Source organism: Aquarana catesbeiana, linkage group LG13 (genome assembly GCF_042186555.1).
Source record: "Aquarana catesbeiana isolate 2022-GZ linkage group LG13, ASM4218655v1, whole genome shotgun sequence".
NCBI lineage: Eukaryota > Metazoa > Chordata > Amphibia > Anura > Ranidae > Aquarana > Aquarana catesbeiana.
In genome coordinates this window covers 9,796,688-10,030,939 of record NC_133336.1, presented here as the reverse complement: position 1 = coordinate 10,030,939, position 234,252 = coordinate 9,796,688, and the positions used below count along the sequence as shown (strand labels likewise).

General features: G+C 43.4%; 1 protein-coding gene across 2 annotated transcripts; it reads right to left on the bottom strand.

The window, feature by feature from the left end:
• Positions 1–34,113: 34,113 nt before the first annotated feature.
• On the bottom strand, positions 34,114–192,072 carry LOC141117264 (NACHT, LRR and PYD domains-containing protein 3-like). Of its 2 annotated transcripts, none has more exons than XM_073610028.1 (12): positions 191,783–192,072; positions 163,471–163,593; positions 144,133–144,293; positions 120,412–120,589; positions 118,819–118,884; positions 116,229–117,933; positions 76,515–76,679; positions 63,159–63,323; positions 61,112–61,276; positions 59,687–59,851; positions 58,259–58,423; positions 34,114–36,125 (listed from the first exon to the last, which is right to left on the bottom strand). In XM_073610028.1, the coding sequence occupies exons 2-12, from the start codon at positions 163,505–163,507 to the stop codon at positions 36,035–36,037; spliced, it is 3,063 nt and encodes a 1,020-aa protein (XP_073466129.1). In that variant the 5' UTR covers positions 163,508–163,593; positions 191,783–192,072; the 3' UTR covers positions 34,114–36,034. The 2 variants fall into 2 exon arrangements, with proteins under 2 accessions (XP_073466129.1, XP_073466128.1); XM_073610027.1 differs by lacking the exon at positions 191,783–192,072 and adding an exon at positions 184,830–185,114.
• Positions 192,073–234,252: the final 42,180 nt, after the last annotated feature.

The following is a 234,252-nucleotide window of genomic DNA, read 5'->3' as shown; positions in this document are numbered from 1 at the left end:
CCTGGAAGGTTTTACCCCCTTCATGACCAGGCATTTTTTTGCGACAAGGCACTGCATTATTTTAACTGACAATTGCGCGGTCGTGCGACACTGTACACAAATAAAATTGATGTCCATTTTGTCCCACAAATAGAGATTTCTTTTGGTGGTATTTGATCACCACTGTGGTTTTTATTTTTTGCGCTATAAACAAAAAAAGAGCGACAATTTTGAAAAAACAACAATATTTTTAATTGTTTTGCTGTAAAACATATTCAATAAAAAAATGTAAAAAAAATAAAATCACTTCATCAATTTAGGCCAATATGTATTCTGCTACATATCTTTGGTAAAAAAAAAAAAAAATCCCAGTAAACGTATATTGAATGGTTTTCGCAAAAGTTATAGCATCTACAAACTATAGGATGTTTTTATGGCATTTTTATTTATTTATTTATTTTACTAGTAATGGCGATGATCAGTGATTTAAAGCGGGACTGCGACATTGCAGAGGACAAATCAGACACCAAACTGACACTTTTTTTAGGGACCAGTGATGTTAATGCAGTGATCAGTGTTAAAAATACAGTCAGGTCCATAAATATTGGGACAGCGACACAATTCTAATCTTTTTGGCTCTATACACCACCACAATGGATTTGAAATTAAATGAACAAGATGTGCTTTAACTGCAGACTTTCAGCTTTAATTTGAGGGTATTTACATCCAAATCAGGTGAACGGTGTATGAATTAAAAAAGTTTGTATATGTGCCTCCTACTTTTTAAAGGACCAAAAGTAATGGGACAGATGAACAATCATCCATCAAACTTTCACTTTTTAATACTTGGTTGCAAATCCTTTGCAGTCAATTACGGCCTGAAGTCTGGAACGCATAAACATCACCAGACGCTGGGTTTCATCCCTGGTGATGCTCTGCCAGGCCTCTACTGCAACTGTCTTCAGTTCCTGCTTGTTCTTGGGGCATTTTCCCTTCAGTTTTGTCTTCAGCAAGTGAAATGCATGCTCAATCGGATTCAGGTCAGGTGATTGACTTGGCCATTGCATAACATTCCACTTCTTTCCCTTAAAAAACTCTTTGGTTGCTTTTGCAGTATGCTTCGGGTCATTGTCCATCTGCACTGTGAAGCGCCGTCCAATGAGTTCTGAAGCATTTTGCTGAATATGAGCAGATAATATTGCCCGAAACACTTCAGAATTCATCCTGCTGCTTTTGTCAGCAGTCACATCATCAATAAATACAGGAGAACCAGCTCCATTGGCAGCCATACATGCCCACGCCATTGACACTACCAGCACCATGCTTCACTGATGAGGTGGTATGCTTTGGATCAGGGTGGCATAGTGGTGTAGTAGATAGCAAGTTCACCTAGCAGTAAGAAGGGTTGCTGGTTCAAATCCCAACCACGACACTACCTGCCTGGAGTTTGCATGTTCTCCCTGTGCCGGCGTGGGTTTCCTACGGGTACTCCGGTTTCCTCCCACACTTCAATAACATGCTGGTAGGTTAATTGGATCCTGTCTAAATTGTCCCTAGTATGTATAAATGTGAGTTAGGGACCTTAGATTGTAAGCTCCTTGAGGGTAGGGACTGATGTGATTGTACAATGTATATGTAAAGCGCTGCGTAAATTGATGGCGCTATATAAGTACCTGAAATAAATAAATAAATAAATCATGAGCAGTTCCTTTCCTTCTCCATACTCTTCTCTTCCCATCACTCTGGTACAAGTTGATCTTGGTCTCATCTGTCCATAGGATGTTGTTTCAGAACTGTGAAGGCTTTTTTAGATGTGGTTTGGCAAACTCTAATCTGGCCTTCCTGTTTTTGAGGCTCACCAATGGTTTACATCTTGTGGTGAACCCTCTGTATTCACTCTGGTGAAGTCTTCTCTTGATTGTTGACTTTGACACACATACACCTACCTCCTAGAGAGTGTTCTTGATCTGGGCAACTGTTGTGAAGGGTGTTTTCTTCACCAGGGAAAGAATTCTTTGGTCATCCACCACAGTTGTTTTCCGTGGTCTTCCGGGTCTTTTGGTGTTGCTGAGCTCACCAGTGCGTTCCTTCTTTTTCTTGTACAAAGAGTTTTATTGAAAACATATATCAACAGAATAGTACAAAACAGTGATGGATACATCTAGAATTAACGTGTATAAAATTGCCGGTATCCGGCAGGTAATACTGACATTCAAAGATTTAAGCCAGGTCTCAGGCCGCTCAAGGCCGAGGCCAGGCGACATATTAAGAAGAGTCTTCATCTCGGCTTACTAGCCTAGTGGTAAACTGCAAACACAGAATATTATGTTAGCAAACACTCTTGAACATTTAAAGGATGTCTAGTGAGATGTTATTGTAATATGTAACATTGCATAGGTAATAAAGGAAAAGAAAAAAAAAAAACAGAAACAAAATCAAGTTAAATTGATTAACCTCAAAAACGATAACATAGCTTTGTATGAAGTAATTTTTTTTTGTTTTGTTTTTTTCTCTGTCCCTTCTTCTTTTTTTCTTTTTTCCTCCTCTTCGCTACCTTAAGTATTCATTCTCTGAAGACTTAAGCCCAAGGGCCTGAATAAGAAAAAGGAAAGAGGAATTGAAAGTGGGAGAGAGGGGGGTGGGAAAAGAGGGGGGGGGGCCCTGGGGTGGGGGGGGTGGAGGCTCATTATAGGGAAAGAAGCGTTAGGTCAAATCTTGATGGGCGATTATGGGTCACCCAGGGTTGCCATATCCTGAGGAATTTACATGCGTGTCCAATAACATGGCTGTAAGTTTCTCGTTTACCATGATATAATTCACACAGTTTTTAACTGCCTCAAAACTGAGGTTCGGAGTTTTCCAGGCCCTTGCTATGGTCAATTTAGTTGCGGTAAAAATATGTGCTGCTAGTTGGCGTTCAGGACGAAGAAGTTCTGCAATTGGTTTCAATAAGAGGGCCTCAAAAGGGTCCCGCTTTATAGTGGTATTAAAAAGATTGCGTAGTAGTGCGTATACTCTCACCCATAATCTGCAAACCCTGGGGCAGGTCCACCAGATATGCTCCATTGTGCCCTCCTGTGAGCACCCACGAAAACAGAGGAGGGAATAAGATGGGATGAAGCTTGCTAATCTAGCCGGGGTATAGTACCATCTATATAGCATAATAGCATAATAGGATAGGATAGCATAATAGTCATACCTTGCCAATCCTCTGGGTCCAATTGTTTTCTGAGTTCGGCCTCCCACTGAAGATGATAAGGTCTCAATGGTGGCGTCTTGGAGTTAATTATAGCAATATATATGAGGGGGATCAGACCCGAGGATTGGGGGTGCGATCTACAAAGACTTTCAAATGGGGTCATGGTAAAGGGGGCAGATTGGGATTTTGTAAGCTGTTGGAGAAAATGCCTAATTTGAAGGTAACTATAATGTTCCTTAAGGGGGATATCATGTGAGGAGCGTAAAGCAGCGAAACGGATGATCTTGGTTGGGGTGAATAACGAATGGATATCTGTAAAGCCATTATCAGACCACCATTTAAACTGCAATGGATTATCACAACCTGGTTGAAATAAAGGGCAGTGGAGGAGGTGAAGTAATGGGAGATGAGGAGAAATTAGGCCTGCTGAGTACTTGACTACATCCCACAGTTTAAGAGAATGAGCCAGACAGGGACCTATGGTAGAGGGGCGATGTGCTTTAGGAAGCCACGGAAGAGAAGCTAGAGGTGTTGGGTATGCGTCGACTAAATCCATGGTGGCCCAGAGTGGCATTTGTTGTTTCTCATGGAGGTGAGATATTGGGGCAATACCCGCAGCCGTGTAATATGCTCGTAAATTAGGAACTGAAAGGCCACCATTGATTTTGCACGCGTAAAGTACCTGCCTCTTGATCCTGGGTTTCTTAGGGCCCCATATAAACTGCATAATTTTACGTTGATGTATTTGAATGATATGGGGGGGCACATGGACTGGCAGAACTCTAAAATAATAGAGTAATTTAGGGAGGTACATCATGCGTACTGTCGCTATTCTGCCGAACCAAGAAATCGGGAGTGTGAACCAAGAGGCAAGCATAGCCTCTAGATTTCGAAAAAGCGGGGGAAAATTGGCTTGGTACAATCCCGAGTATCTCGGAGTAAGTTTAATACCCAAATAGGGTAGTGAGGTTAACCAATGGAATGAGAATGCCAGTTGTAGGGATTCTAGTTCCAGGGCCCGAAGGTTGATAGACATCACTTTAGATTTTGCCGGATTAACTGAAAGGCCTGAGAATGAGGCAAAGGAGTCTAAGAGAGAGAATAAATTGGGGAGGGAGATTCTAAGTTTAGTAATGGTTAATAAAATGTTGTCTGAAAACAGTGACAATTTGTGCACGGTGCCTGCTACTTCTACTCCTGATATATCTGGGTGAGAGCGTATGGCCTCTGCCAGGTGTTCAAGTGCTAGTATAAATAAAAGTGGGGAGAGCGGGCATCCCTGATGTGTTCCCCTCTTAATAGGGAAAATAGGCGATTCATATCCATAGTAACGCACTTTAGCCTGGGGGGAGAGATATATGGCTGAGACCCAACTCAAAAAGGAGGTGCCAAAACCGTTGTGAGTGAGGATCTGTGTCAAATAGGGCCAGGATAAGGTATCGAAGGCTTTATTGACATCTAAAGAAAGAAACATTGTTTCTAGGAATCTTTCGTGAGCTATATGTTGGATTTGGAGGAGTCATCTAATGGCGTCTCCCGCCTGCCTACGGGGGACGAATCCCACCTGATCCTTTTTTATCAGGCGCGGTAGAAAGGAGTTCAGGCGATTGGCCAGAATTTTCATCAATATCTTCATATCAATATTTATTAAAGAGATTGGCCAAAAATTTGCCCAGAAAGAATGGTCCTTATCTGGCTTAGGGATCATTACTATGTTGGCAGTGAGCAAATCTGGTGTAATTGTGTGACCTCCTTTGACCGAGTTATACATAGCCGCTAAGTGTGGGGCCAGAACCTCAGCAAATTTTCGATAATACAAAGCAGTGAAACCATCTGGGCCTGGTCTTTTGCCCACTTTCAGTTCCTTAATGCATTGAAGAACCTCAGGGACCTGTATATCTCGGTCCATTAGGGAGATGTGGGATTTGGATAGGGAAGGTAGAGATAACTCTTTTAAGAAAGCATTCAGGCCCTGCATTGAAGAGTGATTTGGGGGGGAGTAAAGTTTGGTAAGGCGATGGCAGAATTCTTCCAAGACCTTCTGGGGGTTCCCCGTGAGGATGTTATGGCGGGTGCGCAAGGTTATGGGGGTAAATTTCGGGGTAAAAGTGCATAGCCTATTGGCCAACTGAGCATTGGGTTTGTTTACCTTAGCATACCATTTCTGGCGGGCCCAACGTAAGGAACGGTCCGCATCGTCTGTCAGACATAGATCCAAGTCTGTGCGGGCTTTGTCTAAAGATCTGCGATTAGCAGGGGTGGGGGTTAACTTAAAGGCCACCGAGCGGTCCTCCAAGTTCTGCTCTAACTTGCGTCTGGCCTGAATCCTTTCTCTTTGCGTTGGGACGCTATTCTAATAACGCGACCCCGGAGGACAGCTTTATAAGCCTCCCATAGTGTTATTGGGGACGAGACAGAACCTGCATTGAGTCTAAAATATTCTGCAGAAGCTTCTTGGATTTCGCTGAGGATCGGTTTGAAGGATAAAAGTGAGTCATTCATTACCCATGGAGCATGTTGTGGTTTGCTATGTAGGGAGCGATAGACGGTTAGAACAGGATCGTGATCTGACCAAGGGACTGCTAAAATCGAGACCGATTCTATTAAAGGGAGATGTTTCCGTAACACAAACGAATGATCGATTCTAGAATGGGAGTGATGAGGATGGGAATAGTGTGTGTAGTCCCTGCCCATGGGATGAAGCTCTCACCATATGTCCACTAAATCAAAAGTTTGCAGGGTTAGCAAGACTTTTTTTGAAGCAAGGGAGGGGGCTTTAAGATCCGCCGGGCATTTATCAAGGGCAGGATTGAGCATCACATTAGAATAACCCGCCAACAGGAGGGTGCCTCTCTGGTGGACCTGCAACAAGGAGCAGACATGAGACAGAAATGGGCCCGGATTGTCATTCGGGGCATAATAAGTCATAATAGTTACTTCATTGTCCTGAACAGAACCCTGCAGGAGAAGGTATCTACCATTAGGGTCAGCTATTTGCTTGTTACAGATAAATGGGGTTGATTTACGTATAGCTATAAGAACTCCTCTCTGTTTAGTGGGGCCATTAGCCGTATAGACTTGGGGATAGTTTGCCGCAAAATATTTGGGGCAGAAAGAGGAAGAAAAGTGTGTTTCCTGCAAACAGGCAATGTCAATTTTTTGTTGCTTAAGGTAGTTAAAGACCTTAACCCGTTTTTGGGGGGAATTCATGCCCTGAACGTTCAGGGACAACCAATGAAGGGTCATTGGGTCTGAGATGTGATGTTATGGATTACTCCATCCGCACACCCCAGGGTCCGAGGGAATGGGGAAAGGGAGAGAGAAGAATAGTAAAAATAAGAAAGAACATAAGATATAGGAATACCGAGAAGAACTCGGAGAATAGCATGTAGTGTGTACATTGACGTGTCACGTCCTGGGCAACAGAGCCCACAATGGGGTGGGACCATAGCCAAGACAAGTATCTTAGCCAGGTGCCAACGTTTGAGGGGAGCAGTGGTCCGTCGGAACCACCGACCTATAGTGAAGATAATAGAATCAACTGAAACAAAATGAACATAGAATTTAAACAATACTTAGAAATAGCATCAATATAAGTAGCTTAAAATGAATTACAGTATGAGAACCTCATGGCGTTATTAATATTTGAAGGTGTAGATGCGGGAGACCCCCCCGCCCCCAGGGGCGACAGCCACAAGACCATCCACCCCAGAGGGCGGGCCGGGACGCGTTCCTTCTTTTTAAGGATGTTCCAAACAGTTGATTTTTCCACACCTAATGTTTTTGCTATCTCTCTAATGGGTGTGTTTTGTTTTTTTCAGCCTAATGATGGCTTGTTTCATTAATAGTGACAGCTCTTTGGATCTCATATTGAGAGTTGACAGCAACAGATTCCAAATGCAAATAGCACACTTGAAATTATCTCTGGACCTTTTATCTGCTCCTTGTAAATGGGATAATGAGGGAATAACACACACCTGGCCATGGAACAGCTGAGCAGCCAATTGTCCCATTACTTTTGGTCCCTTAAAAAGTGGGAGGCACATATATAAACTGTTGTAATTCCTACACCGTTCACCTGATTTGGATGTAAATACCCAAAAATTAAAGCTGAAAGTCTGCAGTTAAAGCACATCTTGTTACTTTAATTTCAAATCCATTGTGGTGGTGTATAGGGCCAAAAAGATTAGAATTGTGTCAATGTCCCAATATTTATGGACCTGATTGTATGCACTGTCAGTGTACTAATGATACTGGCAGGGAAGGGGTTAACACCAGGGGCGATCAAAAGGTTAAGTGTGTCCCTAGGAGGTGCTTTCTAACTGTGTTGGACGGTCTGACTGGATGAAGACAGAGATTTGTGTTGCTGCTTAACTTTGTTTGAAAATAAATAACTCAAGAAACACCGCGCTTGCTCTAACAAAGCAGCTCACACACAAAAAAAGGAGATTTTGTAAACCGTATGTGTATAAACAGTGTAGCGCTAATGTTAAATCACAAAAAATTAAAAGTCACAAAAAAGCATAGACTCCACTGCCTGCCATTAAGTCTATTTTAAGCGCTTTTTTACCATGGAACATGTAAGTTTTTTACCACAATAAATTGTATTTCTTTTAAACGGTATTACACTATGTGGCCCCTTTTTTACTTTCCATGAGCCACTACTGAATTGGGCCATACAAGAAAGAAATCTGTTGGGAGCCTTGGATACAGTATCCGGATTCCATATTGGTCCAGCGTGATACTTCATTTTACTGCCCGGTGGCAACACAAGCATTTCTGACTCAAGGGATATATGTCTCTGTGAGTCCAACGGTTCTGGTAAGCCTCCATCATTATACACCACCTTTTTCTCAACCTATGTGACGTAGAGACATCATCATCTACTTTGGATTTATATTATCTCCAGTTTCTACATAAATAGACACTTACGGACATTCCAGTACTATCTAGAATATATGGTGTTGTGAACCAAATAGTTATATGTATATTTTCCTTGTCCCCCTTTTTTTTGCTTACTGCTTCTTTCAATTTAACTATGGGGTGCATAGACACTACCATTAGAGTCTGACCCTTTATTGGTCTCCAGATTTCTTTCAGGTGAATAGATATTTATCTAAATCCTTCTTGGCACCACTCCCTAAGTGTGCGGTGGTACGAATTGGTCACTATGCTTAGCTTTGTTTACATAGGCACAGCTCCGATCTTCCTCTCTGGGGAATGATTGCTGGTGGCCGGTGGACATCGGGGTCAAATCAGCCGCGTGACCGTGCCTCTGACGGAGTGCGCGCGCCCCACCCAGTGGCTATTGCACGACATGAAGTACATGTACGTGATTTCGCGCAATAGAGCTGACCTGTCACAGTAAATATGTGGTAGGCGGTCGGCGAGTGGTTAACACCACAACAGATGCGTAACGGACCAGCGCAAAGACAGATGTAGCACCCTGGATTTTAGGCAGGGTTGTTCCTCACAAATTCACTTGCCAGGAATAATTATTCTGGTTGATTGCTAGAGATCTTTATGATTTCTCCCTAAGTTTGGCCTTGTTGCACTTTTCTCTTCTACCACTAGGTGGCCGGGTACTTGGTGCGCTTGTTGCAACTTTTTATGTCACACGGTATTTGCGCAGCAATATTTCAAACATTTTTTTGGGGGGAAAAAAACAGTTTCATGAATAAAAACAAAAAAAAAAACAAAACACTAAAGTTAGCCTGATTTTTTTGTATATTATGAAAGATGATGTTACGCCGAGTAAATAGATACCTAACATATCAAGCTTTAAGATTGCGCACACTCATGGAATGGAGCCAAACTTCTGTACTTAAAAATTTCCATAGGTGACGCTTTAAATTTTTTTACAGGTTACCAGTTTAGAGGAGGTGCAAACAGCAATAAATAAATATAAATACAATTCATAAATTGAAATCACTAAAAAGTCCATATGTGTGAAATGGCATTGTGAATAAATAACCAAAAAAAATCCAAAAAACAGTCCAAACAGGTCAAATAAAATAACAAGTGTTTAGGTAGAAATAAATGTTGAAATTGAAGATATATTTGACCTCTGAAGGATAGGCCACCATTCAGTAAGGAAATCACCATAGATTGTGAATCCACCACCGATGAAAAAAATTTGATACTCTTACCGGACTCAGTGGACCCAATGCCAGCGGCACGGAGTCAAACAGGCATGGAACTGGAAACGTGGTCACTCTCAGGAAACAACATGTGAGGTCTACCATTGCCACCAGATGTGGATTGTCACTGCATTGGTGGCAGCACTGGTTCATTTGGCACAGAGGCAGGCCTCGGAGCACTGGTCGTTTCTGAGCTGGGGGGGCGGGCGGTGAGAGATGATGTCATCTCTGCTCCCCGCCGCAGCTCCGACATTGAAGAGGCCCGCTCTGTGAGGGCTGAAGAGCGGTGATGCGGGGCGGGCAGAGAGAGATGATGTCATTTCTGCTCGCCAGCCCGCTTCTCTCATCCGCCCGTCCACCTCTTTGATCCAACCGGTTCTCTCATCTGCCCGCCTTGCTCTCTCATGCCGCCCTCCGCACCCGTGGCCCGGCTGCAGAGAGGCCACGGCTCAGTAGTGGGCCGTGGCCCGGTGGCTGGAGACCCCTGATTTAGAGGATAAGTTTGTTTAAAAAAAATGCACATTTTTTGGCAGGTAAAAATTGTGCATTTTTTTTTTATAACCTTTTCCATCCTGAATATGGGTGTAACATGTAACATGCTATGAAACGCAAACTTATCCTTTAAAGTCCGGGATGTTTTATTACATCCTAAGGACATGAAGTGGTAAAGAAAGAAAACATTGTGCATGTATTGCAGAAATGTACTGAATATGATGGGGGTTTTTGTCCAAAATTACATTTTAAGAAAAATATTGAATTGACATACGGTTGTAGCACCCTGGTTGTAGGCAGGGTTGCTAAGAAATTTAGCTGGCTAGGTGTTAACTAGCCTGGCTAATTGTTAGGGGAATCCAATGACTTTTCTCTAACTCTGGATTTGATGCACCTCTCTTTTCTGTCATTAGGTGTCATTGTTGACTGTGGCAATAGAATAACTAGGACATAGTGAATTCAGACTAGGAGTGGATGGGTTGTCTCAGACCATTGGCAGGGGTTTCTTTGGCCCCTTGGCCTTTTGGGAGAGCCTATTTATTCAGGAGGAGTCAGGTGATCAGGGTTCTGTGCCACCTGGACGGCTGTCTGGGTGGACATGTGTTACAAGGCTCCTAGTTGCTAGGCCAGAATCCAGAGGTCTCTCCCGGGAGCACCTGGCTGCTAGGCTGTCTGAGTCCTATCCAGGTTTGAGAGAGGCAGCGCGGGGTTGGGATTTCAGGCCGGAAGCCCAACCAAGTTGCAGAGGTTCCTAAATTGTTGCCAGGGGCAAGTGAGGATCAAGGCCAGAGGTAAAGGGGAAGCAGTCCCCACCAAAGGACAACCACTCCTGTTATCAGAGGCCAGTCTATGGAAGTCTGAAGAAGTACCAGAGCAGCCTTTTCACCAGCCAGGGATGGTGAAGAAGTGGGAAAGCTTCAGCGGAGTGCCAAGTCAGGGACCCATCGAGTTAGCAAGAGTGAGCTTGATGAGTATACAGCGGGATAGCTGTGAAAGAGCTCAGGGGATCCAGTGATGACTGGGATCTTGAAGTCTAGTGAGAGACCGGGAGCTCGGTGAGTAAAGATCTACAGTGAGATACTGTGAGATGTGAGAGAAGATCTGTAACGGGTTACTGTGAGTTAAGTGTACAGATCTCTAGTGACTGTTGAAAGTTCAGTTGCCATAAGAGACTCTGACTCTGGCGGTCACCGTATTGGAGGCCATGTCAATGAAACGTCCTATCCCGATTAAATTTAACCATCCGTTGTTACATTTTATAAAATACGAAACCAAAATAATCTTGGACGGGTAAAGTTGAAAACCCAGAGAACTAATTCTCTGCACATAATTGCTATGTTTTGAATAAAGATTATTCTTCATTCTAACGCTTCTTGACTCCCTTATGTGCGATATTTTCTGGGTGCTCTTTAGGGCCACTTTTCACTTTCGAATTATAGCTGTGAAAACCGTAAAATTATAATTTATACATATAGGAGAAGAATATACACATAATGCAGGCCGTACACTAGTACTAGTAAACTCTTTGCCTCAAAAACGTTTTTCGATTTTCTAATCTTTAGTGGGGTCAAATGTTTGTTTTGGACTGAAGTGATGAGAAAATTCAAAGGAGCAGTATAGAAATATTTTCTCAAACAAACAGATTTCTAACAGTGAATGTGGATCTCATAGTTACATAGTTAAATAGTAGGTGAGGTTGAAAAAAGACACAAGTCCATCAAGTCCAACCTATGTGTGTGATTATATGTCAGTATTACATTGTATATCCCTGTATGTTGCAGTCGTTCAGGTGTTTAACTATCAGTTTTTGAAACTATCGATGCCCCCCGCTGAGACCACCGCCTGTGGAAGGGAATTCCACATCCTTGCCGCTCTTACAGTAAAGAACCCTCTTAGCAGTTTAAGGTTAAACCTCTTTTCTTCTAATTTTAGTGAAGTCCCTTTTGTGGAAAAGTTTTCTCCCTATTGTGGGGTCACCAGTACGGTATTTGTACATTGAAATCATATCCCCTCTCAAGCGTCTCTTCTCCAGAGAGAATAAGTTCAGAGCTCACAACCTTTCCTCATAACTAATATCCTCCAGACCCTTTATTAGCTTTGATGCCCTTCTTTGTACTCGCTCCATTTCCAGTACATCCTTCCTGAGGACTGGTGCCCAGAACTGTACAGCAGGTGCGGCCGGACCAGAGTCTTGTAGAGTGGGAGAATTATCGTTTTATCTCTGGATTTGATCCCCTTTTTGATGCCAATATTCTGTTTGCTTTGTTAGCAGCAGCTTGACATTGCATTTCATTGCTGAGCCTATCATCTACTAGGACCCCCAGGTCCTTTTCCATCCTAGATTCCCCCCAGAGGTTCTCCCCCTAGTTAGTAGAGTGCATTCATATTTTTGCCACCCAAATGCATTATTTAAAATTTTTCTACATTAAACCTCATTTGCCATGTAGTTGCCCACCCCATTAATTTGTTCAGATCTTCTGGCAAGGTTTCCACATCCTGTGGAGAAATGCATTTCTCTGCTTAGCTTAGTATTGTCCACAAATACTGAGATGGAGCTGTTTATCCCATCCTCCAGGTCATTTATGAATAAATTAAATAGTATTGGTCCCAGGACAGAACCCTGGGGGACCCCACTACCCACCTCTGACCATTCCGAGTACTCCCCATTTATCACCACCCTCTGAACTCGCCCTTGTAGCCAGTTTTCAATCCATGTACTCACCCTATGGTATGCATTGTGGGCTAGCTATGAAATTAAAGTGGTGTAGCAGATCATGTCGGGGGGTAAGATCCTTTCTTATGACACACTCAAAAATAATTTCTAGCTTCCCTCCAAGATGTTCTTCAGATACTTACAATTAAGACACGCAATACAGGCACAATTTCCAGAATGGGTCACAATGAAATCACATGGGATAGAAACTCCTGATCTCTAAAAACATTGACCGTATCCTCTCCTCCCTCTATCTTAGGCTATCATGTGAGGATACTGATGGAGGAGGTAGATTGTATGCCAAATGGAAGGAGGATTTGCCTGGCCTCGCTGACGACGACTGGGAGGAAGGGATCCAACAGTACATCTCACTGATGGTCTCAGCGAAGGACAGATACATCCAGCTTAAATTTCTACACAGGGCATACTACACGCTGCAGAGACTTTCTAGAATATACCCGACGAACTCAGATAGAACTCAATGTAACACTGAGCTGGGCACCTTCATACATGTTGTTTGGTCCTGCCCTGTTATACAACAATTCTGGTCACAAGTAGTAGATACTATTAACTCAGTGGGCCATTTGCAGATAGGGATGAACCCGATTATTCTTCTCTTGGGAGTCTGCGACAATATCACAGCCAGTACACATAAGAGTCTATTTGTGTTTTACGCCTCATTCTATGCTAGAAAATCTATCCTGCTTAAGTGAAAACAACCTGACCCTCCCACGGTCTCCCAGTGGAGGGCCCTAGTGAACTCCACACTCCCGCTATATAAGCTAACTTACATGACTCGCAATTGCCCCAAGAAGTTTGGGAGGATATGGGGAGAATGGACTAAGCAATAATGACCTAGGCAATTTGGTGGTGCTTCTGGTGGCTCCCCCCTGCCTCTTCTACTGTTTCTACCCTCTCTCTACCCCTTGGTCCCTTGCCCTGTTCTCCCCCCCTCCTCCCCCCTTGCCCCTCTTCTCCTCCCCCCCCTATAGTTAGACTGTGTGGCTGCTAGGAAAGATCCTAACACGAACTATACAGTGGAAGACAACTGAGTAAATAATAATTAATATAACACTGTACTTAATAATGCTTTTATTCAAGTGATGTAACCATACCTGTTAAACAATTCATGCACAACCTTATACGTGATATTTCCCTATTTCACTTATGACAATATTCAATGCACCTTAATGTATACCATGTACAACCGCAGAATGTTTTATTGTATGTATAAATTTCTCTGTTTAGAGACAAATAAAAACTTTTCTGTTAAAAGAAAAAAAGGTTTTATTATTATTATTATTATTATTAGATTGTTACGCTCCATTTGTTTAGATGCGGCATTCGTTATTTCAGATAATTTGTGACTTCAGATAAATTTATACTCGTTACGTACAGCCATATTTGAAAGGAAATTACAATACCTATAATTTAATATTTATTATTAGTTAGTTATTATTTCAGATTTTTGGGTTTTTGAATTTTCAGATTTTCATTCTTTAGAATTTTCATTCTTATTCTTGGATTTTCAAATTTCCAAATTTTAGAATTTTAAAATTTATGAAATTTCGAATATTCGAATTTCCGAAATGTTCCAATTTCCGAAATTCTCCAAATTTCGAATTTCCAAATTTCGAATTTCCAAATTTCGAATTTTCCGAAATAATGAATTTCCCGAAATAATGAATTTCGGAAATTCGCAATTTCGGAAAATTCAGAAATTCGGAAATTTCGGAGATTTAAAAATTTGGAAATTCAGAATTATCGGAAATTGAAACATTCGGAAATTCGGAAATTTCGGAATTAAGGAATTTGTCAGAATTCGTTAAGAAAATGAATTCGGAACTAAATGAATTGCACATGTCTAGAAAGTTCAGAGGGAGGAGTTTCTAGTGCTCTACTGATGTATGTATATCTGTCTGCATAGTTCTGATTGGTGCTGTGCTGGCCACATGACAAAAAAAAAAAACTTTTAGAACAGTTAAAAAATTAAAGAAATATATAGCAACAAAGTGTTTTAAAGCTTTACACAAATCTATATATATCAAAGCAAATGCTTTTTTTTTGGGGGGGGGAATAACATGGTGTAGGTGGAGTTTAAAGGATAAGTTCACCTTTGGGAATATGTTACATGTTTCATGTTCCACCTGATTTTAGGGTGGAACATGTAACATACAGTGGGGACGGAAAGTATTCAGACCAACTTAAATTTTTCACTCTTTGTTATATTGCAGCCATTTGCTAAAATCATTTAAGTTAATTTTTTTCCTCATTAACCAGTTGATATCAGCGCTATAGCCGAATGATGACTACATCAGCCAATGACAGCTGATCACATGATCAAAGTGTTTTTTTTCTCCTCGTGCTGACAGTGCGAGGAGAAAAAAAAAGCCAAACACCGGCTAATCAGCAAGGGACATCGGTCCCGAAGAGGAGGAGGCAATAATGCCTCATACATGCCACCAGTACCCCCTGCCAGTGCCACCTGCCATTGCCACCTGACAGTGCCTACAGTGCCCACCAGTGCCACCTATCAATGCCCATGAGTGCCACCTATCAATGCCTACAAGTGCCACCTCTCAATGCCCACAAGTGCCACCTATCAATGCCCACCAGTGATGCCAATCAGTGCCACCTAGCAGTGTTGCCTCTCAGTGTACCAGATCAGTGCCCATTATTGCCACCCATCAGTGCCCATCACTGCCACCTATCAGTGCCCATCAGTGTCCCGCCTAATCAGCGTACATCAATGAAGGAGAAAAATTACCTTTTTTAAAATTGTATAACAAAATATAAAATTTTTTTTTTTTTTTTTTTTTTTTAGATTCGGTCTTTTTACATTTTTTTTAACAAAAAATAAAAACCGCAGAGGTGATCGAATACCACCAAAAGAAAGCTCTATTTGTGGGAAAAAAATTATAAAAATTTCATTTGGGTACAGCGTTGTATGACCACACAATCGTCATTCAAAGTGCGTCAGCGCTGAAAGCTGAAAATTGGTCTGGATATAGGAGAGGGGTTTAAGTGGCCAGTAAGCAAGTGGTTAATGTACACACAGCACCCCATATTGTACACACAGCACCCCATATTGACAGATAAATATGGAATTGTTGACATTTTTTTGCAGATTTATTAAAAAAGAAAAACTGAAATATCACATGGTCCTAAGTATTCAGACCCTTTGCTCAGTATTTAGTAGAAGCCCCCTTTTGATCTAATACAGCCATGAGTCTTTTTGGGAAAGATGCAACAAGTTTTTCACACCTGGATTTGGGGATCCTCTGCCATTCCTCCTTGCAGATCCTCTCCAGTTCAATCAGGTTGGATGGTAAACGTTGGTGGACAGCCATTTTTAGGTCTCTCCAGAGATGCTCAATTGGGTTTAAGTCAGGGCTCTGGCTGGGCCATTCAAGAACAGTCACAGAGTTGTTGTGAAGCCACTCCTTCGTTATTTTAGCTGTGTGCTTAGGGTCATTGTCTTGTTGAAAGGTAAACCTTCGGCCCAGTCTGAGGTCCTGAGCACTCTGGAGAAGGTTTTCGTCCAGGATATCCCTGTACTTGGCCACATTCATCTTTCCCTCAATTGCAACGAGTCATCCTGTCCCTGCAGCTGAAAAACACCCCCACAGCATGATGCTGCCACCACCATGCTTCACTGTTGGGACTGTATTGGACAGGTGATGAGCAGTGCCTGGTTTTCTCCATACATACCGCTTAGAATTAAGACCAAAAAGTTCTATCTTGGTCTCATCATACAAAAGAATCTTATTTCTCACCATCTTGGAGACCTTCAGGTGTTTTTTAGCAAACTCCATGCGGGCTTTCATGTGTCTTGCACTGAGGAGAGGCTTCCGTTTGGCCACTCTGCCATAAAGCCCCGACTGGTGGAGGGCTGCAGTGATGGTTGACTTTCTACAACTTTCTCCCATCTCCCGACTGCATCTCTGGAGCTCAGCCACAGTGATCTTTGGGTTCTTCTTTACCTTTCTCACCAAGGCTCTTCTCCCCCGATAGCTCAGTTTGGCCGGACGGCCAGCTCTAGGAAGGGTTCTGGTCGTCCCAAACGTCTTACATTTAAGGATTATGGAGGCCACTGTGCTCTTAGGAACCTTAAGTGCAGCAGAATTTTTTTGTAACTTTAGCCAGATCTGTGCCTTGCCACAATTCTGTCTCTGAGCTCTTCAGGCAGTTCCTTTGACCCCATGATTCTCATTTGCTCTGACATGCACTGTGAGCTGTAAGGACTTATATAGACAGGTGTGTGGCTTTCCTAATCAAGTCCAATCAGTATAATCAAACACAGCTGAACTCAAATGAAGGTGTAGAACCATCTCAAGGATGATCAGAAGAAATGGACAGCACCTGAGTTATATATATGAGTGTCACAGCAAAGGGTCTGAATACTTAGGACCATGTGATATTTCAGTTTTTGTTTTTTTTTAATAAATCTGCAAAAATGTCAACAATTCTGTGTTTTTCTGTCAATATGGGGTGCTGTGTGTACAATATGGGGTGCTGTGTGTACATTAATGAGGAAAAAAAATGAACTTAAATGATTTTAGCAAATGGCTGCAATATAACAAAGAGTGAAAAATGTAAGGGGGTCTGAATACTTTCTGTCCCCACTGTATTCCCAGTGCTGTAGCCACCGCCGCCTATTGCCCCCTCCCTGTGGCAGAAATAGGGAGAGAAGTTCCCTGTACTAGCTGCCTCTGTTTAAAAACAGCGCAGCCAAGCAGGACTCCGCCTACACGGCCGCATCATTCAGACACACAGCTCCATGTAAATGAATGAACTACAAACCCCAACATTGTCAGGAGAATTAATAGACCAGACTGTGTGGACTGCACAGAGATAACCAAAAACGCATGTAAAGTGACTAATAATGCTATTTATTAAGATATGATAAATAAGAAAATACAAACAGTGCACAACCAACCCAACAAACCCACCAACAACAACAGTATATACAGCAAGGGGCAGTTTTTGGGGACTTTTTGTCACTTTTTTGGGGACCAGTGACACTAATACCGTGCTAAGAAATATGCACTGTCACTGTACAAAAGACACTGGCTGGGAAGGGGTGATCAAAATGTTAACTGTATGCCTAGGTTGTGCTTACTCAATGTGTGGAAGTTGTTTTGACTGGGGAAGGCAAAGATCTGTGTTCCTGCTTAGCAGAAACACAGGATCCAGGCCTTCCCTTCAGATAGAACAACAACCTCCCTTGTTTACATAGGCAGAATGTCGTTCTGCCTGTGCCATGTGTAGTCGGTGGGTGCCGGCAGACAGAGTCTGCGGTCCTTGCTTCTGGGCTTCTGCTGTGCAGAATCACAGCGGGAGGAGGTTGCCGGTGGCGCACGCCCCCCCAGACCCGAAAGTGTCAGATCATGTACTAGGTATACGTGATTTGGCACAGAGCAGCCGCCCTGCCGCAGTAAATGTACAGTGGGCGGTCCTCAAGTGGTTAAAGTGAACTTATCCTATAAGTTGACTGACAATAGCTTTCACCTTGTTTACACTGTAAAGAGATGTGGAAGATGTTCTGCCAATCACAGACTGTGTCACACCCATCCAGCCTGTGTCTATGGTGTGTATGTGCTGGGAGTAAAAGGGAGGCGAAGCCTCCATCAATCAACATCTTATAATCTCCAGCCAGCAAAGGATTGAGAGCATGTTCTCAATTTTTCGGTCGGAAAAAGTTCCTATCCGAAAAAGGCGATCGTCTGTGGCAATTCCGACGCGCAACATTCCTATGCATGCTCTGAAACAATTCAACGCATCGTCGGAAGCATTGAACTTCATTTTCTCGGCTCGTCGTAGTGTTGTACGTCACTGCGTTCTTGACGGTCGTAAGTTCAGCAAACTTTTGTGTGACCGTGTGTATGCAAGGCAAGCTTCAGCGGAATCCCATCGCAAAAGCCATCATATCTTTTTTCGACGAGAAGTCCGATCGTGTGTACGTGGCATAAGAACAAAAATCAGAAAATTCTAAAATCTGAAATAATAACTAACTAATAGTAACTTTACTAACTATTAAATCATAGGTATTGGAATTTCCTTTCAAATTTGGCTGTTAGTGAACGTAACAAATACAAATGTATCCGAAGTTACGAATTATCCGAAAATAACGAATGTCGCATCTAAACAAATGGAACGTAACAAATTAATAATAATAAATATCAATAACAATAATACATTTTTTTAATTCTTATTATTTATAATTAATTTGTTCTGTTCCATTTGTTTAGATGCATTATTTTGGATAACTCGTAACTTCGGATAAATTCATATTCGTAATGCCACGTACACACGGGCGGACTTTGATGGACTTTCCGACGGACTTTCGAATTAACAGACTTGCCTACACACAATCAACCAAAGTCCGACAGATTCGTATGTACGACCGGACTAAAATAAGGAAGTTGATAGCCAGTAGCCAATAGCTGCCCTAGCGTCGGTTTTTGTCCGTCGGACTAGCATACAGATGAGCGGATTTTTCGACCAGACTTGAGTCCGTCAGAAAGATTTGAAACATGTTTTATTTCTAGGTCCGTCAGACTTTTGGGAAAAAAGTCCTCTGGAGCCCACACACGATCGAATTGTCAGATGGGGTCCGGTCCGCCGGACCAAGTCTGCCGGAAAGTCCGCTCATGTGTACGCGGCATTACGTTCACTAACAGCCAAATTTAAAAGGAAAATAAGATACCCACAATTTAATAGTTAGTTATTGTTAGTAAGTTATTCTTTTGAATTTTCAGATTTTCTTTCTTATTTTTGGATTTTCGAATTTTCAAAATTTATGAATTTACAAATTTTCAAAATTATGAATTGAAATCATAACAAATGACACGAAAAATGAAAAAAAAACAAAAAACAAATGAATCGGAAACAAAAATGAACACATTTTTCGGCAATGCACTTGTCTACTGAATACGTTTTTTTTTTAAGACAAAGTTTGGCTTGACTTATAAAGCAGATGTTAATGTGGTTTTGTTCCTCCTCTGCAGGTTCATCACAGAGCTAAGAGAAGTGTGGATGAGAAGAGGACGGAGGCTGCTAAGGACGCTGTAATGGAGGCCGTTTCAATGAATCTTCCTAACCGGATTAGTTTTAATCGTCCGTTCATATGTGGTATTTATGATGGGAAAAGAATTCTCTTCATGGGTAAACTTGTAAACCCCAAGAAATAATAATAATTCTCAGCACATATCATTGCTGTGTCTTCAATAAAGATTATTCTGCATTCTAATGCTTCCTGACTCCTTTATGTGTGATATTTTCTGGGCGCTCTTTAGGGCCACTTTTTGCACATTTGAATTATCGCCTTGAAAAGTGTAAGCAAATAGACGTGCGCACTGCTGAAAGATGTGTTCGTTTTCTTTCATTTGTTTTTTTGTTTTTATTCTTTGTTTTTCTGGTCATTCTTTATAATCGCAATTCGTAAATTCAAATAATTGTAAATTCAAGAATTTGTAAATTCGAAATTTGAAAATCCAGAAATTCAGTAATTCGAAAACTCAGAAATTCAAAATTTGAATATTCGGAAAATTGTAAATTCGTGATCGTAAAATCCGAAAATAAGAACTGATATTCAAAAGAACGAAAATCCAAAAACCTGAAAATTCAAGAATTTGAAATAATAACAAACTAATAAATACCTTTACTAACTATTAAATTGTTAGGTAGTGGAACTTCCTTTCAAATTTGGCTGTTAGTGAATGTAATGAATACTGAATTTATCCAAAGCTACAAATTATCCGACATAACGAATGCCGCATCTAAACAAATGGAACGGAGCAAATTACTAATAAATTTTAATAAAAAAGTTTTCATTATTATTATTGTTGTTTATTAATATTAATTTGTTATGTTCCGTTCGTTTAGATGCGGCATTCGGATACATTCGTATTCATTACGTTCACTAACAACCAAATTTGAAAGGAAAATCCAATACCTATAATTTAATAGTTAGTTATTATTTCAGATTTTTTAATTTTTGGGTTTTCAAATTTCCAGATTTTCATTCTTTAGAATTTTCGTTCTTTTGAATATTTATTCTTATTTTCGGATTTACGTTAATTTGGATATTTCCAAACGAATTCGTAACTAAACGACTTGTACGTGTCTATAAGCAAACCCGGAGTAGAATGCACACATAATGCCGGCCGCACACGTAGAATTTCCTTCAAAACTTTTTGCCTCAACAACGTTCTTCAATTTTCTAATCTTTGGTGGGGTCAAATGAAATATTCGATTTCAACTGAAGTGATGAGGAAATACAAAGGAGCGCGATGGAAACCTTTTCTCAAAAATGCTAATTTCTAACAGTGAATGTGATTATTATTCAGGAAAGTCCTTTTCTCTCAAAATCTCACGAAAAAAATATCGCCTGAAAATGGTGTTTTCAGCGTTTCGACATAGAAAAAGGCACCAAAATCGCATGCAATTTTACCGCGATTTTGCTGCGATTCTCCCGCGCTTTTACTGTGCTTATGGTGTGTTTTTCATAGGTCAAGTGACTCAAAAACTGCTTAAAAAACGTAACACGGGTGCGTTATTCATGCGTTCTTGCTGCGTTTTCAACTATTTCAACAGGGAGGTGTGTTTTTGCTGCATTGTTTTTAACGGAGCTAAAATGCAGCAAGCAGGATTTTGAACACTTCAGCCCTGGAAGGTTTTACCCCCTTTATGACCAGGCATTTTTTTTTGCGACAAGGCACTGCATTATTTTAACTGACAATTGCGCGGTCGTGCGACACTGTACACAAATAAAATTGATGTCCATTTTGTCCCACAAATAGAGATTTCTTTTGATGGTATTTAATCACCTCTGCGGTTTCTATTTTTTGCGCTATAAACAAAAAAAGAGCGACAATTTTGAAAAAACAAGAATATTTTAAATTTTTTTGCTATAAAACATATTCAATAAAAAATTTAAAAAAAATAAAATCACTTCATCAATTTAGGCCAATATGTATTCTGCTACATATCTTTGGTAAAAAAAAAATCCCAATAAGCGTATATTGAATGGTTTTCGCAAAAGTTATAGCATCTACAAACTATGGGATGTTTTTATGGCATTTTTATTTATTTATTTATTTTACTAGTAATGACGATGATCAGTGATTTAAAGCGGGACTGCGACATTGCAGAGGACAAATCGAACACCTAACTGACACTTTTTTTTTTAGGGACCAGTGATGTTAATGCAGTGATCAGTGCTAAAAATACAGTCAGGTCCATAAATATTGGGACAGCGACACAATTCTAATCTTTTTGGCTCTATACACCACCACAATGGATTTGAAATGAAACGAACAAGATGTGCTTTAACTGCAGACTTTCAGCTTTAATTTGAGGGTATTTACATCCAAATCAGGTGAATGGTGTAGGAATTACAACAGTTTGTATATGTGCCTCTCACTTTTTAAGGGACCAAAAGTAATGGGACAGATTAACAATCATCCATCAAACTTTCACTTTTTAATACTTGGTTTCAAATCCTTTGCAGTCAATTACAGTCTGAAGTCTAGAAGGCATAGACATCACCATATGCTGGGTTTCATCCCTGGTGATGCTCTGCCAGGCCTCTACTGCAACTGTCTTCAGTTCCTGCTTGTTCTTGGGGCATTTTCCCTTCAGTTTTGTCTTCAGCAAGTGAAATGCATGCTCAATCAGATTCAGGTCAGGTGATTGACTTGGCCATTGCAGAACATTCCACTTCTTTCCCTTAAAAAACTCTTTGGTTGCTTTCACAGTATGCTTTGGGTCATTGTCCATCTGCACTGTGAAGCGCCGTCCAATGAGTTCTGAAGCATTTTGCTGAATAGGAGCAGATAATATTGGCCCGAAACACTTCAGAATTCATCCTGCTGCTTTTGTCAGCAGTCACATCATCAATAAATACAAGAGAACCAGTTTCATTGGCAGCCATACATGCCCACGCCATGACACTACCACCACCATGCTTCACCGATGAGGTGGTATGCTTTGGATCAGGGTGGCATAGTGGTGTAGTAGATAGCAAGTTCACCTAGCAGTAAGAAGGGTCGCTGGTTCGAATCCCAACCATGACACTACCTGCCTGGAGTTTGCATGTTCTCCCTGTGCCGACATGGGTTTCCTACGGGTACTCCGGTTTCCTCCCACACTTCAAAGACATGCTGGTAGGTTAATTGGATCCTGTCTAAATTGTCCCTAGTATGTATAAATGTGAGTTAGGGACCTTAGATTGTAAGCTCCTTGAGGGTAGGGACTGATGTGATTGTACAATGTATATGTAAAGCACTGCGTAAATTGATGGCGCTATATAAGTACCTGAAATAAATAAATTAATAAATCATGAGAAGTTCCTTTTCTTCTTCATACTCTTCTCTTCCCATCACTCTGGTACAAGTTGATCTTGGTCTCATCTGTCCATAGGATGTTGTTCCAGAACTGTGAAGGCTTTTTTAGATGTTGTTTGGCAAACTTTAATCTGGCCTTCCTGTTTTTTAGGCTCACCAATGGTTTACATCTTGTGGTGAACCCTCTGTATTCACTCTGGTGAAGTCTTCTCTTGATTGTTGACTTTAACACACATACACTTACCTCCTGGAGAGTGTTCTTGATCTGGCCAACTGTTGTGAAGGGTGTTTTCTTCACCAGGGAAAGAATTCTTCGGTCATCCACCACAGTTGTTTTCCGTGGTCTTCCGGGTCTTTTGGTGTTGCTGAGCTCACCGGTGCGTTCTTTCTTTTTAAGGATGTTCCAAACAGTTGATTTGGCCACACCTAATGTTTTTGCTATCTCTTTGATGGGTTTGTTTTGGTTTTTTTTCAGCCCAATGATGGCTTGCTTCACTGATAGTGACAGCTCTTTGGATCTCATATTGAGAGTTGACAGCAACAGATTCCAAATGCAAATAGCACACTTGAAATTATCTCTGGACATTTTATCTGCTCCTTGTAAATGGGATAATGAGGGAATAACACACACCTGGCCATGGAACAGCTGAGCAGCCAATTGCCCCATTACTTTTGGTCCCTTAAAAAGTGTGAGGCACATATACAAACTGTTGTAATTCCTACACCGTTCACCTGATTTGGATGTAAATACCCAAAAATTAAAGCTGAAAGTCTGCAGTTAAAGCACATTTTGTTACTTTCATTTCAAATCCATTGTGGTGGTGTATAGGGCCAAAAAGATTAGAATTGTGTTGATGTCCCAATATTTATGGACCTGACTGTATGCACTGTCAGTGTACTAATGATACTGGCAGGGAAGGGGTTAACACCAGGGGCGATCAAATGATTAAGTGTGTCCCTAGGAGGTGCTTTCTAACTGTGTTGGATGGTCTGACTGGATGAAGACAGAGATCCCTGTTGCTGCTTAGCAATCTGCTTTGTTTACATAGGCACATCTCCGATCTGCCTCTCTGCGGTCTGCTGGTGGCGGACATCGGGGTCAAATCAGCACGCGACCGTGCCTCTGATGGAGTGCGCGTGCCCCACCCAGTGGTTATTGCACGAAATGAAGTACAGGTACGTGATTTCGCACAATAGAGCTGACCTGTCACAGTAAATATGTGGTAGGCGGTCGGCGAGAGGTTAACACCACAACAGATGCGTAACGGACCAGCGCGAAGACAGATGTAGCACCCTGGAGTTTAGGCAGGGTTGTTCCTCACAAATTTACTTGCCAGGAATAATTATCCTGGTTGATTGCTAGAGATCTTTATGATTTCTCCCTAAGTTTGGCCTTGTTGCACTTTTCTCTTCTACCACTAGGTGGCCGGGTACTTGGTGCGCTTGTTGCAACTTTTTATGTCACACGGTACTTGAGCAGCAATATTTCAAACAGTTTCATGAATAAAAACAAAAAAAACAAAACACTAAAGTTAGCCTGATTTTTTGTATACTATGAAAGATGATGTTACGCCGAGTAAATAGATACCTAACATATCAAGCTTTAAGATTGCGCACACTCATGGAATGGCGCCAAACTTCTGTACTTAAAAATTTCCATAGGTGACGCTTTCAATTTTTTTACAGGTTACCAGTTTAGAGGAGGTGCAAACAGCAATAAATAAATATAAATACAATTCATAAATTGAAATCACTAAAAAGTCCATATGTGTGAAATGGCATTGTGAATAAATAACCCAAAAAAAACAAAAAACAGTCCAAACAGGTCAAATAAAATAACAAGTGTTTAGGTAGAAATAAATGTTGAAATTGAAGATATATTTGACCTCTGAAGGATAGGCCACCATTCAGTAAGGAAATCACCATAGATTGTGAATCCACCACCGATGAAAAAAAATTGATACTCTTACCGGACTCAGTGGACCCAATGCCAGTGGCACGGAGTCAAACAGGCATGGAACTGGGAACGTGGTCACTCTCAGGAAACAACATGTGAGGTCTGCCATTGCCACCAGATGTGGATTGTCACTGCATTGGTGGCAGCACTGGTTCATTTAGCACAGAGGCAGGCCTCGGAGAACTGGTCATTTCTGAGCGGGGGGGCGGGCGGTGAGAGATGATGTCATCTCTGCTCCCCGCCGCAGCTCTGACATTGAAGAGACCCGCGCTGTGAGGGCGGAAGAGCGGTGATGCGGGGCAGGCAGAGAGAGATGATGTAATTTCTGCTCGCCAGCCCACTTCTCTCATCCGCCCGCCCGCCTCTTCGATCCAACCGGTTCTCTCATCCGCCCGCCTTGCTCTCTCATGCCGCCCGCCGCACCCATGGCCCATCTGCAGAGAGGCCACGGCTCAGTAGTGGGCCGTGGTTCGGTGGTTGGAGACCCCTGATTTAGAGGATAAATTTGTTTAAAAAAAAAATGCACTTTTTTTGCAGGTAAAAATTGTGCATTTATTTTTTTTATAACCTTTTCGATCCTGAATATGGGTGTAACATGTAACATGTTATGAAACGCGAACTTATCCTTTAAAGTCCGGGACGTTTTATTACATCCTAAGGACATGAAGTGGTAAAGAAAGAAAACATTGTGCATGTATTGCAGAAATGTACTGAATATGATGGGGGTTTTTGTCCAAAATTAACTTTTAAGAAAATATATTGAATTGCCATACGGTTGTAGCACCCTGGTTGTAGGCAGGGTTGCTAAGAAATTTAGCTGGCTAGGTGTTAACTAGCCTCGCTAATTGTTAGGGGAATCCACTGACTTTTCTCTAACTCTGGATTTGATGCACCCCTCTCTTCTGTCATTAGGTGTCATTGTTGACTGTGGCAATAGAATAACTAGGACATAGTGAATTCAGACTAGGAGTGGATGGGTTGTCTCAGACCATTGGCAGGGGTTTCTTTGGCCCCTTGGCCTGTTGGGAGAGCCTATTTATTAAGGAGGAGTCAGGTGATCAGGGTTCTGTGCCACCTGGACGGCTGTCTGGGTGGACATGTGTTACAAGGCTCCTAGTTGCTAGGCCAGAATCCAGAGGCCTCTCCCAGGAGCACCTGGCTGCTAGGCTGTCTTAGGCCTATCCAGGTTTGAGAGAGGCAGTGCGGGGTTGGGATTTCAGGCCAGAAGCCCAACCAAGTTGCAGAGGTTCCCAAATTGTTGCCAGGGGCAAGTGAGGATCAAGGCCAGAGGTAAAGGGGAAGCAGTCCCCACCAAAGGACAACCACTCCTGTTATCAGAGGCCAGTCTATGGAAGTCTGAAGAAGTACCAGAGCAGCCTTTTCACCAGCCAGGGACGGTGAAGAAGTGGGAAAGCTTCAGTGGAGTGCCAAGTCAGGGACCCATTGGGTTAGCAAGGGTGAAGCTTGAGGAGTATACAGCGGGACAGCTGTGAAAGAGCTCAGAGGATCCAGTGACGACTTGGATCTTGAAGTCTAGTGAGAGACCGGGAGCTCAGTGAGTGAAGATCTGCAGTGGGATACTGTGAGACGTGAGAGAAGATCTGTAACGGGTTACTGTGAGTTAAGTGTACAGATCTCTAGTGATTGTTGAAAGTTCAGTTGCCATAAGAGACTCTGACTCTGGCGGTCACCGTATTTGAGGCCATGTCAATGAAACGTCCTATCCCGATTAAATTTAACCATCCGTTGTTACATTTTATAAAATACGAAACCAAAATAATCTTGGACGGGTAAAGTTGAAAACCCAGAGAACTAATTCTCTCCACATAATTGCTATGTTTTAAATAAAGATTATTCCTCATTCTAACGCTTCTTAAATTCCTTATGTGCAGTATTTTCTGGGTGCTCTTTAGGGCCACTTTTCACTTTCGAGTTATAGCTGTAAAAACCGTAAAATTATAATTTATACATATAGGAGAAGAATATACACATAATGCCGGCCGTACACTAGTACTAGTAAACTATTTGCCTCAAAAACTTTCTTCGATTTTCTAATCTTTAGTGGGGTCAAATGTTTGTTTTGGACTGAAGTGATGAGAAAATTCAAAGGAGCAGTATAGAAATATTTTCTCAAACAAACAGATTTCTAACAGTGAATGTGGATCTCATAGTTACATAGTTAAATAGTAGGTGAGGTTGAAAAAAGACACAAGTCCATCAAGTCCAACCTATGTGTGTGATTATATGTCAGTATTACATTGTATATCCCTGTATGTTGCGGTCATTCAGGTGCTTAACTATTAGTTTTTTGAAACTATCGATGCCCCCCCGCTGAGACCACCGCCTGTGGAAGGGAATTCCACATCCTTGCCGTTCTTACAGTAAAGAACCCTCTACGCAGTTTAAGGTTAAACCTCTTTTCTTCTAATTTTAGTGAATTTCCTTTTGTGGAAAAGTTTTCTCCCTATTGTGGGGTCACCAGTACGGTATTTGTACATTGAAATCATATCCCCTCTCAAGCGTCTCTTCTCCAGAGAGAATAAGTTCAGTGCTCGCAACCTTTCCTCATAACTAAGATCCTCCAGACCCTATTAGCTTTGATGCCCTTCTTTGTACTCGCTCCATTTCCAGTACATCCTTCCTGAGGACTGGTGCCCAGAATTGGACAGCATACTCCAGGTGCGGCCGGACCAGAGTCTTGTAGAGCGGGAGAATTATTGTTTTATCTCTGGAGTTGATCCCCTTTTTAATGCCAATATTCTGTTTGCTTTGTTAGCAGCAGCTTGGCATTGCATGCCATTGCTGAGCCTATCATCTACTAGGACCCCCAGGTCCTTTTCCATCCTTGATTCCCCCCAGAGGTTTTCCCCCTAGTTAGTAGATTGCATTCTTGCAAGGTTTCCACATCCTGTGGAGAAATGCATTGCTCTGCTTAGCTTAGTATTGTCCGCAAATACTGAGATGGAGCTGTTTATCCCATCCTCCAGGTCATTTATGAATAAATTAAATAGTACTGGTCCCAGGACAGAACCCTGGGGGACCCCACTACCCACCTCTGACCATTCCGAGTACTCCCCATTTATCACCACCCTCTGAACTCGCCCTTGTAGCCAGTTTTCAATCCATGTACTCACCCTATGGTCCATGCCGACAGACCTTAGTTTGTACAGGAAACGTTTATGGGGAACTGTATCAAATTCCTTTGCAAAATCCAGATACACCACGTCTACGGGCCTTCCTTTATCTAGAAGGCAGCTCACCTCCTCATAGAAGGTTAATAGATTGGTTTGGCAAGAACAATTCTTCATGAATCCATGCTGAATACTGCTAATGGTACCGTTTCATTACTAAAATCTTGTATATAGTCCCTTATCATCCCCTCTAAGAGCTTGCATACTATTGATGTACGGCTAACTGGTCTGTAATTCCCAGGGATGTATCTTGGCATATAAATATTAGAGCTACGTTGGGTTTTCTCCAATCTGCTGGTACAATTCCAGTCAGTAGACTGTTTGTAAAAATTAGGAACAATGGTCTGGCAATTACTTGACTGAGTTCCTTAAGGACCCCTGGGTGTAAGCCATCTGGTCCCGGTGACTTATTAATTTTAAGTTTTTCAAGTGTATTTGTAATTCTATCCTCTGTTAGCCATGAGGGTGCTTCCTGTGATGTGTAATGAGGATAAAAATTGCAGTTTTGGTTACGGAAGCCCCCCGTTTTCCTCGTAGAGACTGAGGAGTAAAATAAATTCAATACCTTTGCCATCTTTCCATCCTTAGTAACCAGATTTCTTGGGATTTTTTTTACTCTCCTCCGCTATGTGCCTTTCATGTTCTATCTTAGCTGCCCTGATTGCACCCTTACATTTCTTGTTGCATTCTTTGTAAAGTTGGAATGCTGATGATGATCCCTCAGCGTTGTATTTTTTTGTTACAAAATGCATAAAATATAACTAGAAGCAAACTTTGTTAATCTTTTCGGTGTTTTTTGCTGTCTGTGCCCCCTTTAGGGAGATTCACCCTCTTTATTTGCGTTTTGTTCTCCTTGGAAGGTAGAAAGGTAACAGCGCTCTCTGTAGGGCCAACCCAATCCATACACCAGATTCACTCACAGGTGCCTGAGCTTGGTATATCCCATCACACTCCAAGGTCATAAACAGTAGAAAAATTCGGCAACACTGAAATCCTTGAAATGTAGATTATTGGTACATCAGAGTGACAATGAAGCGATAGCATTGACACGTTTCGACAGAACCCTTAAAGGCTTAAGTCTATTGTTTTATCCAGGGGTGGACAGACCATTTGGGCACTGCCCAAGGGCCCGGGGACAAAGGGTGCCCCATGAGAGGCTCAGTCTGCCCCTGGAGGTGCCCACAGCTTATCATCAGTATAGAGGCAGTTCATGCTCCGTGGAGGCAGTGAGATATATCATCCCTGTCGGCAGTTAATGCGGCTATATGAGAGGACTTGGGTGCTGGCTGGGATTAGAGAGCGATCATGATGCCATGGGGATGATGGCAGTAACAGGCACTCCGGCCACCTCTCCCCCCTGGGGAATTCAGTGGAGCGGGAGGCCACAGTATACACAGAATCACACCTTGTAATGCATTTGAAATATCAAATAAATAAAATATGATGCGCTAGAGTGTGCTAACCGTGCCCTAATCACGGCACATAGAGATACAGCCCATATACAACAGAGTGTAAAGATATCTAACCCCAATATGTGCTATATCTCACAAGGTAAACAAACATAATGTGCATAAATAAACTGTGCAACGGGCATATGAAATAATAATGGTAATATCAATAAATAAATATGCTCCAAAATAAATGAGTGCAAAACAGGTGCTAAAAGGTGCAATACACATATAAAGTAATAGTGATAAAGGTAATTATTGTTACTTCATAAATAATTCATATATGCAAACAAATGCTGAAAAGTGTCATGTGTCAGCCAAAAAGTGCAAAGTGTCACACAATACATATACTTAATCATCCATCATGAACTAGACATATATTGAACACAAAAGTCCTTAATGAAAGTGATGACAACTGTGCTTCAGTGATGATGTATTCAAACGTGCTGCAATTCCATGTGCCACAGATCATGCAATGGTGAAACAAAAGGTGACCCCCAAGGTAAAGCGCTCACCTTAGGGGATGTGACTAAGTGGCTAGACAGAGTCAGGAAACGCTTTTGAGCCACCCAGGGCTCAGTGTGGATCACAGGAAAACAGGCTCCAGCATACGCTCCAAATTTTGAGGGTGCGTCAGTGCACCACTCTGAAGAGGCATATAACCTGGATATAACAATGAGGCAATGGATGTAACAGTGAGGTTATGGAGACCGTCCTAGCATAGATAGCTGCTGCTGCCTAACACTCCATCCTGGCCCCTCCCCTATGCGTCTTCGACACAGGGCATTTTCTGGCACTTTTTGTTTCCATGTGAAAATGAGTTAGAACCCCAAACATTATATATATTTTTTTTAAAGTAGAGGCTCTTGAGAATACATTGGTGGGTTTTGCAATTTTTTTTAGGTCACACGGTATTTTCGCAGTGGTTTTTCAAATGGAGTTTAAGGCAAAAAACACACTTTTAAAAGTGTTACTGCAAAAAAACACAATACATATTCCAATTTTTGTGTACACTATAAAAGATGATGTCATGCTGAGGAAATAGATACCAAACATGTCACGCTTTAAAAACTGCGCATGGCAGCAAAACGGCGTCATAAAACTTAAATTTTACTATCCATAGGCAACCCTTTAAAAAGCCTTTACAGGTTACCTCTTTAGATTTACAGAGGAGGTCTGGTGCTAGAATTACTGCCTATGATTTGACGTTCGCAGTGATATCTCACATGTGTGGGACAACCGCAGTTTGCGTGCATGCAGGACTAACACACGTGTTCACCTTTGCGCGCTGTTTAGTTATTTTATTTTTTTATTGCTGTCACAAGGAATGTAAACATCCCTTCTGACAGTAATAGTCAGTGACAGGTACTCTTTGTGGAGAGATCTGGAGTTTATAAGATTCCAAATCTCTCCTTTGCACTTAAAAGCATTCAAAACACAGAGATCTGCGTTTTTGAATACTTTCAATTGTAAAAAAATGTGGCCGTTAAGATGCCGGTAAACCAGTAGTGATGTCATGTCATCGCTTCCGGCTTACCATAACGGTGACCCGATCAAAGATGTTACCGACTTTCTTTGGGTCTGTGACTAGCCAGCAGATGTGCTGGCTAGTAGTACAGGTCTCCTGGTGGGACGGAAGAGGAGGACGGAAGAGCCCCGAGAGAGCAGCTGAAGGCAGCTGGAGGGGGGGCATCCCCTCTCACTGCTCGTTATTACAGGAGAGCCGACGGTTGGCTTTCTTGGGATAACAACCGATGCGGCTAAAAAGCTGCTTGGCTGTTATCCCAAGGAGCTGGAGGGGACCCCCCCCTGCTCCCACTGCCTTCCACGGCTCTCCCAAGCTCTTCCATCCCACCGGGAGGCCCGAGCGACCAGTCGATACGTCCGCTGGCTGGCTGGAGACCCGAATGAAGCTGGAATCAGCTTTGATTGGGTCTCAGATCTAGAACCCCGGAAGCAATGTCATGGCATTAGACATGTGCAATTAGTTTAGTTCCAAATTCATTAATTTAACGAATTTCGACAACCTTGTTAATTTGGAAATATCCGAATTAACGAAAACCCATTTAACTAATTTTTCCGAATATTTAAAAATTCGAAAATTCAGAAATTCGTAAATTTAAAAATGTGGAAGTTTGGAAATTAGAAATTCGAAAATCCAAAAACCCAAAAATTTGAAAATCTGAAATAATGACTAACTAATAATAACTTAACTAGTACTAACTATTACATTATAGGTGTTGGAATTTCCTTTCAAATTTGTCTGTTAGTGAACGGAACAAATACGAATTGATCCAAAGTTACGAATTATCCGAAATAAAGAATGCTGAATCTAAACAATGGAACGTAACTAATTAATAATAATAAATAATAATAGTAAAGACATTTTTTTAATTATTATTATTATTATTTTTACTAATAATTAGTTCTGTTCATTCGTTTAGATGCAGCATTCGTTATTTCGGATAATTTGTAACTTCAGATAAATTTGTTACTTTCACTAACAGCCAAATTAGAAAGGAAACTCCAATATCTATAATTTAATAGTTAGTTATTATTAGTTAGCTATTCTTTTGAATTTTCTTATTTTCAAATTTATGAATTTTCAAAATTACGAATTGCGATCATATCGAATGACCAGAAAAACAAAAAACAAAACAAAAAACAAATTAAATGAAAATGAAAACGAACACATTTTTTCGGCAGTGAACATGTCTACATGACATCACTTCCAGTTTACAGAAGAAAAATAACAGCATTCAGAACAGCCAAACTTGGCATTTTGTATACTTTTTACTGCAAAGGACCCCCCCGATCCCTCCATAAAGCGTACCTGTCACTGCCTATTACTGTCACAAGGGATGTTTACATTCCTTCTGACAGCAATAAAAGTGATCAGAATTATTTTTTTACGAAGGGACAGTGTAAAAAATAATTAAATAAATAAATAAAAAAAACAAAAAAAATTAAGGCGCCCCATCCCTCTGTGCCCATACGTAAGTCGCGACCGCAAATGTAAACATAGTTTAAACCACTCATGTGAGGTATCATCACGATCATTAGAGCAAGAGCAATAATTCTAGCAGTAAACCTCCTCTGTAACCTTAAGCTGGTAACAAGTAGATATTTTTAAAGTGTCGCCTAAGGAGGTTTTTAAGTATTGTAGTTTGTCATCATTCCATGAGTGTGTGCAATTTTAAAGGATGACACGTTAGGTATCTATTTACTCGGCATAACATCATCTTTCATATTATGCAAAACCATTGGGCTAACTTTAGGCCTCATGCCCATAGACATTTTTACAGCCGCTTTTTTAACCGTTTTTTGCAGCTTAAAAACGTCTCTGTTAGCCTATGGCCTCATGCCCACCATGGCGTTTTTGAGCTGTAAATGGCATAGCCGTTTTTAAACTGCAAAAAAATCCAGGACCAGTGCATTCTGAGGCTCCAGTGCTAGAGCTGTAAAAACCATTTCCATTTTTATTTAGACGCCAGCAAAAGGTGTTAAACGTGATGTAACGAGGCTTAACGCTGTGTTAAGCCTCGTCTGGCGTTTCTGTCTCTATTCAAAATCAATGGTTCCCTATGGGAGCTTATTGATTTGAATAGAGGTCACACCAGAAGTCAGATCAAGAGGATCCGACTTGCGGTGTAACTTGTGTGCTGAGAATCTTGAGGGGAAACCCCGTGAAATTTTTTTTAAAAATTTGCGTGAGTTTCCCCTCTAAGACGATACTAGACCTTTCTGTCTCGTATGGATCTTAAGGGGAACCCCACACCAAAAAAAAATGACTTGGGGGTCCCCCCAAGATCCATACCAGACCTTTATCCGAGCACGCAGCTCGGCGGGTCAGGAAAGGGGGGCGAGCGAGTGCCCCCTCTCCTGGACCATACCAAGCCACATGATCTTAACATGGGGTTGGTTCTTTGGGGCCCCCACCCCAAAGCACCTTGTCCCCATGTTGATGAGGACAAGGGCCTCTTCCCGACAACCCTGGCTGTTGGATGTCGGAGTCTGCGGGCGGGGGGGCTTATCGGAATCTGGAAGCCCCTTTAATAAGGGGGCCCCCAGATCCCGGCCACCCACCTTATGTGTCAAAAAAAAGGGGGAAAAAAAGTGTCAATACAAAAAACACACTACACAAGTTTTTAAAGTAATTTTTAGGCAGCTCTTCTGACTTCAGGGGTCTCTTCTGACTTCTCCGCTCTCTCCGGTCTCTTCTCCCGCTGTCCGGTGTCTTCTGCCAGGCTCCTCTGCTATCTTCTGCTCTTTTGCTAGCGGTTGCCCAGTCTCTTCTGTTGTCTTCTTCCCTCTTCTCTTCTTCTTACGATGTTGACTCAACAATCTCTCCCGCTGTAATGCCGTGTGTGCGGTGCGCAACGACTTATGTAGGCATAGGGCGGGGTCACCGGGTGATGTAATCCAGTGACCCCACCCCTTATGACGTCACTGTCCCATCATACCCCATCACACCTGCTAGTGTGTTCCTTGGCCTTCATGATGCTGTTTGTTCACTAAGGTTCTCTAAAAAAAACTCTGAGGGCTTCACAGCTGAATTTATACTGAGATTAAATTACACACAAGTGGACTCTATTTACTAAATAGGTGACTTCTGAAGGCAATTGGTTCCACTAGATTTTAGTTAGGGGTATCAGAGTAAAGGGGTCTGAATACAAATGCACGCCACACTTTTCACATATTTATTTGTAAAAAAAAATTGAAAACCATTTATCATTTCCCTTCCACTTCACAATTATTTGCCACTTTGTGTTGGCCTATTGCATAAAATCCCAATAAAATACATTTATGTTTTTGGTTGTAACATGACAAAATGTGCAAAATTTCAAGGGGTGTGAATACTTTTTCAAGTCACTGTATGTAATTCACTGACCCTTTCTTTTCTGAATGGACACAGTAGGTGATCTGTGTAGATCGCTCCTGTGTCCATTAATAACTACAGTATAGTAAACTGTGTTTACTATGCTTTCATTTATGAATGGGGAGGAGCTTCTTTCTCCTGTTCATTCATCTTTAATACAGCTAAGGTTGCAGAGAAAGAAATTGAAGAAATCGTCCTTAATTTCTTTCTCTGTCTCAAGGGTGAGAGGTGAGATGTCAGGGGTCTGTTTAGACCCCTTATATGTCACCCATGCACCCCCCCCCAACAATAAAAATTAAAAAAATGTTTTAAAAATGTAAAAAATCATACAAGTTGTAAAAAATAATAAAAAAATAGTTTAAAAAATTGTAAACAATCATTAAAAAAAAATGTATAAATAAATGTAAAAAAAAGGGCACATTCACACGGGTTCTTTTGTATGAGCGGTTTGTTTGTGCAGCTGGAGCCACCTGTTACTCTATGAGGATGCAACAGCCATATGAACACAGCCGCACCTGTTAATTTGATAGGTGTGCAGGTGAGTGGCCCTGAATGCACACTGTCTGTTCGGGGCTGTACACCTACATCCACACGCCTGTCATATTAGGACCTGCGGCTGTTAGTACAGCTGCTGCATCCTCATAGAGTAACATAGGTTGCCTGTACTTGTGCACTGCCGAAAAATTCATTTGTTTTCATTTTGGTTTCATTCATTTTTTTTTCGTTTTTCAGATCGAAATTCGTAAATTTAAAAATTCATAAATTTGAAAATTCGTAAATTCGAAAATTCGTAAATTCGAAAATTCGTAAATTCGAAAATCCAAAATCCGGAAATTCTAAAATTCAGAAATTGGAAAATCCGAATTAATAACTAACTACGAATAACTAACTATTAAAGTATAGTTATTGCTATTATAGCAGTGGCCCTGAATGGCCAAACTAAAACCACACTGTCAATAATACGTGATGACACTCGGTCTCACCATACACACAGATTGTGGTCCCAAGAGCTGGAAAATCGAAGTGCCGGCAGACAGAGTGCTTGTCACTGGGTTTAGTTAACTTTGTAATTTGTTACACCCCAAATCAGCTGCCACAAGATAGTTTAATAGACTATTAGCCAATCACAATAACAATTATGACTTAATAAATGTCTGTAATACAAATTGCCACGAAAGACAGGAATATAAAGAGAGGAGTCAGTGTGGGAGGCTGGTTGGCCCACAGTGTGCTTAGCATCATGCAGGCACTATGAGAAGGGGACTGAATCTTGTTCTGGCATTTCCATGGAAACCTCGGATTTCTCTTCCCTTGAAAAAAAACGGGATTGCTGGCAAAACATTGGCACAAGAATCCATCCAGAAAAAAAAGAATTTCAGCAGATATAGAGGTTTAGTAAGAAATGTGTAAGATGAAGACCGGGGTAACAATCGGAACCGATCATCAGTCTGGTTGTGTTCCTAGAGTTATTTTGTATGTGAAATGTTTATTTTTAACAGAGAATGCCTTTAACCCCTTTATTACAAAATCCCTCTCCATCCTGTCCTTGTATATTGTGTATTAGTTCATCTGTGGAGGATCATTCTCCTCTTGGATTGGATTTGTAGTTTCTAAATCTCCTTCTCCTCATCATCCAGAGCAAAGTCCTGACTCCATTCACCGATGTGACAAAGCCTCTTCTCTGGGGTTATTCTAAGTAAATCTCCAGTCCCAGCCGGAGCTTTCTCAGCTTTTCTAGTTCTCTTTTTGCTTCCAATGAAAAATTGTTGTACTTGATCCTAGAAGAGAGAATACAACTAGTCATCAGATCTCAGCAGAACACTCTCACCTCATAGCGATTAGGGATGGGCTGTCTGTTTGAGTTCAACATGAGTTCGACTCGAACATCAGCTGTTCGATTGTTCGATGGGCCGTTTGCGCCAAATTCGAGCAGCGCGTCATGGCCCATAATGCACTGCGTCATCGCAGTGCATTGCTGGCTGATGATTGGCCAAGCATGGCCAAGCATGCACTATGACCCGCATGCTTTGGCCAATCACAGCGCCGTCAGCGAAGAGAGCCATAATTGGCCAAAAGCAGGGTGCCTTTGGCCAATTATGGCTCAGGGGGTTAAGTCCATGCCCCACACTATATACGGCCTCCTGCAGAGAGAGTGTGTCATTTCATTTACTTTGAGTAGGCAGTTTAGTCAGTTAGCTAGACCTCACTGCAGACCGTTCCTGCTGTACTGTTTCTAATATACTTCAGGCAGGCAGTTGATTCAGTTAGCTAATATAGGGGGATAACTTATGCGCAAAACCACAATGTGAAATGCGAATGGAAAGAAGCTGCCAGCATAAAAAAGTGATCTCACACAACTCCAATGTAATATAAATAAATAGATATATGCGGCGCTAACTAACCTGTGTACTATTATATAGCGAAAGTGCATAAATATAGCAGATAAATAAGTGCAGGTAAAAGTGCATAAATATAGCAGATAAATAAGTGCAGGTAAAAGTGCATAAATATAGCAGCAAAAAACAAGTGCAAATCAATGACAATTGGTATCTTCAAAATTGCAATAATAATCATGCAATATAAATTAAAGTGCAAATCAATGGCAATATCTTCAAATATACAATAATAACTAATCCTACTGCACAGAAAAATAAAAAAGGTGCAATATAAAGTGCATATGTGATACAATATGACAGTAAATGTCAAAGGGGAAAGGGAAGAAACTGTGCATAGGTGAAATGTGTAAACAATAAATTATAAAAGTTGCAAATTCCTATATGCAACACAGACACAATAAAATCAAATTAGAAAAATGGAATCACGCTAAGAAGGGGACTGGTGACCATAGTTGACCATCAATCCTCCTTGTAAGTGAATAAGTGAAAAATTATATGTATAGAACATGTAAATTGTAATGAACTACCAATATGAATGGATAAATAATAAATAGATAATCCATCAGAAATTCATTATTCATGTACAACAGTGGAAAAAATATAATATAAGTCCGTATATAGACAATAAGATGAATATGGTAAGCGGCCAGTCTCTCTATATGTGGTGGTGGACCAAGCACTTTGTCCTTATTCAGCAGGACCCTAATTGATTTCTAATAATCACCTGGGTGATTCATCTTATTGTCTATATACGGACTTATATTATATTTTTTCCACTGTTGTACATGAATAATGCATTTCTGATGGATTATCTATTTATTATTTATCCATTCACATTGGTAGTTCATTATAATTTACATGTTCTACACATATCATTTTTCACTTATTCACTTACAAGGAGGATTGATGGTCATCTATGGCCACCAGTCCCCTTCTTAGCTCGATTCCATTTTTCTAAAGTAAATGTCAAAGGAATATAAATAACATGATGAAAAGCAGAGATCCACTAAATATTAAAGTTGAAATCCCAGCAACAAAAAACAAACCTAATTGCAGCAGTCCGTAAGTGAATTAAAGTGCCAGTGCAGCAAACGATCGATGTGAAAAAGTCTATTCCATTCAATCACCATCCGGAGTGTGCCACCTGTTTCCCCCAGCCTCTCACCTCTGGCAGCAGCCCCTATGGGCCAAGTGGAGCTCGGATCAGCAATCAGTGCGAATTCCTCAAAACGATCAACCTTCACTGGTCACCTCCAGGAGATACCCGGTATCCAGCACCCAACTTCGATCTCTGATCTCCAGACTCAGTAATAATGGTGAGGGTATTTATTAAAAGAAAAAGGGTGGCTCCATTGTGTAGTATTTAAAACATTTATTTTATCCAGCACACATAGCAACTTACTTAAAATCGCAGAACTCTGTAATCAGAACGAATACCTCTGGTCTCGGCCGTGACCAGGAAGTAACGACACCTGACTCCTCCCTGACACGTTGCGTCACCACTCACATGACTTTCTCAAAGGGTCAATAAGCCAGTTTAAATAGTCTCTTCCACTGTCATGACCGCAGCAAATTCAAGAAATGAAGCAATTCAGTAAAAATATCATATAGAACAGGATAAAATAATTACTGGGCATTATAAATGAGTATACATATTTAAAAATCAAATGCATAGTAATTCATATAACATACACCAAACGCCATCCAGTGGTTGAAAGAAAAAGCGCGTATATCGAAAATCCTCCAAAAACTCACTGGGGACATCTAGTGGAAATGTGAAAACTCACATTTCTAACGAAAATTCTAAAAATACACAGGACACAATTCAAGTCTCAATAATGACATCTAGTGGGGAAGTAGTAACTAACATTTCATAAATAAATCCCTGCAAGCCACAGAACGTCAAACAATGACCAGTAAGGCAATAAATGTTCTAATTGGTGACAGCTGGTAAAGTCCAGCAATTCAATACCCCACAGCCAAAAAACTCTCCAGTGCCATCTAATGGTAAAATAACAGATTTCACCCACAAGCCAATCTAAACAGTAATAAAGAAAGTAGAAAATACTCATAAATATTAATATTAGATAAAAAACAATTTAGATCAAATTCGACATTATGTCCTAATGGCGCCAAAGTACGTAATTTGTATATCCATGGGGACTAAGCTTGACTAATTTTAATTACTTTATTATTACCTCTCCAATGGGGTTTATATTTTTCTATTCCACGGACTTGTAAAGATGAGGGGTCTCTATTATGATATTTAGCATAATGTCTTGACAGACTATGCTTCTCAAAACCTTTTTTGATGTGTTGGACATGTTCCCTCAACCTCTTCCATAATTCCCTCTTCGTTCTGCCAATATATTGGATATGGCAGGGACATTCCAAAAGGTACACAACGCCTTCACTACGGCATGATATAAAATCTTCTATTGCATAATTCTTTAACGTCACCGCTGACGTGAAGCTAGATTTCTTTTTCTTGCTTTCTTTTGTGTGTTGACACGTGTAACAATTACACTACAAGTGTAGTATCCTTTACCTTGAAAAAAGTTTTCTTAGCCTGGGGATCAAGGACATTTTTGCCAAGCAATCCCTCAGGGTAGGGGCCCTCCTATAGGTAAATTTTGGTCTTTCCAGAAGAATCGTACCTAAGTGTAGATCCACTCTAATAATATCCCAGTGGTTTTTAAAAACTCTCTCAATTTGTTTATATTGGATATTAAAATCAAAAACAATAAATACCTTCTCTTGATTGGCTGTTTTTTTAATATTGTCTTGTATCAATTTTTCTCTATCTAATGAGACCTCCTATATTTTTCCTTCAATTAATTCAGGATGATATCCGTTTTGAATGAACCTCTCTCCAATCATTTCTGCTTGTTCCAAAAACACTTCCTTGGTGGTACAGTTCTGTCTTAATCTTATTAATTGTCCCTTTGGTATATTATCCAACCATAGGGTATGATGACAGCTATCAAGGGGCAAGTAACTGTTTCTATCAACTGTTTTGAAATAGGTTTCTGTAATCAATTTACTACCTTCTCTTTCTACTAATAAGTCTAAAAAGCTAATTATTTCATCACTTATCTCCCACGTGAGCTTTATATTTTTGTTGTTGGTATTTAAATTAAAGCAAAAATCCATGAGACTCTCTCTATTACCACTCCAAACTACAATAATGTCATCTACATATCTTTTGAATACTGTGAGTTGATGTGGTACATTATTATATAGTGACTCCTCTTCCCATTCCGACATGGTTAAGTTGGCAACACTGGGCGCATACTTTGCGCCCATCGCAATTCCACATATTTGTTTGAAGTAGCTGCCATTAAACCAAAAGTAGTTGGAATCTAACCTGTATCTCAAACAATCCAGAAGGAACCTTCTCTGTTTACATTTTAGATCACTCAAATTTCTCAGGGCCCATTTAGTTGCTTGGATGGCCTCCTTGTGATTGATAATTGTATAGAGGGATGCAACGTCAGCCGTTGCTAAATATACAGGTCCATCCATCAGAGTAATATCATTTAACAGCTGAATGAGATGTTTCGTATCTCTCAGATACGACCTAGTTTTCTTCACCACAGGTTGTAGAAACCAATCGATATATTCCCCAATTCGTGGACCTACAGAGTTAATCCCATTAACGATAGACCTACCTGGGGGTTTAACATTATCCTTATGGATCTTGGGTAATGTGTAGATGACAGGTACCCTGCATACATTCGGCTGTAGATATTTAGGTTCTCTTTTGTTTAACAACCCCTTTTCTGATCCCTTCTGGATCACCTTGGCTAGCTCCTTTTAATATCTCACCAGCACCACCACCACAACCACCAAAGTCCCAATTTTTCTGCCCCTGTTCAACAGGTGCATGTAATTACAATTTTTGATGCAATACTTTGCAGCAGGGCCCGTTCAAGCGCTCACCAAGAGTAACTGTGAGGACTTACAGTGTTGAGGCACCAGTACCACCACCATCACCAAAGGCCCAATTTTTCTGCCCCTGTTCAACAGGGGCATGTAATTACAATTCTTGATCTAATATTTCACAGCAGGGCCCTGTGAGGGCTTACAGTGTTGTGACCACAACAACACCTAAGGCCCCAATTTCTGCAGAGTATATAGGGCAGGCCCCTACTTTCAAACATCCAACTTACAAACAACTCCTACTTGCAAACGGAAGGAAACAACAGGAAGTGAGATGAAATCTACCCCTAGGAAGGGAAATTCTCTCCTGTAAGAGTTTATGTGGGAAAAAGGTGTCTCCTCCACTGATTTATCACCAATCCTTGTTTCCCTTAAAAACCCCAAATTTTCAAAATCCAATTGTCATTGGGACAGAAAGTGAGGTGAAATCTTCTGAAGAGGTGCACAGACAGCAAAACACTTGTTACAGGGGTGATAACCCTTCCCTAAGTTTTCCAAAAAGCTTAAAAATAGATTTCTTGGCTGGAGCTACCACTTCAAAATTACAAACAGATTCTACTTAACAACAAACCTACAGTCCCTGTCTTGTTTGCACCGCCTGTATACTGCTGTTCAGAGTATATAGGGCCTGGGGGCCCCACGCCTTTCCTTTTTTTAATTTGGGTGCGGGGTTCCCCTTAATATCCATACAAGACCCAAAGGGCCTGGTAATGGGCTGGGGGGGTACCCATGCCGTTTGTCTCACTGATTTTCATTCATATTGCTGGGACCCGACATTACATTAAAGCCTCAGTGTTAAATTACTTTTATTCCTTTAGAAATGTCATTTTGTGCAAGGACTGTTATAAGCATGGGAAACACGCACCACTTTATAGGAATACTATAGACACCCCCCAGGTATGATATTTAAAGGAATATTTCACTTTTATTTTTTCACTTTAACCACTTCAGCCCCGGACCATTATGCTGCCTAAGGACCAGAGGACTTTTTCCAATTTGGCACTGCGTCGCTTTAACTGCTAATTGCGCGGTCATGAAATGCTGTACCCAAACGAAATTTGCGTCCTTTTCTTCCCACAAATAGAGCTTTCTTTTGATGGTATTTGATCATCTCTGCCATTTTTATTTTTTGCGCTATAAACGGAAAAAGACAGAACATTTTGAAAAAAAATGATATTTTCTACTGTTTGTTATAAAAAAAATCCAATAAACTCAATTTTAGTCATACATTTAGGCCAAAATGTATTCGGCCACATGTCTTTGGTAAAAAAAAAGTCAATAAGCGTATATTTATTGGTTTGCGCAAAAGTTATAGCGTCTACAAACTAGGGTACATTTTCTGGAATTTACACAGCTTTTAGTTTATGATGCCTATGTCATTTCTTGATGTGCTAAAATTGCAGGGCAGTACAACCCCCCCCCAAATGACCCCATTTTGGAAAGTAGACACCCCAAGGAAATTGCTGAGAGGCATGTTGAACCCATTGAATATTTATTTTTTTTGTCCCAAGTGATTGAATAATGACAAAAAAAAAAATATTTACAAAAAGTTGTCACTAAATGATATATTGCTCACACAGGCCATGGGCCTATGTGGAATTGCACCCCAAAATACATTCAGCTGCTTCTCCTGAGTACGGGGATACCACATGTGTGGGACTTTTTGGGAGCCTAGCCACGTATGGGGCCCCGAAAACCAATCACCGCCTTCAGGATTTCTAAGGGTGTAAATTTTTGATTTTACTCCTCACTACCTATCACAGTTTTGAAGGCCATAAAATGCGCAGATGGCACAAAACCCCCCCAAATGACCCCATTTTGTAAAGTAGACACCCCAAGCTATTTGCTGAGAGGCATGGTGAGTATTTTGCAGCTCTCATTTGTTTTTGAAAATGAAGAAAGACAAGAAAAAACATTTTTTTTTCTTTTTTCAATTTTCAAAACTTTTTGACAAAAAGTGAGGTCTGCAAAATACTCACTATACCTCTCAGCAAATAGCTTGGGGTGTCTATATTACAAAATGGGGTCATTTGGGGGGGTTTGTGCCACCTGGGCATTCCATGGCCTCCGAAACTGTGATAGGCAGTGAAGAGTGAAATCAAAAATTTACGCCCTTAGAAAGCCTGAAGGCGGTGCTTGGTTTTCGGGGTCCCGTACGCGGCTAGGCTCCCAAAAAGTCTCACACATGTGGTATCCCCATACTCAGGAGAAGCAACAGAATGTATTTTGGGGTGTAATTTCACATATTCCCATGGCATGTTTGAGCAATATATCATTTAGTAACAACTTTGTGCAAAAAAAAAAAAAAAAATTTGTCTCTTTCCCGCAACTTGTGTCACAAAAAAAAATTTTCCATGGACTCGACATGCCTCTCAGCAAATAGCTTGGGGTGTCTACTTTTCAAAATGGGGTCATTTGGGGGGGTTTTGAACTGTCCTGGCATTTTATGCACAACATTTAGAAGCTTATGTCACACATCACCCACTCTTCTAACCACTTGAAGACAAAGCCCTTTCTGACACTTTTTGTTTACATGAAAAAATTATTTTTTTTGCAAGAAAATTACTTTGAGCCCCCAAACATTATATATTTTTTTAAAGCAAATGCCCTACAGATTAAAATGGTGGGTGTTTCATTTTTTTTTCACACAGTATTTGCGCAGCGATTTTTCAAACGCATTTTTTGGGAAAAAACACACTTTTTTAAATTTTAATGCACTAAAACACACTATATTGCCCAAATGTTTGATGAAATAAAAAAGATGATCTTAGGCCGAGTACATGGATACCAAACATGACATGCTTTAAAATTGTGCACAAACGTGCAGTGGCGACAAACTAAATACATTTTTAAAAGCCTTTAAAAGCCTTTACAGATTACCACTTTAGATTTACAGAGGAGGTTTACTGCTAAAATTACTGCCCTCGATCTGACCTTCGCGGTGACACCTCACATGCATGGTGCAATTGCTGTTTACATTTGACGCCAGACCGACGCTTGCGTTCGCCTTTGCGCGAGAGCAGGGGGGGACAGGGGTGCTTTTTTTTTTGTTTTTCTTTATTATTTTTTTGCTTTTTGATCTTATTTTTAAACTGTTCCTTTCATATTTTTTTTTAATCATTTTTATTGTTATCTCAGGGAATTTAAATATCCCCTATGATAGCAATAGGTAGTGACAGGTACTCTTTTTTGAAAAAATTGGGGTCTATTAGACCCTAGATCTCTCCTCTGCCCTCAAAGCATCTGACCACACCAAGATCGGTGTGATAAAATGCTTTCCCAATTTCCCAATGGCGATGTTTACATCCGGCGAAATCTAAGTCATGAAATGCTCGTAGCTTCCGGTTTCTTAGGCCATAGAGATGTTTGGAGCCACTCTGGTCTCTGATCAGCTCTATGGTCAGCTGGCTGAATCACCGGCTGCATTCTCAGGTTCCCTGTTGAGACAGGAGAGCCAGAGAAAAACACGGAAGACGGTGGGGGGGGCATTCCCTTCCTCTGCTTATAAAAGCAGTCTAGAAGCTAATTAGCCGCTAGGATTGCTTTTACATGAAAGCCGACCACTGGCTGAAATGAATGATACCAAGATTATACCTAAACCTGCAGGCATCATTCTGGTATAACCACTCAAAGTCGTGAATGGCGTACCTGAAGACAAAAAAATGGTTAATAATAAAACACAGTAAACGGTAAAGTATAAAAAATTGCATACAGTAGGTGACCGCAATATTGTGTCAATCTCGCCGCACTTCTCGGCGAGATTTGACACCTACGAGCCCCGTCGCAGGAGCCAGCGCCGAGATGTCTCAGTCATCGGGAAAGGAAAACTTTGTTTTCCTTCCGCGATGAGTGACAGGCAGCGCTGACAGCTGTCTAGTATGAATCCTGAGGCGGGAACACCGCGCCAAATTTTCAATGAAAAAACCGGCGTGGGTTCCCCCCTCGGAGGCATACCAGGCCCTTAGGTCTGGCATGGATTGTAAGGGGAACCCCCTATGCCGAAAAATCGGCGTGGGGGTCCCCCCCAAATCCATACCAGACCCTTATCCGAGCACGCAGCCCGGCCGGCCAGGAAAGGGGGTGGGGACGAGAGAGCGCCCCCCCCCTCCTGAGCCGTACCAGGCCGCATGCCCTCAACATGGGGGGTGGGTGCCTTGGGGGAGGGGGGCGCCCTGCGGCCCCCCCACCCCAAAGCACCTTGTCCCCATGTTGATGAGGACAAGGGCCTCTTCCCGACAACCCTGGCCGTTGGTTGTCGGGGTCTGCGGGTGGGGGGCTTATCGGAATCCGGGAGCCCCCCCTTAATAAGGGGGCCCCCAGATCCCAGCCCCCCACCCTGTGTGAATGAGTTTGGGGTACATGGTACCCCTACCCATTCACCTAGGGAAAAGTGTCAATATAAAAAAAACACACTACACAGATTTTAAGAGTAATTTATTAGTCAGCTCCGGGGTCTTCTTCCGACTTCGGGGGGTCTCCTTCCGACTTCTCCCGGTGTTCGGCCTCTTCTCCCGGGCCCCGCCGCTATCTTCTTCCAGCTCTATTGCCAGCGAGGGGCCCGGTCTGCTGCCGCTGTCTCGCCGCCGCTGTCTCGCCGCCGCTGTCTTGTCGCCGCTGTCTCTCCGCTTCTTCTCTTCTTTTCTTCTTCCCCGATGTTGACACGACGCTCTCTCCGGCTCGAATGCTGTGTGCGAGCTGCGGAGCCATTTATATAGGCGGTAACCCCGCCCCCTTACGACGTCATGATCCCAGCATGCGCAGGGACTCTGGCGTCATAAGGGGGCGTGGCCCCAGAGTCCCTGCGCATGCTGGGATCATGACGTCGTAAGGGGGCGGGGTTACCGCCTATATAAATGGCTCCGCAGCTCGCACACAGCATTCGAGCCGGAGAGAGCATCGTGTCAACATCGGGGAAGAAGAAAAGAAGAGAAGAAGCGGAGAGACAGCGGCGACAAGACAGCGGCGGCGAGACAGCGGCGGCGAGACAGCGGCAGCAGACCGGGCCCCTCGCTGGCAATAGAGCTGGAAGAAGATAGCGGCGGGGCCCGGGAGAAGAGGCCGAACACCGGGAGAAGTCGGAAGGAGACCCCCCGAAGTCGGAAGAAGACCCCGGAGCTGACTAATAAATTACTCTTAAAATCTGTGTAGTGTGTTTTTTTTATATTGACACTTTTCCCTAGGTGAATGGGTAGGGGTACCATGTACCCCAAACTCATTCACACAGGGTGGGGGGCCGGGATCTGGGGGCCCCCTTATTAAGGGGGGGCTCCCGGATTCCGATAAGCCCCCCGCCCGCAGACCCCGACAACCAACGGCCAGGGTTGTCGGGAAGAGGCCCTTGTCCTCATCAACATGGGGACAAGGTGCTTTGGGGTGGGGGGGCCGCAGGGCGCCCCCCTCCCCCAAGGCACCCACCCCCCCATGTTGAGGGCATGCGGCCTGGTACAGCTCAGGAGGGGGGGGCGCTCGCTCGTCCCCACCCCCTTTCCTGGCCGGCCGGGCTGCGTGCTCGGATAAGGGTCTGGTATGGATTTGGGGGGGACCCCCACGCCGATTTTTCGGCATAGGGGGTTCCCCTTACAATCCATGCCAGACCTAAGGGCCTGGTATGCCTCCGAGGGGGGAACCCACGCCGTTTTTTTCATTGAAAATTTGGCGCGGTGTTCCCGCCTCAGGATTCATACTAGACAGCTGTCAGCGCTGCCTGTCACTCATCGCGGAAGGAAAACAAAGTTTTCCTTTCCCGATGAGCGAGCCAGCGCAACATTCACAGTACCCTGTCGCCGAGAACCAGCGCGATGCTATCGCGCTGGAAACACAATCTCGCGGTCAGGTACTGTACCTGAAAAGCAAACATGATAAAACATAATAACAATAAAACATTGCAGAATAGAATACAGTAAAAAAGAGCAGAACAATAGAGAGAGAATAGAGAGAGAGAGAACAATAAAACGACAACTTTTTTAAAATTTTATATATATATATATTTTTTTACACTTTTTTTTTGTAACTAACTTTTATAACTGTAACCGGTTCCAGGTTTGGGTCTCTCAAAATGCGATGGCATCTTGAGAGACCCTGTGAAAGTGTGCCTAGTCTGTGCAATGCTGTACCCTACGCTAATGCTCAACTAGTGAATGGTAGCGTTCAAAACATTCACCAATGCAAAGACCAGGATTGTCAGGACAGGAGGGACAATAATAGCGGGTGTCATGCCTATATCCGTGCTTGCTGCAGACACAACATCTTTTTGGGGGGGTTTGTTGGGTAGGGGTACTCGGGAGGACATAAAGAAAATGCCTCTCATGCAGCCGACTGCATTTGGTTGGGGATGTGAATGGGGGAATTACGGGTGCTGCAGAAGTGGTGGGTTCCCAATTAGGATTGGCGAATGCAGCAGGAAGGGCATTATGGGCACAACGGGCCTGTTTGTCTTCTTCTGGTTGGCAGCAGGACACTACTTGTGCTTGCCACCTCACCAGCTTGAACTGCACTTATGGGACTCGCCACGTCACCAAGTGTTACTGCAGTGCTGGTTTGACTACGACCGGGGTGTACTAGGCCGCTGGCGCTTGCCAGTTCACCAAAACGCTACCAAACAAAATGTTAGCGATCGCAGGGATCAGGCCTGACTCTGCGAACGCTGCAGTTATGTGTTTAGTGTTTTGTAAGTGACAGTGATGGATCGATACTGCACTTGGGAGGGCTGGGCTGGGCCGGGCGGAGGGGCAAAACGCAGGTGCTAGCAGGTATCTGGGCTGATCCCACTAACACTGCGTTTTTGGGAACCCTAAACTGCTGGGGACGCTAGTATAGATCTGATCGGATCAGATACTATACCACTACAGGAGGTGTACGGTGCGTGCGTGGGTGTTAGCGCTACTGGCGCTAACCTGACACTGCTTGGGGCTGGTGCTTGCCAGTTCACCAAAATGCTACCAAAAAAACTGTTAGCGATCGCAGGGATCAGGCCTGACTCTGCGAACGCTGCAGTTATGCATTTAGTGTTTTGAAGTGACATTGATCGATCAATACTGCACTTGGGTGGGCTGGGCTGGGCCGGGCGGAGGGGCAAAATGCAGGTGCTAGCAGGTATTTGGGCTGATCCCGCTAATGCTGCATTTTTGGGAACCCTAAACTGCTGGGGACGCTAGTATAGATCTGATTGGATCGGATATTGATCCGTTCGGATACTATACCACTAAGGGAGGCATATGCTGCGTGCGTGGGTGTTAGCGGTACTGGTGCTAATCTGACGCTGCCTGGGGCGGCGCATATCACCGCCGGGCAATCAGGGGGCTAAACCTTTGTTCGGTAATAAATGGCGGGTGCCCTGACCCTATAAAAAATAAACGAACTAACCAGCGTCACCCGTAACGGTTATACGGTGATCAGTGGTGAAAGGGTTAACTAGGGGGCAATCAAGGGGTTAAAACATTTATTAGATAGTATATGGGGGTCCCTGTCGCTATAAAACGCTGACGGCGAACCTAAATATTTACGTCCCTAACTAGCGTCACCAGAAAAATGATCGCTTAGTGACACTGGCGACAGGGGGTGATCAAGGGGTTAAAACTTTATTAGGGGGGGTTAGGGGGGTACCCTAGACCTAAAGGGAGCTAACCCTAACTGACCTAACACAGTAACTGTCACAAACTGACACCATGCAGTAATCAAAAAAAAAATACTGCTTGGTGTCAGTGTGACAGGGGGGGGTGATTGGGGGGGGATCGGGGGTGTAAAGTGTGCATGTTCTATTGTGTGTGTATGTGTTGTGCACTCACAGTGAAGTCTTCTCTCCTCGGCGCCGGAACGGAAACTGCCGAGCCGAGGAGAGATGACATCACATCCCCTGCCTGTGTGTACTACACACAGGCAGGGGAGGATTCTCATTGGCTGGGAACGATCGCGAGGGGGGCCACAATCGGATGGCCTCCCCCTCATCACTGAACGCTCCCAGACCAAAGACGACCCCCCCACCTGTGGGAAGGCAAGGACGTATATGTATGTCCTTTTGCCTGCCCGTGCCGCTCTGTGGACGTATATCATCGTGCGGCGGTCGTCAAGTGGTTAAGCATCATTAAAATCACTGCTCCCGAATAAACGTCCATTTTTAAAACTTTTTTTTCCATTGATACATGTCCCCTGGGGCAGCACCCGGGTCCCCAAACCCTTTTTAGGACAATAAATTGCATATTAGCCTTTAAAATTCGCACTTTTGATTTCTCACGTACGAGTTCCATAGACTTTTATGGTGTTCGAATGTTTGCGCGAACTATCGGTCCGTTCGCATGTTCTGGATGCGAACCGAACCGGGGGGTGTTCGGCCCATCCCTAATAGAGATCTTCTCCCATCAGGAAATAAATATAAATATCTTTATTGATGTACAAAATAATATTTATATATAAATTAATCCAGTTTAGGCATGCCCCTCTCTCCTCATTAGGAACAGACAATGTTGTCCATGAACTACAAACTATATCCCCCTATCATTCAGACACATTGTCAATCATATAGTCAGAATCAAAGTAAATATAACTAGAAAAGGTACAATTTCTGGGGAAATTGTGAAAGTGTTCTTGCCTCTACAACTGGAGTGGGCGGAGTAACTGGGTGGGGTGGAGTGGCTTGAGTAACTGTGAAAAGTGTTAAAAAGCTTAATATTTTAAAAAGTATAAATAGTAGTAAAAAAGTTCCATCATTCGCTGAAAGAGCTGAACATTTTTTTCAAAAGTAATTTTTTTTTTCAAAAATGAATTTTTTTTAATCAAAAATGATTTTTTTTTTCTTCAAAAATGATTTTTTTTTTCAAAAGTAATTTTTTTTTTCAAAGGTAATTTTTTTTTTCAAAAATGAATTTTTTTATTTCAAAAATAATTTTTTTTTCGAAATTATTATTTTTTTTAAAGTAATTTTTTTTCAAAAATAATTTTTTTTTTCAAAAATATTTTTTTTTCAAATATATTTTTTTTTCAAAAATAATTTTTTTTTAAAGAAATTTTTTTTTCAAAAATAATTTTTTTTTTTTCAAAAATATTTTTTTTTTCAAAAATATTTTTTTTTTTTTCAAAAATGATTTTTTTTTTCCAAAGATTATTTTTTTACTTTTTTCAAAAATTTTTTTTTTTTTTTCAAAAATATTTTTTTTTTTACATGGGGCGGTCATAATGTTTTGGCTGATCATGGGGTTGTCAGCTTTTGTCACTTCCCACTCTAGTTTTGAACATGTCGCCATTCATTCCTATGGGACCAATTTCGCCGCAAAAACGTCATTTCGTGGACCATTCGGCAAAACATTCCACAAAGTAATAACACACCAATCGGGAACAATCCGCTCGTTTCGGTATATTATTTGTCTCTGTAGTGTGAAAACTGTGGGAGGAGTCTACAAGCATTATCAAGTCTAGCAGATGAAGTCACATGCATTTGGGGTGTCTCAGCATCTTGTGTTTACAAACACTGTTTCCTAGCAACGCTCATGCCCTGTTTATGCTTCCCAAATACTGCTTCATCAAAACTGCCCCATCAGAATTACCCCATCAAAACTGCCCCATCATATTCCTCTATTATAAATCAGTACATGGTGTGTCTGTCCCCTCCCCCCGGGCTCTGTAATCAGCTGAGATGCTCCAGCCACCTCCCCCCTGTGTATAACAGAAGCTTTGGTAACCATGGCAACAAAACAAACACTAACAGTACACTCTGATTAATGGCTAAAATTTCCTGAAATGACCTCTAAACAAATGGCGGTATTTTAAAAACTATACATCCTACAGCGAAGATCTTTATATTGTGAGAATCACAAGACCCAGACCTAGATTTTGATGTATAGTATGTCTCTGAAATATTAAAAATGAAGGCATGGTCGCAGTTTAGAAATTGCCCTTCAAATTTGGAGGGGGCTAGAGTGTAGTTTCAATGAATGTCAATGGACGGCGTGAGTTGCAAACAAATGGTCATATTGTGAAAACTATCAGGGCTATGGCTTAGCCGTGGACATGTTTAGTGGCAGCAGGGATAGCTGAACGTTTTGATATAAGATTTGTGTAGGTGGGCTTGAAAATGAGGGAGTGGCGGCAGTTTAGAAATCATGTTCTGATTTTCCAGCTTTTGTCATCTCCCACTCTAGTTTCCCCATTCATTCCTATGGGACCAATTTCGCCGCAAAAACGACGATATTTCGTGAACCATTCGGCGAAACGTTCCACAAAGTAATAGCACACCATTCGGGAACAATCCACACGTTTCGGTATATTACTTGTCTATGTAGTGTAAAAACTGTGGGAGGAGTTAGGGTGGTAAATTTGGCTATAATAATAAGAATAATATATATGTGAGATAACAATAAGTGGTCTTGCTATGCAAGAACACTTAATAAACATGTTCAACCAACATAAAGCAATAATGTATATAACCATCCAAAGGTTTCCTCCAACTAATTGCATTGTGATCATGCCTTATGTGCATGCAATTATGAATGAATATCAGTGGAACTCCTAAATGATGCTTAACCATCCAGTTGAGTGGTATCTGCTTCAGAGAGTGGTGAATAAAGGAAACAAAGCCTCATGCATCCTGACAGTCAAAAGGAATAAAGTAACAGCACTTTATTATGTCATTAGGATTGCCACCTTTAATTCAAGCCACCCCAAACACTTTAGCAGCGCACAGGAATTATTTTTGGTGGTATACACTATAGGATTATAAAAGACCTTGGACACAATTGGGTGCCCCAAGGAGGGTAGGAATGTGGCACGCTACACTCACTGCAGTGAATAGTTGGTGTGGCTAAATTGCATTAACAATGGGAGGGGCTTACAGAAGCATGGTTAACTACTTAAGGACCAGCCATCGTTGTTATACCTCGCTATTTTGACATTAAATAGCGTTGTTATGGTAGCAGCTAGCTGAGATAACCAAGTATTTTTAAAAAGGGTGGACTGTTCTCTTTACGATAAAAGTGGTCTCTGCAGTGGATTACCCGCGAGATCACTTTAATCAGGGGTGGGAGAGGGGCCCCACCCCTCTAGCCACGCTTTGGTCATCTCCATAACTGGAGCCAACGGTGGAGGCAGAGCCGATCGTTTCTCTCCCCTCACTGCATGGATGCTGAGTGAGGGAAAGATGGCCCCCGCTCAGCTCCATAACATTGGAGGGCGGAACTTCGGAAGTGATGTCAAACATAACTTCCACCCAATGCTCTTAAAGGAGGATTTTTTTTTAAATGACATTAATTTTTTATTATTGTATTTTATTTAGTGTAAATGTGAGATCTGAGGTCTTTTTGACCCTAGATCTCACATTTAAGAGGCTCTGCCATGCTTTCTTTCTATTACAAGAGATGTTTACATTCCTTGTACTGTAAATAGGAATAAAAGTGACCAAAATTTTTTTTTTTTAAAAGGACAGTGTCAAAATAAAAAAGAAAAAAAATAAGAAAAAAAGACTGCTGTGCAAATACAGTGTGACATAAAGTATTGCAATGACTGCCATTTTTTTTCTAGTGTGTCTGAAAAATTATATAATGTTTGGGGGTTCTGAGTAATTTTCTAGCAAAAAAAATTATTTTAGCTTGTAAACACCGAGTCTGAAAAATAGGCCCAGTCCTAAAAGTGTAAGTTCACCTTTGCAGAAAAATCTGTAAGGTGAACTTACACAGGCTCCCCTCCTCCCCCCTCCCCCCTCCCCCCGGTCCCACTGACCTGGAACACAGCAATCTCCGGTTATAAGCCCCGGTATATCTGCACTAGGAGTCCAGGGCTTGGAAATCTTCTCTGCATCCAGGGGTCTTCTCCATAGCTGACAGGACGGGCTATGCGGCTACTGATTGGTCAACGCCGCCAATGTGATGGTGCTGACCAATTAAAATGCTCCAAAACGTCCCTGCTGATGAGGGGCTTAGAACCATAGGTTGCTGTGGTCCAGGTCAGCAGGACGGGGGGCGAGGAGGGAGACCTGTAATTTATCTGAAAAGGTGAACTTACCCTTTAGGTGGTTAAATGAAACAATGTGGCATGGGGGGGCGTGGTCTGGTAATGGCATGGAAAATGCACGCTAGCTGAGAGCTCCTAGCTTTGACCGGTGGATGTTTAGGGACCGAAACCCGATGCAGGAATCAATGCACAGGCTGTACTAACAGCTAAAGTTGTCTAAATGCACTTGGAGACTGTTGATGCCAGCCAATACCAGCCACTGAGCCACCGCTGTCACTCAGGGGTTGGAGTACTGTCTGAGTACCGTGAATACATTGGAGTGGGAGCAGGAAACAGGTAAACTCATGCCTGCTCTCCCCCTTCTTCACCCATCCCACTCCCCCACTCTTGTTCATCTCTGCCTGTTGGTTAGAAAAAGAAGGAGCAAAAAATAGCTGCTTTGTTCACCCTCGATCTCCTCCCATAGACGGACCCGCTAGACTCGCTGGATTAGGTGTTGACCTTAATCCCCTGGGTACATGGAGTGCTCCCCAAGCCGATATGCTTCTACTGTTGGTTCCTCCCAGTGGCTGTCATATTGTGCTTCCCCATTACCAGAGCTAGCAGCAGGGGTGCTTTGTGCAGCTCTACAACTGAGCTTTCTGACTTGTCTGTAAAGTGATCCTCTGGCTGAGCGTGTGTGTTGGGGAGATAGTGCTGAGTTTTCAATGGATGTTAACCTGTGCTATCCAATCTTGCTCTGATATTCTTAGCAGCCAGGACAGATGGGGAAATCGGACAAGCAGCGGTCAAAGTCTCAGGACCCAAGGAGAGAGGCCCCACAAGAGAATAAAGAAGCAGGGGAAATTGAATCTTATTTTAACCGGCAAAGGGCACTGTGCAGCACTGCTAACTCTCAGAGGAAGATGGTATCTGCACGTGTGGAGGCAGAAGAGAGTGGAGCACTAGCAGAAACAGCCAAATAGACACAATCAACTCTGCAGCTTGATTGTGGAGGTTCTCAGGTTCTCTATGGCAATCAGAGCTTGGATATATTGAGCATGGAAACATCTGTGAATACCCAGAACAGTGCAGCAATTACCCAGCCCCCATCCCTATAGTAAGTCTATGGAGAGTATGGGGGGAGGACAATGGTGAAGAAGAAGGTGCAGATCAGGAGGAGTGAAGAGGATAAGCGGGTCCTGCCTAAGGCACTATGCAAGTGCTTTGTCTTATTACCTATTAAGCTTGACATGGAAACTATGTTTAGCCAGCTGAAGATCGCACATAGGCAGGATATGGAGGAATATATGGAGGAATTCAGAGAGTTTCCACCAAAGACTAGATGCTGTGGACAATATGAGGTGTGTCCAGAAAGTAATGTGAATGATATTTTAAAAATTATTTTATTGAAAAAGTTTACAATTGAACATTGTCTCCTTCAAAGTATGCACCTTGTGAGTATACACAACGCTCCCAGCTATTTTTTCATTTTTCATAGCATCCCTGTAAGTCTTCAAGTGGGATGGCATCCAGAGCCTGTGTAGTGGCTCTTTGGACATATCCACATTACCAAAATGCTGTCTTTTCAAACCCTTCTTCATTTTCGGGAAAAAGTCACAAGGAGCCAAGTTGGGGCTGTAGGAAGCATGGGGAAACACTGTGATGTGTTTTTCAGCCAAAAACTCTGTGAAGGGTCCAAGTTGAGCTGATCTCAGGACACACATGAAAAACTCTTTGTCTCAAGCAACTTCCAGGTAAAATCTTTGATTCACAGTTTGACCAGTAAGTCAATTCCACATGAATAAAAATCATTGATTTGACTTTTGATTTGCTTATTTGAGCCTTCTTGGGGCGAGGTAACGTGGGCATGTGCCATTCTGAACCTTGTTTCTTCATCTTGGGATCATATGCAAACACCCAGGATTCATCTCCCATGATCACTCGACTCAAAAAAACTGTCTCTCTTTCCATATAGGCCAACATGGCTTGGCAAACGAGTTGACGGTGTTCCTTCTGATTAGGTGACAAGTTCTTTGGAACAAGTTTTGCACACACTTTTCTTGTTCTAAACTTTAGTCACAATTTCATGAACAATTGACTTTGAAATTCCTGTTTCCTCTGCAATCATTCTGATAGTAAGCCATTGATCATGGTTGAGAAAAGACCTCACTGCATTCACATTCTGTTCAGTTTTTGATGAAGAGGGGAGTCCTGATCATTTTTCATCTTAAAAGCCTTCTCATCCTTCCTTAAAGGCCTTGTGCCATCAGTACGCTTGTGGAGATGATAGCATAGCTTCTCAATAAGCTTTCCTTACATTTCCAAAGTTTCTTAAGCACTTTTGCCCAATTTCACACTTCAAACTTGCTTGCATTTTTCTTAATACGAAGCACTTGAACAGGGTGTCACAAAAAAAGAATGTCTCGACTGACAGGGCTGGAATGCAACTGGTCAGTTTTCTAATGCAGGGCTCAAAAGTTCAAGTCCTGAGCTACTAGCCAGGCCTCAAAAGTTACTCGCCACCAGTTGCCCCACCCGACCCTGCCCTGCCCCTAATTCTGCCCCTAATTCTGCCCCTAAACATGCCCTCATAAATTATCTCATGAAATTACACTTAAATGTTTCAACCAGAATTAAGTTATAAAAATAAATATTAACAACAACTTTATCTGTGCCCACCAATGCAGCCTGCCTTAGCCCACCAATGCAGCCTGCCTGTGCCCACTAATGCAGCCCGTGCCCACCAATGCAGCCTCTGCCCACCCATGCAGCCTATGTCCACCAATGCAGCCTGTGTCCACCGATGCAGCCTCTGCCCACCATGCAGCCTGTGTCCACCATGCAGCTTGTGTCCACCATGCAGCCTGTGCCCACCATGCAGCCTCTGCCCACAATGCAGCCTGTGCTCACAATGCAGCCTGTACCCACCATGCAGCCTGTGCCCACCATGCAGCCTCTGGCCACCATGCAGCCTGTGCCCACCCATGCAGCCTCTGGCCACCATGCAGCCTGTGCCCACCCATGCAGCCTCTGGCCACCATGCAGCCCGTGTCCACCATTCAGCATGTATCCATGTACTCATTTTTGTGAGATACTATATATATATATATATATATATATATATATATATATATATATATATATATATAATAAGATTGGGTTGATCAGACTCAAGTGGCAGTTGCATTTTCAATGAGTGCACCAGTTCAAAACTGTATTTTTAAGGGCATGAATGGAGAAGTTCACAAAAGTAATCAGTAGTACACGCAGGGGATTCCACCAGTGGCATTCTGAAAAATACTGAAACAAAAACATCAATTGCATCAGGTTTGATACATTTTCAATGATTTGAACCATAGCTTGTAGACTCTAACTTTCACACAGACCAAATAATATACACTTATTTGGGTTATTTTTACCAAAGATATGTAGCAATATAAATGTTGGCCCAAATTTATGAACAAAAATTATTTATTTGCAAAATTTTGCAAAAAGAAACTAAAAAAAGTGTTGTTTTTTTTTCAAAACTTTCGCTCTCTTTTCACTTATGTCACAAAAATAAAAAAAACAGCGGTGATTAAATACCACCAAAAGAAAGTTCTATTTGTGTGGAAAAAAATGATAAAAATGTTGTTTGGGTACAGTGACTGAGTAATTGGCATTGAAAGTAAGAGAGCGCTGAAAGCTGAAAAGTGGTCTGGGCAGGAAGGGTATATAAGTGTTCTGTATTGAAGTGGTTAAGCAGCCCCTTCGGGGGTATCGCTACATTATTATTATTTTTTTTAATCATTTTTCTGTTCTTGGGCCATAGGGGCGCAGCATTTTGTTTGCCGCTTATTCCTTCCGCAGGGGAATAACCGCTAAATTCCGTAAAACACAGACTATTGTCTGATAATTGGTTCAGTGGTTATTTTGTGTACGGGAAGAAATTATTTATTGAAATTAGTTCATTATATACATAGATATACATATATATATATATATATATATATATATATATATATATATATATATATATATATATATATATAAACTATTGTTAAAGACAATTTTGGAATTGTATTATATTGTCTGTCTCTGCCTATCAATCCCGCTATTTATAGTGTATATATGACTTATTGAATAAATATTATATTCACATCGACTGGCTGAGTTATTGCAAAGGATTCTGGACTGGCTCTCTGTATTTGAGGGCGATACGAAGCTAAGCAGGGCAATAACTTTTCCGCAGGAAATCTTGCAAAAAGATCTGAACAAATGAATGAGGTGGGCAACTACATGGCAAATAAGGTTCAATGTAGAAAAATGTAAAATAATGCATTTGGGTGGCAAAAATATGAATGCAATCTATACACTGGGGGGAGAACCTCTGGGGGAATCTAGGATGGAAAAGGACCTGGGGTCCTAGTGGATGATAGGCTCAGCAATATCATGCAATGCCAAGCTGCTGATAACAAAGCAAACAGAATATTGACATGCATTAAAAAAGGGATTCATTCCAGAGATAAAACGATAATTCTCCCGCTCTACAAGACTCTGGTCTGGCCGCACCTAGAGTATGCTGTCCAGTTCTGGGCACCAGTCCTCAGGAAGGATGTACTGGAAATGGAGCAAGTACAAAGAAGGGCAACAAAGCTAATAAAGGGTCTGGAGGATATTAGTTATGAGGAAAGGTTGCGAGCACTAAACTTATTCTCTCTGGAGAAGAGAAGCTTGAGAGGGGATATGATTTCAATATACAAATACCATACTGGTGACCCCACAATAGGGATAAACTTTTTCGCAGAAGGGAGTTTTACAAGACTCGTGGCCATTCATTAAAATGAGAAGAAAAGAGGTTTAACCTTAAACTACATAGAGGGTTCCTTACTGTAAGAGCGGAAAGGATGTGGAATTCCCTTCCACAGGCGGTGGTCTCAGCTGGGGGCATTGTATACAGGGATATACAATGTAATACTGACATAATCACACACATAGGTTGGACTTCATGGATTTGTGTCTTTTTTCAACCTCACCTACTATGTAACTATGTAACTATGGCTAAAATTAACTTAAATTAATTCATTGACTAGGCATTTCCCTGACACAACCCATAACACAGCTCTAAACCCAAAAGTGCTCGGAGCTGAGGACTTCCGGGTTCACTCTCAATATGTTCTACTCCGTTCTGAATGTCTGCAAAGATCCAGTTCTAAAAATGGAGCAGTGAGTCCAGGGGCCAGGATATGGGGAATATTTCACAGGGGAGTGAAGTCACTGATCACCTGCCCAGACACATGTACAATATAAATGATTAGGTGACTGTACAGCCACTTAGATCCAATCTAGAGGAATCTATACATGCTGCAGCATGAATGAAAACAAATCCACAGCCACAGATCTGTTTTTATCTATCCACTGCACCACCAAACAGTGTTGACAGTTAAGGGGTTCACTAAACACCACCACTACTGATCAATCTTCCAGCCCACCCAAAGAGATCAGATCAATCCCCAGAGGGCCCTGCAGCTGCAAAGTATAAATGTTTGTAAATGTTCTCCCAGCTCTGGGCACTAGGAAGGACATTTCCTGTATATAGAGTTAGTGGGTGTGAAGGGTTATTTCATAGCTGATACAGTGTGTAATATTATTGTCTCAGTCAGTCCTGTTATACTCACTGTAATCTCTCTATACGGCTTGTTGTCAGAGCTTCCATCAGATCCCTGAAATGAGGACCCTCCAGATTGTTCCAATCCAGGTCCAGTGTCCTCAGTGTCCAGTTATTTCTTATTCCAGATGCCAAATGGGGGCAGGAATGGTCTGTCAGTTGATTATGGGACAATCTGCAGAAGAAAAGAAGAATGTTACCAGAAGAAAATGAATTTCTCCCCCAGGAATGAATGTAATTATTCTCTACATGAATGGAACTCATTTCTCTTTATTGGAATAATTTATATCAGATCACTTTATAACACTCCAGGACATAGAATCTTATGAGAAAAATGTTATAATGAAGTTACCAACGCAGGGCACAGGGGCGCCGCCCTCCTAATCCATGCGCCCAGCCCCTAATCTACATGCAAGGCACCAGACGCATGGATTTCAAAGGGGTTTATTTTTATTTTTTCGAAGCACATGATCAGAGCCTGAGGCTCTAATTGGCTTCAAAAAGAGTGGGCTCGGGGCACAGAGCCCACCCAGTTGTGTGACAATAGCAAATAATTAATATTAATATTCGCTAATGTCTTCCTGCTTCTCCTCCCAGCCAATCAAGAAGCGGGTCCTGATTGGCCGGGAGTCCTAAGACCCCATTGGCCACAAGACCCAAGTCCTGATTGGCCAGGAGAAACAACTGCCAGGACTTGGGAGGAGATGTGCCACAACCTGAATGGGGTAACTGCAAGGCTGGTTGGGGGCCTGACTGGCGAGCAGAGTGGTGATCGATTGAGCAATGGGGGAGCATTGATTGATCAATCAATGGGAGGTGGGGGTGGTTGGCTGACTGGGGGAAGGGGGGTGGCTTCTTGGGTGGGGCCACGGGCCGCCCCCTCCCCCCAAGAAAATTATGCACCAGCTGCCACTGGAGTAGACCACCAATACCAATATTATCATCCATGTGTAGAGATGGTGATATCTCCATACACAGGATGAGCACAGAATACCACTGACATGACTCGTAGTGTGCTATAATCTCCTTGTGTATGGAGCATGAATGGTATCAGAAGACAGTGTGAGGCCGGGATCAACATTGCTAGTGATTGATCAGAATAGTCAGGTGACAGGAAGCTCATATGAGGCTCTGATTGTTGATTGCAGTGAGATCTGATTCCCCCATGTATGTCCTCCTATAATCTCATCTATTTTACTAGCTACAAGACCAAAGAGAATATCAGATTTTTAAGTAGGTTTTATGAAGTGTCTCTATCAAGGCTGATAACAGATTGTGATAAGATCGAAGAATTAGATAACAGTCCAGGAATGGCTATATACTGAGACAAAAGGGAAATCCATATAATTGCATTATTATTAATATTAATATTATTATTTGGTGTAGATATAAAACTGTCCCAGTATATTATTGTCTCAGTCAGTCCTGTTATACTCACTGTAATTCCTCTATCCGGCTTGTTGTCAGAGCTTCCATCAGATCCCTGAAATGAGGACCCTCCAGATTGTTCATAGACAGGTTCAGTCTCCTCAGTGTCTGGTTATTTCTTATTCCAGATGCCAGGTGGGAGCAGGAACTGTCTGTCAGGTGATTAGAGATCAAACTAGAAGAGAAGAATGTTACCAGAAGAAAATTAATTTCTCCCCAAGGAATGAATGTAACTATTCTCTACATGAATGGAACTCATTTCTCTTTATTGGAATCATTTATATCAGAACACTTTATAACACTCCAGGACATTATTTAATAAAAATGTTATAATGAAGTTACCATCGCAGGGCACAGGGGCACCCGCCACCTAATCCACGCGCCTGGCCCCTAATTTACATGCAAGGCAGATAACGCATGGATTTCAATGGAGTTTATTTTTATTTTTTTGAAGCACATATTCAGAGCCTGAGGCTCCAATTGGCTTCAAAGAGGATGGGCTTGGGGCGCAGAGCCCACCGAGTTGTGTGACAATAGCAAATTAATATTCGCTAATGTCTTCCTGCTTCTCCTCCTGGCCAATCAGGAAGTGAGTCCTGATTGGCTGAGAGTCCTAAGACCCCATTGGCCATGAGTCCTAAGTTCTGATTAACCAGGAGGAGAAACAACTGCCAGGACTTAGGAGGAGATGCGGGGGGAGAAGTCACCAAAGCCGCAACCTGGATGGGATAACTGCAAGGCTTTGGGGGACCTGACATGTGAGCGGAGCGGTAAACAATCGAGCAATGAGGGGAGCATTGATTGATCAATTGATGGGAGGTGGGGGGTGGTCGGCTGGCTGGGGGAAGGGGGTGGCTTGTTGGGTGGGGGCAGTGGGCCACCCCCCTCCCCCCAAGAAAATTTTGCACCAGCTGCCACTGGAGTGGACCCCCCAATATTATCATCCATGTGTAGAGATGGTGATATCTCCATACACAGGATGGGCACAAAATACCACTGACATGACTCGTAGTGTGCTATAGTCTCCTTGTGTATGGAGCATGAATGGTATCAGCAGACAGTGTGAGGCTGGGGTCAGCATTGCTAGTGATTGATCAGAATAGTCAGGTGACAAGAAGCTCATATGATGCTCTGATTGGTGATTGCAGTGAGATCTGATTCCCCCATGAATGTCCTTCTATAATCTCATCTATTTTACTAGCTACCAGACCAAAAAGAATATCAGATTTTTAAGTATGTTTTAGGATGTGCCTCTTTCATGGCTGATAACAGATTGTGATAAGATCCAAGAATTATATAACAGTCCAGGATTGGCTATATACTGAGACAAAAGAGAAATCCATATAATTGCATAATTATTAATATTATTATTATTTGGTTTAGATATAAAACTGTCCCAGAATATCATTGTCTCAGTCAGTCCTGTTATACTCACTGTAATTCCTCTATCCGGCTTGTTGTCAGAGCTTCCATCAGATCCCTGAAATGAGGACCCTCCAGATTGTTCTCAGACAGGTCCAGTCTCCTCAGTGTCTGGTTATTTGTTATTCCAGATGCCAGGTGGGGGGAAGAACTGTCTGTCAGGTGATTAGACATAAAACTAGAATAGAAGAATGTTACCAGAAGAAAATTAATTTCTCCCCCAGGATTGAATGTAACTCTTCTCTACATGAATGTAACTAATTTCTCTTTATTGGAATCCTTTATATCAGATCACTTTATAACATTCCAGGACATAGAATTTTATAAGAAAAATATTATAATTGAGTAGATACCCCAATATTATCCTCCATGTGTAGAGACGGTGATATCTCCATACACATGATGACCACAGAATACCACTGACACGACTCGTAGATATGTGCACTGCCAAAAAATTAGTTTGTTTTTGTTTCATTCTTTTTATTTTTTATTATTTTTTTGTTAGTTTTTCGGGTCATTCCTTATGATCAAAATTCGTTATTTGGAATAAATTCATAAATTTGAAAATTTGGAAATGTAAAAATTCAGAAATGTAAAAATTTGTAAATTCGAAATAGAAAATTAAAAAAAATTAGAAAATAAGAACGATAACATGAAAATTCAAAAATCGGAAATAACTAACTAATAATATCTATTAAATTATAAATATTGGAATTTCCTTTCAAATTTAGTGAACGCAACAAATACAAATTTATCTGAATTTATGAATTATCTGAAATAACGCATGCCGCATCTAAACAAATGGAACATAGCAAATAAATAATAAAAAATATTGATAAAAAAGTTTTTATTATTATTATTATTAATTCATTACATTCTATTAGTTTAAATGTGGCATCCGTTATTTTGGATAATTCGTAACTTCGGATAAATTTGTATTCGTTACGTTCACTAACAGCCAACATTGAAAGGAAATTCCAATATATATAATTTAATAGTTAATAATAGTTATTATTAGTTAGTTATTTCAGATTTTAGAAATTTTGGAGTTTCTAATTTTTGGATTTTCGTTCTCATTTTCAAATTTTCGGATTTCTGAATTTCCAAATCTTTAAACTTCTGAATTTTCGATTTTTGAATTTTCAAAAAAGTTCATTAAAATTTATTTTTGTTTGAATATTTCAGAATTAACAAATTTGTGGAATTTTGTTTGAAAAACTAATTTGAAATTAAAGGAATTGCACATGTCTAATGACTCGTATTGTGTTATAATCTCCTTGTGTATGAAGCATGAATGGTGTCTGCAGACAGTGTGAGGCCAGAATAAGCATTGCTAGAGTTTAGAAGGGATGGTTTAGTTATCTGATATTCTCTGCTGATAAGAAGGAAGTATGGAGGAGAGCCCTCAAGACTGAATAGCAGATGTGCATCACAATAGCAAAGTGGTTATCACTTCCACCTGGCAGCACTGGGGTCATCGGTTTGAATCCCAACCACGGCACTACCTGCCTGGAGGTTGTATGTTCTCCCTGTGCCTGTGTGGGTTTCCTCCCACACTCCAAAATACATGCTGGGAGGTAATTAGTCCTATTATGTGTATGAATATGAGTTAGGGACATTAGATTGTAAGCTCCTTGAAGGCAGGGACTGATATGAATATATATTACGTGTGTAAAGTGCTGTATACATTTTTGGCGATATATAAATGCTTGTAATAAATATTAAATAAAATGGTCATGACAGGAAGGTCATATGAGGCTCTGATTGATGATTGCAGTAAGTTCAGATTCCCCGTGTATGACCTCCTATAATCTCATCTAATTCAGTTACCAGATAAAACAGAATATCAGGTTTTATGAAACAATTATTTCATGGCTAATAGAGTGATAAGATTCAAGAATTACCCAACATTCCAGGATTAGCTATTTACTGAGACAAAAAGGAAAACCATATAATTATATTATATTATTATTAATTATCATATTTATATATTATTTATGTAGTTTAGATATAAAACTGTCCCAGAATATTATTGTCTCAGTCAGTCCTGTTATACTCACTCTAAATCCTCTATCCGGTTTGTTGTCAGAGCTTCCATCAGATCCCTGAAATGAGGACCCTCCAGATTGTTCCTAGACAGGTTCAGTGTCCACAGTGTCCGGTTATTTCTTATTCCAGATGCCAGGTGGGGGCAGGAACTGTCTGTCAGGTGATTATTATCCAATCTGTAGAAGAGAAGAAAGTTACCAGAAGAAAATTAATTTCTCCCCCAGGAATTAATGTAACTATTCTCTACATGAATGGAACTCATTTCTCTTTATTGGAATCATTTATATCAGATCATTTATATAAAACTCCAAAAAATGTTATAATGGAGTAGACACCCCAATATTATCATCCATGTGTAGAGACGGTGATATCTCCATACACAGGATGACAACAGAATACCACTGACATGACTCGTAGACATGTGCACTGCCAAAAAATTAGTTTGTTTTTGTTTCATTCTTTTTTTTAGTTTTTCGGGTCATTCCTTATGATCAAAATTAGTTATTTCGAATAAATTCATAATTTCGAAAACTTGGATGTAAAAATTCAGAAATTTAAAAATTTGTAAATTCTAAAATTCGTAAATTCAAAATCCGAAAATTAAAAATATTGGAAAATAAGAATGATAACCTGAAAATTGAAAAATCCAAAAATTCAAAAATCCGAAATAACTAACTAATAATAACTATTAAATTATAAATATTGGAATTTCCTTTCAAATTTGGCTGTTAGTGAACGTAGCGAATACGAATTTATCCGAAGTTATGAATTATCTGAAATAACGCATGCCGCATCTAAACAAATGGAATGTAACTAATAATAAAAAATATTGACAAAAAAGTTTTTATTATTATTAATTCATTACATTCTATTAGTTTAGATGTGTCATCCGTTATTTTGGATAATTCTTAACTTCTGATAAATTTGTGTTCATTACGTTCACTAACAGCCAAAATTGAAAGGAAATTCCAATATCTATAATTTAATAGTTAATAATAGTTATTATTAGTTAGTTATTATTTCAGATTGTAGAAATTTTAGGGTTTCTAATTTTTGGATATTCGTTCTTATTTTCAATTTTTCGGATTTCTGAATTTCGGAATCTTCAAATTTCCGAATTTTCGATTTTTGAATTTTCAAAAAAGTTCATTAAAATGTTTTTTGTTCATTTGAATATTTCAGAATTAACAAATTTGTGGAATTTTGTTTGAAAAACTAATTTGAAATGAAACAAATTGCACATGTCTAATGACTCGCATTGTGCTATAATCTCCTTGTGTATGAAGCATGAATGGTATCAGCAGACAGTGTGAGGCCAGAATAAGCATTGCTAGAGATTGGACAGGATGGTTTTTTTATCTGATATTCTCTGCTGATAAGGAAGAAGGTTGATGAGATCTCTGAAGACTGAATAGCAGATGTGCATCACAATAGCAAATGCTAATGCTTTCCACCTGGCAGCACTAGGGTCATCGGTTTGAATCCCAACCACAGCACTACCTTCCTGGAGGTTGTATGTTCTCCCTGTGCCTGTGTGGGTTTCCTCCCACACTCCAAAAGTCATGCTGGGAGGTAATTGGTCCTATTATGTGTATGAATGTGAGTTAGGGACATTAGATTGTAAGCTACTTGAAGGCAGGGACTGATATAAATGTATAAAATGGGGCTTGTCCGGCCGGTGGAGAAGATGGCCGCATAACTCAGAGCTCCGGCAGCCTCACGCTCTGAGCGACATTCAGCGACAACGGGGTGAGGTCTCCTCCGGCTCTACACACTCTCACTGAAGCGCCTGACACCCGCAGGAGCAATGACTAAGCGGCGGAAGACGAATAGGCAGCCACAGCGTCTCACAGACTTCTATCCTGCAAAATGGCGCCGGCCCTAGCTCCACAGGAACGGCCCGATCCCAACCTGGCCATCAAGCTGCAGGAAGGCGTATTACCACCCAGCCCGAGGAGCTGGAAGAACACTCTCCCCATCTACTAAGTTAGTGTAGTGCGAGCTCTGCACAGTGTTCAGCTAAAGCTACCTGTAAAAGGTTGGTGGTGTTTTCCTGATCCTATCACTACCGCAGACAGCTAAATAAGCTACAAGTTAGTTTTTCGCGAGCTCTGCACAGTGTTCAGCTAAAGCTACCCGTAGAAGGTTGGTGGTGTTCTCATACTACAGCCAGGCAGTTGATTTTGCTAGCTGCAGTATCAGTATATATATATATATATATATATATATATATATCCCAGAGCTTAGTGCAGCTACAGGCCATTAGTATGTCTGGAAGGCCAACAAGGAGAGGCAGACAGTCACAAGCCAATAGAAGAGGGCAAGCAGGCTCTGTGTCTAGAGGCAACAGTGCTGGTCATGGACACGCTTGGCCTTTTTTTCGGCAGCTGGCCGTGTTGAGCCGCAACATGTGGAAGACTTGGTTGAGTGGATGACCAAGCCGTTCTCATCCTCCTCATCCTCTCTCACCCATGCTCAGGGTACTTTGTCTGGCAAAGCAGCTGCCAGCGTGGCCTCTTCCCTCGGCTCAATGGCATCAGTGACTCCTTCCCTAGCCCCACCATGTCCTCCTGAGGAGTCCCTCGAACTGTTTGACCACAGTGTTGGGTACATGCTCCAGGAGGATGCCCAGCGTTTAGAAGGCTCTGATGATGATACTGAGCTAGATGAAGACAGTAACGTGAGCAAGGACAGAGGGGGTGCCCAAGAAGGACAGCAATCTGGCAGTCATGCTCCCCCTGCTGCAGCATACTGCCAGGTTTGCTCCAGTGATGAGGAGGGAGGGGATGATGAGGTCACTGACTCAACGTGGGTGCCTGATAGGAGAGAGGAGGAGGAGGCACATCCCCAACGAGGCAGGATGCCCTCCAGGGGCCAGCCTAAGGGCATCACACGGACTGCATCACACCCCAAAGCTCTGCATGTGCAGGGCGCTGCTGTCTCTGCGTGTTATTCCAAAAGTTCTTTGGTGTGGGCCTTTTCTGAGACGAGTGCATCAGATCGCACCGCTGCTATTTGCAACATATGTCTCAAGCGTATCTCGCGTGGCCAAAACATCTCCCACTTGGGCACCACATGCTTGACCAGACATATGTTGACCTGCCATGCAGTTTGATGGCAAGAGTATCTTAAAGACCCACACCAAAGAACAAAGAGGACCTCTCCTTGCTCCTCATCAGCTGAGATCTTCAACCCCACTATACCTTCAGTCCTCTCCGAGACCTGCACTGAGAGGAATGAAGGTGTAGAATTAGGTGTGTCACAGCCAAGTACTTGTGGGCAATCTGCTTTCGGTACACCGACGTCAGATTGTACCAGGCAAATTTCCCTGCCCCAGCTGCTGCACCGCCGAAAGAAGTTCGCTCCCAGCCATCCACATGCCCAGCGGTTGAATGCTAGCTTGGCAAAATTGCTAGCACTTCAACTGCTGCCTTTTCAGTTGGTAGACTCTGCCCCCTTCCGTGAGTTTGTGGAATGTGCGGTTCCTCAGTGGCAGGTACCCAAACGCCACTTTTTCTCACGGAAGGCGTTTCTGGCTCTCCACCGGCATGTGGAAGGCAATGTCCATGGCTCACTGGACAGGGCGGTCAGTGGTAAGGTGCATATTACCGCTGACTCATGGTCCAGCAGGCATGGACAGGGACGTTACCTAAGTTTCACTGCGCATTAGGTGATTCTGCTGGCAGCTGGGAAGGATGCAGGACAAGGTGCAGTAGTGTTGGAGGTTGTTCCGCCACCACGCCTCCAAAATGCCACTAATAATGATTGTGACACACCTCTCTCCTCCACCCCCTCCTCTTCTTCCTCCATGGCCTCTTCCTGTGCTTTGTCCTCGGAACCAGCGGTGCTCCGTAGGCGTTCAAGGGGCTACGCAAGTACGCAGGCCAAAAGATGCCATGCGGTGCTTGAGCTGGTGTGCTTGGGGGACAGGAGCCACACTGGGGCAGAGGTGTCAGGGTACTCACCAGGGCCGAAATGCTGAGAGCGGCTCCCCTTGCAGCTGAGTGCGCTATACCCCTGGAGATGGCACAGAGGGTATCGGGCACAGAGAGGCACGGGTCGCCAGGCACTAGTAGGAGCCTGCGTGTTGAACTTCTGTCTGGAAGTAGTCCGTGCAGGGTACACCCGGACGGTGATCAGCAGAGGAATCAGACTGGGGCTCCAACACCTTGGGCCTGAAGTAGATAACTGGAACAAGTATGTAGAGAAGCCAGGGGGTCAAACACAGCAAGCCGGTAGGAAGGAAGTCCGTTTAAACAAGCCAAGGTCATACACAGGAAACAATCAATAGGAGAGTCCAAGACAGGCCGGGGGTCAAACACTGGAGCAGGCAGTAGCGAAGTCTTTAAAGAGAAGCCGGGGGTCAAACACTGGAGCAGACTGAAGAGGAATCCGTTTAAGCAAGCCGAGGTCAAGGTGCAGGAGAAGTTCAAGGATGGTCAAGGAAATCCGGGTCACAACAGGCAGGAGTCAATAGCAGAACAAGGAACAGGAACACAGAAGCTGAAATGACAAACCAGCAATAAGCCAGAGAGCTGAGCTGCCTTTTATAGGGCTAATAGGGGAACCCACGTGTGCGGCTAAGATGCGTATGTGCGTACGTGCTTACGCCGTTTCGCCGTTTAGCCGTCCGCTAACTTGCACGTCTATGTGCGCCGTTACGCCGTGACGCGGTCTGCTGAATTGCGTACCCGCGTACGCCTATTAGCCATTCTGCCACGCAGGCGTACAGGGAAATGCCGGTACTGGCAAACAAAGTTTCTGTTATTCCTCTGACAAGAGGTTCTGTCAGCTCTGCAGGGGCAGGTTCAGAGGTGGTTGATGCCACGCCAACTTAAGGCAAAAATGGTGGTTTGCGACAATGGCACCATCCTCCTCTCTGCCCTCCGACAGGGACAAATGACCCATGTGCCCTGTTTGGCTCACGTCCTTAACTTGGTGGTGCAGCAGTTCTTGGGCAGGTAGCCGGGCTTACAGGATGTCCTGAGGCAGGCCAAGAAAGTCTGTGCGCATTTCCGCCGGTCATATAATGCCAGTGCTCGGCTGGTGGACCTCCAAAAGGAGTTTAACCTGCCCAAGAACCGCCTAATCTGTGACATGCCCACCAGGTGGGACTCAACGTTGGCCATACTGCAGCAGCTGCACACGCAACAGAGGGCCATCAATGAGTACCTGTGCGACTATGGCACCAGGACAGGGTCAGGGGAGCTTTGTTTTTTCCCCACGCCAGTGGGCCATGATCAGGGATGCATGCACTGTCCTGTCACCATTTGAGGAGGCCACGAGGATGGTGAGCAGTGACAGTGCTTGCATCAGTAACACTATCCCCCTTGTCCACCTGTTGGAGCACTTGCTGCATGGAATAATTGACAGGGCACTTGAGGCAGAACAGAGGCAGGAAGAGGAGGACTTCCTTAGCTCTCAAGGCCCCCTTTATCCAGACAGTGTTCCTGCATGCCCGCCGATCACACAGGAAGAGGACGAGGAGGAGGAGGAGGATTGTGTCAGTATGGAGGTGGAGCCTGGCACTCAGCATCAGCAGCAGTCTTTAAGGGATCAGTCCCAAGAAACACATGGACTTGTACGTGGCTGGGAGGAGGTGGCTGCGGACCATGTCGTCCTTAGTGACCCAGAGGACTCCGGACCGAATGCCTCAGCAAACCTACGCTGCATGGCCTCCCTGATCCTGCAAAGACTGCGTAAGGATCCTCGTATTCGTGGTATCAAGGAGAAGGATCAATACTGGCTGGCAACCCTCCTTGATCCACGTTACAAGGGTAAGGTTGCGGACCTTATCTTGCCGTCGCAGAGGATGAAACATCTTCGGGAAGCCTTGCAGAAAGGTCTGTGCAACGCGTTCCCAGAGACTGGGAGGTTACAAACTCCTGTTTCTGGACAACGTGTTGCAGAGGCTTCGGTCAGTCAAAGAAGGAGCGGTGGAGAAGGTGGCCATCTGACAGATGCATTCAGACAATTTTTTAGGCCCCAAGGTATGATCGGTTCCAGCAACCATCGCCGGCTTCTGTTTTACATGGTGCAGGAATACCTAGGGGCAAGATCTGACTTGGACACCTTTCCCACCAAAAATCCTCTTGGTTACTGGGTCTTGAGGATGGATCAATAGCCAGAGCCTGCACAGTATGCAATTGAGCTACTGGCCTGTCCTGCATCCAGCGTTCTTTCGGAATGCACATTCAGTGCTGCTGGAGGCTTTGTAACCGATCACAAGGTGCGTCTGTCCACCGACTCGGTCGATCATCTGACCTTCATAAAAATGAATCAGTCTTGGATCACCACCAGCTACCAAGCACCTGATGCTGATGTAACCAAATAATTTTTTTTGAAATCTCAGATCTCTTCAAAGACTGCCTATGTGGAGTGACTATCCTGAGGAATTATCCTCTTCCTCCTCAATGATCATGCTGATAGCTTGTAAGAACATTTTTGGTTCTGGGCGCCGCCACCAGTGCCTAAGGCCCAATTTTTAAGCCCTTGTTTAACAGGGGCGCGTAATTACAATTTTTGACGCAATACTTTGCAGAAGGGCTCGTTCCTGCGTTCCAACTAGAGTATCTGTGAGGGGTTGCAGTGTTGTGGCACCAGCACCAGTGTATAAGGCCTAATTTTTCAGCCCCTGTTTAACAGGGGCGTGTAATTACAATTTTTGATGCAATACTTTGCAGCAGGGCTCGTTCCTGCGTTCCATCTAGAGTATCTGTGAGGGGTTGCAGTGTTGTGGCACCAGTGCCTAAGGCCTAATTTTTCAGCCCCTGTTTAACAGGGGCATGTAATTACAATTTTTGATGCAATACTTTGCAGCAGGGTTCGTTTCTGCGTTCCAACTAGAGTATCTGTGAGGGGTTGCAGTGTTGTGGCACCAGCACCAGTGCCTAAGGCCCAATTTTTCAGCCCCTGTTCTACAGGGGCATATAATTACAATTCTTGATCTAATATTTCACAGCAGGGCCCATTTCTGCGTCCGCCAAGAGCGAGTGAGGACTTACAGTGTTGTGGCACCAGCACCACCACCACCACCAAAGGCCCAATTTTTCTGCCCCTGTTCAGCAGGGGCATGTAATTACAATTCTTGATCTAACATTTCAGAGCAGGGCCCTGTGAGGGCTTACAGTGTTGTGGCCACAACAACACCTAAGGCCCAAATTTCTGCTGAGTATATAGGGCAGGCCCCTACTTTCAAACATCCAACTTACAAACGACTCCTACTTGCAAACAGAAGGAGACAACAGGAAGTGAGATGAAATCTACCCCTAGAAAGGGAAATTCTCTCCTCTAAGAGTTAATATGGGAAAAACATTTCTCCTTTCCACTAATGCTTTATCACCAATCCTTGTTTCACAAAAAAACCCAAATTTTCAAAAAACATTTGTCATTGGGACAAAAAGTGAGGTGAAATCTTCTGAAGAGGAGCACAGACAGCAAAACAAATGTCACAGGGGTGATAACCCTTCCCTATGTTTTCCAAAAAGCTTAAAATAGATTTATTGGCTGGAGCTAAACACGTTAAAAATGTACCAGTTCAAAATTACAAACAGATTCTACTTAACAACAAACCTACAGTCCCTGTCTTGTTTGCACCGCCTGTATACTGCTGTTCAGAATACAGAGCCTGTATACTGCTGTTTCCTTTTTTAATTTGGGTGCGGGGTTCCCCTTAATATCCATACAAGACCCAAAGGGCCTGGTAATGGACTGGGGGGTACCCATGCCGTTTGTCTCACTGATTTTCATCCATATTGCCAGGACCCGACATTACATTAAAGCCGCAAACAGTTTTAAATGACTTTTTCCTTTAAAAATGACATTTTGTGCAGGGACTGTTCTACGCACGGGAAATACGCGCCACTTTACAGGCATACTATAGACACCCCCCAGGTACGATATTTAAAGGAATATTTCACTTTTTTTTACTTTAAGCATCATTAAAATCACTGCTCCCGAAAAAACGGCCGTTTTTAAAAGTTTTTGTTGCATTGATACATGTCCCCTGGGGCAGGACCAGGGTCCCCAAACCCGTTTTAGGACAATACCATGCAAATTAGCTTTTCAAATGAGCACTTTTGGTTTTGAACGTTCGAGTCCCATAGACGTCAATGTTGTTCTAACGTTCGTGTGAATTTTCGGTCCGTTCGCAGGTTCTGGTGCGAACCGAACCAGGGGGTGTTCGGCTCATCCCTGCTCTACACAAATTGCCAATCCTCGGTGACCGAAATCTCCACATACCAGGTAATCTTTCCCTGACTCTCCTCTCTACAATGTTTTTTTCTGCAACAATACCTTAGTAAGTACACATTCTTCACTATGCCTCTAAAATTCATGTCACTGAACTCTAAGGGCCTCAACAGCCCCTTTAAACGTGCAGCGCTAATGAAAGAAGCACACTCTCTCAAAGCTGACATAATCTTTGCTCAGGAAACCCATTTCGCTGCCCACAAGTGCCCTCGAGTGTCCTTTCGACATTTCCCTCATTTGTACATGGCCAACTGCCCAAAAAAGGCTTGTGAAGTCTTTATTGCTGTCAAGGACTCTGTGGCATTTCGTCATATACGCACTATCCAGGATCCCCAAGCCCGGTACATCATCCTCATTTGCGAGCTTTATCAAGTAGTGTTTACTCTAGTTAACCTATATGCTCCGAGCGTTCAACAGAGAAAATTCCTTACTCCTCTATTCACCAAGGCTATGGATGTGACGCAGGGTATCCTTATTATTGGTGGAGACTTTAATACTATCTTGAATCCCACCATGGACTCCACCACCCTCGCTAGAAGACCTGGCCACTCAATTGTCCCCTTACTTCATAAATACGAGCTGGATGATACCTGGCATTGCTTCCATGGATCCGAGAAGGATTTTACTTTTTTGTCTGCAGCTCACTCTTCCTACTCCCGCATTGACTTTTTCTTTACTGATAAAAGGTCTCTACAAAATGTTCTGCGTACAGACATTGGTACAATCTCTTGGTCAAATCACGCTCCGATCACACTAGAGTTTGATGACACATTTCACAACTCCCCTCCTCCACTATGGAGACTAAACACCTCCCTATTGGAGGACAAGGAATTGTACCAACAGATCATGCAAGAACACCATGACTTTTTTAGGTATAATGACACTCCTGATATCAATAGATTTACACTGTGGAATACTTATAAGGTCTATATAAGGGGGGTACTGATTAAAATGGCTTAATTTGTCAAAAAAAAGCAGAAGGAGGCAGATCGAAGACGTGCTGAATTCTATAACCTTAAAAGAACGTGAGAATAAGTTGAACCCAAATCCCCGTCTCACACAAGATATTTTGCAAGACAGGCAAAAATTAAGGTCCCTGCTCCTTTACAAAAATGAAACCCATCTCAAATACCTTAAATCCAATTACTACGGCCTCCATAACAAAGCAGGATCCTGGCTGGCCAAAAAAAGTAAAAGCAAAACAGACTAAACAAAAAATTAATTCTATTGTTCACCCTCAATCTAAGAATAGTTTATCTAACCCAAAGGATGTAGCCAACGCCTTTGCGGACTATTATCAGTCCCTATATGACCTCCGTAATGATGACTCTACTCCCCAACCCTCTCCTGTACTCATTAGTAACTTTTTAAACAAAATCAAACTATCTAACCTTGATGGCGATCAACTCCAGTCCATCTCCCAACCTTTAACTACCCAAGAGATTTGCTCACTTATCACAAAATTACCCAATCACAAATCCCCAGGTGACGATGGCTTTTCGAATGAATACTATAAATATCTTTCCTCTGAAACGGCTCCTTATCTACAATCCGTATTCGACCTTGCCTCCTCTTTTGGTACTTTCCCACCTGAAATGTTAAGAGCCGTGATCGTGAATATCCATAAACCCAACAAAGACTCCACCTCCCCTGCAAATTACAGGCCTATATCTCTTCTAAACGCTGATGTTAAAATATTTGCCAAACTTGTAGCAATCAGATTACAAAAAATCTTACCATTCCTTATCCATCCTGACCAGGTGGGCTTCGTCCCAGGTCGCCAGGCCCCTGATGGGACTAGACGTCTCATTAATTTAATCTCCCATGCTGGGCCCTCTCGGACGCCTTCTCTGCTCCTCTCCTTGGATGCGGAGAAGGTGTTAGACAGGGTCCACTGGGGATATCTCAAGACAGTGCTTGATAATTTCGGGATTACGGGATGGATACAGACAGCCATTCTATCCCTTTATCCACTCCATCGGCCACTGTACTCACCTCAGGACTTACCTCCACCCGATACAAATAACTAAAGGAACTAGACAAGGATGTCCCCTATCGCCCATTATTTTTACGCTCCTTATGGAACCATTGACGGAAAGCTTCCGATCTCATCCCAACATTACAGGCATCACTATTGGCGATACTGAACATAAAATTAGCCTATTTGCGGATGATGTCATGCTCATGCTCTCTAACCCCAAAACATCACTACATGAGACACAGAAATAGCTGGAAGTATTTAGTGCCGTATCCTACTATAAATTAAACACCACAAAGTCCCAAATTTTAGGTTTTAATGTTCCACCCTCCATGAAAATTTACCTAACTAATAGGTTCCCCTTTGAGTGGTCCCCCCACTTTTTGACATTCTTAGGAATTCAACTAACTGCACACACCTCACAGCTATATGAACATAACTTTAAGCCCTTCTTGGAATCACTGCCTCGACAACTATCCCTTCGAGAACTTTCAACGGCTGGAAGAATAGCGACCTTAAAAATGCTGCTCTTACCAAAACTCCTTTATCTCTTTCGCACCTTAGTAATCCCCTTACCGCAAACCTTCCTTTCTGCCACCCAAAAACTCTTCACACAATTTATTTGGAACCACAAACCCCCAAGATGCTCCCTCAATATTATGTTAAGGCATAGAAGGAATGGTGGAATGGGAGTACCCAATATTATGGCATATTATAAAGCATGCATATTAGATCAACTTAGATACTGGTGGAACTCCCCTAAACATAAAACGTGGGCATTTATGGAATCCAACGCGGTTCCACATAAAAATTACCAATCGACTCTTATCGCTAGTAGAATGGGAGCTCCACCACCCATCTCTACTATCCCAACTGTACAAATCTCTATCATATTGTGGTTGGAAATTCCCCTCTTATCTTCACCCAAGGGATCACTTTTTAAAATCCCTACCCCATTGTCAGTGCTCCAACACTTTATACCCTGCATTGACCTTAAATTATGGAAAAATAAAGGCCTTCTTCTCTTGAGAGACCTATACCAGGATACATCTCTCCACACATATGAAACCCTATCTACCCAATTTGACCTTCCACCGCCCGCACAATTTACCTATTTACAAGTACGCTCCTTCCTCCATAAACATCCTCTACCTCTACACTTATGCCGCGTACACACGGTCGGACTTTTCGTCTACAAAAGTCCGACAGCCTGTCCGACAGACTTCCTGCGGACTTTCGGCGGACTTGCAGCAGACTTTCTAACGAACGGACTTGCCTACACACGACCACACAAAAGTCCGACGGATTCGTACGTGATGACGTACACCGGACTAAAATAAGGAAGTTCATAGCCAGTAGCCAATAGCTGCCCTAGCATGGGTTTTTGTCCGTCGGACTAGCACACAGACGAGCGGATTTCGGGGTCCGTCGTAGTTACGACGTAAAGATTTGAAGCATGTTTCAAATCTAAAGTCCGTCGGATTTGAGGCTGAAAAAGTCTGCTGAAAGTCCGGAGAAGCCCACACACGATCGGATTACCAGCCAGCTTTAGTCCGTCGCGTCCGTTGGACTTTTGTAGACGAAAAGTCCGACCGTGTGTACGCGGCATTAGAAATTCCAGTCTCCATGTATACCTTCTTCCTCGAATCAACATCCCCTCTAAGGGGTATTTCTCTGTTTTATAATATCCACAACACCCAAGATCCCATCTCAAAGACCACTACCATGCTAAAATGGGAAGAGGCATTGGGAAAAACCCTCCCAGACACCTATTGGGTGAAAGCTTTCTCTACCACTTTTACCTCATCTAAGTGCATTAACCACTGGGAACATTACCAAAAGGTTATACATTCTTGGTACCTTACCCCGTACAAACTTTCCAAATTCTACCCATCCCAATCGGCCTTGTGCTGGAGAAAATGAGGAGAATCTGGAACCCTATACCATATATTATGGTCTTGTATATCACTACGGTCATTCTGGAACAAGATTTTTTCCATAATGTCTGATATTTGTAGCCGACACATTGCACCTCATCCGGAACTAGCCATCTTGCACCTGAACATTCACAAATTTCTTCCCAAGTTCCGAGTAGTGATCATACAATTTTTATTAGCAGCAAAAACCACTATTACAAGGAAGTGGAATACTATCGATCCACCTAATCTTAGTGATGCCATTCTCACCCTCAACCACCAATGCGAGATGGAGAAATTACTGGCAATCACAAACCTCAGTCTCATAGTATTTAGAGATAAATGGGAACCCTGGTTATCAAATCCTAGTTGCACAGTCAAAATTTGAAAGTCTTTCTGTTATGGTGACTGGCTTGCCCTATCCCTAACCCCTTTCCCCCCCTTTTCATTCCCCTTTCCTTTATCACCTTGGCAAGCTTATCTTGCCTACTCACATCAACTTATAAGTCATTCACCCTCTGTACAGGAAAAATTATGCCTTCCATTACAGATTACACCAGTATGTGGATTGTGTACCAACCAATGTATCTAACTACCCTGTTTCCAGTCTTGATCCTGTACCACCTCAAGTTACTTCAATATCGATATGACACTGATCATAGTTGACTGTGCTTCCACTCTAACCTGGACACAGTTTGTTCCCAGATGGGGTGCCCGGGATAGGTGGCAGTACTTCAACTGTAAGATAAGTATTGTTGTTACCTCCACAGTTCAAGTTTATGTTACTTTATTATATATATGTATATATATATAAATGTATAATATGTATGTAAAGTGCTATATACATTTTTGGCGATATATAAATAAATACTTGTAATAAATATTAAATAAAATGGTCATGACAGGAAGGTCATATGAGGCTCTAATTGGTGATTGCAGTAAGTACAGATTCCCCCGTGTAAGACCTCCTATAATCTCATCTATTTCAGTTACCAGACAAAACAGAATAACAGGTTTTATGAAACAATTATTTCATGGCTAATAGAGTGATAAGATTCAAGAATTACTCAACATTCCAGGATTAGCTATTTACTGAGACAAAAAGGAAAACTATATAATTACATTATATTATTATTTATTATCATATTTATATATTATTTATGTGGTTTACATATAAAACTGTCCCAGAATATTATTGTCTCAGTCAATCCTGTTATACTCACTCTAATTTCCCTATCTGGCTTGTTGTCAGAGCTTCCATCAGATCCCTGAAATGAGGACCCTCCAGATTGTTCCTAGACAGGTTCAGTGTCCTCAGTGTCTGGTTATTTCTTATTCCAGATGCCAGGTGGGGGCAGGAACTGTCTGTCAGGTGATTATTATCCAATCTGTAGAAGAGAAGAAAGTTACCAGACGAAAATGAATTTCTCCCCCAGGAATGAATGTAACTATTCTCTACATGAATGGAACTCATTTTTCTTTATTGGAATCATTTTATATCAGATCATTTATATAAAACTCCAGAAAATATAATTTAATCAGAAAAATGTTATAATCTATTGGCATTTTTATAAAATAATTTCTTCAGCTCTGTGTATACAAAGGAGCATGGGGGCTCATGTCCATAATGGGGGTGGTAGTGACACAGCCCCAAATGATCCATAATGTCTCATAAGTGATCTGGTCCAGAAATATTTAGATAGAATAAAGGTGTATAAAGCACCTGGACCAGATGGCATCCACCCATGTGTCCTAAAAGAATTGAGCTCTGTCATTTCACAGCCATTGTTTCTAATTTTTAGGGAGTATTTAATGACTGGAATTGCACCACTGGATTGGCGTAGGGCCAATGGGGTGCCTATATTTTAACCACTTCAGCCCCAGATGATTTTACCCCCTTCCAGACCAGAGCACTTTTTACAATTTGGCACTGTGCTGCTTTAACTGGTAATTGCGCGGTCATGCAATGCTGTACCCAAACAAATTTTGCCTCCTTTTGTCCCACAAATAGAGATTTCTTTTGGTGGTATTTGATCACCTCTGTGGTTTTTATTTTTTGCTATATAAACAAAAAAAGGCTGAAAATATTGAAAAATTCTATTTTCTAATTTTGTTATATAAAAAATACAATAAACTTAATTTTAGTCATACATTTAGGCCAAAATGTATTCAGCCACATGTCTCGAGTAAAAAAAAAAATCAATAAGCGCATATTTATTGGTTTGCGCAAAAGTTATAGCGTCTACAAACTAGAGTACATTTTCTGGAATTTGTGCAGCTTTTAGTTTATGACTGCCCATCTCATTTCTTGAGGTGCTATAATGGCAGGGCAGTACAACCCCCCAAATGACCCCATTTTGGAAAGTAGACACCCCAAGGAATTTGCTGAGAGGCTTTTTGAGCACATTGAATATTTTAGTTTTTGTCACAAGCTACACAAAGTTGTCACTGAAATTACATATTGCTGACACATTCCATGGATATATGTGAAATTACACCCCAAAATACATTCTGCTGCTTCTCCTGAGTACGGGGATACCACGTTTGGTAGCCTAGCTGCTTACAGGACCTTGAAAACCAATCACCGTCTTCAGGATTTCTAAGGGCATAAAAAGTTAATTTCACTCCTCACAGTTTCAGAGGCCATGATATGCAAAGATAGCACAACCCCCCCCAAATGACCCCATTTTGGAAAGTAGACACTCCAAAGTTGTCACACAATGATATATTGCTCACACGTGCCATGGATATATGTGAAATTACACCCCAAAACTCATTCTGCTGCTTCTTCTGAGTGCAGGGATACCACATGTGTGAGACTTTTTTTTCTAGCCGTGTACAGGACCCCAAAAACTAATCACCACCTTTAGGCTTTCTAAGGGCATCACTATTTGATTTCACTCCTCACTGCCTATGACAGTTTTGGAGGCCATGAAATGCTCAGATAGCAGAACCCCCCACCCCAAATGACCCCATTTTAGAAAGTAGACACCCCAAGGTATTTGTTGAGAGGCATGTTGAGTATTTTGCAGATCTCGCTTTTTGTCACAAAGTTTTTTAAAATTGAAAAAAGAAAAAAAAAATCCTTTTCTTTCTTCATTTTCCAAAACAAATGAGAGCTGCAAAATACCCACCGTGCCTCTTATAAAATACCTTGGGTTGTCTACTTTCCAAAATGGGGTCATTTGGGGGGGTTTGTGCTATCTTGACATTTCAGGGCCTCTGAAACTGTAATAGGTAGTGAGGAGTGAAATCACCATTTTACGCCCTTAGAAAGCCTGAAGGCGGAGCTTGGTTTTCGGGGTCCTGTACGCAGATAGACTCCCAAAAAGTCCCACGCATATGATAGCCCCGTACTCAGGAGAAGCAGCAGAATGTATTTTGGGGTGTAATATCACATATACCCATGGCACGTTCGAGAATTATATAATTTAGTTACAACTTTGTGTAAAAAAATAAATAAAAATTGTAATATTCCTGAAACTTGTGGCAAAATATACAATATTCCATGGACTCAACATGCCTATCAGCAAAAAGCTTGGGGTATCTACTTTCCAAAAAGGGGTCATTTGGGGGGGTTTGAACTGTCCTGGCATTTTATGCACAACATTAAAAGCTTATGCCACACATCTACCACTCTTCTAACCACTTTAACCGCTTGCCGCCCATCGCCTGTCATATGACGGCCAGGCGGCGTGGCTCTCGTTCTGGGAGGGGGCATCATATGATGCCCTGCCCTTTAAACAGGGAATGCATGTGATTGTGCGCACGCATCCCTGTACCCTCGGTGGCGGCGTGTCACGGAGACATCGCTCGCCACCGAGGAGGGTAAACAGCCATGGGGCATGGCTGTTTACCACATGATCGGCCGTGATGAAGTCACTACCACTACCACTCTTCTAACCACTTTAACCGCTTGCCGCCAGTCGTCTGTCATATGACGACCAGGCGGCGCGGCTCTCGTTCTGGGAGGGGGCGTCATATGATGCCCTGCCCTTTAAAAAGGGAATGCATGTGATTGTGCGCGCGCATCCCTGTACCCTCGGTGGCGGCGTGTCACGGAGACATCGCTCACCACCGAGGAGGGTAAACAGCCATGGGGCATGGCTATTTACCATGTGATCGGCCGTGATGAAGTCACGGCCGATGACAGCTGGTACCGCCCCATTGTGCACAGTGCATGCGTGCGATCGGGAGCGTGTCGCGCGTGCACGTCAGTGGCAGCGTGTTCCCGGGAACACTGCTCTTCACTGACGATGGTAAACAGCCATTGGCTGGCTGCTGTTTACCACGTGATCGGCTGTAATCCTTTCACAGCCGGTCACTAAATGTAAACACACTGCAGTAACTAGCTGTTACCAGCTCTTCTCTCCTCACACACCATTTTCAGTGTGAGGAGAGAAGAGCTAGGAGGAGTGAGTTACTGATCTGTGTCTGTATTGTACTGCACAAGCACAACACTTGTCCCATCGCCCCCCCAATTGTCATCTGTTACCCAATAGTCACCCCATAAAGTGCACCTGTCACATAAGACTGCCATCAGTGACCGTCAGCGGTGTACCTGTCAGCCATCACCCGTCACCCATCAGTAACCATCAGCCATCACATGTCAGCCATCACCCATCACCCATCAGTGACCATCAGCCGTCACCTGTCAGCCATCACCAGTCACCCATAAGTGACCGTCAGCCGTCACCTGTCAGCCATAACCCGTCACCCATCAGTGACCGTCAGCCGTCACCTGTCAGCCATAACCCCTCACCCATCAGTGACCGTCAGCAGTCACCTGTCAGCCATAACCCGTCACCCATCAGTGACCATCAGCCAACACCCGTCACCCATCAGTGACGTCAGCCATTACCCATCACCCATCACTGACTGTCAGCCATTACCCATCACCCATTAGTGACCGTCAGCTGTCACCCGTCAGCCATCAGTGACCGTCATCTGTCAGCCGTCACCCATCACCCATCAGTGACGTCAGCCATTACCATCACCCATCAGTGACCGTCAGCCATTACCCATCAGTGACGTCAGCCATCACCCGTCACACATCAGTGACATTAGTGATTACCCGTCACCCATCAGTGATGTCAGCCATTACCCATCACCCATCAGTGACCGTGGCCTGTCACCCGTCTGTGATCATCACCCGTCAGTGACCATCACCCGTCACCGTCCGTGGCCTGTCACCCATCAGTGACCATCGCCTGTCACACCGTCATCACCTATCATTGAACGTCACCTGCCACCCATCCCACAGCCCATCAGTGACCGTAACCTGCCACCTTTCACACAGTTATCAGCGTCATGTCCAAAAGATTATACACCAGTGAAGAGGCGTTCCAGATCCTCTCCATGACTGATGAGAGCAACGGGGAGTTCTCATCAGATTCCAATTCTGATTCCGAATCAAATTCGGCATTTGAACCCAATAGTGAATCGGCAAATGATTCAGAGGAAGAATGGGTCCCTCCTAAAAGGGCACGACACTCTGGAAACCAGGATTATATTCCAGGGCCCAGTACCAGCACTGCCGCCAGCAATAGGCCCCAAGAACAAATTCCCAGGCCCAGTACCAGCGCTGCCGCCAGTGATAGGCCCCAGGGACAAATGCCCAGTACCAGCGCTGTCGCCAGCGATAGGCCCCAGGAACAAATGCCCAGACCCAGTACCAGTGCTGCCACATCACGCCTGAGTACCAGCACAGGAAATTCAATTCCCCCAACTACTGGAGTGTCACGTCCCCCAAAAGCCAGGGCCTCTACATATATGCCAGATGGTCTTGCCAACCCAACGTGGTTGCCATCCGACTCGGGATCACCAATTATTCCCCCATTCACAGCACAGCCAGGTGTGCAGGCCAACACCCAAAATTTCACAGCGATTGATTTTTTTTATCTGTTTTTGCCCGACACTTTGCTGCAATTCATTGTGGACCAGACAAATTTATATGCCCAGCAATATATTGCCAACAACCCCCAATCATACTATGCCCATCCATTTGAGTGGAGAGATCTGAATTTGGAGGAGTTCAAATTGTTTATGGGCCTCACCCTAAACATGGGGCTTACAAAAAAAATGAAGGACATGCCTACTGGTCCACCAACCCCATCCACAACATGCCCATTTATTCTGCCGTAATGGCCAGGTCCTGATACGCAATAATAATGCGCTTTCTTCATTTTAGCGACAACACCCAGTGCCCTCCCCGCAATCATCCAAATTACGACAAATTATATAAACTTTGCCCACTGATAAATTTATTTTCCCAACAATTTGCAGAACTCTATGACCCCGATCAGAATATATGTGTTGATGAGTCCCTGGTACCCTTTTCAGGCCGGCTAGGAATAAAGCAATATATTCCTAGCAAAAGGGCCAGATATGGAGTAAAATTATACAAGCCCTGTGAGAGAGCCACGGGATATTTGTATGCGTTCCGCATCAATGAAGGAAAAGATTCCCAGCTCCAGCCCCCTGAGTGCCCGGCCTACATGGGCACAACTGGAAAGATTTTATGGGACTTGGCATACCCACTTCTGAACAAAGGATATCACATATACCTTGACAATTTCTACAATGGCCTGCCCCTTTTCAAACACCTATACATTGCAAAAACCCTGGCCTGCAGAACCTCCAGAAAAAATAGGAAGGGCTTCCCACAATCTCTAGCAAACAAAAAGCTGCGAAGGGGGGAAAGAGCAGCAGTGAGATGCAACGAAGTGCTGGCCTTGAGGTGGAAGGATAAAAGGGACGTGCACATGATGTCCACCAGCCATGATGACACTACAATTGAGGTTCAAAGAAGAAGAGGTCCTATTGAAAAGCCAGTATGTGTCCAAGATTATAATCACTACATGGGGGGTGGATTTCAATGATCAAATGATTCAGCCCTATTTGTCGATAAGGAGGTCCAGATTCTGGTACAAGAAGGCAGCAATTTATCTCATCCATTTGGCCGTTTATAATTCCTATGTAGTCTACACCAAATCCACAGAAAGCCCTCCCTTCCTACAATTCATAGAAGAAGTTGTTACGTCCCTCATATATCACCAAAAACCCCCAGAAGACCTTTGCTCTGAGGCTGTTTGCCAACTTCATGAGTGCCACTTCCCCTCTTCAACATTCCACCATCTGAAGCAGGCCGAAGATGACAAAAAAAGTTGTGTGTGCACCAAAAGAGGGTTTCGAAAAGATACCAGCTACCATTGTCCTCAGTGTCCCTCCCAACCTGGCTTTTGCATTGGTGAATGCTTCCAACTTTATCATACATCTCTAAAATATTAGCCCATATTTTTAACCATTTCCCCATTTTCATCATCTGTGCTGACCATTTTCCATGCTTCCCCAAATAACCATGCCACTGCCTTCCATGTGAACTGACCCTGGCCTGTTTTCTGACTATGCCTCTGCCTACCGTTTGGACTGCTTCCACGTGAACTGACCCTGGCCTGTTTTGTGACTATGCCTCTGCCTACCGTTTGGACTGCCTCCACGTGAACTGACCCTGGCCTGTTTTATCAACTACGCTACTGCCTACCACCTGGACTGCTTGCACATGAACTGACCCCGGCCTGTTTTATGGACTATGCTTTTGCCTACCGCTTGGACTGATCTGTTGCCCTGCTACTGTAGTACACAGGGGTCTCACATATGTGAGGGGCTCCAGAATTGTTTTTCCGGATGGAGACATTTTTTTTGTTTTCTCCAGGTTTCGGAAGTTCCAGATTAGGGTCTGGAGTCCGGAGGCTTCATAAAGATTTGGGTGGGTCGAAGCCTCTACCCCTGTGCCCCTGTGCACAGGTCTGACCTGATTGCAGCCCTCAGCCTGCTGCTGACTTACTGCCATCATGCCTCTGCCTTCCGCATGAATGGACTACACCGCTACCTGGACTATGCAAATAATTAGCTGTAGCAAGAGGCAGTATGTTTATGAAGGGCTGGAGAGCGGTACAATGAGTGTCTGCAGGTAACAGTGTACCAGGACCAATATTAGGGCTGTGATGGCTGTCTCTGCCTGGACAATTTCTATGGACTGTGCTGTGCTGACAATATCCTTGTGCTGACTATAGACACTATTCCTGCCTGCTGCCTGGATAATTACTATTGCTGTCGCTAAGCACATCCCTTCCTGCTGCCTGGACCAGTGTTCTCCTCTGTGGATACTACTAAAAGAACAGGTAATGTTTTTTTTTTACCCTTTCCGGAATAGAATTTATTTTGGATTGTAATTCTTGGTATGTACATGCTATGTGTTAGAAATATGAAGGGCCTTCAAAAATAATAGGTTGCCAGGAAATTATATATGTCATTTATGCTCCTGGAATGCCTGATGGTGCTACTTGGATGTTGGGCCTCTGTATGTGGCCAGGCTGATGTGGTATCGCCATACTCAGGAGGAGTAGCAGAATGTATTTTGTGGTGTCATCTTTGCTATGTACATGCTATGTGTTGGAAATATCTGATAAATTGTCAACTTTGTGTAACAAAAATGCGTTTCCATTTTTTTTTCACATTTTCCAAAAACTTCTGGAAAAAAAATGAACCGTTCAAAAGACTCATTATGCCTGATAGATTATACATTGGGGTGTTTGCTTTCCAAAATGGGGTCATTTTGGGGGCAATTCCATTGTCCTGGTGCTCCAGGGCCTTCAAAAGTGTAATAGGTGGTTGAGAAATGAGATGTGTCATTTATGCTTGTAGAACGCCTGAAGATGCTACTTCAATATGGGGCCTTTCTATTTGGCCAGGCTGTGTAAAAGTCTCACACATGTGGTATCGCCATACTCGGGAAGAGTAGTAGAAAGTATTTTGGGGAGTAATTTGTTGTATGTGAGAGAAATAACCTGTTAATATGACAATTTTGTAAAAAAAAATAAATCCTAATTTTGCAAAGAATTGTGGGAAAAAATGACAACTTAAAAAAACTCACCATGCTACTTACTTAATACCTTGGAATGTCTACCTTCTAAAAAGGGGTCATGTGGGGGGTATTTGTACTTTCCTGACTTGTTAGTATCTCAAAATGAGATAGGCCTTCAGTACATCAGATGTGATCAATTTTCAGTGATTGGCATCATAGTTTGTAGACTCTATAACTTTCACAAAGACCAAATAATTTACATTTATTTGGGTTATTTTTACCAAAGATATGTAGCAGTATAAATTTTGTCCAAAATTTATGAAGAAAAATGACTAATTTGCAAAATTTTATGACAGAAACAAAGAAAAAGGCCTTTTTTCACAACATTTACAGACTTTTTTATTTATAGCACAAAAAATAAAAACCCACTAGTGATTAAATACCACTAAAAGAAAGCCTATTTGTGTCAAAAAAAGGACACAAATTCCATATGGGTACAGTGCTGCATGACTGAGTAATTGTCATTCAAAGTGTGAGAGAGCTGAAAGCTGAAAATTGGTCTGGGCAGGAAGGGGGTGTAAGTGCACTGTATTGAGGTGGTTAAGACAAAGCCCTTTCTGACACTTATTGTTTACTTGAAAAAATATTTTTTTTTTTGCTAGAAAATTACTTTGAACCCCCAAACATTATATATTTTTTAAAGCAAAGGCCCTACAGATTAAAATGGTGGGTGTTGCAATTTATTTTTTCACAGTATTTGCACAGCGATTATTCAAATGCAATTTTTTGGGGAAAAAAACACTTTTTTGAATTTTTAATGAACTAAAACACATTGGTAACGTTCAAAAGATGATCACGACATGCTTTAAAATTGTGCACAACCGTGCAGCAGAGACAAACTACATACATTTTTGAAAGCCTTTAAAAGCCTTTACAGGTTACCACTTTTGATTTACAAAGGATGTCTACTGCTAAAATTACTGCCCTCGATCTGACATTCGTGGCGATACCTCACATGGATGGTGCAATTGCTGTTTACATATGACATGAGACAGAAGCTTGCATTCGCCTTTTTATTATTTCTTTTGCTTTTTTCTTTTATTTTTACACTGTTCTTCATTTTTTTGATCATTTTTATTGTTATCTCAGGGAATGTTAATAGGTAGTGACAGGTACTCTTTTAAAAAAACATTTGGGATCTATTAGACACTAGATATCTCCTCTGCCCTCAAACCATCTGACCACACCAAGATCGTGTGATAAGATGCTTTCCTAATTTCCCAATGGCGAAACCAATATCCGGCGAAACCAAAGTCATGAAATGCTCGTAGCTTCCGGTTTCTTAGACATAGAGATGATTGGAGCAGTCCTGGTCTTCGATTAGCTCTATGGTCAGGTGGCAGAACCACTGGCTGCATTCTCAGGTTCCCCGGTGGGACAGGAGAGCCTGAGAAAACCATGGAAGACGGAGGAAGGGGACGTTCTTTCCCACTGCTTGTAAAAGCAGTCTAGTGGCTAATTAGCTGCTGGGATTACTTTTACATAAAAGCCAACCGCTGGCTGAAAAGAACAAAACCTGCAGGCATCATTCTGGTATAACCACGCAAAATCCAGCAACATACCAGTACGTTGCTGGTCCTTGTTGGGCATATATTGTAATGTTCTTTTTTTCATGCAGCCTGTGGGCTGAACGAAAAAAGAGATTGATCGGTGGGTATACGTTATAATCAAAGGGTTGAACAGCGCTGATCAGCAGACATAAATAGGACCCTCAGAGGCAAAGTAAGAACTTTTTATTATTGTTAACCACTTAATGGCCGAGCCTCTTTTTGAGATGTGTTGTTTACAAGTTAAAAACAGGTTTTTTTGCTAGAAAATTACTTAGAACCCCCAAACATTATATATATACTTTTTTTTTCTAACACTCTAGAGAATAAAATGGCGGTTGTTGTAATACTTTCTGTCACACCGTATTGGCGCAGCGATCTTACAAGCACACTTTTAACAGTAAAACAGTAAAGTTAGCCCAATTTTTTTATATTATGAAAGATAAATTGATACTCAACATGTCACGCTGCAAAATTGTGCCTGCTCGTGGAATGGCAACAAACTTTTACCCTTAAAAATCTCCATAGGCTATGTTTAAAAAATTCTACAGGTTGCATGTTTTAAGTTACAGGGGAGGTCTAGGGCTAGAATTATTGCTCTTGCTCTACTGATCGTGGCGATACCTCACATGTGTGGTTTAAACACCATTTTCATATGCGGGCGCTACTCACATATGCGTTCGCTTCTGCACGTGAGCTCGGTGGGACGGGCGCGTTTAAAAAATGTTATTTTTCTTATTTATTTTACCTTTTATTTTTTATTTTTACACTGTTTTAAAAAAAAAAGTGTCACTTTTATTCCTATTACAAGGAATGTAAACATCCCTTGTAATAAAAAAAAAAAAGCATGATAGGACCTCTTAAATATGAGATCTGGGGTCAAAAAGACCTCAGATCTCATATTTACACTTAAATTCAAAAAAATTTTTTTAAACAATTGTCATTTAAAAAAATAATTTAAAAAAATGTCCCTTTAAGAGCTGTGGGCGGAAGTGACATTTTGACGTTGCTTCTGCCCTGCATTGTTATGGAGACGGGTGGGGGCCATCTTCCCTTCACTCGTCTTTATGCCCAGCCAGGGTGAAGATCCGATTGCCTCCGCTACTGCCGATGGATCCGGAAAGCGGCGGAGGGCACCGGAGCGCGGCGGGTGGCCCCTCTCCTGCTGCCAATAAAAGTGATCTCGCGGTGAATCTGCCGCAGAGACCACTCTTATCAGAAACCGGACCGCCGGCCGAACACAAGGATATTGGTGTTATGGCAGCTAGCTGCTGCCATAACAACGATATCCCCCATCAAAGTTAGGACGTGTATCGGCGTGCAGTGGTCCGGAAGTGGTTAAAAAAATAATAAAATGTTCACCATTCACTTTGCCTCTGAGGGTCCTATTTATGTTTACTGATCAGCAATGTTCACCCCTTTGATTATATCTTCTGCCCTCATTTGTCTATGAGTTTTGGACAGCAGCGGCCACAACTACATTTAATTTTTCTTTTTGACTTTTCACTTGGCCTCTGGTCAGTGCGCCTGGATATTTGTTTTTACCACCATAAGTATCACAGAGTCAGTGTCATCATTAGTGCCTAAAAGGACATTATCCTGAGCTCTCTGCCATAATAATTGGGCCCTAACAAGTGGGCCAGCAAAAGAGGTTATATTACTGACTGCTGAACTGTTATACCCCGTACACACGGTCGGACTTTGTTCGGACATTCCGACTACAAAATCCTAGGATTTTTTCCGACGGATGTTGGCTCAAACTTGTTTTGCCTACACACGGTCGCACAAAGTTGTCGGAATTTCCGATCGCCAACAACGCGGTGACGTACACCACGTACGACGAGACTAGAAAAGGCCGGTTCAGAACCAAGCGCGGCACCCTTTGGGCTCCTTTTGCTAATCTCATGTTAGTAAAAGTTTGGTGAGAGACGATTCGCGCTTTTTCAGACTCGTGGCTTTCAGATCGTTTTCTGCCGTTCAGTTTGTGCTTGTGGGTTTGTATCTGCTCTTCAGTGCATGCAAGCAAGTTCCGCATGACTTTAGTCATTGTATTCTTGTTCGTTCGTTACTGGTTTTCAGGTCGCTCTTCACAGGCCTTGCTGTTCTTCAGTGCATTCTGTTACTTCGTTCTGAGCAGCCGACCGTTTTCTAGCCATGTTTCGTATGCGTACTCCTCGTACAGTTCGTGCTGTGCAGGGGCTTGGTGTTGGGGTCCTGACCTTGACACAAGTCCAGTCCATGAACAGGGTGGGGAGGAGTTCATGGACCAAGAATTGGTTGCTTCAGCGTGACCAGTTCTGTCATATGCCTTTGCTCCGTGAGATCCGTGAGAATAATCCTGATGATTTCAGGAACTTTCTCAGGATGACGGACCCCGTATTTCACCGTTTGTTGGCTTCGCTGACCCCCTATATCAGCAGGCAGGATACCTGCATGAGGCAAGCCATCACTCCAGAGCAGAGGTTGGTCGCTACCTTGCGGTATTTGGCCACAGGGAGAAGCCTGCAGGACTTAAAGTTCTCGACAGGCATCTCCCCCCAGGCTCTGGGTATCATTATCCCAGAGATCTGTTCTGCCATCATCCAGGTCCTGCAGAAGGAGTATATGAAGGTAAGATTTTTATCCTTTTATCTCAGATTTTATTGTATTTAATGTTTGATAATATTTTGTATTTCTTCCCTCATTCCCTAATTACCATGATTGTAATATGCTGTGAATGTCCCCTTTGTCCTCATGCATGCTGGATTGTTATGTAATTATTATGTTAGGTCCTTCATACATATTTGCCCTTCAATAACCTCTCCAGCATGGTGTCTCCTGCCCTATATTAACCTCATGTAGTCACTTAACAATGTATTTTATCAGCTCTATAGTAGTGCTTTACCCCAAACACCCCCTAAAATGTTTGGAAATGTGATTTTTGATTTCAATTCAGGCAGAGTGCCAGAGGGTTTTTTTTGTGGTGTCCCCCAATTTTTTTTAACCCTCCCTCCCCCAACTGCTAAGTCAGCTGATCCCAATTCTCTATCTATCCTCAATCATCTGCTGACTTTGCCAAACCCATACACACTATACCCATCTCTTTACTGGTCAGATGTATGGATGAATTCCCCAAAGCATGTAGTGCAAGGGCCTGCCTGTATACTTTCCAATGGTACTGTTTAAAGTTTTGTTATTCTATTATTATCTTGATAGGTAATAGCAGAATGTCCAAATGTCCTCAAATGTGTACAGTGTGTATTTATATCTTTGTATTCTGACACTTCTTACCTGTCCAGTGGGCTGCCAATAGTGTAACTAAGGAGGGGCTGTTACAAGTAATACCCTGTATTTAGGCATTCATCTCTCAATGAAGTGAAGAGGGTTACCTGTCCAAGAGTCCCCCCCCCTATAATGTTAGAAATGGCCCATGAGAGGGGGGAGGGGGAATATGATAGGTGTACCTTATACTTTGGCCTTGTTAAATTCCCCTTAGTAAATGCTATCTGGAGGTTGCCCCATAATGTTTGTGTCTAATCTGCTTGCCATGTATCTTAGAAAAAATAGTAATGTTTATTGTTTTTTCCTCAACAGTTTCCTTCAAAGCCACAGGAATGGCAGACTGTGGCCTCCCACTTTGCCCAGCGGTGGGACTTTCCTAACTGTGGAGGGGCAATTGATGGGAAACACGTCCACATCGTCCCACCACCCAACTCGGGGTCGTACTATTATAATTACAAAGGGTTTAATAGTATAGTGATGTTGGCGGTGGTGTCGGCTAATTACGAGTTCTTGTATGTGGACGTGGGGAAGAATGGCCGGATGTCCGATGGTGGAGTGATCGCCCAGACGGAGTTCTACAGGCGTCTCCAGAATGGCAGCTTGGACTTGCCACCTCCAGAGGACAATGTTGAAGGTCTCCCATTTGTGTTCCTTGCTGATGAAGCATTTGCGCTGGGGGACCACCTGATGCGGCCATTCCCGATGAGGACCCTCACCCCGGAACAGAGGGTTTTTAATTACCGGCTGGCCACAGCCCGAAGAGTGGTGGAGAACACATTTGGAATCCTGGCCAGCCGGTTCCGATTATTTCTGACACCCATCCATATGGTGGAGTATAAACTGAACCATATAATACTTGCCTGCTGTGTTCTCCATAATTTTTTAAGAAAACATTCAGCCAACTATGCTGGCTCAGTTGGGCCTGAGGCCGGAATCCCAAATCCATCAACACTGACGGCGCTTGAAAGTGGCCGTCTTGGCTTGCCCTCCCTGAATGCCCGTGATGTCCGGTTACGCTACCTGGAGTTCTTTGCGGGTAGGGGGCTATCAATATGCCAGACAATCTGTGACACCTTTTTCAAATAAAAAACAACCAAAAGAAATTCTTTGTGGACATTTACTGCTTGTGTTTGTTTTAGCTGACCCTGACAGAAATGTGTTGAGTGCAGAAAATGTCGTGATTGGGTAACCTTATAAAAAACAGTGTTGGCTGGTACTTCCTAAATGCCAAAACACATTTCACTACAAGTGCACTTGCAACTGCACTGAACCTGCACTTGTACTGCAAAGTGTATTTGCCCTTAGGAAATAACCCCCATTTTTGCCTAAAACAGCAATTACATCACCCCAAAAGTGTTGTAGTGTTGAGGCAATAATCCACACATTCTTGAGTAAGGCACTTTTTTATACCTGCACAATCACATGTGCATTTCCCAAAGGTTTTTAAAACAAACCAACATGTTTGTTGTATAACAATGTTTGCAGTAGCATTCTCAAAAATCGAAATATCCATTTCAGATAAAACAGGCCTGTGTAAAACCAACAAGAAAGCCAAAAAACTTGAACTTACAAAGTTCACCTATGGTAAAACCTGAAGGCTATATCAGACATGAGTATTTAGGAACTGTGTTTGATATAGCGTTCAGATGGGGGGAAATCACCCCTGGAAAAGCCAAATTTGGAAGATGAACACCAATTTCCGAATGTCAACATGTGCTATCTGCCATCAGGGGGGATCAAGGGACGTGTTTTGGGGGAGCAAGCCCTTCCTCAATGCGACTTTATAATTGAGGAAGGGGTTGCACCCCCAAAACACGTCCATTGATCTCCCGTGATGGCAGATAGCACATGTTGGCACACTGTGTGCATCCTCCAAATTTGTCTTTTCTAAACATTGTAAAAATTTTCGTAAGATAAAACAGGTGATTTTGTGGGGTCTAAATTTGCCCCAAAACATCAATGATATTATTTTTTTTTTTAATAACATCAGTGATTTGTTGCTGGATGTTTTGCAATTGGAGATTACACCCCATGATCTCCCCGATGAGTATCTGGGCACTTTCAGATGTAAAGCGTTCTGGATCACGATCACCTAAAAAGAGATAAAGATCAAAAAAAAAGGTCTCAAAAATCTGCCAACAGCCATCTCTTTTACCTGAGCCTGTGGTCGCAGACACTCACCTGTTGTGGTGCCAATCTCCACCACATCTTCTTCTTCCTCCTGCTCAGCTTCTTGGGTTAGTATTTCCCCTTCTTCCAGAGGGGGGGGGCTCTGGTCTCCTGGGATGAGGGGTGTCCAAGTCTTTTCTCCCCTATGTAAAACAAAAATGGTATAATTAGCACACAGATATTTGATGGCAGAACTAGAAATAGGAAACATTGCTTGGAAGTGGGGTACAATTGTCTATTTTAGCCGAGTTCCAAGATGTATCTTTTTTAGTGTCCTTTGTCAAGCTGCAATACTTTACCTGTTTGGTACAAGCTTCACAGATGTAGCCCCCCCTATAGTATACACTGGAGCACCTGTGTGGCCCCCCTAATAAAAAGGGTGTTCTGGGGTCCCACACTAGTGCTCCAGTGTCCAGATGTGAAAACAGCTGCTCAGTGTCCTCTCCTTACACACAATCTAGTTTGCATTTCATTCTAGTAACAAATCCATCTACACAAACAAATATTTGGCATCCAAGTAGGCCCAAAAAAATGTGTGAAAATGCATATGGCCTAAACAATGGTGTTCTAGAGGCCGAAAGAAAAATGTTTGATACGAACGAATAATGGGCCCATGAACATTAAAGTTGACATTTTTAAACGTTACAATTAATAAAAGCATATGGAGCAGAACGAACTGAATAAAGACAGAAAGAATAGGAACACAGCACAACTACTTACTTTTTTGCAGCACTCTCCGGATCTTTCGGTACTGCTCTGGCTCTCTCAACTTCAGGTCCGACCACCGCTTCCTGAGCTGATCTTTCGATCTTCGGACCCCGAAATTCCGCTCAAGACTCCTGACCACTTTCGCCATGATCTTGGCCTTTCGGATGTTCGGGTTGGGGTAAGGCCCATATTTTCCGTCATAGTCGGACTTCTTCATGATGTCGACCATCTCCAACATCTCCCCAAACGACATATTTGTGGCCTTAAAACGTCTCCTTCTGGATCGGGACGTGCCTGGATCCGGGCTTTCCTCCTCCTCCTCCTCGTTGTTAGAATTATCACGCACCTGTTGTAACTCTGCCATCATGCTCTTCCCCCACTGCGCCGAACGAAAAGGGGCGGGGAATGGAATAGAAAGAACGTCAGGGGCGGGCGGAGTTACACGCATGCGCAGTGTGTATAAAGCGTAACACGCGTGCGTATTACGTACGATCTGTGAGCGGAGGAAGGAGCATTGGACACGCCGATCGTAAGAACGAAGGTAAGAGACAAACTTGTGCCTATACTGCTTCTAGATTGAGGCCTATATTGTAACAAGATTAAGAGAGTTTTGTGTGACATTAGGCTTTGTCTTGTGTTGTGTCTTGCAGTGAACATGGATATCTTAATGAAAGATAATGACTTCATGTCAGTATTCATAGATATGCTAAGTGAGCTGCCCTGTCTGTGGGAGATTACCCACCCCCATTTCAAGAACCAAGCAAAGAGGAAGGCAGCACTGGAGCAATTGTGTGAAATTGTGAAGCAGGTGATCCCCACGGCAGACATCACTTATTTAAAGATTTTCATTGGTGGCCTGAGGAGCACATATCTGAGGGAGCGCAAGAAAGTCCTGGATTCACAGAGATCCGGAGCAGCAGATGACATCTATGTCCCCAGGATGTTGTACTATGACAGGCTGCACTTTCTGGCAGGCCAGACTGAACCCAGGCCATCCCTCTCCAGTCTTCCTTCCACGCTTCCTTCCCCCCCAGCTGAGGCTTCTGACGCCCAACCTGGGCCTTCCAGGCCGCATGTGGAGGAGCCCAGATTGAGCCAGGTATAGCATTCCTCTAAATATTTCTGCTTGTCCAATCAATGATGTTAACTAGATGTTAGTTGGGAGTACTAATTTAGGATTGTGATTGATGATGCAAAAACTAAAACTATGTCCCTTTTTCATACACAGGGAAGTCTCAGCCAGGAGGTGGCCGGGCCGAGCTGGCTGGCTGATCTGCAGGTCCCTCCACCCCCCCTGAAAAGAGAAAGTGGCAGTAGGAGGAGTACCCTAGAGGAGGCGGCTATAGCATTCTTTTGGAGGGCTACAGAGGTCCTGGGAGCACCACACACCAGGCAGGAGAACATTGCTACCTTCATAGCATATAAAATGCAGAGGATGGAGGAGGGCCAAAAAGCCATGTGTGAGGCCCTCATATCGGAGGCTCTGGAGAAAGGTATGAGGGGCCAAATTACACCTCACACACATCTTTGGGATGGTCCTCCTCCTCCTCCTACAGGTCCTCCTCCTCCTCCTCCTTCTCCTCCAGGTCCTCCCAGTCCTCCTCCTCCTGCAGGTCCTCCTCCTCCTCCTCCTCCAGGTCCTACTCCTCCTCCTGCCACATCTCCAACTGCACAGCCACAGCCCGGAATGAAGCGTGAAAGGAAGACCAGAAAGTGAGGACCCTGGATCCAGTCTGGTCGGCCAAAAAATGCAGCCTCTTGTGGTACCACAGCCTGGGGACACAGATGTCATCTGCTGCTATCCGAGTCTCTGTGAATCCCGGACCAGACTGCACTCCCTTACATATGGACTCCTCAGGCCACCAATTTTGATGTTGAAGAATTGATGTCTGCCGTGGGGGTCCCAGGCTTCGCTAATTTCTCATGTTGATCCAGTGTTGCCTTCCTCTTTGTTTGGTTCTGATCCCTTAATAAAGGATTTTTGTTTTGAATTATACTCTCCTATGTGTTTTACTTCAAAAATGACAGTTGGTTTGTGAGGATTCAGGTACATTTCAAATATACAATGTGAAATGAACAAGGGACACCAACACCAAACAATCTCCTGGAGATTAAATAATAAAAGATATCAATAGTGTTGGGGTAACTTGACACACAAAACACACCCAAAAATATTCTGGAGTAAAAATAAAAATAACATTGAACAAAGATCAGCCTTGGAAAAAATCCAAACATTTAAAAAAAAGGCTTAAAATCCAAAATAAAAAAAAATTTAAAAATTTAAAACTGTCAGATGTGACAACTAATAACAATATATTCAGGGAATCCCACTAAAAAAACACAAATAAAACTTTGTGAGAAGTGTGTGTGAATATGAGCAGCAAAACAACTTAATTCTTATCACATTATAAAGAAGAAGAGAGTGCGCTGTATTAAACCATTTTTAACATTGCAGCGTGACGAAAATGCTGTATCCATTGCGAACGCTAAGTTTACCAGAACGAGCTGTCCTGTGTCGGAATTTCTTCTGAGCATGCGTGGCACTTTGTGCGTCGGAACAGGTCACACACGGTCGGAATTGACGCAATCGGATTTTGTTGTCGGAAAATTTTATCTCCTGCTCTCCAACTTTGTGTGTCGGAAAATCCGATGGAAAATGTCCGATGGAGCCCACACACGGTCGGAATTTCCGACAACACGCTCCGATCGGACAATGTCCATCGGAAAATCCGGCCGTGTGTACGGGGCATTAAAGTGGTGTGATTCCCCTTAGATAGGATAGCCCAAGTAAAGGGTTTATGAAGTTGCTCTCTTGTTTTTACAGTATACTTCTTTCTACACCTATTTGTAATATATTCCTTGCTATAGTTTAACTGTTTGATGTATCATTGCTGTTATTTCATATCCCACATATACATCTGCAATAAATATTCCCTACCCCAAAAAAAAAATCTAAAAAAATATATATTTTTTTTAGTACTTTCACTAGTCAGTGCCCTTGATCACTGCCACACCGGTTATATGATGACACTGTACTGCAATGGTGACAGTATGTTTAAAAAAAAGACTTTTCTTTCTAATTTCTTTATTTTCAAAAAACATTTTACTTCAAAAAACCCGCCATGCCATTTACTAAATATATTTGACTGTCTACTTTCTAAAAAAAGAGGTAATTTGGGGGGTATTTGTACTGTCCTGACATATTAGGGCCTCAAAAAATGAGATCGGCCATCAGTACATCAGGATAGATAGATAGATAGATAGATAGATAGATAGATAGATAGATAGATAGATAGATAGATAGATAGATAGATAGATAGATAGATAGATAGATAGATAGATAAACCATAATTTGTGAACTATATAACTTTCACACAGACTAAATAATATTCATAAATTTGGGTTATTTTCCCAAAAAAGTAGTAGAATACATTTTAGGCTAACGTTATCAAGAACAATTATTTATTTGCAAAATTTTATAAAAGAAACAAAGAAAAACATGTTTTTTTTCAAAAATTTTTTTTTTTTCTTTGCTTATTTAGCAAAAAACCCAGTGGGGATTAAATACCAACAAAAGAAATCTCTATTTGTGAACAAAATTATGAAATTGTCATATGGGTACAGTGTTGCATGGCAATTGCCATTCAAAGTGTGACAGCGATGAAAGCTGAACATTGGCCTGGGCAGGAATGGGGTAAAAGTGCCCGGTATTGAAGTGGTTAGGGGCTATATCCAAGAATTTGCTGATGAAAACAGTATCATAAGTAGTAATCAGCATGGGCCTACGAAAGGTCGTTCTTGCCAAATCAATCTGTTAACATTCTATGAAGAAGTGAGCTGCCATCTAGATAAAGGAAGGCCCGTAGACGTGGTGTATCTGGATTTTGCAAAAGCATTTGATACAGTTCCCCATAAACGTTTACAAACTGAGGTCTGTCGGCATGGACCATAGGATATGTACCTGGATAGAAAACTGGTTACAGGGGCGTGTCCAGACTGTGGTGATAAATAGCGAGCACTCAGACTGGTCATTTTGGCTACTTTCACACTGGGGCGGTAGGGCGTCATCGGTAAAGCGTCACTAGCTTTAGTGGTGCTTTACTGCTGTTTAGGGGTGCTTTGCCACCACTAGCGGGGTGCTTTTAACCCTTCCAGAAGAGGTTAAAAAGGGGTTCAAAGCACCCAAAAAGCACTGCTGCCAAATTTTTGGCAGCGCTGCCCATTGATTTCAATGGCAGGGGCAGTTTAGGAGCACTGTATACACCACTCCCGTGCCACCCCAAAGATGCTGCTTGCAGGACTTTTTTTTCCTGTCCTGCAAGCGCATCACGTGGGCTGCAGGGGAGGCAGTTTTCAGGCACTTTACAGGCGCTATTTTTAGCACTAAAGCGCCTGAAAACTGCCCCAGTGTGAAAGGGGTCTTTTATTGGTTCAACTGGATGGATTTGTGTCTTTTTTCAACCTGACTATGTAATTGGGGTACTCCAAGGATCTGTCCTAGGTTCAATTCTGTTGAATTTATTCATAAGTGATATATAGGATGGGAAAAAATAGCTCAATCTCAGTGTTTGCTGACAATACAAAGCTAATCAGGGCAATAACTTTACAGCAGGATATAGAGATTTTACAAGAAGACTTGACTAAAATAATGGGGGGGGGGGCAACTACACAGTAAATAAGGTTGATAAATGTAAAGTAATGCACTTTGGGGCTAAAAATACAAATGCAAGTTAATCAATAGGGGGGGGAACTTCTGGGAGAATCCAGGATAGAGAAAGATCTGGGGGTCCAAGTAGATGACAGAGTGAGCAATAGCATGCAATGCCAAACTGCAGCAAGCAAAGCCAGCAGAATATTAGCATGCATTAAAAAGGGGATTTACTCCAGAGATATAATCCTGACACTTTAGAAAAATCTGGTTCGGCCACATCTGGAGTATTCTGTCCAGTTCTGGTCACCAGTCCTCAGGAAGGATGTGCTGGAAATGGAGAGAGTCCAGAGAAGGGCAACAAAATTAAGAATATGGGATAGTTCCCCCAAGTAGTTTTTTTAGCAGTTAAGTAAATAGATCAAAAGCTGTAACTGTTTATAAAAGTCTTTATTTTTCAGAAATAGGATAACAACACAGTATCATGTAGGTTAAAATATGAGCTACAGACATGGTCTTCCTCCTTAGTATATGGTTACATAATTACTAGACATGTGCATTCGTTTTCGTCTGAATGCATTTTCGTCCGAATTTCAGGTATTTTCGTTATCATTTTAACAAACAATAACGAAAAAGCAGAATCCGAAAAACGAAAGATCCGACATAAACAAATGCTTTATTTTCGTTTTCGTTGCTACAACAGTTCAATATAGATAGGAGATTCAACATGATGATGACAATAACAATCTGTGTCCATCAAACCTGTGGTCGAATGTGCCTAACCTTAACTCTATTAGTCCAAGATTATTCTACACAGAGAGAAAAGATTCGACGTAGGGGAGAAAAGATAAATAAAAATAATGATGATGATGAATGTTAATGGCTGATTGTAACCAAATAGGAGGAGCAGTAAAATAGCTAGAACTAAGTGCACACGTACTTTGGCTTATGGTGTCTGTCGAAAGTTATAAGAAGATTCGACGGAGCAGATAAACTATATGGCGTCGTACAGTTTAGCTGATCCGTCAAATCTTTGAAAATTCGACAGACACCATAAGCCTTCAATGACAGATTCGACCTAAATTTGGATTTTCGGACGAATGCAATTTTTAACGAAAAACAAAATAAATAAAAACGAATTTCGGGAGTAACTAAATAAATGTATTTTTCGGACGAAAACGAAATTCCGAAATGAAATATTTCAGTGTGCACATGTCTAATAATTACATAGTAGGTGAGGTTGAAAAAAGACACAAGTCCATCAAATCCAACCTATGTGTGTGATTATATGTCAGTATTACATTGTATATACATTGTATAAGGTTAAACCTCTTTTCTTCTCATTTTAATGAGTGGCCACGTGTCTTGTTAAACTCCCTTCCGCAAAAAAGTTTTATCCCTATTGTGGGGTCACCAGTACAGTATTTATAAATGGAATCATATCCCCTCTCAAGCGTCTCGTCTCCAGACAGAATAAGTTCAGTGCTCGCAACCTTTCCTCATAACTAACATCCTCCAGACCCTTTATTAGCTTTATTATCCTTCTTTGTACTCACTCCATTTCCAGTACATCCTTCCTGAGGACTGGTGCCCAGAACTGGACAGCATACTCCAGGTGTGGCCGGACCAGAGTCTTGTAGAGCGGGAGAATTATCATTTTATCTCTGGATTTGATCCCCTTTTTAATGCATGCCAATATTCTAGATTCCTAGATTCCCCCAGAGGTTCTCCCCCCAGTGTATAGATTGCATTCATATTTTTGCCACCCAAATGCATTATTTTAAATTTTTCTACATTAAACCTCATTTGCATGTAGTTGCCCAACCCATTAATTTGCTCAGATCTTTTTGCAAGGTTTCCACATCCTGCGGAGAAATAATTGCCCTGCTTAGCTTACTATCGTCTGCAAATACAGAGATTGAACTGTTTAGCCCATCCTCCAGGTCATTTATGAAAAAATGAAATAGGATTGGTCCCAGCACAGAACCCTACGGGACCCAATTCCCACCCCTGACCATTCCGAGTACGCCCCATTTATCACCACCCTCTAAACTTGCCCTTTTAGCCAGTTTTCAATCCATGTACTCACCCTATGGTCCATGCCAACGGACCTTATTTTGTACAGTAAACGTTTATGGGGAACTGTGTCAAATGCTTTTGCAAAATCCAGATACACCACATCTACGGGCCTTCCTTATCTAGATGGCAACTCACCTTCTCATAGAAGGTTAATAGATTGGTTTGGCAAGATCGATTCTTCATGAATCCATGCTGATTACTGCTAATGATACCGTTCTATTTCTAAAATCTTGTTTATAGCCCCTTATCATCCCCTCCAAGAGCTTGCATACTATTGATGTTAGGCTAACTGGTCTGTAATTCCTAGGGATGTATTTTGGGCCCTTTTTAAATATTGGTGTTACATTGGCTTTTCTCCAATCAGCTGGTACCATTCCAGTCAGTAGACTGTCAGTAAAAATTAGGAACAATGGTCTGGCAATTACTTGACTGACTTCCCAAAGTACCCTCGGGTGCAAGCCATCTGGTTCTGGTGATTTTTTAATGTTAAGTTTCCCAAGCTAATTTTAATTCTGTCCTCTGTTAACCATGGAGGTGCTTCCTATGATGTGTCATGAGGATAAACACTGCAGTTTTGGTTACTGAAGCCCCCCGATTCCCTCGTGAAGACTGAGTAGAAGAATAAATTCAATACCTTCGCCATCTCCCCATCCTTTGTAACCAGATGTCCTTTCTCATTCTTTATGTGGCCAATATGGTCTGTCCTCCCTTTTTTACTGTTTACATACTTAAATAATTTCTTGGGACTTTTTTTGCTTTCCTCTGCTTTGTGTCTTCCGTGTTCTATCTTAGCCGCTCTAATTGCACCCTTACATTTCTTGTTGCATTCCTTATAAAGTCTGAATGCTGTTAATGATCCCTCAAACTTGTATTTTTTTATGTAGTGTATGATCGAACCCTGCAGGCCATCAGAATAACAGGATGCCAGAAAAGTAATAAAGAATTTTATTTATATGTGTAATAACTCAGTTTATTTTATTTTATGTGTATCTAAAATATCATTAAAGACTATATATATAAAAAGAAAGAAAAACGTAAATGTGTGATGTGAGTAACATGCCGTGAGGATGATGTGTGCAAGGATAAACAACATCGAGGATGTATTGAAATGTGGAAAATATTACATGATACATAAAAAATAATAAGAATTACATTGTTTATAGGCATTGAATATTTAGAAGTACAAAAGTGTATAATCATATTGTGGTATATGAAGTGTGAAATTACATTGCATAAAAACAATGGATAGACCAAAATACAAAAATGTATGAAGGGGTGTAATACATGTCATGGCTGGTGAAAATACAAATCACACTGCTAATAAGCAATGGGCAATAGGTACTGTATATAGTGAAATAAAGTGTTGACTGACTGATAATTAAGACACAAATAATAACCTGCTGAGAGGCAGGAATGTTGAAAAAAGTGCAAAATGTGAAAATCAAAAAAACACAAGAGCTTCATTACCTTAATGAATAAAATGACTGATATAGACCATCAGTTGAATATAAGCTGATACATAACTTCTGAATGTAGTTGGGGTAATGAGCTCTAAAAATAAACGACCAGAGCGAAAGAATCATATCACATACGCTCCCAATTCAATGTATTGTAGTAATTATAATTTTGTTTACCCATCAGGCAAACAAAGAGAGATAGAAAAGTTTGGTCTGGCATTGCTGAAATCTATACTCACATCACACCATCAATATATGTTGACCATCTGTATGTCAGGGCTGGGCTCAGCCCTTCCTTCTCTGAGCTGGCCGCTCAGATATCAGCTAATTGCCAGCTCCCATCTCTCTCCACAGTTACTCAGCTGTTGATAATCCTGCTCGTCAGTCCTGCCAGGGGCGTTGCTAGGGGTGACTTTTGGGGCTATAGCCCCCAATCTGGGGTCCATAGCCCCTAGTCTCTTTGAGACGGCCATGGTTGTGGCCTCTCTGCAGCCAGGCTCCGAGTTCAGTGGGCAGGACCAGAGCGTGGGCAGGCAGCACGGGAGAGCCGAGCGGGCAAGAGAGCAGAGAGATTACATCATCTCTCACCACCCACCCTGCATGACCGCTGTTCCGCTCTCACTGTGAAACCACGGGCAGCAGAGAGATGACATCATCTCTCACTGCCTGCCCTCTCTCTGGTGAGCCTGATGTAAGGAGTGGCTCTCTGGGGACTCTGAGGTAAGGAGGGGATCTCTGGGAACCCTGATGTAAGGAAGGGGCTCTCTAGGGACCCTGATATAAAAGGGAGGCTCTCTGGGGACCCTGATGTAAGGGGGTGGCTCTCTGAGGACCCTGATGAAATGATAATATATGTAATCTACAATATATATCAGTATATATATATATATATATATATATATACACATACATACATACATACACACACACACAAATATTATATACATGTGTATGCCCACCCAAGCATATGATTTTCTTTACTTAGCTGCTATGGGCTCTAGCCCCAGATCTTTTGTAGTCCTAGCAACACCCCTGAGTCCTGCCTACTTAAGCTGTCCAGTCCAGAGGAGCTCTGCCTTTGCCTTGGTCACATCACAAGAAACTATCTCCTGCGTTCCTGTTTAAAGACTGGCTTTGTTGACATCCCTTCTGGCTCCAGATCCTGCTTGCTGTTCCACTACTTTGATCCCTGATTTCTGGCTTGCTGACTATCCGTTCCGGTTACTGAACTTTGGCTATGTTTTGACTACCTTTGTTCTTTTACTTTTATTATTAAACTAGTGTGATTTAACTTTACTTCTGTCTTGGTCTGATTTCATGGTTTCTGACAGTAGGTGAAGGCTATGAATTCAGAAGATACAGTCAATCCACTTGTTGGTAATACTTTTTCCAGATTGGATTAGCAAGATCACCTCATGGATCAGTTTGCTATGGCATTACAAACGCTCCTGATTCGCACGGCTCACCTGGAATCTCCCACTGTGGCTGCTCTGGTACAACCTGAGTTGCAGGCCGTCCCTGCTGCTGCATCAGTCTCTGTGCAGGCACCCGCTTCGAGCATTACCTTTATAAGAGGTATGTCTGGTTCCGCTCTGCGTCCCCAATTTGGGGGTGATCCAGTTCAATGTAGAGGGTTTCTCAACCAGGTTGAGATATACTTTGAGATGCTGCCCCTGCCGTTTCTCACGGACAGAAGCAAAGTAGGTTTAGGGATATCTTTGCTTTCTGAGAGAGATTTGGCCTGGGCAAACCCTCTATGGGAGATGCAAAAACCTGTCTTGAGTTACCTTGAGTTTGTGGTCTCCGTTAAAGGGTATTTGACATTCATGCACGCTCCACTTCTGCTGCCAAGTGCCTCATGTCCATCAAACAGAGTACGGGAACTGTTGCCGACTACACCATTGAATTCCATACTCTGGCAGCAGAGGTTGCTTGGAACAATGAGGCTCTCGTGGCTGCTTTTGCTCATGGTCTCTCAGATTCCATCAAGGATGAGATAGCAGCCCGAGATATACCCACTGAGCTAGAGAAGTTGATCATGTTTGCCATTCTCATTGACTCCTGACTCAGAGAAAGACTCTCTTTTAAGGAGCACTTTTGGAAGCCTCCTGTACGTTTGCCTGTGAGCTTTGCTGTCCCACCCATGCCTCCCTCACCTCCCATGCCTCCTGGTACCGAGTCGGTCAGTGAAGATGAACCCATGCACTTGGGGTTCACGTGTCTCTCTGCGGATGAAAGAACCTTTAGGAGGAGGGAGAGATTGTGCCTTTATTGTGGCCAGGCAGGTCACTTTTTGAAGTCTTGTCCTACCCGTCCAGGGAACATCCGAACCTTGAGGTCCTGTCACGGACAGACCTTAGGTGCCATTGTTTCATCCTCAGAAGGATAAGCCCCTGGTTTCAGTCACCCTTTCTTGGGCTGAGTTGTCCATCGAGATACAGGCTCTAATCGACTCTGGGGCTGCAGGCCTGTTCATTGATGCTGTCTTTGTATCAAAGCACTTGATTCTGCTGCAGCTGCATGACACTCCACTTGCCATTGAGGCTCTTGATGGGAGATCTCTACAGCCTGCCCATGTGACTCATGAGACGGTTCCGTTGTCCGTGGACGTAGGGGCTCTTCACCATTAGATAATCCAATTCCAAGTTATTTCCTCACCTAAGTTTCCGCTGGTTATTGGTTATACTTGGTTACAGAGGTACAACCCCTCTTTTGATTGGCTCCGTGCTGAGGTTCTCTCCTGGTCACCACAATACAGTGAGACATGCTTCCAGAAGGTAGCCAAGGTCCTGTGCACCTCTTCACTCTCCTCCCTGCCGGAGGAGTACCGCGATTTTAGCAATGTCAAGCAAAGGTCAACCCGGTAGTTTACCTCCACACAGGCTGTATGATTGCGCAATTGACCTTCAACCTGGTGCAATACCCCATCATGGCCGGGTTTACCCTTTGTCGGTCTTGGAGGATAAGGCCATGGAGGAGTATGTTACAGATGTACTTTCTCGAGGTTTCATCTGCAAATCCTTGTCTCCTGCTGGTTCTGGTTTCTTATTTGTGAAGAAGAAGAGTGGGGAACTGAGACCTTGTATTGATTATGGGGGTCTCATTCGTTTCACGATTAAGAATGCCTATCTGATTCCATTGATTACAGAGTTATTTGATCGCCTCAAGGGAGCAACGGTTTTCATGAAGCTTGATTTGAGAGGGGCATACAATCACGTGAGGATTAAGGAGAGCGAGGAGTGGAAAACTGTGTTTAATACCAGAACAGGCCATTATGAGTACCTCGTAATGCCTTTTGGCCTTTGTAATGCCCCAGCAGTTTTCCAGGATTTTTTTAACGATGTCCTCTGAGATTTGTTGCAGTTATGTTATGTGCAAGTCCCTGGACTGGAAGGCCACCACACAGATGTCTGTTGTGTGCTTCAGAAACTGAGAACAATCTCTACTGTAAACTGGAGAAGTACAAGTTCCATCGTGGACAGGTTAAATTCCTGGCCATTATAGTGTCATTTCCACTGCTGCTTTTTCGATGGACCCAGAGAAACTTTCAGCAGTCCTTTCAGCAGTCCTACAGTGACCCCGATCCCGTGGGTTTACATCCTCTGCAGCCTTTCTTGGGCTTTGCCAACTATTATGGGAAGTTTATTCGTAACTTCTCATCTCTGGTCAAGCCCCTGACTGATATGACCAGAAAGGGCGGTAACCCACAGAGTTGGTCTCTGGAGTCCATTAAAGCCTTTGAGAGTCTCAAGGCTTCCTTTGTTTCTGCTCCTGTGTTGGCACATCCTGATCCTACATTACCTTTTATCCTTGAGGTTGATGCTTCTTAGACTGGTGTTGGTGCCCTTCTGTCTGAACGTCCTACCTCTGAGAGCGCTATGCTTCCTTGTGGCTACTCTTCCAAGAAAGTGTCACCTGTGGTGTGCAATTACGAGATTGGTGACAGAGAGCTGTTGGCGATTATTTTAGCCCTAAAGAATAGAGACATCTCCTCGAAGGTACCTCTGTGCCGGTTCTCATTCTTACTGACCATAAGAATCTCACATTCTTGTCTGAGGCTAAACGCCTCTCTCCAGGAAGGGAGCAATGGGCTCTTTTCTTATCAAGTTTCAATTACATTGTAAGGGCTGATGCCTTGTCACAACAATTTTCCTCCACTTCCAAGTTGGAGTTGGTTCGGGTTCCTGTGATTCCTCCTGATCGTATTCTGGCTACGGTTCGCACCAGTCTCACTTCTCCTTTGGGTGACAAAATTCTCCTCTGCATATCACCCGTAGTCTAATGGGGCCACAGAACGGGCCAAACAGTCCTTGGAGCAATTCCTACATTGCTATATATCTGACCATCATAACAACTGGTCAGATTTATTACCGTGGGCAGAGTTTGCTCACAACAGTGCCTTGAATCCTGCTTCCTGGTTGTCCCCGTTTATAGCGAATTATGGTTTTCAACCTTTCATGTTGCCTGACTCGTTTGTTCTGCAGAGTATTCCTGCATTAGAGGAGCATCTCTGTGATCTTCGTTCCACTTGGGCACAAGTCCAGGAGGCTTTGTGTCATGTTAATGATAGGTACAGACTCCATGCTGACCACAGACGCCTGCCTGCGCCTTCCTACCTTGTTGTGGACAGGGTATGGCTGTCATCTTGCAACCTCCGACTTCGTGTTCCCTCACTGAAGTTCGCACCTCGGTTTATTGGGACTTTCCGTATTCTCCACAGGATTAACCCAGTGGCTTACGCATTAGACCTTCATTCTAATATGCGTATTTCATGTCTCCTTATTAAAACCTTTGAACTGCAACCACTTTACCACCAAGGTACCACGTCCTCACCCTGTACAGGTTGAGAACCACGAGGAGTATGAAGTACAGTCCATTGTTGATACCCGTAGATTCCGTGTACATACAGTACCTGGTGCATTGGAAAGGGTACGGTCTTTTGTCTCATCCTCGGATGTACATGCCCCTGTCCTCCTCCATGATTTCCATAGATGTTTTACCCTCAATTCTGGTGGTCCCCTGAGGGGGAGGGGTCGTTGAGGAGGGGGTACTGTCAGGGCTGGGCTCAGCCCTTCCTTCTCTGAGCTGGCCGCTCAGCTGTCGGCTAATTGCCAGCTCCCATCTCTCTCCACAGTTACTCTGTTGATGATCCTGCTCATCAGTCCTGCCTACTTAAGCCATCCAGTCCAGAGGAGCTCTGCTTTCGTCTTGGTCACATCACAAGAAACTATCTCCTGCGTTCCTGTTTAAAGACTGGCTTTCTCGACCGCTGCCATCACCTCCACTGTAATCTCATAACGTCATGGCGTCACACACATGCAGGACACTAGGTCGCACATGCGCGTTCTGCCACTTGCCATGTCCGGAGGGTATTAAGGAATGCCGCTGGCATGGGAGTGCTCCCTCAAGCGGCCAGAAAGTATTTTGGACACCATAAGAGAGCATATCTATGGGGAAAAGCGTAAGGAATCCACATTCCCCTACCGTGCCGGGAAGCTTTGATGACCCAAAGACCATGAGGAGGAATGCAACGAGGGCCACAAATCATCCAAGACCTATAACATAAAGCATAAAAATTATTAAAGAATTACAACATAAATCCATTTTATTTACAATGCATTTGAAATTCATACATATAATCCTGTATATGGTACAATACAGTATTCACATATAAACCTGCATTAAGTGCCTTACAGACACTTGTTAGGATTTTTATTTTAATAAGTGCTATAAGCTTAATCAATATTCTGTTTTCTATTTTAATAATATGCAGTGACAGTTGGTGAAATTTTAGGATGGGGCGCCACACCCCGCCCTTTCTTTTTGACCACTCCCACTTATAAGCCCCACCCCTTAGAGAATCCACCCACTCCGTCCCCTGTATTCCACTTGCTTCCACCCATAGTGTCAGGAGTATAAAGCCCCAGCATCACAGGACAGAATATACAGCTCAGCCTCACAGATTAGGGTATACAGCTCAGGCTATACAGCTCAGCATCACAGCTCAGGGTATACAGCTCAGCCTCACAGCTCAGGGTATACAGCTCAGCCTCACAGACCAGGGTATACAGCTCAGCATTACAGATCAGGGTATACAGCTCAGCCTCACAGATCAGAGTATACAGCTCAGGGTATACAGCTCAGCATTACAGATCAGGGTATACAGCTCAGCCTTACAGCTCAAGGTATACAGATTGTGGTATACAGCTGACCCTCACAGCTCAGGATGTACAGCTCAGGGTTTACAGATCAGGGTATACAGATCAGCCTCACATATCAGGGTATACAGCTCAGGGTATACAGCTCAGCCTCAAAGATCAGGGTATACAGCTCAGGGTATACAGATAAGGGTACACAGCTCAGCCTCACAGATCAGGGTATACAAATCAGGGTATACAGCTCAGCCTCACAGATTAGGGTATATAGATCAGGGTATACAGCTCAGCCTCACAGATAAGGGTATACATCTCAGGGTATACAGATAAGGGTATACAGCTCAGCATCACAGACCAGGGTATACAGACCAGGGTATACAGATCAGGGTAAACAGCTTAGCATCACAGACCAGGGTATAGAGATCAGCCTCACAGATCAGGGTATACAGATCAGCATCACAGACCAGGGTATACAGCTCGGGGCATACAGCTTAGCCTCACAGATCAGGGTATACAGCTCAGCCTCACAGATCAGGGTATACAGATCAAGGTATACAGCTCAGCCTCACAGATAAGGGTATACATCTCAGGATATACAGATCAGGGTATACAGCTCAGCATCAAAGACCAGGGTATAGAGATAAGGGTATACAGATCAGGGTATACAGTTCAGCCTCACGGATAAGGGTATACATCTCAGGGTATACAGACACAGGTATACAGCTCAGCATCACAGACCAGGGTATACAGATCAGGGTACACAGCTCAGCATCACAGACCAGGGTATACAGATCAGCCTCACAGATCAGGGCATACAGATCAGCATCGCAGACCAGGGTATACAGATCAGGGTATACAGAATAGGGTACACAGCTCAGCCTCGCAGATAAGGGTGTACATCACAGGGTTTTACAGATAAAAGGTATACAGCTCAGCATCACAGACCAGGGTATACAGCTCAGCATCACAGACCAGGGTATAGAGATCAGCCTCACAGATCAGGGTATACAGCTCAGCATCACAGACCAGGCTATACAGATCAGGGTATACAGCTCAGCATCACAGACCAGGGTATACAGCTCAGCATCACAGACCAGGGTATGCAGACCAGGGTATAGGGATCAGCCTCACAGATCAGGGTATACAACTCAGCATACAAGAAAAGGACAATTCCATAGCTCAACTCACCAACCAGTCTGCTGACCAACCAAATTTACCTGTCTAACCGTATGTTAAAAGCAGGGGTTTAGTTAGCACACATTTGCAAACGCATGTGAAAGCTGCAAGGCCTCGTCAAGGCACCCTGTATTACTTGCAGTCCTAACACTAAATTTATAAGTGTCTCCACAGTGGAAGCACATGCATTGAATGGATAGGTGTGAGACAGGTGAGCCTGGAGGCCGCCCTAGCCCCCTTAAAGGGACAGGACACACACTGGACACCCAGCAAGAGCAGCAAAGGCGTCCAGTGTGTCCCCGACCCAAATATACAAACGTTAACAAGACACTGGTCACCGCCCACACCCATAACTGGCCTTCACAGTAAGGAGCACATGGAGGGCATATACATACAAGAAAAGGACAATTCCATAGCTCAACTCACCAACCAGTCTGCTGACCAACCAAATTTACCTGTCTAACCGTATGTTAAAAGCAGGGGTTTAGTTAGCACACATTTGCAAACGCATGTGAAAGCTGCAAGGCCTCGTCAAGGCACCCTGTATTACTTGCAGTCCTAACACTAAATTTATAAGTGTCTCCACAGTGGAAGCACATGCATTGAATGAATAGGTGTGAGACAGGTGAGCCTGGAGGCCGCCCTAGCCCCCTTAAAGGGACAGGACACACACTGGACACCCAGCAAGAGCAGCAAAGGCGTCCAGTGTGTCCCCGACCCAAATATACAAACGTTAACAAGACACTGGTCACCGCCCACACCCATAACTGGCCTTCACAGTAAGGAGCACATGGAGGGCATATACATACAAGAAAAGGACAATTCCATAGCTCAACTCACCAACCAGTCTGCTGACCAACCAAATTTACCTGTCTAACCGTATGTTAAAAGCAGGGGTTTAGTTAGCACACATTTGCAAACGCATGTGAAAGCTGCAAGGCCTCGTCAAGGCACCCTGTATTACTTGCAGTCCTAACACTAAATTTATAAGTGTCTCCACAGTGGAAGCACATGCATTGAATGGATAGGTGTGAGACAGGTGAGCCTGGAGGCCGCCCTAGCCCCCTTAAAGGGACAGGACACACACTGGACACCCAGCAAGAGCAGCAAAGGCGTCCAGTGTGTCCCCGACCCAAATATACAAACGTTAACAAGACACTGGTCACCGCCCACACCCATAACTGGCCTTCACAGTAAGGAGCACATGGAGGGCATATACATATAGTGCATTGGTCAGCAGATTGGTTGGTGAGTTGAGCTATGGAATTGTCCTTTTCTTGTATGTATATGCCCTCCATGTGCTCCTTACTGTGAAGGCCAGTTATGGGTGTGGGCGGTGACCAGTGTCTTGTTAACATTTGTATATTTGGGTCGGGGACACACTGGACGCCTTTGCTGCTCTTGCTGGGTGTCCAGTGTGTGTCCTGTCCCTTTAAGGGGGCTAGGGCGGCCTCCAGGCTCACCTGTCTCACACCTATCCATTCAATGCATGTGCTTCCACTGTGGAGACACTTATAAATTTAGTGTTAGGACTGCAAGTAATACAGGGTGCCTTGACGAGGCCTTGCAGCTTTCACATGCGTTTGCAAATGTGTGCTAACTAAACCCCTGCTTTTAACATACGGTTAGACAGGTAAATTTGGTTGGTCAGCAGACTGGTTGGTGAGTTGAGCTATGGAATTGTCCTTTTCTTGTATGTATATGCCCTCCATGTGCTCCTTACTGTGAAGGCCAGTTATGGGTGTGGGCGGTGACCAGTGTCTTGTTAACGTTTGTATATTTGGGTCGGGGACACACTGGACGCCTTTGCTGCTCTTGCTGGGTGTCCAGTGTGTGTCCTGTCCCTTTAAGGGGGCTAGGGCGGCCTCCAGGCTCACCTGTCTCACACCTATCCATTCAATGCATGTGCTTCCACTGTGGAGACACTTATAAATTTAGTGTTAGGACTGCAAGTAATACAGGGTGCCTTGACGAGGCCTTGCAGCTTTCACGTGCATTTGCAAATGTGTGCTAACTAAACCCCTGCTTTTAACATACGGTTAGACAGGTAAATTTGGTTGGTCAGCAGACTGGTTGGTGAGTTGAGCTATGGAATTGTCCTTTTCTTGTATGTATATGCCCTCCATGTGCTCCTTACTGTGAAGGCCAGTTATGAGTGTGGGCGGTGACCAGTGTCTTGTTAACGTTTGTATATTTGGGTCGGGGACACACTGGACGCCTTTGCTGCTCTTGCTGGGTGTCCAGTGTGTGTCCTGTCCCTTTAAGGGGGCTAGGGCGGCCTCCAGGCTCACCTGTCTCACACCTATCCATTCAATGCATGTGCTTCCACTGTGGAGACACTTATAAATTTAGTGTTAGGACTGCAAGTAATACAGGGTGCCTTGACGAGGCCTTGCAGCTTTCACGTGCATTTGCAAATGTGTGCTAACTAAACCCCTGCTTTTAACATACGGTTAGACAGGTAAATTTGGTTGGTCAGCAGACTGGTTGGTGAGTTGAGCTATGGAATTGTCCTTTTCTTGTATGTATATGCCCTCCATGTGCTCCTTACTGTGAAGGCCAGTTATGGGTGTGGGCGGTGACCAGTGTCTTGTTAACGTTTGTATATTTGGGTCGGGGACACACTGGACGCCTTTGCTGCTCTTGCTGGGTGTCCAGTTTGTGTCCTGTCCCTTTAAGGGGGCTAGGGCGGCCTCCAGGCTCACCTGTCTCACACCTATCCATTCAATGCATGTGCTTCCACTGTGGAGACACTTATAAATTTAGTGTTAGGACTGCAAGTAATACAGGGTGCCTTGACGAGGCCTTGCAGCTTTCACGTGCGTTTGCAAATGTGTGCTAACTAAACCCCTGCTTTTAACATACGGTTAGACAGGTAAATTTGGTTGGTCAGCAGACTGGTTGGTGAGTTGAGCTATGGAATTGTCCTTTTCTTGTATGTATATGCCCTCCATGTGCTCCTTACTGTGAAGGCCAGTTATGGGTGTGGGCGGTGACCAGTGTCTTGTTATACAACTCAGCATCACAGACCACTCTATACAGATCAGGGTATACAGCTCAGCATCACAGACCAGGGTATACAGATCAGGGTATACAGATCAGGGTATACAGATCAGGGTATACAGATCAGCATCACAGACTAGGGTATACAGACCAGGGTATAGAGATCAGCCTCACAGATCAGGGTATACAGACTAGTGTATACAGTTTAGCATCACAGATTAGGGTATACAGATCAGGGTATACAGCTCAGCCTCACAGATCAGGGTATATGGATCAGCATCACAGACCTGGGAAATAGTGGCCTGTAATCTGAAAATCCATCTCTGCTCATGTTGGAGTAATATTTTGTTCCAATTTCTGCCTTGATCCGAAATGTGCATCCGATCAAGTGCAGAGAAAGTAACTTTGGGCACTTTGTAGTCGTGATTTAGTACCACATGCCTACCAACTACCCTGTTTCCCTGAAAATAAGACCTAGCGTGATTGTCGGTGATGGCTGCAATATAAGCCCTACCCCCTAAATAAGCCCTAGTTAAAGTCATTGTAGGTCTTATTTTCAGGGTAGGGCTTATTTTCGGGGAAACAGGTTAGGGCTTATTTAGGGGGTAGGGCTTATATTGCAGCCATCACCGACAATCACGCTAGGTCTTATTTTCGGGGAAACAGGGTAGGCGATAACGATTTCCAATTTGCATGCTGTGCATATGTTTTGTGAAATCAAGAAGAAAAGAAATTGATTGCACACTCAAATCCAAAAGATGCTGTTGAAATTTCTTTATTGTCAAAAGCCAGACAAACTTGCAAGGATGAATAGTTGTCACGTTTCACATGAAAGAACCGTGCTTGTTCACAACAATTGAAATGTTCTCAGTACAGGCTATTTAAAGGCATGTATCAAATCAAAGGCCTAACCCAAAACACCTGTAAACTGAGAGCAATCAACACAAAGCCTCACCAACGTAAAATCATCTTATATAATCAAAGAATAGAACATATAAACATATAAACAAGAAATGTGTTTAAAACAAAAATTGAAAAATGAGCGAAAAACACATGATGTGAATCTTTAAATAGTTTAAATCATGTATATCAATATATACTTTATTTTAAAAGGCTCTTAAAATCTGTCCAGGGGGAGAAGAGAATGATAGAAATGCAAAACTGCATGTTTAATAGAAAAAAAATCTATACACATATATAGATATCCACAATATATAATATATTAATCAATAAAATTGTTTTTCCCTTCTGTGGAAACTATATATGTGTGTATGCGTATTGCAAATATTCCACACAATATGACCCAAGGAGCTACTTTATATTTATTTATATATATCCCAGGTAAGGCACATATGGATACTGGGACAGTACCTACGATCAGGAGACACAGAGGGCAGAGAAAAAATGAACCACCCAAAGTCAGTTGCTTTTTAGAATGCAAAAATAGAGAGTAAAAACAGAAAAATGCACAGCAAAAAAACGCGAAGCAAGGGGAAATAGCTAGTCATAGTAATGTGTGATATCCCACTTAAAGTTCATCCCAAACGGAATGTGGGTCTTAAAATAAAAAATCCAAAAAACGTCCCTTTTACAAAGAAGTCTATAGACACCACCACCTCGTTTGGGTGTATGAATCTTCTCTATAATTTGCACACCAACAGCCGAGGTATTACCTTAATGAAATTGATTGAAATGTTTGGCAACATTGGTGGAAAATTTCTTCTCTATGCTATGTAGGTGTTCCTGAAACCTATCCCTAAGGTGTCTTGTGGTGCGTGTGTACAAAAGTTTGCGCACAAAAGTTCACGCATGCTCAGAATCAAGTACGAGCCGGAAGCGCTCGGTCTTATAAAACTAGCATTCGTAATGGAGATATCACATGACTATTGAACATCTTTGATTATTCTGTAACCATATTAAGATGTTTTTTATATTTTTTTAAGATGTTTTTTTTTTTCAGCAATTAAGAAATGATTTTACGTTGGTGAGGCTTTGTGTTGATTGCTCTCAGTTTACAGGTGTTTTGGGTTAGGCCTTTGATTTGATACATGCCTTTAAATATCCTGTACTGAGAACATTTCAATTGTTGTGAACAAGCACGGTTCTTTCATGTGAAACGCGTCAACTATTCATCCTTGCAAGTTTGCCTGGCTTATGACAATAAAAAAATTTCAACAGCATCTTTTGGATTCGAGTGTGCAATCAATTTCTTTTCTTCTTGATATTACTGATGGTGATGAGCCGGGATTAGCAACTTGGACCGGGTGTGTTCATTTTTTGCCTGAAGCAGTGTGTGCGCCCTTGTTTTGCTTCCATATGTTTTGCGATGTGGCACCAAATCTGTTGCTCTTACCTATATAAAAGGCACCACATTTGCATTCTATTAAAAAAAAAAATAACAAACATATCATACTTACTTCCACTGTGCAGCTCATTTTGCTCAGAGTGGCCCCAAACACCGTCTTCTGGGGTCCCTTGGTGGGTCTCGCGGTTTCTCCCCACATCACTTAACCCCCTAGGAGAAACGCTTTCCCGGGGGGTTACCTTGCAGGCACGCTCCCGAGTCCATCATTTGGCGTCCATAGCCGCCAAATGTATGGCTCGGCCCCGCCCCCGGTGCCCGCGTCATTGGATTTGATTAACAGCGCTGCTATCAATCTATCCAATCAAGAGCCGAGAACCCCAGGCAGAGGGACAGCGTGTCCCCACTGGGTGAAGTTCCAGGGCTCAGGTAAGTAAAACGGAGGGCTGGGGGGCGGTCACTGCCTGGTGTTTTTTCACCTTAATGCATAGGATGTATTAGGGAAAAAAAACACAACCTCTTTAAATACACAGCATAAAAATAATAAATGTGCCTGCGCTGAAAAATGTACTAAAATAACGTGCATATATAGTAAATTAATCCACTATAAATGAGCTGTGAAATCATATATGTATACTATAAAAGTGCAAAATTAAGCCTCAAAGTGCATATAACATTGTGCAAAAAACAATATAACCCATTGAAAGTGCACCATGCATAAATAAAAACAACAACAAGTGCACAGGTAACCTGTGTATTGCAAGTGTCCAGCTCAATCCACGGGTTAAAATCCAAATAAATGTATGTAAACAGTGTCCATAAGAAAAAAGTTCCTCCGAGATCTTCTAAAAAGGTGCTCAAATCACAGCAAACAATACGTGCTCTCCCGTGACACCCCACATGTGCTTGCGCTCACCTCTACTCGTGTGACCCAGTATTTAAACTGTGTCAAACACGCAGTGGGGCCAATCCTGGGCTCCCTCAGGATGGAATAATAAGAATACAATCCTCACAGGTGCAGTCAGTATCCACATGTATAGGAGAGAAGTAAGAACTCCATAGTGTAATAAAGCAGGGATATTTTATTAAACCAAAAGAAAATCCTCCAGGAGGGTACTCACATTCAGTGGGTGCTTCAGTGCACCAAACTTAACAAGCGTATAAAACAAGCTGCGATCCAGATGGTGTGCGGTGTGGTGTGTAATGTCTCCTCCACTGCTGACAGCTCCGTCCTACCCCCCTATATATATATATATAGTGCACTGTAGTGCACCTCACCCTTCTGATTATTCATATATATATATATATATATATGAATAATCAGAAGGGTGAGGTGCACTACAATCTCAGATGGCCGTGCTTAGCAATCAAGCCCAATGTACCCGTTACCAATTCACATAGGAGGGAGGCCGGGATCTGGGGGTCCCCTTGTTAAAGAGGACTTCCAGATTCTGATAAGCCCCCCACCCGCAGACCCCCACAACCACCGGGCAAGGGTTGTGGGGATGAGGCCCTTGTGGGGACAAGATGCTTTGAGGGGGGGCTACTCCAAAGCACCCTCCCCATGTTGAGGGCATGTGGCCTGGTACAGTTCAGGAGGGGGGACGCTGTCTCGTCCCTCCCTCTTTCCCTGCAGCCTGCCAGGTTGCGTGCTCGGATAAGGGTCTGATATGGATTTTGAAGGGCCCCTTACGCCATTTTTAAAAAAAAAATTGGCACAGGGTTCCCCTTAATATCCATACCAGACCTGAAGGGCCTGGTATGGATTTTGGAGGGACCCTAACGCAATTTTTTTTCACATTTTTGGTTTGGGTTCCCCTTAATATTCATACCAGACCCAAAGGGCCTGGTAATGGACTGGGGGGGAACCAATGCCGTTTTTTTCAATGAGTTTTTTATCTATTTGCCGAGACCCGAGAATTCATGACTTTGTGTTTCCTTTAGAAGGGGCAGGACCCAGGTCCCCAAACACTTTTTATGGCAATAACTTGCATATAAGCCTTTAAAATGAGCACTTTTGATTATTCATGTTTGTGTCCCATAGACTTTAACGGTGTTCATCCAAATTTTTTGCCTGTTCGCAAGTTCTGGTGCAAACCAAACCGGGGGGGTGTTCGGCTCATCCTTATTTTTTACCTTAATGCAGGGAATTGCTTTTACTTTACAGTCACTTTAACCACTTCCGGACCGCCGCACGCCGATGTACGTCCAAACTTTGTCGGTGGATATCATTGTTATGGCAGCAGCTAGCTGCCATAACCCCGGTATCCCCGTTTTCGTGCAGAGGTCGGCTTTCTGATAAAAGTGGTCCCTGCAGCAGATTCACCGCAAGATCACTTTTATCGGTGGCCCCCCCCCCCTCCTGCCGCGATCCGGTGCCCTCCACCGCTTACCTGAGCAGTCGGTAGCGGCGGAGGCGACCGCGCCCTACTCCGTGCTGTGCCTGGAGACAAGTGAGGCTAAGATGGCACCCACTCGTCTCCATGACACTGCTGGGTGGAAGCAACGTCAAAACGTCACTTCCGCCCACGCCTCTTAAAAGGCATATTTTTTTCAATGTCATTTTTTTAAATGACTTTTTTTTTTTTTATTGCATTTTAGTGTAAATATGAGATCTGAGGTCTTTATGACCCCAGATCTCATATTTAAGAGGTCCTGTCATGCTTTTTTCTATTACAAGGGATGTTTACATTCCTTGTAATAGGAATAAAAGTGACACAATTTTTTTTTAAAACAGTGTAAAAATAAATAAAATAATGTAAAATAAATAATAAAAATATAAATTTTTTTAAACCCCCCCATAGCGACGAGCTCGCGCGCAGAAGAGAACGCATACGCGAGTAGCGCCTGCATATGAAAACGGTGGTCAAACCACACATGTGAGGTATCTCCGCAACCGGTAGAGCGAGAGCAATAATTCTAGCTCTAGATCTCATCTGTAACACAAAACATGCAACCTGTAGAATTTTTTAAACATCGCCTATGGAGATTTTTGAGGGTAAAAGTTTGACGCCATTCCACGAGTGGGCGCAATTTTGAAGCGTGACATGTTGGGTATCAATTTACTTTGCGTAACATTATATTTCACAATATAAAAAAAAATTGGGCTAACTTTACTGTTGTCTTGTTTCTTATTTAAAAAAATTAATTTTTTCCAAAAAAAGTGCGCTTATAAGACCGCTGCGCAAATACAGTGCAAAAAAAAGTATTGCACTAACCGCCATTTTATTCTCTAGGGTGTTAGAAAAAAAACATATATAATGTTTGGGGGTTCTAAGTAATTTTCTAGCAAAAAAAACTGTTTTAAACATGTAAACACCTAAAATCCAAAACGAGGCTGGTCCTTAAGTGGTTAAGTATTATCTGATGTATTCACATTAATAGATATGTACATATGTGCATATCATAGAAAACAAATCACACCAATAATTCATAATTTCTCTGGGAAAAACACCTGAAATTACCAATTTAATACAGCATGGTGGTTAATCATATTTATTATTTACCTCAGACTCTTCATGTTGTGTAGAGCTGGTATAAATTTCTTCAATCCTTCACCCTGAATGTTACATGAACGTAGATTTACATCTTGTGTCTCTTTGAGGGATTGAAGGATAAAAGACAGCACAGAGCAGTCCAGAGGGCTGAGGGGGACTTTAGAAAAGCCAACTTTATTTGACCCAATACATTGTGACACCAGAGCCTTATTCCTGCTCTCATGGAGATAATAGAATTCATTAAGAAGCTCTCTGTTGACTGCTTGGGATTTGTCAGGTACTTTTTCTGCAATTTTCTTCTGGATCCAGGTGATGACATGTTTGGTGGCCTGAGAAGACAATTCTCCCACATGAGACTTTAACATGGACCTAGTAGAAGAGTCTGAGAGACCGCAGAGGAAACGGAGGAATATTTCAGCACGGCCGTCTTTGTGAGATTCTGCCTCATCAAGTGTTTTCTGTAATCTGTCAGGACTATAGGCAATAAAATGGACTAAAGCAGCAAAAAACTCCTGAAGAGTGAGATGTAAGAAGGTGTAATCCACATCAGGAGGCTGACCAGATTCCATCATGAAACATGAAAAGAGATATTTGTCATTTCTCACACGGAATGACTCCAGATGACGATCATCAAATACAATCATGTGACTCATGACTCCATGTTCTGCCATCCACCCAATAGATGTCAGGAGTTCCCGGACAGTATGGTCACCATCTTTATTCTGGCAGTGATTGGTTAGAATGTTGGAGACAAATGTCACAAAGAGTTGTGTCACTGTTTTGGGTAATGATGTCATCAGCTGATCAGTGATTGTTGGTTGGGCTCTGAAGCACATTGATAAGACTGTACAGATGATCCAGCAGTATGATGGGATATAACAGAAAGTGTACAGCGTGTCATTCTCCTGCACATAATGAAAAGCCTTTTCTGACAATTCCCCATTTCCAAAGAAATTATTAAAGAAGGTCAGTCTGTCTCCATGGAGAAATCCCATGATCTCAGCTATTCTCTGGAAATCACTGGTATCAACTGATGCCAGTCTGGTTGGGCGGCTGGTTATCAGTACAGAGCAACCCTTAAGAAGACTCTGCCTCACCAAACTGATCACAATCTCCCCAGATATTGTCTTGTTAGCAAAGGGTCTACTTGATTTGAAATCCATTTGGTGAATACTTTCATCTAACCCATCAAATATGAACAGAAGTCTCCCTGGTTGTTGAAAAATATCTCCAATCCGACCCTCCAGATATGGATATTGATGAAGGATCATCTCCTCTATGTTGACCTTTTCCATTCTATTAAGGTCCCGGAATTTGAAGAAGAAGACAAAAGCAAATCTCTGGTAATGTTTTACATTTACCCAATCATAGACAAACTTCTGCATCAGTGTGGTCTTCCCTATACCTGGCACTCCACTCACCATTACTGCATGTGGTACACATTGTGACTGCTGGTTCCAGCAGAAAAGCTTTTTGGGGGAAATGTGTTCCAGTCCAGTCTGTGTTTTTTTCAAGAATTCCTCATGTTTTACCCCAGTCTGTATTAGCTCATTCTGGGGACGATGCTTAAACTGATCAGTGGAAACTACAATAAGGTTCACATAACGCTCATTGATGAGGAATCTTTGTGGTTCCTGGGTAGTTCCTGGGGGTCTATGCTCCAATAGTGTCTCTGTCTTCTGCATCAGATGGTGTTTGTGCTCTTCCTGAATACCTGGGAATAGAATGAGAATAGTTTATGGCTCAGGTTAGTCAGAATTTGACACTGCTATGTTTAGTCTAAGAAAAATGTAACTTCTTATGTTCTCAGAATATTGAGGGAAGATTAGATGTATAAACAAACTGATTGTAGTTTATTTTAATTACAGGCATTTATATTGATCACCAATATATCTCCAACAGCACTTTACATACTATTCATTCACATCAGTCCCTGTCCTCGAGGGGCTTGGAGTCTAAGACCCCTTTTTCACATGCATACATACATGCATACATACTGTACACATTTGTAGCAAGTAAATAAATAGATTTCCCATTAATGCTATTACTAGGCTGTAGCTAGAGGGAGCTCTAATGATTTGTAGTGTGACTTCAGGAGACTGAAACCAACAAGCTCACATTAAACTTGGGAAGCAAGTGAGCAATGGTGGTGTCTCCTCTATGAGGTTAGTCACACTTGGTTTATGCCATCTTTGTTCAGTTTTGTAATTATTCTGACATTCACTTTCTCAGATAGTATCTTATATGTAAGTACTGGTAACTCACTATGAACTGTTTTGGGTATGAAGTTTGCCATTTCACGGGTGAAAGCCATCAATGCAAGCTCATTTTTTATATTTCAGATAAATCTTATAATTGGGTAATATATTGCAGTCATGTGTACTAAAAGTAGCTTTAGTGTGTTTTTTTACTGAAAATATGTCAAAAACGTGCATTCTAGCAGATGAAAAAAAAAATGCAAAATCTCTGGCAGCAAAAGGGTTAACACATTTTGTTATGTAAATTTTATGACCTAAAAGGGAATGTCTGAATTCTGGGAATACATAGCAATACCAGATCTGCACTTTGGAGAAAATTGTTAAAATTTTTTATCTATTACCTTTCAACTCCAGAGTCAGGCAGTGTCCGAATTCATCCAACAGAATCTGATCCACCAAATCCTCACCTATAGAGAAATAAATCATTAAAATCTATGTCATTGGGGAGGTGCCCCAAATTATATGGATACTGGGAGGAAATTATTAGTACTGTAAATTCCATATTTGGGGAAGCGTTTGGATTAGACCTAATGCTATGTATATTAGGCCATATGGATGGGGACACATTACCATTCACTGTACAGACTGCAGGGACTAGATGCTTATTTAAGGCTCATAAGTTGATTGCACAGAGGTGATTGACTCCGAACACCATCAACATTCAGTATAGGGAAAGGGGAAAGGCAGTGAATGATACGATAAGAAAAGAAAAATATGTGTATATGAAAAGGGGAGATGTAAAAAAGTTTGTAGGAGAATATGGGGCCCAGGAATGGACACTACATGGCTTCCCCCCAAGGGTCGTTATGGTAAGCAGATCATAACTTAGAAAAAAATTCTTGCACTATATATCTTCCTTCCTATTTTCTTTTGATAATCTACAAATTATAGGTGGTACAGAAAATAAAATGATTAATATTAATGCTTAATAATATGATTAATAATAAAGATTATTTAGCTTAAAAAAAAAATCTATGCCATGATCACATCCATCTGAGGCAGACCCACAAAAATATGAATTTTAAAGGTGTCTAAACAGGCTCTTATTATAAGATATCCCAAAAGTCACCATACGTAGAGAAAATGGAAAACTGTAGCTAAATGTACCTTTTTTTATTTTTTAAAAGATTTTTTAAAATAAAGTAAAAAACTACTGACATTGTCCACTTCCCAACTGACACCAATCTCTGCCCTACATACACCATCCACTGCCCAACTCACACCATCCTCTGCCCAACTGACACCATCCACTGCCCAACTCACACCATCCACTATCCAACTGACACCATTCTCTGCCCTACTGACACCGTCCAAGTTTTAATACATTTAGAAATGTTTGTGTACATTTATAAGTGTGTGATTGTGTATATATACATACATGTGTGTTTGAGCTTTTGGGTGCACACCCTCATGCAATAGTCTGTGCCACTGTGGCATGGTGGTGTACTGAGTAGCACTCTCACCTAGCAGTAAAAAAGGGTCACTGGTTCAAATCCCAACCACGACACTACCTGCCTGGAGTTTGCATGTTCTCCCTGTGCCTGCGTGTTTTTCCTCCAGGTACTCCAGTTTCCTCCCACACTCCAAAGACATGCTGGTAGGTTAATTGGCTTCTGTCCAAAATTGGCCCTAATATATGAATGTGTGTTGGATTGTGGGCTCCTTGAGGGTAGGGACCGATGTGAGTGTGCGATGTATGTGTGGAGCGCTGCGTAAATTGACAGTGCTATATGGGTACCTTAAATAAATAAAAATTTAATATGAGAGCATCTTGTACAGACACAATGTACAGGGATAGGGACAATTGTAGACACGCACCCACACTCACTCAGGTAGAACTGGATGGACTGGTGTCTTTATTCAACCTTACTAACTATGTAACTATGTAACCTATGATTGACTAAAATGTTATTACAAACACAAAGTCCTGTTACCTTTCTGTCTTATCTCATCCAGAACTGCCAATAAATTAGGATGAGGATGATCTTTCTTCACTGCATAGAGACATTCCCAGAGTCCAAGCACAGCTCCTCTTCCCCGATCCTGAATATCTTGTAACAAGGTGTGAGAGAAGCAAGCGACCCCCGATCCTTCTTTTATTGTCCGGTATTTCTGAAACAGACATATTATTCTTACCAGGGAGGTCTGAAACACACATACAGGTAGGGCCAAAAGTATGTATACATCTCTGATCAGATCATAACTAGTGATGTAACATTTCCAGAGATTTTGAAGCCATGGGGAAAAAAATTGAAAATTTATTATCAAATACTTACCTTAATTCTCTTTCCTGATAGCCTCCATGGCCCCGCCTTCATAACTACCCCTCCCTATAAATTTCAGCTCTGAACTCCTAGCCGTGTTCCGTAACTAGCCTACTCCAAGCATTGGGAGGGACTCCTGCTGCCATGGAGCCTATCAGGAAAGGAAAATTATGGTAAGTATTTGATAATAAATTCTCAGTTTTCTTGACAGGCTCCATGGCAGCATACGTGTGGGAAATAACTCCCCAAACACACCCAGATGGGAACAATGCTGAGCAAAGAAAATAAATTTATTGAACACCGTCAACTGACAGTACTTGCAAACCAAAATGAATGGATGACAAGGCGGCTGGTTTAACACAATAGTGGGAAACAAAAGTATGAATAGATGACAAAGAGGCCAATCTACATATAACTTCAGGTGCAACATGACGAGAAGCTGCCCAAGGGGTTGAGATACTCCGAGTCACTGCCTCTGGAGGAGCCAAACCCTTTGCTTTATAAGCCCTTTAAATGGTCTGTACTATCCAAGCAGAAATTGATCTAATTGAGGCCCGTTTTCCTTTGTTTTTTCCATGTAGAAGAATGAAAAGAAAGTCAGTTTGTCTAAAATATTCCATAACTTCCAAATATTGACTCAAAGTATGTCCCACATCGAGGGGATGGACATCTTGACCCTCTGTTGTCCCAAAGGTAGGCAACACAATTTCTTGATTTTCGTGAAAAATAGATGATACTTTAGGATTTGAGCCCAGCATGGGAATTAACACTGCTCTATCTGGAAAAAAAGGTCAGGAAAGGCTCTTTTGAACCTAAGTTTCTGATTTCAGACACTCTTTTGGCTGATGTTACTGCCACCAGGAAGACGTTCTTGAGTGTAAGGTGTTTGACTAGGGATGAGCCGAACACCCCCTGGTTCGGTTCGCACCAGAACTTGCGAACAGACCAAAACTTCGCACGAACGTTAGAACCCCATTGAAGTCTATGGGACTCAAACGTTCAAAATCAAAAGTGCTCATTTTAAAGGCTAATTTGCATGGTATTGTCCTAAAAAGGGTTTGGGGACCCGGGTCCTACCCCAGGGGACATGGATCAATGCAAAAAAAAGTTTTAAAAACGGCTGTTTTTTCGGGAGCTGTGATTTTAATAATGCTTAAAGTGAAACAATAAAAGTGTAATATTCCTTTACATTTTGTACCTGGGCGGTGTCTATAGTATGCCTGTAAAGTGGCGCATGTTTCCCGTTTTTAGAACAGTCTGACAGCAAAATGACATTTCAAAGGAAAAAAGTCATTTAAAACTACTCGCGGCTATTAATGAATTGCCGGTCCGACAATACACATAAAAGTTCATCGATAAAAACTGCATGGGATTTCCCCACAGGGGAACCCCAAACCTAAATTTAAAAAAAAACTGGTGTGGGGTCCCCCTAAATTCCATGCCAGGCCCTTCAGGTCTGGTATGGATATTAAGGGGAACCCAGCGCCAAAATTAAAAAAATTATGACGTAGGGGTCCCCCTCAAAATTCATACCAGACTCTTCAGGTCTGGTATGGATTTTAAAGGGAACCCCACGCCAAAATTAAAAAAAATTTGGTGTGGGGGTCTCCCCAAAAATCCATACCACACCCTTATCCATATCTGTATCCCTTTCCGTCTTCTTTCTATTATCTTCTTTCTTCTATCTTCTTTCTTCTATCTTCCTTCGGGTTTCTTCCTCCATCCTCTTCTTCCTCCGATCCTCTGCTTCTTGCTCCGGCGTTCTCGTCCGGCATCTTCCTCTGCAGCGTCTTCTTACCTTCTTTGTTTGGGCCGCTCCGCATCCATGATGGGAGGCTCCCGCTGTGTGACGCTTCTTGTCTTCTGACACTTCTTAAATAACGGAGGGTGTCATTTAACTGACTGATGTCACGGGGAATGCCACAGGGAAGTCCCTGTCAAGACCCCGTGCATCAGAGAGGGCGGGGTCACCGGGTGGCCCCGCCCTCTGTTATTTAAGAAGTGTCAGAAGACGAGTAGTGTCACACAGCGGGAGCCTCCCATCATGGATGCGGAGCGGCCCGAACGAAGAAGGGAAGAAGACGCCATGGAGGAAGATGCCGGACGAGAACACTGGAGCAAAAAGCAGAGGATACGGAGGAAGAAGAAGATGGAGGAAGAAACCAAAGGAAGATAGAAGAAAGAAGATAGAAGAAAGAAGATGGAAAAGAGGAAAACTTTAAATAAAGGAATTGTCAAAAACTGCCTCTTGTCATTTTTAACCTGTGGGGATGAGGCCCTTGTCCCCATCAACATGGGGACAAGGTGCTTTAGGGTGCTACCCCAAAGCACCCTCCCAATCTTGAGGGCATGTGGCCTTGTACGGTTCAGGAGGGGGGCGCTCTCTCATCCATCCCTCTTTTCCTGCGGCCTGCCAGGTTGCGTGCTCGGATAAGGGTCTGGTATGGATTTTTGGGGGACCCCACGCCAATTTTTTAAAAATTTTGGTTCGGGGTTCCCCTGTGGGGAAATCCCATGCAGTTTTTATCAATTAACTTTTATGTGTATTGTCGGACCGGCAATTCATTAATAGCCGCGAGTAGTTTTAAATGACTTTTTTCCTTTGAAATGTCATTTTGCTGTCAGACTGTTCTAAATACGGGAAACATGCGCCCCTTTACAGGCATACTATAGACACCCCCCAGGTACGAAATGTAAAGGAATATTACACTTTTATTGTTTCACTTTAAGCATTATTAAAATCACTGCTCCCGAAAAAACGGCTGTTTTTAAAACTTTTTTTGCATTGATACATGTCCCCTGGGGCACGACCAAGGTCCCCAAACACTTTTTATGACAATAACTTGCATATAAGCCTTTAAAATTAGCACTTTTGATTTCTCCCATAGACTTTCGAATTTGCAGCGAACACCCCAAATTGTTCGCTGTTCGGCGAACTGGCGAACAGCCGATGTTCGAGTCGAACATGAGTTCGACTCGAACTCGAAGCTCATCCCTATCTTTGACTGATAGAGGTTTGTCAGGATCTCCTCCAAGCGTGGAAAGAAAATCTAGAATAAGAGGGAGATCCCACTTAGGAAACCTCGGTTTTCTTTGAGGTCTAAATCTAAAAGCACCATTGAAGAACTGATGAACCAGGGAGTGATTAGCCCATGAAATTCCTGTAAACGCCGAGATGGATGATATTTGTACACAAAGTGAACTTACTGCTAGAGACATATCCAAACCTGATTGCAGAAAGCTAAGGATATCCTGGACTTCTGGAGAACCACAAGGATTAGGTCTAGAGAACATATGCTCTGTGAATTTGGACCAGATACACTCATAAACTCTATTAGTGCTTTTTCTTCTGGCATTAAGAAGGGTCGGAATGGCTTCTTCTGGGCAAACTAAGGCTTCAAACTTTCCCCTCTCAAAAACCAGACCCTGAGGTGTAGGTGAGCAGGACATGGATACAGGGTTTAGCCTTGGGACAGAAGATCTGGCCTGAGAGGCAGAGGAATTGAGTCTCGATAACTGAGGAGTGTTAAGAGGGGAAACCATGGCCTGTTAGGCCAGAATGGAATTATTGCTATGACTTCCACCTCCTCTGTTCTGAGCCTGCGGAGGAACTGGATTATCGCAGGTACCAGAGGGAAGGCATATGCTTTGCTGAACCTCCACCGGTCCGTTAGGGCATCTATCCCATAAGCTTGGGGATCCCGGAACATCAAATAGTACTTGGTCAGTTGTAATTGCATGGGGACGCAGAGAGATCCACTTCTGGAGACACTCCCAGTGTTAGGAGCCATTTGGACACTTCTTTGTGTAGAGACCACTCGTTGTTGTTCATTTGAACACGAGATAGAAAGTCTGCCTGTACATTCTGAACCCCTGGAATGTAAACTGCCGAAATGTTGGACAAATTCTTCTGAGCCCAGTTCATGATTGGCTCCACCTCTCGTAGGAGAGACCAGCTGCGAGTTCCACCTTGCTTCCTTATGTAAGCCACCGCAGTTGTATTGTCCAACTGGAGCATCACTGAGGAGTTTTCCATCAGATGGTGGAAAGACCTGAGCACCTGAAAGGCTACCCGCAATTCCAGAATATTGGATACAATCCCTTGGGACGGTGAGTTCCATCTGCCCTGAACTATTTCGGATAGGCAATGAACGCCCCAGCCCCGATTGTTGGCATCTGAGATTATTGTAGCCCATGTGATGGGAAGGATCAAGTGGCAGTTGTGGAGATTTTTCCCTTGGAGCCATCAAAGGAGAGACACTCATGTGTTGAGTGATGAGGATGCACTGACTCTTGCTGGGGGAATCCCATTGTTGGAGGAATCCCTTCTGAAATGGGCGAGTGTGCCATTGCGCCCACTTCACCATGGGAATGGTGGCTGCCATGGTGCCAATCACCTTCAGACATTGAAAAGCAGACAGGTGAAATGAAGCGAGGGTTGAGCGGATCCTGTCCTGGTTCACCACAATCTTCTCCTCGGGTAGCGAGATGGTGCCTTCCAACGTGTTGAAATGAGCACTGAGAAATACAAGAGACTGAGATGGATTCAGGTGACTTTTCTCCAAATTCAGGAGCCACCCAAACTCTTGGAGAGTGGAAATTACTGGGCTCCTGTGCTTTAGAAGTTGACCTTAGACCTGGGCTAGAAGGAGGAGGTCGTCTAGACCTCCTTTGACTCGGAACAGAGCAACAACAGCTAACAGAACCTTGGAGAACACCTGAGGTGATGTCGTGAGACCAAACGGAAGGCAGGTAAACTGTAAGTGTTGATCGCCCACTGCAAAGCGAAGGAACTTTTGGAAGTCTGTTGCCACTGGAACGTCAAAGTAGGCATCTTTCAAGTCTATTAACACCAACCAGTCCCCTGGATGGACGGACTGCTGGATCGTTAATACTGATTCCATCTTGAATTTTTCCTTTCAAATAAACCTATTGAGATGAGTCAAGTCTATGACTGGCCTCCATGTGCCGTTCTTTTTCTGCACCAAGAATAGAGGGGGCCTCATTCACCATCTGTAACAGGAATGGCTGCGTCTTGATCCAATAAAGAGCTTACGTAAGCTAACAGAACTTGTTTCTTTTCCTCTGAACATGGAAGATTTGTAGGCATAAATCTTAGCCTGGGAGTGCTGTTGAAGACCCAGGTGTGGCCTGAGGAGATTGTGCGCTTCTGGTTTTGTAAACGCCTATCCTGAGGGAGGACCTCCGACTTCCCACCAGTAGCCCGGGTTATGGCGCTATCAAGCTTGTTGCCAAAAAGAGACATGCCTTCAAATGGAATATGGCACCAAGCTTGTTTAGAAGCTGAATCCACCAACCAGGGTCGGAGCCACAAGGCCTGATGGGCGGTGACCGCAGACATCACCTGGGCCACTAGGCGAATAACATCAATAGAGGCCTCCCCAGAAAGGCAGATGCCAGCCTGATTTCCTGAATAGGGGAGCCTTTGGCTACCTCTTCAGAGATAACTCTAAGAGACTCGTCCACATTGTCTGACCATGCCTCTAAGGCTTTAGGGACTGCTGCTAAGGCCAGGACAGGCTTGCAAACTGTGCCTGCTGACAAATAAATCTGTTTTAGGTCAGAATCAATCTGTCTCTCCAAAGGGTCTTCAAATGAGACTGTATCTTCCAGAGGGAGAGTCACATACCTCACAAGTCTCATTAATGCTGCAACCACCAAGGGAGCTGACTCAAGGTGTTTAACCTCTTCTTCCTTGAAAGGATATAGTTTTGAAATTTTAGATTGCATAGAAATTTTTCTATCCATATTGCCCCATTCTTCAGAAATTATGGCTCCTACTTCAGTGAGAAAAGGAAAATATTGATGCTCCTTACTGAGCTGTTTGAAAAATGTTCTCTGTTTAGGAGGAGAAATTACTGGGTCTTCCCAATTCAGAGCTTCTTTAACTGCTTTCACCAGAGAGGGAACCAAGGCGTATTCAAAGCCCATCCCAGGATCATCTGCTTCCGACCCGCTATCTGAAGAGGGAGCTGACTGGTGACTAGGTTGGGAAGACTCCCACGTCTCATGGACTTGTCCCTCTCCTGACAGGGAAATCAGTGGATCTGGAGGGGAATCACAAGGCTTTCCAGTGTCTTTCTCCTGTAGCGACTCTTTCACAACCCGCTTAATTAGTGTTTCCAGGTGTTGGTCTGCACCTTCCCTGTTGTTAGCTGCTTTAGAGAAACAGCGGACACAAAGAGACTTGCTGGCAGGAACTGGGGCATTGCATCCCCAACATGATCTCTCCGGCCCCTTACTGTGAGATGAGGGGGGGTGAGGAGAGCCTCTACTGTGGTCTTTGGACTTAGAGGAGGATCCATGGTGTCTAGAACCAGAGGAGGAGTGCTGGTGGTGTGATTTAGAAGACCCGCTCCTTCTGCGGGAACTACTTTTTCGTTGATTAGACCTAGATGGGCTGAGGAAAAAGGGAAAGACAGAAATAGAGAGAGAAAAGCACAAGGTCAGAAATAATGCCCTACACTCCACTCTCTTCTCCCACAGCAGGCAGAGTAAAGTAAAGACACAGTTTCCAAATCTTACCTGCTGCGAGAAGGCTGGCCACCAAGGGGCAGTGAAAAGTCCATAACTAATTCAGAAATCACTGCAGGTGGAATAGACAAGACATCAGATACTAGTAAGGCAAAATTCAGACCCTTCTGAATTAGCACTTACCTGGGGTAGGCTCTGCAGGTGCTCAGGGAAGTCGCCGCTATGCCCACGATCATTCCCAAGGTCTGCAGGCCTCCCCAGGCTTTAAAAAGTGGCACTGCGTGACGTCAAGGCCACGCCAGGCCCGCAATACTCGTGCGCATGCGTGAACCAGGCCTCGCTTTCATTCCGGGACCACGCATGCGCTAACGGAACCCGGAAGTAAGAGGGAGCGTCGGATGGAGTGCACAGGGAGCCAGCCGCTTGCTAGACACATATTGAAGAGAAAAAAAGGCAGATGAAGAAAAACAAACAACAAACATACACACTGCTGCCATGAAGGCGATACTTGCTTACCACCCACCTACGATTGATTCGGCTGAAACATCATATCAATACACACACCGGGCTTTCAGGGCAGATAATGGCCACCTGCAAACTGTTATGCCCCGTACACATGGTCGGATTTTCCGATGGAAAATGTCCGATCGGAGCGTGTTGTCGGAAATTCCGACCATGTGTGGGCTCCATCGGACATTTTCCATTGGATTTTCCGACACACAAAGTTGGAGAGCAGGAGATAAAATTTTCCGACAACAAAATCCGTTGTCGGAAATTCCGATCGTGTGTACACAAATCTGACGCACAAAGTGCCACGCATGCTCAGAATAAATAAAGAGATGAAAGCTATTGGCCACTGCCCCGTTTATAGTCCCGACGTACATGTTTTACGTCACCGTGTTTAAAACGATCGGATTTTCCGACAACTTTGTGTGACCGTGTGTATGCAAGACAAGTTTGAGCCAACATCCATCGGAAAAAATCCTAGGATTTTGTTGTCGGAATGTCCGAACAAAGTCCGACCGTGTGTACGCCCTATTAGGCAATCAGGCCTATGCGCACTTGTCTTTTCAATGGTAGACATGATTCCAGCTCTTCAGCGCTACTCTGCAATACACTCCATACCCTGCTTAACAGTTAAGGCCTATCGGAGAAACGTGACACTATAACGTACAGCCGAACTTGAGCGTAGGAAAATCGTCTTCAGGTAGGAGAACCAAAACATATGGTCCTACGGAGGAGGACAAAAAAGGAACACGTCTAGGAGCTCAGAGCTGAAATTTATAGGGAGGGGTCCTATTGGGTAGATATGGAGGCGGGGCCAACCCACATGTTTGCTGCCATAGAGCCTGTCAGGAAACAGTTTTTTCCCTTTTTTTTGGAAAAATTTACATTTTTGAAAAAAAGTGTAGAGTAGTTTTAGGCTTAATGTACACGGGACATTTTTACAACCTCTCCTGAACGATTTAACTTGACAGATAGTAAGCCACATTTAAAACATCCGTTTTGCCGCGTTTGCCTTTTGAAGCGTTTGCAAAAAAATAGCCTAAAATGAAAAACACCTGTAAACGAAACGCGGCTAAATGTGAGTTACCATGTTTAGCCGCGTTTAAAAGCATCCAACTGCCTCTGAACGTCCGTTTACCAACAGCAGTGTACATGAGGCCTTACAAGTTGAAAGTCATTTTGTTACACTGGGAAGGTGAAATGTATATAAAAGTATTATTCTTGAAATTGAAATAAAAGTACAACTTTATTAGTAAACAAACTAAACTTGCTTTTTAATTTTTTTTTAAGAACTGTATATGTTAAGAACAGGTTACCCCCCCCCCCCCCCCAAAGCTTCCTGCCATTATGCACTTCAAGTTATTGATAATTCTGATCCAGAAGCATATATTGCTCCATGAAGAGCTTGATCCATGTTCTCCTGATTTTCAGGTGTCATTGTCTCTATAAATGAAGGGATTGTGTCCAGCTGTTAGAAGATTTTAAGTTCATTATTATTTTAAGTGATAAAAGTTTCTGAAAAAATATATGAAACACATAAATGTTAGTGATGGTTTCTGAAGGTTAACAGGATGGAGGATAGAGGACAGAGGAGTGATTTAGCTGGGTAGATATTTCTATTTTGAGTTGCTATGTCAGGACAATGGGTGGAGTAATGTTGCTTATCTTTAGACTATAGCCATTTAAAGTATATATGCAAATATGGGTGTTACTAGTGACATGGACATTCATTGTACTGTTCATTTAAGCACAAGAGAATCCATTTTGTTCTCACTGTTGAAATGTGTTCTGTAACCTTCACCTAACACACAGACACTTCTCCTACTAAACGCTCTCTACTCCCCCCTCCCTTTTCAAGGTTTAACTTTTGCAATTGTTCTATTCGCTAGTTTTTAATAATATATTTCTATTTGTTAGCTTTTAATAACATATTGCTATTTGTTACTTTTTAATAACATCTCACACCACCCCTTTCTTATCTATGTATAAAATAACATGTAATAATAAATTTTTCACTGAACGGACATTTTAAACACAGTGATTGAGTCCTGTGAATCTGTTCCTGCAGCTGCAGTATTAACTTTGTTTTAGAGTCCCAATCAGAAATCAGTCATATCAGTCTTGGCGAGCCAGCCAGGAGTTTGGCAGAGTCTCCAGAAGGAACCGCGCTTCGATCGGGATCATCGGGAAACGCAGACCTCAAATGCCGGCTAGGTAAGCTGCCCTTAAGCTTGCTATATTTCTGCCTTTTCCTATGTATCCTATCTGTCGGTTCTCAAGGAAACCAGACCACTCTCGGACCTTTCTGGTTGGGTAACGTGTGTGTGTGTGAATGTGTTTGTGTCCCCCTTCACGGGTTGGACTGTGTGTGGATAGGGAAAATCCTCTGCAGTTCCCTGCGTTGACTCCTTGTGGGCGACCTGGGTCAGAGGCGCATGGTAGGGTCAGATAAAACTCACAGAGAAGAGAAGAGACGAGGAGGGTCTCTTAATGAGTGTTTTGTCTATTGTCATAAACCCCTTCTATCCACGTAGATAAGTGGAGACTATTCTTGTAAATCTGCAGATTTGCTGTACTATTTGTTTTAGAGGCAAGAGGGTATAGGCACAGGTAGAGAAGAGAGAAGACTGGCCAGTCATTATGGGCATTAAATTAATTAAGGGAATGAAGGGAGAGAGGCCTTCAGAAAATGCCCAGCGCAAGATGAGCGCTAGAGAATATATGAACCGAAGGTACGGTTCTGCCTATACTGAGCCCCTAGATAAATGGGTAGAATGGACAAAGGGAACAGCTAAACCTTTAAAATCTGAAGGGACTTTTGATTTAAAAGTATGGCAAACTTTTCTGCACGATTATGGCCCACTACTGTGCAGTGAAGGAACGTGGAGAATAGCTTGCACATGGGAGACAGAAGCTAAAGTAGCAAATCAAACTGGCTTGACGGAGATATTTAATAAAAGTACTGCCCAAATTTACTACGTTTGGCCAGAAGACTCTGTAGAGGAGGACCCCCCACCTTATGTGGCTGCCAGTTTGGCTTTAAGGGGTCCACGCACAAAAGTAAAAGAATTAGATTACATGGAACACACAAAAGATGAGCTATGCAATATAGTAGAGAGCAGAGGTTTAACAGCCCCATATCAACCTACAAAGAGGGATTTGGCTCGTATCCTAGAAACAGATGATTGGCATAAATCAAAAGGCACATATGCAAACCTGGATCTCTCTGAACTTAAGGCTTTGGCCAGAGAAAGAGAGATAGAGTCTGAACTTCCAGAGCAAACCATAATTTCCAAATTGTGGCAGCAAGATGAAGAGAGAAGGAAGGGAGATGCCAGCCCTTCTGCCCCTGGCATAGAGAAATCTGTTGCAGTTTATCCTGTCAGAACCCAATTAGTTTTTGAAGGTGATGCTGTTGACAGTAAGTCTCAAATTAAATGGCATGTACCTTTTAGTCCCCAAGATATGAGAGCCATATTAGAAGGATTGGGAGATCCTAGAAAGAATCCAATTGGGTTTGCAAACAAACTTAGTGCTGCACAGGAAGCATATGAGGCTTCTGCTACTGACATTCATCAGCTTCTTATTAAAGCAGTGGGAAGCAACATGTCTGGCTATATACTTAAAGAATGTGGTGTAGACGTCAAAAATCTAGGTAAGATGGTTAGTGGACGGGAGGTTTGTGAGAAATTGAAGGAAAAATTGCCCCAAATATATGGACAAACCAGACATGCTGAATTTATGAATGCTAAGCAAGGGAAAGAGGAAGCAGCAGGGGCTTATTGGAGGCGGTTAAGTGAGATGGCTGAGGAAGCAGGCATTAAAATAGAGGAAGAGAAGGCGGGAGAAACTGCAAGTCCATCTACACAACTGGTGAAACAAAGGTTTCTTGATGGTTTAATACCCCAGTTGAAAGAAAAGTTGTTCACAGCAAGGCCTGAGGCAGGCAATATGTCTATTCGAGACGTCCTGCCTATCCTGTTGTCCATAGAAAACAGGATTAACCAAAAAGACAGCAAACCCAAGGTAATGTACATGGGGAAGCAGAGAGGAAAAGGAAGAGGTAGAGGCAAAGGCAATTTCAGAAATCATGGCAATCGGGGACCAATTATATGCTACAATTGTGATGGGGAAGGACACATAGCCAAATTCTGCCATCTTCCTGACCGTAGACTAGAAAAGAGCTTAGAGGCCCCTCATGCTGATCCCAGTTCTCTGCCAAAAGCAGTGGATCAGGCATAGGAAAATGGCATGCCAGTATCAATCATGTTAAATAGGGGAGACAATGGTCCCGAGGCCAGAGTAAAAGTATTTTTACAAGAACTCCCCTATCCTGGAGGAGAAACAGAATTAACCTGTTTAATTGATACTGGTGCAAGCCGAAGTGTTTTTAATATAGAGGACTTACCTCCAGGATTATTATCTACAAATGTTATCTCTGGTGTTGGCCTAACCGGGACCTCTACTGATTTGGTTGAGTCCAAGCCACTTAAACTTAGGCTAGGACAGCAAACAGAAATTGTCACTAAAGTGTTAGTTTCAGACACAGTTCCTACCAATCTTTTGGGAGCTGACATTTTGAACCAAATTCTAGCAAACATAGACTACACTCCTACAGGAGTCCAAGTGGTCAGTAGTCTATCAGGAGAAGTTTTAAATTCTGCCTGTGGAGTATTTTTAATCCAAGACTCCACTCTGCCATTTCCACCAGAATTGAAAGTGATTCCCACTGAATTATGGGCCACCAGCAAATATGATGTAGGTCTGCTGGATTGCACCCCAGTCATGATAAAAATTAAACCAGGAGCCCATCTCCCACAGATTAAACAGTACCCACTGAGTATTGCTCAGACTGAGGGGATAAAGGATCAAATCACTCAACTGAAAGCAGCAGGGGTTGTTGTACCCATTAAGTCCCAGGTCAATACACCCCTGTTCCCAATTGCAAAGAAGCCAGACAAGAAGGGTGGGCAGGTGACATATCGCATGGTGCATGATTTGAGAGCCATTAACAATATAATAGAGGCAGATACCCCGATCGTGCCCAACCCCCGCACTTTACTAAGTGGAATACCTGCCTCCAGCACCTGCTTTACAGTGATTGATCTTGCAAATGCTTTCTTTTCGGTGCCCCTGCACCCAGATTGCTGGCACCTTTTTTCATTTACCCATGATGCCCAAAAGTTAGCATGGACAAGATTGCCCCAAGGCTGTGTGAGTAGCCCCTCTGAATATAATACTGCGTTAAAGCAAGTATTGGACCAATGGTCCCCCTTACACCCAAACACAGTTTTGCTTCAGTACATAGACGATTTGCTTATTTGTTCTGATACAAAGGACATTTGTAGCAGAGAAACAGTAAGCCTTCTCCTGTTTCTCTATAACAGTAACAACAAAGTTAGCAAAGATAAGCTACAATACTGCCAAGAGAAAGTGATCTTCCTGGGTCACTGCATTTCACATGGAATCCGTCACCTAACCCCAGATCGAGTTAAAACTCTACAAAACTTTGAAAAGCCAAAAAATGTACGGCAACTACGTGCCTTCCTGGGGTTAGTGGGATATTGTAGGGACTGGATTCCAAATGCATCAGAACTTATGGCTCCTCTATATGAGGCTACCACTAGAAACCCTTTCAAACTCACATGGGACAATGAATTGCAGATGAAGGAGCTTATTAAAATTTTGTCTGAAGCTCCCGCCATTGGACTTCCTGACTATACTAAGACTTTCTCGTTGTTCTGTCATGAAGTCAATGGATTTGCTGCAGGTGTACTCACCCAGCTACATGGAGACAAACAGAGGCCTGTGATGTATGTATCAGCCTCATTAGACCCTGTCATCAAAGGCTCCCCCAGTTGTATGAGAGCCATAGCAGCCTGCATTTTGCTGCTAGACAAAGTAACGGAGCTTGTACTAGATTCTGCTCTGATCCTGTATGTGCCACATGCAGTACAGGAAATCATGAATCAAGTAAATACCAGACATGTGTCTGCCAGTAGATTTGACAAGTACCAGTCTGCTCTTTTTGCTCCATCGAATTTAACAATCAAACGATGTGTTACTTTAAATCCGGCTACTCTTCTTCCTATAATTGATGAGGAAGATGCAACAAATGGTACTGATGTAGAACCTGAGAGTTTTTCTCATGATTGTATGGCTCTTATGGAGGTAGAAAGGGCCTCTGTCACACCAGCAAAAGATGAGCCCTTATCAGATTGTGACACACACTTATTCGTAGATGGTTCCAGATTTTACACTGACGATGGTCAGCCACACACAGGGTTTGCTGTAACCACTACAGACACCATTTTACATCAGGAAGCATTGAAACCCCAGATGTCAGCACAGGAAGCGGAGTTGTATGCTGTAGTCAAAGCATGTCATCTCCTAGAGAATCAAAGGGGAAATGTTTACACTGACAGCAGATATGCATTTGGAATAGCCCACGATTTTGGGCCTATCTGGAAAGCACGGCACTTTCTGACTAGTGCAGGGAAGCCAGTGAGACATGCAAAACTCATAGAGCGGCTATTTGAGGCCTTTCAGAAACCAGCAGAAGTTGCCATCTTGAAGGTAAAAGGGCATGCAAGGGGAAGTGACATGACAGCCAGAGGAAATGCTTTAGCGGACCAAGCGGCAAAGGATGCTGCCCTTATGGCATTTGGAGTCACATCCACTGTAGGGGTCGCCCAGGTAGCGGGGACAGATTCCCCTCATCAAGAGCAGTGGGATGTAGAAACTCTAATTCAGTTGCAGAACCAGGCCCCTGATGAAGAGAAGGATAAGTGGATCAAATGTAATGCTACCCAAAATCAGCAGGGCCTGTGGAGCGCTGACAACAGGTGGTGTCTACCCAGGAGTTTGTACCCAGTTTTAGCACAGCTGGCACATGGCGTCAGTCATCTTGCTAAGGGCGCAATGGTGGCACTTACTGACTGCTATTGGATAGCACCTGGATTTAGTGCATTTGCAGCCAGGTTTTGTGCTTCATGTCTCACTTGTGCTCTGTACAATGCAGGGAGGCCTGTTCATGTTCCCCAAAGGCATTCTCCAAAGCCAGATTTCCCTTTCCAAAGAATTCAAATAGACTACATTCAGATGCCCAGAATAGGCACCTATGAGTTTGCTTTAGTGTGTGTTGACATGTTTTCAGGTTGGCCCGAGAGCTGGCCAGTAGCCAAAGCAAATGCAAAAACAACAGCAAAGAAAATTTTGAATGAAATAGTTTGTAGATATGGAGTTCCTGAAACTATTGAGAGTGACAGAGGAACCCATTTTACTGGGGAAGTAATGAAAGAGGTAATGGAAGCACTTCACATACAGCAAGCTTTCCATACACCTTATCATCCACAAAGTAGTGGTAAAGTTGAGAGACTTAATGGAATTTTGAAAAACAGATGTGCAAAAATTAAAGCAGATACAGGAAAAGGATGGGTGGAAGCTTTGCCATTAGCCCTATATTCTGTAAGAACTACCCCTAAACAACCACATGGGCTGTCCCCCTATGAGATTTTATTTGGAGGGCCACCCAAAACAGGGCTATATTTTCCCCAACAGTTGCAGGCTTCTCACTCTAATCTGTTAGAATATGTTCAGATTTTGCAAAGAACATTGAATAAAATACATGAAGGTGTTTATAAATCTATCCCCGACCCAGATTCTGTTTCAGGTATTCACAGAATCCAACCAGGTGACTGGGTGGTGGTCAAGCGACACGTCAGAAAGCCACTAGAACCAAAATTTGACGGACCACATTTGGTGCTTTTGACAACCGGTTCTGCTGTCAAGTTGGAAGGAAAACCCACCTGGATTCACGCCAGTCACTGCAAGAAAATCCTGAAGTGATGATATCCTTTGAAAAAAAGATGATAATGTTTCTTTTCTTTTTGTTGTTTGTGAGAACTGAGACATGGAAAAATAACCCTTTCATCCAAATGTTAAAATTGTATGCAACCCATAGCAACGCTAGTAACTGCTGGGTGTGTTCTCATTTGCATCCCCAAACAGGAACAATACCCATGATAGCAATGCCTCTCATTTTCACTGATCTAAACAGGACCAGAATAAATGGCTCATACATAGTCTCCACAGCTAATGAGCACAGATCAGTAACATTGATGGTTTCGAAACAGATAAACACTCCACAGATTTGTTTAAACATTACATGCCCGTTTAACACTAAATGTAGACGGTTGGGCAATTCAGATTGCACTGGAGCAAAAATTACAGTTTATGGAGGAAACTATGGTCAATATTATTATATCCCAGATCCAGAACTAAATAGAACCCTTTATAGTACAAATTGCTCACAGTTTCCAATATGTGAAAATATCGGTTTCCTGAGATTCCATGTTATTGCTTCCAGTTTTTTAGGAGCAGGCATACCGTCCATACGTAGAGGGTTATATTATATATGTGGAAATAAAGCTTACGCCTGGCTTCCTACTAATGTTACAGGTACATGTTATATTGGGAAGTTAGTACCTGCTTTGGCTGTTCGCAAAGATACAGTGCGACCAGATCAAAGTCCAGAATACCCTTTAGTGTTCAAAAGAGAGCTGTTCACTGAAGGTGACATGACATGGTCATGGTTCCCTTCCTGGACAGGATGGGGAATTGAAGCAATGAAAAGACTAAATAATTACACTAGAATTGTAGATGAGATTATTAACCTTACTACCACTGATATAGGTTTATTAAATGAAGAAATGGCTCAGCTTAAAAAAGTAGTATTAGAGCACAGATTAACGCTAAATTATCTCACTGCAGCTCAAGGTGGGATGTGTAAGATATTTCACACTGACTGTTGTATATACATTTCTGATAATGAGGACATTATTAAAGGGCATCTTGCTAAGATAAGAGAACTACAGAATAAGGCCAGAGATATTGCTAAAGATGGATGGAACCCCTTTCAGGGTTTAGGAGGTTTTGGTGATTTTTTATATGGCATAGCAACATGGTTACAGAAACTAGGCGCTTACATTGTGATGTTTCTATTTCTCATGTTTGTTATTTACTTCCTCATCAGGCTATGCCTCTGTGTGACTACCCGCTGTACCAACAAATGTACCACCAGCCCTGATGAACCCATTATTGTGAGAAAGCTAGGAGAGAGCTGAACAGGACGCCGTCTCTCTGCGCCAATGTAACAGGAGTTACCAGCAATCGGCTGAACGTAACGCGGAGAAGAATGGTGTCAAATAAACAAAAGGGGGGAAATGACATGGACATTCATTGTACTGTTCATTTAAGCACAAGAGAATCCATTTTGTTCTCACTGTTGAAATGTGTTCTGTAACCTTCACCTAACACACAGACACTTCTCCTACTAAACGCTCTCTACTCCCCCCTCCCTTTTCAAGGTTTAACTTTTGCAATTGTTCTATTCGCTAGTTTTTAATAATATATTTCTATTTGTTAGCTTTTAATAACATATTGCTATTTGTTACTTTTTAATAACATCTCACACCACCCCTTTCTTATCTATGTATAAAATAACATGTAATAATAAATTTTTCACTGAACGGACATTTTAAACACAGTGATTGAGTCCTGTGAATCTGTTCCTGCAGCTGCAGTATTAACTTTGTTTTAGAGTCCCAATCAGAAATCAGTCATATCACTAGGATATGCTGACATAACATTTTGAAACAGTATAAGAATGGATCAGATTCATGGTAGAATAGGAATGGAGTAGGGTTGACAAGAGGGAAGTAACCCAACACTTTGGAGAATGTAACATCAAGATGTCTCCTCCTCCTCCTCCTTCTGAGACCATCACCATGCCACATGTTATCGATGTAAGTCTGGTCCTTGCTTATCTTTCTAAACAAATAAACAACCTTTCTGGAAGCATCGTATGAACGAAGGATTCTTCAATTTCTACTAAGAAACTAATTCCTAAAAGTAAGTTGGAAATGCGGCTTTGGACAAAGTACAGAAACATATCTCCTATACACCCTACCCTCTAGGAGAGAGGACACTGATATTTATATAACATATAACACAAAGACATTGCTATACATCCAGAAACGCCCCTGAGGATAAGAATTGATAATATCTAGAATTATAGATATTTATACATTCTTTCACCAGCTGTGGCCAAAAGTTTTGAGAATTACACAAATATTAATTTTCACAAAATCTGCTGCCTCAGTTTTAATGATGGCAATTTGCATATACTCCAGAATGTTATGAAGAGGGATCAGATGAATTGCAATTAATTAGAAAGTCCCTTTTTGCCATGAAAATGAACTTAATCCCCCAAAAAACATTTCCATTGCATTTGTGAAGAAGGCTTCAGGGCACTCAAGAAAGTCCAGCAAGTGCCAGGATCATCTCCTACAGTTGATTCCGCTGCAGGATCGGGGCACCACCAGTGCAGAGAGGGAGAGGAGGGGATGGGGGCACCACCAGTGCAGAGCTTGCTCAGGAATGGCAGGAGGCAGGTGTGAGTACATAGGCACACACAGTGAGGGGGAGACTTTGGAGGATGGCCTGGTGTCAAGAAGGGCAGCAAAGAAGCCACTTCTCTCCAGGAAACACATCAGGGACAGACTGATATTCTGCAAAAGGTACAAGGATTGGACAGCTGAGGACTCGGGGATGAATCCCCTTTCCAATTGTTTGGGGCATCCAAAAAAAAACCTTGTCCAGAGAAGAAAAGGTGAACCCTAACACCAGTCCTGTGTCATGCCAACAGTAAAGCACCCTGAGACCATTCATGTGTGGGGTTGCTTCTCAAACAAGGGCTCATTCACAATTTTTCCTAAGAACACAGCCATGAATAAAGAATGATACAAAAACATCCTCTGAGAGCAACTTCTCCCAACCATCCAAGAACAGTTTGTTGAGGAACAATGCCTTTTCCAGCGTGATTGAGCACCTTGCCAAAAGGGAAAAGTGATAACTAAAGCCGCATACACACAACCGGACTTTCCGGCAGAAAAGGTCCGACGGAATCATTCCGTTGGACAATCCGATCGTGCGTGGGCTTCATCTGACTTTTTCTTTCTAAACTTCTGATGGACCTAGAAATAGCACATGTTTCAAATCTTTCCGACGGAATCAGTTCCTATCGGGAAAACCGCTCGTCTGTATGGTGGTCCGACAGACCAAAAACGACGCAAAGGCAGCTATTGGCTACTGGCTATTGAACTTCCTTTTTCTAGTCCCGTCATATGTCATCGCATTCTAAACGATCAGACTTTAGTGTGATCGTGTGTAGGCAAGTCCGTTTCAGCGGAACTCCGTCGAAAAGACCGTCAGAGTTCATTCCGACGGAAAGTCCGGTCGTGTGTATGTGGCATAAGTGGCTTGGGGAACAAAACATTTTTGGATCTATGGCCAGGAAACCCCCAGACTTTAATCCCATTGAGAACATGTGGTCAATTCTTAAGAGGCGGGTGAACAAAAAAACCCCACAAATTCTAACAAACTCCAAGCATTGATTATGCAAGAATGGGCTGCCATCAGTGGCCCAGAAACTGATTGACAACATGCCAGATCGAATTGCAGAGGTCTTGATAAAGAAGGGTCAGCACTGCAAATATTGACTCTTTGAATAAACTTCATGTCATTGTCAATAAAAGCCGTTGACACTTATGAAATACTTGTAATTATACTTCAGTATCCCATAGTAACATCTGACAGAAAGATCTAAAAACACTGAAGCAGCAAACTTTGTCAAAATTTATATTTGTGTAATTCTCAAAACTTTTGGCCACGGCTGTAGTACTGGAAGACACTGCTGGTGAATAAACACTTTGCGATGATCCAGAAGCAGAGAGTGGAGAGTTTCTGGAATGAGAACTCTGAAGGGAAAAACTCTTCCCACTTTTATTCTGGTCCTCATCATTTCATTCCATAAAGTATTTTTAATGTCTTTAGGGCCCCTCTGGCATGCCAGGGTGTGTTTTGTCAGCTTTGTAAAATGTGCAAAAGAATATTTCTTTTCACAATATTTGCAAATTGCAGCTTTGCTCTGAGCAGAAATCACACTGTGGAAATGTTTCCAGACTCTAGATGTTGGTCTCTCCATTTTACTGAGAGGAGGAAAAGAAAAAAATAGTTACTGAGCAGACTATAAGGAAACATTACGGTGTGATGGTGGAGAACAATAATAGGAATTATTTAAAGGTTATAAAGATAAACAGAAACTATCATCATCTACTGTATCCCAAAAATCACCCAGCTGAAGGAGGTACAAGATGGAGCCCACAAGAAAGCTGTAGCCTTTCCACTGCAGTGCCCCCCAATGTTACTTGAATTGTATTCCAGGATTTGCTTGTTTTATATATATATATATATATATATATATATATATATATATATATATATATATATATATATATATATATATATATTTATATTACCAAAAGTATTGGGAAGCCTGCCTTTACACCCACATGTACAGTGGGGATGGAAAGTATGCAGACCCCCTTAAATTTTTCACTCTTTGTTATATTGCAGCCATTTGCTAAAATCAGTTAAAAAATCAGTAAAAAAGTTAAAATTTCCCTCATTAATGTACACATAGCACCCCATATTGACAGAAAAACACAGAATTGTTGAAATTTTCGCAGATCTATTAAAAAAGAAAAACTGAAATATCACATGGTCCTAAGTATTCAGACCCTTTGCTCAGTATTTAGTAGAAGCCCCCTTTTGAACTAATACAGCCATGAGTCTTTTTGAGAAAGATGCAAAAAGTTTTTCACACCTGGATTTGGGGATCCTCTGCTTCCTCCTTGCAGATCCTCTCCAGTTCTGTCAGGTTGGATGGTAAACGTTGGTGGACGGCCATTTTTAGGTCTCTCCAGAAATGCTCAATTGGGTTTAAGTCATGGCTCTGGCTGGGCCATTCAAGAACAGTCACGGAGTTGTTGTGAAGCCACTCCTTCGTTATTACATCCCAGTCTTAGTCCGTAGGGTTCAATATTGAGTTAGCACACCTTTTGCAGCTATAACAGCTTCAACTCTACTGGGAAGACTGTCCACAAGAAGTGCAATTCTTCCAGAAGTTCATTTGTGAGGTCAGGCACTGATGTTGGAGAAGAAGGCCTGGCTCGTAGTCCCTGCTCAAATTTATCCCAAAGGTGTTCTATAGGGTTGAGGTCAGGACTCTGTGCAGGCCAGTCAAGTTCTTCCACCCCAAACTCGCTCATCCCTGTCTTTATGGACCTTGCTTTATACACTGATCCAAATCATTTGGTGGAGGGGGATTATGGTGCAGGGCTGTTTTTTTAAGGGGTTGGGCTTGGCCCCTTAGTTCCAGTGAAGGGAACTCTTAAGGCGTCAGCATACCAAAACATTTTGGATATTTTCATGCTCCCAATAATGTGGAAACAGTTTGGGGATGGCCCCTTCCTGTTCCAACATGACTGCACACCAGTGCACAAAGCAAGGTCCATAAAGACATGGATGAGTGAGTTTTGGTTGGAGAAACTTGACTGGACTGCACAATCCTGAGTTCTGACCTCAACCTGATAGAACAGCTTTGGGATGAATTAGAGTGGAGACTTTGAGACAGGCCTTCTCATCCAACATCAGTGCCTGACCTCACAAACATGCTTCTGGAAGAAAGGTAAAACATCTCCATAGCACAGGGCTCAAAATTTCAAGTCCTGAGCTACTAGCCAGGCCTCAAGGGTTACTCGTCCCCAGTTGCCCCACCCAACCCCTACCCTGCCCAACCCCTAATCCCGCCCTCATAAATTATCTCATGAAATGACACTTAAATGTTTTATGCAGAGTTAAGTTATAAAAATATTAACAACTTTATCCATGCCCACCAATGCAGCCTGTGCCCACCAATGCAGCCTGTGTCCGCCAATGTAACCTGTGCCCACCAATGCAACCAGTGCCCACCAATGCAACCTGTGCCCACCATGCAGCCTGTGTCCAATGCAGCCTGTGCCCACCATGCAGCCTGTGTCCAATGCAGCCTGTGTCCAATGCAACCTGTGCCCACAATGCAGCCTATGTCCCATGCAGCCTGTGTCCAATGCAGCGTGTGCCCAACATGCACCCTGTGTCCCTTGCAGCCTGTGTCCCATGCAGCCTGTGTCCTATGCAGTCTGTGCCCCATGCAGCCTGTGTCCAATGCAGCCTGTGTGCAATGCAGCCTGTGACCACCATGCAGCCTGTGTCCCATGCAGACTGTGTGCAATGCAGCCTGTGCCCACCCTGCAGCCTGTGTCCAATGCAGCCTGTGTCCAATGCAGCCTGTGCCCACCATGCAGCTTGTGTGCAATGCAGCCTGTGCCCACCATGCAGCCTGTGTCCTACACAACCTGTGTCCCATGCAGCCTGTGTGCAATGCAGCATGTGCCCACCATGCAGCCTGTGTCCAATGCAGCCTGTGCCCACCATGCAGCCTGTGTCCAATGCAGCCTGTGCCCACCATGCAGCCTGTGTGCAATGCAGCCTGTGCCCACCATGCAGCCTACCTGTGGAGGGGAACAGAGGGGAGCCATCGGCCAGATGATCAGAGCAGGGAACATCACAGCTTTCATTTCAATAGCTATGTGTTCCCCCACCATGTTCCATCATATGAGCCCCTCCCCTTGTCCGGGAACTTTGATACACGTCACCCGTCCTAGGATTGGATGGGTGATCTGTCTATCAAAGTCCCGGAAAAAGAGGAGGGGCTTTATGTGACGGCGCACGACGGGGAACAAACAGCTATTGAAATGAAAGCTGTGATGTTCCCTGCTCTGATCATCCAGCCGGCGGCTCCCCTCTCTTCCCCTGTGGTGCTCGCCCCCCTGCTCTCAGGCAGCCCTTCTCACCAGCCCATAAAATCCACTCCCAAAATGCGAGGAGGTGAGTGGAATTTTTGAGGGCTGCCATAGCACACTCCCAAACCTTGTGGACAGCCTTCCCAGAAGAGTTGAAGCTGTTATAGCTGCAAAAGATATGTATATATACAGTATATACAGTATCTCACAAAAGTGATTACACCCCTCACATTTGTGTAAATCTTTTCTTCTATCTTTTCATGTGGCAACACTGAAGAAATGACACTTGTCTACAATGTAAAGTAGTGAATGTACAGCTTGTATAACAGTGTAAATTTGCTGTCCCCTCAAAATAACTCAACACACAGCCATTAATGTCTAAACCGCTGGCAACAAAAGTCAGTAAACCCCTAAGTGAAAATGTCCAAATTGGACCCAAAGTGTCAATATTTTGTGTGGAAACCATTATTTTCCAGCACTGCCTTAACCCTCTTGGGGATGGGATCGGGGGGAATGGATGGAGCTGGAATGGGATCAGGGAAATGGATGGAGCTGAAATGGGATCGGGGGAATGGATGGAGCTGGGATGGAATTGGGGGAATGGATGGAGCTGGGATGGAATCAGGGGAATAAATAGAGCCGGGATGGGCTGGGGGGGGGACAGATGGAGCCGGGGTGGGATTGGGGTGGTGGATGGAGCCAGGATAGGATCGGGGAGGAGGATTCAGATAGGATGGGTGGAGGATAGAGCTGCTATGGGATCTTTGATTTGGGGGAGGGGGGTTAAAGGATATGTGCTCTGGGGTGCTTTGGAAGGGAAGAGAACTTGTGCTGGGGGGGGGTCAAACTTCAAATCTGCCCCCCTCCTTCTAGCACAAATCCTCTCTAAACCAAAACAAAGCACCCCCTAGCACATATCCTCGGTTAGACCCCCCTCCCTAATATCACTTCTGGCAGCACAAATGTTACCTGCCCAGAACCCCCATAACCCCCCCCAATTACCATGTAAGACTCCTGTTGTTATTGCAGACCTTGTAGGGCAGATGTCCCCCCTCCGCCTCCTCCCCCCCATTCTTCCTCCTGTCCTGAGTACGAGAACATCAAAGCCGAGGAGGAGAAGGTGGCAGCTATAGTGCAGGCTGCAGCCGGAGAGAAATGCGATTGTGGGAGGAACGATCGGATCCAGGCACCCTGTCTGTCAGTGTCTCTGCCTCACTCCCTCCTCCCCCACCCTCCCCACACATCTGAGCTGAGGGAATAGCAGAGATTCCAGAAGGGAAAGAGGCCGGAACTCAGGAGAGGTGCTGCAGCCATGACAGTCAGTGGAGCCTGGGGGCAGCGGCTGAAGTTTGCAGCGCTCGAGGCTGTGCTGCGCCACCTTTCTGTGTCACATTTTGAAGAGCTGGGTAAAGATTAGAGGAGAGCCGGCACCAGCATTAGCACTTCTTGGGAACCTCTGACTTTGGCGTCCCCCTTCTTCTGGCTCCCTCAGGCGGCCGCCTTGGCTGCCTTATGCTGGCACCGGCCCTGCCTTGACTTTACAGAGAAAGTCAAGGTTTGCACATAACTTCAGCACATTCACATGTAATTATCTCTGACATAGACATTTATCACAATTCATTTGGAATTATTTTTTCCTCACATCTGTGTTTAAGACATTCCGAGATTTTAGCTCTCTCAGGAGGTCCCCAGTGTCCATGTTCTCCAAGATGTAGACCAAATCATCTTTGTAATACTCGTATATCCTCCTCAGTGATGAATCGGAATATGAAGACAGCTGACGGCAGAACACTTTGATGTTGTCTATAGAAATACAGAAAATAGATTTATAGGGTTGTGGATTCAACTCAGATCTCACATTTTCAGGAACTGGGGAAATCTAATTCTTTGTATCTTTTAATCTTTGTTTTGTACTACTTTGCAATACAGTAATACCTTGGATAATTTGTTCCAACATGCTTGTAATCCAAAGCACTTGTATATCAAAGCAATTATCCCTATAAGAAATAATGAAAAATAATGAAAACTCAGATGATTCGTTCCACAACCATTTATTCATAAATCCTTCAGTTTATAGTCCATATAAAAAGATTATAGTTATGTAACCATAAAATGTCCATCCACAAATGGAAGCTTCCACAAGGGGATTAGAAGCAAAATCCAGCAGGAGCTCCAGCGTATAAAAGAGAAGAGAGGAGCCTCTAAGTGCAGCAATATGGTTACATTTAATGAAGGCACATTTACATGGTTGATAATTAAAAGAGGCACATCTAAGTATGCCGGCATCTGGAGTAAAGCTGACCATCCCCCGCACCGCTGGCTCTCACCGCTGTCAGTCTGCAATTGTGACCAAGAAGATTATCCTGCAGTAGAGCGTTTTGAAAGCGAGGCTTGAATCGCTCGTGGAGCACAGCGTGGAAGAGATTACGTTGATGGCGGTGCAGGGGATGGTCTATGTCAGTAATGGCGAACCTTTTTGAGCCCGAGTGCCCAAACAGCGACACAAAACCAACTTATTTCTTTCAAAGTGCCAACACAGAATTTAGGCTCGGTTCACACTGGAACCAGGGTCTCCATTCTCTGGTTCAGGGACAAATCAGGGCCGAATCTTTGCCTGAATTCACCCCTGAAACGGAGCTAAAGATCGGCCGTCAGTACATCAGGATTGATTGATTTTCAGATATATATCCCATAGTGCGTGGACTATCTTTTTTCTTGAAGCCCAAAAATGCCAGGACAGTACAAATACCCCCCAAATCACCCCTTTTTGAAAAGTAGACAGTCCAAGGTATTTAGTAAGAGGCATGGTGAGTTTTTAAAAGTTGTAATTTTTTGTCATCATTTTTTGGAAAATGAAGAAATAAAAAAAAACATTTTTCGAGGTTTGGCTTGGACGGGACCCGAGATGGCTGCCTGAGACGAGAGCTCCCATACACTGAGGACATCAAATGCTTTTTTCAGGGACACACCGGCAACTCCAAACATGGGTAAGCATCCAGAACATGCGAACAGACCGAAAGTTTGTGCGAACATTCGAACACCGTTAAAGTCTATGGGACTTGAACGTGAGAAATCAAAAGTGTGAATTTTAAAGGCTAATATACGTTTTTGTCCTAAAAAGGGTTTGGGGACCCGGGTCCTGCCCCAGGGGACATGTATTAATGCAAAAAAAGTTTGAAAAACTGACATTTTTTCGGGAGCAGTGATTTTAAGTGATGTTTACAGTGAAAAAATAAAAGTGAAATATTCCTTTAAATATCGTACCTAGGGGGTGTCTATAGTATGCCTGTAAAGTGGCACGTGTTTCCCGTTTTTAGAACAGTCCCTGCACAAAATGACATTTCTAAAGGTATAAAAGTAATTTAAAACTGCTTGTGGCTGTAATGTAATGTCGGGTCCCGGCAAGATGGATGAAAATTATTAAGAAGGCCCTTTGGGTCTTGTATGGATATTAAGGGGAACCCCGCACCCAAATTAAAAAAAGAAAAGGAGTGGGGCCCCCAGGCCCTATATACTCTGAACAGCAGTATACAGGCGGTGCAAGACAAGACAGGGACTGTAGGTTTGTTCTTAAGTTGAATCTGTTTGTAATTTCGAACAGGTACATTTTTTAAGTGTAGCTCCAGCCAAAAAATCTATTTTTAAGCTTTTTAGATAACATAGGGAATGGGTTATCACCCCTGTAACATGTGTTTTGCTGTCTGCGCCCCTGTTCAGAAGATTTCACCTCACTTTCTGTTCCAATGACAATTGGATTTTGAAAATTTGGGTTTTTTAGGGAAACAAGATTTGATGATAACAAAGCATCAGTGGAGACACCTTTTCCCCATATTAACTCTTACAGGAGAGAATTTCCCTTCCTAGGGGTAGATTTCCTCTCACTTCCTGTTGTCTCCCTCCGTTTGTAAGTAGGAGTCCTTTGTAAGTCGGATGTTTGAAAATAGGGGACTGTCTGTATATACTATACGGCCTGCCCTATATACTCTGCAGAAATTTTGGCCTTATGTGTTGGTGGTACCAGAACACTGTAAGCCCTCACAGTTACTCTTGGTGGGCGCAGGAACGGGCCCTGCTGTGAAATATTATATCAAGAATTGTAATTACATGCCCCTGTTGAACAGGGTCAGAAAAATTGGGCCTTTGGTGGTGGTGTGGTGGTGTTGCCACAACACTGTAAGCCCTCAGTTACTCTTGGTGGGCACAGGAACTGGTCCTGCTGTGAAATATTAGATCAAAAATTGCAATTACATGCCCCTGTTGAAAAGGGTCAGAAAAATTGGGCCTTTGGTGGTGGTGTTGCCACAACACTGCAACCCCTCACATATACTCTAGTTGAGTGCAGGAACGAGCTCTGCTGCAAAATATTACAGCAAAAATTGTAATTACAAGCCCCTGTTAAACAGGGGCAGAAAAATTGGGCTTTAGGCACTGGTGCTATCAACATGAACATTGAGGAGGAATAGAATAGTCACTCAGCATAACAGGATAGTCACTCAGCATCAGCATAGCCAGTCTTCAAGGGATCACACATTCATAAAACAATTAATCGGTTACATCAGCATCAGGTGCTTGGTAGCTGGTGATCCAAGAATGATTCATTTTTATGAAGGTTAGCCGATCAACCGAGTCTGTAGCCAGGCACACTTTGTGATCGGTTACAAAGCCTCCAGCAGTACTGAATGTAGATAGAGTGATGGATGCGGGACAGGCCAGTAGCTTAATTGCATACTGTGCAAGCTCTGGCCAGTGATCCATCCTCAAGACCCAGTAACCCAGTGGATTTTCGGTTGGAAAGGTCTCCAAGTCTGATCTTGCCCCAAGATATTCCTGCACCATGTAAATCAGACGCTGGCGATGGTTCCTGGAACCGATCAGACCTTGAGGCTGCAGACTTAAAAATTGTCTGAACGCATCGGTCAGATAGCCACCTTCTCCTCTGCTCCTCCTTTGACTGACCGAAGCCTCAGCAACATGTTGTCCAGGAGGACCAGGAAATTGCAACCTCCCAGGCTCTGGAAACGCATTGCACAAACTTTTCTGCAAGGCCTCCCAAAGATCCTTTGCTCCCTCTGCGAAGGCTAGATAAGTTCTGCAACCTTACCCTTGTAAGGTGGATCAAGAAGGGTTGCCAGCCAGCACTGATCCCTCTCCTTGATACCATGAATCCGAGTGTCCTTTCGCAGGCTTTGCAGGATCAGGGAGGCCATGCAGCGTAGGTTTGCTGAGGCATTCGGTCCAGAGTCCTCTGGGTCACTAAGGATGACATGATATGCAGCCACCTCCTCCCGGCCACGTACACATCCATGGGTTTCTGGGGACTGAAAACGTTCCTTTGAAGACTGCTGCTGATGCTGAGTGCCAGGCTCCACCTCCATGCTGACACAATCCTCCTCCTCCTCTTCCTGTGTGATAGGCGGGCCTGCAGGAATACTGTCTGGATAAAGGGAGCCTTGAGAGGTAAGGAAGTCCTCCTCTTCCTCCCTCTGTTCTGCCTCAAGTGCCCTGCCCATTATTCCACTCAGCGTGTGCTCCAACAGGAAGAAAAGAGGGACAGTATCACTGATGCATGCACTGTCACTGCTCACCATCCTCGTGGCCTCCTCAAATGGTGACAGGACAGTGAATGCATCCTTGATCATTAGCCACTGGTGTGGTGAAAAAAAGCCAAGCTCCCCTGACCCTGTCCTGGTGCCATACTCACACAGGTACTCATTGATGGCCCTCTGCTGTGTGTGCAGCCACTGCAGCATGGCCAACATTGAGTTCCACCTGGTGGGCATGTCACAGATGAGGCGGTTCTTGGGCAGATTGCATTCCTTTTGAAGGTCAGCCAGCCAAGCATTGGCATTATATGACCGATGGAAATGCCCGCATACTTTCCTGGCCTGCCTCAGGAGTTCCTGTAAGCCCGGGTACCTGCACAAGTACAGCTGCACCACCAAATTAAGGACGTGAGCCAAACAGGGAACATGGGTCAAGTGTCCCTGTCGGAGGGCAGAGAGGAGGTTAGTGCCATTGTCACAAACCACCATTCCTGCCTGAAGCTGGCATGGTGTCAACCACCTCTAAACCTGCCCCTGCAGAGCTGCCAGAATCTCTGCTCCAGTGTGGCTCCTGTCCCCTAAGCAGACCAAATCAAGCACCGCATGGCATCTTTTTGCCTGAGTGCTTGCGTAGCCCCTAGAATGCCTACGGAGCACTGCTGGTTCCGAGGTCAAATCTGCACAGGAAGAGGCCATAGAGGAATAAGAAGAGGAGGGGGTGGAGGAGAGAGGTGTGGCAGAATCACCACTACCAGCATTTTGGAGGTGTGGTGGCGGAACAAGCTCCAACATTACTGCACTCTGTCCAGCATCCTTCCCAGCTGCCAGCAGGGTTACCCAGTGTGCTGTGAAAGAAAGGTAACGTCCCTGTCCATGCCTGCTGGACCATGAGTCAGTGGTAATATGCACCTTACCGCTGACCGCCCTGTCCAATGAGGTCAAGACATTGCCTTCCACATGCTGCTAGAAAGCCAGAATGGCCTTCTGAAAAAAAAATGGTATTTGGGAACCTGCCACTGAGGTACTGCACATTCCACAAATTCTCGAAAGGGGGCAGAGTCTACCAGCTGAAAAGGCATCAGTTGGAGTGCTAGCAATTTAGCCAAACTAGCATTCAGCCGCTGAGCATGTGGATGGCTGGGACCAAATTTCTTTTGCCGGTTTAGCCACTGGGTAGGGAAATTTGCCTGCTACAATCGGATTTAGGTGTACCACTAGCAGATTGCCCGCAAGTGCTTGGGACACCTAATTGTACACCTTCATTCCTCTCAGTGCAGGTCTCTGAGAGGACTAAAGGTATAGTGGGGTTGGAGATCCTAGCTGATGAGGAGCAAGGAGAGGTCCGCCTTGTTCTTTGGTGTGGATCTTTTAAGTACTGTTGCCAACGGACTGCATGGGAGCTCGACATATGTCTGGTCAAGCATGTGGTGCCCAAGCGGCTGCTGTTTTGGCCACACTTGATACGCTTCAGACATATGTTGCAAACAGCAACGGTGCGATCTGCTGCACACACCAAAGAACTCAGACAAAATGCAGAGTCAGCAGCTTCCTGCAAATGCGGAGCTCTGCGGTGTGATGCAGTCAGTGTGCTGCCCTTAGGCTGGCCCCTGGAGGGCATCCTGCCTCATTGGAGATGTGCCTCCTCCTCCCCTCTTCTATCAGGCACCCACGTAGAGTCAGTGACCTCATCATCCCCTCCCTCCTCGCCACTGGAGCAAACCTGGCAGTATGCTGCAGCTGGGGGAACATGACTGCCAGTTTCTTGTCATTCTTGGGCACCCCCTCTTTCTGGGCTCACATTACTGCCTTCATCCTCAACTTGGGTACCATCATCAAAGCCTTTAAAATGCTGCGAATCCTCCTGCAGGGTGTACCCGACACTGTGGTTGAACAGTACGGGGGACTCCTCAGGACATAATGGTGGGGCTAGGAAAGGAGTGACTGATGCCATTGAGCCAATGGAATAGGCCTGCTTTGGCAGCTGCATTGGCAGCCAAACTTCTCTTAGCCTGGGTGACAGAGGATGAGGAGGATGAGGACGGCTTTGTGATCCACTCTACCAACTCTTCTGCATGTTGTGGATCAACACAGCCAGCTGTCGAAAAAAAGGACAAGCATGCCCCACGGCCACATGCTGAGGATGCACCGTGTCCATGAACAGCACTGTTGGCTGTAGACACAAAGCCTGCTTGCTCTCTTTTAGTGGCCTGTGAGCATCTGGCTTTCCTTGGTGGCCTTCCAGACATGCTGTAAAATTGGATTAGCAAAACACCGCCTGAAGTTTACTAGAAAAATTTCACCAGGAATGGCCTGCAGTCAGGTATAGGGAGACTGTATATATATTTAATGCACTGCGGATCACTGAATAACTTGCCTGCCTGCTGGAAAGTGTATTTGAAAACGTACACCAGCAATTGCCTGCAGTCAGATATAGGATTGGCTAGACTAGAATGCAGTGATTATATATGTAGGAGACAGTATATATATTTTATGCACTGAATCACTTGCCTGCCTGCCTGCCTGAAAGTGTATTTGAAAACGTACACCAGCAATGGCCTGCAGTCAGATATAGGCTTGGCTAGACTGGAATGCAGTGGATATATATATGTTGGAGACTGTATATATATATTTAATGCACTGCAGATCACTGAATCACTTGCCTGCCTGCCTGAAAGTGTATTTGAAAACGTACACCAGCAATGGCCTGCAGTCAGATATAGGCTTGGCTAGACTAGAATGCAGTGGATATATATGTAGGAGACAGCATATATATTTTATGTACTGCGGATCACTGAATCACTTGCCTGCCTGCCTGAAAGTGTATTTGACAACGTACACCAGCAATGGCCTGCAGTCAGATATAGGCTTGGCTAGACTAGAATGCAGTGGATAAATATATGTGTTGGAGACTGTATATATATTTAATGCACTGTGGATCACTGAATCACTTGCCTGCCTGCCTGAAAGTGTATTTGAATACGTACACCAAGAACAGTCTGCAGTGAGATCTAGCTAAACTGGATACAGTGTATGTGTGTGTATATATATATATATATATATATATATATATATATATATATATATATAGTAATGGTGAGAGTCCCTGTCACTATGAAAATGGGGTTAAAGTGGACACAGAATATGCACATTTGCTTGGTGCAAGGCTACAGAGCATAAATGTGGACTGGAGAAAACTGCTTTCGCATCTTTCTCCAGGTTTTGGTATTCAGTCATGGGGCTCTGTAGTTTGGAGATTCCATAGTGTCTTAGGTGGGATGAAATCCCCAGTCCTGGGTCCAGATTTTGAGATTCACCAGCATATTGACTGGTCAGGTGTGTGTTGGGCTATTTGTAGACACCTGACCATAGTTCTGGGCTCCACCCTCCCGAGGAGTCCAGGCAAGCAAGGGAGAAGTGCAGACGATACTAAGCTAAGCAGGGCAATAACTTCTCCGCAGGATGTGGAAATCCTGCAAAAAGACCTGAACAAATTAATGGGGTGGGCGACTACATGGCAAATGAGGTTCAATGTAGAAAAATGTAAAATAATGCATTTGGGTGGCAAAAATATGAATGCAATCTATACACTGGGGGGAGAACCTCTGGGGGAATCTAGGATGGAAAAGGACCTGGGGGTCCTAGTGGATGATAGGCTCAGCAATGGCATGCAATGCCAAGCTGCTGCTAATAAAGCAAACAGAATATTGGCATGCATTAAAAGGGGGATCAACTGCAGAGATAAAACGATAATTCTCCCGCTCTACAAGACTCTGGTCCGCCCGCACCTGGAGTATGCTGTCCAGTTCTGGGCACCAGTCCTCAGGAGGGACGTACTGGAAATGGAGCGAGTACAAAGAAGGGCAACAAAGCTAATAAAGGGTCTGGAGGATCTTAGTTATGAGGAAAGGTTGCGAGCACTGAACTTATTCTCTCTGGAGAAGAGACGCTTGAGAGGGGATATGATTTCAATTTACAAATACTGTACTGGTGACCCCACAATAGGGATAAAACTTTTTCGCAGAAGAGAGTTTAATAAGACTCGTGGCCACTCATTACAATTAGAAGAAAAGAGGTTTAACCTTAAACTACGTAGAGGGTTCTTTACTGTAAGAGCGGCAAGGATGTGGAATTCCCTTCCACAGGCGGTGGTCTCAGCGGGGAGCATTGATAGCTTCAAGAAACTATTAGATAATCACCTGAATGACCGCAATATACAGGGATATGTAATGTAATACTGACACATAATCACACACATAGGTTGGACTTGATGGACTTGTGTCTTTTTTCAACCTCACCTACTATGTAACTATGTAACTAAGTGTGCATGTCTGCACAGGTCTGTCTGTCAGAGCAGACAGAGGGTCTAAGCCTGTGGGCTGGAAAAGAGTGCTGAGGTACTGGGTTTACAGGAACTCTGTTATAGAGCCGAGAGGGCTGAAGCATAAGTCTGAGCAGCAGTGCTGCTAAAGAGAGCCAGGTGGCTTGGTATTTCTGATTGAACTTACATTGTTGCTGTGGAAAGCTGAAACCCCTGTGTGGGCAACACTTCTGTTATCGGACATTTTCTTTCTTTAATAAAAGTGGGCCTACAAGCCCTTAAAACTGCGTATCTGGCGTGGACTTGGCTCACTGGTAAGCACTACCTTTAAGCTAAACCAACCCCCGATGTTACAATATATATATATATATATATATATATATATATATATATATATATATATATATATAAATACATACAAAGTCGGGATTTATATATATACTAAATACACTGCAGCTAACTGAATCAACTGCCTGCCTGAAGTATATTAGAAACAGTACAGCAGGAACGGTCTGCAGTAAGATCTAGCTAACTGAATAAACTGCCTGCTCAAAGTGAATGAAATTACACTCTCTCTCTCTCTCTTTATCTCTCTCTCTGCCAGCAACACACTACACAAGGCCGACGTGCAGGCGGCCTTATTTAATGTAGGGCGTGGACTTAACCCCCTGAGCCATAATTGGCCAAAGGCACCCTGCCTTTGGCCAATTATGGCTCTCTTTGCTGACGGCGCTGTTATTGGCATAAGCATGTGGGTCATAGTGCATGCCTGGCCAATCATCAGCCAGCAATGCACTGCGATCACGCCGTGCATTATAGGGCATGACGCGCCACTTGAATTTGGCGCGAACGTCCCATAATGTTCAATCTTCTGTGAACGATTGAACAGCCGATGTTCGAGTCTAACTCATGTCCGACCCGAACTCGAAGCTCATCCCTACCTAACAGCATCTCTGATTCACTGATGGACGGCGATCGATCCCCAGATCAAGCCCCAAGCCTCCTAGATCTGCAGAAAGATCTACAAAGGGTTGCGCTGGATATCATACATGCTCACATCGGCCATATCCGACCTGAAATCGGACATTCAAAACATGACCCAGCGACTCACAGACGTAGAGCAGACCTCCCAGATACAAGCGGAGGCCATCAGACAAGTACAAAAAATGTATGACTCGCAATTACCCCTCATCTTTGACCTCCACCACCAGGTAGAAGACCTAGACAACAGGGGATGCAGACACAATATCAGGATGAGGGGAGTCCCCAAGGGAATAGAGACACCAGCATTGTCATAGGCAATCTGCTCCATATTTAACAACCTGCTGGATCACCCGGATGATTCCCCCATTGGGATGGAACGGTTACACCGTGCCCTGAGACCCCCTCTCCGTGATTTTGAACAACCCAGGGATGTTGTTTGCTGCATTGTAAACTTCCCCCTTAAGGAAGAAATATTACGTAAAGCTAGAGAAAGAGGACGCATATTGTTTAATGGCACAGACATTAAGTTATTCCAGGATCTTTCTCAAATAACTTTACAGAATAGGCCCACACTACGCCCCCTGCTGGAGGCTTTACGCGCTCGCAACATCCAATATAGATGAAAGTTCCTGTTTTGCCTCTCTGCCTCCACTAGAGGCCGCACCTCACTTCTCTGGACTCCGGAAGATCTATCTGTTTTTTACGAGCAGATGAAACTCCCTGAATGGTATGCCTTTTACTTTCCCACAGAGCCAAGGAAGCCGGTCTCCCACAATCCTTCTCCTAAAGCCCAAAGGCAAAGATCCAGATGCCACAGATTGGACCCCACGTCTCCTGGAGACCGACTCTCACGTAGAAATCTACCCCTGCGCAGTCTGGTACCAGTCGCCACTCCCCGATGGGAGCGCCATGATGCCTAACCCCATTTGATTCAACTTATAATTCCAATTAAGTGCCTGAAATCCACGTACCCCGGATGATCCGAGAAAAGTTCAACTACGCAAGACAATGAATGGGACTGCAGAACTGTACCTCAGACTCCTTCCCCACAGGAAGTGTTGTTCCTTACTTACTCACGAAGCTCGAGATGAACATTTCCCTGAACTGCATCATTAGCTGTCCTTGCCTCCTACGCACCCTCTGACAGCAAATCCACCAAACCTTCCCAGGCATCCCCCATTTGCATCAGCCTGCTGAAAACAAGGGATAGACAATATGGATTTTTGCCTTTGTGCTTTAGGAGAAGGTTTGTGGGTGACCGGCTTCCTCGGCTCTGTGGGGAAGTAAAAGGCATACCATTCAGGGATATCGATCTGGGGTATGTCCAGCTGCCCTCCTAAACAGACTAAGATCCAACCCAGACATCAAGGGCATCTCCATAGTGAACAAAGACTTTAAAGTAGCCGCCTTCGCTGACGATATCTTACTTACTCTACAATCACCTCGTCTATCTTTGCCCAACCTACTGAAAGACGTAAGACATTTCAGAGTCCTGTTAAATCCTAAAATTAACTACTCCAAATCTTATGCCTTGAACATCTCACTCCCCCAACAGGAGGTTTTCCACTGTCAGGAATCATTCCCATTCCTATGGAAAAGGGAGGCCATCACCTACCTTGGCATCCAAATCACCAGTAAAACGTCTGCTCTTTATAGCCATAACTTCCTAGCAGCCCTCTCCCGGATCCAAGTAGATCTGAAGGATTGGACCAACCTTAATGTATCCTGATTTGGATGCTCAGCTCTAATAAAGATGATCATTCTCCCCCGCCTACTTTATCTAATGCAGACGGTCCCAATCCACTTTCCCCCCTCTTTTTTTGCATCATACAAAAAAGCGTTTTCAGCCTTCATCTGGAAGAACGATGCCCCTTGCATCAAATACACGTGCCTTACAAGCACCAAAACTAAAGGTAGGATCGGTCTTCCAGACCTCCACAAATATTATCTAGCCTGCCACCTGACTAGGATTGTGGACTGGAATCACCACAGGGCTGGGAAAACATGGGTCACTCTGGAAGATTCCTCCACCCACCCCAACACACATAACCCCATGGCTGGCACCTTCCCTCTGGCCACAGACCCTAAGGACACACCCTTTCATACATCCCACACTGTCAGCCTTTAGAAAGACAATGGGCTCCTTTAAACTCTCCACAGACCCAGGCCCACTGACATCCCTGAGGGGAAACCCTGAGTTTCCCCCTGGGATATCAACCGCATTTCTACAACAAGAATGGCCCCACAGGGATATATGGGCACACCAATTTTACCATAAAGGACACATACGTACCTATGAGGACCTGGTGTCTAAGTCATGCACTTCGTTCCCCTTTTGATCATATAGACAGTTGAGAAATTTCCTTACATCACGAGACCCAGCGACCACATGGACTAGGCAACTCACATCATTTGAATCCCTGTGCTCACGGAACTCGCCACAAAGACATCTCATATCATAAATATACTCCATACTCCAAGAAGACTCCACGCCCCCCAAACAAAAAGATGCCTCACGTATATCTTGGGAAAGGGACCTACAATTGACACTTACTGATGAAAACTGGGACGATATTTACAAACACACACACAAAGGCTCGCTGAATGTAGCAATTCAGGAAAATGGCTACAAAATCGCAACTCAATGGTATAGAACCCCAGCCCGATTATACAAATTCTCCCCTACATTTCCAAATATCTGCTGGAGATGCAAAAAAGCAGAAGGCTCCATGCTCCACATCTGGTGGGACTGTGCATTGCTCCAACCATTTTGGAGGGAGGTACACGCCCTAATAACACGAGTCACCAAGTACACGCTGGGCTACAAACCCTCACAATATCTCTTATACCACACGTCTCTTCCTCAGCAAGACTATCAAAATCGCTGGCTATGCACATGTTGCCAGATTCTGCATTCCAGTTCACTGGCAATCAGCGGACATACCATCAATCAGGGAATGGCTGGTAAAAATATCTAAGATAGAAGAGTTGGAGGAACTGATCCACACTTCCCAAGAGCGCATACAAAAATTCATGAACACCTGGGCTTGCTGGATTCATTTTAAGTCAACCGAGAGCTATGGCTCCTACTTTCCTTCTCTGAACACAACCACCCAGAATACCTGATAGAAAGTTCTACGCCTTTACCTCAGGTTGGGACATCAAATCAGAAAGCAGCCCCCACCCCCCCACCACCCGCCCTCCCCTCTCCCTTTGCTTATCTTATTCTGGCCCAGCTTCCCCTCTATCCCCCCCCCCACTGTTTTCCCCTTCTATCTACATACCCGAAAAATTTGACGCCCCACTACATTCAGTCAGGAACGCTCTTGAACAAACAAAGGTCGAGTTTAATGACTCTACTACCGCCATGGTTAGACCTGATGATATTGGTCTCGATGTTACTATCATCGCTACTACTAATACTTGACCTGAACCAGATTCTGTTACCCAAAGTTGTAATATTGTCAAGTGTTCCTGTAGCGTTTATTTTCTTTTATAAACTTTTATGTTAAGGAGTCTCCCTCCACCCTTGATGTCATGACCCATATCCTACAAATAACCTATGTCAGTCAATTGTATAACGAGGTCATGGCATCAATTTCGACTGATCTGCTAAATTATTGTAAATACAACTTTATTATGGTAAATAAAACTTTTCTTGTGGAAAAAAAACCTATATTTTTCACATTTTTTTTTTTACATACCGTACTGCCACCAGTGCAGTACAGTGTCATCATATAACTGGTGTTGCAGTGATCAGGGACACTGACTGGTGACAGTATGAGAAAAAAACCATTAGATATTTTTATTTTTTAAATGTTTTATTACATTTTGAATGATTTTTTTAACACATGACCAGAGCAATATAATGATACCGTAGTAACATTTTACTACTCTAGGGAAGTGATGCATTGCATTGCTATAAGCCAGGGGTGTCCAAACATTTTTCAAAGAGGGCCAGATTTGATGAAGTGAACATGCGTGAGGGCCGACCATTTTGCCTGACATTCTTTGAACCATTAAAATTCAGTCTAAGTGTGTTCATCCGAGCACTAATACACGGCCCAACAAGAATTCTCTTGCATTTGTGGCTGTGTGTGGTGAAGAGATGAGCTTGGGTGTGCTATTTGTATATACCGTTTTTATCAGCGTATAACACGCACCTTCAAGAGAAAAGTTTCAGGAAAAAACTTAAATTTTAAATAAAGAACTGTGAAGCAAAATAAGGGTCAGTGCCCATCTGCGGCCTCACAATTGCCATGAATGCAGGCCCCCCCTTGCCATTAATGCAGTCTCACCATTGCCATGAATGCAGCCCCCCATTGCCATGATTGCAGCCCCACCATTGCCATGAATGCAGCCCTCCATTGCCATGAATGCAGCCTCACCATTGCCATAAATGCAGCCTCACCATTGCCATAAATGCAGCCTCACCATTGCTATGAATGCAGCCTCACCATTGCCATGAATGCAGCCTCACCATTGCCATGAATGCAGCCCCTCCCCATTTCCATGAATGCAGCCTCACCATTGCCATGAATTCAGACTCACCATTGCCATGAATGCAGCCTCACCATTAAGATGAATGCAGCCCCCGCATTGCCATGAATGCAGCCTCACCATTGCCATGCATGCAGCCTCACCATCGCCATGAATGCAGCCTCAACATTGCCATGAATGCAGCCTCAACATTGCCATGAATGCAGCCTCATCATTGCCATGAATGCAGTCTCACCATTGCCATGAATGAAACCCCCCATTGCCATGAATGCAGCCTCACCATTGCCATGCATGCAGACTCATGCAGACTCACCTTTGCCATGAAAGCCTCACCATTGCTATGAATGCAGCCTCACCATTGTGATGAATGCAGCTGCCCCATTGCCATGAATGCAGACTCACATTTGCCCTGAATGCAGTCTCACCATTGCCATCAGTACAGCCTGATCAATGCCCATCTGCAGCCTCAGAGGGGACATGGAGGGGGCGGGACGAGTGCCGACAGATTACATACAGGAGAATCTCCAGTTTTCTCACCAGTGGGGCTGTTTGAAACCAGGCCAGACTTTGGACATGCCTGCTATAAGCAATCATTTTACTGAATGAAACTGAATCATTTACTTTGTTTTTTGTGATTACCTGTGATTGGCCACAGCTAATCACATGGTACAGATCTGCTGCGATTGGCCCTGTCTGTACTATGTGATCAAATTGACCAATCACAGAATTGTACACAATGGATGGCATGGAAGAAAGCCATCCATTGTGTACAACTGTCAAGTGACCTGCTGTGATTGGTCATGTCGGTCACATGATACCGGCAGTGAGCCAATACTCTGGCGAGTCATCAGCTGTGTCCCGTGGATATGGCCGGTGACAGATCGTGCCGTTGTGCAGCCCCGCAATAGGCGCTTCCTGACAGGATGTCATGTGATATCCAGTCAAGATAGGAAAAGCCCCCTGTGAAAAACTCACACGGGACAGAGACTTTTGGAGGGGGCTGAATGCTAGCCTCTTGCCTACTGATACGGCGGCTGGTATCTGTACCTCTCCTCTCCTCTCCTGCTATCCGGATCTTGGATCCAGGTGGAGGTTTGGATGTCCCAGACTGCAGAAAGCATTCTACTGCTTGCCTGTAATGTAATGAAACGTCCCACACTCCGCTTGAGTGCTTTCATCATATACCGCTTCCTCCCAGTCTGAATATAGATATCAGATGCTGATAACCACAATCAAGACAATACTCATTTGGTTGCTGAACATGGACTGATTTATTTGAGAGGACATACAAATATATACAGCAGGATGACAATACAAACTGTAACCAGAAACCTAATTAACATAAGCTAGTTTACAGATTATTTACCCAGACTTGGTGACTCAGAGATATGACCTTTCAGGGCAGCCTTGCTATCTCCTAACTCACAACTTACAATACACATAGGCATACCTCCCAACTTTTGAACTTCAGAATGAGGGACACTTAAGGAAGGAAGTAACCTTGCATAGCGCGCTGCGGCAAATGTGGGCATGGTCAAACTTCTGACAGTGGGAGGAGCTTAAGGGCGTCATTAAACAAAACTCGGGCTTCCTTGTACCTATAAAATATGCTTTTATTATTGTTCCACAAGCAAGAGTCTCATGGATACATACAAACCCCAGCACATTCATTTTAAAAAATTCTAAAAGCATGCAGTGTTTGGAGTGCATTACGTACATAGTGCAGGGTTCTGGGATGAGCTATGTACAGAGTGCAGGGTTTTGGGATGAGCTATGTACAGAGTGCAGGGTTGTAGAATGAGCTATATACAGAGTCCAGGGTTGTAGGATGATCTATATACAGAGTGCAGGGTTGTAGGATGAGCTATATACAGAGTGCAGGGTTGTAGGATGAGCTGTGTACAGACTGCAGGGTTCTGGGATTAACTATGTACAGAGTGCATGGTTCTGGGTTGAGCTATGTACAGAGTGTAGGGTTCTGAGATGAGCTATGTACAGAGCGCAGGGTTCTGATATGAGCTATGTACAGAGTGCAGGGTTCTGAGGTGAGCTATGTACAGAGTGCAAGGTTCTGGGATGAGCTATGTACAGAGTGCAGGGTTCTGGGATGAGCTGTGTACAGAGTGCAGGGTTCTGGGATGAGCTGCATGCAGAGTGCAGGGTTCTGGGAGTAGCTATGTACAGAGTGCAGGGTTCTGGGATGAGCTATCTGCAGGGTTCTGAGATGAGCTATGTACAGAGTGCAGGGTTCTGGGATGAGCTATGTACAGAGTGAAGGGTTCTGGGATGAGCTATGTACAGAGTGCATGGTTCTGAGATGAGCTATATACAGGGTGCAGGGTTCTGGGATGAGCTATATACAGGGTGGGGGGTTCTGAGATGAGCTATATACAGGGTGCAGGGTCCTGAGATGAGCTATATACAGGGTGCAGGGTTCTGGGATGAGCTATATACAGGGTGCAGGGTACTGGAATGAGCTATGGTCCCACAGCTGATCCCTTTCACATGTTGTGCAGTCCTGCAGTCTTGGGCCCCGCCATGGTGGCAGAAGGCCAGGGCCCAGTCACAAGTGCAACCTTTGCTGGTAGTTCTGCCAGTGGTGTCAGTGTGGACTGTGAATGGTGTCAGTCAGTAGGGCAGTGGACATGGTCAGTAGAGCATAAAGTGGTCAGTAGGGCAGTGGACGTGGTCAGTATGGCAGTGGACATGGTCAGTAGAGCATAAAGTGATCAGTAGGGCAGTGGACGGGATCAGCAGTTTTTAATTTTTGTTATTTTTTTTAAATTATTTTTTAGTATTTGTTACCATTATATTTGATTTTACATGGTCAGTAGGGCAGTGGATATTGTCAGTAGGGCAGTGGACATGGTCAATAGGGCAGTGGACATGGTCTGTAGGGCAGTGGACGTGGTCAGTAGGGCAGTGGACGTGGTCAGTAGAGCAGTGGAGGTGGACAGTAGGGCAGTGGACGTGGTCAGTAGGGCAGTGGACGTGGTCAGTAGAGTACTAGAAATGACCAGTAGAGCAGTGTACATAATCAGTAGGGCAGTGGACAGGATCAATAGTTTTTAATTTTTGTTATTTTTTTATTATTTTTTAGTATTTGTTACCATTATATTTGATTTTACAATTTTATTTTTTAGAGTTTTCTTTACAGTTTTTGATGGGAGTTGGTGGCAGTGGAGGGCAGTATGATGGGAGGGGTGGCAGTGGAGGGCAGTATGATGGGGTGGAGTGTAGTATGATGGGAAGGGCTGTCAGTGGAGGGCAGTAAGATGGGAGGGGTGTGTCAGGGAGCCGTTGGCGCAAGATCTGGGCGTTGGCGTACGCCTATGCGCCGGCGCGCTCCCGTGCAAGCTCCTCAGCAGAATCCTGATGTTCCCAGGCGTTAGCACGGCGCTCGGGCGTGCGCGGGTACGCGGCGCTTGTGCGCACGCGCGTTCACGTTAGCGCCGTTTGGCGCCAAAGGACGCAAAAAGGTTCCCCTGTGCCTCTGGCACATTGCTGCTTCGTCTCAGCTCTGTGATCTTGAACCTGCATCTGATTGACTGATTGTTTCCTGATTGACCCGGCTTGTCTGACCATCCGTCCTGCTCCTATCCGACCCGGCCTGCCTGATGATCCTACTGCTCCTGCCTGATACCATTGCCGACCTCTGCCTGCCTACTGACTCTGCCTCTGCCTGCCGATATTGCCTGTGTTATCTGCCTGCTGACCCGGATTGTTTTGACCCTGCTTGTGCCTGCTGTTATTCCTTTGCACCTGTAGCTCAGTTCCAGTGCTTCCTGCATCTCCAGCACCCAGTCTACTGTCTTCAAGTCTTAACGAGATCGCAATCCAGCCATCCCAGTGGAATCTCTCCCTCATCTCAGCATCAGAGACTTACCTCAAACAGGCACTCCTACCCCACTGTGTTCCAGAGACCACTGTTCCCATTCCAGTGGCTCCTGAACCAGCGCTGTATGAGAGGTCTTCTCCTACACGTCAGGCTCTACTCCAGGTACCTAACAGGGTGTCAGTGGGGGGAAGTATGATGGGGTGGAGGGCAGTATGATGGGAATGGAGGTAGTGGAGGGTAGTGTGATGGGAGGGGTGGCAGTGGGGGGCAGTATGATGGGGTGGAGGGCAGTATGATGGGAGTGGAGGTAGTGGAGGGTAGTGTGATGGGAGGGGTGGCAGTGGGGGGCAGTATGATGGGGTGGAGGGCAGTATGATAGGAGTGGAGGTAGTGAAGGGTAGTGTGATGGGAGGGGTGGCAGTGGAGGGCAATATGATGGGAGGAGGTGGTAGTGGAGGGCAGTATAATGGGAGGGGGGTTAGTGGAGGGTAGTATGATGGGAGGGGTGGTAGTGGAGGGCAGTATGATGGGAGGGGGTGGTAGTGGAGGGCAGTATAATGGGATGGGGGTTAGTGGAGGACAGTATGATGGGAGGGGTGGTAGTGGAGGGCAGTATAATGGGAGGGGTGTTAGTGGAGGGCAGTATAATGGGAGGGGTGGCAGTGGAGGGCATTATAATGGGAGGGGGCAGTGGAGGGCAGTATAATGGGAGGGGGGAAGTATAATGGGGGGTAGTGGAGGGCAGTATGGGGGGACTGTACAGCATGACTGGAGGGGGTGTATGGTAGAGAGCATAGTGACCATGAGCGTCCTCAGGGCAGTGCAGGGAGCATTTCTTCTACCTTTCTTCCAGTGACAGGAACAGCCTTCAGGGAAGACCCGGAGTCGGCGGGCTGAGTTTTGGCAGTGAGCCAGGCAGCGGGCACAGCGGCAATGCGGCGTCATTTTTTAGGGGGCATCAGATTGGCCAAGGGGGCTAATCTGGGACAATGTATTGTCCCGGAATGAAGGTGCCCGGGATGCAGGACAGACCTCCCACAGCCGGACTTTCACAGGCAATCTGGGACGGTTGGGGGGTATGCATAAGTAGAAACACATCCCCCAATAGACCCAGGCTTTCCAGATCTCATTAGTCAGCATTCCTTTCACATACATCTGTCCACTGAGTCCCAAGCTGGCAGAGACCATCATGACCTTCGTAATAATGTCCTTTTGCATTACATATTTGTAACAGAATATGTTCCTAAATGCTTGTAGCTCCCTCAAATGCCAGGGCCCATAGTTGGTAGGCAAGAGGCTAGCATTCAGTCCCCTCCAAAAGCCTCTTTCCCGGGTGAGTCCATCACTCCATCCCTTCCCCCGTGAGCACTTACGCCAATAGGCGTAAGTGAAGAATCACATATATATATATATATATATATATATATATATATATATATATATATATATATATATATATATATATATAGAAAGAGAGAGAGAGAGAGAGAGAGAGAGAGATATCTATATATATAGATATATATATAGATATATATATATCTATATATATATCTATATATATATCTATATATATAGATATATATATATATACACATGATCCTGTATAGGAGGGCCGGTAGCAGTATATCTTCTATGGGGTGGTCTGGAAGCGGTTAAACTGAATGGGTTGTTTTACAAGGTGAGGGTTTACAATCACTTTAAGCCTAACTAGAGCATAAAATACAATTGAATATATATGTAAATTAGGTTATATAGCTTTAAAGATGATAGAAATACAAGGTAACAATTGCTGCTTACCAGGCTCAGTCTTGAAGACGGAACTTATCCATTCCATATTTTATTTGTGATCATTCATCTGGAGCAGAAATCAGTTCATTGCATCCACCGAGACGTATGACAGAATTTTCCCTTTTAATTAGTCTGCAATAATAATATATTTCAATAAATGTGTATAGAATTATGAGAAACAATCTGTCACCAAGAAAAGAGCAATGCCGTCATTCTCTAAGACCACCTTTACACTTTGGAAAAAAAAGGGTATAAATACCACAGCGCTGACAGGCCTAGATCAATACAATAAAGTACAAATGCTGCGCATAGAAAATTAAATGCATAAGCCTAATCACTAATTAGCACCTTTAGCACGGGGGTTTTGATTTTTTATACCTTTACACTTTGTACAACATGTGATGTGGGCACTATTGGGGGCATTGTCATCTATTTTTAATGGCGCCCCAAAACACATACAGAGGGGAAAAAAAGCACCCGACCCTCAACACTGCAATGCATGCTGTAAGGAACAGAACACAAGTCAGGTGTGGTTTTGTTGTCCATAGACACGTGTAGCACACCCTCGTAGGAGCTGCTGAGATAAGGTCCCCCACTACTTTACAGCCAGGCACACAGCATTTCCTTCATGCACTCAAACACAGACAACAGTCCTTGGCTTGTTTTTTTGTCGTTGTTTTATTTAGGGGATGATAACTGGATGGGGGAGGGAATTATGGGTTGCCCAATTTGAAAATGTCCAGAACAAGGACAAAAGGGAACAACTTTCTCCCTATTTACAAAGGTCTTCTTCTTCCTTCCACCTGCACACACTTGGTTCCTGTATACAGCTCCTGCTGATTCACTCCAGGGGAATTAACAGTCTATTTAGTTATTTCAGCAACAGCCCATTCCATACATAAATGGTGCAGCGCTATTCTCATCCAATCCACTCCACTCTGCATACAATGTATTACAATAAATGAATCTGTGACAAAGAATTGAAAAGTACAATAAAATAAACATATAATCAAAGTATTTATAATGTGTATTAATCCACCGCTGTGCTCCTCAACAATCTACTCATATAATTAGGTGACCAGATTTTTAAAATGAAATCCGGGCACATATTTTTTTTTTTCTTGGCAAATGGCACAGAACATGACATTGTATAACAGATGCCACATACTTACCATCTATCTGCCAGACCAATACCCAGCTGTACTTTAACCGTACCCTTACCCATAAATGCAGACCACACCAAGCTGGAGTAAATATTGGCCATAGCAGCCATTTTTATTAACAACTCAAGTAAATTTACATAACTGTATAAAGAAACATCCGTTAAACCACCACCCATCATTCACATATTTGCATTGGTCTTTGCAAGGAACCCCAAGCTTGCCACATGATCCAATCCAGCACTGCGATACCAAAGACAACCAGAGACAACCAAACACTGACCGCAGTGCACCCGTTAACCAAAGTCCAGCTAAACCATCGTATGGAATACCACCAACGGGACCCATACCACCGATGGGTCCCGAACTCTTCCGTATCCTAGGTTTCTTCCTTCACCCGCAAAGGCTAAAAACCCACCACAGCACACCAGGGGAAAACCTTACCCTTGTGTTTACCGCCACACCCTCAATGCTCTCTGGATCCCATCCTGTAAACCTAAAGCCCACATATCAATCCCCACAGCATTGAGGTGTACCCCATCACTCCGAAGGTACCACCAGGTCTCTACTTCCAGCTCCAAGTGTCTGATCGCCAACCCCCCATTCCGGACAACAAATCTACTAACATCCCTACAAACAACCCATTCACTATCTTCCTGGCCTTATTGATCCACTCCACTGACCGGGCCAATCTCCAAGTAGTCGGCGCTACAATGTCGGACCACACTATTAGCATCTCTGGAAATGCCATGCGGAGCCGCAAGAAATCAAACTTGATATCCCGCACAATATCCAACATAGACCTGAGCCCTAAATCATTGCCCCCCACATGTAACACTATAATGTCAGGCGGCATATAGATCTGTGCACTTCTGGAACTGTCCTGCTCCATAGCATCCCTGGTACCCCCAGCCACCTAATATATGCTTCCTGTCTTGAAATGCCCAATTGTCTCCCCTCGGGCCACACATCTGCCCTCCTTGCCCCCCAAAAAACATAGGAATGGCCCAATATCCAGACCAGGCCTTGGGTTCCTCCTGAAAGAAAAGAAAACAACCCACATAACAATAAATGCACGCCCGAGGATGCTCACACATCTTATGCACTCCCTACCCCACTATACTGACAGTATGTGGGGGCGCACATAAGATTTGAACCGCTGTGATTCCCATCTCCCAATGCGTTTGACTGCTTCCTCGTACAAACCCCAGCTGACCGCCTCCATAGTAGCTCCAATGCAAAACGAATGAGAGGAAAATTTTTGATCCCCCAAACCCAGAGCCAACAAACATTTTTAAAAAACTGCAATGAATTGAAATCTCAACAAAGAGATGCCATCCCGGTGAACTAAGAAGGACCCCGCCACGTCTGGTCGTACCGCAAGGAATCCCTTAACTAACCCCACTAGGCACAAGGGAGAACCTGGTAGTGAAAATACCCCCACCGTCTTGCCCTTGCCGCACTGGTCCGTTTTTGATCTGCACACCCGTATGGACAACCTATCATCACCACAGATGACCTCAGTCACCCTTAAGCTCCCTGTAACTTTTTGGAAGGGTTAACTAATTCACTAATCCGAAAAGCCCCAAAGAACGCCAGGGAGAATGCCGCTTTGAACAACACCACCTCATATTGAGACGAACACATCTGAACCAGCTGCGCCAATAACCTCCCCAAAAGCTCAAAAGAAACAGGGCACCTGTGAAGTCTGGGCAACCCTGAAATTTAAACCAAAAAGCCAACCCCGCTAACTTCCTCTCTAACCCAACACCGACACCCCAGCTTCAAAATTTCACAAAACGAAGTACAGCACCATTAACCTCCAGTCCTGACCTTCCCCACCACTCGTGATTTGCTGCAACAGGGACAAGCATTCCCGCTATACCCTAGTATAAGCCGCCCATGTTGCTGCGCTCACGACTGTCTGATCCATCTGGATAATCGTCCAATGCAACTCTCCACAGCCATTTGGGACAAGGAACCCTGCATTGCTCCGCCTCCGGTGCCAACTCCCGGAACTTGTCCCACTGAAAGTGAGACAAAGCGTCAATAATGACGTTTTCCACTCCCGGGAGGTGGACAGCTTAAATAAAAAAATTCAGCTGTAGACGATGCAAAACTAGGTGTCTGAGTAGCCGGACGCAGCCAATACTTTGTTGATAACCTGCACCACCCCCAGATTATCCCTGTGAAATCGCACTTTCTTATCGTACATCACGGGACACAGAGCCATAGTAGTTATTATGTCGGTTATAGGCCACCTTCAGGTAATGGACACTGCCACGCCCTAAGACAAAAAGGGCACTCCCTATATAACCCCTCCCACTACTGAGAGTACCTCAGTTTTTTCGCCTGTGTCTAAGGTGTTGGTCACGAGTAAAGATTTGCTGTGCTGAGCTCCTCTGAAGCAATCCTTGCTGGGGCTAGCCATGCAGCCAGATCCATTCAAAGTGTCTTTTTGGCCGAATTGAATGGTACCTGGGTCTTGTATCCGAAGAAATTAGGTCTTGCCTGTAACGCTTCTCTTTTTAGAGAGGTGGACCGTGAGATCCAGTACTTTTTGGTTCTAAGGCCATAAAGTTTTTACTGGCGGTGGTGCTATTACAGGTCCAGGATTGTGGGTTTCCTCGAGGATCCCCAGCTCCTGAAGGTTTAACAGAACTCACCGTGAAGGGTGAAGATTAGGTCTGTTGGTTTACCACAGAAAACCCTGCGGCGGGAAAGGTAAGTGGAGTTTTCTAAGATTTTTTTGAAATTTTTCTTATGAAATGTCTCCTTTAAATTTAGTAAGTGTTGTCATGCCCATGTGTCACCACTGGGGGCTGTATTGAGTACTTACAGTCTCATGCTTCTCAGAAAGCCCACAGTGTGTCTAGGAAGCTGCAGTTCTTCTTCCTCCAGCCAAGCAGCAGACCTCTGGTAAGTCTGGGGGGGTTCCCTCTCCCCACCAGACGCCCCCCTATGCCGTTTTTTCTTCCCCTCTTCTCAGGGAAAGAGCGCCACAAGAGGGTTTTTTTTTAAACGGGCTGTTTCCAGACCCCCCCTGCCATTTCTCCTTCCTCCCTGTGTATTCAGGAGCCCGCGCTCATGCGGGAAATCGCTCTTTTAAAAAAAAAAAAGAGGGGAAGGGCCGTAGGCGATGGGGGGCGGGTCTTAGCGCGGCATTGGCATCCTCCAATATCCAGCGCGGGAAGGTATGTTTTAAAAGCCACCATTTGTGCTGTTATATGCTGCAGGAGGGACACAAGAGCAAAAGTGGCATATAAGAGGTTTGGTGACACAGGCATTCCTTTTGACACATTTACTACTGCATCAGGCTGAGCATTAATAGCAGCGACAGGGCTGGATTAGTGCTCAAGCAGTGGATGCATTCCTTCTGGTAGTACCTCTGCTTTGTACATCGGCTATGGTCGGAAGTGGGGTAAAAAACAACTCAAAAAAGGGCTCTAAAAGGACTGCTACAGTCACAAGGAAGCCTAGAACCATCACAAAAAAGATGGCATCCCCCCTGAGAGTAATATGGCTGGTCAGAGTGAGCCATCAGGAGGGGCAAGTGTTGCAGCTGCTCTTAACACTGCAGCCCCTGTGTATATCACTAAGGAGGTTTTTTCTTCAACCATTTTAAGCTTGGAGCAAAAAATTGATGCTTTAATTGCATCCCAGAGTGGGACTAAGCACAGCAGGTCCCTGTCCATTGCCCAGGACCCTCTTGCTGAGGAACAAGGAGCAAGAGATGATGAAATTCTTTCAAAGGACCAGGAAGAGGCTGAAGTCTCCTCTTCCGAAGAACCTGATACAGAAGTGTCAGGTTCACAGGAAAGATTGTTGGTAAAGTCTCTCACTGAATTGGCCCGCTCCACATTTTTACTACCAATAACGCAGTCAGTCGATGAGCCCACTTCTGGTTTGGGTTCACTAAACCTTTCCCAATCTGTTCATTCTTTTCCTATCCATTCATGGCTAAGGAAGCTAATGTATTCTGAGTGTGAGCACCTAGACAAACAGTTTTTTCCTCAGGAAAAGTTTTCATTACTTTATCCTATGGAGGAAGATTTTATTAAGAAATGGGTAATTCCAGCAATTGACGCTGCTATATCATCTGAAAATAAAAATCTGACTTGTCCAGTAGGCAATGCTCATATGCTAAAGGATCCAACGCATAAGAAGTTGGAGTTCCTTTTTAAAAACTATATTGCGCTGGCAGGTTCAGTCATTCAACCTGCACTGGCAGCGATTGGAGTATCTCAGTCCTTAAAGGACCAGTTTATAGAGGTACTCAAAGTTATTCCAGATCAGCAGGCCCAGGAGTTGGGCGGGATATCAGAAGAGTTATGTTTTACAGTAGATGCTATGAAAGATTCTATTCTCCAGGCCTCATGCTAGGGCTGGTACATGTGTGTAGAATCTTATGGTTGAAAAATTGGTCAGCCGAAGTGCCATGCAAAAAGCTCTTGGCCAGTTCCCCTTTTCATGGTGAACGGTTATTTGGAGACGATCTAGATAAGTATAATCGAAGAATTTCTAATAGGAAAAGTTCCCTTTTACCAGTTAAAAAGAAGTTTAAGCATTTTTCCTTTAAACATGCTTCTTCTCCAGTGCCATGGGCATAAGCCTCCAAGCAGTCTCGACGGCCTCCACTGTCAGATTCAAGAGGTAAACCTCAGAGTCAGTCTCAGGGCCAAAAAAAGACCTGGAGGAAGAAACCCACAAAACAGAATACTAAAGCCTCCTTATGAAGGTGCGCCCCCACTCGCTCGAGTGGAGGGAAGGCTTCTACAGTTTTCAAAGATCTGGCAGGAACAATGTCAAGGCAGATGGGTGGCTTCCTCAATTTCTCTAGGATACAAACTAGAGTTCCGAGAGTTACCACCTCCTCGTTTTCTCAGATCAAACATTCCCAGAGATCCAGTGATAAAGAAGTCTCTCTTTCTAGCCTTGGATCATCTCTTGTCTCAAAGAGTAAGATAGGTGATCCCACTGGAAGAGCAAGGTTTGGGGTTTTAATTAAACCTGTTCACGGTTCCAAAACCAAGCGGGGATGTCAGACCCATTTTAGATCTCAAAGATCTAAACCGGTTTTTGAATATCCGTTCTTTTCGCATGGAGTCAATCCAAACAGTAGTCTCCATCCTACAAGGGGGAGAACTGAACTTCTGGCGTCAATCGACATCAAGGATGCTTATCTCCATGTACCGATTTTTCCAGCTCACCAGAAATTTCTATGCTTCGAGGTAGAAAATCTTCATTTCCAGTTTGTAGCTCTGCCTTTCGGTCTAGCTACTGCACCTCAAGTATTTAGAAAGGTCCTGGCTCCTCCTTTAGCCAGGCTAAGGGCTCAAGGTATAACTATACTAGCCTACTTAGACAATCTACTCTTAATAGATCAATTGGTAGCCCGCTTAAACTAAACTTTGGTCACAGCAGTCAGCTACCTGGAATACCTAGGTTGGATTCTCAACCTAGAGAAATCCTCCTTAAAACCATCAAGGAGATTGCAGTACTTGGGGTTGATCATAGATACAGCTCAAAAGAGGGTGTTTTTGCCCCAGGAAAAGATCAGTTCCATAAATGAACTGGTTCAGTTGGTCAAGACAAAGAAGAATCCTTCGATTCGACTTTGCATTAAATTGTTGGGAAAGATGGTAGCTTCTTTCAAGGCCATTCCTTATGCACAGTTTCATTCAAGACTGCGGCAAAACAATATCCTGTCAACTTGGAATAAGAAGGTCCAAGCTCTGGACTTCCCAATGTGTTCATCCCCCAATGTGCATAGCTGCTGGCTTTTAATATTTTTTTTAAAAGGTGGAATCCTTGGGACTTAAATTTAGTCCTGTCAGCTTTACAAAAACAGACTTTTGCGCCAATTCAAGATATTCCCTTGGTCCTCTTGACGAGGAAAATAATTTTCTTGATTGCCACATCTTATGCAAGAAGAGTATCAGAGTTGGCTGCTCTTTCTTGTAAAAGAGCCATATTTGATTATTCATAAGGATAAGGTTGTATTGCAGTCTCATGCTAATTTCCTACCGAAGGTAGTATCAGGTTTTCATTTAAACCAGGATATTGTTCTGCCTTCATTTTTTCCAGAACCTTGTTCTGTGGAAGAAAAGTCACTACATTCTCTTGATGTGGTGAGAGCGGTCAAGGTGTATTTGAAAATGACCACTCAGATTCGTAAAACAGATGTTTTGTTTGTATTGACAGACGGTCCTAAAAGAGGACAGGCAGCATTGAAATCTACTATATCTAAATGGATTCATCAAGTGATTGTTCAAGCTTATGGGTTAAAAAGCAAAAAATTCCTCCTTTTCATATTAAAGTGTACTCCACCAGGGCTGTTAGTACTTCTTGGGCAGTGCATCACCAAGCCTCCATGGCTCAGACCTGCAAGGCTGCAACTTGATCTTCAGTCCATACATTTACCAGATTCTATCAAGTAGATGTAAAAGGTCATGAGGATATCGCCTTTGGGCGCAGTGTACTGCAGGCTGCAGTATAAGTCCTCTAGTCTCTTAGTGCCCTACTTTTGTTGTGTCTCCCTCCCTTCAGTTGGCATTGCTATGGGACATCCCACATAGTAACTACTATGGCTCTGTGTCCCGTGATGTACGATAAGAAAATAGGATTTTTATAACAGCTTACCTGTAAAATCCTTTTCTTTGAAGTACATCACAGGACACAGAGGTCCCTCCCTGTTGGTATACACATGTATTGCTTTGCTACAAAACTGAGGTACTCCCAGTAGTGGGAGGGGTTATATAGGGAGTGCAATTTTTGTCTTAGGGCATGCCAGTGTCCATCACCTGAAGTTGGCCTATAACCCACATAGTAACTACTATGGCTCTGTGTCCCGTGATGTACTTCAAAGAAAATGATTTTACAGGTAAGCTGTTATAAAAATCCTATTTTCAAGTTCCTGAAGGACTCCTCCCATAACTCCATCGTCAAAACTACTGGAAACAGTTCCAGCAACAACATATTCCTCAAAAAACCTCCTTCCACGAATCCAGCCAGGGCCTCGCACTCCACTTACCTTGAAAAAAGGCCCCAAAACCAGCCAATCCAGCCGCATCCGTGTAAAGCTCCCGATCGAAATGACTAACAGGCCCTGACATCCTCAGTGCCCTCCTGTTGAAACGGTCCAAAAACATGTGCCAAATCCTTGTATCTGCCGTGTGATCCCGTACCAGTCGTACATAATAATTGGGAGACGTAATTCTCGCCGTACTTGCCGACAGCCATCTGCAAATTACTCTCCCCATCGGTAGGAGGATGCGACATGCAAAGTTCAACTTACCTAACAAATACCTGCAGAGTCCGAAGTTGCACCTTGCCTAATCCTAGTATCCCCTGAATCTCAGCCTGCAGTGCCACAGCTTATCCTCCGGTGGTCTACACTCCATGGCATCCGAATCCAAGACAATGCCCAAGAAACTCAGCACCGTAGTTGGTCCCTCTGTGTTCTCCGGGTCCAAGGGGATGCCGAAGCAAGCGGCAATGTGTTCCAGTGTAGCCAACAGGACTGCACAAATCTCCGATGAGGCTGGGCCCACACACAGAAATTCGTTCCAGGTATTGGATGATAGAATTCACTCCCGCGACGTCTCATACTACCCACTCTGCGAATGGACTGTACTGTTCAAACAGAGCACAAGAAAAAGAACAACCCATGGGCAAGCAGGGTTCCACATAGAACTCCTCCTTCCAATGACAACCTAGCAACCGGAAACTATCCAGATGCACAGGAAGCAGTCTAAAAGCCGATTCTATGTCGGCTTTGGCCATGCGAGCCCCCTATCCATACATACGAACCCAAAATACAGCCGCATCAAAGGACGTATATGATACCGCACACATTTCCGGGTTGATCGTGTCATTGACCGATCCCTCCTTTGGGAATGAAAGATGGTGGATCAGCCTAAATTTATTCAGCTCCTTTTTTGGTACTACCCCCAAAGGCGAGACTACCAAATCAGGTAATGCAAAAAGGGAAAGGAGCCCAACGCCCAACGCCACCTCCTTCCGCAGTTTCTCCGAAACCACGTTCGCATATAGCAAGGTTACAAGACAAAGGGGGGCATCGACTAGTGTCGATGGAATCTGAAAGGTCTCTAAAAAACCCAGGCTCAACAACCACACTGCCCCCCTATCCAGATACCTATCGAGAAATGGCTGCACCCTTTCCACTTTCACCGGCGTCGTCCCTTTTACTAACAGACTCCACGGCACGATCCCTTCCTTGTTTAAAGCAACGGGACACTGGATGCGCACCTCCCCAACCAGAGCATTCGTGTTTGTACTTGCAGGACCCCCCAAATTTGCACGAACCCTTGTTGGATGAGCCACTGGCCCCCCCCTGGAAAAAACGGACTTGTTGTCCTTGCCAACGTCATAAGTCGCATCCACAGGCTAATATCCTTGTGATCCCACCGTAAGGCCTGGCGTATCGCCCTCCGTTGCCGGAACTGTTCATCATATTGCAACCACGCCATTCCACCGTAGACTCTATGAGCCTCACGCACGGCGTCCAAATAGCAGAACAGCGCCGGACAATGTCCTGGGTTCTTCTCTTCAATCACACTAGCCAATATGGCGAAAGCCTGAAGCCAGTAGGGCATAAGTCTGTATCTCCTCTTCTCCTCATCCTCCTTCTTATGATCATCCTCTGGCTTCACTCTGTCTAAATTGAATTTCTCCAGCGGCAGCAGTGCGAATATCTCCACGTACTCACCTTTCCAGATCTTCTCCCGCACCTCCGGTTTATGGTGCAGCATCTGCCAGCCTGACAAGATCTTTTTTCTTAGCTGCCTCCCCTGCCGTGTCCCCCGCCGATGTCTTGGGAGCCTCCTCCTGCCCAGCCACCGCCGTTACCCCCAAATCGGGCACTGCCACTACTGTGTGAGGCGTGGGAGTGACCCCCATTCTGGGAGTCCCCGATCCTGCTGCCCCCCAGGGTGCCACCCATGCAGCTGCCGGCGACGTGAGCCCGCTCTGCCCCGGTTCAAACCTATGCACCAACTCCTTTAAACCCACCAAAAACCCCTGTAAACCCAGATCCGCCATGGCGTGGTCTCGGACCGACGTGGCTGGAAGGGTGGAAACAGGCGGGATTGCCCGCTGTGTAGTAAGCTGACTAACAGGCCTAGTCCCACCACCCACCCCTGCCCCTTCTACACCCACAATATGAAAGGGAGAAAAACAGACTTTCCAGGCTGCCTAGGAAAGGTCCCACCAGCCGAAGGTCCCGCCTCTATTGCCGATGGGCTTCCTCACGGGCTCTCTTCTTTCGACAATGACAGATCACCCTCAGACCGATCGACCACCATGTCTTCAGCTCCCACTCCCAGCCCTCCAGGGGATTCGTCCCTGGATGCCGAGGATGCATGCTGTTCCATGCCTCACCTTTGCATGCCGGATCCGTCCATCAACTTCTTGGTTGCTTTGCCTGGGCCTCTGCCGCCTCCACCACTCTGACGGCCAGTGTCATGGCCTCCACTGGCTTCTTCCTCTGTCCCTCCACTGCCCGGGAGCCGCCGGCTGTGGATGGCAGAGGCCCGGAGGCTGCTGCGGATCGAGTCCCCAGTCGAAGCCTCACCCCCGCTGCATGGTCGCCAGGGGTGGAGCCCGCACCTTCCGTCTCCCTCCACGATTCAGGCCTAGTGGGGGCCCCGGAGCTGCTGGGGGTCCCACTCGCCAAGCTCTGGCCATGATGGGGACTCCCCCTAGGACCCCCCACCACGTGCACTGCCGATCAATTGGCAGGGGGCCCTAAAGGGGCCCTCAGGGGACTCCCGAGTTGATTGCCGCTGAGCTCTGGGGGAGTCCGGTAAGAAGCGCTCTGGCGGCCGTGACCACCAAGCTTGTGCGGACTTCCTCCCCTGCCCTCCGGGACCATTCATCTAAAGCTGATGTCAGCCATGCTTGGAGCCAACCTTCCCCCCTAGTCACCGCTTATTCCTGCAATCGTTCCCCCAAGTCCTCCACCGCAGACATGTTACCAAGCTCTCTCCCTACTGCTGCCACTGAGCTGGGGAGGGACACGCGCACTGCTTCATGCAGCCAGCTCCTCCCCACTGCATCAACACCCAATCTCTTCAGCTCTCTTCAAAAAATTCTCTTCACTATGTTCTCCTGTTAACCATGTCATGCCCGCCCTTCGTTCATGTCATTTTATTTGATTTCCTCCGGGCTTTTCTGTACACAGAGTGCTGGGCACAGGACTACATAATACACAAAGCGCTGGGCACAGGAAATTACACAGAGTGCTGGGCACAGGACTACATAATACACAGAGCACTGGGCACAGGACATTACACAGAGCGCTGGCACCGGACTACATAATACACAGAGTGCTGGGCAAAGGACATTACAGAGAGTGCTGGGCACAGGACTTCATAATACACAGAGCGCTGGGCACAGGACATTACACACAGCGCTGGGCACAGGACTACATAATACACAGAGTGCTGGGTACAGGACTACATAATACACAGAGCGCTGGGCACAGGACCGGGGCTGCTGATAGAAATCATGGGGCCTGTACAGCGTACAGGATACCTGACCTACCCCTGGTCCCGCCCCTGGTCCCTCCATCAGCCCCACCCGTGGTCCAGCCGCTATACAGAGAGGCTAAGGGTATATAGACAGGCTAGAGTATACAAAGAAGCTAGAGTATACAGAGAAACTAGGGTATACAGACAGGTTAGGGTATACAGACAGCACCCCCCACCAATTTAACACAACTAGAGGATGATTGAATGAAATGGAATCAGTATACACAGGTTTACTTCTTCTGAGAGATATTAAAGGAACACTCTAACCACCATGACCACTTCAGTAATTTGAAGTGATCAAGGTGGTAGGAATCAGTATGTGGGATGGCATGAATATACTAAGGTGGTCTAATGATTGACTTCTAACAGGGAGGGCTACACAGAGATCAAAATTTGGCCGATCCCTGCTAAACTGAATTTTGATGTGTGTGTACCCAGCTTTACCTAATTCCTTGCTTTAGCTGACTTCTTCCAGCACTGACTGGTTCCCCACAGTGCCTGTGTATGTTTTACTGACTATCCTCAGTTGCTCAAACCTCAGCCCCCTTATCATACCATACAGGGTTAATGTTCATGTATGGTATATTATGCGGCTAAGGTTTTGGTGGAGGAAGAGGGTTCTGCAGCTGTCTGGAGCATCGAAACAGGTACAGTCAGGTGCATAAATATTGGGACATCGACACAATTCTAATCTTTTTGGCTCTATACACAACCACAATGGATTTGAAATGAATCAAACAAGATGTGTTTTAACTGCAGACTTTCAGCTTTAATTTGAGGGTATTTACATCCAAATCAGGTGAACGGTGTAGGAATTACAACAGTTTGTATATGTGCCTCCCACTTTTTAAGGGACCAAAAGTAATGGGACAATTGGCTGCTCAGCTGTTCCATGGCCAGGTGTGTGTTATTCCCTCATTATCCCATTTACAAGGAGCAGATAAAAGGTCCAGAGTTCATTTCAAGTGTGCTATTTGCATTTGGAATCTGTTGCTGTCAAATCTCAATATGAGATCCAAAGAGCTGTCACTATCAGTGAAGCAAGCCATCATTAGACTGAAAAAACAAAACAAACCCATCAGAGAGAGTGAGCTCAGCAACACCAAAAGACCCGAAAGACCACGGAAAACAACTGTGGTGGATGACCGAAGAATTCTTTCCCTGGTGAAGAAAACACCCTTCACAACAGTTGGCCAGATCAAGAACACTCTCCAGGAGGTAGGTGTATGTGTGTCAAAGTCAACAATCAAGAGAAGACTTCAGCATGTTGACTCATCAACACCGGTGCTGCCGGTTGTCTTTTTGGCGTGAAAAATGACTAAGTATGAAATTTGGCGAAAAAAAGACTAAGTCCCCACTTTTTTGGAGTGAAAAAATCACTAAGTCCTCACCCTTTGTTCGTGAAAGACCTTCTAAGTACGAAAATCTTCAAAAAAAAGACTAAGTCCCCACTTTTCCCCCCAAGCTGGCCAACGACTATTAAGCTGGGGGGACTTGCTGCGGGGGGGTGTCTCAGGGTCGGGGGAGACTGTGAAAAAAATTTGGGGAGCGGGGAAGGGGGGGTAGGGGGGCGGGGGGGCCCCGTCAAGGGCAGGTTTCTGGTCAGCTTGGCGCGCGGCTATTAACCAAGGGGCCTACTTTGAGCACCTGTATCCGGGGACCCTCATGGTGAAAACCCCCCAAGCTTGGCACAGTTGTACGGAAGACCCATGGCTACACATGGAAGAAATGTAGGGTCCAGGGAACCTAAGGCCGGCCGGTACCGATTACCCAAAGTGGACCACTCGCGTCGTTTTGGCGCCTGGGGGAAAATGGCGAAGATATTGGGGCAACTTTGGGCTCCGGTTTCCGGGGATCCACCAAGTCAAATCCCCCCAAGCTTGGCACACTTGTAGGGGAGCTCCACGGCTACACGTGGAAGAAATTTAGGGTCCGGGGACCTGAAGGACGGCCAGTACCGACTCCCCAAAATAGCCCACTCCCTTAACATGGGAGTCTATGGGGAAAATTGGCGATTTTGGGGCTCTTTTCACTTATCGCTTAACCATTCGAAGACCGAATGTGCTAGAGACACCAAACTTGCACCCCTTCTTCCCAAATAGTACAGCTACACCTCCAAAAAATTTGGAGGTTCGGTGCTGTTTTACCGGGGACCTACCGGGGCCAAAATGTTGACCGTCTTCCTGGTACCGGTGCTCCCGGACCATGGGTCACAAAATTACCAAACTTGGGGGTGTTGTAGATTCACTCTATGGGTACCCCCACACCGATTCGGGGCCCGGTACCCCAACCGGAACCCTCCGGTAACCGGAAAATGCCACTTTGAAACGGTATAGCTCGGCCCCGTTTCACCGGGGAAAGCCCCAGTAGAATGAGACCCCCCTCGACTTTTGGGGGTCAATAGCGCTTCACAGAGCACCGGCAAAGACGTGCGTGGCGCTCTCCGGTGCTATGGGTCTTAAAAATACACCGACACTGGGAGGCTGTGGGGAGACACTTCAGGTACTCACTGGCCAAGTTTGGGGTCCAGGGAACCGATAGCGGGCCGGTGGCACCCCGAAAAGTGGAACCAAGAGAAACCGCGATTTAACATTGGAGTCTATGGGAAAGTCGGTCAACTTTGGGGCGTCGTATCTCATCGGCTGTTGGGGTTAGGAACACCCGACTTGGCACACTTGTAGAGGAAGCGATGCCCTACACGTGGTCAAAATATGGGGTTCCTAAGCCTTAAGGTTGCCCTGTAACTGTCTTCCAAAGACGGCACCCCTAGGACCAGATAACCGGCTTAAACCGAAAAATTTCATACCGACCATGGGGCTCCAGGGGACCGTTTCCTATTTAGCGGTCACTCGCTACCCCCTTGGCCGTGGTGGCCACCATGAGTCGGTCAACTTTGGAGGACCATATCTCCCCCATACTTTGAGCTAGAGACCCCAAATTTGGCAGGTCGCTACCGGTGGATTTTAGACACAAGGTCCGGGTGGACCGACCCTCCTGCGAGCCACCGTGTGGAAGTTTCTCTCCGATTGAACCCGGAATACCACCCCAGGAAAGAGGGGACTCAACTAGGGTCACTGGACCCATAACCTGTCGGTGGTAGTTCGGACCCAAATTCGACTAAGTCCCGCTGGGGCACTTTTCTTCCATAAAAACGACTAAGTCCACACTTTTTGGATGACCGAGTCCCCATAATTTGGACCCCCTAAAACGACTAAATCCCCCCTGATTTTCTTGCCAAGCTGGACCAATGTTGTAGGGAAGACCCATGGCTACACATGGAAGAAATTTCGGGTCCAGAGAACCTAAGGCCGGCCGGTACCGATTACCCAAAATGGACCACTCGCGTTGTTTTGGCGCCTGGGGGAAAATGGCAAAGATATTGGGGCAAATTTGGGCTCCAGTTTCCGGGGATCCACTGAGTTAAATCCCCCCAAACTTGGCACACTTGTAGAGGAGCTCCACGGCTACACGTGGAAGAAATTTAGGGTCCGGGGACCCGAAGGACGGCCGGTACTGACTCCCCAAAGTAGCCCACTCGCTTAACATGGGAGTCTATGGGGAAAATTGGCGATTTTGGGGCTCTTTTCACTTATCGCTTAACCATTCGAAGACCGAATGTGCTAGAGACACCAAACTTGCACCCCTTCTTCCCAGATAGTACAGCTACACCTCCAAAAAATTTGGAGGTTCGCGGCTGTTTTACCGGGGACCTACCGGGGCCAAAATGTTGACCGTCTTCCCGGTACCGGTGCTCCCGGACCATGGGTCACAAAATTACCAAACTTGGGGGTGTTGTAGATTCACTCTATGGGTACCCCCACACCGATTCAGGGCCCGGTACCCCAACCGGAACCCTCCGGTAACCGGAAAATGCCACTTTGAAACTGTATAGCTCGGCCCCCGGTTCACCAGGGACAGCCCCGGTAGGGTTCAAAAGAATATTTAATCGCTTCTTCGGCCTGTGTTCCAGAACTTAGGAAGCGGTGTACTGACAGAAGCACTTGAGCGGAGTGTGGGACGTTCCGTCATATAAATCTCTAAATGTTAACATAAAAAAAAATCAAAAACATGAAAGCAATATATTGCAAACAAATTATATCTTTTCATATTCTTGTGTGTGATGTGAAATCATAAATATGCATTGGTGCCAAAACAATGGTGACCTAAACCTTCCCCAGTGGGCACACATTCACCTTCTTAGATAATGAAACTCCAACAAAATAAAATCCTTCTGCTCACATCTCTAACCATATACTGTATATCCCTTAGAAAGTAATACCCTATAGTGGAGTCATCAGTAAAGAGCTTCGAGTTCGAGTCGAACTCATGTTCGACTCGAACATTGGCTGTTCGCAAGTTCGCCGAACAGTGAACAATTTGGGGTGTTCGCGGCAAATTCCAATGCCGCGGAACACCCTTTAAAAGTCTATGGGAGAAATCAAAAGTGCTAATTTTAAAGGCTAATATGCAAGTTATTGTCATAAAATGTGTTTGGGGACCCGGGTCCTGCCCCAGGGGACATGGATCAATGCAAAAAAAAGTTTTAAAAATGGCCGTTTTTTCAGGAGCAGTGATTTTAATAATGCTTAAAGTCAAACAATAAAAGTGTAATATCCCTTTAAATTTCGTACCTGGGGGGTGTCTATAGTATGCCTGTAAATGGGCGCATGTTTCCTGTGTTTAGAACAGTCTGACAGCAAAATGACATTTTGAAGGAAAAAACACATTTAAAACTACCCGCGGCTATTGCATTGCCGACAATACACTTAGAAGTTCATTGATAAAAACGGCATGTCATTTTTTTTTTAAATTTTGGCCGGGGTTCCCCCTAATATCCATACCAGACCTGAAGGGCCTGGTATGGAATTTAGGGGGACTCCCACGTCATTTTTTTTTTTTTAATTTTGGTTCGGGGTTCCCCTGTGGGGAATTCCCATGCCGTTTTTATCAATGAACTTCTATGTGTATTGTCGGCAATGCAATAGCCGCGGGTAGTTTTAAATGTGTTTTTTCCTTCAAAATGTCATTTTGCTGTCAGACTGTTCTAAACACAGGAAACATGCGCCCCTTTACAGGCATACTATAGACACCCCCCAGGTACGAAATTTAAAGGGATATTACACTTTTATTGTTTGACTTTAAGCATTATTAAAATCACTGCTCCTGAAAAAATGGCCGTTTTTAAAACTTTTTTTTACATTGATCCATGTCCCCTGGGGCAGGACCCAGGTCCCCAAACACTTTTTATGACAATAACTTGCATATTAGCCTTTAAAATTAGCACTTTTGTTTATTCATGTTCGTGTCCCATAGACTTTAACGGTGTTCGCGTGTTCGAACGAACTTTTTTCCTGTTCACATCTTCTGGTGCGAACCGAACAGGGGGGGTGTTCGGCTCATCCCTAGTCATCAGTATATTAGAAATTGCAAACCTTTTCAAAAAGGCTAAAACCCCTGGATATGACTACCAAACATCTCTAGGTACAAAAATGAGTATAAAGCCAAGCACACCAAGATACCTGAACACATAAAAAAATGATGATATTTTAGGAACACTTCGGAATGTTTTTGTTTTTTTTCTGTCTGTTTTCTCTTCTGTTTTTTATGGTTCTTTCCTATGCAGAATACGATAGAATCTACAAAATGGTACATATGCATTGTAACCTTACCTATGTTACATTGGTTGAGGCTCCTTGTACTCTTCCTTTTTTGGGAATGTGGAGGAGACATAGTACGAGTAATGTTTGGTAAGTTGATAATGAACTGTAACCATGCTATGTTCTGTCTATTATATGTGATAGAATACAGGGGGTCCCCTAGCTACGAACCTCCGACTTGCGATTGACTCCTACTTACGAACCGGAGGTGGCGTCGGTGGGCACATCGTAAAACATTGGATAACATTGGAAAACTACATCTCTGCCGTTCTGCGCATGCGCTTCCGACTTGCGAACAAATCCGACAGAACAAACAGGCAGTCCCTAACCTGTTCGTAACTCGGGGACTGCCTGTAAGTCAACTGTATATTATTTACTGTACAATACCTGCATATGGCAAGAAAAAACAATAAAAATAAAGATGATATTTATTAATTCACATTTCCTCTGCAATCATTCTGATAGTGAGCCGTTGGTCACAGTTGAGAACAGACCTCACTGCATCCACATTCTGTTTCGTTTTTTACTGACGGCTCGCTATCAGAATGTGCACATCACCACATCAGTCACTGATAGACCCGACCTCCATGTAAAGCACATATCCAATAAAGCACAGGTGTGTATAGACTTCTGAAGAAGAGCACAGAGCAAGGAGAAAGCATGCAGCCAGGGAGATGAGCTCTCTAAACACGAGAGATAAGAGAATAAGCTGAAAGGTTAAATTGCCATGTATGATTACAGCATCAGCCATGCAAGAATTGCCTTAATATAATGATATCATCATGGGTACTATACCGTGCTGTCAGCTGGGTAATGGGTTTCAATTGAAGGAACTCACAATTGCAGTTATTTGTGACTACAATTGAAGATATATCTATCCAATGCTTCTCATCTTAGGGCCCATCCACATTTCATTAGTATCCATAGTTACATAGTTATATAGTTACATAATTACATAGTAGGTGAGGTTGAAAAAAGACACAAGCCCATCAAGTCCAACCCATGTGTGTGATTATGTGTCAGTATTACATTGTATATCCAGATAAAACATATATCAAGGGCGTTCAGAATGTCAGGACCAGGCAGGTAGTGTCTATATTGGACGGATGATGTGGTCTTCAAACACTTAGGGCTGCACTCAAAGAGGGGAGCAATCTCTAATAGAAAACAGATAAAAGAAAAAAAAGGCACCTCTAAGTGCAGAATTAAAACTTTTAATATCCCCAAAAAGGATTAAAAACACTTACAAAATCAAGGATAGGAAGAAGCATATCATGGATGTATGAAGCAGGTGATCCGGCATCAGGAGGTCTCAGTGTATCACAGCTTTACAGGGATATCGATATGCAGCAGCAGAAGGTCCCAGGATAACCAGCAGGTGAATATCAGGTGAATACCCCAGGCTCTGTGAACACTGGTGAAGCAATTGCGCCGTCTGAATCAGCGTGGAGCATGAATCCCGGAAATGACGTCAGCGGGAGGGGACGACAACCAGCATGGACCGCAAACAGGAAATATGTCATCAAAATGGGACGCGTTTCGGAACTACTGATTGGTTCCTTCTTCAAGCCAATGACCTTGGCTTGAATAAGGAATCCCTTTGTAAGTGTTTTTAATCCTTTTTGGGGATATTAAAAGTTTTAATTCTGCACTTAGAGGCGCCTTTTTTTTTTCTTTTATCCATTACATTGTATATCCCTGTATGTTGCGGTCATTCAGGTGCTTATCTAATAGTTTCTTGAAGCTATCAATGCCTCCCGCTGAGACCACCGCCTGTGGAAGGGAATTCCACATCCTTGCCGCTCTTATAGTAAAGAACCCTCTACGTAGTTTAAGGTTAAACCTCTTTTCTTCTAATTTTAATGAGTGGCCACGAGTCTTGTTAAACTCTCTTCTGCGAAAAAGTTTTATCCCTATTGTGGGGTCACCAGTCCGGTATTTGTATATTGAAATCATATCCCCTCTCAAGCGTCTCTTCTCCAGAGAGAATAAGTTCAGTGCTCGCAACCTTTCCTCATAACTAAGATCCTCCAGACCAGGGGTCTCAAACTCAAATTGGCAGAGGGCCACATGACAAGTTTTCATATCCCATGGGGGCCGCATGCAAACTTTCAAAACTATACCAGCAATAATATACTATACCCAGCACTGATGTCAGCAAACGCATTATTAACCCCCAACACTGATGTCAGCAAACGCATTATTAACCCCCAACACTGATGTCAGCAAACGCATTATTAACCCCCAACACTGATGTCAGCAAACGCATTATTAACCCCCAACACTGATGTCAGCAAACGCATTATTAACCCCCAACACTGATGTCAGCAAACGCATTATTAACCCCCAACACTGATGTCAGCAAATGCATTATTAACCCCCAACACTGATGTCAGCAAACGCATTATTAACCCCCAACACTGATGTCAGCAAACGCATTATTAACCCCCAACACTGATGTCAGCAAATGCATTATTAACCCCCAACACTGATGTCAGCAAACGCATTATTAACCCCCAACACTGATGTCAGCAAACGCATTATTAACCCCCAACACTGATGTCAGCAAATGCATTATTAACCCAGCACTGATGTCAGCAAACGCATTATTAACCCCCAACACTGATGTCAGCAAACGCATTATTAACCCCCAACACTGATGTCAGCAAACGCATTATTAACCCCCAGCACTGATGTCAGCAAACGCATTATTAACCCCCAACACTGATGTCAGCAAATGCATTATTAACCCCCAACACTGATGTCAGCAAACGCATTATTAACCCCCAACACTGATGTCAGCAAACGCATTATTAACCCCCAGCACTGATGTCAGCAAACGCATTATTAACCCCCAACACTGATGTCAGCAAACGCATTATTAACCTCAGCATTAACCCCCACACTGCACAAATCCCCCCACACACTGCACACATTTCTACCCCAGTCACCCCACTAAGGACTTTGCCTCAGTGTGATGCTCACTCACCACTGATTTCAGCAAATGCATTATTAACCCCCAACACTGGTGTCAGCAAATGCATTATTAACCCAACACTGGTGTCAGCAAACGTATTATTAACCCCCAACAATGGTGTCAGCAAATGCATTATTAACCAAACACTGATGTCAGCAAACGCATTATTAACCCCCACACTGCACACATTTCTACCCCAGTCACCCCACTAAGGACTTTGCCTCAGTGTGGTGCTCACTCACCTCTCCTGGCAGTCAGGACCATCCGCCTCCCGAGTCCTCTCCTCCTGGCTTCCACACATGCCTAGTGACAGGGAACCCAGAGAACACAATCTCCCGCCCTGAGGTCAGTGCCTAGGTGGGCGGGGCGATGGGCGGATCCTTCCTCCGCTCTGTTCTCTCTCTGGGCTGTAGCAGCGTGCAGCGGAGAGGACAGAGCAGATGAAGAGGTAAAGCTCTTCGGCGCCTCCCCCTCTGTCAGCGCAAAAGGACGTCCTGGATCGGCCCTGCCTGAGGGCCATTTTTAACCAGTCCGCGGGCTGGTACTTTGAGACCCCTGCTCCAGACCCTTTATTAGCTTTGTTGCCCTTCTTTGTACTCGCTCCAATTGCCTGCCATTGCTGAGCCTATCATCTACTAGGACCCCCAGGTCCTTTTCCATCCTAGATTCCCCCAGAGGTTCTCCCCCCAGTGTATAGATTGCATTCAGATTTTTGCCACCCAAATGCATCATTTTACATTTTTCTACATTGAACCTCATTTGCCATGTCGTTGCCCGTCCCCTATTAATTTGTTCAGGTCTTGGAAGTTATTGCCCTGCTTAGCTTCGTATCGTCTGCAAATACAGAGATTGAACTGTTTATCCCATCCTCCAGATCATTTATGAACAAATTAAACAGGGTTGGTCCCAGCACAGAACCCTGGGGGACCCCACTACCCACCCCTGACCATTCTGAGTACTCCCCATTTATCACCACCCTCTGAACTCGCCCTTGTAGCCAGTTTTCAATCCATGTACTCACCCTATGGTCCATGCCAACGGACCTTATTTTGTACAGTAAATGTTTATGGGGAACTGTGTCAAATGCTCCAGGTGGTCTATCTGTCATCTGCTCTGCTCCAAAAGTTCCAGTGCAGTGCAGCTCCCCTTCCGTATTACAGACTCTGCCAGGCTGCAGCTGGTATGTGATTTCAGTAGGAACAAAACATGTTTTATTTACTTCTGTGTGGACGTTACCAAGGTGCCACACCGTGTAATTATCCCTTACACCATTTTGGTCTGCAGTTTTTTTTTATGTATCATTTTTTTCTGTCTAGATGTGTTTGTAACACGTTAATACTTTTGATGTCTAAAGAGAAAAAAAAAAACACTCAGTATCTACTGCTCATCCCTATATACAGTGGATATAAAAAGTCTACACACCCCTGTTAAAATGTCAGGCTTCTGAGAAAAAAAATGTAAAAAAATGAGACAAAAATAAATCCTTTCAGAACTTTTTACATCTTTAATGTGACCCATAAACTGTACAACTCAGTCGAACAACAAACTGAAAACTTTTAGGTGGAGGGAAGTAAAAATAAAAAAATAAAATGATATGGTTGCATAGGTGTGCACACCCTTAAACTAATACTTAGTTGAAGCCCTTTTTGATTTTATTACAGCACTCAGTCTTTTTGGGTATGAGTCTATCCGCATGGCACATCTTGACTTGGCAATATTTGCCCGCTCTTCTTTGCAAAAACACTCCAAATCTGTAAGATGGCGAGGACATCTCCTGTGCACAGCCCTCTTCAGATCAACCCACAGATTTCCAATGGGATTTAGGTCTGGGCTCTGGCTGGACCATTCCAAAACTTTAATCTTCTTCTGGCGAAGACATTCCTTTGTTGATTTGGATGTATGCTTCGGGTCGTTGTCATACTGAAAGATGAAGTTCCTCTTCATGTTCAGCTTTCTAGCAGAAGCCTGAAGGTTTTGTGCCAATATTGACTGGTATTTGGAACTGTTCACAATTGCCTCTACCTTGACTAAGGCCCTTAAGGTTACAGCTGAAGAAAAACAGCCCCAAAGCATGATGCTGCCACCACCATGCTTCACGGTCTGTATGGTGTTCTTTTGGTGATGTGCAGTGTTGTTTTTGCGATAAACATATCTTTTGGAATTATGGACAAAATGTTCAACCTTGGTTTCATCAGACCATAACACATTTTCCAACATGCTTTTGGGAGACTTCAGATGTGTTTTTGCAAAATATAGCCAGGCTTGGATGTTTTCCTTGGTAAGAAAAGGCTTCCGCCACTCTACCCCATAGACCAGACATATGAAGAATACAGGATTGTTGTAACATGTACCACACAGCCAGTACTTGCCAAATATTCCTGCGGCTCCTGTAATGTTGCTGTAGGCCTCTTGGCAGCCTCCCTGACCAGTTTTCTTCTCCGCTTTTTCATCAATTTTGGAGGGACGTCTAGTTCTTGGTAATGTCACTGTTGTGCCATATTTTCTCCACTTGATGACAGTCTTCACTGTGTTCCATGGTATATCTAATGCCTTGAAAATTCTTTTGGACCCTTCTCCTGACTGATACATTTTAACAACGAGATCCCTCTGATGCTTTGGAAGCTCTCTGCGGACCATGGCTTTTGCTGTAGGATGCGATTAAGAAAATGTTAGGAAAGACCTACTAGAACAGCTGAACTTTATTTGGGGTAATCAAAGGTACTTTAAATGATGGCAGGTGTGTACTGACTATTTAACATGAGTTTGAATGTGATTGGTTAATTCTGAACACGGCTACATCCCCAGTTATAAGAGTGTGTGCACACTTATTCAACCACATTATTTTAGTTTTTTTGTTTTTACCCCCCCCCTTAAAAGATTTCAGTTTGTTTTTCAATTGAGTTGTACAGTTTATAAGTCACATTAAAGGTGGAAAAAGTTCTGAAATTATTTATCTTTGCCTCATTTTTTACATCACTGTATGATGGGAGAGATTGCAGTGGATGGCATTATGATGGGAGGGGTTGCAGTGGAGGGTAGTATGATGGGAGGGGTTGCAGTGGAGGGCAGTATGATGGGAGGGGGGTAGTGGAGGACAGTATGATGGGATGGGTGGTAGTGGAGGGCAGAAAGATGGGAGTGGTGGCAGTGGAGGGCAGTATGATGGGAGGGGCGATAGTGGAGGGCAGTATGCGGGGGCAGTACAGCATGACCGGAGGGGGGCAGTGTATGGGAGGGAGCAGAGTGACCATGAGCATCCTCAGGGAACTGCAGGGAGCATTTCTCCTACCTCTGTTCCAGCGGCAGGAACAGCCTACTTCAGGCGAGACCCGGACTTGGGGGGCTGAGTCGGGGGCGGAGCTGGCGGTCCTTTTGATGACTGTGGAGCCTAGGTGCCAGGAGGAGGAATTTAAATCCTCTTCCAGCTCACTCTGAATGCTGGGCCCCCACTCTCCTCCTCATCATGATGTCACTGGTTGCTAGACGCCAGGTGGGCCATGGCTAGCAACCAGTTGTTTGGGCAGTGAGCCAGGCAGCGCCTGGTGGTTAATAATAAAGCGGATCTCGGCCAGGCAGTGAGTGACAGCGGTGGCATTTTTAGGGGGCATCAGATTGTCCCCAGGGGGCAATTCCGGGACACTATATTGTCCCGGAATGAAGGTGCCCGGGACAGACCTCCCAAGGCGGGACTTTCCCGGGCAATCCGGGATGGTTGAAAGGTATGGGTTTTAATGCATTAAGGCAAAAAAAAATTCTACCTTTACAACCTCTTAAAAGAGAAGAATGGGTTTTCGTTTTTTTTCCTATTGATACTTACCACGGTGGATGGAGCATCGGACCGATATTGCAGCTTTCCCCCGGCATCTCTGCACTGAGAACCGAGCCACCAACACCGCCGATGGCTCGGTTCTCACTCCACTGGACATAGCCAATGACAGATCACTGTACCGCCCCGCTACTGGTACCATGTGATTGCTTTGGCCAATCACAATGTCTACCTGTGTATTGTCTTGTTGAGTACCTGTGTATTGTCTTGTTTAGAATTAGTGTCAGGAAGCTAGTAAATTTACAATGTCCGGCGGGTGTGGAGATGCGACTCAGTGTACATCTTGGGGCATGTATACATTCCTCGATCATTAGATCGAGGGCAAATACTGCTGTGCAAAATGTAAGCACATTGTTCCCTGGACGCCCAGGTTCTGAATCTGGGGAAGCAACTGTCAGCACCGAGAAGACCCTCCATACTAAAGAAGATCCAGGAACGTACACGGCAGGTGCCGGCAGGGGCCAGCACAGAGGCGGGTGAAGACAAAGAGGTGCAGGCACTAGGAAAGAGTAGATGGTCGACAGTCAGGAAGGGGAGAGGGGGAAGTGCCAGGGAGGCCAATCCAGGGCTTAAGCATCCCAATAAGTACACTCCATTGAGTGACATTGGTGAAACCAGTCAGGGACCAGCACTGCTTGAGTTGAGCGACTCTCCTAGCTGCTGGGGGAAGAATTCCTCCAGTGAGAGTGGGGGAGAAGTGAAGGGAAAGGAAAGACAGATTCTGGTGGTAGGGGACTCAATTTTTAGAAGGACAGAGAGGGCAATCTGTAACCAAGACCTGAAGCGCCAAACAGTATGTTGTCTACTGGGCGCTCGGGTTCAGCACATCACGGATCTTGTGGACAGATTACTGGGAGGGGCTGGGGAAGACCCAGCTGTCATGGTGCACGTTGGCACCAATGACAAAGTCAGAGGCAGATGGAGTGTCCTAAAGAACGATTTTAGGGACTTAGGAGCTAAATTTAGGAAAAGGATCTCCAAGGTAGTATTCTCAGGAATACTACCGGTACATCGAGCCACACCAGAAAGGCAGAGGGAGATTAGGGAAGTGCTTGCACTGAGGGGAAGGGGGGTAAATCCTCTGGACCTGGGTGCCCGGGGGACCGGCCAGAAGCTAAGCACCTCTAAAACCTCCTCTTCTTATCCTTCATCCTGGGCACTGAGTTAGGCAGCCGGGGCCGAGGAGCAGAAAGAGAACCTTTTAACCACTTTCGGGAGTAATCTGCAGCCACCTGTCCAGACGATTACAATAAAGTTCCAATCTCTTCTATATCAATACGCTGGGACCTGCCGGGACTTTAATGTAATCATCATCTGGACATGTGGCTGCAGACCACTCCCGAAAGTGGTTAAAAAGTTCACTTTCTGCATTACACCCCGCACCGCACAGACTAAGGCATGGGACTCGGAAAAGTGCTTTATTAAACAGCTGCAGAGCGCAGGCATAGTATATCTGTACCTATAATTTGCAAGTCGCCTCTCTGCCTCTGGGCCCCCCTGCAGGACTGGGCCCGGTACAGCAGGGCTGGTGGTCCCCCCTTATCGGCGGCCCTGCACAGGACAACTGGTAGTCGTGCTCTCCACAAATCTGGCCTTTATAGAAGAGTGACAAGAAGAAAGACATTGTTGAAAGAAAGACATAAGTAGTCCTGTTTTCAGTTTGTGAGAAGCCATGTGGAGGACACAGCAAACATGTGGAAGAAGGTGCTCTGGTCAGATGAGACCAAAATTCAACTTTTTTTGGCCTAAAACCAATACACTATGTGTGGCTGAAAACTAACACTGCACATCACCCTGAACACACCATCCCCACCGTGAAACATGGTGGTGGCAGCATCATGTGGTGGGGATGCTTTTCTTCAGCAGGGACAGGGAAGCTGGTCAGAGTTGATGGGAAGATGGATGAAGCCAAATACAGGGCAATCTTAGAAGAAAACCTGTTAGAGTCTACAAAAGACTTGAGACTGGGCTTCACCTTCCAGCAGGACAACGACCCTAAACATACAGCCAGAGCTACAATGGAATGGTTTAGATCAAAGCATATTCATGTGTTAGAATGGCCCAGTCAAAGTCCAGACCTAAATCCAAAGGAGAATCTGTGCCAAGACTTGAAAATTGCTGTTCACAGACGCTCTCCATCCAATCTGACAGGGCTTGAGATATTTTACAAAGAAGAATGGGCAGAAATGTCCTCTCTAGATGTGCAAAGCTGGTAGAGACATCCCCAAAAAGACTTGCAGCTGTAATTGTAGAGAAAGGCGGTTCTACAAAGTATTGACCCAGGGGGGCGCCATACAAATGCCCCCCACACTTTTCACATATTTATTTGTAAAAAAAATTTGAAAACCATTTATCATTTTCCTTCCACTTCACAATTATGTGTCACTTTGTGTTGGTCTATCACATAAAATCCCAATAAAATACATTTAAGCTTTTGGTTGTAATGTGGAAAAAATGTGGAAAATTTCAAGGGGTATGAATACTTTTTCAAGGAACTGTATTTGTTATTAATATAAAGTTATAAAAGTGTTTATGCATAAAGTTTTAACATGTCATTTTTTTTCTATAACAAGGCTGGTAAGTAAATGAGAGGAATAGCCCGGTATTGAGTTTTAAATGAATAACACAATTAGTAAATGTCATACACCTTTAATTATATTGAAGTTTTTATAGAAATGCTGGGAGCAATTGTCTGGATTCTATAGACAATCTTTGTATTTAAAGGAAAATTAACGCCGACCGCATCTGTGACACCAAACAAGTCACCGAGCCAGACTGAGGAGAATACGGAGACTTGCAATGTGTTGCCAATGTGTCCTGCCAATATAACCCAGAATTATGTAATAGACTGGGAGTAATAATTGATGCGTTCTTTATCTCTTATTGTATTATATTTGTGTTATTTGTGTTATATTTGTTTTGATTGTGGTGTTAAAAATTTGGAGTGATGAGCAGAGAGGATTTATCATATGTGATCTGAAATTTCTATTATGGCTTCTTTCACACTGAGGCGGTTTTCAGGCATTTTAGCGCTAGAAATAGCCTCTAACTAACGCCTGAAAACCGCCTCCCCATTCATTTCAGTGTGACTCTTGGCACTGGGGCGGTGTGCTTGCGGGACGTTCTGAAAAGTCCTGCAGGCACCATCTTTGGGGTGGTGTGGGGAGCGATGTATACAGTGCTTCTAAAACATCCTTCCCATAGAAATGAATGGGCAGCACTGCCCAAGCAAAAAATGGGGGGGTAAAAGGTCCTTGAATCCACACTCACCAAAGTTGCAAATAGAGTACCAGCCGATTCGTCAATATGTGACGGGATACCTGCCCTAAAAGCAATGGCACTATATCAACAACAGGAAGAGGAGACAAGGGAGTCCCCTGAAAGCAAAAAAGGGGAATGGTCAACTACGGCTTATGGTACAAAAATGCAAAAAGGCTTTATTAAGGGTGGGGGGGGGGGTGGGGGTATTTACATATACAAAAAATTCAAAATATATGTAGGATAAACAATGTATCTAAATAACACAGTCCGTCTCACTACACTAAACCAAAATTAAAAACCATGCTGCAACATTGATGAATAAAACTGCAGAGCGTGCCTGCAGGCCAAAAACGCATGCAGTGTCCATTTGAATCCAAAGAAAAAAGTATAGCACCAAACATTACTTGGGGTAAGCTACTGATGGGATATCGAGTCTTATGTGGTCTAGTATTGACTGTGCATCAGATTGAGCAGTACTGAAAAGAAACTACATATATCCACATAGACACAAGATCTTACATAGCTGGATTAGGTGGGGTTTTTTAACCCTCTGTTAGAAGGAAATCCTCAACAAGCAGCTTCCAACCTCAGTGCACTAAATGTGTGTTTACACCAGTGGTTTTGGAAATAGAAAGACCAGCGTTCCTGTTACTAGGTATGTCCAGTGCACAAACACTATTTCCTCAATGCAGCATATAAGGAGCAAAGGACAGACCACTCCAAAGTAAGGGCTTAGTCTCTTTTCCAATCTAGACCAGGATGATATTTTCACAGTTCATCAGTTTCAAGTGTGTCAATCCATGCAGGAGGGTGAATGGCAAACAGATGCAAAGACTATTGATAAACAGATAAGGAGGGAAAGACAAACTGCCCTGCTGGGCTCTCACCACTTTCAATTACTGGGGATGTCCTCAGACTCTGCTGTCTTGCTGTTTGGCATGGAGCGGCTCACAGTCAGTTCAGAGCAACATTCAGTGTGTAGTCACAGCACACCATTCTCCTCAATAGTAGACACTGCAGACTGTGTGATCACATGGTTAGGAAAAGACCAGGAACCAGGAACTTTGCATTCAATTGCTGATGCGGAAATAGCTTGTGAAGTATGGTGCTGTATGCAAATCACAGGGAAACCCTTTTACATTGCTGGAAAGGGAAGCATGTTGAAGGCCTGCTGACAAGCCCTGCAGGGGCTGCGTTAACGTTTCTTACGCCTCTGCGTACTTCTTCAGAACCAGAATCTTACATATATTTGGAATTTTTTGTATGTGTAAATACCCCCACTCCCCCACCCTTAATAAAGCCTTTTTGCATTTTTGTACCATAAGTCGTAGTTGACCATTCCCCTTTTTTGCTTTCAGGGGACTCCCTTGTCTCCTCTTCCTGTTGTTGATAAAGCACTGCCCAAGCGCCTGCAAAGCACTTTGCAGAAAGAAAGAAAGGCTGTAATCCAGGCACACCCTCCCCCAAAGAATCAAAGGGCCTTGTAGGTTATTGTAGAACCCAGTGGCAGCTCGTGCATTAGGAGAGCATGGGCACTGCCCCCATCCATGTGTCAAGTCCCCTGATCTACATACAGGGCGCCGGACCATGGATTCCAATGGGGGGGGGTGTTTTTTTCTTGAAGCACGCGATTAGAGTCAGAAGTTCTAATAGGCTTTAAAAAAGGGTGGGCTTGGGGGGGGGCAGAGCACTGCGCTCCGAGCCCACCCAGTTGTGTGACATTAGCAAATTATTATTCGCTATTGCTACACCGATCCTCCTCCCGACCAATCAGGAAGCGGGTCTTGAGACCCATCACTTGATTGGCTGAAAGGACAGGCGATCCCATTGGACACCTAGGAGGAGATGTGCGGCAGAAGCCACCATGATGGAGGAGAGGACACAGGAGCCGCTGCCCAATGCCTGCCACCTGCCATCTAGATGGGGTAAGTGCCGGACTGACCAGCAGACAGCAAGCGAGCGGGAAGGGGGGCATAGTGCTGCCCCCCCTAAAAAATCAAATAAAAAACAGCCGCCACTGGTAAAACCGAGATCCCAAACATGGCACAGATTGCTCGGTGTTATGCATATAAAGGGGGTAAAGTTACACATTTTGAGCTCACAGATGAACAGAAACAATCTGTAGAGACATTAAAAACATCCATTATGACAAGTCAATGTTTAGCCTCATCTGACTATAAGAAAGATTATTATCTGTTCTGTCATGAGGCCAACAATCAAGTATCAGGAGTGCTGCACACACACATGGGGGTAAATACAAGCCAGTGGGGTATTATTCTCAAGCATTAGATCCTGTTATCTGTGCAGCAGCACCACGTGGTAAAGCTCCAGCTGCTGGAGTGGTAATGGTAGAGATAGGGTTTCCACCTGTCTGGGATTCAACCGGACAGTTTGGGTTTGGAATCATGCGTCCGGGTTTCAGACTGCCTGAAACCAGGACACATTATTTAGACCGGACTATGGCTTCCCAGCAGGGTAGCTGGCTGCAGTTGTGTAAGCTGGGAGTGTCTGTTATACTCTTTCACACTTCCCAAAGCCAATACTAACAATACCCCCCTCCCCCCCACACACACAGACGGGGGAGGAGAGAGGGCTCGATCTGCGCCTCTTCCTCCACCCCAATCCCTCTGTGTCTGCCCACACTCCAATCCCCGGCGCTGTGCCTCAGAAAAGGAAAGTGGGGGCTGGAAATTAGAAGTCCAGTATCCTCAGATACATCTGGATGAGAGGTGCTGACTGCCAAGGGGTGAGTGAGCTCACCATCCATCCCTGTCTGTGACTGAAGTCTCCCCCCCTTCTCTCTCCTGCCTCTGAGTGAGTACACTAAGGTAAATCAGGGTTCTCAGAGCACCCCTTACATCAGAATTCCCCTTCACACCAGAGTCTTCTCTGTACATCAGAGTTCTCAGTGTTCCCCCTCAGGGTTCCCAGAGCATCCCTTATGCCAGAGGCCCCAGAGTTCTCCCTTACATCAGAATCTGCAGAGTCCCCCCTTACAGTGTAAGGAAACTCTGTGAGTTCAAATGTAAAAGGGGAACTCTGTGGACTCTGATGTAAAGGGGAACTCTTCTTATTAACTTCATATGATTAGAAATGTTATTTAATAGCAAAATATATGTATAGTTTATACTATAAAAAAAAATTGCTGTGTGCCGCTAAAGTGTTGGGGTTTAACTTGAAGAAAAGGTGACAACCCTAGGTGGAGAAGACTGCAGAGATAGTGCTGGAAAATCTTTGATTTTAATGGTCCCTCATGCAGTGGAACAGGTGATCAATCATATTAATATCAATCATAATCACACCTATCTGCTGCTGGATTGATCAGATATGAGCCGGCATTACTTACACCAAGTAACATTGTAATCAAAACGTGAAATGTGCTGAACCCAGACACTTTGCTTCCTATCATGCCTGAAGATGTGTGGGAACATGATTGTTGTAGTACAGAGACCTATTATGAGCGACCGGCAACAGGGACAGATGTTCCTCTTGAAAGCCCTGATCTGGAATTATGGGTAGATGGCTGACAATACTATACAGATGAGGGTTCACCTGTCCCAGGAATGTCTATAGTAGATCAGGATAAAGTGGTATTCCGGGAAGCACCACCTAGATACTGTTCAGCCCAAGTGGCAGAGTTCGAAGCATTGACAAAAGCATGTCAGATAGCAGAGGGTCCATTGGTTAATATATAGTGCCTTGAAAAAGTATTCATACCCCTTTAAATTTTCCACATTTTGTCATGTTGCAACCAAAAACGTAAGTAGGAAGGCAGGGCGCAGGCCCACCTGAATTTGTAGGAGGGGCCTCGCCATTAAAAGGCATGCCCCTGGTCCTACCTTATGTCGGCATTTCTTTCAAGGGGTGTGTCCTATGCCTGCATACTTTTGCTGATAGGTGTCCCTCATCCCCATCTCAAAAAGTTGGGAGGTGTGGGGGTGTGTGTGTGTCTTATGCCATGCTCATACAGGCAGGCTCAGGTATCGATCGCGGAAGATGGGGGGCGCGGGCCCCGCTCTATTCTATGGCTCAGGCGAGTTATTTTATATTGGTTTTGGGGGGGATGTAGACACCGAGCCGGCTTGTTTCAACTGTCTGGTCGAGTACAAATATAAAATGTTTCACAGCCGTGTCACACAAGGCAATGGGATTAGAGAATCTTTGCTTACCAACCTGTATTTCCAGTTCTTTTGTGTATCTGTATGTACTGATATTATTCACACCGGCTTAGGGGAACTGCCATTCGCAGCAATTACTCAATGCAACAATTATTTAGAACCAGAAGACTGGAATGTAATGAGTAAATGCCAAAGATCGAATGTACTTCACAACGCAGTGATCGATCATGCTCTGCATTTCATCATTTCACGCCCACAGGATACTTAACAAAACGATTTGCCAACAAGTGTAAACAAAACTCAGAGGACAGAGTGCTAAAAAAAAGGGAAAATGTACCATGTTTTCTAATAGGTGGGGGTAACAGTAAGTACCGCATGTGCATTTACATATAGCGCTGATGTGATTTGTAGACATGTGCAATTCCTTTAGCTCCGAATTCTTTTTTAACAAATTTTGACAAATTCGTTAATTCCAAAATGTCCGAATTTCCGAATTTTTCAATTTCTGAAATTTCCGAATTTTCGAATTTCCGAATTTCGAATTTTCTGATTTGAGAATTGTGGATTTTCGGAATTCCGAATTTTTGGATTTTCAGAATTCGAAAATTTGGAAATTCAAAAATTTGAAAATACAAAAATTCGAAAATCTGAAAAAAGAAAGAAAATCAGTTTAATTCAAAATAATAACTAACTATTAAATTATAGGTATTGGAATTTCCTTTCAAATTTGGCTGTTAGTTTATCCAAAGTTACCAATTATCTGAAATAACGAATGCCGCATCTAAACAGATGGAACGGAACAAATTAATAATAAATACTTAATAGTAATAAAAAGGTTTTATTATTATTATTAATATTGTTATTTATTATTATTAGATTGTTACGTTCCATTTGTTTAGATGCGGCATTCGTTATTTCAGATAATTGGTAACTTTGGATAAACTAACAGCCAAATTTGAAAGGAAATTCCAATACCTATATTTTAATAGTTAGTTATTATTTTGAATTAAACTGATTTTCTTTCTTTTTTCAGATTTTCGCATTTCCAAATTTACGAAAAAAGCAAAAAAATGAATGAAACGAAAATGAAAATGAACGCATTTTTTGTCAGTGCACATGATTAGTGATTTGGCCCCTTATTTCTTTCAGGTGTTTCATAGGTACATGTCGCTGAGGTATAGCGGGTAGGGGCATTTCAGTCTTTTATGGTTTTTGCTCGGTCATGTCATTTTCCCTTTTGTGTTTAATATTATGGAGATTGTGATGCCCCACGGGAAAAAAAAAAGGGTTGCAGGTAAATGTGTTACTGTTACACTTCATGTTTATTATCCTCTAGGACAGTGATGGTGAACCTTGGCACCTCAGATGTTTTGGAACTACATTTCCCATGATGCTTGTACACTCTGCAGTGTAGATGAGCATCATGGGAAATGTAGTTCCAAAACATCTGGGGTGCCAAGGATTGTCATCACTGCTCTAGGGTTTTCTTTCATTACCAGGTGGTAGCCTCTTGTTTCATTGTCTTTTTGATTTCCATAGTTCTCATTTCTGCGTGACCTTCAGAACCCAGGGGGGGGTCATATTTTTCTCAGTTGTTCTAGGTAGGTATGTTATTGATCACCAAACTTACTTTTTTGTTCACAATCATGGGTAGGCTAAGATTTCTCTCCTCAGGTATTGCGGCGTGACTCCATCGTTAGCGTTTCATGGGTTACAGCGGGGGGTGATCGGTTTTAATTGTCTTAGGGCCTCTCACCCATCACTCGCACATCATTCATTTCAAGGTTTCATTTCTCTCAGGTCTTTATCAGGACAAGGTTTTGGTCTGCGTGACCCTTCACCATTCACCACCCTTTGTGTCTAATATTGGCCAGCAAGCTTTTCACCGCATCACTGGGGGGGGGTGTCAGGGGTACCTACCAGCAGGGGCGGACTGTCCATTCGGCCACTCGGGCACTGCCCGAGGGCCCCGGGCTACTAGGGGGCCCCATCAGGGTTGCCAGCCTCAGTAAAATCAGGGACAGTATGTAAAAATCTGTGTTTCTTTTACATCAGTCTCTGAAATGTCTCTTACCGACATCCTTTTGGTCTAAAATTCCTGAGATTATAGCTGCCCCACCTCTCCAGTACCTTCTCAGCCAATAGAAACATGTCTGTGTATACTGTGTGATTGTATACTGTGTGTGTGTGTGTTTGTGTATACTGTGTGGCCCCATAATCTCTGATTGCCTGGGGGCCCCCATGATCTCCCCATGATCTCCTATTGCCCAGGGGCCCCATGAGTTGTCAGTCCGCCCCTGCCTACCAGGTTGCATGTAGGCACCCCATGGTCAGCCGGGTAAGGGTCACCTAGTACACGGTGTCCGGACTGCCTCCACCGGGAGATCTCCCACGGTGTCCACTACTACAAGAGTCCATTTGTCTCAGTCATGTTGCGGTTTATTTCTTAAAACCTGTGTTGTTCATATTCTAGCATTTGTTGCGAAGGATAGCTTTGGTATGTTCATGTTCCTTTTGTTCCATAGTTTCATTTCTACATATCTGCCAGGTTTTACTGCTTGTCTATCAGGACCCAGGGGTTTTGTTTTTTCTTCAAGTTCCAGCGTGTTTCAGGTGGGTATTAGGCTTCATTCCCACAAGGTGGATCCGCTGCCACAGAGTCCGCCTCTGTCCGCCTGCTCTCTCCGTTGATCTCCGCTGAGCCGGCGGATGACAAGTCCCTCTCTGCTCACTGTGCGGGGAGGGGCTTGTTGAGCGCTGCTGGTTGCCATAGAAAAATCGGACGAAAACAGACAACATGTCCGTTTTCATCAGAACTCACCCATTCTGATCCGCCAGGGACGGATGCGAACGTAGGGCCACCCGTCTGATTTTAGCGGAGTGGATCGGACCGGGTCGGATGTCAGCGGACATGTCACCGCTGACATCCGTCACTCCATAGACTAGTATGGAGCCCCCGTTCAGGTCCGCCGACAAAACTGACAGGCGGACCTGAACGGTCCGACAGTGTGAAAGGGGCCTTATATTGTTTACCTTAGCTACATTGCATCACTAAAACAAAAGAACTCGCTGCTCCGGGTGAGACAGGAAGCCTAATGATATCACAGGTGCCCGCCTCGGCTCGCCTCCGCATACCATCAACACTGAAGAATTGGCTGCACTCCAAGATCCGGCAAAATTCTTATTGAACCGCTTCCCACCCACCGTACGCCAAATGACGTCCTCGGCTTTGAGGTCTTATTGACCCCAGATATCACTTTAAGAGGACTGATCGTGCCATATTCCTATTACAAGGGATGTTTACACATAGAAATAAAAGTGATCAAAAAATTTTTTTCGGAAAAAAGTATCAAGCTAAAATAATTAAAGTAAATTAACAATAAAAAAAAAAATTTAAGCGCCCCTGTCCCCGTGAGCTCGCACGCAGAAGCGAACGCTTACGTAAGTCCCGCCCACATATGAAAACAGTGTTCAAACCACACATGTGAGATATCATGAACGTTAGAGCGAGACCAATAATTTTGGTCATAGATCCTCTCTGTAACTCAAAACATGTAACCAGTAAATTTTTTTAAAGCGTCACCTATGGGGATTTTTAGGTAGTGAAGTTTGGCGCCATTCCATGGCGTGCGCAATTTTGAAGGGTGACATGTTAGGTATCTATTTACTCAACGTAACTTCATCTTTCACATTATGCAAAAACATTGGGCTAACTTTACTGTTTTTTGTTTTTGTTTTTTTTAAAGCACAAAACAATTTTTTTCCAAAAAAACGCATTCGAAAAATTGCTGCGCAAATACCATGCTAGGTAAAAAGTTGAAATGACCGCCATTGTATTCTCTAGGTTCTTTGCTAAAAAAAACATATATAATGTTTGGGGGTTCTATGTAATTTTCTAGCAAAAAAATTATGATTTTTACATGTAGGAGAGAAGTGTCAGAATTGGCCCGGTAGGTTAATTAATGAACGAACATCCCAAGTGTTAGACAGTACAAATGGTATCTACGCGTTTCACACACTAACAGGTGCACTTATTCATTACAAAGATAAGTCAGTATTATTCTCCTTATATACACCTATCTAGTATAGCGATAGGTGATACAGATCATTAAATTGCCGACTTCTTTTTAGCCAAATGTGATTCACATTAACATTAATAAAGAGAAAGACAAAGACATAAACTTGTACATATTTAGATATCTAATGAAGATAAAAGTAGCAGTAATAATGAAGATATATCAATATAGACAGTCCATGTGCTATAAGAAAACAGGAAACGGTGTATACATATGGAATATATATAAATGTGTATATAGAAAAGAGGAAACATACCAAATTTAAAAACATTATAACTTATTTATATCCCAATGGTTAGAGATAAATGTATGTTTCCTGTACTCCATTAGACCTGTGTAAATATATATGTAAATACATACCGTATTTTTCCATGTATAAAACGCTACTTTCTCCTAAAATTGTTATGCCCTGTACACACAGTCGGATCTTCCGATGGAAAAAGTGCGATCGGATTGTGTTGTTGGAAATTCCAATCATGTGTGGGCTCCATCGGACTTTTTCCGTCGGAATTTCCGACACACAAAGTTTGAGAGCAGGCTATCAAATTTTCCGGCAACAAAATCCGATCGGTTAAATTCCGATCGTGTGTACACAAATCTGACGCACAAAGTGCCACACGTGCCCAGAATAAATTAAGAGATGAAAGCTATTGGCTACTGCCCCGTTTATAGTCCCGACGTACGTGTTTTACGTCACCGCGTTCAGAGTGATCGGATTTTCCGACAACTTTGTGCAACCGTGTGTATGCAAGACAAGTTTGGCCCAAAATCCGTTGGAAAAAATCCAATGGATTTTGTTGTCGGAATGTCCGATCAATGTCCGATCGCGTGTACAGGACTGAAAATCGAGCAGCGTCTTATACGCGGTCAGTCAGCCTGGGAGTGAGCCGCGCGGGTGCATAGCTGGTCATAGCTTATCAAACGGCTTCCTCCAATCATGAGCCGTATGTTAGTGACGTCAGCTGGAGGCAGAGGTGGAGAGTGCGCAGATGCGATTCTGTTCGACGTGGAGACTGCGCAGATGCATCAGGGAGCGGAGCGTTTTGAGCCCAAGATGTCACAGAATAATAAAAGTAAGATATTGTCTTATTCTCCAAAATTCATACTCAGTGTAGTCATCTATACAAAAGAGCATGGGAATAGAGCTGCAGAGAGACAGTTTGGACCCCCCCCCGAAAGTATGATGAGACAGTGGAGAAAACAGGAAGAGCAACTCCTTAAGATGCCAAAAAAGAAGTAGGCCTTAAGGGGAAAACCAGCAAAATGGCCAAATTTGGAGCAGAGGCTTAAGACTTGGATTATGGAGCAGCGCCAGAGTGGCTTATGTGTGTCAACCAAACTTATTCAATGTCAGGCAAGAATGTCTGCAAGAGAAATGAACATTGTTGATTTTACGGGACAGGCAAAATGGTGCTTCAAGGGTTGGCCGTGAGAACACAAACAAAGTTAGCTCAGAAAATGCCACCAGTTTATGAGGATAAAATGCAACAGTTTCACTCCTATGTCATACAACTTCGGAAAAAATATGATTTTGAACCAAGTTAGATTGCAAACATGTATGAGGTCCCTCTCAATTACTGATAAGCCTTCCAACAGAACTGTTGATATAAAAGGAATCAAAACAGTGGCAATAAAAACAAGTGGCCATGAAAAGACCCCCTATACTGCTGTGCCTTCATGCTGTGCAGATGGTACTAAACTGCCTCCTATGCTTATTTTCAAGAGGAAAACCCATCCTAAATAGACCATACCACCTGGCATGATTGTGCAAGTTCAAGAGAAGGGATGGATGAATGAAGACATTATGGCCATTTGGTTTGCAAAGGTTTGGTCCAGAAGACCTGGAGGGCTTGTAGCCTCCCTGGCGATTTTCCCAAGTGTGGCTCGGGGTTAAATTTCAGCACCATTAGCGGTAACCCCGAGCCACACTTGGGATTGCATTGCAGGATCCTGGTGCGGTGTTACTTACCTTGTCCCCAGGATCCTGCGATGTCCCCCGATGTGTCTGCGGGCTGTGTCCTCTGCCCGAAGCCTCTCTGTTATTGTTAAGAATTACAGGCCTACAATATAAAATGCCAAATTTCTATGCAAAATAATTGTACCGCTTTCAGCACCTAAAATCTGAAATAATCATACCGCCAGGGAGGTTAAAGTCCCGATGAGAGAATAATGGAGGAGATGGATGCAAAAAGCGGGTGATAACTTGACACCGGCAGGAAGAGTGGAAAAAAACAACCATTACTGAAGGACTATAATTGGGTCCTAAACTCATTGTATGGCGTCAAACAAGAGGTGATTGTGAAGTCTTTCAAGAAATGTGGAATCAGCAATGAAAAGGACGGAGCTGAGGATCTCACATATATAGACAGTGACTCAGAAGACAGCAGTGATGGAGAAGAAGTTGAAGAAATTCATTCTGGAACTAGTGATGAAGAGGAGAACATTGATACAACAGAGGCTGAATAAAGTGATATGCTGTGTAATATACTGTTATGTAAACGTTCCCCCCGGTAATTACTGAATAAAATGTGTTCTGTTTTACCTGTTTAAAATATTGATTTCTTAATCTTGGGTTGGAAAAGTGGGGGACGTCTTATACATGGGAAGCGTCTTATACATGGGGGACGTCTTATACATGGGGGACGTCTTATACATGGGAGGCGTCTTATACATGGGGGACGTCTTATACATGGGGGACGTCTTATACATGGGAGGACGTCTTATACATGGGAGGCGTCTTATACATGGGGGACGTCTTATACATGGGGGACGTCTTATACATGGGGGGACGTCTTATACATGGGAGGCGTCTTATACATGGGGGACGTCTTATACATGGGGGACGTCTTATACATGGGAGGACGTCTTATACATGGGAGGCGTCTTATACATGGGGGACGTCTTATACATGGGGGACGTCTTATACATGGGAGGCGTCTTATACATGGGGGGACGTCTTATACATGGGGGACGTCTTATACATGGGAGGCGTCTTATACATGGGGGACGTCTTATACATGGGGGGACGTCTTATACATGGGAGGCGTCTTATACATGGGGGACGTCTTATACATGGGGGACGTCTTATACATGGGAGGCGTCTTATACATGGGGGACGTCTTATACATGGGAGGCGTCTTATACATGGGGGGCGTCTTATACATGGGGGGACGTCTTATACACGGGAGGCGTCTTATACATGGGGGACGTCTTATACATGGGAGGCGTCTTATACATGGGGGGCGTCTTATACACGGGGGACGTCTTATACACGGGAGGCGTCTTATACATGGGGGACGTCTTATACATGGGAGGCGTCTTATACATGGGGGGCGTCTTATACACGGGGGACGTCTTATACACGAGGGGCGTCTTATACATGGGGGGCGTCTTATACATGGGGACGTCTTATACACGAGGGGCGTCTTATACACGGGGGACGTCTTATACATGGGGACGTCTTATACACGAGGGGCGTCTTATACACGAGGGGCGTCTTATACATGGGAGGCGTCTTATACATGGGAGGCGTCTTATACATGGGAGGCGTCTTATACACGGGGGACGTCTTATACACGGGGGGCTTCTTATACATGGGGGCTTCTTATACACGGGGGACGTCTTATACACGGGGGATGTCTTATACATGGGGGATGTCTTATACATGGGGGGCGTCTTATACATGGGGGGATGTCTTATACACGGGGGACGTCTTATACACGGGGGACGTCTTATACATATGGGATGTCTTATACATGGGGGACGTCTTATACATGGGGGACGTCTTATACATGGGGGGCGTCTTATACATGGGGGGACGTCTTTTACATGGGGGGCGTCTTATACATGGGGGGACGTCTTATACATGGGGGACGTCTTATACTGGGGGGGCGTCTTATACATGGGGGGACGTCTTATACATATGGGACGTCTTATACATGGGGGCGTCTTATACATGGGGGACGTCTTATACATGGGGGGCGTCTTATACATGGGGGGCGTCTTATACATGGGGGGACGTCTTATACATGGGGGACGTCTTATACACGGGGGACGTCTTATACATAGGGGGACGTCTTATACATGGGGGACGTCTTATACATGGGGGGCGTCTTATACATGGGGGGACGTCTTATACATGGGGGACGTCTTATACACGGGGGACGTCTTATACATAGGGGGACGTCTTATACACGGGGGACGTCTTATACACGGGGGACGTCTTATACACGAGGGGCGTCTTATACACGGGGGACGTCTTATACATGGGGGGACGTCTTATACATGGGGGACGTCTTATACACGGGGGACGTCTTATACACGGGGGACGTCTTATACACGGGGGGCGTCTTATACACGGGGGATGTCTTATACACGGGGGACGTCTTATACACGGGGGACGTCTTATACACGGGGGGTGTCTTATACACGGGGGACGTCTTATACATGGGGGACGTCTTATACATGGGGACGTCTTATACACGGGGGACGTCTTATACACGGGGGACGTCTTATACACGAGGGACGTCTTATACACGGGGGACGTCTTATACACGGGGGGCGTCTTATACATGGGGGACGTCTTATACTGGGGGGGCGTCTTATACATGGGGGGACGTCTTATACATATGGGACGTCTTATACATGGGGGCGTCTTATACATGGGGGACGTCTTATACATGGGGGGCGTCTTATACATGGGGGGCGTCTTATACATGGGGGGACGTCTTATACATGGGGGACGTCTTATACACGGGGGACGTCTTATACATAGGGGGACGTCTTATACATGGGGGACGTCTTATACATGGGGGGCGTCTTATACATGGGGGGACGTCTTATACATGGGGGACGTCTTATACACGGGGGACGTCTTATACATAGGGGGACGTCTTATACACGGGGGACGTCTTATACACGGGGGACGTCTTATACACGAGGGGCGTCTTATACACGGGGGACATCTTATACATGGGGGGACGTCTTATACATGGGGGACGTCTTATACACGGGGGACGTCTTATACACGGGGGGCGTCTTATACACGGGGGATGTCTTATACACGGGGGACGTCTTATACACGGGGGACGTCTTATACACGGGGGGCGTCTTATACACGGGGGACGTCTTATACATGGGGGACGTCTTATACATGGGGACGTCTTATACACGGGGGACGTCTTATACACGAGGGACGTCTTATACACGGGGGACGTCTTATACATGGGGGACGTCTTATACATGGGGACGTCTTATACACGGGGGGCGTCTTATACATGGGGGGCGTCTTATACATGGGGGACGTCTTATACATGGGGGGCGTCTTATACATGGGGGGCGTCTTATACACGGGGGACGTCTTATACACGGGGGACGTCTTATACACGAGGGACGTCTTATACATGGGGGACGTCTTATACACGGGGGACGTCTTATACACGGGGGACGTCTTATACACGAGGGACGTCTTATACATGGGGGGACGTCTTATACATGGGGGCCGTCTTATACACGGGGGACGTCTTATACACGGGGGACGTCTTATACACGAGGGACGTCTTATACATGGGGGGACGTCTTATACATGGGGGGCGTCTTATACACGGGGGACGTCTTATACATGGCGGACGTCTTATACACGAGGGACGTCTTATACATGGGGGGACGTCTTATACATGGGGGGCGTCTTATACACGGGGGACGTCTTATACACGAGGGACGTCTTATACATGGGGGGCGTCTTATACATGGGGGGCGTCTTATACATGGGGGACGTCTTATACATGGAGGGCGTCTCATACATGGGGGGACGTCTTATACATGGGGGGCGTCTTATACATGGGGGGCGTCTTATACATGGGGGACGTCTTATACATGGGGGGCGTGTTATACACGGGGGACGTCTTATACACGAGGGACGTCTTATACATGGGGGGCGTCTTATACATGGGGGACGTCTTATACATGGGGGGCGTCTTATACATGGGGGGACGTCTTATACATGGGGGACGTCTTATACACGGGGGACGTCTTATACATGGGGGGACGTCTTATACATGGGGGATGTCTTATACACGGGGGACGTCTTATACACGGGGACGTCTTATACATGGGGGGACGTCTTATACATGGGGGACGTCTTATACACGGGGGACGTCTTATACATGGGGGGACGTCTTATACATGGGGGGACGTCTTATACATGGGGGGACGTCTTATACATGGGGTGCGTCTTATACATGGGGGACGTTTTATACATGGGGGCTTCTTATACACGGGGACGTCTTATACACGGGGGACGTCTTATACATGGGGGACGTCTTATACATGGGAGGCGTCTTATACATGGGGGACGTCTTATACACGGGGGACGTCTTATACATGGGGGGCGTCTTATACATGGGGGACGTCTTATACACGGGGGACGTCTTATACATGGGGGGACGTCTTATACATGGGGGCGTCTTATACACGGGGGACGTCTTATACACGAGGGATGTCTTATACACGAGAGACGTCTTATACATGGGGGGACGTCTTATACATGGGAGGCGTCTTATACATGGGGGACGTCTTATACATGGGGGGCGTCTTATACATGGGGGGCGTCTTATACATGGGGGGCGTCTTATACATGGGGGGCGTGTTATACACGGGGGACGTCTTATACACGAGGGACGTCTTATACATGGGGGGCGTCTTATACATGGGGGACGTCTTATACACGGGGGACGTCTTATACATGGGGGACGTCTTATACATGGGGGGCGTCTTATACATGGGGGACGTCTTATACATGGAAAAACACGGTATGTATTATTATAACTGACCCCACAATATAAACATCGATCACACACATGGAGAAGCTCTCAGGGTATAAAGATGGAAGAAGGAGGAATACAGAACGAGGCAAAAGAGACCAAATCAATCGCCGGTATACGGTTCATACAGAGCAAAGACAACCATTGGTTATCCATTCTGTATGACCTCAATAACCTGATCGATCCTAACTAGATAGATAGATTCATAGATTTATATATGTATGGAACAATGTGGGCGGTAAAAATATGGCCCAAACTTAATATAGCCCCCTATGCCTTCTGTAATCCATAGGAGAGACTTGTATTTAATAAATAAATAGATGGACTGAGTGGCCAACTATCCTGGGTGTGCGTAGTATCCTATAAAGCAATATGGGCGGTAAAAAAAAAACACACAGCCCAAATTTTAGATTAAACCTACCGGTATGTCTTCTGCGATCTATAAAGGAGACTCATATTCAATAAATGATCTAAGAAACCAGCTATCCTGGGTATACACATGAATAGTACTATGTGGGACAATATGGGCGGTAAAAACACACAGCCTGAACTTTACGTAGTGCCTATGCCTTCTACAATCTATAAGAGAGACTCGTATTTAGTAAATGGATAGATTGAGTGGCCGGGTAACCTGGGCGTGCATAGTGTCCTATGAAACAATATGGGCGGTAAAGAGCCCGGCCCAAATTTTGGATTAAACCTGTGTCTTCTACAATCTATGGGGGAGGGGGGACTCATATTCGATAAGTGATCAGAGTATCCAGCTATCCTGGATATACTTTTGATTTGGATGTCACTCATTTTTATGACGAGCCAAATATACATTCTCTCCAGCAGCATATTAGCAAATATGACAGTTTTAGTTACAATAGTATTATTTCTGGCTTTATGTTTACTTAGGACAGTTGGTCATCCATTCCACTTTTTGAATACAAGTCCCTCCCATAGATTACAGGAGGCAGAGGGACAATTTAAAATTTGGGCTGTATTTTTACTGCCCATATTGTCCCATATGGTACTGTTCCTGTGTAGACCCAGGATAGCTGGTTGCTCTGATCACTTTTCGAATATGAGTCCCCCCTCCCCCATAGATTGTAGAAGACACAGGTTTAAACCATAATTTGGGCCGGGCTCTTTACCGCCCATATTGTTTCATAGGACACTATGCACGCCCAGGTTAGCCGGACACTCAATCCATCCATTTAATAAATACGAGTCTCTCTTATAGATTGTAGAAGGCATAGGCACCATGTAAAATTTGGGCTGTGTGTTTTTACCGCCCATATTCTCCCACATGGTACTATTCATGTATATACCCAGGATAGCTGTTTTTTTAGACCATTTATTGAATATGAGTTTACCTTAGGCCCCTTTCACATTGGGGCGGTTTGCAGGCGTTATTGCGCTAAAAATACCGCCTGCCAACCGACCTAAAACAGCCTCTGAGGGCTTTCACACTGAAGCGGTGCGCTGGCAGGAGAAGAAAAAATCTCCTGCAAGCCGCATCTTTGGAGCAGTGAAAGAGCTCCTGCCCATTGAAATCGATGGGACAGCACGGCTATAGCCGCACTATACGAGGGGTTTTATCCCTTTTTCGGCCGCCAGTGGGGGGTTAAAACCACACCGCTAGCGGCTGAATACCACTGTAAAACAGCGCTAAAAATAGCGCTGTTTTACCGCCGACACCCCCTACCGCCCCAGTGTGAAAGGAGCTTTATAGATTGCGGAAGACACAGGTTTAATCTAAAATTTGGGCCGTGTTTTTTACCACCCATCATGCTTCATAGGACACTACGCACGCCCAGGATAGTAGGCCACTCAATCCATCTTTTTATTTATTAAATATGAGTCTCTCCTATAGATTGTAGAAGGCGTAGGGACTTTATTAATTTGGGCTGTGTTTTTACCACCCGCATTGTCCCATATGGTACTGTTCCTGTATATACCCAGGATAACAGGTTTCTTAGATCATTTATTGAATATGAGTCTCCTTTATAGATCGCAGAAGACATACCGGTAGGTTTAATCTAAAATTTGGGCTGTGTGTTTTTTTTTTTTTACTGCCCATATTGTTTCACAGGATACTACACACACACCCAGGATAGTTGGCCACATCTATTTATTTATTAAATATGAGTCTCTCCTATGGATTACAGAAGGCATAGGGGCTATATTAAGCTTGGGCCATATGTTTACCGCCTACATTGTTCCATATATAAATAAATCTATGAATCTATCTATCTTGGAGGGGATGATAAGGGACTATATACAAGATTTTAGTAATAAGAATGATATCATTAGCAGTAATCAGCATGGATTCATGAAGAATCGTTCTTGCCAAACCAATCTATTAACCTTCTATGAGGAGGTGAGTTGCCATCTAGATAAAGGAAGGCCCGTAGACATGGTGTATCTGGATTTTGCAAAAGCATTTGACACAGTTCCCCATAAACATTTACTGTACAAAATAAGGTGCGTTGGCATGGACCATAGGGTGAGTACATGGATTGAAAACTGGCTACAAGGGCGTGTTCAGAGGGTGGTGATAAATGGGGAGTACTCAGAATGGTCAGGGGTGGGTAGTGGGGTTCCCCAGGGTTCTGTGCTGGGACCAATCCTATTTAATTTGTTTATAAACGACCTGGAGGATGTGATAAACAGTTCAATCTCTGTATTTGCAGACGATACTAAGCTAAGCAGGGCAATAACTTCTCCGCAGGATGTGGAAGCCTTGCAAAAAGATCTGAACAAATTAATGGGGGAGGGGCAACTACATGGCAAATGAGGTTCAATGTAGAAAAATGTAAAATAATGTATTTGGGTGGCAAAAATCTGAATGCAATCTATAGACTGGGGGGAGAACCTCTGGGGGAATCTAGGATGGAAAAGGACCTGGGGGTCCTAGTAGATGATAGGCTCAGCAATGGCATGCAATGCCAAGCTGCTGCTAATAAAGCAAACAGAATATTGGCATTAAAAAGGGATCAACTGCAGAGATAAAACGATAATTCTCCCGCTCTACAAGACTCTGGTCCGGCCGCACCTGGAGTATGCTGTCCAGTTCTGGGCACCAGTCCTCAGGAAGGATGTACTGGAAATGGAGCGAGTACAAAGAAGGGCAACAAAGCTAATAAAGGGTCTGGAGGATCTTAGTTATGAGGAAAGGTTGCGAGCACTGAACTTATTCTCTCTGGAGAAGAGACGCTTGAGAGGGGATATGATTTCAATATACAAATACCGGACTGGTGACCCCACAATAGGGAGAAAACTTTTTCGCAGAAGAGAGTTTAATAAGACTCGTGGCCACTCATTACAATTAGAAGAAAAGAGGTTTAACCTTAAACTACGTAGAGGGTTCTTTACTGTAATGCCCTGTACACACAGTTGGATTTTCCGATGGAAAATGTCCGATCGGAGTGTGTTGTCGGAAATTCCGACCGTGTGTGGGCTCCATCGGATTTTCCGACACACAAAGTTGGACAGCAGGAGATAAAATTTTCCGACAACAAAATCCGATCGCGTCAATTCCGACCGTGTGTGGCCTGTTCCGACGCACAAAGTGCCACGCATGCTCAGAAGAAATTCCGACACGGGACAGCTCGTTCTGGTAAACTTAGGGTTCGCAATGGATACAGCATTTTCGTCACGCTGCAATGTTCAAAATGGTTTAATACAGCGCACTCTCTTCTTCTTTATAATGTGACAAGAATTAAGTCGTTTTGCTGCTCATATTCACACACACTTCTCACAAAGTTTTATTTGTGTTTTTTTATTGGTATTCCCTGAATATATTGTTATTAGTTGTCACATCTGACCTATTTTTTTTTTTTATTTATTTACATTTTTGGGGGATTTTAACCATTTTTTTTTTTTAAATGTTTGTATTTTTTCAAAGGCTGATCTTTGTTCAATGTTATTTTTATTTTTAGTACAGAATATTTTTGTGTGTGTTTTGTGTGTCAAGTTACCCCAACACCATTAATATCTTTTATTATTTAATCTTAAGGAGATTGTTTGTTGTTGGTGTCCCTTGTTCATTTCATTCATTGTATATTTGAAATGTACCTGAATCCTCACAAACAAACTGTCCTTTTTGAATTAAAACACATAGGAGAGTATAATTCAAAACAAAAATCCTTTATTAAGGGATCAGAACCAAACAAAGAGGAAGGAAACACTGGAGAAACAGGAGAAATTAGCGAAGCCTGGGACCCCCAGGGCAGACATCAAAACTTTTTCGCAGAAGAGAGTTTAATAAGACTCGTGGCCACTCATTACAATTAGAAGAAAAGAGGTTTAACCTTAAACTACGTAGAGGGTTCTTTACTGTAACGGCGGGAAGGATGTGGAATTCCCTTCCACAGGCGGTGGTCTCAGCGGGGAGCATTGATAGTTTCAAAAAACTATTAGATAATCACCTGAATGACCGCAACATACAGGGATATGTAATGAAATACTGACACATAATCACACACATAGGTTGGACTTGATGGACTTGTGTCTTTTTTCAACCTCGTCTACTATGTAACTATAGTTAGGATCGATCAGGTTATTGAGGTCATACAGAATGGATAACCAATGGTTGTCTTTGCTCTGTATGAACCGTATACTGGCGATTAATTTGGTCTCTTTTGTCTCGTTCTGTACTCCTCCTTCTTCCATCTTTATACCCTGAGAGCTTCTCCATGTGTGTGATCGATGTTTTTATTGTGGGGTCAGTTATAATAATACATATATATCTACACAGGTCTAATGGAGTACAGGAAACATACATTTATCTCTTATCCATTGGGATATAAATAGGTTATATTGTTTTTATATTTGGTATGCTTCCTCTTTTCTATATACACATTTTATATATATTCCGTATGTATACACTGTTTCCTGTTCTCTCATAGCACATGGACTCTCTATATTGGTAGATCTTCATTACTACTACTAATTTTATCTTTATTAGTTATCCATATATGTACAAGTTTATGTCTTTGTCTTTCTCTTTCTTATTAATATTGATGTGAATCACATGTGGCTGAAAAGAAGTCGGCAATTTAATGATCTGCATCACCTATCACTATACTAGATAGGTGTATATAAGGAGAATAATACTGACTTATCTTTGTAATGAATAAGCACACCTGTTAGTGTGTGAAACGCGTAGATACCATTTGAACTGTCTGTAACACTTGGGATGATGGATCTTGGAATGCAGCCATTTCTTCAGGTGTACATTTCATCACTACACGGCTAATTTAGGGTTCACGGCCGGCGTCTTCTCCGTCACTTGGGTTACCTATCCCATTTATAGGTATTAACGGGTTGAGATGATCATTTTTAACTGACTTGTGCGGTGGTAAGTTCGCTCATCCGTTTCACATACGTCATACATTTGACATTTCACTTCTCTGATATCTTACCTGACACGTTTTCAGGTTTTCAGGGCCTGAGTGTACGTTTTTAAGTACCTGCTACGCCTCAGGTGACTCGGCTTCTTTCCATTTCACTTACTGACACGTTTTCAGTCTGTTGTTTACACGAATATCACTGGCTAACCCACTTGCACCATATGGTTAAAAAATAAAGGTGGGGGGGTTATCATTTCATGGGTTAATCACTCGCTCATCATTTCAGTGTCACAAACCGACATGTTTTCAGTCCGGACGTTTAATTCACTATCACCTTATGTCAATTAAGTCACGTCTCAGGCGGCAGACATTGAGGAATTTGTGTCTATCCCTCCTTCTCCAGTTAGGGGTTCTGAACACGGCAGTACGCCCTCCCTGAGGTCCTGGACCATTCCCAGATTGATGGCTGAACTACAGCGCAGGGGTATTTCTAATGCAGCGTACACACGGTCGGACTTTTCGACCAGACTGGTCCGACAGACTGAGTCTGGCGGACAATCCGACTGTGTGTGGGCTTCATCGGACCTGCAACAGACTTTTCAAGTCAAAAATCTGACAGACTTTAGATTTGGAACTTGCTTCAAATCTTTACGTCGTAACTCCGCCGGACCCAGAAATCCGCTCGTCTGTATACTAGTTTGACAGACAAAAACCAACGCTAGGGCAGCTATTGGCTACTAGCTATGAACTTCCTTATTTTAGTCCGGTGTACGTCATCACGTACGAATCTATCAGACTTTGGTGTGCTCGTATGTAGGCAAGTCCGTTCGTTAGAAAGTCCGTCAGAAGTCCGTCGGACCAGCCCGGTCGAAAAGTCCGCCCGTGTGTACGCGGCTTTACCCAGCATCAGCGTGCAAAGCCGAACTTTTTAGACTCTTGCTCCCTAGTGCATCAGGCTCTGTTCCTGAGCAAGTCACCCTTCGTTCAGTCAGGTCATCCCTCACGCATATTCACTCCAGTCTAAGTTTATTGGCAACGTCCTTTCAGGAGTTACGGGTCAGGGTTGAGGTCTTAGGAAGCCCTCCATGCCTGGCCCCGGAGGCACCTGCCGTCCCTAGCATGTCAGCAGTCTCTGTGTCACCCTTCATCGTGCCGTTAGCCGCAGGTAAAACCGCTAGCTCGTTGTCAGTTACTCTGGCTCATTTTAACCTGGCTAATATCAAAAAGGACATTTTGGATCGTAAAGATGTCAATTTAGCTTCCCTTTTGATAGCGGCTCATGACATTGCTGACAATAAGTCATATGCTTGTGGTGAGGTCTCGGTGGTAGTCAAGACCAGGGACCATAAGCTTAATCGCAAACTCTCCATTCCAGACTTTATTCTAGCGTTTAGCATTTTTAGGGATGTTATTTGCACGGTTAGTCCGCAGAGGAGGGAGGAGCTTGATCTCTACCTTTATGCTGTAGTGGAGTTGGGGCAAAAATATGGGGGGATTAGCCTTCTATGATTACCATCGTTTTTTCTCTGCCAAAGCTGCAGTTATTTTTGCACAGCACCAGGTGATGACTGACTGGGTAACGTGCCGCCTTCTGCATGTCTGTGCCAGCTGCTATGGGGTGCACCCCAAATCTGCCTGTTTGCCGAAGCAGGTGAAGCCCTCATGACTAAGCCGCATCAATGTCCCTTTCTTACAGGCCTGTCTGGCTTCCCATCCTTCCCCCACGTTATGTCAATTTTTGGTGGAAGGGTTCACTCAGGGTTTTCATACAGGTTTCATTACGTTATCTCTGGGCACTTTTGAGTGAAAAATTTGTTGTCATCAGTAACAGATCTGGAGGCAGTGGATTTGCTGCTCCAGTCCGAGCTGGACAAAGGCTTTGTCATAGGGCGTTTTTTCCATACCACGTTTTCATAATTGGAGGGTCAACCCCCTTGGCTTGGTTAAAGGGACATTTTCGAATAAACTTTGTTTGATTTACGATTTGTCAGCCCCTCATTGTTTGCATGTGCGTAGTCTGAATTCCTTAATCCCATCAGAGGAGTTTTCGCTCACATATGCATCAGTGGACCAGGCAATCCAATGCATCATCAGCATAGGTAGGAATGCTTGTTTTCCAAAGCAGACATTTTGGACGCTTTCAAGCTTCTCCCTATTTTGCCTTCTTTACCTTTACCTCCCCAGTGGGCAGCATTCAGCAGAAGTTATGGTAGATATGACCTCAGGGGGACATGATATACATATGAATGCCACCTCTATTTATATATCAATGCCGCGGTCCTCGACTATTTTCATATCAATGCCGCGGTTCTCAACTATTTTTATATTAATGCTGCCGCTATTTACATATCAATGCAGGTTATTTACATGTAAACACAGGGTCTGCAGGCGAGTCACCTGTACATGGCAATAGAGCAGAGCTGGGCAGCAACAACAGAACTTTACACTGAGATATCGGGACACAGCACGGGACTAAAACGTCAAGGGACAAGGGAATTTAAACTGGGTTAGTTTTCAAGTATGAGGCAGCTGCTTTGGGCACCACAACAAAGATAGGGCCCCGGGCAGCTGCCCGTTTTGTCCTGACAAACAAATGAGAAATCAGCAAACAATAGATATCTCCCCCTCAGCGCTCACGATACAATATCTACAAAACTGCTACTATAATAATAGGAAAACAATATATCAAAAAATATGTCCAAATATAAATATTTAACCACTTGCTTACAGGGCACTTAAACCCCCCTCCTATCCAGACCAATTTTCAGCTTTCAGCACTGACGCACTTTGAATGACAATTGCGCGGTCATACAACACGGTACCCAAATGAAATTTTTATCATTTTTTCACCACAAATAGAGCTTTCTTTTGGTGGTATTTGATCACCTCTGCGGTTTTTACTTTTTATTAAAAAAATGTAAAAAACTGATTTTTTTAAAAAAAAAAAGTTTATTTTTTTATATTTTGTTTTAAAAAATTTTAAACGGGTAATTTTTCTCCTTCATTGATGTACGCTGATGAGGCGGCAGTGATGGGCACTGATAGGCGGCAGTGATGGGCATTGATGGGCGGCAGTGATGGGCACTGATGGGTGGCAGTGATGGGCAGCACTGGCAGGTGGCACTGATTGGCACTACAGGTGGGCATTGATAGGTGGTACTTGTGGGCACTGATAGGTGGCACTTGTAGGCACTGTTAGGTGGCACTGTGGGTACTGTTAGGTGGCACTGTGGGCACTGTTAGGTGGCACTGTGGGCACTATTAGGTGGCACTTTTATTGGGCACTGATGAGGCAGATGTGCCTCTTCCACTTGGGGACCGATGTCCCTCACATCCGATCCGGTGATCGGCTTTTTTTTCTACTCGCGCTGTCAGCGTGAGTAAAAAAAAAAAACGATTACCGATCTTTTGTTTACATCATGTGATCAGCTGTCATTGGCTGACAGCTGATCACATGGTAAGGGGCCGGGACCGGCCCCTTACACAGATCGGTGATCAGCCGAGTCTCAGTGACTCGGTGATCACAACGCGCCCGGCGCGCGCCCTGCAGGGCGCGCGCAGGGAGCGTGCACAGGGGAGGACGTCATATGACGGCCTCCCGGGAATGTAGGTCCGCGCTGTAGCCGTCATTCGGCTATAGCGCGGATGCCAGGTGGTTAAAACACTAATAGTGCCTATAAAATCCAAGATTCTTTAGACTTGATGCACAGTCCACTTTTGATAAAATAGGAAGCAAAAATGCAAAAAAGAGACTAACTTCTTGCCGACCGCCGGCTGTCAATTGATGGCCAGGCGGTGCAGCTCTCGTTGCGGGAGGGCGTCATATGACGCCCTCGCTTTCCCGGCCCACCAGGAGGCGTGCGCGCACCGCCGACGGCAATCGCGCGCCGTGTCACTGGGCACCCGGTGCTCATGCCCGGCAGTTGCAATGTCCGCCGGGCACCCGAGATTGCCCGGTACCACAGCAGGACCATGGATCAGTGTGTAAACACACCGATCCACATTCTGTCAGGTGCGAGGAGACCGATGGTGTGTTCCCAGTACAGAGGAACACCGATCGGTCTCCTCCCCTTGTGAGTCCCCTCCCCCTACAGTTAGAAACACTCCCTAAGAAACATAATTAACCCCTTGATCGCTCCCTAGTGTTAACCCCTTCCCTGCCAGTCACATTTATACAGTAATCAGTGCATTTTTATAGCACGGATCGCTGTATAAATGTGAATGGTCCCAAAAATGTGTCAAAAGTGTTTGATGTGACCACAACAATGTTGCAGTCATGATAAAAATAGCAGATCGCCGCCATTACTAATAAAAAAAAAAAAAATAATAAAAATGCTATAAATCTATCCCCTATTTTGTAGACGCTATAATTTTTGCGCAAACCAATCAATATACGCTTATTGCAATTTTTTTTTTTTTTTTACCAAAAATATGTAGAAGAATACGTATCGGCCTAAACTGCGGAAAAAATTTGTTTTAAAGAAAAAAAAATTGGATATTTATTATAGCAAAAAGTAAAAAATGTGTTTTTTTTTTTTTCAAATGTGTCCCTCTTCTTTTGTTTATAGCGCAAAAAATAAAAACCGCAGTGGCTATCAAATGCCACCAAAAGAAAGCTCTATTTGTGGGGGAAAAATGATAACAATTTCATATGGGTACAGTGTTGTATGACCGCGCAATTGTCATTCAAATTGTGACAGCGCTGAAAGCTGAAAAATGGCCTGGCCAGGAAGGGGGGGTAATAGTGCCCGGTATTGAGGTGGTTAAATGTGAGCCGCTCCAGAAGAAAAGAATTGGAGGAAAGTTATAATTCACTGATCCAGACGATTAACCATCTCCGCGACACTCGTATGACAATCCCCCAAAGAAAGTTCAATTACCAGATATTACTGGATATACTGCATATTTTTGGGTGTGTTGTTGTCAGTAAGGCTCTGTGAATCTTCATCCAATATTGGTGGGAAGGTGTGTGGATGTCAGGTGGCTGTAATCAGCAATCACTGCTTCTTTCCATCTATATATTGCTTGTTACAAGCAAAAAAAAAGGGTGCACATAACGTAATCCAATTTTTCAAAAAGGTGTATTTATTCAGTAACTCCTCATAGATGCACACTTACAGGAAAAAATAGAATTATAATAATGAAGTCGCTCCCTCCTGATATACCTCTACACCGCTACAGTGAGGCAAACTGGAGAGCCGACAGCGTGATTCAGTAGTGTGGGTTGCTGCGTGATCAGGGCCTGTCCCCTTTTGTCCTGCCTTAAAAACATTCCTGTGTGTGTGTGTGTCATTTAATCTCAGTATAAATATAGCTGTTCTGTGAAGCCCTCAGAGGTTTGTTAGAGAACCTTAGTGAACAAACAGCATCATGAAGGCCAAGGAACACACCAGACAGGTCAGGGATAAAGTTGTGGAGAAGTATAAAGCAGGGTTAAGTTATAAAAAAATCTCCCAAGCTTTGAACATCTCACGGAGCTCTGTTCAATCCATCATTGGAAAATGGAAAGAGTATGGCACAACTGCAAACCTACCAAGATATGGCCGTCCACCTAAACTGACCGGCCGGTGTTGTAGAATCTCATATTAGCCAATGTATTTCATATTAGTCATATTGATTTGCATATATTTTATTGATTATTATTATTATTATTATTTATATTATTATATAGTAGTGGTTTTATCAATATTATTATTCAATAAGTAAAGCAACAATTATTAATTTTTAATAATGTATACTGTGTTTTCCATAGATTTAGAAAGTCTTCATTTATAAGTGTTGAACTTTAAATGACCTCTGCTTTATGACAAGTACTTGTACACAGGTGTTCTCAAAAATGTATTAAGATAGTTTACTGGGTGAAAGTTCATTAGGATAGATTCAAGTAATATAGAATTATCTCAAGTCTGAAATGCATATAAATCAGACAGATAAAGATATGAAAACAGGTGGCTAAAATAATTAGGTGGAATACAGGAAAGTTATGTACAGAACATTAATTAAGTTTGACAGGGTCAAACAAAGGTCTTTGAGCCCTCATTAAAACTGTTAACATGCATTGAATAAGGAAATGCGTGTATGTATGTATTTGTATATATATATATATATATATATATATATATGTGTATGTAATAATTAGACAATATTGAATTAGTAATTGGCTATGTATGTGTGTATGTATATATATATATATGTTTATATGTGTATGTGTGTATGTATGTATATATATTTGATACAGTACTTTTGCATATAGGATTATATAGTGAGACATATAACACATCTGGTGGGGTTATTGAAAGTTCATTTTCCAAATGTCATAAATCTGTCATCCTTGAAGCTAGTATCAAGATAAGGAGAGTCTGATAACACAGATGGGTGCCAGACTGTCTCTATACAGGTGTTTTTAATTGGACAAAAACAGTTATAAATCACTTTAATGAACATATAGGAATTTTGGGAATAATTAAGTTTATCTGGTTGTAGAACAGGTGTCAGATTTATGGTTGGTTACTTTGATGTAGATCTTAGCGACCAATCATAGGTAAGAAAGATAGTTGAGATAAGACTTGTGAAATGGTATATAAATGCAAGCTTTGCAATTGTTAGACAGACAAGTCGGATAGGAGCTCATAAGGCTGAACTCTATGTATGCTGCCCTATTGCACGGGTCATAGAGGTCAGAACCAATGGGCAAGTATCTGTCCTAACTTGTCCCCTCGGACAAGTCAGATAGGAGCTCATAAGGCTGAACTCTGTGTATGCTGCCCTATTGCACGGGTCATAGAGGTCAGAACCAATGGGCAAGTATCTGTCCATAACTTGTCTCCTCGTACGAGTCAGAGAAGACTTCTTAACTTGTTCCAGAATGTGGTCTCAGGTGAATTTCCCTCAAGAACTTGGTCGAGCTGGAACCCAGAACTCTGTGAGGGGACCAGACCACCGGCAGATCGGCTGGTCCCTATCAGGTGAGAGGTTCCCAAGAATTGGCAGTAAAGACCCATTCTGGTTCAAGGTAAGAACAATTCACAATTGTATCAATTGGGGTAGAGGATAAGAATACCTATATCTAATGTGCTTGCATGGTAAGAAACTGTATAAATTAGACCTGTATATTGTAATATTTTGAACATAAACCTGTATGTTATCAGCTGTTAATAAACCTGCATTGCTGAAGTTCTGCCTGGTTCGATACTTTACTATTCTACTTCATTTGGTGGCCCGTACGGGGACAGCATAACCTCAACTCCGATCTTGCCTAACTCCATGCTGGTGAGGCACTGAGCTCAACACGATTTTGTGCAATTTATATCAGGTTAGCAGACACCTATTATTAGTTCTGCATTGTGTTGTGCCGTGTTTTGCTAGCGCTAGGAGGGGCGGGTGGTTGTTGTTGGGGTATCGCTGTCCACCAGGCAGATCTTTGTGATGGCAGGTTGGGTTTTCTCAACTGTGGGTGCCTTAAAGTACGTTGTACAGGATGAGATACCCTGGGTAGAAAATGTATTTATTTATTTAATTTTTTTTTTTTTCTCTTTTCTCTTTTTCTTTTCTTTCAATTCTTTCTTTTCTGAAGGGGTACCCCTGTAGAGGGTTAATTACTCTCTATGTAAACCTAGGCGTAACATGCATGTTGTTTACCTGGACTGCAAAAATTAGTCAGGATGAAGTTTTGGGGACTTAAAGACCCCTGGAGAACTTGCGTGACATGCATGTTGTTTACCTGGACTGCAAAAATTAGTCAGGATGAAGTTTTGGGGACTTAAAGACCCCTGGAGAACTTGCGTAACATGCATGTTGATTCCCTGGACTGCGAATTTAAGTCTGGATGAGGTTTTGGGGACTTAAAGACCCCTGGAGAAGTTGCGTAACATGCATGTTGTTTACCTTGACTGCTAAATTTTGTCTGGATGAGGTTTTGGGGACTTAAAGACCCCTGGAGAACTTGCGTAACATGCATGTTGTTTACCTTGACTGCAAAATTTTGTCTGGATGAGGTTTTGGGGACTTAAAGACCCCTGGAGAACTTGCGTAACATGCATGTTGGTTTCCTGGATTGGTAATCAATCAGGAGAAGGCTTTGGGGTTATCAGATCCCTAGAAAGCCTAAGTTAAAAAACTGAAACAGTACTGATATGTAGCTACTAGCAGAAAAGGTACCTTTGTGGTGTAAAATAATACTCATGAGTTTAGAATGTTGATGTCAGGAAAGGTAAGTCCTGACAGGTAAATAAGGTGAAGGTTTTGGAGCTCCATTTGTTAACAAAGTTAAAAGGTATGTATCGTCTTTGTGCTATAAGTGTACGTGTTTATATGTATCTGTTATAACGGTCTGTGTACTGAGTTAAGATCAGGTTGAGACATTCCTGATCGCCGTGGCAAGCAGGGCTTGGCGGTTTTTCGTGTCTTGAGACAAGCGTTTTGGTAAGGAGACGTATGCGCGTACGGTGCCTATTGGCTTTACTCTGAGCACTGCTGTCCATAAGTAATTACTAACCAACCTGTCAGTTTTAATAATTCTGTGAATATTTGTATATTTATATATAGTCAGGAATTTGTGTTCATGTGTATGCATACTTTGCTAGGTGGAGTGACTGTGTATTGCTATATAGAAAACAGAAGATAATGACATTTTGTTAATGAATGTTCACAAATGTAAGTTAATTTCTTTGTAATCTTTGTAGACTGTTAGGGAATATTGTATGTATGAGGGAGACTGATCATCTCCCAAATTAGGTTAGAATAAGTCTGTAGTGGTTGTAAAAACGTTGGTGTGAAAGGACCCTGTGTGTTAGTTCTATGAGTAAATTGTAAGAAGTATGTAACTGATGCTGAATTCTGCATAGTGTATGATGACTAGGGAAATGGTATGTATCCTCCATACAAATGCAATTAGAACTTTCTGTGTCATATCTTTGATTTTGTGACACTTGTTATTAGTATTTGATAGAAGGATTTATATTTATATGAGTTAAATGTGTGTGTGTGTGTTTTTTTTTTTTGTATGAGGTGTAAAATGAATCCCTATGTGATTGATTGTATGTGTCTTTCGTTGAGAGGCTAGGGATTGGGGGCAGGAGGCGGAGCCTAGCGGAGCAGACATGCATTGTTAGAGCTCCACACCGCTGAGGAGAGAAGAGAAGGACAAAGCGGAGCCTGCAGGCTCAAAAGGTATCCATTTGAACCTTTTTGCCCCAGGGAACAAACTGTGAAAGTTTGGGCAGGAAATATGGTACTGGGAGGAAACCATGGCAGAAATAAAAATCACCTCACAAAGAGCTCACAGGCACTCACTGCAGCTGAAGCAGCTCCAGTCACCTCACAAGATACAGCATCAGGGCGCTCTCACAGACAGAAAATGTCACAGCAAGACTCTCCATTTGAGTCAGATACAGAACAAATCCTCTCACAAACTTCTCCACAAGCCTCCTCAGCATCCCCAGTAATATTATTACAATTTGAAAAGATGCTTCATAAGGCTTTAAAACAAACCTCAGACCAAATAACAAAAAGCCTAACCAAAGAAATAAGAGAGCTGGGAAACCGCACCGCAGCCTTAGAAATAAAAATGGATGAAATTGAAATTACAACCCAAGAAAATATAACAGAATTGGAACAATTAAAAAAAGAGAATTTAATACTTCAAACTAAGCTCGAAGATTACGAAAATAGAGCCAGACGTTCAAACTTGCGCATAAGGGGAATACCTGAAACTGTGACAGACCTGCAATCTATTATTACTGCTCTATTACAAGAACTAAAGCCAGATATCCCTATTGAACGTTTAGAACTGGACAGAGTACACAGAGCCCTCACAGCCAAAAAGAAAGATGGACCCCCACGTGATATAATCACAAAATTTCATTATTACAGAACGAAGGAACAAATACTAATTGCTGCAAGAGAAAAAAAGGAACTTAATTTTCAAGGACACAATTATCAAATTTTTGCTGACCTATCCCAACTTACTATTACTAAAAGACGATCCATGAAACCCCCACTAATGGAACTGCAACGCCACAACATTATGTATCAATGGGGCTTCCCCTTTTCAGTCAGATTTAACTACCAAGGTACAATTTACAGAAGCAGATCAGCAGATGAACTACAACAAACCCTTTTAAAATTAAATCTGACAGAACCCACAAGCAGCAACACTCTCACACGCAGAAGAATGGCATCATCTTCACCTTCAGGCAGCACCCAGAAAATTTCAGAACAAAATGGGAATCATCATTCTCACAAAAGAGGCCGTTATGCCACATCATCCATGGACCAAGAAGATTCAATGGACTGACATCCTAATTCCTGATATCTCTTCATTTATTATACTAAGAGATGGTTCTCTATAAAAAACCTATATTTATAACTGAATGTAACTGCATTCTGATAGTCACACACTGTGTGGGATCATGTTACATTCCAGTTATATTTCTTATTACTTCTGATTCATATAGCCTTAGAATATATAAGTGAAATAAGGAAATTCTTGTTCAGTTATATATTATCAGGTAATAACAATAGATTTATTACTTTTTAGGACAAATATGTTCAATAATCCAGAAGTAATGGAAGCTTTTTCTTTCTTTTCTTAAAACAAATATATTATTACCTAACTAGTTTGTAGAATTATGTTTTTGTTTATTCTAATCTGAAGCAATACAACCTCAATTTTACGAGTTAACATATCTAAACAGTTACATATGAATAAAATATGTAATTGTTTACTCTAAAAGGGTTAAAATCCCCAAATAATTCAAACTATCTTCATCAATACCAAAGTTATTAACAGTACCTTTCTAACTGAATTATTTAGCCTAGGGCAAGACTAACCATATACAACCACCCTGGAATAAATAATTTCAACAAAAACTATATTCTGCACTCCAATTAATGAAACATCATTTTGATGTCTTTTGACATAGCACTTCTCTCCTGTAAGCGGAAGATCCGTGTACCCCCATTAGCCCTCCTCATTCTCCCAACCATATTATGTGGGAGTGTGACGAAGGCACTTATTCCCCTGAGAGAGATATTTATTCTCTTTCACGGGTAAATTGTGATTACTTTCAAAAAATAATTTATACGATGTATCATCTAATCTCATATGTTTTTTGTTTACTCTTTACTCCAGAATTCACTGGTTTCTTTTCTATCTATTCATCTCTTCAGTCCACACAGGTTGATCTGCGCAGTCAGCTCTGCATAACAAAAAGTAAGTCAAAACTATTTGATCTATTGCCATGGCACCACTGAATATACTTTCCCTGAATGTTCAGGGAATAAATGTCCCTCAAAAAAGGACCAAAGCCTTCCGTACTTTCCATAACAAGAAGGCTCACATAGTATGCCTCCAAGAAACACACTTCACCAAAGATTCTACTCCAAAATATATTTCTCCTTTTTATCAACAAATTTACACGGCTTCTGCCTGTACCAAGCAAAGGGGAACTCTAATTGCATTTCACCGATCCACACCATTCACCTTATCATCAGAAATTAAAGACCCAGAAGGTAGATACCTGATACTCATGGGTTATATAATGGATACAGCAATCACGGTGATTTCCTACTACGCTCCTAACAAACAACCTACACCATTCCTCTCACATATATTACAAGTGATTAATACACACAAAATAGGAACAGTGATAATGTGTGGGGATTCGAACCAGGTCCTCCTCCCATTTCTAGATAAATCACCTTTTACACCATCCAAAATAACCTCTAGATTACCTTTTTCTCAACTTCTTTCCAAATACAATCTGGTAGATTCGTGGAGAGAAAGTAACCCAATGAAAAAGAAATTCACTTATTTCTCACACCCTCATCAAACCTTCACCAGAATAGATCATATTTTTCTAACAATAGGAATGATACCAGAAATTATTGCATCAGATATAATTCCGATTCCGTGGTCTGACCATAATGCAGTATACACTACTATAGCCTCAGCCATACCAAAAGCGCATGACCCAACGTGGTACTTACCGGACATAATGCTCAAACACCCACTACGTCAGATGGCCATTGAACAAGCTTTAAAGGAATACATATCAATTAATAATACAACAGACATCTCCCCAATAACACTGTGGGAAGCTCATAAGCCTGTCTTGCGTGGTACAATACAAAGACAAATGGCACTATTTAAACGGGAATGCAAAAATCTAGCAAAAAAACTAGAACTCAATTTTAATGCAGCCTACATATCATTTCAAGATAATCCATCTCAGAGTACAAAATCTCATCTGGAAAAATCTAGATTGGAATACGATCTATTTCTCACTGAATCAGTTGATAAATCCCTCAAACGCTCCAAACACAATTTCTACATGAATACAAACAAACCAGGTACATATTTGGCTCGGGCATTAAATTCAACTAACAAATCTTTCAAACCAATACGTTTGAAATTATCAAAAATGTTTACACTTGTAATCCAGTTAAAATAGTCCATAAATTTCACTCACATCTCGCAACTTTATACAAGACAAACAATGAATTTAATCCTACAGAAGCTGAATCCTTCTTCTCAAAAATAACCTTACCTGAGTTATCTCAGAATCAAAAAAGCAGTTTGGATGAGCCTATAACTATAGATGAAGTTGCTAACGCCATAAAAGACCTAAAACTTAACAAAAGACCAGGCCCAGACGGCTACTCGGCTTTATACTATAAAACATTCTCAGAAATACTCTCTCCCATTCTCACTGAAACTTTTAACAAACTTCTAGATGGACATTCTTTTCGGCAAGAAACACTAATGGCAATTGTTTGTATGATCCCAAAACCCCTTTCTGATGATACTTCCTGTGTGAATTATAGGCCTATCTCACTGTTAAACCTCGATATTAAATTATTAGCAAAAATAATAGCAAAACGCCTCAATAGCATTATAGGAAAATTAATACATAGAGATCAAGTAGGCTTCATGCCAAATAGACAGGCAGGCGATAATATACGCAGGGCAGTGTTATTGGCACATATTGCTAAAAAACGGAAAATCCCTTTATGTTTTCTATCTCTCGATATTAAGAGGGCATTTGACACAGTATCCTGGCAATATATGCAATATTCATTACAAAAATGGGGTTTTGGACCCCACTTTTTAATATGGATCAAAGCATTATATAATAAACCCAAAGCCTATATAAAATATGCTGGATACAAATCTGAAGCCTTTAATATCGAAAGAGGTACCGGGAGGTACCGGGACAGGGTTGCCCATTATCTCCCTTATTATTTGCCCTTATACTCGAACCCATGGCCCAATACATCAGAACAAACCAAACTATAACTGGCATTGAAGTAGGAGGTATTACACACAAACTATGTATATTTGCAGACGATATATTACTTTTTCTATCATCACCACAGGTCTCTGGTCCTAACTTAATACCAGCTCTTGATGGATTTGCAGCCCTATCCGGCCTTATGATTAATCCTAAGAAATGCCTAGTGCTTAATATTTCTCTCACAAACATGGAATTGATCCCGGCTAGGGCTGCACTCCCATTCACATGGGCAGAAAAATCAGTCCCATATCTTGGAATTCATTTAACAGCATCTCATTCTGACTTATTCTCAACCAATTATCCTCCTGTATTAAGACAGATCACAAATCTAATAAAACAATGGTCGCAACTTCCTTTATCCTGGATAGGGAAGATTAATGCAATCAAAATGACTATTCTACCCAAATTGCTTTATCTATTCAGAGTCCTCCCTATTCCAATTCCTTCCTATTTTTTGAGAATAGTACAAAAAAGAGCAACTTCGTTTATATGGGGCTCTTCTAAACCACGTATACCTATACACACACTACATCTTCCCAAAAATAAAGGAGGCCTGGGATACCCTAATTTTACTAACTACTACAGAGCAGCACATTTGGCCAGTCTGTCCAAATACCATGCAAAACAGGAAATCCCATTATGGGTATTTATAGAGGCTTCAGAAAATGACCCTCTATTAATATCAAATTTATTATGGCTTGATCCTAAAGACCGCTTTAAAATTCATAATCCCATAACTAAACACTTCTTATCTCTCTGGGATAAACTAAAAACCAAATATCAGTTACAATCTCCACACAATCCTCTCCTTTCTTTTATCAGAAATCCGGCCTTTTATCCGGCATGGATCTACCCAAATTCTTTTAAAGCTTGGACAACATCAGGCATTCAGACACTAAATGACTTCATAGCATCTAAATCATTCCTTTCATTCCCATCGCTTAGAGAAAAATATGATCTACCAAACTCTGAGATATTTAGATATCTCCAAATCAAAAATTTCTATACACCATTCCTAAAGGGGGATACACCATTATCCCAATTATCCATTTTTGAATCAATCTGTACAAAAGATCCATTTGCTAAAGGTACAATTTCATCACTTTATAATCAATTATATGGAGTAGCAAATCTTAATAGACCCTCTTACGTTCAGAGGTGGGAGGAGGACCTGGGACGAACTTTAGAAGACACGGACTGGTCTAACATATGGCTCACATCTAAGTCATCTTCACCCAACATCTTAGCACTGGAGACAAATTATAAAGTCCTAACTCGCTGGTACCTTGTACCCGCTAGAGTGGCAAAATATTCACCTAATACCTCAACTCTTTGTTTTCGAGGATGCCCAGAAATAGGCACATATTTACACATATGGTGGACGTGCCCAGTAATCCAAACCTTCTGGAAGGAAGTCTTCGTGATTGCATCTAAAATATTTAAAAAAATAATACAACCAGATCCATATTTAACTTTGCTTAATCTAAAACCGGAATGGTTAACACTCTCTCAATTCAAACTTATGATCCAACTAATAACGGCTGCAAAACAAACAGTGGCCAAGGCATGGAAATCTCCTACATTGGTACTAGCAGAAACAATTCACAGAATGAATAATACAATGTCCCATGCTAAGATGGTAGCCATCGATCAAAATCAAATTCCAAAATTTGAAAAACTTTGGCATCCTTGGATAAAACAACATTTCCTGTCAAACTTCAATGACTCTGTCCTGTTGCCATGGTAACAGATTAAATGACTTACAGAGACACCCATTCTAAGGCTTCAAAGAGAACTAAAAAGAATAATAAACTGCCGAGCGGGACAACCTTGTGGACCATACCTCTACCTTTCAACCCTTTTTCTTCTTTCTCTTTCCTTTTCTCCACCTTACGATTAAAGCTCATTATCAGAATTTATTTGACCTATATACACTCTACTTGTAAACAATATGTATAGTAGGTATAAATAATTTAAATACCTACAAAAGTAACTAAGGAAATGATATATATCTTTAATTTAGGTTTACGTGAACCCAATGTTTAATATTTGAAATTTCATGATATTTACCTATATAAACCCTACTGTAAAACAATGAGCTTACTTTATAGATCCTTGTAAACTTACTTTATGTATCTTTATAACATTGTATACTCAATAAACTTCTTTTGACAAGGAGAGGCTAGGGATTGATACATCTATGGTGACTGATTGACTTTAGCGTCAAAGTTCTAAATGTTATTGGCAGTGAGTGAGTGTGTGTGTAGAAGGCACGATTCATTAATCTTTTTTATATTCTTTTTGAATATGTACCTTAGCTAGATAGCGCCATGAATGAGCTGAGGGAGTTAGAAGTTATTTAAACCATAGAAAAAAGAAAGTTGTTCGTTTTAAGTAATTTACGACACAAAGTTCACCAATATTTTTTTGTATCCAGCATACTGCTTCTGGAAAGGAAAATCTGTAGATAAATTCAATGTTGCTAATGTAATTAATGTCATGCTTAAAAACATTTTACAGTTGTAGGTTTTACATGTTAAGCAAGATAATGTATTTCTTTCAGTATGAGTGTAGGAGAGCAGAAAAGTATAGTCACCATTTTAGAAATAGCTGTCTGCACGTATGTGCAACAACTACATTAAATCACCTTTGTGACAGGTCATCTCAATACTCTGTACTAAGATGAAAGAGGCACATTTAGGGGAGTTATGTCTGGTGCCTTTAGACAGACACTGGATGAGCTGACCATAAAAATAAATAAATTAAATAAAATCTCAGAATACGTTCTTATTCTTAAACATTTGTTGATTTTTTATTAGAATATAAACTGTAGATTATAATAGGTATTTTGTCTTGTATATTATGGACTGTAGTAGTGAAAGGTGCATTTTATTTTTAGTGTATCATTCTTGTAAGTAGGGTGCTTATTCTCCCTTGTAGTTTTTGTTGTTTATTTTGTCATGTCCCTATCTTATTGTACAGTATTATGTATACTGTCATCTTTATATATTTGCCGATTTAGTAGTATTCACAAAGATAGTAATGGGATTTATTTATTTGGTAACAGGGAACTCCAAATTTATATTTGTTTATTATTTTCTAAAAAAGAATAGTGAAGAGTGATGCATGGTAACAGTGCTACCATCTTATTATATGTGCTATATGTAGCACATACAGGGGGGTGAATTAGATAATTAGAGTCTTAATTTTTAATCTTAGCTTGTAAGCTCTGGTGAGCAAGGTCCCTTATTGGTATTGGCTAGAACTTATTTTGTCCTACCTGATTACAATATTTAGTAATTATTAGGTTGATTATTAGTTTGCCTAAATAAATAATTTGTTTCTTTATTCCAGGAGCAGCCAGCATGTTTTCATATGTAAAGTTATACTTTGTAAAATTTCACTCTTTTTGATTTTTTATTATTCAAGTTCCTAGTAATGCTACTACAGGTGGCAAAGTCAGTTTTTTGATTAGGATCACTCTGCATTAATATGATCTAATTAACAATAACATTTGTATATAATTATTCTTAAAGAAGGGACAATAATGCACATTTTCTTAACCTCTTTAGATTTAACAGACTGTGCAAATGACCATGTAATTTTATTTTGATTTCTTTTTAATTATGAACAATCACAATGTAGTTTCACAAAATGTAGTTCTTCAAAGTCTGTTTTGTGTGCCTGTATATAGACTTTATTGCAATGAAAGAACAAAGCTGTAGATATAGATATACTTTAATAAATGTCTGCTCCTTTTTAAAGTAAATCACAGTTTTTCATATGGTCATGCAAATGTATGAGACAACAGCTAAGTGTCTGATGTGGGAAATTTTTCCCAGGATTGGAGTGTATACAGCACTGATATCAGATAATTGTACCCATTTTTTATGAAAAATCAGTTCCATTCTGCTCTATGCTTGGCATAGACGATAGAACCTTGTGTCCACACTCATATTCATTGGTGGATAGGTTGTATGGGCTGTTGTAGACCAAATTAAATACAATTTGCTGGGCCATATGAAACTATTGGATAGATTTGTCACTAAATTTAGGAGTTCTAGAGGCAGATCATAGTTGCTTAGACTTCATGCTGTACAGTGGGAGATAAAATGTTCATGTGTTTAAAATAATTAACCAAATTGGTGTAGTTTTGTTTCTAAACAGATCCTTGTTTTAGATGTGATCTCTTGTTCCAATCAAAGCCACTACAGGAATGTATGTCAGTAACTCTTGATGACTGCAAGTACATTCATAAATCAACATAAATCAATCAATAAACAGATCATAAAAGGAAGTGGAAGAATTCACAATTCAAGTGTCCATTTAAATCCACATTTGTGACAGTGACATTTTCCATTTCTATAGTAGTCAAAGTCTGACTGAGATTACCAAGAGTGTTATTCACATAAGTGCAAGTGGAATACATACAAGAGACTGTTGCAGACAAAGACATTGGAAGTATTTCAGTAATGGACAATTCTAATTAATTATATGTGACATTTTGTATGTAGAGACTTACTGTTGTTTTGTTTGTTATATGTGTTATAAGTATTATTGTGAACACCTTAAAGTGGAACTTTGGTCAGAAAATTCATTCCTGCTGAGTCACTTGAGGCTGACCTCTTTTGCAGGTGTAGCTATGAAGCACAGTAAAAAATAAGTGCCTATACTGTTTAAAATCCACTGTTCCACCCTGCTCTACACAGGCTCAGTTGTGCTCTATTTTTTTGCAATGAATAAAATCTAGAGGCCAGTTTGCTGACAGCCTGAAATTCTACTGCTGCTCAAAGGTTCTGGGCATCAGTAAAATGGTAGCATAATAATTAATGTGGAATGTATTTTTCTTGCTAATGAACCTTATTTTATCACATTTTTGTGAGTAGAGTTCCACTTTGAGTAAATGTTCAATCATTATAAACAAATAGTTTTATCATTTTTTGAAAAAAAAAAAAAAAAAGTGGGGAGGTGTAATGTAATGAGTATGACATTATCGCTAAAGACTGTATGCTATTGATGCTTTATAGGATATGTTATGATATTTGTCTTGATATTGTTTTATATTTCATGTTTTAAGACATAGGAGAGGTAGGCTACTGACTTAGACAGTATAGCGGTGACTGACAGAAGAGACCCATGCTGACTGTTATTGTATAACATTCTGCAGTATAGTATGTGCAGAAATGGGAAAAAGTGAAAGGGTTTTGGGTTTAGCAAACTTTGTGGGAAGACTACAAAATTAAAACTAATGAAATATCTGGACTGACTATATTGACAGTATGACATGACCAGGGTAATAGTGACTGAAAGGTGGAGTCAAGGTTAAGAAATGAAAAAAATTTTACAATTATTGTATGGGAAATAGTATAGGTTGGGAAATGTAAAAAGAATAGTCTATATAAAATACTTTGTAGTGAAAACATGTACTTCAAGGGATTTATAATAATAAATATTATTAATATTGTAAGAGTATTGTATTATGATAAAACTATATAAATACATGTATATTATTTTAGCGGGTGTTGTAGAAGTAAAAGGAACACACTAAATTAAGTTATTAAAAAAAATTTTTGAGAGTGTAGGAGCCATTGCTTTGTAGGTTGCCCAGAAATGCTTGCCAGAGACCTATTGTATCCTGACACTGACTTTATTTGTATTTTTATTTTTTATAACTATATTTTTGAAGTGTATTTTATATCCAGACAAATATTCGGTGATTGCAGAAGACATGATGCAACTTGTTACAAATGTTAATTGCTACAAAGGAAGGATTTCATGCATAAAAGGAGGAACTGAAACATCTGAGACGTATATCCTTGCAGAACAGGTATGCACTGAACTTGTGTCTTACAGCATCCAAAGCAGCTTGTGCTATGATACTGGACCAGCAAATGATGATGAAGGAGATCTCTCCAGACACATCAAGTACTTGGCTAAGCTGAAAAGACCTATGCAGGAAAAGGCAGAACCTTATGGGACTGAGTCTGCTGAATGGTCCCTGGAAACACATACTTGGCTTTCATTCACTAGCTAAACGGATTGTTCCTCTTCCCTGTTATCCTTGATGTGATGTTGCTGAGTAACTGTTGCCTGTTGCAAGAAGTTTGTGGCAAGAATGATCACAATGCCACTGAGACTGACAACTATGTTTTCCGTGCCACATATGGAGAAGGACTTTGCAGCTACAGAAGAAGATGCAGTGTTTTTGATTGGACTGATTTATTTATTTATTTTTATTTTTTGGACTGATTTATTTATTTATTTTTATTTTTTGGACTGATTTGTTTTTATTTTTTGGACAATTTGTGATAAGTGTCAGGTGTATGGGGTCTCTGAAGGGCATGGTGGGTGATCTGTATTGTAATTGCTGTGAGGCTTGTGTGAAGCCTCAACAGGGGGGAAATGTTGTAGAATCTCATATTAGCCAATGTATTTCATATTGTATATATTGATTTGCATATATTTTATTGATTATTATTATTATTTATATTATTATATAGTAGTGGTTTTATCAATATTATTATTCAATAAGTAAAGCAACAATTATTAATTTTTAATAATGTATACTGTGTTTTCCATAGATTTAGAAAGTCTTCATTTATAAGTGTTGAACTTTAAATGACCTCTGCTTTATGACAAGTACTTGTACACAGGTGTTCTCGAAAATGTATTAAGATAGTTTACTGGGTGAAAGTTCATTAGAATAGATTCAAGTAATATAGAATTGTCTCAAGTCTGAAATGCATATAAATCAGACAGATAAAAGATATGAAAATAGGTGGCTAAAATAATTAGGTGGAATACAGGAAAGTTATGTACAGAACATTAATTAAGTTTGACAGGGTCAAACAAAGGTCTTTGAGCCCTCATTAAAACTGTTAACATGCATTGAATAAGGAAATGCGTGTATGTATGTATTTGTATATATATATATATATATATATATGTGTATGTAATAATTAGACAATATTGAATTAGTAATTGGCTATGTATGTGTGTATGTATATATATATATATATGTTTATATGTGTATGTGTGTATGTATGTATATATATTTGATACAGTACTTTTGCATATAGGATTATATAGTGAGACATATAACACATCTGGTGGGGTTATTGAAAGTTCATTTTCCAAATGTCATAAATCTGTCATCCTTGAAGCTAGTATCAAGATAAGGAGAGTCTGATAACACAGATGGGTGCCAGACTGTCTCTATACAGGTGTTTTTAATTGGACAAAAACAGTTATAAATCACTTTAATGAACATATAGGAATTTTGGGAATAATTAAGTTTATCTGGTTGTAGAACAGGTGTCAGATTTATGGTTGGTTACTTTGATGTAGATCTTAGCGACCAATCATAGGTAAGAAAGATAGTTGAGATAAGACTTGTGAAATGGTATATAAATGCAAGCTCTGCAATTGTTAGACAGACAAGTCAGATAGGAGCTCATAAGGCTGAACTCTATGTATGCTGCCCTATTGCACGGGTCATAGAGGTCAGAAGCAATGGGCAAGTATCTGTCCTAACTTGTCCCCTCGGACAAGTCAGATAGGAGCTCATAAGGCTGAACTCTGTGTATGCTGCCCTATTGCACGGGTCATAGAGGTCAGAACCAATGGGCAAGTATCTGTCCATAACTTGTCTCCTCGTACGAGTCAGAGAAGATTTCTTAACTTGTTCCAGAATGTGGTCTCAGGTGAATTTCCCTCAAGAACTTGGTCGAGCTGGAACCCAGAACTCTGTGAGGGGACCAGACCACCGGCCAATTGGCTGGTCCCTATCAGGTAAGAGGTTCCCAAGAATTGGCAGTAAAGACCCATTCTGGTTCAAGGTAAGAACAATTCACAATTGTATCAATTGGGGTAGAGGATAAGAATACCTATATCTAATGTGCTTGCATGGTAAGAAACTGTATAAATTAGATCTGTATCTTGTAATACTTTGAACAAAAACCTGTATGTTATCAGCTGTTAATAAACCTGCATTGCTGAAGTTCTGCCTGGTTCGATACTTTACTATTCTACTTCACCGGGCAAGGAGAACATTCATCAGAGAAGAGCCAAGAGGTCCATGGTAACTCTGGAGGAGCAACAAAACATAACCAAAACAGAAAAAATCTCCTGCGCTCAGATGTCTAGATAATCGGTGTGTGATATAATAAGGCCAAAGAACTTCAGTGGTGTCTGCTGTCTTGCAGCCCTCTTCAGAATATGGGTATTCATAGACTACAAGAGAAACAAAAGGAAGAGAGGGCACACGACCTAGTGCATTACCACTGATGGCGTTTATTAAAAGAGTAAAATAACAAATAAATACTCACAAACAAGCATGAATTAAGGCATGGACATAGACAGGTGCGCAGTGACAAGCATCAGAATAAAACCGGGACCGGACATCAAGTGGATGCGGAAAAGGCTGACGCGTTTCAGGGGAGAACCCCCTTCCTCAGAGCCTAAGCGGGTGGTGACTGCTCGCAAGTAAGAGCCCCTCTATATATGTGTGTATGCATATGAATAATCCTCCCAGTACACACCAGCACCAGCCCACCATGGCCACTCCCACTAGCACTAGAGCCACGCCCTCCAAGCTGAAATGACCTTCTCTAATAGCTCCATATCATCATGGTGACACCATGGCGATAATGTGCTACACGTCCATAGAAGGGATATACATATTGATCGATCAATGTTGATATAATTGGTGCAGTGTACTCAATCCTAATGCACAAGAATGGATCACACATGCAAGCAGGTGGAGACTGTCTAACAGATCTAACAAATGCAAAACGAATGTAAATAGGCGGAGGTGGCCAGGCAACAATACCTTCTGTGTCACCTCCGCAATTGCCGCATATTAAAGGACATGATGTGAGCTGTGCATACTGGAGAAGACATCAGGGGACCTCCAGAGGACATCAATCGCCGGTGGAACGCACGCCGCCTTGGAAACCCGGAAGTGCGGGTGCGTTTGCGCTCCACCGGCGAATTCCGGCTGCCCTAGACGTCTTCTCTGCCCGCGCCTGCACAGTGGACAACCAGGAAGTGCGGGTGGATGTGCGTTCCACCCCGCTACCTCAGGCCACCATCGCACTCGTCATGAGCAATGAAGTGTGGGTGCGCACGCATCCTCACTGTGCAGGCACGTGAAAACTAGAGAGTATAAAGGGCTTGACGTCTCCTGGGCTAGCTCAGTCTGATTGTATAGGATACATATCTATTGGTATTAGAGCCCTTGCACACTGGGGCGGTTTGCAGGCGCTATTGCGCTATTAATAGCGCCTGCAAACCGCCCCCAAAAGTGCCGCTGCTTTCATTCCCCGAGGGCTTGCACACTGGAGCGATGCGCTGGCAGGACGGTAAAAAAAGTCCTGCCAGCAGCATCTTCGGAGCGGTGAAGGAGCGGAGTATATACCGCTCCTTTACCGCTCCTGCCCATTGAAATCAATGGGATGGCGCGGCTATACCGCCGGCAAAGCGCCTCTGCAGAGGCGCTTTGCGGTGGTATTTAACCCTTTCTCGGCCGCTAGCGGGGGTAAAACTGCCCCGCTAGCGGCCGCATACCGACGGTAAAACGCCGCTAATAATAGCTGCGTTTTACCACCGACGACGCCCCCCAGTGTGCAAGGGCTCTTAAGGAAATACAATCAGGGGGAGGGGAGAAAAGGAAGGGGAAGAGGGGAGGGAAGAAGGGAGGATCAG

What these genes read in the sequence shown, in the direction of transcription:
- LOC141117264 (XM_073610028.1), bottom strand. Translation starts at nt 163,507, where the DNA reads ATGGAATGGATAAGTTCCGTCTTCAAGACTGAGCCTG. An exon ending in CGTCTTCAAGACTGAGCCTG is followed by an intron (nt 144,294 to 163,470) that starts GTAAGCAGCAAT and finishes GTATTTCTATAG; the next exon opens with ACAACATCAAAGTGTTCTGC. An exon ending in AACCGGATAGAGGATTTAGA is followed by an intron (nt 61,277 to 63,158) that starts GTGAGTATAACA and finishes CTTCTATTCTAG; the next exon opens with TTTTATGTCTAATCACCTGA.